Source organism: Cygnus olor, chromosome 13, assembly GCF_009769625.2.
Source record: "Cygnus olor isolate bCygOlo1 chromosome 13, bCygOlo1.pri.v2, whole genome shotgun sequence".
In the NCBI taxonomy this organism is placed as follows: Eukaryota; Metazoa; Chordata; class Aves; order Anseriformes; family Anatidae; genus Cygnus; species Cygnus olor.
Genome location: NC_049181.1, coordinates 10,186,351 through 10,453,441, shown reverse-complemented (window position 1 = coordinate 10,453,441; position 267,091 = coordinate 10,186,351). Strand labels below are relative to the sequence as shown.

General features: G+C 56.3%; 23 protein-coding genes and 5 non-coding genes across 71 annotated transcripts in view; 17 read left to right on the top strand and 11 right to left on the bottom strand.

Annotated features, from left to right (window-relative positions):
• The window catches only part of FRMPD3 (FERM and PDZ domain containing 3), a 45,903-nt gene extending 13,243 nt beyond the window's left edge, over positions 1–32,660 (top strand). For 2 of the 10 annotated variants that reach the window (XM_040572560.1, XM_040572561.1), the window contains exons 2-17: positions 3,955–4,057; positions 4,682–4,831; positions 9,179–9,333; positions 9,570–9,672; positions 9,794–9,839; positions 10,369–10,473; positions 11,147–11,254; positions 11,561–11,692; positions 11,794–11,913; positions 12,011–12,147; positions 12,728–12,851; positions 12,950–13,039; positions 14,659–14,838; positions 22,327–22,471; positions 26,142–26,957; positions 27,733–32,660. In XM_040572560.1, the coding sequence (XP_040428494.1) occupies positions 9,186–9,333; positions 9,570–9,672; positions 9,794–9,839; positions 10,369–10,473; positions 11,147–11,254; positions 11,561–11,692; positions 11,794–11,913; positions 12,011–12,147; positions 12,728–12,851; positions 12,950–13,039; positions 14,659–14,838; positions 22,327–22,471; positions 26,142–26,957; positions 27,733–30,587 (5,109 nt within the window). In that variant the 5' untranslated portion in view covers positions 3,955–4,057; positions 4,682–4,831; positions 9,179–9,185 and the 3' untranslated portion in view covers positions 30,588–32,660. Of the gene's footprint in view, positions 1–3,035; positions 4,058–4,681; positions 4,832–9,178; positions 9,334–9,542; positions 9,673–9,793; positions 9,840–10,368; positions 10,474–11,146; positions 11,255–11,560; positions 11,693–11,793; positions 11,914–12,010; positions 12,148–12,727; positions 12,852–12,949; positions 13,040–13,131; positions 13,523–13,645; positions 13,761–14,658; positions 14,839–22,326; positions 22,472–26,141; positions 26,958–27,732 lie in introns of those variants that run through there. The other 8 variants (XM_040572567.1, XM_040572566.1, XM_040572565.1 and 5 more) reach the window with 7 other exon arrangements.
• A 6,907-nt stretch (positions 32,661–39,567) lies between these two features.
• Positions 39,568–51,903, top strand: PRPS1 (phosphoribosyl pyrophosphate synthetase 1). Its single transcript, XM_040571801.1, has 7 exons — positions 39,568–39,897; positions 42,144–42,327; positions 42,671–42,769; positions 44,547–44,671; positions 46,416–46,589; positions 47,313–47,472; positions 49,831–51,903. Exons 1-7 carry the CDS (start codon positions 39,776–39,778, stop codon positions 49,921–49,923), a joined length of 957 nt encoding a protein of 318 aa, XP_040427735.1. The 5' UTR covers positions 39,568–39,775; the 3' UTR covers positions 49,924–51,903.
• Positions 51,904–56,470: 4,567 nt separating this feature from the next.
• Positions 56,471–58,156, top strand: TMSB15B (thymosin beta 15B). Of its 2 annotated transcripts, none has more exons than XM_040571820.1 (3): positions 56,471–56,627; positions 57,027–57,131; positions 57,664–58,156. In XM_040571820.1, the coding sequence occupies exons 2-3, from the start codon at positions 57,032–57,034 to the stop codon at positions 57,699–57,701; spliced, it is 138 nt and encodes a 45-aa protein (XP_040427754.1). In that variant the 5' UTR covers positions 56,471–56,627; positions 57,027–57,031; the 3' UTR covers positions 57,702–58,156. The 2 variants fall into 2 exon arrangements, with proteins under 2 accessions (XP_040427754.1, XP_040427753.1); XM_040571819.1 differs by having other exon boundaries at positions 56,491–56,596.
• Positions 57,908–60,692, bottom strand: LOC121077051 (cell wall adhesin EAP1-like). The gene is made up of 5 exons (XM_040571804.1): positions 60,498–60,692; positions 59,796–59,980; positions 59,516–59,593; positions 58,939–59,016; positions 57,908–58,325 (listed from the first exon to the last, which is right to left on the bottom strand). The coding sequence occupies exons 1-5, from the start codon at positions 60,649–60,651 to the stop codon at positions 58,194–58,196; spliced, it is 627 nt and encodes a 208-aa protein (XP_040427738.1). The 5' UTR covers positions 60,652–60,692; the 3' UTR covers positions 57,908–58,193.
• A 499-nt stretch (positions 60,693–61,191) lies between these two features.
• On the top strand, positions 61,192–66,995 carry RAB9B (RAB9B, member RAS oncogene family). Of its 13 annotated transcripts, none has more exons than XM_040571815.1 (5): positions 61,204–61,265; positions 62,320–62,389; positions 62,569–62,692; positions 63,023–63,111; positions 63,383–66,995. In XM_040571815.1, exon 5 carries the CDS (start codon positions 63,639–63,641, stop codon positions 64,242–64,244), a length of 606 nt encoding a protein of 201 aa, XP_040427749.1. In that variant the 5' UTR covers positions 61,204–61,265; positions 62,320–62,389; positions 62,569–62,692; positions 63,023–63,111; positions 63,383–63,638; the 3' UTR covers positions 64,245–66,995. The 13 variants fall into 13 exon arrangements, with proteins under 13 accessions (XP_040427744.1, XP_040427746.1, XP_040427740.1 ...); XM_040571814.1 differs by lacking the exon at positions 61,204–61,265 and adding an exon at positions 61,737–62,012; XM_040571810.1 differs by having other exon boundaries at positions 61,192–61,265; positions 62,320–62,692.
• A 2,908-nt stretch (positions 66,996–69,903) lies between these two features.
• On the bottom strand, positions 69,904–76,874 carry PLP1 (proteolipid protein 1). Of its 2 annotated transcripts, none has more exons than XM_040571802.1 (7): positions 76,705–76,874; positions 74,584–74,770; positions 73,812–74,073; positions 72,827–72,995; positions 72,588–72,661; positions 72,379–72,444; positions 69,904–71,917 (listed from the first exon to the last, which is right to left on the bottom strand). In XM_040571802.1, the coding sequence occupies exons 1-7, from the start codon at positions 76,706–76,708 to the stop codon at positions 71,846–71,848; spliced, it is 834 nt and encodes a 277-aa protein (XP_040427736.1). In that variant the 5' UTR covers positions 76,709–76,874; the 3' UTR covers positions 69,904–71,845. The 2 variants fall into 2 exon arrangements, with proteins under 2 accessions (XP_040427736.1, XP_040427737.1); XM_040571803.1 differs by having other exon boundaries at positions 73,917–74,073.
• A 7,984-nt stretch (positions 76,875–84,858) lies between these two features.
• On the top strand, positions 84,859–93,801 carry LOC121077500 (glycine receptor subunit alpha-4). 2 transcript variants are annotated; one of them, XM_040572773.1, is made up of 10 exons: positions 84,859–85,034; positions 86,945–87,078; positions 87,283–87,350; positions 87,529–87,752; positions 87,872–87,954; positions 88,153–88,293; positions 88,375–88,589; positions 89,147–89,296; positions 89,844–89,948; positions 91,465–93,801. In XM_040572773.1, exons 1-10 carry the CDS (start codon positions 84,952–84,954, stop codon positions 91,750–91,752), a joined length of 1,491 nt encoding a protein of 496 aa, XP_040428707.1. In that variant the 5' UTR covers positions 84,859–84,951; the 3' UTR covers positions 91,753–93,801. The 2 variants fall into 2 exon arrangements, with proteins under 2 accessions (XP_040428707.1, XP_040428708.1); XM_040572774.1 differs by lacking the exon at positions 89,844–89,948 and having other exon boundaries at positions 84,862–85,034; positions 91,465–93,800.
• A 1,603-nt stretch (positions 93,802–95,404) lies between these two features.
• GLA (galactosidase alpha) lies at positions 95,405–101,610 on the top strand. Its single transcript, XM_040571792.1, has 7 exons — positions 95,405–96,194; positions 96,675–96,849; positions 96,951–97,128; positions 98,550–98,641; positions 99,581–99,742; positions 100,052–100,249; positions 100,470–101,610. Exons 1-7 carry the CDS (start codon positions 96,040–96,042, stop codon positions 100,731–100,733), a joined length of 1,224 nt encoding a protein of 407 aa, XP_040427726.1. The 5' UTR covers positions 95,405–96,039; the 3' UTR covers positions 100,734–101,610.
• Positions 101,611–102,660: 1,050 nt separating this feature from the next.
• Positions 102,661–105,907, bottom strand: RPL36A (ribosomal protein L36a). Its single transcript, XM_040572779.1, has 5 exons — positions 105,902–105,907; positions 104,996–105,101; positions 104,770–104,837; positions 102,952–103,074; positions 102,661–102,727 (listed from the first exon to the last, which is right to left on the bottom strand). The coding sequence occupies exons 1-5, from the start codon at positions 105,905–105,907 to the stop codon at positions 102,707–102,709; spliced, it is 324 nt and encodes a 107-aa protein (XP_040428713.1). The 3' UTR covers positions 102,661–102,706.
• Positions 105,908–105,937: 30 nt separating this feature from the next.
• BTK (Bruton tyrosine kinase) lies at positions 105,938–117,757 on the top strand. 7 transcript variants are annotated; one of them, XM_040571785.1, is made up of 20 exons: positions 105,938–106,362; positions 107,779–107,846; positions 108,981–109,163; positions 109,290–109,388; positions 109,503–109,568; positions 110,102–110,183; positions 111,727–111,855; positions 111,968–112,035; positions 112,548–112,729; positions 113,106–113,168; positions 113,307–113,361; positions 113,775–113,857; positions 113,957–114,084; positions 114,777–114,851; positions 115,260–115,431; positions 115,709–115,925; positions 116,503–116,567; positions 117,041–117,159; positions 117,288–117,445; positions 117,540–117,757. In XM_040571785.1, the coding sequence occupies exons 1-20, from the start codon at positions 106,068–106,070 to the stop codon at positions 117,609–117,611; spliced, it is 2,379 nt and encodes a 792-aa protein (XP_040427719.1). In that variant the 5' UTR covers positions 105,938–106,067; the 3' UTR covers positions 117,612–117,757. The 7 variants fall into 7 exon arrangements, with proteins under 7 accessions (XP_040427719.1, XP_040427718.1, XP_040427721.1 ...); XM_040571784.1 differs by having other exon boundaries at positions 105,939–106,362; positions 109,500–109,568; XM_040571787.1 differs by lacking the exon at positions 105,938–106,362 and adding an exon at positions 106,391–106,572 and having other exon boundaries at positions 109,500–109,568.
• A 71-nt stretch (positions 117,758–117,828) lies between these two features.
• On the top strand, positions 117,829–119,064 carry TIMM8A (translocase of inner mitochondrial membrane 8A). Its single transcript, XM_040571797.1, has 2 exons — positions 117,829–118,023; positions 118,231–119,064. The coding sequence occupies exons 1-2, from the start codon at positions 117,901–117,903 to the stop codon at positions 118,390–118,392; spliced, it is 285 nt and encodes a 94-aa protein (XP_040427731.1). The 5' UTR covers positions 117,829–117,900; the 3' UTR covers positions 118,393–119,064.
• Positions 119,065–119,954: 890 nt separating this feature from the next.
• Positions 119,955–123,581, bottom strand: LOC121077043 (magnesium transporter NIPA2-like). Of its 3 annotated transcripts, none has more exons than XM_040571793.1 (5): positions 123,443–123,581; positions 122,912–122,968; positions 122,117–122,207; positions 121,826–121,986; positions 119,955–121,302 (listed from the first exon to the last, which is right to left on the bottom strand). In XM_040571793.1, the coding sequence occupies exons 1-5, from the start codon at positions 123,579–123,581 to the stop codon at positions 120,671–120,673; spliced, it is 1,080 nt and encodes a 359-aa protein (XP_040427727.1). In that variant the 3' UTR covers positions 119,955–120,670. The 3 variants fall into 3 exon arrangements, with proteins under 3 accessions (XP_040427727.1, XP_040427729.1, XP_040427728.1); XM_040571795.1 differs by having other exon boundaries at positions 123,447–123,572; XM_040571794.1 differs by lacking the exons at positions 122,912–122,968; positions 123,443–123,581 and adding exons at positions 122,303–122,437; positions 122,576–122,743.
• Positions 123,582–123,674: 93 nt separating this feature from the next.
• On the top strand, positions 123,675–128,956 carry TAF7L (TATA-box binding protein associated factor 7 like). The gene is made up of 11 exons (XM_040571796.1): positions 123,675–123,811; positions 124,179–124,257; positions 124,440–124,573; positions 124,975–125,101; positions 125,326–125,384; positions 126,406–126,478; positions 126,891–127,007; positions 127,346–127,534; positions 127,620–127,732; positions 128,003–128,062; positions 128,605–128,956. Exons 1-11 carry the CDS (start codon positions 123,746–123,748, stop codon positions 128,647–128,649), a joined length of 1,062 nt encoding a protein of 353 aa, XP_040427730.1. The 5' UTR covers positions 123,675–123,745; the 3' UTR covers positions 128,650–128,956.
• Positions 128,957–129,307: 351 nt separating this feature from the next.
• On the top strand, positions 129,308–134,177 carry LOC121077506 (aryl-hydrocarbon-interacting protein-like 1). Its single transcript, XM_040572778.1, has 8 exons — positions 129,308–129,670; positions 130,429–130,608; positions 130,835–131,023; positions 131,103–131,279; positions 131,404–131,545; positions 132,012–132,222; positions 132,490–132,706; positions 134,088–134,177. The coding sequence occupies exons 1-8, from the start codon at positions 129,575–129,577 to the stop codon at positions 134,175–134,177; spliced, it is 1,302 nt and encodes a 433-aa protein (XP_040428712.1). The 5' UTR covers positions 129,308–129,574.
• A 246-nt stretch (positions 134,178–134,423) lies between these two features.
• DRP2 (dystrophin related protein 2) lies at positions 134,424–156,813 on the bottom strand. Of its 6 annotated transcripts, none has more exons than XM_040572692.1 (24): positions 156,477–156,813; positions 148,899–149,052; positions 145,555–145,688; positions 144,724–144,880; positions 143,958–144,078; positions 143,476–143,744; positions 143,153–143,299; positions 142,562–142,640; positions 142,007–142,067; positions 141,828–141,889; positions 141,511–141,585; positions 140,851–141,052; positions 140,632–140,717; positions 139,874–140,031; positions 139,587–139,753; positions 139,320–139,431; positions 138,834–138,970; positions 138,498–138,563; positions 138,237–138,302; positions 137,817–137,960; positions 137,014–137,251; positions 136,784–136,904; positions 136,579–136,665; positions 134,424–136,468 (listed from the first exon to the last, which is right to left on the bottom strand). In XM_040572692.1, the coding sequence occupies exons 2-24, from the start codon at positions 149,004–149,006 to the stop codon at positions 136,353–136,355; spliced, it is 2,913 nt and encodes a 970-aa protein (XP_040428626.1). In that variant the 5' UTR covers positions 149,007–149,052; positions 156,477–156,813; the 3' UTR covers positions 134,424–136,352. The 6 variants fall into 6 exon arrangements, with proteins under 6 accessions (XP_040428626.1, XP_040428629.1, XP_040428627.1 ...); XM_040572695.1 differs by having other exon boundaries at positions 134,424–135,970; positions 156,477–156,812; XM_040572693.1 differs by lacking the exon at positions 156,477–156,813 and adding an exon at positions 156,231–156,292.
• Positions 156,814–166,122: 9,309 nt separating this feature from the next.
• Positions 166,123–183,184, bottom strand: CENPI (centromere protein I). Of its 5 annotated transcripts, none has more exons than XM_040572353.1 (21): positions 183,071–183,184; positions 181,269–181,587; positions 180,853–180,990; positions 179,785–179,903; positions 179,061–179,168; positions 177,786–177,834; positions 177,429–177,475; positions 176,594–176,683; positions 176,098–176,226; positions 175,434–175,598; positions 175,047–175,167; positions 174,749–174,840; positions 174,308–174,425; positions 174,145–174,209; positions 173,568–173,665; positions 173,025–173,160; positions 171,095–171,219; positions 169,936–169,984; positions 169,559–169,792; positions 168,059–168,100; positions 166,123–167,258 (listed from the first exon to the last, which is right to left on the bottom strand). In XM_040572353.1, the coding sequence occupies exons 2-21, from the start codon at positions 181,456–181,458 to the stop codon at positions 167,127–167,129; spliced, it is 2,247 nt and encodes a 748-aa protein (XP_040428287.1). In that variant the 5' UTR covers positions 181,459–181,587; positions 183,071–183,184; the 3' UTR covers positions 166,123–167,126. The 5 variants fall into 5 exon arrangements, with proteins under 5 accessions (XP_040428287.1, XP_040428289.1, XP_040428288.1 ...); XM_040572355.1 differs by lacking the exon at positions 183,071–183,184 and adding an exon at positions 182,945–182,968; XM_040572354.1 differs by lacking the exon at positions 183,071–183,184 and adding an exon at positions 182,644–182,918.
• A 2,529-nt stretch (positions 183,185–185,713) lies between these two features.
• Positions 185,714–188,720, bottom strand: TMEM35A (transmembrane protein 35A). The gene is made up of 2 exons (XM_040572360.1): positions 188,404–188,720; positions 185,714–186,246 (listed from the first exon to the last, which is right to left on the bottom strand). Exons 1-2 carry the CDS (start codon positions 188,521–188,523, stop codon positions 185,860–185,862), a joined length of 507 nt encoding a protein of 168 aa, XP_040428294.1. The 5' UTR covers positions 188,524–188,720; the 3' UTR covers positions 185,714–185,859.
• A 412-nt stretch (positions 188,721–189,132) lies between these two features.
• Positions 189,133–198,208, bottom strand: TRMT2B (tRNA methyltransferase 2 homolog B). 2 transcript variants are annotated; one of them, XM_040572351.1, is made up of 13 exons: positions 198,070–198,208; positions 197,232–197,649; positions 196,389–196,443; positions 195,743–195,862; positions 195,228–195,327; positions 194,121–194,191; positions 193,517–193,663; positions 192,976–193,070; positions 192,226–192,440; positions 191,995–192,096; positions 191,702–191,821; positions 190,928–191,027; positions 189,133–190,094 (listed from the first exon to the last, which is right to left on the bottom strand). In XM_040572351.1, exons 2-13 carry the CDS (start codon positions 197,417–197,419, stop codon positions 189,968–189,970), a joined length of 1,440 nt encoding a protein of 479 aa, XP_040428285.1. In that variant the 5' UTR covers positions 197,420–197,649; positions 198,070–198,208; the 3' UTR covers positions 189,133–189,967. The 2 variants fall into 2 exon arrangements, with proteins under 2 accessions (XP_040428285.1, XP_040428286.1); XM_040572352.1 differs by lacking the exon at positions 193,517–193,663.
• Positions 198,209–199,122: 914 nt separating this feature from the next.
• On the bottom strand, positions 199,123–205,278 carry LOC121077265 (probable G-protein coupled receptor 34). The gene is made up of 2 exons (XM_040572359.1): positions 202,703–205,278; positions 199,123–201,616 (listed from the first exon to the last, which is right to left on the bottom strand). The coding sequence occupies exon 2, from the start codon at positions 201,599–201,601 to the stop codon at positions 200,588–200,590; it is 1,014 nt and encodes a 337-aa protein (XP_040428293.1). The 5' UTR covers positions 201,602–201,616; positions 202,703–205,278; the 3' UTR covers positions 199,123–200,587.
• Positions 205,279–205,601: 323 nt separating this feature from the next.
• F8A1 (coagulation factor VIII associated 1) lies at positions 205,602–206,781 on the top strand. Its single transcript, XM_040572172.1, has one exon. It carries the CDS (start codon positions 205,608–205,610, stop codon positions 206,664–206,666), a length of 1,059 nt encoding a protein of 352 aa, XP_040428106.1. The 5' UTR covers positions 205,602–205,607; the 3' UTR covers positions 206,667–206,781.
• Positions 206,782–206,980: 199 nt separating this feature from the next.
• On the top strand, positions 206,981–217,672 carry DKC1 (dyskerin pseudouridine synthase 1). The gene is made up of 15 exons (XM_040572169.1): positions 206,981–207,098; positions 207,268–207,329; positions 207,560–207,646; positions 208,195–208,286; positions 208,853–209,037; positions 209,546–209,610; positions 210,194–210,320; positions 210,689–210,819; positions 211,791–211,934; positions 212,389–212,509; positions 213,934–214,052; positions 214,606–214,709; positions 215,142–215,208; positions 215,604–215,762; positions 216,302–217,672. The coding sequence occupies exons 1-15, from the start codon at positions 207,083–207,085 to the stop codon at positions 216,368–216,370; spliced, it is 1,548 nt and encodes a 515-aa protein (XP_040428103.1). The 5' UTR covers positions 206,981–207,082; the 3' UTR covers positions 216,371–217,672.
• On the top strand, positions 209,713–209,961 carry LOC121077604. The gene has a single exon (XR_005824197.1). It is a non-coding gene; the product is annotated as a small nucleolar RNA SNORD17 (small nucleolar RNA).
• Positions 210,526–210,601, top strand: LOC121077608. The gene has a single exon (XR_005824201.1). It is a non-coding gene; the product is annotated as a small nucleolar RNA SNORD83 (small nucleolar RNA).
• On the top strand, positions 210,992–211,126 carry LOC121077602. Its single transcript, XR_005824194.1, has one exon. It is a non-coding gene; the product is annotated as a small nucleolar RNA SNORA36 family (small nucleolar RNA).
• LOC121077603 lies at positions 212,876–213,124 on the top strand. Its single transcript, XR_005824196.1, has one exon. It is a non-coding gene; the product is annotated as a small nucleolar RNA SNORD17 (small nucleolar RNA).
• Positions 214,146–214,221, top strand: LOC121077607. Its single transcript, XR_005824200.1, has one exon. It is a non-coding gene; the product is annotated as a small nucleolar RNA SNORD83 (small nucleolar RNA).
• A 400-nt stretch (positions 217,673–218,072) lies between the features above and the next one.
• Positions 218,073–234,532, bottom strand: MPP1 (membrane palmitoylated protein 1). The gene is made up of 12 exons (XM_040572170.1): positions 234,272–234,532; positions 229,428–229,571; positions 229,108–229,186; positions 227,989–228,074; positions 227,267–227,335; positions 223,835–224,031; positions 223,446–223,552; positions 222,757–222,837; positions 222,143–222,223; positions 221,684–221,886; positions 221,281–221,355; positions 218,073–219,428 (listed from the first exon to the last, which is right to left on the bottom strand). The coding sequence occupies exons 1-12, from the start codon at positions 234,383–234,385 to the stop codon at positions 219,252–219,254; spliced, it is 1,413 nt and encodes a 470-aa protein (XP_040428104.1). The 5' UTR covers positions 234,386–234,532; the 3' UTR covers positions 218,073–219,251.
• A 196-nt stretch (positions 234,533–234,728) lies between these two features.
• On the bottom strand, positions 234,729–261,133 carry F8 (coagulation factor VIII). Of its 2 annotated transcripts, XM_040571883.1 has the most exons (29): positions 260,354–261,126; positions 257,402–257,526; positions 256,985–257,107; positions 256,539–256,751; positions 255,448–255,519; positions 254,955–255,062; positions 253,679–253,900; positions 253,163–253,409; positions 252,042–252,216; positions 250,970–251,063; positions 250,104–250,315; positions 249,614–249,764; positions 249,267–249,476; positions 245,370–248,034; positions 244,808–244,973; positions 244,423–244,629; positions 243,667–243,895; positions 243,372–243,554; positions 243,056–243,172; positions 241,776–241,847; positions 241,418–241,503; positions 241,147–241,302; positions 240,213–240,357; positions 239,574–239,722; positions 239,102–239,278; positions 237,835–238,861; positions 235,609–235,892; positions 235,348–235,477; positions 234,729–235,166 (listed from the first exon to the last, which is right to left on the bottom strand). In XM_040571883.1, exons 1-26 carry the CDS (start codon positions 260,500–260,502, stop codon positions 238,706–238,708), a joined length of 6,609 nt encoding a protein of 2,202 aa, XP_040427817.1. In that variant the 5' UTR covers positions 260,503–261,126; the 3' UTR covers positions 234,729–235,166; positions 235,348–235,477; positions 235,609–235,892; positions 237,835–238,705. The 2 variants fall into 2 exon arrangements, with proteins under 2 accessions (XP_040427817.1, XP_040427816.1); XM_040571882.1 differs by having other exon boundaries at positions 237,835–239,278; positions 260,354–261,133.
• Positions 261,134–267,091: the final 5,958 nt, after the last annotated feature.

Genomic DNA, 267,091 nt, shown 5'->3' with positions numbered 1-267,091 from the left:
GGCTGCTCTCCGATCTCCCTGTGCCGGATAGGATGCAGGGGGGGACGGGGGCACCTCGCCGCTCCCCCCGCTCGCTGAGCTGCATGTCCTCGGCTGCTCTGTGCCTAGGTGATTTTAGCTTTGATTCAGCTTAGAAATTGCCTTGGCTGAAACTCTGTCTCTATTGTTTGCAGTCTGCAGGAGCATCATTGAACGCGTCAAAAAGATAAATTGGAGAGAAGGAGAGGGAAAAAAACTGAGGCGAGCGGTGCGGTTGGAGGGGAGAGCGGCGCGGGCTGGGCTCTCCCAGGGCGGCTGGTGCTTCGGGCACCCTCTCCCTCCACCCAGGCTCTCCAGGGTGCTCCGGGTGCCTCTGTCCTGCCCGTTCAAGGAGGATTCAGGCACCCCTGATGCTGTCCCTGGAAGGATTGGGCCCAAGGGCTGAGGTTTGGGGGTTATCCATCCACGTTGGGCTATCGGTCCGTGACTGTCCCAGGGCATGAGCATCCCTCGGGGCACCGTAGGAAACTGCTCCTGGTGCCAGCGCTGGGGACGCAGCTTTGAATGGCTGGGGTGGTTGGGTGTTGTAACGTGGTCGCTGCTGGTAATGCCATCGGCCTCCTCCAGAACGCCTCCACCAGGAACATCCCTGCCCCAGGGAGCTCGTTAGCTGCAGGACGTGGATTTGGGTTCAGTCCCACCGAGGCCCTGGGGGAAAGTGCTTGCACCGCGCCGCCGGAGGTCGGAGAGGCAGTTGTTGCCGCTGCTGGGGATGCTGGGGCAAATTAATCGCCTATTAAACAAAATGTCAGCCAGAAATGGGTGAAAACTGGCATTGCTTTTACGGCTTGCACTTTACAAAATGAATACGCTTGTGCACGGTTGATTTGCATATTCAAAACAGACTGCCTGGGAGGGCTCTCCTTTTGAACTGGGTGATACCAAAGGCTAAACTGTGTAAATTCAGTTATCCAAACACTCCTCTAAATGACTGGAATGATCTAATTACATAATCCATTGCCACAGGAGATGGTTTTTCAGAGCTTGAGCCTCTTTGTTTCTGGAGACGACGTCACCTCGCGCGGGAGGAACGCCGATGAGGAATTGCCCTCGCCCGCCGGCGCAGCCGAGGTGGTTGGGGTGCGTGCAGGGAGCCCGTGCCCCCGTCCCCGTCGCCTTTCACACCTGAAATCGGGGAGACTGATCGGTGTGAAAACTTCACGAGGCAGATATCACCCGTGTCAGATTAAATAAGGCTGGTTTCAGATAGGAACTGATTTGCATGGGCTGATCAGGCTAATTACTACAGTGTCTGCAGGACCTCGGAAAGTCGTCGGGTTCCCGTGCAGGAGGAAGGCAGCGACCTGCCGCTGCGGAGCTGGGTGCGCGAGCAGCCGCGGGCATTGCGGTGCCTTCAGCAGGAGCCACGTCTCCACCTGCTCCCGAGCTCCGGGCAGAGAAGGAGCCATGCAATGGCACGGGCAGAGCTGAGACACCCCCGGAGGCCGCGTTTTGGCTCTTTCTGGTCACCCGGTCGGGGACGCGTGCTCCTGGGCGGTCAGGAGGCTGCCCAGTTGTGGAAGCGGGGCCGCGTTTCCCATCCCCTGCGCTTGCCTCCGGGTCTCCCCGGCTGGCGTCGGAGCAGCCGTGCTGTCTGGTGGGGAGCAGACTTCGCTGGGAAAGGGTGTTACGCAGCCGTGGGCGTGCGTGTCCCACGGGGGACGGCGCCTGCATCCCACGGGCACCGCAGGCACGTGTCCCACGTGCAGGCTGTGCGCGTGCGCGTCCCTCGGGGACCCCGGCTGCCTGCATCCCGCCGGGGGACCGCATGTGCGTGCATCCCTCGGGGACCCCGGGCACGTGTGCCACCGCGGGAGCAGCGCCGTGTCCCCGTGCCTGCGCCGTTCCCCCCCAGGCGAGCGCCTTCAGGTGACTGGTGGGCGAGGAGGCGTGCAGCTGGGGAGCCGTGCGTGTCTCCTGTCGACAAACAGAGAGACGCCGTCTCCCGAGGCTGTCGGTTCGGCGCAACGTTTGTACACACGTGTGGAAAACAGAGTGCGCGTGGGCGGGCGGGCCTCTAAATATAGACCTGGCTACCTGGGATGCTCGCACGCCTGCTCTGAGGACGGCTTCAGTGCAGGTTGTAAAGAGATTATAACCGAGTATACATTAAGCCTCTCTGCTAGAAACGCCAGCAGCCCCAGGCGGAAAACATCACACTCAAAGCTCCTTCTCGTCCCTTTTTTTATTTTTCTCTTTTCAGTGATGTTGCCTTTATCTGGTATCAGCTCAAGAGCTTTACTGAGCCTCAGAGCACCAAAAGGGCTCCCGGAGGGGCAAGATGGGACAGGGGACCTTACGATGCTGTTTGTCACCTCCCAAAGCTAGCGTTGGTCAAGGCTGGTGACAGCCACCTTCGTGGCTGTGGCAGGAGCTCGGAGCTGCACCAGGAAAAGCCAGCCCGGCAGCCCTGCTCCAGGACGGGACATGCGGGTGGTGGTCCCCGCTTGTTCCTACACAGGGGAACAGGGGTTGGCTCCACCGAGAGCGGATTCTCCTTTCGAGGGACGGTGGTGACACAGGCGGCGAGGTGGCCATAGCTCAGGGGCTTCTGCGTTCAGCCCTGGGTGGCTGGCCCGTGCTGGGTGAGCTCTGGGGTCCGACCCGTGCTGACACCAAGACACGATGTGCTGCCTCCTTCTCCCCCTGGGACCATCACGCTGAGATCTCGGCTGGGGACGCTGCTCGCTCTGCGGTCCTGCAGCCCTTCCTCCCCGCTCTGCGCCACGCCGCATGGAAATAGCGGCCCCCAAAACCCCTGGCAAGCCATCAACCGAGCAAATTGCTCTCTGTAAATCCCGAGTGAAAGTCCTGGGATTCGGGAGGGCCCAAAGGAAAGCGTTTGATTGGATTTTTCAAGCTGCTTTCTGCTGTGCCAGGAGAGACAGGCTGACAGCCTCCCTGAATCTTCCCGGCTGCCATTTGGGAGCGGGTTCAGACAGATTGCGCCCTCTCGATAATGGGATATAAGCGATCTATAACTCTCCTCCCTTTATTTAACTCCCCTCCGGACTTCATACGCAGTAATAAATTCCTCCTCTTGCAAATCCTTCTCCAGGCCAGCTCCTCCGCAGGTCTCTCTCCACGTCCGGCAGGCGTGGGGGGAGCGAAGGACCTGGAAATGAGCACAATGGGGGGGAAACAGGCGCGGAGTTGAAACGTCCTCGTGGTGCCACGTGCGGGGCAGGCTGCCTCGGGGCAGGCCGCCTCGCTCCGGGCTGCAGGCAGGGTGTTTGTTTCCAGCAATGCCAGAAAGCACAGCTAATACAACATGAAGGTCGCCCAGGTTAAAATCGGTGGCGTTGGGAGACGGAGGAGCCGAGAGGCTCAATCAGCAGCGTTAACTGAGTGGCACCGAGCGGCCAGGCGCCGGGTGGAATATATTGCACCCAAAGCACACGTCACACAGCCCGAGCGTCAAGGGAGTAAGGGAGAAAAGTGCTGCGAATTTTGCTTCATTGCTCCTTATCTCTGATTAATCCTCTGATGTGTTCGTCTCGTTTTGGCCTGGTGTTGCCTGTTTACTGTGTTCCTACAGCCCTCGCAGAGATAAAGATGCCTCCCAGCCTGGAGCGCCTTTACCAGCCCTGGCTGGGCGAGGGGTGGTCCTGCCGCTGACGGTGGTGGAGGAGAGGAACGAGCACTGTGCTCGTGGTCACCGTGGTGGGCAACAGCAGGGAAGGGGCTGGAAACCAGCTTCTCCCTTCTGTCTGTGGAAGGGAAAGAAACTTACCCTGCCAAGCTTGCCCCACGTTGCTCCTTCGAGTGTTTCAGGCACCCGCAGAGTTGCGCGCAGCTGTGGCTTGCAGCAGGCAGGGTCCGTGGGTCCGATGGAGAGCTGCCGGCCTCCATCACTTGGAGATGGGCCGCTGGCGGCGCTGCTTGTGACACTGGGGCCGTTTCCCTTCTCTGCAGACGCTGCTGCCTGAGCCGCTAAGAGAGGGGCCGCCTCGGAGCCTCCCACCGCCCGCTGCAGCCCCCGGAGCAGGCGCCGAGTGCTGTGCACCGCCACCAGCTTGTAAGTGGATGAGACATCTGGACAGGGACGTGGGGGGAAAGGGAGAAGGAAAAGCAGCGAGGTGACGCGTGGGGCAGTCCCTTGGGCACCCAGCCTGCAGGTGGGAGTCTGGAAACTGGGACAGCAATGGGGACAGCGAGGGCAGAGCCTCTGCCCACGCCTGGCAGGGAGAAGAGGAGCGCTGCCTTCATCCCTGGGGCCATCGCGGCATCTCTCCCCCAGCTGGGGTCATCCCTGCCCCGGGTCTGCTCAGCAGGGTTTTGTTGGCAGCCTCGTGGCAGCAGCTCGCCTGCCTTCTGATGGTGTTTCTGAAGGATTTTGCTTTGATCCTCTTCTCGGCAAGGCGCTTCTGTACGTCTGCAGCTGGGGAGAACAAAATTCCTTAAATGGCCAAAAATCGCAGGGAAAATTGGGAGAGAAAAAGCTGGGAGCCCCCAGGTAAAACCAATTTGCATTTATACGAAAATGATGTCTGCAGCAGCGTGGAAACCCACACGGATGAGGCAGCCCGCTGCCTACGGGAGGCATTCAGACAGGTTGCACGGGATGCCGGCTTGTCCCCGTGCACGGGGCTGTCACGGGGGGATCTTCGTCACCTGAAATGCGTCTCCTTCGCCCCTGCAGGGATCGGACGCCCCGCGGTGCCGCTGGCCAGTGCCTGCCCTGGAGCCCAGCCACCCGGTGAGGGCGCTGGGACACGTGCCCGTGGGGTCGTACCCCTGCCACGCTCACACGCGCCCCGGGGAGCCCCCCGCAGTGGCCGGACACGCGCAGGTGGGTGCACGCCTCGCGGGCAAGCTCGGGAGGGGGCTCATCCGTGTCGGGCTCATCCCGGTGGAAATTCCCCCAGGTTTTGGCAAGAGACAGCGCCTCAACTCCAGAGGCAGATGTTGAGCCTCTGGCTTTAGTAGCTGGAAATTGCTTTCACACCCACTTGAATTTACAGCCTCCCCAGCATCCCGTGGCAGCGCGCTCCAGGCATTAATTGGCTGCCGGGTGGCTCCTTCCTTCTGCATGTTTTATACCCTATTGTGCCGATGCCTTCCCATTCTCATATGGTCCTGGCTCCCTTCCCCTGGGTCAGCCTTGTTTTGCAGAATGCCTCCTCTTCCTTCTCCCTGATCTCCTTTCCCAGCCCTCGTCTTACGTGAGGAAAATGCCGCCTGGGAGCGTTTGCCTTTGCAGGGTGCCGTGGGGGCTGCACTCCGGATTTTCAGTGATGCTTCCGTACGCGTCTCAAAGGACTTCACGGGGCTTGTTTTGGTACAGCCTCTTCCTGCACAGAAGCTGTTTTTTCTGTTGACCTGTGCCTCTCTGGAGGTTGGGTGCAGCCATCTCCGTCAGTCGTGCTCACGCTGTGTTTTCTGTTAATTACCAGCATTCCTCTGGGAACGGCTTCTCTCCCTTCCCAGGCAGCAGCAGGCAAAACCTCGCTCCGAGGGGGGCCGAACCCCTCTCCGTCCCTCTCCGCCACCCCTGGTGCTGGGATTCCCACCTGGCAAGCCTGCCCCCGGCCCTGATGCCACGGAAAGAGCCGCAGGCCGAGCAGCAGAGAGCTGTGCCTGCTGCCTCCGTATTTACAGCTGCGTTTGGCCGCCTCGCCGGCTCCTCCCGCAGCTCCGGGGGACGCTGCTCGCCGTCTGCCCCTTCCCGTCTGAAAGCCCCGGGCGTTTCGGCCCTCGGGCAGCCACCATCTGGCACCTGGGAATAATGAAGTCCTGGGCCGTGTGGCAGGGCCACACGCGGTTCCCCAGGCTGTGTCCGTGCAGGACGTCAGACGTGACGGCCTGGGTCGTCCTGCCTTCTCTAGCTGTCCCTTCAGCCTCGGCCAAGCTGGCATCCCACGCTCCGGCCCTGCCCGCCGGAGCCGGCCACTAACTGCTGCTGCCACAGCCAGGACAGCTGCCGCCGGGCCTGCGAAGGCGCAGCGTGTGTCTGAGCAGCTCTGGAAGCACAGCATCTGTTTGCCCTTGCAAACGCGCTCTGCGTCATTGGGACCACACAAGCAGCATCTTCCATCATGACCAGGCGCGGCCATGCCAGGCCGGCGGAGCTGTCACGCACCCCGGTGCTCCTGCCCGCTCTGCTCCTGTCCCCGCTGCTGGTCCCGGGCCCCAGGAGCCCCGCAGGCTTCCTCTGGGCTGGAGACCAGCACACAGGGCCGGAGCTGCCATACGCTGCCCATAAAACAGCTCCTGGCCTGCTCCCCGGCGTTCCCTGCCTCTGCCACACGTGCGCGGGATCCCACATGCCTCGCGAGCCGCTCGCCAACTGCAGCCCGGCAGATGGAGGAGCCGGGCAGAGCTCTGCAGCGGGAGGGACAGGGATCCAAAGGCTCTGTTTGTTCTCGGCTGTTTGCGGCAGCAGAGGAAGCGGGAGGAGAGCTGGCACCCAGTCCTGGAGCTCCGTCTGCACGCGGTGCACCCACCCAGCCCGCCGGCAAGAGGCTCGGGCACGGGAGGGAACTGCTCCTCCTGCTCTGGGCCTGGGCCTGGAGCCTGCCCAACACCTCGGTGTTTGTTCTATGTAACCTCCCCTGAGAATACTTGAACCGAGGCAGTGTGAACATCTAGCTGTATGCCCCCAGCCTGTTTTAAGGGTTTTGTCGTTGTTTTTCTTTTCCTCGGCGGTGTTGAGTAGGACCTGTTTCAAACGAAGCCCTTCTTGAGCCACGGAAAGTGTTTCTGTATGGTGCCATCCTGTGTGAAGGCAGCCGGGTGTAGATGCAGCCCCTTGCTCCCAGTTTGGGCCTGGCACTGGTTTGTTCTGGTGGCTTTTCCTGCCGGTAAAGGTGGTCAGTCAGCACTAAAAGCAGAGGCAGAAATCCGGTCCTTAGAGGGAGCCGAGATTTATTGCAGTAGGAAATTAAAAATGCACACGTTGCCTTTTGGAGTAAGCCTTGCTCTGCCCGTACCCGTGTGGGGGAAACGATGGCTCTGCACCCTGCTGGTGTGCTGTGCCCTGGCATCCTGGGGCGGCAGCAGGGACACGGGCAAGAACAGCCAAGCCGGAGTTACGGAGCATTAGGGGGAGAGCTGCCGCTGCTGCTCGAGGGCTTGCTCGCCAGCACGTGGCTGGGGGCTGAGTGAGTGCCGTGCCCCAGGGCTGGTGCAGGAGAGCTGCCGTGGGAAGGATGCTCACAGCCTCAGCCCCAGAGGGGCATGTCGTACCTGCTGGCGAGCACATTACTGCTTCGCCAGGAGTGGATAAGTCATGCCTACGAGGACGCTGGTCCTCTTTTATTTAATTTCCTGGTAATGCTTCTGCAGCATCAAAGTCTTATCAGGAGAGGAGCAGCTTAAGAGCCTGGTAAAGGAGTTTTATTGTCAGTATGCAGCGCTTTATTCCCCTCTTCCCTTTAACATTGGACAGCAGACCTGGTTATGGCTGAAACGAGGTGCGCCTTTCTGCTTTTCTCCTTTTAAGATGCAAAGGTTTCCCTGCTAACCTCTTGCAGATGGTAATTCAGCTGCGTGAGCGGCTGCTGGTCCTCCAGGAGCCACGGGCTCGGTGGGGCTGATGCTGGCACTGCAGCTGTGGGGCTATTTGCAGCTCCTACGGGCGCTGCAGAGTTCCCATTTCGCAGACAGGGCGCGTGCTGCGGGACAGATCTGAGGCCCTAACAGCTTCAATGGGACGGTTGTGGCTCCAGGGCTTGTCAGTGACTTTGCAACCCCCTGCCTCAGTTTCCCCAGAGCAATGGTGTTGAGCATCCGAGTGTTTCCAGCCTGCAGTTGTTGTACCATCGTCCTCACTCTTGCACGCTGCTGGGGCTCGTCAGGTGTGAGCGGCTGGGGGCTGCGGCTGCTGGGGGCAGCCTGGGGGTGGCACGGGGGGGAGGTTTGCTCGGTGGCTGTGCTGTCAGTTGCAGCCAGCTCCCTCTCTGCAAACAGCAGGCGTTCTCCCTGGCCGTGCCAGGCGTGCCAGAGATGCGACGTTACGTTCAGTCGCCTTTTCAGCAGCAGACAATGTCCTTGGATAATGTCCATTTAAGAAAATTGTTTGAATTGTGCAGGTTTTTTTTTTTTTTGCTGTTTTTTTAAATGCTCGTGGGAGCAGCAGAGCAGATAATGAGGCAGCGCAGAGCCAGCGGCAGGGGAGCTGGCACCGAGGGCACTCCCTGCGGCTGCGTCCTGCGGGAGATGGAGCCCCCCGTGCCCGCGGGTGCTGCACCCCGCTGGGACCTCCTGTGGGTGTGCTGTGCCCCCCCGGGAAATGCCCGCTCCCTTCCACCCCTCAGAGGTTCCTTCCCTGGGATGAAGCCAGACCCGGCTCCCTTAAAGCCTCTTGGGACCGGTGGCCCCTGGAGCATGGGCTGGTGCTGAGCTGCCAGGGGCTTCAGCCCCTCTCGTCCCACAGTTGTTCCTCGCCGCCCTGCGCCAGGTGCCCGCAGTGGGAGGGGGGCAACGGGAATGCAGACAGATTGGACTAGATGGGTGATGCGTCAAACCCTAAACTGATAAGAGACAGAACAATTGATGTGTTGCCAAAAAGGCTGGGAGGGATCTTTTTTAAGCAGGCTAAATAGTCTGGACAGGAACAAGCAATGAGCAGCACAGAAACAACGGCATGTTCATCGCTTTGTTTGTCTGGCGGTGGCCGTGCGCGCTGCCATCTGCCCCGGCTGCGCTCCGCAGCTGTCCCCACCTCGCTGGCCTTGCTCCCTGCTAACCGGCTGGCAGCCCGGCCCTGCTGGCCCCAGCACCGCAGCTGGCATCGCTGCGGGATGCCCCGGGCAGGTTCAGCATCACCTCGCGCCGGGCTGGCTCTCCCCACCTGCAGGAGGCCCCTGGGCGGCTGCTGGGGACTCGTCACGTTGAGCAGCGGCAGCTCGGTCTGTGCTAATCCTGATTTTTTTAGGCTAGATTTGATTCCACCTGTGCCAAGGATGCCAAGGGTCTGCATGGGAAGAGTCAAGAGTAGGGACAGAGCGAGTCGCGGGGACAGGGATGGGGCGGCGAGATGCTGGGACAGGAAGATTTACCCTTGAGGTGCCGCCCGCCAGGCTGCCATCAGCGGGCTGTCCTCTGGGTCCTGGGGGATTTGGGGCAGGGGGGGGGACAGCTGCCTTTGCAGCGGGGGTGATGCGTTACATCCCACCCCCCTCGCTGTGCGGCGCAGCCATGTGATGCCGGAGGAGCGCGGCGATGATATGGAATGTGGGCAGCTGCCTGCGGACACGCTCCGACAGGTGACGGTCCTGCGCCACCCCCGCTACGGATTCGGCTTCGTGGCCGGCAGCGAGAGGCCCGTGGTGGTGCGCTCGGTGGCAGCAGGTAAGGTGCACGGGGGGGGTCCCGGGGCATTACCTCGTGGCTCCAGGAACGCCTTCCCCCATGGCAGCCCCTCCCTGGCCTCCTGTCCCCGTCTGTCCCCTCCGGTGGGCCCATGGGGTCCCCTCTGTGGCCACGTATGTGGGTAAATGCTTTGGGGGTGGTTGGGACCTTAATTCCTGGCTGGGAATGTCACCACCACCCCCGGCCAGCCCAGCGCTGACCCTCTGTCCTGGCAGGTGGCCCCTCTGAGGACAAACTCCTGCCAGGAGACCAGATTTTGGCCATCAATGATGAGGATGTGAGTGAAGCCCCCAGAGAGAGGTTCATCGAGCTCGTCAGGTGAGGGCAGCAACCTGTCCATCGTCCGCCCCAGGAGGGGTGCGGGACTGTGCCGGCTGAGCGCTCACGAGGCCGTGTGTTGAGCAAACCTGTCCTCCTTCCCCTCTCCTTTCTGTCGTAGGAAGGCCAAAGACTTCATCATCCTCACGGTCCTGCACACCCACCAGGTGAGAGCAGGCAACGGGCGCCACGGGCAGCCCCCGGGGAGCCGATCAGGGGAGATGGGATGGGGATTAGCAGCCCTTTGGGAGACCAAGGTGGGGTTTTGGGGGCCCCAGGAGACCGCTGGCTCAGCTGAGGTGTCAGACCGGCTTCCCACCACCCCACTGCTCTTCTGAGCTCTTGGCTCTCAGAGCCGCCACGAGTGCATGCATCTCCCTGTCCTCACTGCTCATGAAACCACCTACTCGTGGGGCAGAGGGAGGGAGAATATCCCTTCTATAATAATCCTGATAATTCTTGATAATAATCAAGAATGCTTGTGGGGGCCATCAGGCATGCCTGCTGAAGTGACCCAGCATGCCGGCTGGGAGTCCCTGGCGAGATGGGGCTGCCAGGCTCCAGGTTTATGGCACGACTGGCACCAGCACCGTGTTGTGATGGTGTTTGCTCCCCAGGCGTTCTCCTTTCTCCGTGCCGGGCTTTCCCCGCGCTGCATTACCAGTGTAGGTGATTTACCCAGCGCTCTCTTTCCAGTCCCCCAAATCCGCTTTCATCAGCGCAGCCAAGAAGGCGAAGCTGAGGTCCAACCCGGCGAAGGTCCGCTTTTCAGAGCAGGTGACGGTCGGCGAGACAGACCCAGTGAGTCCTGCCTGCTGCCCTCCCATGGCACCCGATGTGTCCCCGTGGCAAAAGGCTTCAAAGGAGCGCCCGTGAGAGGGGTGGGCTGGCCGGGGCATGTCTGCGGGAAGCTGCTGTGCTGCAGTGATGTTCCAGCTCAGTGGCATCATTTGTTAATTGCAGGAGGGTTTTATTAAGCAGCACTAGTACAAAAAAAAAAAAAAAGACACTCAAAGCGCTTCTAGCAAATTCTATTTTTAAGCAAAATCAATTAGGTAATTATCTGATCGAAGCGCTGCTCACTAAATAAAATCAGCTGTCACCCCACTGCCTGCCCAGGGCTCGTGCAAGGCTGAAGGGGGCTAAACTTGGGCTGGGGACCAGGAAAGAGGCGGTCAGCTCTGAGCCCCCCCAGCAGCTCCCCTCTGCCGGGCAGGCTCCAGACACCCCGCTGGGATGCGCCTGACCAAGTGGGATGCTCGCTGCTGGCGGCTGGGCAGGTGACTCCATCAGGCAGCCCTGAATCATTCAGGCTCCGTGCTTCTAAATGCTCCACGGAGAGGCTGGGTTTTCGAGGGAAATGTGCCTCTGAGCGCACGAATGCAGGGAAGCGAGGGATGCTGTCACCACTCCATCAGACAGCCGTTCTCTCTGCCTCCTCCCCTCCATCCCCACCCTCCCGCTTCCCCTGCAGGACATGCTGAAGAAGGAAGCTCTCCTCCTCATCCCCAACGTGCTGAAGGTTTTCCTGGAGAACGGGCAGATCAAGTCCTTCACGTTTGATGGCCGAACCACTGTGAAGGTGGGCCCCCCCGCTCCTCCCCTCCCCGGCACCGCAGCGGTGCTCCCTTCTCCGTTTTTTCTCTGTCTCTTGCTTCCTTGTACAAGCACCTGCAAACTGCCATGACATAACGGTGAGCCCCTTGGCATCCCTGGGTGATGTGTGCTGCAGCCAGCACCTCCTGGGTGCCAACTATGGGGCCGCATCCTGCACCGGCCTGGCCCTGGGTGCTGGGACGAGGCAGCTCTCGGTCGCGTGCCGGCCCCCCATGCCCCAGAAAGGAGGCAGCCGCTGCCCCGCACCCAAGCCCATCTGTGGCGTTTGCAGGACGTGATGGTGACGTTGCAGGACCGCCTGTCCCTGCGGCACATCGAGCACTTCGCCCTGGTCCTGGAGTACTCGAGCCCGGAGCAGAGCCACCGCTTCCTGCTGCTCCAGGACAAGCAGCCGCTGGCCCACGTAAGCCCCCGTGTGCCGGCGCGCGGGCAGGCTCCCGCCCCGAAAGCAGGAGTGCGGGGCTCGTCCCGTGGGCTCACCAACCCCATCTGCTCCGGCCCCAGGTCGTGCAGCGGACGCACTACCACGGCATGAGGTGCCTCTTCCGCGTCAGCTTCTTCCCCAAAGACCCCGTGGAGCTGCTGCGCCGGGACCCCGCGGCCTTCGAGTACCTCTACATCCAGGTAGGGACGGGACGTCCTCCCAGCGCCCGCTCCATCCCCATGAGGAGGGTGCCGGCTGCCCACGGGTCCCTGAGGACACCTCTCTTCTACCCCGCAGAGCCGCAACGACGTGATCAGAGAGCGCTTCGGCGTGGACCCCAGGCCGGAGATGCTGCTGGGGCTGGCTGCCCTCCACATCTACATCACCGTGGCGGCCACGCGGCCCAGCCAGAAGGTGTCCCTCAAGAACGTGGAGTGAGTCCCGATCCCTGGCCCCGCCAGGCCCACTCACAGCAGCCTCCCTGGGGTTGGGGAGGTGTGTGCTGGGAGCCCAGGAGCATCCCCAGGGGAAGCCGGGCTGATTTCCCACCTGGCGTCCCAGGCAAGGAGAAGCACTGTGGCTGTGTGACACCAGCGCACCACGGAGCCCTGTGGCCCTGGCTCAGCCCTGCTGCGACTCCTCCGGAGCCTTAAATCCATACGAAGCGCAGGGTGGCCTTGTCGAGAGGGAGGGAAGGAGACAGCACATGGTGTCGGGGGGGAAACCTCAAAAAAGAGTTTGGGGGATTTGCCCACATGGCGGCGAGGCCTTCTCACCGCCGTGCACCCCATCCCCATGGGGACCCACGCCAGGGCTGTCACTGCTGCGGCGGTGACACCGAGCTGCAGCTCTGGCTCCCTCTCACGGCAAGAGGATGCTCTCCAGCAGCAGCCCTGCCTGCTGGCCCTCTCTGCCCTCCTGTCCCCATGCTCGTCCCCCAGGCCCCAGGCAGGGCTCCCCAGCAGCGGTGCCCAGCACTCGGGGTGCCCCAGTTGAGGCCGCTCCCTCCCGCAGGAAGGAGTGGGGCCTGGAGCCCTTCCTGCCCCCCTCGCTGCTGCAGCTCGTCAAGGAGAAGAGCCTCCGCAAATCCCTCTCGCAGCAGCTCAAAGCCCACCAGAACCAGCCCGGCGGCACCAAGGTGAGCCCACCAGCCCGCCCTGCCCCACCTCGGTGCCGGTGGGGTGACATCGCGGATGTCACGCCGGTGGTGATGGCCCGTGCCATGTCTTTGGTCAGGTCTCCGCTGCCCAGGCCAAGCTGCAGTACCTGAGGATCCTGAACGAGCTGCCCACCTTCGCCGGGGTCCTCTTCAGCACCGTGGGCCTGGTACGGTAGCTCGGGTGGGGAGGTGTTTGGCTCCGGTCCTGAGCGTGTGGCCGGGGGGAGAGCTGGGGGAGATGCGTCCGTGGCTCCTGCAGGGGTGTCCGCTCTGTGTGCACTCCCCCGATCTGTTCTGTCCTCCCGGGCCCTGTCTGGAATGCGAGCCCCTCCAGAAAAGCCTTCAGACCTGCTGACAGCAGGTTGGATCTGCAGGGCCAGGGCTCTGCTCCTTTCTTGGCGGCCTTTTGGGCGACGAAGTGATCTGCTCGGTGAAGCTGCGGTAGTGCCAGGCATGTGCTCACATCCCCCAGGCTCCCCATCCACACCATCCAGCTGGGACACTCTTCACAGCGCTCTGCTCTCCTCCTCCCGCTCCGGGGAGGCTGGCCGCATCCTGCCGTCCCTCTCAGAGGAGGGTGACCCTCGGCAAAGGCCACCCATCCCCTGCTTGTCCATGCAGGGAGTAGCTCAGCTGGCCTTGCCATCTCCGTGAGTGGTGGCCCAGCCCCACCGCCGCTTGGTGGCTCTCGAAGCTGCCACCTCACTCCTCCCTCATCTCCATCAGAGGCATCTCCACCCCTCACCCAAGCCACCTCACTTTCTCCATGGCAGGAGGAAAGCCACCAAGCCAAACAGGAGAACGGAGGACCTGCTAAGGCTCCCCGCTGCCTGCCTCACCTCTCCATCTCCATCCCTCTCGCTCCACCTCCCATCCAGGGGACTCCATGTAAGTGTCACCTCCGCCATCATCACCTTTCACCCCCACCCAAGGGCTCAGCAGCTTCCTGGCTTCTCCGGCTTCACCCCCTGGGTTTGATTTCTTGCAGCCCGTGATGGATTTTGTTCTCACCATGTCTGGGAGCTCCTAAGAAATAAGTGGGTGCAGAACCGCGCTATATCTCATAGGTGCTGGGCGGTTGGAGCTGTGCCTCCAACCCTGCTTGGCTCTGTAGCATTGGGAAAATCATCCCTGGTGGGGGTGCCTGGCTTTTTGTTTCATCTCTGAGACCACAGCTGTGCCTCTGAGCCAGCTGAGCAAGCCGGGCTAGGAGCTGAACCACGTATTCAACCATACGAGCCACAGACTCGAGCAGTAAAAAAAATATTTCCTTATTCTCTTCTGCACCGGCCTGCCCAGCTCCTCTTCACCCCCAGGTTTGGCTTGGAGCATCCGTGCTGGGCAGACCAGGACAAGGAAGATACCAATTTCAGTCAAGGCTTCAGTCTTTCTTCTCATTTAAAATGCATTCACTCCCTCGCTCCCTCCTCTGCTTCCCTCCCTCAGCGGCGATGTCAGATCAGGCAGATTTGTAACACGCTCCCACTTTGCTGTAGTGACACCAGCAGGCCTGAATATTTCATGTGGACGGTCAGTTCGGGGCTGGAGACTTAAATAGCCTTGGCACCCCGTGCACGCTGCTGCCGGCTCTGCAGAGAGGCTCGGGGAGGGGGCCTGGCACCAGCTTCACCCGCTGCTCCCCGCCAGCCACCTCTGCCCCCAGCCCCAGCTCCCGGCCGTAGCAGGAGCCGGCCGAGCTCCTGACATCGCTCCCTCGCCCGTGGATGCGTTTATTGACGTCTGTCCGTCTGTCTGTCTCCCTTTCTCCGTGCGACCGTGCGCTCAGGACGAGAAGCAGCCGGCCACCACGCTGCTGGTGGGCCCCCGGCACGGCATCAGCCACGTCATCGACCTCAAGACCAACCTGACCACCGTGCTGTCCGAGTTCAGCAAGGTCAGCAAGATCCAGCTGTTCAGGGAGAACCAGGGGGTGGCCCGGGTGGAGACGAGCATCCTGGATGCCAAGGTAGGCACCGGGCGCCCCAGGGGACGGCATCGGGGCCGGGGGCTGCTGGGGCGAGAGGAGCGGTCCGTGGCTGTGGCTGGGGTGGGTGCAGGCACTGCAGGGCACCGGGGAGGTTTTGTGCAGTAGCACAAGGTGGAGCTCGCCAAGCCACGCGGGGTTGTTGGGACTGGAAACGCTGGGACCAGGCTGTCAGGCTCGGTGTGAGAAGAGATCCACGGCCGCCCCCGGGTATGGGTGTCCCTGGCTCCAGTAAGCCCCTCGGTGGTGTAAATGCCCTCCTGCGGTCTGTGCGTAACCACCCTGCCCTCCTGCGCCCTCCGTGCGTGGTGCAGCGGTGGCCCCTCTGGTCACATCCCTGCCACCCCTCCCCACCCCTCCCAGCCTCTTTTCTCTCTCCCCGTTCCCAAACTCTTCAGAAGGATTGCCAGCAGTACGCTGAGAGCTTTACTGACTTCTTTGGTGCCTGGTCCACTAAACCCTTCAGTGAAGCTGAGCTCCTTCTCTGGCTGCCTCTGCGTTTCCACATCTCCTGTGGGGTCTCTCAGCCTCTCTGCAGCCCTTGCCTTGTGGTCCCTATTTCAGCTGCAGCCTCGCAGATGTAGTGACGGGGGATTTGTTAAGGATTCTCCTGCTGCCTCCTCTCCTGGCAGACTTTAGCACTGGGCCGGGAGGTCCTCGCCTGCTGGAGGAGCAGCCTTTTTCCATATCCCCTCCATCCACCTCCCGGTCGCTTGAGAAAAGGCAGTACTCCCGTGCACCTTCCCGTGGGCACGCACGCACAGTGGCTTTATCTCCCTGAGAAACTGCAGACGGCTGCCTCCAGCCACTGAAATCCCCCTGTGCCTCTGGAGAGGGGAGAACGTCCCGTGGGTGAGGCTCAGCAGCACCCCGCCGGGGCACAGGCTGCTGCAGTCTGTCTTCATTTAACTGCTATCCGAAGGGCTGGGCTTTAAAGGCAGGATGTCTGCTCCAAAATGAGGCAGACGCTAATCCTACACAGGACAGCGATGGATGAGGCTGGCTAAGAAAAGCTGGCAACGAGATCATTACCTTGAAGCGCTAATCTGCTTCCTGCAATTACTGCATTGTACGGAACGTGTCGCTGGCTAAAACACGGGGTTGCAAATAAATCCGTTCCCTCCGGGATTCGCAGCCCGATAGAGGGCTGTGCTGTGAGCCGTGTCCTACCCCTCTGGGGACCTCTGGTCAAATCCACACGACGTCCCCAAGCCTGTCGGGGCAGGGAGAGGCTGTGAGGGTCCCCGGGCTGGGGCTGTGCCGGGGGTGCCAGCCTGGGAGCACCTCCGAAGGCTGGGACAGAGGCGAGCCAGCCCAAACCTGTGCCGTGTCTGCTGCAGCTGCTTGCTGGGTTACTGTGGAAACGGCAGATGTTGAGCGATGGGCATGGGGTCGGTGCGGAACGGCTGGGCTGGGTTTCTGTGCGCCAGGTTTATTGCTGATCCTAAGGGTTAAAAAAGGGATCGGGACGAGGAGCAGCCCTCGGCCACCCAAACACCCTCGCCTGCCTCTGCAGCCCAGACCCGCCTGCCAGGAGTGAGCTGGGGAAGATTTCCAGGTAACAAGCGAGCCTGAGCAGATCACAAACCATTCGTGTTTAGTTCAGGAGGAAAAGAAGTGGTGGTTGTCTTATAAATTATTCACCGGGCAGTAATAGCTTTGTTTTGGAGCGTTTCCATCCCGGGCTTCATTCGGTGTTTCAGACAGCCTGTTCCGGGTACAAAACCCAGGCAGAGCCTCTGCTTTGTTCTCTTGCTGCCACTGCGACAGTGGCAGAGGGGCTGGGGGAGGACCAGGTGCTGGCAGGAGGCTGGCACGGGGACCAAAAGCCTCGAGGTCTCTGCTGCTGGGTCCAGGAAGGGTTTTTGTTCCGACTCGCTGGGCTTGAGCCTTGGTTCTGGAGCTCGTAGGCTCCCCACGCTCCTCCCAGCTCCTGTGTTGGGACATGGTGGCAGCTGGGGACATCAGAGCCGTCCCCCGTATCCAGCCGAGCGCTTCCTACCAGCTGCGTCCCTGCCCACGTGGCTCTGGCGGTTCCCGCAGGTGCAAAGGTTATGTTCTCGCTAAAAACCCTTTTCAAGTGAAGCATCTTTCCTTCCTGCTCTACGCAGCTACACGCTGCTAAGCTTTTCATTACGACAGAATTAATATTGGCAAGAAGCTTCTGAAACCCCTGAAAAGGGGCTGGAAGAGGAGCTCGGGGGCAGCCGAACCTCCCAGCCGAGCCCAGAGGAGCGCCCGCAGCGGGAAGCGTCCCCGTGCCTGCAGGGAGCAGCTGTCCTGGGCTGCGCAGCGGCTGGCTGCCGGCCCACGCCATTTAATCACGGGCACGAGGGTAATTGGCTCCGTGTGTCCCAGCAGGACCTGCCGCCAGCCGGCAGTTTAGCCGAGATCAAGGCTCGGCACAGGAAAACAAAGGGAAAATTAATTCAGAAAGGTCCCCGGCTGCTGCCGCGCCTGGAATCTGGCTATCGATTTCAGCATCCCGGGGGCCCCGGGCATGCCTCCAGGCAGTGACAGAGATAAAAGCACCGCGCATGTCCAGCTGCAGCCTGCTCACCTTGCCGGGGAGCCAGGCAGCTCCTGCCCGGCCCCCTCTCTCCCCAGAAATAGGAGGTGCAGGGGAACATGCGGTGTGTGCCAGGGCAGGTGGGGAACGGGCATTCGCTGGTGTGCGTGGATGAGAGGAAAGCCACGGGGAGTCCCGCCACGCTGGGCAGCCGAGGGCAGCACCGCTCCTGCTCGTGCAAGCAGTGACTGGAGCCGTCAGATCTCTTCCACGCAAAGAGCGCGGCTCTAGACTGATGCCAGAAGCTGCTTCCTGAAGCCGAATTAATCTTACTAGTTTTCTTTGCGCTAAGCCATTCTGAAACACCGTGAGAGCGAGATTTTCTTTGTCTCGGTGTCGGGGCGGGGAGGTGCCGTTCCCGCACGCGGAGCCTTTGGGCCGTGACTGAATGCAGGGCACGCAGCGGCGCCAGCCCCAGGCACCCGGTGAGGGGCTGGGAGCCGGCCAGCAGCACGAGATGCAGGCAGCATGCGGAGGGGATGACTTACCCAGCCTGCACAGCCAAATTTGATTCATTTATTAAGAAAAAAAGAACAACCGAACAGAGCTCAGGCATCTGGTGCCGTGGGGATGAGCACAGCACAACGGTGCTGCGAGCTCCTGCACCCCGAGGGCTGGTGTCAGCAAACGGGAGGTGCAGAGGGTGCCAAAAGCAGCCCCCCGCTTTGCCAGAGCATGCAGGGAGCGGGGACAGCGTCCCGCAGAAGGGGCAGCTGCTGAAATCCCGACGAACAAGAGCACCGCTGCGAAACCTGCAGATGTGCTGCAAACCAAGCCAGGAGCTGTATTGATCAACAAATGAGAAATAATGGTCCTAATCACAACAAGCCCGGTATCGATAGAGCCGAGTTAATAACGCTTAGAGGGAGGGAAGGAAAGGTCGGGTGCACGTGAAAAATTGACTGCTGTCTTGTTAGGCCCCGGTGCCTATATTATTAAATATAAACTTGGCAGAACACCTCAGGTAAGCCAGGGAACATAAATTATGTAAATTCATGTCCCAGCTTTCTCCTGCGCTGCATTAAGGGAAGCAGTGTAAGACCCAAAGTGCATGATAAAGAGAGGACATTAAAAGGAAATACACATAAGCTTAAGGGTTAGAGCTTGCATAGATCAGGTCATAAATTAATTTAAATATCAGGACTGCTAGCATCCTCTAACATAACCCCGGCCATAAAATTTCATCCAGATGTTCTTCTACGAAACCTTCACCTTTGTCTGAACAGGAGAATACCCTTCGGAAGGACATCGAGGGTTGATTTAAAGGCAGTACATAATAGAAAAAGCATTCTATCCTTAATGAGCTAATGCAAAACTCATCTCTCCTATCCAGTATAAATGTATTTTATTTTACTTTCCGGCGAGATTGGTTGCTAAGCAGGAAGCTTCAAGTGAAAAAACGCCCTTTGCTCATTAGGACTAGAAAATCCAGAAAACCAGTATGAGTGAAAGATCAAAACATGAATAATTTCAGGCTGGTGTTGCGGATTTAGAGGCAGAAAGAGCTTTCTCTTTAATATTTGCTTCTTTTCACGTTGGCCTGTCGTAGGTCTGAGAAGAGCCCTTACCTGTGCATCCCGCTGTGCATCTGGTGTTTGGCGTTTTTTAAAAGTTATCCCAGTGAGTGTGTTTCTGTGTAAAGCTAGCTTTCCTCCTCAAGGCGCCACTGCCCTGACGAAAATCTCCGGCCCCCGTGGGAGCAGACCCCAGGGGCTGCCGCAGCACAGACCTGCCTGCGGGAAGGAGCAGGAGGAGGGCCACAGGTGTGTAGACGAAGTGTTCCAAAACTTTGTTGTCGTGCACGAATACCTGTGGTTGGTTTTTTTCTCTTTTTAACACATAATTCGTGGCAAGGCACATTGCTTTGTCAACAGTGGGGCTGCTGAAGCCTGGTTCCCATGGCTTCATTCAGCGTCCCGACAGTGCTCACCTTTCCTCTCATTTTCTCCTGGATTTCAGCGCTACCTGCACAAGGCGCTGGTTCCTGCCTGTCCTCAGCTCCCTCCCCTCTTCCCCACAGCGGTCCCAGCTCCTGAGCAGCAGCTGGGACAGAGGCACTGCATTTTGTATTTAGAAAAGCTGTGAAAAGCCACGTGTGTTCAGCTTGCTGCCGTGCTGTCGGACCTCCTGGAGCTCAGGCGGGGAGTTAAAACATCGCCGTGGGAGCAGGGATGTTGTGTGAGCCCCAGCCCCGGGGAGCTGCCCACCAGTGTCCCCTCTCTCTCGCAGGAGGTTTTCAAGGAAAAGGTTAATCCCCTTTGCCACGGGACACTGGTATCCCAATGGTACCAGCCCAAAGCACAGAGTAGAGCCCCGCATCATTATTTCTTAGAGCAGCTCCCTGCAAAGCTGCCCCGAATTTACGATGTAAAAGCCTTACCAACGTTAGCTGGAAATTTTTCAGGCAACCGTTCGGAGTGTAAATGTTTGCTTAGCTCGCTTGTGCCTGGCTGTCTCTGTAAGATCTCATTTTCCTTGCCTGCTTGGAACAGGGTGACCACGATTGCTGGAGCCTTAAAATAACGTCTCTGTTAGCTGCCGCTCATCACACCTCCTCGCTGTAGCCTGATTTCCAAAGGAAACAAGGCTTCTGCCATCGCCTTGCCTCTTCGCCTCTCTACCCCACGAGGCGTTCCCAGACCTGCTGGCCACTTTCAGTGCGCTTTGTCGCCGGGGCAGAAGTCCCAAAGGCAGCGGAGAGGCGAGGGCAGAAGGCTTCGCGCTGGCGCTGCCCAGCCGATGAGCGGCTTCCCTAATAACAGCGTTTTAATGCCTGACAATTCCCGCGGAACTCTCACACCACTCGCTTGGCAGGGAGCGAGAGTAATCTTATCAGGGACCCCTCGCTAAGCTGTAATGTTAATCAGCACTGAGATTTATCCCTTTCAGAGCAGCATGCTACAATTAACTCTGGCATGCAAGGCGCTGATTGCTGGGGCCAGCCTGGAGGCTGGGCTTGCTCGGAGACCTGGCAGGGACCTCGCAGCGTTTTGGCGTGCTTTGTTTTATTCGTGGGCAAGAAGTGCCGGTCGGGGCTGTTCTGCCTGGGTCCTGTCTCCCTGCGGGCAGACGGGCTGATCGCTGGGCTGCTGGTGGCCAGCAGGACCCGACAGCCCGTTCCTGGGTGAGCTGGAGCATCCTGAAACTCAAGGATCGTTTAATTACGCGGCAGTGGATAATCACCAGGCATTGCCGCTCTCACCTTGGTGTTTGCTTCATTTCTTGTTGCTCGCACTCAAACCCTCGCTGCTGCATAACAGAGGGGGAAAAATGTGCAAATGTCTCTTTATTCAACAGATGGCTTGAAAAAAAAAAAAAAAAAAAAACCAAGAAGGCTTAGCCCTTGTTTTAAGGATGCTGCATATGGCAGAACTGGAACACATGGTTACCTTTCATCACTTATGTCAAGCTTGAGGCTGGGCTAGGAGCTGGCACCCCCCTCCCCACCGCTGGATGCCTGCCTCCTGCGAGCTGCGTGGAGAGCCTCCTCCGTCCCTCCTCTCCTTCTTGATGCTTTCCCTCTGCTCCGTGTCACCTCGAGTCTGTTTTCCGGGATGCAGAAAGCCTCTCAGCAGAGCTCGTTTGTGTGTCAGGTTATTTCTTGTCCTTGTGCCACGCCGCAGCCGGGGAGGGAACTTCTTTACGCCTGCCCAAGGAGGAAGCAGCCCCCGGCAGGGGCTGGGGTAGCTCGGGGCTGGTGGCCTCGCCCCCAGGTTTATTATGTTGTGTCGGACAGAGCGTGACATGCTGCAAGGGTCTGCCTGTGCCAGGATGGGGCAGAGTTTGCTCAGTGACTTAGGAAAACAAGCGCTGAGCAGAGCACAGAGCCAACCAGCGGGTGCCGGGAACCTCCCGTGGTTAGAAAACAAGCAAATGAAAATGGCTTTAATGCTTCTCACGCTGCGTGGGCTGAAGCGGTTTTAAAATGGGCTTGGTTGGCCCTGGATGTGGTAAATGAGTTGTGAGCCCTAAAGGGGCCATTGCGGGAGCAGCAGAGCCCTGCCCGTGCCACCAGCAGGCACAGCGGCACTGGGAAGGGGATGAGTGCGCTGCCTGGAGGTGGCTGCCTCTTCCCCCGGGGCCGGGCGCTCCTGGAGAACATCCACAGGGATGCGGGAGCCAGAGTTTGTGCTGCTGGGCTCGTCCTTCCCGCGAGGAGCCCGAGGTGGGAAGCCGACAGCTTCTTTGGGAGAAGCCGGGCATGGGGCAGTCCCGGTGCCTGTCGCTGGACCGTGCGGTGAGGTTGTATGCGGTGCTCACATCGTGTCTGGTTTTTTTCCTCTCTTTAAAGCGAAAACCTTTTTTAGCGTGCGAATAAATGCTCTCCTAAAACAGAAGACGCCATCTGCTCCTAGGCACAAATTGAATTTTCCAAAGGGTTAGGTTTAAATAAGATCCATGGGCTCAGAGCAGTGGCTGAGGGAGCCCGTAATGGGTTTTTGCCCCTCCTGCAGCTCACTGTAAGCAGATGCCTCGGTGTATGGGAGGGCGACGTGGTGCCTGCAATGACACAGGGGCTCTGGCAGCTGGAGACTACACAGACTCCCCGAGCTCCCCAGGGCCTGGTGTTTTAATCCTGGTGCTTGTAGGTAGGCTTTGAACACCGGGATGCACACAAATTACCTGGACCCTGCGGGGAGCGCACGGCGGCTTTCCCCTCTTTCATCTTCCTTAGAGGAGTCGGCAAGCGGGGAGTCGCAGCTGCAGCGAGGCGCTCTGTCAGGCCCTAAGATTTGTTGGGTAATCTGCAGCAAGGACGTGCACGTGGCTGTTTCTTCCCGTGTGGGAGCTAAAGCTGCCAGCCAGCTCACCAGTTACCCCAGCGCGAGCCCTTTGGAGCACCGGTCCCGCACCAGGCGAGCTGCGTTGCCCTCACGCGCTGTGCCTCTCGTGCCTTCCAGCCGCTGGTGTTGCTGATGGAGTGGCCCGAAGCCACCAACTTCGCCTGCCTGATCGCAGGCTACTGCCGTCTCCTGGTGGACTCCAAGAAGATGATATTCTCCAGGCCCCCCAGCCAGCCCCCGCCGCCTCAGATTATCAAGGCAGGTACGGTTCAGCCTCTGCTTTCCGTGCGAGCCCCTTCCCAGCCACCTCCCTCCGCCGGGGGCCCTGCTGTGGTAGGAAGGAGGTGGTTCCTCTGGGATCTCCCTCTGTCCTGGTCCCCCCGCAGCACCAGCAGCCCCCTCTGAACGGCAGAACGAGGCCTCGCTTTGCAGAAGCTCTCACTTAAACAAGAATGAGCTTGCAGTCGCAGTCCCTGGCTGTACAATGGCCGTTTCTGCCAGCTCTGAAAGTGTGGCTACTGTGCTGATTTCCTACATCGGGGGGAAATTTGGGTGTGTGGGCTTTCCAGGCGCCCAGCCTGCTGCAGGGAGCAGAGCGCTGCTCCGGGCACAGCAGCTACAGACAGGTTGTGTCCCACCAGGCACTGATGCTCGGTTCTTCGAGGACAGATTTCAGCTGTCAGTCACCTTCAAAATGATCAGTTATCATCGAGAGGGATTTCAGAGAGGAGCCAAACCTGAGCTACGTGCCATTACTCCATGCAGGGTGTGCATATTGAGTACGTCTGGTACAGGGAAATAAAAAGTACAGGCTCAGTGGCTGGAGTTGCTTCCCACTGCAGTGTGTGGAGAGGCTGGAGATGCTCACCCTGCATAGCCAGGAGCTGTGAGGGGCCTTCAGTTTAGTTGGTGGGGTGCTAAAACTGTCCCCTGGAGATGGGCGTAGTCAGAAGAGGTGCCAAGAGCTAGCAGGGCCCCTGGGGAAAGGACCTGGTGTCTCTGAGGTGTGAGGAGGGCACCCGGACACGGAGCTGGCACCAGCGGGAGGACGCGCTCGGGAGGAATCGGGAAGGCACCTCCAGCACCCTCAGCGCACCCAGGGAGAGACCTGGCAGGTGATGTTGGTGTGAGTATATGAGCATGGTTTCCTTTGCGTCTTCACCCGTGCATCTTACTAACAGCTGCCACTGTGCTCTCTGCTCTGGGTGTCCTGCATAAACCCAGCCCCGTTTGGTATGAGTGAAGGGTGCTTCCAAACTAAGTGGTGTCATCAGAGCGCTCCCTCCCTTCACGCTACAAGGCATGGCCTGAACCACAACGTGTCGTAGGTCTTGCCTTTTTCTTGACAGTCACAAGAAACCAGTGTCGCTCTGCGTGGGGGCTGGAATGAGCGCGAAGGGGAGTGACGGTGTGGTAGCACAGCGGTGGAGCAATGGATCCGTGCTCTTCATACTGAAGAGCTGGCCCCTCTCTGGGTGGCCTGGGCTGTCCTCGGGGGCACAGTAAAAACCTCTCTGGCCAGCAGAGTGAAGCGGACCCAGTACACTCAGCCCAGCTGCTCAGGCATTGTTCAGGAGGGGTGAATTTAATTTGTGTTGAGAAAACAAATTCTGCCAATAGTTGTGGCCTTGCCACGGCTGCAGGCTGAGCTGTCAGGAGCTGAGCAGATCACCAGGAGCTGGGGCTGCCGGTCGTTAGCACATCTCTGCAGGAACGATAAGAAAGCCCCACTGGGATGAATCAAGTTCCCCCAGCCTTTGACTTCCCAGGCTGCAGGCAGGCCGTGCCAGAATCTTAAACATGACATCAAGCCCTGGCCTGCTTTTTGTCTAGAAGCAGAGCGCATCCATCTGCTCGGAGGCCCATTAAACCCTCCTGCTGAACTGCAGTCCTGTTTAGAAATGCACGCTCCATCCAGATGCTGTCAGTTAAATCCCCCAAATCCCTCTCTCGGCATTTCCCTGCGGAGCCGCACGCCAGACCCCTGCCATAGCTGCACGGACGATTTGCCTTCCTTGCCCCTTCCTCCCCCCGCACCCTCAGAGCATCATTAGCAGAGCAGCGCCCAGGCCGCTATCTCAGCTCTTTGCCAGGACTTTCTCTTCCCGAGAAAGCAGCTGGATTACAGATTTTATGGTTTTGGCCTCATTCAGAAGCGGGCCCTGATTCGGCGTGGGCAGCCAACAAAAGCCCCGGCTCAGCCTTGGCAGAGGCTGGTGTACATGAGCTCTGGCCAGCTGCAGGTCTGCACGGATGATCCTTTCTCCTTTGCCTTGGTCCTTGCAGCCCGTTGCTGAAGGTGTCTTCCCAGCATTCAGTCACCCTGCTGGTGTTCCTGAGCACCAGTACGTCCATAAATGAGAGAGAGATTGTTTAGATTAGGTTTTTAGCATTGCAGGTGATGAACAGTATAATAGAAACGTGTGTTTTGGGAGACAAATTGTCCAATTTGTTGAGCTAATGAATTTAATTGGGATTTATTTGATTTAATTTACACTTTGTAAGATGGAGCCTGCATCCCCCTGGCACCCGTTCTCGGCACAGCTGCACAATTCAGCCTGTAATGCAGACAGACACCCCTCTGGAGGGCTGGACCACTGGCCAGAAGCTCAAGCAATATTTCAGCTGCTCGCCTTGCTCAGGGAGGGCCAAGAGGAGGCTATCACGGGGAAATGCTTAATAAGGAGCAGAGCATTACTGCACCGTGTTTAGCAGCCTTCTTTGGGCTCGCTGAAGAAATGGCTAAGTAAAATGGCTTGGTATGGCCAACATTATGCACAAATGGTGACAGTAATTCCTTCTTGCCATATAACTGCCATTAAATGGCAGGCTGAGGCTGAAAGTCCTCATATATGCATGCAGACGTGCTGTTCCCATTACCCTCTGAGTCTCACCAGTAGCTTGCGAAGCAGCATCTGCATGCCCAGGTTTTGGGACTGGCTGTGCTGGGCAGCCCTTCTCCTGCCTCCCAGCAAGGGATCTTGCTCCCTCTCTCTGTTGCTGCTGTGCAGCACAGAAACAAGATGTTTGCTTAGGTAGCCAACCTGGATGGAGTCCAGCTGGGAGCAGAAAGCAAGCTGATGCAGTTAGGAAACAGACCTGTCAGGAAAGGTTAAAGGAATTTGCTGCGTCTAGTCTAAAACCGAGGCGGGTAGGGAGATGGAGGGGGAGGAACAGCATGATCTTGCTGGTGTCTAAAGGCTGTTTATAAAAGGGCAGCGATCGGTTGTGCTGCAGGTCCAGGATGTTAATGATCTAATTCCTAGCCGAAAAAAGAAGACGGGGAAAAAAACAAAAAGTCAGAGTCAATACTTATAAATGTCACAATATTTAACTTTATAAAATTTATATGATTGAACTCTGTAACACGTAATCATTTTGGAGACAAGGGAGGCAGTGTGCTCAGTCAGTGCGCTGCGGGGCTTTTGCTGGCTGCAGCTCAGCTGCTCCTACATCCCAGTGAGCCACCCCGCAGGCTCTTCTGGCCTCAGCCATCGCTGTGCCCCAGCCACGCGTAAAGGCCTCACTAAACCGCTTCCAATAGCTCTTTGTTAACGGGAATCCATTTTTTATTGATTTAGGAGAAAAGGCACGTTAGCACCTTTGACCTGCGCGGGCTCTCCTCGAGCTGCAGAGCAAGGAGCTCGCGGCACGAGCTGAGCCGGGTGCGAGCTGTGTTCAGCGCCCAGGCTAGGGGCAGCCCCAGGAGACTTCTGCGTGGTGTCCCTCAGGGCATGACCCTTTCCTCCATGCGCTCAGCGGGGAGGCCAAGGCAGGTGCCGGGTGTGCAAAGCCTCCATCAGCCCCGTGTTTGTGCAGGACTGAGGGCAGAGAGCACGTGGACGTTCCTCCAGGGCGGGCAGTGGCTTTCCCATCCTCTTTTCCCCTCTCCCCAGTGCTGCTCATGACGCTGTGTTGTGGTTTCGGTTTAGATTACATCAACGCACACAACCTCCACCGGCCCGCGGGGCACACGGGAAAGAAGGAGAGCGGGTTCGTGGGCGGCCCTGCCGCCAGCCCCGGCGAGGCCCGGGCTCGAACGGCCAGGGCCTCGGACTCGGAGCTCGTCAGCTTTTGCTACCTGCACATGCGAGAGCAGAGAAAGGAGAGAGAGAGCAGGACGGATATCAACGAAAACCTGATCTTTTTCGAGGAAACTCGTCCCAGGACCAAATCCGACCCCACCTCCAAGAGCTCCGGCCAAGGCTACGACGGGGCTGCCAACGAGCACGACCCAGACGGCCTCGACCGAGAGCGGCACACCAGCCGGGCCCGGGCCCACACCATCGACACCCACCCGCGGGGCGACGCCGCCCACTTCTACTGCGAGTCCTGCAAGGCCAAAATCAAGAGCCGGCTGGCCCTGCGCAAGGCGGGCAAGCCCGGCGGCGCCCGCGACAACATGGTGGACCTGATGTCTCTTCCCCCTCCCGGCAGCGATGAGGAAGAGGACGAGACGACGGCCCTGCTCCCCGCCATCGCCGCCCCCCCGCCCGGCTTCCGCGACAACAGCTCGGACGAGGACGACCCCAAGCGCCGGGCGGCCGCCCAGGGCCAGGAGCAGGGCCGGCACCTCTGCGGCATCCTCTACGACGAGATCCCCGTCACGCTGATAGACAGCGTGCAAACGCGGACGGTCCGGGACCATGCTCAAGAGCTGGACGATGCCCTGGTGTCCACCCTGCAGGCGCTGGAAGCCCTGGCTGCTTCAGAGGATTGTCCGCATCCCCCGCCACAACAGACAGCAGGTATTGGAGCGGCCGTGCCTTTCTTTTTCCCCACAGCCTTTCTTTCCTATGGTGCCTCCTTCCCTTTATTCTCCTCCTGCCATCCTATAAGTGATTGCGGAGCTGCTTGCAGTGAAAGCCAAGTTGTGGCAGCAGGCTCTAGGAGGGCCTGCTCAGAAGACTTCTCAGAGCCTGAGGTGGGACCGCTCCTCTCCGTGACGGTAGGTGAAGAAGTCCCTTGGTTGTCCCACACCTCCACGTGCCACGTTGAGGTGCTGACAAACCAATGCCACGAGCATCAGTCCCTGCCTGCTGCAGCCCTCCCCTGTCGGCACATTCAGCCTTTGCAGGTCCCCCCAGGCCCTGCGGTGTGAGCCCCTCACGGGGCAGGCCTGCAGCCGGGTGGGTGTCTCTGGCTCCAGCCTGCTGGAGGACAGCCCTGAGGCCCCGCTCCCCTCCCTCGGTCGCCCTGCTCACCGTGGCAGAGCAGCTCTTGCCAGATTTCCCTTCTTGCTCCAGAGAATTCCCTGCAGCCCTGCTCTCGCTGACACTGGAACCCTTCCCAGGACCTCTTCCTGGGCCAAGAGCTGAATTGAGCTAGCAAGCCAGCTCAGTGCTGACAACTGATCTCTTAAATGTGTTAACTCTTAGCTGGGAGAAGAGTCACTAAATTCTCTCCAATGGGATGCTGTGTCCTGCCTTCTTAGGACCCTTCTGCTGCACTGGGTTCGTCTCTCCTCCCCACAGTGGTGTGGCACGGGCATTATTGTGGGGTTTTCTTTGTGTTCCTCCTTAGGTCTTATTGTCCTGGCCGCCATCACGCCTGAGTCATCCTTGGATTCTGGCCACGAGACCAACTCCTCAGAGCTAACTGATGTCTCGGAGATGGTCTCTGCTATGAAGCAGCATCAGAACGCAGCCTACTTCCTCGCTCAGCACATCAACAAAGAAAACCTCCTGGCCAGGAAGGACTTGCCTTTCCGAATCCAGAGCTGCGCTGCCCAGGCTGTTCTCACCACGCCATACGCCCTCAACCGCCAGGAGCCAAACTCTTCATTGAAGCCAGCTTTCTCTCACCAAAGCCCCAACCTTACCAACTGCAAGAGCAAACAGGAGCAGCAGAATGCTGAGCGGAGCTACAGCTCGGCTGTCCAGCCGGTGCTGACCCCCCAGCTGAGTGAGCAGAACAGGGGGGCTCCAGCACCAGGCTCTGAATGCAAAGGTGCAGGCCACACAAAAGCTGCCTTTGAGGTATCTCTGCATGCCTCAGCAGCCCCGGGCAGGGAGCAGGCACAGGATCTACAAGAGAAGATGACCAAAGAGGTCAAGCCGAGCCCCAAGCTCCTCCCAGATCAAAAGAGTGGCGTGACTACAGCCATCATTTCAGCTGCTCTGCAGCAAGTGGCAAGTGCACAAGGCTCAGCTCCCCAGGCAGCAGCAGCCTCAAAAGAAGACAAGAACACGAATGGGACCAGCAGCTGTGCATCAGCCAGCAACAAGCCCTTGAAACTTAAAGGAAGTCAACAAACTTCAGAGCCATTATGCAACTGCCAGCAGCAGCAGCAACTCTCTCAGCAGCAGCATAGTGAAGTTTCTTCAAGTCCTAAAGAAGCTCACAGCAGTAAGGCTGAAGCTTTCCACCTCACCTCAGCAGGTGAGGAACTGATGCCCGGTAAGACTTTTGCCTCTAAAAGCTACCAGCAAAAAGTGAGTCGAGATGCCCCAGGAAAAGCAGCGTGTGGAGAAACAGGTCAGAAGGCGGGTGGGGAAACCATGAACCTCGTTTTTCAGAAACACACAGCTCTTTCAAACCAAGCGGAGAAAACGCAACAGGAAAGTTCAGCCAAAAGCTTAAAAGTTGGGAGTAGCAATCTGCACTCTCCGTCACCTGGTAGCACTTTCAGGAGCGCCAGTGAGGATTCCAAGGGGCCGATCCAGCTAGTGCCCAGGTCCGAGAGCCTGCAGATCAGCACCGTGCCTTCCAAGAAAGTAGAAAAGGTCCTGGAGGTGACCCAACCAGATATGGATGTCCCAGCTAAACCCAAAGCTCCAAAAGCTCCCTTCAGGTTTAGGAACCTGTTCTCTGCAACATTTCCTACCCGGCTGAAGAAGGAGACGGACGAGCGGCAAGCCCAGCTGCAGAAAGTGAAGCAGTACGAGCTAGAATTCCTGGAAGAGCTGCTCAAGCCAAAGAGCAAAAGTGACCTCCCACCACAGGAGTATCTACACCCTCCTGCTCCTGGACGCTGCAGCTGCCAGCTAAGGAGCAGTCCTGTCCAAAAAGTCCCAGGGATGTCCAGGGAGCAGAGGCGCAGCTGTGACTGCAAGCGGATCTGTAGGGGGGTGAGGCCACCGATGGTGATGCCAGAACTGGAGAGGCAAGGGAGGGATAAAGTTGCCGATGACCAGAAGCAGGCAGAAGCAATTAGGTTGACAAGCATGAGCAGCCCTTCCAAAGGCAAGCGGATACGATCTACGAGTTTAGAGTCCAGGGACTACCGGTCAGATCCAGAAAACAGCATGTCATGTTTGACAACGTGTGCTTCCCGAGGGGAATGCATAGGTGCTCCGCACTATAAGAAGCTCTTGCGCCGCTACAGTGTTAGTGAATTGGATAAGACTGATAGGACATCCCTGTCCTCTGACATCTACCAAAACATCTATCCAACCAAGCAGAAAGGCCCTCAGAAAGAGCCTGAGCCCAGCATCCTTTGTCCCGTTTTGAAGAGCAAAATCCAGGAAGCCTCAGGAGCGGCTGATCCATCCTATGTCCAAATAGCACAGGAGAAAAAGAACCAGAAAGGTTCAGCGGTGTTCTCTGTCCAGGAGGAGTTGTATCCAAGTCCTGCAGAGCTGCGGGATGAAGACATGGAGGACGAGAAGTGCTGCTCCATCCGGTACTGCTTCTACTACAGGAAATGTGATGTCGCAGATGATGGGAGCGAGAAAGACGAGCTGTCCTACTCCATCCCCATGCAGATACTGCCGGGAATGAAGCTGGACAATCAGATGGTCCCGGTCATGAGCAGGACCCTTCAGGTCCTCGATGCAACAGCCTGCAGCAGTCCCAATGACGCTCAAACCCAGGAAATAGATTTAAGGACCTCCACTTTTGAGGGGAGCCTGGCAAAGATCAACACCCTTCGAGGCCACGCCTACAGCTTGCCCAACGGCTTTCTGCAAGTGCAGCTGGATACCAACGAGCTCCTGACTATCCTGCGGCAGTGCGTGGTGAGCCCTGATGTCCGGGACTGCAAGCCGTACATCTCCCAGCTGGCTGAGTACAAGCAAGAGCTCGCCCTCAAGTTCAAGGAGTTCCGGGCCTCCTGCCGCCGGGTGGCAGCCGTTGACAAGAGCCCTACCCACATGCTCTCCGCCATCACAAGCAGCTTCCAGGTGCTAAGCAGCCTCATTGAGACGTTTGTGAGGCTGGTGTACGTCGTGCGCTCCGAGTCCCAGCGGCAAGAGCTGCTGACCAAGGTGGAGGAAGTGGTGAGAAACTACACTTTCCTCCTGAGGGCTGCCGAGGAGTCCACGGCCAGAACGCTGAGCCACCAGCAGACAGTGGAGCAGCTCGCCCGCCAGTCAGCCACGGTGGCCACCGTTATGAGCACGCTCACGCGCTCCCTAAAGACGCTGATCAATAAGTAAACCAGCTCCGAAAGCCAACAAGCCAGCGTGTGCCGGGCTGTGTCGGTGGTTCTCGTGTCGCCTAAGTCCGGTGAGGATGTGTGTCTGCAGGGAAAGCCCCCGTCCGGTGGGGTTTGCAGCGGAAAAGACATCGTTTTATTTCTCCGCAGAAGGGATGGTTGTGCTGGTGGTGTTCTGAAAGGTGAAGTCGTGCCCTGATGCAAGCTGCACAGCCAGCTTGTCAGGGGGCTCAAGCAGCTGCTCTGCTTGCTCTCCCATGCTGGCTTGGCAGTGACTGGCTTGGCAGTGACGGAGGCATCGTCACCCCGTCTCCACGCTAGTCTGGTTCCGTGTGGCTCCGGGCCTCCCTTCTGCAAAGACCTGACACTGTCTCCCTTTGCCACGGTGCGTGCTGGCACTGGCCAGCGAGTTAGCAGGAACTGAGGGGAGATCTCCCGGCTTCGCTTGGGCAGGGGTCCAGCTGGAGCCAAACCAGTGTCTTGCCACGTAAACAGATCTTCTGCCTCCAGGGTCTTCCTGGCCCACAAATGCAATGTCAGCAGCAGCAGAAGGCATCTCTGGGATGCAAGCCCCTGCTGCTGTGCTAGGGCTTGGGAAGCCCTAGCACGGGGAGGATGCAATGATCCTGGGACAGGGCTCGGTCCCCCTCACGGGCTCTACTCTCACAGCTTATGCACCAATGCCCCTGTCCTGAGCACAGGCACTGCCTGCGCAGAAGGCAATAGCTTCATGTGTGGGAGCAGGGAGCCATTCGCCATCCCCTGCTGGGTGGCCACGTCCACGTTAGAAAGCCTGCAGAGACCCGGATTGACCTGTGACCATCGCAAGCCAGAAGCCGGGCTGGCAGCTAAGAGGAGGCCTCTTCCACGCCATTCTCCAGAGGTCAGGTCCATGCCTCAGAGGCTCAGCCCAAACCCTCTCCTGCTTCCGTTCACAATGCCCGTAAGAGAGGAGCCCCAGATCAGGTTGGTCTGAACCGAGGCTTCCTCCTGAGCCAGGCAGTGCTACTGCCGTCTGCCAAAGGAGCTGCCCTCCTTGCCAGGGGGCCGGGATCCTTTTTCTGTCTCCACTGGACTGACTGACTGCCTTGAGGAGCATTATTTAGTACGTGATGGTTATTTATTTGGAGTTGGGTTAGTTTTTGGTTTGTTCGTTTTTGTTGTTGTTGGGTTTTTTTTGGTTGGTTTGGTTTGGTTGGTTGGTTTTGGTTTGTTTTTTTACTTCCAGGTGAATGGTAAAGTGATTGCTAATTGTTTTCCTCCACACCCCAGGGTTCCCGCCCTCCTCCCAGTCTAGCTCCTAGACATAATCAGACCGCCTTAACTGGTGCTTCAGCGCACTCGCCCTCCCTCCAAAACGCAGCGAGGAGGAGAAAATGCAAGGTTCCGCGTTGCATTGCCCTTACAGTGCCACCCACTGCACTTCACGCACACGGGGGGGGGGGAACAGGGCTGCGGGGCTCCCCGCGCCTCCCCCCCGCACCATCTCCAGCTGGAAGGGGAGATCACGGCGCTCGCCCCGCGGCGCAGCCGTCGGGGGGGGAGAAGGGTTGGCAGACTCCGCAAGCTTGCCCCATCGCCGCCTGAGCGCGTGGGGCTGATCAGGGATCTCCGTATGATCAATCACTTCCCATCTCTATTATTTATTTTTTTATAAACACGCACATTTGAAATCTCTTGTTCTTCCATAAGAGTTATGGAAATGCACAATGTGCTTTTAACACGCGCATCCTCTACTGAGTGCAATAACGTCCCCTGGCCCGCGGCTGTCCCGGACTTTGGCTGTTGCTGTCAGCAAGGCAGAGAGGATCCTGCTGTGTGGACAGAGCACCCTCCTGCCTCCTGCTTTCAAGAACCATGTAGCAAATATTCGGTGGAAGAGCCAATTCGGATTTCAGCCCACGGTGGGCAAAGCCTGTTATAATGCTGAAGGCCAACTGGGAGCTGTGTTTTTCTTTTCGTCGTGAATTATCTATTATGAAACTCCGAGTTTCCTCAAGCTCCCTGTTATGCCTATATCATTTCTCCATAAATCTCTCAGTCTAATACAGAGGAAAATTTTTTTATTGTCTGTATATAGTATATATAAAAATATATAAATTATATATATATACACAAATTTATGTCTTGTTTTACAAACAAGAAGGATTAAATATATTAATCTTAATATCCAAACTAGCACTTTGTGTCTTTTTTTTTAAGAACTTGGTGGAAATGTGGCTGTTCCTAGCCGTACCGAGCACTGTTCACAAGCAAAAACCCCTATTTTTGTTGCTATAGAAATGCACGTATCTCCATACGGGAAGGGCACAGCTTAAGGACTCCGCGACGCCACTGCACAGGAGTGCACAGGCCACAGTCAGGGCACAGCAGTGAAGTACCAGACTCTGAAGGAAGCCACGAAGCAGCAGGTTGGAAACGAGCTGTTTAACTTGTTACGGTTTCGTGTTGTTAATGGGTGTTTTGGATTAATTCACCTTCAGGAGGGGCATGCATCCAGCAACACCGACCCCTCATCACCGACTCTGGGCACTGCGGTCGTGCTGGAGGAAGCAGGGTCCTTCTGGTGCCCCCAGGACACCCTCCTGCCCCTAAAGGACATGTTTTCAGCCCAGTTTCAGCCTCTGTCTGGCATCTACTGTTCTGCCTAGGAAGAGGTGGCAGCGTGCTGCCCAGCACGGGTGGCCTCTCGCTTCTGCTGAGGGACTGCTCCCGTGTGTCTTTGCAGGGCAGAGCCCAGTGAAAGCCTAACGCCAGACCCAGGGGGAAGTCAGAGCTGTGCAAACAGTTTCCTAGCTACAGGTGATGTTTCCAATAGCCCGTTTCCTCTTGGGATGTGGTTCGCCTGGCACAATGAAATGCTCTCTATTTATCAGGGAGGAAGGCATTGATGTGTGTCCTCTATATACCCCAAAGCCTCCAGGAACTATAAAAGCCAAGTCTGATAAAGATCCAGCATACAAAACATTAGGAACTGGGCCATTTTCTGTACGGGGGTTGAATGTGTTGTCTAAAGCAAAGATAGCAGCAGTCTCGGCTCACGCACTTTCTCTGTGCCTCCAGGCTGGTTATTTTAATCTGCATCACACCATTTCCCATGCTGAAATAACTAATGATGCTTGACACTGACTGGGACAAAACACCTATTTATAAAGCTGGGTATGGATCAAAAAACTGGGAAAGCCAAGAGGGTTTTTAACAACACACAGAGCCCGAAAACATTATTGACAGCAGGCACTTTAATCAACATTTTGGAGCTGCTGCTGAGTTCTCTTAGTACCATCTAGTGGGCAATCGGCATCCCGGTGGAAAGGAATTAGTTCTTCACAACACACTGTTATTATTTGTACAGCAGCGATGATAGGTGCTCCGGGGACAGTCAAATGTCCCCGTTTGAAGGGAGGAGCTGTACTCCTACAGACCCCAGCAAGATGAATCCCTGCCTCTATTATTGTACTGATCTCTTCAGTGTTGTCCCTATGGCCTCGCTGTGTTAGGCGCTTGTAAACACTCTTGAAGGCAATGATGCAGGTAAAATTTTCTAGTTAATGGTTTTGAATCACAGATTTTTGAAAAATCTGTCTCAGTTACACAGCACAGAGAATTTTTTTTCCCCAAATCTAGTTCCCTTTTCACTCTCCAGCCAGTTTATCTGCCTGTTCTTACAGAGCATCAGCAATTCTCCAGGTTGAAACCACTGCCCCCCAGCAAAGTATATGGCGCTCAGCAAAGGACAATATTGTTTGGCAGGGGTGCGTGCCCAAAGATAAATATGTTTTTCTCCACTCCCTCCCACCAGAGCAGCCTGCCTGAGCTCTGCTGTGAGCGCGGCAGGCTGTGCAGGCCTCAGGGGGAGGCCTGAGGGGGAGTGCCAGGGGGAGCCGCCTTCTCGCACTGCCTTCACTGGGACTTTTTCACCCTACAGTTACAGCGGGAGCAGTTTCCCAAACAGCCTTTATGGATGGCTCCCCAGCTGCCATTAATGCTGATCAGCCACACTGTGCGCGTGTGACCATCAGTGTAATCGTACCCGCGTAACCTTCCTCCCTCTCTTAATCGTCTCAAATTTATTTCCACTCCTGTTGAGTCCTGACCAGGAGAATGCATAAAAAAGGAACAAAAATTGGGCTACTGCTGTTCCCTCTCATGCTCACAAGAAAAACAAGAGACCTGGCTCTCAGGGGTCCTGTCTCAAGGCAAGAGATGAAACTGCAGACCTTCAGCAGCATGTCCAAGATACATTTGGATGTAATGGGTTGTGTCTCTGTGGACTTTGCTGGTCATTCTCAGCTGGAGATGACAATCAGGTACATTGGCTCAGAGCACCCCACAGCCAAACCCCGCATCCATCGGGATTTCTCTCCCTCTCCAAGGTCATGGCACCACAACAGGGACTGCAGCAGGCCCAGGTACAACAGTGGGGTGAGCGGAATAGCTGAGCCCCACAGCTGCTGTCATCACCCCTAGACAAAGATAAATGATTAACGTCTAAGTTTTATCCTCATACTGCCTGCATTCCTGTGTAAGATATCCTAATAAATTCCCAGTTTAGGCAGTGGTGGAGATGGCTGGGACACCCATGGCTTTAACTGGACAATGGAAGAATCTGCTGGGAAGGACAGTAATTACTTATTTCTCTCCTCCTTATTCACTATACATTAAAATGGTCTGTACACATCATAGGAAGCTGTTTTCCAAAGGTGTTTTTTGTCAGACTATGTAATTCCATACTGGGACATTAGCAGACAAGGAGCAGACAGGATGTGATGTCCCAGCCCAGCGGAGATGCTGCCCCTTGCTGCCACCTGCTCCCCACGATAAGAAGCAAACAGAGAGGGTGTTTTTCTGCAGCCGAACTATAAAGTCATTAAAAGGCAAACATGCTGTGTTAAAAGCAGCAGAAAAGCCAGTGCTGCCTCTCTGGATGCATGCCCTGAGGTTAGCCAGGGGTCGGAGATTAAAGGGCTGTGGACGTGCATGGGACCAACGCACACAGCCCAGAACACTTCACAAGGCTCCACTGAATTCCACTTTGAAAAGCACCTTGGAAATATTCCTAAGTCTAAAGCATTCAAGAAAAAGATTTTGGTGAAGAACATTCACCTCTTGCTGAAGCAGTTGGACTCCATCCTCATATTTTCAACCAGGCAGGTAGTAATAGCATGCTAAAAATTAGAAATATATGCAAAGGGAGCTGTCAGCTCTTTAAAGAACTTGTAATTCATAAGTCCATATTGTTTCGTATGGAGGCTTGAAAATACCATTTATTTTCCACAGTTCAGTCTTTATGCTGACAAATGGTGGATGTGCTCTGGTTGGGGTGTGTCCTGTGTAGCTGTGCTAGCACTGCTACTGCTGCCATTGAGCAGGGTATGGGTGAGCTTTATTCCTAAACACAACCCACCTGAAACCAATGGGATCCCGATGATTAAGTGATTTTACTCTTCAAGGGAAAGAATACGGTGTTTCAAAGAGAGTCAGTAAAGACCTGGAAGCAAGACGTTTCTTATTCGATCCTAGGGGGTTCGATAGTAGCAGAGAGGGGATTTACCTGAAAATAATCCCTGTGAAAAAATGATAGAGGCAGAGAAGCAGCAGAAAAAGAGCAGCCAGTAGAAACGCTTCCTGAGCTGGAGGTTAGTTTTTCTACTGCCCACACAGAAAAGCCTCAGTTTTCTGAACTGTTAAGTGAGAATACAGGAAAGGGGAGTGAAATCCAGAACGTCATAAGACTGGAGATGGGCCCTAAGCCACAGAGGCAAACGCATTCAACATTGTGAATTCATGCATCCAAAGGGCAAAGAGTTGTGCTATTTATATCGAGTGCCATTCATTAACAGAATGGTCTACAAGCCATTGCAGTCACAAGGCAAACAGAAGGGGAAAAAAAAAGGAAAAAACTCTCAGCAATACACTTTCTGCATGAAAATGGATCCTTGATTAAGTGACTGGTGGTAATTGAGCGGCAATTGTATGCAGGAATGTGCCAAGAGAAGGAAAAGGGCTACTTGTCTTGATTGACATCACCATGAAATGCGATACTATTAACGTGCTGCCTAAAACTTCCTGGAAAATGTATTCTCAGGCCATGAAACACAAAGGCATTTCTGAATAAATGAACTTCCACAGACTCAGGTAGATAAAAAGGGAGGTTTGCCATTCATGTGCTTTCAGGTTCTCTGTAGGTGGATACTAATTCACTTCATAATTTCCAAAACACGAGAGAACACAGCACCTCAGGCTCTAGGCTAGTTCCTTCCGGAACCAAAATCAACTCACGCTTGTCCACAGTGTAAGCCAGAGGAACATTAAATACAATTCCTTAGACTGGAAGTAGATCATTCAGCTTATTACATTTGGCTTTCACAATGAAGCAAGCCAAATTGAATTATGCACTTTAATTCTGAATAAGGGTGTCCACACACAAGTTAAGATACTCCAGTCCACTTTCACATCCAGCCTTACTGAGTCTGTTGTAATTTTCCTAAGCACCCTTTGACAAACAACCAGGCTCTCAGGGCAATGGTTCTTAACCACAGTCTCATCCAGCCGAAGCCAGCCCAGATAAACATCTCCCTCTTCAAAGCTGGTTCTCCTTGTCCCTGCTACTTGGATTAATGGGAATGCACGCTGCCAACAGGCTATCGCTGAGGAACCTCATGAGCTGGCTTTTGGGGTTTGTTTAGCTAAGACTTAGTTGCATGCTGGTAAAAGCTTCTCCTCAGTAAAATCTCCAAGATTACCCTGTTATAAGAGCTTCACTAGAGATAGTAATAAATTGTTAAGATAGATGGACTTTTGTCCTCTTAACCACAGTGCTGTCTGATCCTCCAAAGACACTCTGGTAGCTGAAATACTGAAGGGTGGCAGGACTTTTCCTAGATTGTGCTCCTGGCCTTTTAACAATCCTGCAAGCACTGCAAGGCAGCAAGGTGATGCAGCACTGGAGCACCCGTTAGGGCTGCAGATTCCCAGTGCCCAGACCATGAATAAGCTAGGAAGGGACACTGATGTTGGGACACAGAAAACAATACTTCTACATTCAAGAGCAAGGGAAAAAAATGGAATTTAAACCAAGACTCAAGCGAATGGCTCAGAAACAAATACTTCAGGGACTGGAAAGAAGTTATCCATCTTCCAAATTCTTCAAACTGCAAAACCAGCAGCAAGCCTTCTGTAGCCTGTGTTTTGTAGGGAGGAGAAGCCTTGAAGTTATTTTTAGAATATATAGCTTTATCACTGAAAAATTTGTACGGAACAACCATTACAAGCTTGCAATATCCCAAACTATCATTTGAAAAATAATGTTGCGAACTGTGAGAGGCCCATATGGTAAGAACAACAACAGCTGGGTTTTTTTAGGTGTCTAACAGACAAAAGTAGAGTCGTCGTATGTAATAGTTACAGTGATGTATTTTTGGCACAAGAACACGGCTGTTAGAAATTTGGGAGATATCCACAAATCCCCTCACGTTAACCATCAAGTAGCCATCTTACAGTGGTATTTTTTGCTTCATTATTAAAATGAGCAATCTTTGGTAACAAATTAGAAGCAGAGGGCTGTATTTTTCCTTTCCCGTTTGTTGGGTTTGCTCTATGTCCCCGCGTTCCACAAGCCGCTAAATTACGCTAAGAAATTAGAAATTACCACCAATCTGATATTCTCAATCCCATTAATGCTAAATATGGAAATTAATATATATTTTAATCCAGATGAATTCCAAGCACAATGAACTTTCACAGAGGGTTAGAGAAAACCTCCCCGAAGTCATTTTGAAAATGTGGCCAGCCTGTGTGAACTGCAGACCATTTCTTCCAGTTGAGTTCTCAAGAACTCAAAGCGGTAACTTACCAATGCCAAATTACTTGCTGGAGTTTGTTATCTATGAAACAGGCAGGTTAAATGGGAAGGAATTTCATGACAGAATGCCTATTTTAAAGAAGCTGTTTGTGGCTTCTGTTTTATTTTGTGTATCTGAAAACTTTTAAACACAACATCGTTTTTTTTCTTTTTTACAAAACCTGAAGTAATTTACATAATCACATACAGACTGAAAGTTCACAGGAGACTAATTGCAGGATTAGGTTAAGAAACCATGATTATAAATATAAAAAACCCTCAGAAATTAAACAGTTTATTAAAATAGTAAACACCAGTCCTAACACTGATCCAGAAGGCAGAAAAAAAACATCTCTTTATTTGAAATTGTGGGTATCCACCATCACTATGACTTTTTAAATCTCAAAATGGAGCCAGAGGCTATTTACAACAGAAAACAGTGTAAGGTATTGCTGAAAGTCCTGAGGATGAATGCTGGAAACGTTGATTTGGGCTATCACGGTATTTTTTTCTGTGAGTTTTGCAGTGAGGCCAGCAAAAAGGCTCGTAAAACCAATTTGTAGCGCTGATGCAGTCTACAAGTTGCACGACAAAAAGGCCAAGCCACATCTGGCAGCGAAGAAGCGCTATTTATCCCTCAGCAATTGGGACCCTCCTGTCAGCGCACCTCCGCCCGCCCTGTCAGGCGGCAGCGGGGGCCAGGCCCGCCGCCGGGGGCCATTTTCTCGGCGCCCCCCGAGGCCGCGCTCCCATCATGGCGGCCGGGGTCCGCCCGCCAATCAGGCGGCCGAGGCGCCCCTTCCCCCCTCCACCCCGCCCGGCCACGTGGGGCAGAGCCGTCGGCCCGCTCCGGATGCTGCCGCGGCCGCTCTGACCAATCGGCGAACGGGCGGGCGGGCGGCGACCAATCGCACGCGCTCCTCCCGCCGTTCGCCCCGCCCCCTGGAGGAGCACACGCGCGCGCCGCCCTCCTCCCCCCTCCGCCGCTGTTTATGCGTGCGGCGGGGGGCGCCAAGCCACGCCCACCGCGCCCTTCACGGCATTGGTGCGCCGGCAGGGGGGCCCTCCCTCTGCTCCCGCGCAACCAATGGGAATCGCGTTAGGGCGGGGCCGGGTGGGCGGGGAGTCTATAAAAGGCCCGCGCGGCTGGCGGGAAGGGGTAAGATGGCGGAATAGCCACGGCCGGCGTGGCTTGCGCTCCGTGTGCCGCGTCCCCGGGCAGCAGGCGGGTGGATCCCCGCGCCGCAGCGGGCCGCGGTGCGAGGCGGAGCGGGGCGCAGGAGGAGGAGGGGAGGGAGGTGGAGGAGAAGGAGAAGGGCAGCGTCCCCGCAGCCGCCGCCGCCGCCGCCATGCCCAACATCAAAATCTTCAGCGGGAGCTCGCACCAGGACCTGTCGCAGAAGATCGCCGACCGCCTGGGCCTGGAGCTGGGCAAGGTGGTCACCAAGAAGTTCAGCAACCAGGAGACATGGTGAGGCGGGGGCGGGGGCGGACTACACGTCCCGGCGGCCCGCGCGGGCGACGCCGCGTTGGGGCCTCGCACAGCCGCCGCGCGGGGGCTGCTGGGACTTGTAGTACGGGGCGAGCGGTGGGCGGCGGGGCCCCGCGGGCAGGGCAGGCCCGGCCCGGGGGGGCCGAGCACGGGCGGCCCCCGCCGCCTCCTGCCCCAAGCCGCCGGGCAGGGGCCTCCAGAGCACCGCGGCCCCCGGGGCTGGGCTTCGAGGGGGGCTCCGGTGGGCGCCCTTCAGCTGCGGCTCCCCCCCCGGTGGTGGGTCCCCCGGTCTGGGGGTGTCCCTTCCGTGCATGGTTTGGGGTCGGTGTCCTGAGGCACGGCCCTGCCGGGCTCCGGGGCGTTTGGTGTCGCCCGGCTCCCCAGAGGGCATCAGGGCCTGCAGGGAACCGGTGCGGGATGCGGGAGAGATCTGCAGCCAGCATCAGCACATGACAGGCCGTGCGCGTGGCCCTGCCCGAGCTGGGGAACCGAGCGTCTCGCTTCATCTCTGCCTTTCGCTACCAAAATCCTACCTGAAATTAGAAGGGAGAGGCAAAAAAGAACACCAAGCTATTAAATCTTCGTGTGGAAAAGTACGATTAGCATGTGAACGCTACACGCAGTATAACACAAACAGCCCTCAATGCTTGCTCTAACGCTCTCCTTCCCTTTGCAGCCAATATATTTTTTTTCCAGGACAATCTGTAGAGACACGAGGCAGAATGTTGTGTTTCCGTTGCATGGGTATTGAATGTAACCACAAACTTAAAAGGCAGTGCAAAGAGTTGTAAAAAGAGTCTGTTTATGATGTACAGCAGGTGCAGTTGCACCTCTCATTGCTTTTTATTAACTGCCCATAGCTAAGCTATTCCAGGTGACCAGCCAGCAGGTTTTTGTGTAATCAGCTAATGTGGCTTCTAAAGGTCTGATAGATATCGTACTTACCTTAAAAAACTCCTGGCAACATATTGCCTGAGAAAAGAGTATTTTATCAGAACGGTTCAGTGATAATTTTGAACACTAAATGTCTTTAACCAGCTCTGATATTAGGTGCTCTAAGTACAGTGGGAGCTGACTTGTGTGCTAGCTGCTAATTCAGGCACTCACCTGGGGGAAGTTCTCCTGCTGGCTGAAATGCTTCATGAGAGACTGGTGCATGCTGCAAGTCAGTGCAATAAAAATGGCAAAATTACTTTGAATTAGCAGTGTGCTGGTGGAAATGGAGCAGCAAGACCCTAAATGGCCTGTGGTCAACAAAACCATGTTGAAGAAGGGGAGATGAGAGAATAAAATAAAACTAAAGTTCTACCCTAAGGTGCTGTAAAATTGAAGCCATGAGGAGTGTGTTGGGCAATCATCTGCCCGCTTGCTCGTAGTCTGATGTGGCAGCGAGCTGCAGGATGGGTCAGCATCTCCAGCACGAGAAGGAACTGTGCAAGGACTTTGTCTTCCCTAGTGTGCCTCCTGGTTCCTTCCAGATCCGTGCTAGGCTTCTCTGAACTCCAGTGTCGCAGCGCTTGGTAGTTAATCTGTTCCTACAAAAGGCCTTATACAGCATTTCTCTGTAGGAAGCCTCAGACCTGAGACTGCCGCTTGCTTTCCAACTCTGCCTTTGGCGCAGGTGTCTCGATACAGGCGCTGGAGCTGGCAGTTTGCTGCTGGCAAACAGGACCTTTGGCTTGTATTCAGTCCCTTCATCAGCTGGGATTAGTGTGCATTACATCCAGGAGGAAATTAACCCCAAAAGCCTTTCCAAAGTGAAAAGCTTGAGGGCTTCTCTGTTCAAGCCAGTGAATAGCTGTTATGACTCTAAATCTAATAATCTGCTGCAGCATAGCTGCTGTTAGAAGCTTGGCTCGGCTTTCTCTGCTGACTGGCCGTCATCCCTGCTTCCTTTATGCGCTGCTGCTTTGAACAGAGCTGGTTGTACTTCGGTGATTCGGAGGGACAAGGACTGTTTGAGGGTGTTTACACGCTCAGCTTGTGCTGAGCTTGAAAGTACAGGCTGAGCGCTTTTAGCCTTATTGAACCATTAAATTTGAGCAGTGAGTGATGTGGAATGGCCACTGAGCAAATAAGCAGCAGCGTTCGTGCTGGACACCCTTGATGATAGTGCATTGTCACCCACAGGCCCTTGGGAATGCAGCCCCTCGGTCGCTCTGCAGACTCGTGTGATGGCTGGTTTTAATTTGTATTTGGATTCTTCTTTCCCCATCTGTCTCCAGTGTGGAAATAGGCGAGAGTGTACGCGGGGAGGACGTCTACATTGTGCAGAGTGGCTGTGGTGAAATCAATGACAATCTGATGGAGCTTCTTATCATGATAAATGCCTGTAAGATTGCCTCAGCCAGCAGAGTCACAGCTGTCATACCCTGCTTCCCTTATGCTCGGCAGGACAAAAAGGACAAGGTAAGGGATTAGATAAAGGTTTCTGCTGGGGAGATGTATGTATGCGTTGAAAATCCTGACTGCCTGGCAAGGTTTAAACAAAGTTGAATATGTAGAAGAACAGATAAAAGTTACTTTAGCTTACTTAAACCTAAGGGCTTCGGACTGCAAATTCATCTTTTCATAAAGATGTAGTTCTGCTTGAAAAGATACCGACCTGTAATCACCAGCTGATGAGAAGGTGCAATGTTAATGAGTACTTCTTTGAGTAACTGCTTGTGAATCATTGCCTAGAGGTGGAAGACTGACATCTTGATGAAGGAGTTGAACTTGTCTTAAATACAGTTTTTTTTCCCCATGCTAGAGCCGAGCTCCGATCTCTGCCAAGCTGGTTGCAAACATGCTGTCTGTGGCAGGTGCAGATCACATAATCACCATGGACCTGCACGCATCTCAGATTCAGGTAGGAGCTGAAACCAGGGAAGTACTTACCTGTGCCCATCTGAGCCTGCTTGCTGCCTCGCAGGCTTTCTAGTGATCCGCGTTTTTTAGCTGCAACAGCAATCAGGACCTGGGAACGCAGGACTGGAAGGGACTTGTAGGGTCGGTTAGGGTACAGGGAGGTGAGCAACAGGTTCGTCTGTAAATAAAATTATAGCTGTTCCTAATCAGACTAGGCATAATGAGCCCTGTGTAAATGAATGTTGGGTAGGTAAATGATCCGTGCAGCTTTGTCGCCATACAGTGACACCGTGTACTCTTTCTTAACTGGTCCTTTGAAGGATTTGAGATGGAGAAGGGTTTATCCAGAGTGTTCTTGAACAGCGGTTCATGAGCATTGCTTTCTTATGCTTAGTTGTCAGGGAGACATGAGCGTTACTGTCAGTGAGTGGCAGTACTGCTGCCCTGAGCTCAGTGACCCTCCGGGTGAGCTGACCCAGCTGCTTGTGACCAGGACAGTGATCCGATGGTTTGCTGCTGGTTAGCTGGGCGACTCTGCTTGTACCCATTCACTTCCACATTTCCTCTTATGTTGGCTTTAGTCCTCTTCCAGGCTGCCAGTGAACTGAAAGTTATTCGTGGGTTTTGCTGGATTAGTGAACCAAGTAGTGCCACTGGGCAGCTGAAACCTTGACCAGGTCTTGCTCTGACACAGCAAGAGATACACCAAGCTGAGGAAGGACAGCAAGCTGCTAAATTGGTAGTCTTGTCTCTCTACTGTGAGTGAGCTCTCTGAGACAAGGAAACCAAAATCATTGCAGCTGGGATGGATGTGGCAAAGGGGAGGATACCTGATACCTATTGTGTTGCCACAAATGTTTTGAATCCGGAGAGGTCAGATGTCAGCTGCCTGGTGAAGTAGGTGGGCTTGCTGTCATTTTAAGAGTTGAAAATGCAGCCCTTCATACTTCAGTATAAATCATTCTGGTATAATTTGCCCAGAAATGCTTTGTCTGAGACGGAAATATCTATGAGAGTACAGCTGAGAGTTTTTGAAACTTCATGAAGTAGAAGAGCAGAGCGCAGGGTGGTATTTCTCTTCCCTAAGAGGCTTGGAGCTGTGACGTGTGCCACAGGGTTCGCCGTCAGTTATTTACCCGAACCTCACCATTGCTGATTTTGTGTAGATCAGTGTCCAGCTGGGTTGCTGCACCCCGAAGGAATGATGGTAGGAAGGATCTGCTAGCCCTGCACCTTGCACGTAAGGCCTGTTTTGCTAGGCACTCCTCCCCACTCCTGCCCATTGCTCCCTGTCCAGGATTAACTTACTGGTTTGTAGTGACCTTTGAGGTTTACCTGGAGGAGTCTGCTGGGCCAGTGTGGAGTTGTGTAACCAGCTGCAGTAGTTTAAAAACAGATGTTACTCAAGGTTTTTTCATAGGTTTACTGTAGATACAAATGGTGTAGGTAACAAGCTTTAGAGATTGACTTTGTAAACAGGCAGCTAGCTGCTCTGGAAACAAGTGTTTGTTGGTTTTCTATACCACTTAGGATAGAACTAGTTCCATGTTGTAAAATTGTCAGATGTAAAGGGCTAGGTATGCTGCTAAACTGGCTCCAGGGTTACATTACTCTACCGTGTATCCCAAAGGCTCCTGCTATTCCATAAAGGAGGTAGAAAGGGAAGCTGGAAGTGCTGTGGGAAGGCGGTGGCTGCGTCTGATTATATAGAAGTCGTCTTCCAACTGTTTTTGAGATGCGACCTTCAGCTGCATCTGTTCCTGTCGTCTTTCTTGCAGGGTTTTTTTGATATCCCTGTTGATAACTTGTACGCTGAGCCTGCTGTGCTGAAATGGATCAAAGAGAACATCGCAGAGTGGAAGAACTGCACCATCGTTTCGCCGGATGCTGGTGGAGCCAAGAGGTAAGCTGTCGGAGCAAGCTGAGATGGTTCTGTATCTACTGCAATTCCTGAGGGCGCTTGGAACTAGCTGGGGCCTTGTTCTCAAGGCACGTGTCTCCCTTCTGCCAGTCTGCCACAGCTAGGGAAGAGAGGTCAAATACTCTTCCTGGGGAATGTTTAGAAGGTTTCTTGGGCTATGTGGCGAATTGAATAGCTTCTGGACTCACATGTGCATAGGTAGGAATTGGGCAGTGACAACATCCCTTGGACTGAAACTATTCTTAGTAGAAGGGGAATTGTGCAAGTTAAAGGGAGGGAATCATGTAGCTCATATGCCTATGCGAAGATGAGGTTACCCCTGCTGGTTAATGATGCCTTTTGATCTAGGCTGTTCTCTGCAGTGTTAAGCTTAGTCTACTGAGGCATTTTCGTGCTTTATTGCTCTTAATTTGAATTGCTTGCTGTGACTTCAGCCTGCTGCTGCTCTTCCTCTTCCTGAGAGCAAAGATAATAGATGGTTACTTTCTGAAGAGCAGCAGCGTATGTTACAGCACACTTCTGCTTTGATAGTCTGGTAATCTACCATCTTCACGCAGATGAACACGCCATTTTGTGGGCAATTTGGAATGCTGTCAGGTGCTTATTAGGAGAAATTGGCCTGATTCTTGATGCTTCTGTGTAATGGCGTCATGTGAGCAGACAGCAAAGGGAAGCAGATGTGTCCTTTAATCCAGGGTACTGTTACACCAAAATGGTGGTGCGCTGACCTGATTCACATACCGTGGAGTGATTTAAGTTACCTGTCACAGCCAAGCAATACTACCGCTGTAGAGCAGTGCATGCCTTCCGGTAGCTTTGTTGTGGTCCGTGTATTAGACACGACCTCTTGTCTGTGCAACTACTTGTTGCGTAATGCAGTATGTGGAATGCCAAGTCAGCCAGCTACAATCTGCCTCCTAGACTTCTTCAAAAGCCCCTTAAGCTGAAATGCGTTGATCTTAGGTGGTGTGGTATTTTATGGAGGTGCTGCAGAACTGAATACCTTAGTAAAGAGTTCAGTTTAACCGTCTTGCACAGGACTACCAGGACAATGAGTCTATCTGCTGAGGATGGGAACCTGCTCATTATAAGTATAGAATCTCTCAGGGGCAGGTGCATTTTGCTCCTTACTGTTAATGCTTTTAAACTCTTTGCTATTCATCAGTATCAATATATAAAGTTTGGGTCCCTCCTGGAAGGTTTTTTCGTGGTCTCTTCAACAAAAGTAAATGTGTGGTGGTGGACTTGCATTTCTTGGATGTGCACTCCTGCCACTGCCCTTGCGCTACTGCCTGTATGCATTTGGCCCCACGACAACTGAGTGCTTATGAGTGCAAGCAGATCGCTGTCATAACACAGCTTAAGCCGTTCCAGTGCAGTTTTATAAAGACGACAAGTTCCCAAGCATTCTGGTTGCTTGAGGTTTGCCAAACTTGCTAGTTAAGGTTTGCTTTGAGCTTTAGATGCAAATTAATTTGCAGTGGTCAGGATGAAGACTGTTTTACTAGGCGCTGTTATCAGGAAAGATTAGATCAAAGATTTCAGTGGAAGTGCTTGAAGAGAAGCTAAGGTGGCAGAGTTGTCTTCTATGAACTGCTCGAGACCAGTTAGCAGACGTGTTGACAGCTTCTTTTATGGCAGTCTTAGCGCTTAATGGTTTTAGAAGAGATTTGACTAAAGCTATCGTGTGGAGTTAAGTGTGGTTTGGGAACTGTTCTCTCTTCAGAGTGACCTCCATTGCAGATCGGTTGAATGTAGACTTCGCCCTCATTCACAAGGAGCGCAAGAAGGCCAATGAGGTGGATCGCATGGTGCTGGTGGGTGATGTGAAGGACAGAGTGGCCATTCTGGTAGATGACATGGCAGACACGTGTGGCACCATCTGTCATGCTGCAGACAAGTGAGTAAGGCTGGCTGATTCTTTCCTAAATCAAAAACCTATTGTTAGTGATCACTGATGAATTGATCAGGTTATTTGCATGTGGAGTTTCACAAGGTAGCGTCGTTTCTTGATTACTGATCTAATTTCATACATGATAAATAAAAAGTCTAGCTTAACTTCTTACTGTATAAATAGCTAGAAGGTCTCCATAAATAGTCTCCATTTTTTAATTTGAAAACAGTTTATATTGAAGGTATGGCTAGTGGATATTGCTCTTGATGGGTAAGCTTAGTGATGTTTAATAGTAGGTCATGTACCATCTCTGACTATATTTGGTGGGATTAAATGCTGTCTCAATCATCAACTTAAGATCATATGTCTGAATTTCTACTAGCAGTAAGCTTTTCAAGCTTTGGCATCAGCTGTCTACACTAGAAAAGCCAGCATATTCGACGCTTTGTAGTATTTGCTGCCTTGTGTTGGCAGAACTCACAGAAGGTGGATTAGTATGATCTAGCCCAAATGTCCCAGAACTGATAACAATGTTTTTTGAATGTATAGTTTGCCTGTGCTGGATTTTATGGTACTTGTTAAACTGTTTTCTTTCCTCAAATCAATAATGGACTGGAGGGTCTGTCCCCTAAGCATATGGTATTCTCTCCTTTCCTCCTTGCCCTGCACCAATGTCATTTTGATACTGATTAAAAATCTCATCTTTCTCTTCCCTCCCCCCCCCCATAGGCTTGTGTCAGCTGGAGCCACCAAAGTTTATGCCATCTTAACTCATGGTATCTTTTCTGGGCCGGCAATATCTCGGATCAACAACGCCTGTTTTGAGGCGGTTGTAGTCACAAACACAATACCCCAGGAGGACAAGATGAAGCAGTGCCCTAAAATCCAGGTGAGCGTCTCATTTCTCTTCTGTCGCTCTTCGGGGATGCTAGCACTTGTCTGTCCCCCTGTTGGTGGGGAAGACCTTGTAATACTGTCTAGTGTTCACAGCAGTATTACCAAACTATGGCTTCAGTGGCAGTGCTGACCAGTCCTCGTGTTCTAATTGCTGCACAACAGCAGACCTGGTACACTGATAAAATACACCTCCTTATCCAGGTAGTCTTAAAAGTTTGTCATTTTTTCCAGTGTTTGTCTTACCTAGTTCAGATCACTGATTGAAGGGGGGACCATCATGTAAGCAAGCAGTTGTCACTCCAAAGTGTACGGATACATGCTAATGACACACAGCACTCAAGCAGCAGTAGGTAGGAATTTCAGGAGCTGGTGATGATGCCGACTTCAGTTGTGAAATGATAACCTAGGTGAGACCCTTCACAGTAGGAGGGTGTAAGCCTTATTCCTCACAAAAACTTCAAAAAACTATCCAGAAGGATTTCTGCTCTGTGAGAAGTGTGGTTCTTGCCTTTCCTGATGCCCTTGGAAGATCAGAGAAGCTACTGAATTTATAACAGCAAGTGCAGGGAGGCATAATTTCAAAGGATGTGACTACTTGAAACATTGTCTTGTACTTCTGAGCCTGTGCGCAATCCTTTAAGCAGATCTCTTTATCTGTATGTCCCTTTTGTGACAAGACCTTTTGTGGAGTAGGCCTGATCTGGGGAAACTGTCTGATGTCTGGTGGTAATAACTAAGTGGCCTGAAGAGGGAGCACAGTCAGTCTGTGTCTGTGTCCTGCTGGTTTGACTAAGAGCAGGTGACAGCTCCACAGGACATTGTTCAGATATGTGCCAAAGATAAACAAAAGCACTTTGCCATCCATATCAAAGCAAGCAGCTGATTTCTTGATGCTCGTTTTGTATCTTGGGTTTTCTATTTAGGAAAAGTACTGTGGCATTTTGTTTCTGAAGCTGGGGTAACTTTCCTGGAAGAAAAAAATAAAAATGGCTGTGGATCTTGGGCTAGGTACAACTTGAGGATTTTCTGTGTTACCAGGCAGCTGGGAGGTGCAGCTTTACCTGAGCATTCAGACATTAAGAGGTTTGTCAGAAGCTTAAGGTACTGCTGTAGCATACGCACAGTCAAGGACATCCTAAGTGTTGACTTCACAGTGCAGATATATAGGACAAAGGCATTTGGAGAATTTCTGGGAGGTCCTGCTCATCACCAAGTCTGAAAAGCAAATGGAACTGCTAATGCTCAGCCAGTCCTGCGCTGTAAGCGTAGCAGGCTGCCCAGTACCTGGAGTTCTGGTGAAAAGAAAGCTCAACTGGCTGAATCTGCAGTGAATTTTAAACTGGTTTTGGAAGCAAATTACAAGCTGATTGCAGACTTACTGGGTTACACTCAGTCAGCACAAACTTCTGGGTGATGCTCCTGCAACTGAACACATCTAAAAGATACCTGATGCTTCGACTTCCCTGCATGCTAACAGTTAACATAGGCAAAATACACCACTGCTGATCGGTATGTAAATAGCTGCAGCCAAAGATTGCAGTGGAGTCGTTTTACAGGCTCTTACTTACACCTCACTCTTATGCTAACATCTCGTGTTCAGCGTTGGGAAATACAGAAGCATAGGAGTTGTAAGTCCCCTGCTCTGTCTGCTTTTGCAGTTCTTAAGTTTTTTTCCTTACTACTTAGGAGACAAACTATCCGGGAGAAAGAAACTTAAATATCAGTTTCACTCAATTCATGCGCTGTGACTATGGTGCTTCTTGCTGAGAGACTGCGTTATAGCGAAATGTGTTGGTGCTGGGGTTCAGAGCTAGAGTTCACTGAGTTTACTGAGACTTGATTTTTTTTCCCTCCTGTTAACTGGTTTACCCCACCAGGTGGAGCCAGACAGCATGGTGACCCGGTATTGAACTGGAGCACAGTAGCTTCACCTCTGATTTAAAAGAAAAATAACTTCTAGCAGTGATGATAAAGCCTCATGACTCAAGAGAAGCAGTCTGATCTTGCTGTAGACTCCCTGAGCTCCTCTGCAACCTACACAAAATGAATAAGATAGTCCCAGGGTAAACGGACTAGGGTAAAAGGTTTCTAGGGAGTCTCCACAAAGAAAGGTGACAATAGACTGTCATCTTGATGGAGATCAACAGTGAGGTATTTCCTGCAGTAGAATATTGTTGGGGTGATACAGAATAAGTCCCTATCCTGTGTAGAACTAATTTGTCTTCATTGGGCACGTTACAGATTCAGGGTAATGAGTTCGCTTTTGAAGTTCTTCCTGACATACTGGCTACTCTCCCAGGCTTCATGTGTCTTCTCAGTGACCCTGCTACGTCTTTCTTTTCCCCTCCAGGTGATTGACATCTCGATGATCCTCGCGGAGGCCATCAGGAGGACTCATAATGGGGAATCTGTCTCCTACCTATTCAGCCATGTCCCTTTATAACAACAGATGCCAGCTGCTGCTTGTATGGCTTTTTTTTAAACCAAAAGTTGTTCAGCTTGTTGTAAAGTTCAGTAGAAGACTCTGCTTGTTCCAGTGCAGTTCTCCACAGCTCCTCCTGCTTAAGTCAGGCTTACTGGCTCTGGCCCCAACACTGGGAGGCTGGGGGGGAAAGCTCATCTCGGTAACACTCCAACTCCACCAGCAACCCTGTGCATTGGGGCTCATCAGTAGCATTGACTCAATACTGCAGATCTGTGGAGAGCAGGACTGACACATGGCTAACTGCCACAATTATTTTTGGAGGGGGGGGGTGGGAGAGGGAGAGGGTTTGTCTGTGAGCAGGGTTAGGTGATCCAGGCACACCCTGAATTGTTTGGGAAATAGATCTCCCTAGGACATGTTGGTTTGGATCTACAGCAAGAGCCCAAGAGACTGCTTTGACTCTTACCACTCTACACGTGACAGAAGCCCTTGAAGAGGGACGAGGAAGGCTTGTGTCTTGGCCAAGCTTGACCCTAGGTGAAGCCCTGGGGGCACCTGGAAGGTGGTTCTGCTACAGCTTCCTCCTTTGAAAGGAAAGGAGGTCAGTGTAGCTTGCAAACTTGAATTCGTCTTAATTGCTGAAGAAATGAGATGTTCTTTAACATGCTACACAGCAAAATGGTGAGAGCTTGGTGTGTGCAGTGCTGTCTTGCTGTGTTACCTTAGTGGTGAAGGTACATCCTGGGCAGGTGTTCTCCTCCCTCTTACGTTGAGGATGCCTGGTGGTTGTGGGCTTTAGTTTTTAGGGTAGACTAAAACCAGTTCCTCAATTTCACATGTTCCCGTTAGCCTTGCTTGTGACTAAAGGACTGCTGTCATGTATTTTGTAGCTGCACTTTGATGTGCTGTGCAAATGTACCTTGATCCTTTTTTACCAGTACACCAGTGAACTCAGCCTCTTCACCCCACAGAAGCCTGGCGTTGCGTCTAGCAAGTGCCTGCTTAGATGCTAGGGTGACCGAAGAGGCAACAGCTTTGTGTTCAGCTGTCTTAAGCTCTGATTGCCTGCAGCCCTGCTGTCCCGCAAGTTACTGATGTGCTGGCTGCTTGCCCTGGTCGCTAACTACTTGCCTTGAATGCATTGCTCATTGTAAAAGATCCTAAACCTGGGAGAATGGGAGGCTGCAGGACTACAGGGCCTGAAGAAGCCCTCAGGGTGGCTCTGATGCTGTGGAGTGCTTACGGGAGTGGGTTGAAGAGGCTTGTGATACACAGTACTGGGAAAACTGCTGATCTGAAACCAATCTGACAGGCAGCAAAATGCCTGAAAGAGAAATACCAAAACTAGAGCTGGCTGAGGCTCTTGGATGTAAAATAAGTATCATCCAAAACTTGAATGCGTAGTAGCTGTACCAGACAATCTTAAAGTAAACTGTTAAATCTCTCCTGGACTCTTACGGTGTTACAGACCAAGCTGTTTTATGCTGTGGTTTTTATAAAGCACTCCTGATTTTTTTTTTGTGAGACGGGGAAGGGAAAAAGGGAACAGAAGGAACTTGAAATAGCTTGCTAGGGTAACTAGCATGGCATTGAGAGGCTGGGGGCTGGGGTGTCAGTGGGATTAACTGAAAAATGTTAAGATCTAGGGAAGTACTTCTTTAGTTGTGCCTTTTCATGAAGACTTCTCCCCTCTCCCTTCCTAGATATCCTGTCCTGTGGCAATGTTAACACTTGTATTACAGTGTAGGGTTTTTCTTTTGTATAAGAATTGGTGTTTGTCTGGAAAGTGTGTGTCTCTTGCTTCTTTGCTTTGCATCCTGCACTGAGCTCTACTGAGAGTCTGATTCCTGCCTCCTCCTTTGGAGCCCCTGCTGCCACACTGCCAATGCCCCGAGAGCCAAGAGCCAGGACATCAGAGCAGCGGTGTGAGGATTTACAGCAGCATTTGTGTTTAAACTTAAGACCTGATGAAGGAATTAAACTTTTATTTAAAAACCACGGCCTCTGCCTATAAATGCTTCTAAGAACCCTACCGAGATGTGCATCTTCTGAGTTGGGTCACTTGTAACCTTGATCGTGGAGCAGTGTGATTTGGAATGAACCTTGGCAGGTCATCTGGTTTAACAGCAGGGCCGACTGTGAGGTTCAGCTCTCCTGTGCTCGCATTGCATGGAATAAAATGCTTAGGACCAAGCTACTTCTGGTGGCTTTTATCTCTGTCTAATCTTACAGACGTAATTGTTTGAGGTGGTAGTGCAGTTTCTCTTGTACTGTTCAATTATATATCTGAGCAGATCTGTTCACACAGTGTTCAGGTGGGGGAAAACCTAAATAGTTTAGCAAGCATGAATGAAGAATTGCTTAATGTCTTGCACAAAGCTAATGAGCTGAAGCAGCAGGATTGTTATGAGAAGCACTTGTTTACCTAACCCGTGATCCTTATTGTGTATTGTAGACCCAGAAAGTATAAATGAAGTTAAGAGGATGAGATGTCAGTTCTAGAGAAAGGTCTTTGACCTTACAGCAGTCTTCGTGCCCTACATTGAACCATTGCTTCAGGAACCGTGGCCTCAGGTAGACTGTTGCTGAAGAGCACTATTGTCATTCCTCTGTTAAAATATTTCAGTACTGGTCATTGAATACCCAAACTGGATTTCTGCCCCCTCTCAGTTGGCAGCGTGGCAGCGGTGCTGTTGCTGTGGGTCTCATCAGGGTGTGATGTAGCAGATCTGATCTTCCTTAAAGAAAATGAGAACATGAGCTTTACAGCTGAAGGTTTAAAACATCCTCAAACTGCGGAACCTATCTGAAGACAGACTGGCTGACTGGCAGTGACCGTTGTGCTCTTAAAGCACAGGGTGCTATTGTTTTTCACACGTGCCTGTAGGAGGATTAGAGCATTCTCCCCCCTCCAGGGCAGTCACAAAAGTAGCATCAGGCAGCTGTGGTAAGGGAATCCCTTCGCTGCGGGGTTGGCTGGGAGGAAAGCAGCCCCAGCCTTGTGAGCAGCAGGCACTCGGCTCCTGCACTGCCCTACAGGATGGGGGTGCTCAGCTGTCAGCCCAAGCAAGGTCAGTCCAGCAGCATTGCCTCCCCCCCCCGTGATGTGCTGGTGCTAACTTGAGCTGTGTGCTGTGGTTAAGGCAATTCCCCAGCCTGTCCTGGGGAGCCTCTGGAGTAAATAAGGAACACGCAGTGCTCTAGAGGTGAAATGTGCAGCGTTTTCACAGGCTTTCTTTACAGCTGCTAATGAAATACCATAGGAAGCAAGTCATTCGCTTCCTCAGAAGAAAATCCCAAGTGGGTCGTTCCCTGTGCTCTGTACCTGAGGGGGAGCTAGAGGAAGAGGATGGAGCTTCAGCAGCTCACGGCCACAGGCACGGTGCTGCTGGCTGCAGAGGGCAGATGCAGGGACTGATGCTGCTCCTGTCTGTCAGGCTGCTACCTGATGTAAAAGCAGCAACAGCAGCAGAAATGGATGTATCAGTCACAGAGAAGTCCTGTGTCCTTGCCCAGCTCACCTGCCAGGGCAGCTGAAGGTAACGCTGGGGATGCCTTCAGCTACGGGGAAAGCTGGGCTAACCATTTGTGCCTTGCAGGCAGCAGGACCTGTCTGCTGTTTGGAGCAAGATGAGGCATATCCCAGACTGTTCTCAGCAGCACTTCAGTTCCCTACCACTTCTCGCTGTTCCCTAGTAGTGTAAAGATGATTTCTCATCTCTTACACTCGGTGTTTCTGTGATCTGGAGAAACGAGCAGTTTGCCTTGCTGCTGTTGAGCAATGGGGAAGTAGGAAGAAATAACAAAGCTCTTCTTGAAACTGCTGCCTTGGCAAGCACAAGGAGAAGCAAAATCCATGGGAGAAATGAGCCAATGTCTTGGTGTAACACAGCAGCACCAGCGTACTCATTGCCTCCCTGAGGCACCCAGCTTTTTCCCTGGTGGAAAAGAGGATGGTGGCAGGAGGCAGGGGTTAAAAATGAACTGAAAAAGTAAACTGGCCCCGCTGAGTTGGGGGGCTGGCTCACAGCCAGGCAGCTGCAACTGAAGGGGATTTGGGTTGTGGCGTGGTGCTGTGCCTGTCCCTCTAGGCAAGAGGCTGGAAAAACCCTCTGATCAGATGCAGAAAAAGTCCTGCCTCCTTATTCCTGGAGGAGGAAATAAAGCATTCCTGGAAACGGCCATCAGCAAGCCTCTATCAGAGCCCTGAAAGCCCTGTTCTGTGGGAGATTTAAAACTCATCTAAAATGGCGGTTGTTCCCTTCTATCTCGGGTCAGGGCTGCTTTTGCTTTCCTCCTCTCTGGTGATGTCTCAGTTCTCTCATTATAAATTACTGAGAGCAGAAATGCCAAAACGCGGGAGAAAGAAGCAGGTCGTGCGGTTATGGGAGGCTTGGCAAATTTGTCATGGGATAAAGCTCTTGCTGGGGTATACGCTCGCTCTTTGTGCAGGATGGGATTTAACAGCGCCCCAGCAGCCCCACATCTCGCCTGCTGGAAACGCCACGGGTCGGCTTTAACGCTGCGGGAGCAACGGGTGGGTGCCGGTGGGGAAGGGGGGGCACCGAGCTCCCTGCCTGTGCCTGTAAGGCCCCCGCCACGCTTTGTGCCCAGACAAAGGCCGCGGGGTCTGCAAAGCGCTGCAGCTCGTCGGGGGCATGCGGTGCGTCCCACGGGGCCGGTGCTGCTCCTCGGCTGGGGCAGGCGAGAGGCTGTGCGTGGGGAGGACGGGGTACCGGATGCCCTCATGCTCCGTGGTTGCTGGGGACAAAAGATAAAACAGAGGCCGTTCAGTATCTGCAAAGCGTGAGGAAAACAGGCAGGGAAAGAGGAGGAAGCTGGAGGGGAGGCAGGCACAGCTGGAGAGTAAACACAAGGTAAAGCACTTGCCTTCCTATTTGCATAAAGGCAAAAAGGATTTCCTTGCTTTCATTTTGAAACTGGGTGGGGTTTTTTTCCTTTCAGCCGCGCAGGAGAAATGTGCCATTTCTCAGCTCACGGTGGGCTTTGCGGCGCAGGCTCTGGAGGGAGGGCTGGAAGGATGCTCACAGAGGCAGCCCTGCCCGGGCTTGCTGCTCCTGGCCGTGGGGCACGTAAAGTCAACATGTTTTGCCATGCCACCCCAAAACCTGGCCCCGGCGAGGGGCTGGGGCTGCAGCACTAAAGCACAGCTGCTCCGGGAGCAGCCTGGCCTGGGGCTTTGCCTGCAGCCCCTTCCCTCCCCCCAGAGAGAGCTGTATGGAGGCTGCTCCCAACCAAACGTCTCAGAACAGCAGCCGCGTCTCAGGATGTGGCCGTAGGTCTCGGCCTTTGCCTTGTGTGCATGCCAAACGCTGGGATTTGTTTAAGTCAGAGCCCAAGGCATGCAGAACGCTCCATCCCCCTCCCACGACAGCAGCCTTTCAGCTAAAAAATGCGAAGCAAATGCTTCCTCGGGCTTGCTGGGGATTTTCTCCGCAAAACCACCAGTAAGCCTGGCGGGAGGCTCGTGGGCCAGAGGCGGTGTGAGAGCCGCTTCAGCGCAGCTGCTGCCCCGCTGCCGTCCCGAGGGATCTCTGCAGCAGGGCTGGGCGAGCCCCCATGGGGCCGGGCCCCACATTTTGACCCATGTTCCCCGAGAAGCCATCGGTGGCCCCTTTGCTCATGGGGGTGCTGCTGGGCGACAGCCCCACAGCGGGGCACGTGTCTGGCCGGGGGCGTGCTGCCTCGGGGGCAGGGGCACACTAACCCCGCGCTGTCCCCCTGGGCACGCCTGAGCCCCAAGGCTTCCTGCGTGTGGGGGCACACGGGGGTGTGAGGGGAGTGGGGCTGTGAGGGGCACGGGGGTGTGCAAGTGCATGGGGCCGGGACTGTGTGGTGCGTACACGGGGGGGGGTCTGTGTGTGGTGCGTACATGTGGGGGGGGGTCTGTGTGTGGTGTGTACACGTGGGGGTGTCTGTGTGTGGTGCGTACACGTGGGGGGGTCTGTGTGTGGTGCGTACATGTGGGGGGGGTCTGTGTGTGGTGCGTACACGGGGGGGGGTCTGTGTGGTGCGTACACGTGGGGGGGGTCTGTGTGTGGTGTGTACACGTGGGGGGGGTCTGTGTGTGGTGCGTACACGGGGGGGGGGTCTGTGTGGTGCGTACATGTGGGGGGGGTCTGTGTGTGGTGCGTACACGGGGGGGGTCTGTGTGTGGTGCGTACATGTGGGGGGGTCTGTGTGTGGTGCGTACACGGGGGGGGTCTGTGTGGTGCGTACACGGGGGGGGTCTGTGTGGTGCGTACATGTGGGGGGGTCTGTGTGTGGTGCGTACACGGGGGGGGGGGTCTGTGTGTGGTGCGTACACGGGGGGGGTCTGTGTGGTGCGTACATGTGGGGGGGTCTGTGTGTGGTGCGTACATGTGGGGGGGGTCTGTGTGCGCTGTCTCTGTGTGTGGCGTCTGTGTGTGTCTGCTTGCACACGGGCGTGTGTGCGCGTACGCCCTCACACACGCGCCCCCCCGGCCACGCCGCGAGGCACGCTGGGAAACGTAGTTCTCCGAACGGCCTCGCATCGCCGGCGGCAGCCAGCGGACGGACTTCACTTCCCATGAGGCTCAGCGTCGCGGCGGGCAGCCAATGGGCGCGCGGGCTGGGCGGCGGCCGGGGTATATAAGGCGCCGCCCCACGCGGCGCGCTCCAGTCTCACCTGAGGAGCAGCTGGAGCGAGGGAGCGGAGCGGCGGTGGGCAGCGGCACCGGGTACGGCCGGCACCGGGCTGCGGGCGCCGGGCAGCGGGGCGCGGCCTCTGCCCCACCGTGCCGGGGCGCGGCGGGCTCGGGCCGCCCCGGAGGCGGGGGGGTGCGCGCTCGGATGGTGCTCGGGGAGGCTCCGCGGGGCGCCCGCGGGTGCGGGCTGCGGCGCCCAGAGGTGGGGGGACGGGGGGTCCCGGCGGGCGCGGAGGGGAGCGGGGCGGCGGCGAGCGGCGCGGGGCTCGGGGCGGCGGCCGGCCCCGCCCTGCGCTATTGTCCGCCGCCGGGAGCGGCGGGGGGCGGGCGGGCGGCGCCCCGGGGTGGGCTGCCTTTGTCTGCGCCGCCGGGGGGGGTCCCCCGCCTTCCCTGCCCTGGTACCCCCGCTGAGCGAGCTGGGGCGTCTCGCAGGCAAGATGTGCGACAAGCCGGACCTCTCGGAGGTGGAGAAATTCGACAAGAAGAAGCTGAAGAAAACCAACACGGAGGAGAAGAACACGCTGCCCTCCAAGGAGAGTGAGTGCGGGGACCGGCGGGGGGCTCCTGGGGCTGGTGGTGGTGGTGGTGGGCAGGGGGTGGCTGGAGGTGGGGGGCCCCGGGGCGCAGCTGAGCCCTGGTGCTGGGCTGCAGGGGAGGCAGATGTTGGCCGTGGAGTGGGTGTCCTCGTGTGCTGATCTCACTGCCGAGGAATTCGGTGGGGAGAGGCGCTTCTGGGCAGCTGGGCTCAGACCCAGAAGAACGACACTGAGCGAGGGGTGAGGGTTCGGGGTGAGGACGTCAGGGGGCTGCAGCACTCCCTGTGCCTGCCGTGGGGACCTGGAGACAAGGGTCAGGCTCTGCTGTGACCGTGGTGGCGGTGGGCACCATCCTGTGCATAGGGCAGATGGCCAGTGTGCCCCACCACCCTATGAGCTGAGGCATTTGGTTCTGCCACTTGGGTTCAAACAATAAAACTGGCTGCCAGGGCCTGAGTGATTGCTCTACAGCCAGCTCCAGTGGGTGTTCCTACAAAACAGCACCAGATTAATGGCCCTCTCTTCTCTTTCAGCTATCGAGCAGGAAAAGGAATGTGTGAAGTCTTCCTAGAAAGATGGCCTGGTGGGAAGAGCACTTGATTTTTTTTGCTTTGAATTAAATCATTTTTTTTTTTAATTTACATCATCTACATGTATAGAAAACAGCTGCATTACCTAACCCACTGTCCCACCTTGCTGGCAGCTTTGGCAGGTGGGGGGGACAAAGCGTGGCCCCCTCAGTCCATCGAAAGCCTGACCTAACCCCATCTCTGCTGCACAGCCGCTGCCTGTTGACAGCTCTGATCTCGCTCTCATGCGGTGGGGAGATGAGCAAGGGCTACGGAGGCTCCTGGGGACGGATCCCTTCTGCGTGGGGGAGTGGGATCTCTTCTGGCCCAGCCCATGGCCTGGGTCTGTCTCGCATACTCTTCACTGACGGTGTTCTGTAGCCTCACTCACAAGTTTTGTCTTCCTTGGGGGAAAAATGAGAAGTTTATTATAAAATAAAAAAAAAAATATAATGACTTACCTCTGGCTTGTGGCTTTCTTCCCTGGTGAAGGTTCAGGTGCAGGCCTGCATGCCCTGGGGGGCGGGAAGGGCTCTGCTGGAGGTTGGTGCTGCTCCAAGGGCCGTGGGGTGGTTCCTTCCAGCTGAGTCTGGCTTGGTATGTGTGTAGGGCTCGCTCCTGGTGGCCTGGGGGGGGGGGGGGGCAGAGCTTGGGGTGTGCCGGTGCCCCTCTGAGGCTTCTGTGGGGCTCAACTCGTGCCACCAGTTGTCCCCTTGCCATAGTGGTTCCTTGGTGCGTTATCGGAGGTTAATCGTGGCCTTCCTGCTGTGTGCCTGGGCCACCCGGCTCCCGTGGGCGCTGGGTCTGTCCTCGGGGCAGGGCTCTCCCCTCGCTGCCTGGCATAGCCCTTCACCTCCAGCCCCCCTTGGCTCAAGGAGCTCTTTCCAGCCTTGCAAGGGTGGCTTGGGCTCGGTCCTTTGGGTACCCTCTAAGCTGTTCCTGGTCCTGCAGGCTGAGGGGGAGCTGGGCTCTGCTGGTGCCCCCAGGCCTCTGCTGAGGTGTCACAGGACTTTGTCACCTCCACCTGGCCTCTGGGGCCACCACACAGGCTGCTGTGCCTGCTTACAGAGGAGGTGGAGGCAGATCTGCCAGCTAAGTTTTGGCTGGTGTCCCTAGCTGGGGACAAACATGGGACTGTTGTACCCGTCCCCGTGTGGCACCAATCCGGCCGTGCCTGCACCCACGCCCCACACCAAGGGCTGCAAATAACGCCGTTTGCGGGGCTGCCACCGCTTTCACCCTGCAAACAGCAGAACGGCCAGGGCTGGAGGCGCGAGGTTGGTGTTGCTGTGCTGCGTCAGGGCGCTGTGGGGTTTTCTGTGGAGTGAGGGCAGTGGCAGGCAGCTCAGCGCACGCTGGGGCGGCTGTGCCCCCTGCAGCACCCCGATGTCCCTGTCCGGGGTGTACCAACCCCACACCCGCACTGCTGGGGCTGCCTTACGGCCATCCCCACGTGCCGGGGTGTCAGCAGCTGTTCGTCACTCCATCAGGGCTAGTGGTTTCCTTCAGGGCGGCCAGGGGGCTGCTGCTCCCCCAGTACCGGCCAGTTGTCATCATCGCCCCTGCTGGGGAGAGGCCCCCAGGCCCCTCGTGCAAGCTGCTCCTGCCCGTCACAGAGCTTCTCAGCCCCTTCCACAAAGCAGGTGGTGGATGGGTCACAGACGGGTCAGGAACCGGCCCCGGGAGCGCCAGGCAGCGGGTTCAGCGCCTTCGTGTTGCTTCGGCACCCCCTGCTCTGCTGAACCGAGCAAGCTCACCCACATCCCCACCGAAATCACCACGGGGAGGTACCGGCTGCCTTGCCCAAACCCCGTACCTTCACCTGTAAGGACAAGGAAAAGTCCGTGCTGCAACCCAGCACCCAAAATGTCCCCGCTGGCAGGAGAGGGTTAGCCTGTAACGGGAGAACCATTACAGAGCGGGCCTTCACAGCAACCCTGTCCCTTCCTCCCTCCCTCCCTGGGCCTTCCCTGTTCGCCCCGGCACGTATCGGCACAGGGCTGCCAGCGGCGTGGGAGGCTGGGATGCCTGCCAGGCTGAGGTCCCCCCAAAACACCGTGGCTTTGGCGGCACGGGCACAGACGATGCCATTGCACCTTCCTCGAAGGGCCAGGTGCCGGGGGGGCCATGTACGTCCTGGAAATATCCGTGTTGCTCCCGCTGGGCCGTCCCGTTGCTCCTGGGGCGGTTTCCTCCCATGGCTTTATCGGGCAGCGAGCTGTGGCCGGCGCTGCAGAGGAGGGAGGAGGCGGCTGAGTCACCGGCAGGAGGAATCCGGGCCCTGCAAGACAAATACCTGGTGATCAGCAGCACGGGGAGAATTCGGATCAGGGCTTGTGGCCGGGATGCGCACCGGATCCCCTCCACTGTCCCATCCCCTCTGACTCAGCCGGGAGAGGATTTGGCCCCATGGGTTTGCACGGAGGGGATAGTCGCGGGTGTTGCCACCACACTGAGCTAAGGCAGCCCCCCCCCCCCCGGCTTCCCACCCGTGCAGCTTCTGCAGCTCCCCTGCGCGCACGAGCTGCGAGGGAACACCTGCACCGAGAGGTGGTTGGGAGGCCACGCGGGCGTGCCCAGGGCGTGCACGGTGCAGGTGTGTGCAGGCGTGCAGGAGGAGAGCCGCGGGGACGCGGCGGTAACGGGGCGGCGAGAGCAGCAGGCGAGGCAGCGGCCGCGGTGGCTAGCGGCGCAGGGTGCCGCGCTCAGCACGCACCGACAGCTTCCCCAGGAGCCCAGAAGTCACCGCCGCTCTCGAAATGACGCCCGGGAGGCCAGCTTTACGGACAGGAGCTTACTCAGCCCGGCGAGCACGGGCTTAGCCCGGGATAACGACGAGCCGGGCGCGCCCCGAGCTTCCCGCCCTGCCGGACAGGGCCCGGCACGGCCCGGCCCGGCCTCGAGGAGGCTCGGCAGGCCCGGCCGAAGCAGGGGGCCGCGTGCCGGGGCCATCCGCGCCCCGCGTCCCCCCGGGGTCGTCCCTGCTGCGGGCCGCAGGCTCCCCGCAGGCGGACGCGAGCCGTGGGCTGCCAGCCGCCAGCCCCGGGGGGCGGCCAGGACGAGCCCCGAGCTTCGGCCCCCGCCACGTTGGGCGGGCTCCCGGGGAAGGCGGCCCCGGGCCGAGCAGGGGCAGCCGGCGGGGAGCTTGCTTCTCCCCCCCCCCCCCCCGGTGCTTTATTACAAAGGATTACGGCGATGAGAAGCGGGCCTGTCCCCGCCCGGCCCCGCACCCTGAGTTCCTGCTGCCCGCAGGCGGCAGCTGCAGCGGGGCGCCCCGAGGACGGGGGCCGCGACCTGGGGCAGGGTGGAGGTGCCCCGGAGCGGGGCGCGGGGCAGCTCCCCTCCAGGGACCCCCTCAGGGACCGCTCCGGGTGCCCGGTGCGGGGCGAGGGGGCGGCGCCGGGCCTCTCACACCCCCCCCCCCCCCCTTCCGCGGGGCTCCCCCTCAGCCCCCTGAGGGAACGGCCCCGCCCGCCGGCAGGGCGCCTGCGCCGCGCATGCGCGGGGTGGGGCCGGCACCTGCCCCCCGGCGGCGGCGGCGGCGGCACCGGGACGGGGCCAGGCCGGTAAGGGCGGGGGGGCCGGCATGGGGGGGGGCGGCAGCGGGACCGGGCCCGGCCCCCCTCTGCCCGCCGCTCCGAGCCGGGAGGGGAAGGGCAGGGCAGGGCAGGGCAGGAGGCCGCGGGGCCCCATCCGCTGCCCGGTCCGGTCAGCCGGGGCCCGGCGGTGGTTCTCGGGCATCGCGGGCCTGGGGGAGGCAGGGCGAGGGGTCGGGGAGCCCGGCGGGGCCCGCCTGCCCCGGTGCCGGTCGCGTCCCGCTGGGGCTTCTCGGCCGGCTCAGGCCCGCCCGGTTCGCCCGGCTGCGAGCTGGGGAAGTGAGAGCGGAGAGCCCGCGGTGAGGCCGCCCGCCTGGTGCGGGGACTGAGCTGAAGTTTGTGATTTGGGCTCTGCGGCTGAGAGAGCTGCGAAAAGAGGAACCCAGCTGAGCAGGGCCCCTGCCACTAACGCGGTTCTGCCTTGAAGGGGCAGGAGAGCCGAGCTGAGCAGCACCAGGTGCTCCTGCGCCGGCCCGAGGCGGGGCTGGGTCGCTGGGCAGCGCTGCACGGCCGTGCCCCTCCAGGAGCGCCGCGGCAGGGGGCAGCAGGCGCGCTCCCTTCTCCTTCCCGACCGGGCACGCTCCGTTCTTCCATACCAGGCTCCCGGCAGCTGGCTCGCTCCCCGGGCTCGCGGATTCAGGTACACGTTCCGTCTTCAGATCAGGTTCCAGAGTGCGCGGGTAGGCAGGCCAGGCTGTCGGCTTCTTCCAAATCAAGGTGAGACACAGGTTGTGCGCGCGTGCCAGAGCTGCTTCCTTTTATTCTGTCTTACTTGGGGTTTAGCATCCACGATGTACTCACTGATCCTGCCCCAGTCAGAAACGACCAGCGTTCCATTTTACCGATGGCAAGGGGAACTGTGTCCTCAGCGCCTGGCTGTTTTACTCCAGTTATCAGCGCCGTGCTTTCAGCGTCCTAGAACTCATCTGTTGTTTGTCCAGCCTGGGTCAGCGTTACGGATTCAAAGGCGGTGCGCTGAGCCCGGCTGTGGCAACCTCACTGACGGGTGTTTGTTTCTTTTTAGCGGCTGTTATGCTGGAGGAAGGCATTCCCTGGAGAGTCCCGGAGACAGAAGTGCTGTATTTCTAGAGCAGGTACAGTACAGACAGCAGCAAAACAAACCTCTTCTTCTCTGTCGGGCGTTTACCTTCGCTCGTAGAATGCCCCTGGGAGGGGGAGGACTGGTCGGCGCTTGGCCTCTTTCCTGCGGCTGCTGACTAAGGAGGCCGTGGTGCTGGGCTCGTTGCAATGTGAACTTGCACCTGTGCCCTAGCAAAGCGGACTGCGAACAGCATTGCCAAGAAGGAGCAGCAGAGAAGCCGGGTCTCTGTGCCCAGGAAACCTCTTCCGAGCTGTAGAGCTCATGCACAGAAAACAAGCGCAGCTCTACTTCTAAGGTGAGTCAGCGTTCTCGGGGTGATTAAGAACTGGTTTGCTGGATGACTTATATTGATGTTAGGCCTGGACATCGCTTACATCCTTCCAGTCAGATGGGAGAAATGATTTAGCTAGGGATTGTACAGTACGAAAGGAAGGCCTGGTGGTGATCCCTGGTGGTATTTTGCTGTTTCTGCGCTAGCCTGAGGACACAGACAAGAAGAGATGTTTAACGGGTGATGGTGTGTTTGGCAAAACTAGATAAGCTTTCAGGTACACAAAGTTTTCTTCAAATGTAGTGGAATTAATACGTAACTAACGCTCAACAGCTGTTCTCACCTTGCTCTTAGTGTGGAGACCTGCTGCTTCCATTTCAGACCTGATGGAAGAATTGTGTGCCGGAAAACTTGCCTAATTGCCAGCTCTACCGGGTGTTCTAGTAAGAGATTCTTCTCCTATTTACAAGATTTGTTCAGAAATGGGGATGGCAGTTCCATATTCTGTTCTTTCCTGTGCACCTGCATCAAAATCCAAAAGTTGGAGTTTCACTCTGTACTTTCCCTGAAATAATGTAGAGATCGGACAATAGCAGAAGGCTGCTGTTGTAGTACTCTTCTTGAAATCTAGGGTGGACTTGCAGTTATTTCCTAAACCTCTTGGAAATCCCAGCATAATGGTGAGGAGCACCAATGTTGCGTTCTTTATTCCAGTGTGCACCGGTCTCAACGCTGCTGCTTAATTTCCGACGGGGACCAGAACAACTGGGAGAGATTCCTGGGGTGCGGATTTACTTCTTTCAGCTCTGCTAAGTGCATGTGGAGTCCAAGTCAGTCTTTCACTGCAAGAGACAGGACCTCTAGGTCCTCAGCTGGGTGACTTCCTGCAGAATTTGTGATTCAAATAGCTGTCTTGCACTGTTTCTGAACTCTAGATTGCCTTGGTCGGGTGGCACTCCGTCCTGCTGCAATGAGTGGGAAGTCCTTGCTCTTAAAGGTCATTCTGCTTGGGGATGGTGGGGTTGGGAAAAGCTCCCTCATGAACCGGTACGTCACCAACAAGTTTGACTCGCAGGCTTTCCACACGATTGGTGTGGAGTTCTTAAACCGGGACCTGGAGGTGGATGGGCGTTTTGTGACCCTCCAGATTTGGGACACTGCGGGACAGGAGAGATTCAAGAGCCTGCGAACCCCCTTTTACAGGGGAGCCGACTGCTGCCTGCTGACCTTCAGCGTGGACGACCGGCAGAGCTTTGAGAACCTCAGTAACTGGCAGAAGGAGTTCGTCTATTACGCTGACGTGAAGGACCCCGAACACTTCCCCTTCGTGGTTCTGGGCAACAAGATCGACAAACTTGAAAGACAGGTGAGCACGGAGGAGGCGCAGGCCTGGTGCATGGAGAACGGTAACTACCCCTACCTGGAGACTAGTGCCAAGGATGACACCAACGTGGCGGTGGCCTTCGAGGAGGCCGTGCGGCAGGTGCTGGCGGTGGAGGAGCAGCTAGAGCACTGCATGCTGGGCCACACCATTGACCTGCACTCCAGCTCCAAGTCGGGGTCCTCCTGCTGTTAAGAGAGGCTGCCGCTTCGGGAGCGTCGCTTGGGCCGGCGGCTGGATCGGAATAAGTGCGGGCAGCTCTGGGGCACTCTGAGGCGGGCGGCCACAAGGACGATAGGTGGTTTGCTCACTGGGCAGTTTGCAGCCTTACCGCCTGAATTCTGGCTGGAGTTCCCGGGCGCAAAGGATGTGTCTACAGGAGGGAGCTGCCAGAGAGCATGCGAATGTAGTCCTGCTTCCATCTCTGCCTGTTTTAGCAGGTTTAAAGGACTGGGTTAAACTAAAGACAGTGAATTTTGATCTGTACCGAGAACTGCCTGCAGAACAAAGCTGAGGGCGCTCCAGACACTCTTTGAAGTGTTTTAGCCCCGAACTCGAAAAATACTAGACCCACTAAACTCATGACCTTACTGCCAAAGGAAAGTCTGCTCAGCATACTGAGTGAAACCTCTTGGGGAGGCTGTGGCCCACACAACTGTGAGAATGCCAGGTACTAGAGTGGTGAGATGTGTGTATCTGTTCCTTGGGATCAAGGCATTCTGTCCTGAGACTGAATTGTACTAAGAATTGTGAGAACTCTGTTACGAAACAACATAGAAAGGACAGAAGAAACCGAATGCTGCAGCATCACTTCTTCGTAGCTGCCTGTTTCTGGTCTGTTTTTCCCCACCTTTAACTTTGTCTTGTGTGGGTGTTGTTTTGTGGAGAGACTGGCTGCTGCTTGTTTAATGTATGTTTCCTTGTCTCTTCTGGAGGCTCAACACCAGATCTTGCTTCTCATATCTTGAATAGCCCTGGATGAAAAATACCGATGTGGATACTCTCCAGGTCATGTCAAAGGGTTTAGAGTTACTCGGGAGTTCAGGAGACCTGGAGCATGAGTCGTCAGCTGGTTTCTGCCAGAAGTAACCGCTGCGTCCAGACGATGTGCTCTGGCAGACTGGCTGGAAGGTGTGGGGGATGTCTCCTCAGAGTGCAGCTGGCCGGCTCATGCGTGGTCAGCTGTTAAATCCGCTCGTTCTGTGCGTGGGGCCGGTGACCACCGTGCTTTGTTAGCTGGTGGGTCAGCATCTTCGGTTGCTTTAACATAGACGTTCCTATTTAGATGCTGCAACGGTATTACCTGTTCTGTCAGGGACAGTGCTGCTCAGCGCAGTGAACTCACGCCATTGCCCTGGCCCTTGCTCCCTACAGGAGAATCAAATACATTTTGTCTGTAACTCAACTGACGTACTACTGGTAGCGAATGTCTGCTCAGTTAATTGGCCCTTGTTAATGGCAGCTGTGTTCAGTCCACTGTGGAGAGGTCTGGACTGATTCCACTTCTGGTCAAGGTGGCTGAAAAACATGGGGGGGCAGGAAGCCTTCTAGGAAAGGATGCCAGGCTTTGCTAATCCCAGCTCCTGCCCCCTGCTAGTGTTAGTCCCAAGCTATTTGTGTGTAGCAGAGAGGTCAGCGCTTGCTGGCTGCTGTCTTTGCCATTGTAACCTCATCTCCTGCAACTTCCCGTGTGAGTGTTTGTTCAGAACTATGACTTTGCCTGTAAGCACGTAGGAGCCTGTCACGGGAAGAGCTTTCCTGAGTGTGTATCCGCTAGCTGCTGAATGCAGTTCCCACTGTGATGAGCTACTGGATAGCAAATCGCGTAGCTCACGTAGAGCAGCCTCATATACTCTGCTTTAGAGCAGGAGAGTCTCCGCTCTCACACTGGCTGGTGGCAGCTAATCCCCGTCCCCTAGCAGTCTCTGAACTTGCAGGGTGTCTCCTCTGGGAACTCAGGGTGATCCTGCCCTTCTCACAGGGCAGCCACACGTGGAAGGGGCTGAAGCTTTAACACAAAGTGCTTTGGGGTCATCTGATTTCTAAACAGGGCTGAACGCTCACATTCACAGGAATGGATAGGGAGTGCTTGCAGCCTCTGAAAAATCAGGTCCCTTGAAGTGTAAGAGAAGGCTCTGCCTCTGTAGGTGCAACATATTTTTACAGGATTTTAAAATTAATATTACTATTTATTTAACAATGTCTGACCTCCACCTACCTTTAGATTTTTCTTCAGTTCAACACAGCTTAACATTTCCTTCAAGATCCCAAACTGTGACCTGTGGTTCTGCTCCGAACAGACGCGTTCCACTGGAGCTCATTCCCACAGAGGCCCTCTGGGCTCAGGCTCCTGTTTGCTGTCCAGCCTGGCATGGGGGCTGCAGAGGAAGCTCCCTGCAGGTGAAACTGCCTCTGTCCCAGCACGGATCTTGTGATCTCTGTGAGGACTGTACCTCTGGTGGGCGAGGGCAGGGACTGAGCAGCCTGTGGTGCAGGAGGAATACACGCACAGCACAGGCACAGCACAGCATGCTGTTTGCCGTGCCTCGGGGGCGTGTTGATGCTCCTGGCTGAAGCTCGAGAGCCTCATGGTTCACAGGCTGTGCAAACAGTGTGCGTTCCTTGGAGGGTGCTGCACGGCATCTTTTATTTCTAACAGATGTTGGATTGCCTTTTTAAAACAAAAAATATTTTATTAGGCTTATGTGTTTTTAAAAATCCATTTAAAAGTATAGTATATTTAAATTGTTTAATTTATTCTAAATGATACGCACAATTTCCGAAGGAGCCAGGATCTTGAACTCTTTGTTGCAAAGTTCAGTGCCAACAGCTGTCCCCTCCCTGTGTCCACTCATGCTGCTGCAGTTGTTGCTATCGCTACGGAACTGGAATTGTAAAACTGAGATTCTACCTTTATTTAAGCAAATAAAACGTGGATGTACTCGAGTGAATTCAGAAAGTGTTGACTTTTTGGTTTATCGAAGTTCAAGCCAGTGACTGTTCTCCTGAATGGGACGTGAAGCTGGGTCAGTTGTGGCAACTGGCTGAGAGATGTCACTAAATGTGAAACAAAGGTGTTGGTTATTCCTGAACAGTAGTTGAGTAAATATAACTTATTTACAAACTGAATCCACTGACCAGTTTTGTCTTTTCAAGAGCACATCAGAAGACACTTTCATAACAGAAATATTCCACACTGCTTCCTTCTGTCACTATATTTTAATTTTCGGCCTGGGCTCTCAGCAGCGAGCTGTGCTTTCCTTTGATTTCTTCCTGTAATCTTGGAATCGGTCCCTCATGCTCCAGGGGGCTGTAACCAGACATAGTTTCCATAGGATGCTGGGACAGAAATCAGCATATGGGGACCGTTCTCTTCCACCGTCCTGCCAGGACGGTCACTTATTTTGGGAGGCTTTCTTTGTGTTTGCAGAGTCCTTGCCTGCTGTTTCTGTTGGCAGAACCTTTAGCTTGTTTTTTTCTCTCATGTCTGCTTGCTTATCTGTGCTTCCAGAGGCATTGATACGGTTTCAAGTCCTTGGAAATTCTGCTTTTAAATGTATGCTGGAGTATCTGAGGGCCTCCAGCCTCCTCCGCCGTTTCAAAATACAGCTGAGAAAAAGCCAACGTGACCTGGTGGCAGAGGGTCCCAGCCTCGGAGGAGTCACGGGGTTTGGTGAGGCAGCATCTAACGCCAGCGAGGATCTACCTAAAGCCGTCAGAATTACCAACTCACTTGATGTGCAGTATTTTTACAAAAATGTGAGGCAGAGGCAGGGGTGATAGCGAGGCTTGTCCCCTCACAGGGATCTGGGCATTGCAAGCAATAGCAGAGAGCTCCTCAGGGGGGTTCTTACAGCTGTACGGTTTATAGGAACGTGCTCTCTGGGTCCATGCTTTCTTGCCTGTGTCTGAGGATGGGTGAAAAGCTGTGGCAGCACTGATACACTCTGCTTTGGGGTGAGGAGAGCCCCCCGCTCGGCTGAGAAGGGCTGCGGGGGGAGGCGACGGCACCGCTGACAGCGGCTGCCTGCAAGCCTCAGGGAGCGTGGCGGCTGGGACAGAGAGATCAGGGAAATGGTGGCTTCACTTCCAGGGCCGGGTCCTGTCCCCGAGCCCCGCTCTCGTCTTCACAGCCCAGCGCTGAGGCAGGCCCCGACCGGCTCCGGCCGCGCAGGGCCCCGGCGGCGGCCGCGGGGGGGAGCCGGAGGGCCGGGCACCGGGAGCGGCCCAGGGGATGGGGCTGGGGCCCTGCCCGGCGCTGCCCGGCCATCCCTGCCTCCTTCTTTCCCCTGCGCAGCGCAGTGCCGGTGCCTTTAGTCTGGCTCGTCCCCTGCCCCGTGCCAGAGGGCTTCCCTGCTCAGCCTCCTTGGCTGGCAGCACCACAGGGGTGGAAGCCGCCGTGGTGCTGCGGGGGAGGTGCCCGTAAGGGAGCCTTGGGAGCGGCACCTTTCTGTGGTGCGGCTGTGTGGGAGCAACCTGCTGCCGTGCTTCAGCCGCTAGGCCTGGGGACGGTGCAGGCGGCTCCCTGTCAGAGCTCCCGCTGGGCCAGTTCATCACAAGACAGGATTTGGTCCCTGCCCTCCGCAGCCAGGGCCACAGGAGCCCTGAGGAGGCTACACACATCCTTCAGCCCTCGGGCCGCTCTCCTGGCCTCGCTGGCCACTTGCACACGCCGCCTCGCGCTGCCGTCCCCAAGCCTCACACCCCGCGCAAGGGGGGCACTGGTCCCTGTCCTCGCAAAGAGACGTGGTTTTGTTCCCCGGCCTGATCGCACACACACAGGGCCCTTTCAGCGTGGGGAGAGGAGGGTGCTGGCATCTGGGAACGCGGGGAACAAAGGGCCCCATTGATGCTGGCCGCAGCCCCGCGGGTTTCTGCGAGCCGGGGCAAGGCCAGGGTGCAAGCACGGCCTTGCGCGGAGCTGGGGGAGCAGCTAAACCTCCCCCGGCCTGCCGTGTGGGAAACCTCGGCGCTGCACGGAGCGGCCTGGAACTGGGGAAATGGGGGGAGAGTGAGGTTTGGGCTGGAGTTCCTCCCACCACAGGAGCCGTGCTGGGGTTTGACCCTAGGCTGGGAGCATCACTCCAGGGCCTCGCTCCCCGGAGGGCTCCAGAGCACTGCTCCTGGAGGGAATGACCTGAAACAGGCTGTTTTGCGGGGGATTTCCAAGAAGAGCAGCGTTTGAATCAGTTATTTTTGAAACCTGCTTCAAAGGGTGGCATTTGTCCAAATGCAAGCAGAACTACTCCATCCCACCTCTCCACACCACGCCAGCCCCACACAAACTGCTCACGGCCTGGCAGCAAATGTCCTGCCAGCTGTCCACAGAGCACAGGACCTGGATTTACAGGACCCTGAAGTTGTCAGGTCTGCCCTTGTGCCCAGATGAGACCACCTTCTTTCAACCAGGGCTCGCTGCAAGTGAGAACTGCTCATCTTGAGGGAGTGCTCTGGACGTGCTTGTACCACGTGCATCATGTGCTGCAAGCTTCGTGTGCCTGAGCCGTGCTGATTTGTTTTGTGGTGACCATGCTACGGGTGCCGCATTAGGGGACATGGCAGAGGCTGGCACCACGTAAGCAGGGCACTAAAGGGCAGCGGCACCTCACCAAATGTGAGCTTCCTGAAAACCCCAGCTTCCCTCTGGGTGTCTGGAGGAGAGAGAGTGGTGATAAGGGCTCCCCAGCTGGGAACAAAGGTACTGGAGTCAGGGTTGGGGTTATGGCCCCCCTGGACGAGGTGGGAAGGAGAAAGGGGCTGCGGGCCCACGTGTGGAGTGGACAACTGCTCCCCTTCCCTCCCTGGGGGATGGGGAAGACAGAGACCAGAGCAACAAACAGACGCAGACAGATATCTTGTTCAGAATGTTCTTAATTTTAATTTATTTTCTTTAATTTTTATAAAATACATCTTGTAAGATAAGTCTCTAAAAACTTGCTCCTTTTTATTGCTTGTTAACAAGTTGAAATTCTAGATCAGAAATGAAGGAAACACTTTCAGTTGATTAACGCTCTTTTTGTGTGTTTGTGTGTGTGCACGTGTGCATGTGTGTGTGTTTGGGGTCTGGGGACAAGGGTGGGAAGGAGGGTCTGGTTATTTGTTGTTAAATCAATACGAAAGAAAAAATAAACAAACCAGCAAACCCCCAGGAGAGATGGCGTTGAAGTGAATTCCCAGATCTTGACTGGTTTCTCCCCACCCCGCGGTCCCAGCTGGCATCTCCCCCTCCCCAGCCCGTGTGCGTTGGTAGCCTGGCCAACCTATTTCAGCATCCAGCAGCAAGGATCCTTCGAACGCTCTGCTCAGCAGATCGGCCCCTTTATCCTTGCCCCTGCTGAAATCGGCACTTAGAAAAATATTAATAATACAGACACCAAAAAAAAAAATATCCATGCAAGGTGGAGCTACGGTCTGCTACTGAAAGTAGTTTCTCCAATAAATAAACACGAAGCGTAGCGTTAACACGAGGTGGGGGAAGGACAAAACAAAATATCAGTTGTCGGGGAGGACTGGGAGCTGTTTTTTGGCAGGTAGGGATGGACCCACACCGCCTGGCCAGAGGGCTTCCCTCGGGCTGCTGCGGGAAAGGTCTTCTCCACCAGCTCCTCGCCCCGCTGCGCCCTGCCCTGGGGAAGCCAGCGGGGTCTGGTGTGCGGGGAACGGCCGTGTTTCAGCCCCCTGCCCACCGAGCTGCCGCCCTCCTGCCCTTCTTCGTGGGTTTCGACTGGAAACGAGATGCCGCCAGTCCTTCCCGACGTGGCTAGACACAAGACGGCTGTCCTGACTTGCAGGAAAAAAAAGGATAAAGTGAGGGAAGAGGGAGGCAGGAGGAGGGGACGTTACGTTTGGCACAGATGAGAAACAAATCGAGATCTTTGCCGTAGCAAACGTTACAGAAGCAGACGTCACCCCGAGAGAAGAGCACCATTGTGAAGGAACGACCGAGTTTGGCGTGCGCAGCTGTTAGGCGACAAGGCACACGGAGACGAGCAGTCCGGAGGGGTGTCCTGTCCTACAAAAGGGACTGCTCTGGCCTTACGCTCTCAGGGCAGCCCCCCCTCACATACCTGCCGCCTCCTGCTGCCCTGCCCCATGCTGGGGGCCCCGGCGGTGCTGGAGTGTAAAGCTCAGAGTCCCCTTTGTCCACAGGCACCAAACTCCTTCAGGCTTAATAGGGGCAGCTGGGTTAGGGGCACGGGCTTTATCAGCATCGGGGTCAGCGCTCTCTTCTCCGCAACGGGAAGATCCTTGCCCTAAACGCCCTTTGCCTTGGCTGCAGCAGGCACTTTGGGGTAAATTCATCTTTCTTTACTAGGGGAAAAAAAAATTGTTCTCATCCTCCATCCATGAGAGGTGCCGGCAGTCAGCTCCAGGAGAGTCTCTAGCAATGGTACCGAGACTTGGCCAACTTCCTTTTCTCTCTAGCCTCTTTCTTGCTACTCTTAGAGCAATCTACAGGGATTTCTGCCTCCCAGGAGCACGAAGGCTTTTGCTCATCCCAGGGACACTGGAGTGAGTCCCTCCTCTTCTCTTGCTGGTTTTGAAGGGCTTGGCCCTAGAGCGAACCGGTTACCGATGATGAGCACAGAGAGAAAAGTGCACGAAGGGGTGTCCATTGGTGGGAAGCTCTCCTTCTTGGTCACGCTCAGCACGATGGATGCGAGGGAGGAAGAGGAGGGGAGTCAGCGGCAAAGGCAGAGTTAACGCAGGAGACCTGGTGTCGGGCGGCTGCAGTGTTAAAGCCTCGGGGTTAGAGAAAAGAAGGGCGTTTGGCTGGCTGGGCTCCACCTCGCAGCCTAGAACTTGGTGCCTCGGCCCATCAGCTTGAGGACGGCGAAGTTGTAGGTGGCGGCGATCATGAAGGTGAGCTGCGGGCAGGAGGAGAGTGAGCGAGGGGAAGGAGGAGAAGGTCGCTCCAGCCTGGGAGCCGGGGTGAGCCCGCTGCGCACCCCTGCGCCCAGCACCAGCACCCCTTCGTCCCAGTGCCCGGTCAGCCTGCTGGGGCAAGCCCCGTGGCCCTGCCGCACCGCTGGGACGCCGCAGTGCCATTTGTGGTGCACAGAGTGGGGACAGTCGGGGAAGGCACAGGACTTGGTGCACGGCAGCAGGACCTCTCCCCGGTAGCCTCCTAAAGCCCCTCCAGGCCCCCTCCAGCAGCTGCCTCTCCTGCTACCTTCTTATCACCTGAGCTCGCCGTCTGCACTTATGTGCCGGAAAACGACACAAGCACGGGCTCTGTCACGTCCTTGCCCACCACCTCTGTCGTCCTCTGCCCCCAAATCCTCGCTGGGCGGAGGAGAATGGCCGGGCAGGGGGGGCACCGACTCACCAGTGAGACCAGCGTGGCAGCAGCCCCCACAAAGGCCGCGATGAAGAGGTGGAAAGTCATTTGGAACTGCAAGGGAAGACGGGGTGAGCTCCCAGGGTGTCACTTGCCAGCCGGGGAGGCGAGCCCAGAGGCTGCCACCATCCCCGTGCCACCTGCGGGTCCCCGCTCAGCCCCGCTGGGGCTTTGGAGGGCGGTGGGGAGGTGCTCACCTCGCTGGTCTTGCAGATGGAGAGCAGGTTGGAGCCGCACACCTTCCCAGGGAAAGCGTTCCAGGGCAGGACGCCTGGGGAGCCGCGGGGAGCGGGGTGAGCCGGGGCACAGACCCCCCAGACCCTCTCCGTCCCCTCTCCACTCTGGGTCCCTCTTGGCAGCCCCATTCCCTCGCAGTGCCAGCGGGAACGGTGCGGGGGGAGCACCGCAGCCCCCGAGCAGCAAGCCCAGCACTCACCGTACATCCTGGCGTCCGCACACAGGGTGCCAATGCTGGCGGAGGTCTTGCTGGGGTTGGCGATGGACTGGCAGGTGGTCCAGGTGTTAAAGTAGATGTAGACCGGCACCGCGGAGCAGGCGAAGACCAGGAGCCAGACGATGGTCAGGACGTAGGTAATGCCCACAAACTGCAAGGGGCAGGACAAGCCAAGGGCACGGCCGTGGTTACCCCGCGGCCTGGGATGGGGACAGGGGAGCGCGAGGGTCCCCAGGCAGGAGGGGGCGCGGGGCAGGCGAGGGACCGGGATGCTGCCAGTGCCCGGCTCTGCACCGCCCGCCGAGCCCGGCGCATCCCCGTGCACCCAGCAGAGCACAAGCCCGAGCCGGGCGCCCGGCCGGCTCTCGGGGACGGTCACACGCACGTGGGGGTGACCGGTGGCAGCGGCACAGCTGCCGCTTCCCGTGCCAAGGGGATCCCACAGCCACGTGCCAGCGGGGCTCGGCCTCTGCGGGAGCGCAGCTGCACACCCCTGGGCTCGGCAGCGCGGCTCTCCTGCCCTCCCTCCGCGGTGCCACCCCGACCGTCCCCGAAGGGAACCGCAGCCGTCCCCCTCCGCTCCCCGAGGCCACAGGCTCCCCTTGCCATTTGCCAGCACTTTGTCACAGGTCCCTGGGCGCTGCGGACAGGACGGCCCTGGGGACGCCGGGCACGGGGGCTGGAGAGCCTCGGGCTGCCAGCACGCACCACCCTTGCAGGGGTGCTCACGGCTCTCTCAGCCGATGCTGAAACACCAAGAAGTTTGTTTGCCGGCAAAAGCCACAGCCGTTTCAGCTGCTTTGGTCCCTGGGGGACGCTCCCAGCCTGAGGGAGGGCAGTCGGGCTGTGCTTCCCTTGGGGATGCCCCGAAACCCAGGCAGCCGCCGTCTCCTGCCCTTCGGCCATGCCGAGCGCGGCGAACCCGCTGTGGGCGCGCGAAGGGGTGCCGAACCCCGGTTAAGATCACCTTGTCAGGATGTCCTAGCCACTTTCCCAAACACTGACACACCCGCTGCAAAGAGTGAGCTCGCTGGGGGCCTCGCGCTCCCCTCCCTTTCGGGCCCCCGGTTACCGTTGCGCTGAGGCCCTTGCCGCAGATGGTGGTCTTGTAGTCCCCGAAGATTTGCCGCACGGCACCGGTGGTGTAGAAGCCTTCGGCCAGCAGCAGGGCTCCGTAGAGGAAGAAGAAGGAGGCCGTGCCGTAGATGACGTACTGAAAAGCGTGGATGCTGCCGGGGAGAGGAGCGGGCAGGGATGTTCAGGCAGTGCTGGGGTGCCCGACCCCAGGCGGGGCAGCCTGCCCACCGCGACTTACCCTACCCATGCACCCCGTGCAGCCCCCGGGGGCGAAGCCACTGTCCCCAAGGGGGAGGCAGTGAAAGGGGTGAGCTGGGGCAGGGCCGTGCCGAGGGGGGCTGCAGAGCACCGCCAGCCCCCCCCGTGCCCTCCATACCTACCCGGTGCGGCCGTCCTGCACGTGCCGTGGCACCTAGCGAGGTCAGATAAGAAGAGGAGTGAAAAGGAAACAAGCGGCCGCCGGGCCCTGCCATGCAGCCACGGCACTGGTGTGAGGCTGCCCCGGGGCAAACACAGCCCGGGGTCTCCAGCAGTGGCACCGACCGCAACCCCGGAGGGTGACAGCAGCGACCGGGTGGCAGCGGAGCCCCGGCCGCCTCCTCCCGGCACGGAGCACGACGGAGACGCGAGGAGCCCCGCGATGCGGCAGGCAGGGTACTTACACGTCGATGAGATACTCATAGTCCTGGTAGTTTTTGGAGAAGTAGGTCTCGATGAGCTGCTCGGTGCCCGTCAGGGCTTCGTGCCCGCAGCCACAAAACAGCGCTACCCCGAAGAAGCACAGGCCGGTGGCCACCAGCGAGGCGAAGGGTGCCCCGATGAGGCATCTTGCGCAGCACTCCAACAGACCTGCCGGGAGGAGAGGGGCGGTCGGGACGGGCAGAGCTCAGCGCCCGCGGGGCCCCAGCTCGGGAGCAGGCGGGAGGAGGACGGCAGGTTTGGGGATGATAAAGGGAAAAAGCAGAAATGCCGTGTTGTGGTGCTGGAGAGGCAAACCCAGCAGCTGTCCGGGGAGCTCTCCAGGCACCTGGGGACAAGGTGTGACAGCGGCACGGGGCACCGAGGACACGGGGCAGCCCTGCCTGCAGCAGGCAGCGGGGTGCACGGGGAGGCGAGACGGCCCGGCGGTGCGAGGCGATGCAGCGTGATGCCAGCGGGAGCGGTGAACAAGCTGCTAATGGGCTCCCTGCTGCCCGCAGAGCCCGGCCGTGGGCAGCGGCGGCCCGAAATACCGGGGCTTTGCTTTTGCCAGCACAGACAGGGGGGAATGGCACACCGAGCTCGGGCTGCAGCCCAGCTGCACGGGCAGGCGTGCTTACGGAGAGGAGCCGTGCTGGTTCCCGAACGTCAGCGCTTGTGTAATGGCTGTAAGCCCTCCGGGACGGCTCTTTGGCAGGAGGGCACGGGCACCTGCGTGTGGGCAGGGGGAGCGGGGGCAAGGGCTGGCGTGCGGCTCGTACAGCCCCAGCGCTTGGGTTTCAGCAGTGGGGCCGTGGGCACTGGCACGGTGGGGCCGTGGCGCGCAGGATTGATAGCCGGGGCTGGGTTTGGAGGTGCAGAGAGCGGGCAGGCTCAGGGCAGGTTTGTACCCCCCACGCACCCTGGGCAGGCACAGCAGGCTGTGCCTTGAATGCCAAAAAGGCGCTCGGGTCCCTGCCCCCCCGCCCGGCACCGCTGGAAGCGTTCCCAAACCCATGCTCCCCCCACAGACCCCGCAGCACCTCTCCCTTCCCTCGAGGACAAGGGAGCCTTGGGGGCCCGGCCAGCGATGCCCTCCCCTCCCCGCAGAGCAAGGTCGCGCGGTGGCACCGAGGACAATGGGGAATTGTCCCGGCGCGGCCCCCCCTGCGGCCCCCCCGGGCCGAGAGCAAACAGGGAACAAAGGCAGCGCTGTGGGGGCGCTGGGACCCCCCCCGCCTGTTTGCCTTGGATGGGGCAGGCGTGGGCACGGCGGGACCAAGGTTGGGGGGGGGGGGGTCCCACTGTGTCACCCCCGGCTCTTCCCACAGTGATGCTCCCTGAATTTCGTCGGATCCGTGGGGACGGCTGTGCGCACCGCAGCGGGGTGCTGCCACAAACCAACTCTTTTCTTTTTTTTTTTTTTTTCCTTCTTTTTCCTTTTTTTTTTTTTTTTTCCAGCCTAAATGCCAGCCAGGGAACATCGAGGCAGGTGCCCGGGGCTGGGGCTGGGCCTGGCGAGCGGCCCCGTGGACGCGGCAGGGCCTGGCAGGGCTCTCCCCGCCACAGCCCCGGCCCCGCGGGCTTCGGGAAGCTGCTGCCGCGATGGGAAAGCGCAGGGAGGGGAAGGGAGGAGAGAAAGAGCCCTTGTGCGGCGCAATCCCGGGCCTTGTGCCTTGGCTCAGCCGCTGCGGGGCCGGACAGGACCCACGGGGATACGCCGTAATTACTGGCTCTTGTGTCGATGGGGGAACCAACGCGCCGGGGTGCCCCCGCCACCCCAAGGCTGCGGGCACACAAGCGGCACGAGCTGTGGCAGGGCTCAGCCCGGGCGGGAGCTCTCCAGCCCTCCTGGGGCTGCAGGGGTGGTGGGACGTGTCCCGGGAGGCAGAACGGGGCCAGAAATCGGCGTGGGGAAGCAAAATGCCGTCCCCGCCACCCGGAGGCTTCCTCCCCGCAGGCTGCCGGCCGCGGGGACCCGAGTGCCCGGGGCCTGCTGGTGCCGGGGGAAGGTTTTACGGTCCCTTTCTGCTCCAGGACAGTGCCACCGGCGCCGTGTCAGGCAGCTGTCCCCGTGTGCAGCCCCCCCCGTCCCCCATACTCACCCATGGCGCCGGACTCGGTCCGCTCCCCGTGCGCTCAGCTGCCTCGGCTCTGTCTGCGGCTGGGACGAGCCCTCGCCTCTCCTGGCAGTCCCTCGCCCTGTATTGTCCCCTCTGGGTGCCTGTCCCGCTCTCCAGCAAAGAAAAGGGCTCTCTGCGTGACAGCCACCCCCCTTAAAGGGACAAGCCCCCGTCCCTCCCCGCCCCGGCCCCCCCAGCAGCACCCCTTGGCTGCCAGCCCCTCGGTGCTGCGTGGGCAGAGCAGCGACACGCAGGGCTGGGGGGGGGGGGGGAAGGCTTTGCAATAGGAAAAGAGCGGCTTGGGGGTGCGGGGGGGTCATGGGTGGCCCCTCTGCGGTGGCTCTGGGGACCCCCAGGCCCACCTGGGCTGTGTTTGCTTCTGGCTGTGCCCCGCAGCAATGAGGGAGGCTGGGATCGGATCGGTGGGGTGACGTCCCTCTGCCTCCGCCCGGCCCCCCCAGCCCAAGGCACCTGCTTCCAGCCTTGGGTGCTCCGGGTGTTTTCTCTATTTTGATGGGAATCGTGCTGGCAGGGGCAACGTCCCCTGTGTGGGTCGGGGGACAGGGCTCCAGCAGGCATGGTCCCCAGGCAGGGGCCTGCAGAGGGGTCCCCAAGTGATGCGGGTGGACCCAGGGATCCAGATGGGGCCAGCTCCCCCGGGGGTCCCCAGCTCCCCCGGGGGTCCCCAGCTCCCCCAGGTGCCCCCAGCTCCCCCGGGTGCCCCCATCTCCCTCGGGACCCCAGCTTCCCTGGGTGCTGCGGCTTTGGAGCCGGCACAGGGCTGGGGAAGCCTGCAGAGGGCAACAGGTCCCTGCCCGGCGGGCGCGGGGCGGACAAAGCCCCGCTGTGTCCCTCAATGCCCCGCGTTGTGCCAGGCGGCGAGGTGGCAGGGCCCGGCCGTCCCCAGGGATGGGGACACTGGTGGGGGGGGGGGGGGGGGTCCCCGCACTGCGGGAGGCTCCTCTGCCGCCGCTGTGGGCAGCATCCTCGGGCAAGTCCCCAGGGTAATGCAAAGGGACCCGGCCTCTGCACCCCTGGTGTCATCGGGACTGTGCCGAGGGATGGGGGACGTGGTGGCGCCATGCCAGGGGCCACGGGGACGGCTGTGGTTCTCTCAGGTTATCTGCAGGAAGAAAACGCTTCTAAAAATCATCTCCTTACGCTGAAGCTCACCTCCCTGCAAAGGATTGCGTTGCCTGCAGGCAGGCACCAAAGGGAAAAACAATGTTGGGGGGGGGGGAAAATAAAAACCCGTCTTTTTTCCTTCTGTAGGAATTCAAGCTCTCGTGCTTTGTGAGCACCCCGGGGGGAAGCAGCAGCTTCATGCCGTCGGGGGGGATGCGAGCAATGAAGGGGGCTGTGATTTCCGCACAAAGCGCCTCAGAACCCTGGGTAATTGGTAGCTGCTTGTTAGCGAGCTCTTCCCCGTGTGCCCCCACCCCGGGGCCGCGCAGCCTGCCCGTGCTGCGCCTGATGCTCCAGCGCTCCTCGCCCAGCAGACCCCCCCGGCTGGCTTTATTTCACCCATCCCTGTGCGCTCCACCTAAAGCCTGTCAGACCTTCTCCTTGTGCAGGCTCGGCGCATCCCTGCGGCCCAGCACCTCCCTGGATGGGGCCCCGAGGACGGCGTGCTGCTGCTCGGAGCCTGCCGGTGCTGATCCAGGTCTCCTCCCTGGCTCCCTCCCTGCCTGAGAAAACGCCGCTGCTGGGCAGGCAGGGAAGGGGGGACGCTGCCCTGTTGGCCAGCCGGGAGACGGCCACGCCAGGCTGGTAAAAATAAACACGCTTATAAATCAACCTGGATTGCGCTGCGATTTGTTCTGGCCCTGGTTTGGTAGCCAGCTGTCTTAAACCGTCTCCCAAGGGGCGAGCAGCGGGTTAGCTGCCTGGGTCCGTGAACACAGCCCCGGCACGAGCCCCCGGGAGGAGGATCCCCCGCCAAGCAGCCTGCTCGGGGGACGCCGGTCCAACATCTCCAGCGTTAACGGCCTCGATACACCCGAAAGGAGCCAGCGACAGCGCGTGCAGCGCCTTATCCATTATACATAGGGCAGCGGGAGAAACACCGGTGTGTGTTGTCACATCGGAGAGCCTTGCTGCTATTTTTAGGCGGCTGCTTCCCCGGCCAGGCTGAATTTCTCGCTCTCTGCTGCTGGTTTCAACCACCCGTCCTCACCCGCCTCGCCGCCTCGCTTCACCCATCGCAGGGTGGGAACCCCCTGGGCTGGGCAGCCCAAAACGGGACCTGGAGCTGCCCGCGGCAGCCAGGGATGCCCAGGGATTTTCCTGCCGTGCCAAATCCCCCTGTCCAAGCAGAGAGGAGCAGCATCCATCCGTCCAGCTGCCTCCTCCCGGCGGTGCCAAGGACGGCGCCTGGAGCTGGCCCCGCTCTCCCGGACTGGCTGCGCTCGCCGTGCTATTTGTATTCCTGGGTTGCCGCGAGGCTGCAAAGTGTGCTAATAAAAATTAAATTGAAAAAAAAAAAAAAAAAAAAAGAAGCTGGCTGAACCCATCAGGGGACGGGGAGGCAAGCTGAAGGACGGACGGACAGGACGGTGTCATGGGATGACGGAGGAAGGGCAGGGCTGGGCCGGAGAGGAGCTGGGCAGAATCCTCGCCAGGAGTGAGCGATGGGCACAAGGCTCGGGCCTGGGGCAAGGTCCCAGCCCCGGGCTGCAGGGATCAGCAGCAGCAGGACCCTGCGCCCTACCCTGCCCTCTCTGCTCCTTCCTTTCCCACTCAGGTTTCTAACTCCCCACTCGGGGCCAGGTGTGGGTGTTCCTGCCTGCTGCGGCGTTCCCAGGTCCGTGATGGCTTTGGTGAGGAGCTGGTGCTTGTTCCCCTGGCTGGCTTTCCAGCAGATTTGCCTTTCACGTCTCCTGACTTTCTCCTTGACTCTGCTTCACGAAGGAGGGCAAACAGCCGCCCGGCGCTGACGCTCCCCAGGCTGCTCATTACTCTCTCGCTCTGCCCTCCGCAGGGTCGTCTTCCTGAGCGGTGCTCATTTACCTGTCAGCAAACCCGGGGAGCCAAAGACGGACACGGTTCTGCCTCCGCGGAGCTGACGGTGCCTGGGCAGAGCAGAGGCAGCCCCGGCTGGCCCTGCCGGCAGCTCTGGGCGCCACGTCCCCGTGCAGGGACACCAAAGGCAGCACCGGGGCCAGGCGCAGCCCTGGGCACCCCTCCGTGCCAGCAGCTGCACCGGGACCATCGCCATCGCTCCCTGGGGACAGCAAGGTGACAAGACGTGGGCACAGAGAAGAGCTGCCTTTGCCGGGACGCCAGCAGAGCAAGAAGAAGCAGAGGGCAGGCCAGGGACACAAATCGGGGGTCCCCACGCTCCCCGTGCCCCATCCCTGCAGCCCCAGGGCAGCAGCCCAGCGGTGGCACCCAGCACGCCGTCCCCCCCCAGCCCACGCCGTGACGCCGCTCGGCTCCGCAGGACACCGGTGCCGCCGTGGCAGCCCCGATCCCCCGGGACGCAGCCGCTGCCCGAGCTGCTGCTGTTTGCCTCTGTGCAGCAGCAGGAGGCTTTGCCGTCTAATTAAACAAATCCTTCATCTCCTCGGCGGCAGCCGTGCCAGGCAGGGGAGCAGCAGGGGGGGCGCGGGGCGGCGGGGCTGAGTTCTCCTTCCTTCGCTCCCCGCCTGATGCCGCAGATGTGTAACGCTTCGCCTTCCAAACCCATCCCTCCGGGGGGGCTCTAGCAAATAAAAATAACTCCTCACAGTTCGGCCGAGCCGGGCAGCCTGTGGTTAACGCCATGCAGCGCCGCAGCACGCTCTGCTCCCGCTGCTCTCCTGCTGCTCTCGTGCTCGGGGACCGCTGGGGCCGAGGGCAGGAGCGATGCGGAGGCGAGGAAAGAACCGGAGCTCGTGGGATGCTCATCGCCATGGCAACTGCGGCTGGGATGCACGGGGCCGGGCACCCCAAAACGGGGAGGTGACCGGGGACCACGGTGCCTCCACCCCATCCCTGTACAACAGCACAGCACCCGGCGCCAGCCAAGGCATCGATTTTCCGCAGCTGCTCCTTCACAGGCTCAGAAGCCGCGGGGGACTGGGGACGGGGGAGGCACGGGGCAGAGGCTGGGGAGTCTTGCGGTGTGAAAATCCAGCAGATTTTCTCCTACGTGGTTGGAAATGCTGCAGGTGGCGGGAGCGGCGGGGCCCTCGCCAGCCAGGGCCATTGCTGGGAATATCCTGGCCGGGAGGCAGCCCTGCCCACGGGCATGCCCCAGCCAAAGCAGCCTCCCCTTAACTTCCCCAGCAATTCGGGGACAAGGCAGGCAGCAACAGGGTGACCCACGGGCGAGGAGAAGAGACACAAAAATGAGCAAGGGCCAGGTCACCCTGGGGTGGTGAGGAGCCTGCTGAGGGTTTTGGCACTTGTGCCAGGCTTTGCTCCTGGACCCGGGAGCCTCGTTTGACACTTATCTAAATTAAATCTCCCGTTTCAGCGTGCCCGGCTCGCCAAGGTGACGGGATCATCTGGTGAGGTCGATCCGGCCTTCCCTCTGTTTGCATCTCCCTCCTCAGCTGCTCCATCCGCAGACACGATCCCCAGCCTGGTGGAGGTGGAAGATGGAAGTCGGATGGAGACCCAGCCATTCTTCCCGTTGCCCCAAGCAGGCTCCTGGCGGCGCCCATCCAAAATGCCCCATCCCCATGCTCTCCCCCAGAGGGGCGTTTTGGGAGCACAGCCCGGCGAGAGGTGCCAGGTCCCCGTGGAGCAGGAGCTGCTCGGTGAGCGGGAGCCCAGCCCCATGCCCTTGGCGGGTCTGGCGGCGCGGAGCATCCCTCTGCAGCCGCCGCCTGCAGCGCCCGCCCCGCGCCGTACCAGCAGCAGGGGTATTTTTAGCTTGGACAAGCGCCACAGAGCTGGAGAGCGACGTTAGCTGGAGTTCGGACCGACGTCCCGGTTCACCTTGCAATCTCCTCTGTGGCCGCCCTGCCCGGCTGGGCGAGGCGCAGCGTCCCGGTGGCACCGCCGGGCTGCCCGTCAGCCCCTGCCCCCTGCCTCCTGAGCAGATCCCCGTGCCCCCACGCCCGGGTGAGCGTGAATCGTGTCAGACTTTCCCCAAAAACCAAAAGGGTTTGGCTCCAGGCATGCGTCCCGCTGGAAGTGTCTCTTCTGGCTGTTTCAAAGTCAGGCTGTTGGGCTTAAATTCCTGAAAGCAGGACTCGTTTTGAACTACCACATGGCATTTTCCCCTAGAAAAACAGGGACATGGCAGAAATGGCCAAATTTTGACTTTTTTCGAGCCACATAACCAGCCCCAGGGCCCCGTGTTTAGCAGCACCGGGGGAGAAGCCCTGTGCCTCAGCCAGGAAAGCGCTCCCGGCCCGTGGTACAGCCTCTGTGGGACACGTGGGGACCGGTGCGGCTCCGGGAAGCTGGATGAAGACAGAAGCCCCCAGCTGGGCACACGCTGGCCGCCGGGGCAAGCAGCGGGCTGGCAGCCACGCACGGGCACGCTCGGGAAGGTATTTTCTGCAGCAGCGATCTCACACCCGATTAGACGCCTCCAAACGTCTGCGCAGTGGGCAGCTGCCCGTGTCCAGCCCGGGGACATCTTCGCTTCTGCAGTAAATTTCCAGTCCTACGGCAGCAGGGAGGGAGAAGTCCGGAGCTGGCTCTGGGCACTCGGGTGCTCATCTCTCACACCTGGGGACTCCCCAAGGTGCCCACGTGCTCCTGCAGCAGCCGAGAAGGGACTTTGGGGAGAATCCTCCCTCTTGGAGCCCCTCAAGCAGCAGGGGAGCTGCAGCAGGTTGTGTCAAGCCCACCACAGAGCTGTGTCCCCTGAAGCTCCTGCCCCTCACGCTTCAGGCACCCCAGGGATTATTTGGGGCAGTGTTCCCAGAGCAAATCACCTCCTTTGCCCGCTGCCTCCCTCCCTCTTCCCCATGGCACTCGTGGCACAAAATTGATCTTGGAGGCAATTGTTCATCCCAAGATCGAGCTTAAGAGCCTGTCAACCTTTTCTGTGAAAAAATAATTTAAAAAAAAAAAGATGTTTTCAAGGAGTTTAATCACTCAGCCACTTGAAATTGTGTTGGCTGGGATGACAGTACAACATTTATCAGACAGGATTAAATACAGAGATGTGGCAATCCGGGGGTCGAGCAGCAGCGAGGGGTCGGGGTCCAGGCGGTGTGCGTTGGCAGAGCCCTCCTGGAGGCTCTGGACCCAGGCACATTTGCTGCGGGCAGGAGTCCGGCCCCAGGGGAACAGTTTGGCGTTGGCTCAGAGACAGGGGAGGAGAAGGAATCAAAAATAAATAAAAAAAAACCATGTTTTCCTCCCTGCCTTAGCAACCCCAACCTCTGCTGCCTGCGTCTCTGCCATCAGCAGAGCCTGACACCGTCCCCAGCAGCGTGACGGGGACGGGGCAGGGACGGGGCATCCCCGGGGAGCGCCGTGCTGGCAGCCCCGGCTCTGCACCAGGCTGGCGGCGAGGTCCCTGCACCCTGCCTCCGGGGCTGGCTGTGCCCGGCGTCTTCGCTGCTGGCAGGAAAACCACCTCGTGCTCCTCTTTGGGGAATGAGGGACACGGATATGCAGCACGGGCGCCTCAGTTTCCCCACGGGGGGAGAGGCTGGGGCTGCCCCCCTCCTGCAGCCGGTGTCAGCTCGGGTTAGCTGGGACAGCCTCTGGAAGAGGAGCTGTCGTGCAGCGTGCGCTTGCTCGGCGCCCCGGGCTCCGGATCCTGATTGCGCCTCCCAGCACCGCGGCCCCGCAAACATTAATGGCAACGGTAATCGGAGGAGACTGCTCCCAGCTCCCGGGGCTGCTGGCGAGCAGGCGGGAGGGCTGCTGCACGCCGCCTCGCAGCTACGTGCCCCCCGCCGTGGGCTGCAGCCCCCTGCCCTCGCCCCTTCGCTGCAGAATCCCCCCCCCAGACCCTGCTGCGCACGGCGAGCCTCGGTCACGTTTCCTCGCTACAGCACGCGCAGCGGGGAGCGCTCGAAATCCTGCGCCAGCTTTCTGAGAAGCCAACGCAGAGCCCAGCAACGCGCTGCCGAAATGCAGGGCCCCCCTCTCGCCCTGGGGCAATCGGGCCTGGGGGAGCCCCGCACCTCTCCTCTGGGACATCACTGGCTGTCCTGCACGGGTCCCCACAGCGAGGGCTTCGTACAGCAGCTCCTAGCCATTACCACAGTGTAATTAATACAAATAAATGAGATGAGCCAGGCACGGTAGGGTGAAGGGAAACCTGAACGGCGTGTCCGCCGGGAATCATTTATTCTGCGCTTTTCCCTTTTGAAATCCCGTTTGCTTCCCTGCAAGTGAATCACAGGCTGCCTGGGCCCAGGGGCAAGGCTCTGCGGCTCGGCCGGGTGCCCCAGGGGCTGGGACAGGGGCAGCCGAGCAGCCCCAGCGAGCCCGGGCGATGCCAGCCCGATGGGCAAGCAGCTCCTCAGCCCCTGCCTCAGTTTCCCTCAGCTGGCAGCCACCGCAGCCCCCCTGCCACGCACACCCCACTGCCCACGTCGCCTCCCAAGGCTCACCAAGGGACGGGGTTCCCATCTGCCAGGCCCCCGGCAAAAGCGAGCGCTGGGCACCCAGTGAAGGGTGCTGAGCCCCTCGGGGTCCTTGCCCCTGCGGGGCAGCCCAGAGCTGGATCGGACCCCAAAACAGGCACCCCACAGTGGGGCAGGACGAGCCCAGCTGCTCCCCACGCTCAGCCGGACCCCCCAGCCCCGTCCCGTCCCTCGGCCCCGTCCCGCTGCTGCTCCCCGGGGCACCCCGGCAAGACCCCCGGCTCCCGACCCCCGGCAGCCCCCGGGCCCGGCTCCTCAACCCCCAACCCCGGGGGTCCCCGGGGGGGGGGTCGCCCCCTCCAGGACCGCCCCGTCGGGTCCCGGTGCCGGTGCACGGCGGCGCTTCCCCGCGCTCCGGGACGGGCGGAGAGGGGGAACGGGGGTGGGGGTCCGGGGTCGGAGCCCCCCCGGGGCGGCGGGGCGGGGGTGGGGGGGCCGGGGGCGGGCCGCTCCCCGCCGCCGTGCCCGCCTCCTCCCCGCCGCACCGGGGAAGCTCCGCCCGGCTGCCGGTGGCCGCAGCCGGCCGGCGCCCACCCCGCTCGCCCCGGACTATGAGGAGCGGGGCCGGCCGGGGGGCGGCGGCGGCGGCGGCCCCGGTGCTGCGGGATCGGGAGCGGGGGAGCCGCCGCCGCCGGCCGGGTCATGCCCGTGAGGCCGGGGCGGCGGGGCTGCGGGCTGCGGGATGGGAACGCTCCGGGCCGGCGCCTTCGCCTTCCTCCTCCTCCTCCTCCTCGGCTGCCTCCTGCCCCGGCGCGGCCCGCTCAGGTGAGCCCCGCGCGGCCCCCCCCGGTGTCCCCCGGGAGCCCGGCCCTCCGCCGGGACCCCCCCTCTGGGCTTTCCCCGCCGGGACCCGCACCCACCCCTCCCGGCCCGATGTCACCTCCGGGAGCCGGATGTCCCCCGGGACACCCCTGGGGACACCCCCGCCACCGGACCCTTCCCGCGGAGCCCCCCGAATGCAGCCGAGCCCCCGTCCCCCCGGAGCCGGGCGCAGCCCTGGTGCGTCAGTTTGGGGTTTTTTATTTGGGGGGAGGCTCAGGGTGGTCCCGGCCTCAGCCCCCAGGTGGCCCAGGCCAGTGGGTGCCCATGGGTGCGGGAGCAGCCCCCTGGGTGCGGGACCCAAAGTCCCCAAATCCCTTTGTCCCCTCCCTGCCAACCTGGGTGCCACCAGGACGAGGTGGGACGCAGGGGCCAGCGGGACGGGCAGGGGGCTGGCAGGGGACCCGTGTCCCTGGGGAGCAGGGAGCGGGCTGGGGGGGCTGCGGTGCCCCCAGGGCTGAGCCCCCTCCCCGTCCCAGCACACGGTCCCCATCCCAGTACAGCCGGAGCGGCACAGGGGGGACTGCAGTGTTTGTGGTGCGGAGGGGGGGGGATTGCATCCACGTGTCACCGCTGCACAGGCAGAAAATGCTGGGATCAGGACATTCCTGGGCGGCCGTGAGCCTTCTCCAGCCCCGCCGGCACGGAGGTGCTGAGCTGCGGGGCCTGGCAGTGCCCTGCCAGGTCAGCAGCAGCGTCCCCGGGGGAGGCAGTGCCCCCAAAGCCCAGCGCGGTGCCCAGGGGACGCGCACGGCCGCCGGCTTGCGGCAGAGCCCCAGGGGGGCTTCGCGTTTGTGCAGCCCCCAGGTGCGAGCATGGCCCGGGCTGCAGGTCTGCTGCTGCTCGGAGGGGCTGAGCCTCCAGGGAGGGAGCTGGGAGCCTTCCTCCCGCACGCTCCAGGGAGAGCCCTCATCTTCCTCCCCAGCAGAGGACACGGTTCACGGCCATGTGGCAAGGTCTGGCTTAACTCCTTGCTACCTGCCTTCCTGCAGCCCTCCTCCTCCTCCTCCTCCTCCTCCTCCTCCTGCTTCTCTCCCCGCTCCGAGAGGCGCACCTCTTAGCAGCTGGTGGAGGCACAATTTCTCCCAGCCTTTTGTTCTGGCTCAAGCCCAGACTCAGGCACTCTCCACCGCCCGTCCCCAGTTAAGTAAGGGAAAACCTGCACGGCTGGCTCATTTTTGGGTGGCTGTCGTGGCCGTTTCTGGCCAGCAAGGCTGCACACAAGCCCCTCGGGATGCCCCCTGATCCCCCGAGCAGAGGTAGGAACACGGTGTGGGTTTGACCTGCCCACAATCCCAGAGGTTCCCAGCTCCCCGCATCGTGCCGTGCTTGTGATACCGGGGTCCGTAGCCCCGAGCAGGAGCAGGACACACCAGCAGCGCTCTCAAAGCTCCCTTTGTGTCCAGAGGTCTCCAGCTAATTCCTCTCCACCACAGCCGCATGCCCGGCCATGTGGTGAGCGACTTGTCTCTCGCATTGTTCCTTGAAATGATCATTATAGACTGATGGAAGGAGGGAAACTGGCAGGCTAAGAGGCGTTCGCAAAAATATCCTCTCCAAGGTCAGTTTAAATAAGCCTCCATCATCCTTGGCAGCGCGGCGTGGGAGAGCTCCTGTCAGCTCCTCGTGGTGCCCGGCTGGGAGGTGCTGGGCTGGTGCTTGATCCTAAGGGACACCCTCCTGGCTCTTCCCAGTGCCTGCCAGCGCCCAGAGCCCACGGCACGGGGCCATCGCCACTGTGCCCCGTCCCCACCATGGGCACCCGGCCCCAAACGCCCTTCCTGGGGGCTCCCGCCTCGCTGGGGCACCCTCGGACATGGGCGAGAAACGTCTGACCGGCCTCCTCCGCCCCGCAGGCTGGTCTCAGGGAGGGAGGAGATCAAATCTGCCTCCCGCAGCTCGCCCCAGCCCATGTCGCCCTCTGATTTCCTGGACAAGCTTATGGGACGGACGTCGGGGTACGATGCCCGGATTCGGCCCAACTTCAAAGGTAAGGGGAGGGCGTGAGGCTTCCTGACCTGACAGCCACCCACACACAGCTGCCCAGCCCCAGGGGACGGGCATGGACCTCGGGGGCTTTCCCTGGCGGGCTGTGGGGGTCCCCACAGGGTGCGGGGTCTCTGCCCGTGTCCCCGAGGCGCGGGTCTCTCCCGGCCAGCAGCGAGAGGTTGTGTGCTGCCTGCTTGTTTTCCAGGTCCGCCCGTCAACGTGACGTGCAACATCTTCATCAACAGCTTCGGCTCCGTCACCGAGACGACCATGGTGAGGGGTTCGCCAGGGGCTCCTCTCCTGGGGGTGCTCTCCCGGGGAATGCGCGAGGCCCGGCGCTCACAGGGCCGTGGGGATTGCTGCAGGCAGCACCTCGCTGCTCCTCCTCCTCCCCACCTTCCTCCTCCTCCTCCTCCTCCTCGTGCCCTGCTGACGGCGGCCTCTGCCCCAGGACTACCGGGTGAACGTCTTCCTGCGGCAGCAGTGGAACGACCCCCGGCTGGCCTACCGCGAGTACCCCGACGACTCCCTCGACCTCGACCCCTCCATGCTCGACTCCATCTGGAAGCCGGACTTGTTCTTCGCCAACGAGAAAGGGGCCAATTTCCACGAGGTCACCACCGACAACAAGCTGCTGCGCATCTTCAAGAACGGCAACGTGCTCTACAGCATCAGGTGCCGTGGGCTCAGCCCCTCTCCTCTGGCACAGGGCTCGAGGGAGGGAGGAGAAGCTTTCCTCTCGCCCCCCGTTCGGCAGCTCTCAGCGAGCCCCTCCTTTTGTCTGCCTCCTCCAGGCTGACGCTGATCCTGTCCTGCCCCATGGACCTCAAGAACTTCCCCATGGACATCCAGACGTGCACGATGCAGCTGGAGAGCTGTGAGCACCTGGAGGGATTCAAGGCCTGTTTCACCCCATCCCATCCCATCCCATCCCATCCCATCCCATCCCATCCCATCCCATCCCCTGGCATCTCCCTGCTTCTGGGGGAGGTGAGGGTGAAGGAGGGGTAATTTGGGGTGGGGGTGAGTGGGTGCACGTCCCCCTGCCCCACGGCTCCCTCCGTCGCCTCCCCAGTCGGCTACACCATGAACGACCTGATCTTCGAGTGGCTGGAGGAGCAGGAGGCCGTGCAGGTGGCGGAGGGCTTGACGCTGCCGCAGTTCATCCTCAGGGATGAGAAGGACCTGGGCTACTGCACCAAGTACTACAACACAGGTCAGCACCCCGGGGACCCTCTGCCGCCCCCCGGCACGGCACGGGGCCCCCCTCGCCCATCGGGGCCGTCTTTCCCCGCAGGCAAGTTCACCTGCATCGAGGTGAAGTTCCACCTGGAGAGGCAGATGGGCTACTACCTGATCCAGATGTACATCCCCAGCCTGCTCATCGTCATCCTCTCCTGGGTCTCCTTCTGGATCAACATGGACGCGGCGCCGGCGCGGGTGGGCCTGGGCATCACCACCGTGCTCACCATGACCACGCAGAGCGCCGGCTCCCGCGCCTCGCTGCCCAAGGTGAGCGCTGGGGACACGCTGGTGGCCCCACAGCCCCAGGGTGGGGACAGCCCTGTCCTGGGGAGGGGTCCCCAGAGCCTCGCCGGCTGCGTGCCGGTGGGGGGGACGCGGTGCCGCTTGGATGGATGAGCTCTGGCGCGCATGGTCCTGCAAGTAGCGCTGCCAGCAGAAACATTTGGGTTTTTAAGACCCCTGCAGGCAGCATCTGCACCCCAGGGCTGATTGAAACACCGGGAAAAAACCTGATTGCAAGCAACAAAACTTGGCTCCCCTCATCCCCAGCATCCCAGGGCGGCAGGAGTAAGGACAAGTCAGCGGAGGCTGGCAGCACGTCCCTCCTGGCTTGAGGGCAATTAGCAGTTTCAGAAGAGAAAAGGCTCAGCCGAAACCCCCAGCCACGCTCCCCTGAGTTTCTGGGCGTGCAGCTGCAGGGGATGGCCTCCCGAAGCTGGGAGTGGCGTTACTCTGCGAGGAGGGCGGGGAGGGACACGGTGGAGGCAGGAGCGGCGGCCGGGCCGTGGGACACCCCCGTCTCTGACCCCCCCGTCCCCTCGCAGGTCTCCTACGTGAAGGCCATCGACATCTGGATGGCCGTCTGCCTGCTCTTCGTCTTCGCCGCCTTGCTGGAGTACGCCGCCGTCAACTTCGTGTCCCGGCAGCACAAGGAGTTCATGCGCCTGCGGCGGCGCCAGCGGCGGCAGAGGATGGTGAGTGCCTCCCCGCCGCTGGCACCACGTCCCCGTCCTCAGAGCTGCCGTCCCCGTGCCTGCAGGGCTGTCCCCTCCGGCACCTCGGGGACCCGTGGGCATGGAGCCCCTCTGCCTGCCCGGAGACCCCCGAGCATTTCCCTGCCCCGTGGGGATGCGTGGGGCTGAGGCACGCCGAGCTCCCCCGGGGCAGGCGCCGCCGTGGTGGCAGCAGAGGCTCGCCGCTGCGTCAGGGCAGGGAAATAGCAACAGGACCTGGTGGCACCGGGCTGTGCTGCCCAGGGACAGGGCGCCCGGGGCCGGGCTGTATGGGCACGCAGAGCCTCCCTCCGTCCACCCATCAGTTCAGGCACCCGCCCCGTGCGATGCTCAGGGAAGGCAGCCGGCACCCTCCTGGCACGCCCTTGGTGACACCGTTCGGCACAAGACCTCCTGCTCCAGGGGCTTTCTCTGCCCCTCGGCTGCTCCCTGCCCGCGCGCGTCCCCGCGGCCGGGGCAGAGCCATGGGTCACCCGCTGTCCTGTTTCTGTTTGGTGCGCACCAAAAGGGCCTGAGCAGCGGGATGGCCAGCCTCGAGTCCCTGCAGCAGCTGAGCAGCCAGCACAGCGGCGAGCACACCTACGCGACGCTCTCGCAGCTCTCCAGCTCCAGGGTAAAGCACAACCCTCGGGCAGCCCCCGGGCAGCGCAGCGCACCCCCACGCCCCCCCACTGCCCCAAAGGAACGTCCCCCCGGAGAGCTCTGCCGGCCGGCGGGGGTGCGAGGAAGGAGCAGGGCTGTGATCCGTGCAGGGCACACGGCCGTAGGATGGAGCTACCCGTCCCTGGGCTGAAAGCAGATCTGAGAGGGAGGGGATGTGGCAGATTTTGCCGGCTCCTTGGGGACACCCAGCTCCGTGCCTCGGTTTCCTCTTCTGTAAAACGAGGCCGACGCAGCCCCCTTGGCAGTGGTGCGAACCAGGCTGGGGTGACGGAGAGAGCTGGTCCCGGGCTGCTCCTCGGCTCCCTGCCAGCACCCAGAGCAGGATGAGGGCTCTCCCTGCCCACTTTACCCAGCGCAGGCAGATTCGGGGCATTTTCTCCCTGCAGTGACACCACTGTGTGCGTGTGCTCGGGCCACATGGGCACTTGGCAGCCGGAGACGTGGGGAGGAGACAAGGCAGGGGCAGTGGCGCAGGGCAGGCTCCCAGGCGTGCGGCAGGATGCTGGGGGACGAGGACATCCAGCCCGGGCAGCTGCGGGGCCGCCCCAGCCCCCCCACGGCCAGCCCTGCATCCCCGCAGATGCAGCACGGGTGAAGCCCCCGGGCTGGTCCCACTGGGGTCGGGGAATGGCTGCGGCTCCCCAGGGGCACGGGGCAGACGGCTCCATCCCGCTGCGGCAGGGGAGCACACCTCAGCTGCACACGAGGACTCGTCTCAGCGATTTAAGCCTCTGCTGCTCTTCCCACCGGGAAATCTTGCTTAGCCGGCAGATTGCTGAGTTAAATAAAGATCGGCGGCCGCCGGCTCTCCGCATGGGAGCCCCCTGGCCGGCCGGGTGCCCACGCAGGCCGGGTGCTGCCCTTCGCCCAGGCCCTTCGGAGGGCAGCGCCGGTCGGAGGCGGCCTTGGGACCCGGCACCCACGTTGTGTGGGCACAGAGCGAGGATGGGGCTCCGTGGAGAGCCACGGAGACACGCAAAGCCCCACAAAGGGTGAATGAGCAGGCTGGAGTGAATTGCTAATGAAGCAGCTCGCGAACGAACGAAGCGCTGGCTGTCGGGGAGGAGTGCGGGTGCTGCTGGCCGGGACTCCACCTCCCCCAGTCCACCCCAGCACGTTTGTGCCGAGAGCCGGGCTGCCCAGGCACCCGGGTGGGCACTGGGGGTCCCCGTGCTGGGCTGCCAGGGCCGGGGCTGCCCGTGGGTGCACCCGGGGCCCTTCAGAGCACGTGGCACGAGGCCACCGCGCACCCTCGCACCCCCGTGTGCCTGATCCCAGCCCCGTGATCCCCCACACCCCTGGCTACCCCTGCCAGCCCCGCGCTTCCGCCTGCACGCTTGAGGCACCCACACGGGCGTGCAGCAGGGCTGGCACACACACGGGGCTGGCACACACACGGGGCATCCGTCCCCAGCGCACACCCGCTCCCTGCGGGGTGCCTGGCTGACGGCGCTTTCCCCCGCCAGGAGGAAGAGCTCGTCCGCGAGAGCCGCTTCTACTTGCGAGGCTACGGCCTGGGCCACTGCCTGCAGGCGAAGGAGGGTCCCGGGGAGGGTCCCGGCATCTACAGCCCCCCCCCGGCCAGCGCGCTGCTGCGGGAAGGGGAGACCCTCCGCAGGCGCTACGTCGACCGGGCCAAGCGAATCGACACCATCTCCCGAGCCGTCTTCCCCTTCACCTTCCTGGTCTTCAATATCTTCTACTGGGTTGTCTACAAAGTGCTGCGCTCGGAGGACGTCCACCCGGTGCCCTGAGGCCCGAAAACGAGGGACCACCTCTTGGCCAGACCCCCCCCCCGGGTGCCCGGAGGCCACGAGCCCAGCCAGAGCCACGTTTGTGTCTGTCACACCTCGGAGCGGCGGCACACCCAGGCTGGGTCTCGGGGCGAGGACACGTGGCAGCCCCCGTGTCCCTCCGGGTGCTGAGGGAGGGGACCAGGTCCCCGTGGCCGGCTGGGGAAGGGGACCCTCCTGCCCCATGTGTGGCTTCAACCCTGGGTACTCCAGGACGCTGAGCTGCTGGGAGGGCTCCAGTACCCGGGGATGCTGCGCTGCTGGGACCCTGGGGACCCCACCGCTCCCCCCAACGCCCTCCATCGCTCTGCACCCCCATGTCAGGCTGCTGCCCCCCCCCCGGAGCTGCTGTGGACCACCATCAGCCAGGCAAGAGGCCGCAGTTCTCTCGCCCAGAGAGCTCGGAGCTCGCTCGTGGGAGACGGCAGGCAGCCCCCTGCCTGTGCCCGGCCACAGCCCCCAGCCCCCAGCCCAGCCAGGCCAGGGACAGGGCCCCTCCGGCCCCCTCCCAGCCCCACAGCACAGTGAAGGGTCGGGGCCAGGCAGCTTTCTCGCTGCAGAGCCCAGCGCTGCCCCTGCTCCAGGGCACTTGTCCCAGGAGCGATGTCTGTGACGTCCTTCCCCATCCCCGACTGCCACCCGCCCTGCCAGGGCCCTGGTCCCACGGATGGAGAAGGAACACGGATGGCACACAGCCCACGGGCAGGAGCTGCTCAGCACCCCGGGCAGGATGGGGCGCACAGCCCCTCTGCTGAGGGAGGTTGTTTGGGGCTGGAAGTGGTGGGGCAGCTCGGCTGGCCCCCTTGGAGGAGCGGGGCGGTGGTGGCGTCTCCGCACCGCTACGTCCGCACCGGCAGCCGCCGCAGGATGCGGCTGTGCTCCTCGGGAGGAGGTGGCGGCACGTCACCGCGGTGCCAGCAGCAGAGAGCAGGAGGTGGAATCGCCCCAGCCTTGCTGACCCCGGCCCCCAGTTTCCTTCCCCCAGCCCCACTCCAGCCCCCAGGTGTGGTGTCCCCGGGCGGGTTCACCCCAGCTGCTCCTCCACCGGAGAGCATCTGAACCCTCGACTTCAAAATTCAGCAAGGCTTCCAGCCCTCCAAACCTGGACGTCCTCCGTGCTTAGCTGGAAATAAAAGCAGTAGGCAACGTTTCTGTAGGTCCTGCAGTGAGAAATGTGTCGATGCTCTCCTTTCTCCCTGCTCACAGCAAGCCCAGGCGGGGCTCGCATCCTCGGTGGGGTGGTTTGCTGCAGACCCCCGGCATCCATCCCCCCACAGTCCCAGGAGCGGGCACAGGCAGGGCAGGACGGGGATGGGATTTGTCCCTTTCCTGAGAGGCCCTGGTGCCACCACGGCACAGCGAGGGCACCCAGTGACCTGCCGCTCCAGGCAGGCCCGCCTGGACACAGGCAGAGGGGTGAAGCAGCCCCATGAAGCCAGCCCGGGCAGAAATGCCACCCGCAGCCCCCAGCTTCCCTCCTGCCCCCACGCAGGCATTGCCCCCTCCCTCTCCCTAATAATGTGGAGCAAAGCCCTACGCCCCCACACCCCGCCGCCGAGCTGCCCAGCACCTGCTTTGCGAGCCCCCCCGCCCCGTTCTGAGCCACGCGCACCCATTTCACAGATGGGCAAGTGGAGGAGAAGCGGCCCCCGGGGAAGGCAGGGCCCACCAGGACAGGCTGAGATGGCTCCAGCCCATCAGCACTGCTGGGTGCCCCCCCCCCGCTGCTGCCCCACCTCAGGCAGCCTTCAGAGTCTTGCTTTTCGGGGGGAGCCCATCGGGAGGTGATGCCGGCACGTGGGCAGCACCTACAGGTGCCTGGTGGCCAACCAAACCTCCAGCACCTGCGGGTTTTTAAACAGCCTCGATCTTCCTACACAAATAAAACCTTACTGGGATTTTCAGCGGTGTGCTGGGGGTTTCTCTCTGCCCAGGACCCTGTGGCCTGATCCGGCTCCAGCTCCCAGCTGCGGGAGGGATGTAGGGACAAGGATGCACCAGCCCTGCAATTATGCCCAGACCTCGTTACCCCCATAGGTGATTTGTCTGATGGGGGCCTGCCTGCGGGACAGGACCCAAGGTGTGTGTGTGGGGACAGATGTGGGGTCAGGGGGGTCTCCAGCTCCGTGGTGGAGCTCGGACACCCCGATACATCGAGTGTCCCAGCCTCCCCGTGTGTCCTGGGCCGGCGCCAGCCTCAGAGCACTGCCAGCTGTCCCGGGGGCTTACGCCAGCCCCGCGGTGCCACCCCGGGCCAGCGCTTCTGTCCCCAGCTGGCGTGGGGGCAGGCAGAGCTCGCAGCTGACGGCCGAGCTCGCAAGCAAGCATCAATCTCCCTCTGTGCTCCCGGCCAAGTCTCACAGATCGGCTCTGTTGGGCACCCCGTACCTCGCAGCCCCATCGCCCCGCCGGCCCCCAGCGAGGGTTTCTGCAGTGGGGAGGGGGAGAAGGCAAGACGCAGGCATGCGGGCTTGGAGCCTGGTTTGTTCTTTTGCTGGGAGAAACTAAACCCTGCGACGCTCCTGCGTTCCTCCCTGCCTGCCCTCGCTGCTCTCCTTTATGAGCAGCAGGTCTGGGGCACATGGGGTCTGTTCAGGTAGAAAAGCTGGGGTCAGCCTTAAATCACCCTGACTCCAAGAACTGGTGCTTCCCAGAAAAATGGAAATAGTAAAAAAATGACACCATAAGATAAACCGCATCAACTCTGGTTGCAGCCAAGCAGAGGGGCCCTCACTTCTGGCACTGTGGTGGTGAACGTGTAGGGGAGCACTGCCACCCTACGGCCCCACGGGCACCCCAGGAGCCTTTTGGGGGCCAGCAGCAGCCCTCAGCCCCTGCCCAGTGCTCCCAGCAGCCCAGCTTGAGCCAGAAGCCACCGGGACACCCGCACTGCTGCTCTCCAGCTGATGGCTCCGGTGTGTCCCCATGCCTGGGGACAGCAGCAGTGCCCAGGCTGGGGGTGCAGCTCGGGTGGCATCCAGCCCAGGCGGCTCCGTCCCCCACAAAGCCCACAGATCTCAGCTGGAGCCGGTTTTTCCTTTCCTGCATGGTGCTGCACGTTCGGGACACGTCCTGGCTGCCGCAGGAGGCAGCCGTGGGCACAGGACCAGCAGCCGTGGCTGAGTTAATTGCCGGTGTAAATTGAAGCTAATGGAGTTACACCAGGTTAACGTGACTCCCAGATAGTAAAATCAGCATAATGGGCGCCGGCAGCTTCCTGCCTGCCTGCCAGTGGGACGCTTACAGCCCGGCAGCCACGGACACGTGCAACCTGCCTCCTCCTGCTCCTGTGCGCCCATGGGTGCTGGTGCCTCCTGCCCTGCTCCCTGCCAGCCCCCGGTGCCAGCACCTTGCCCTCCTGCAGGAGGCCTGGCAGCACCGTCCGGTGCCTGGCTCTGCCCTTTTGTTGATCCTCACCCCAAAAGAGGGGGCTGGGGACCCCTGCTAGACCCACAGCACCCACCCAGTCGCCCATCTTGCTGCAGAGACGGTCCCAGGACAGCAAGGAGAGGTCACACACGGGACCAAGCGTGCCTGCTGAAAAAGCAGCCCTGGACCAACATGGGAGCTGCTGTCCTCGTGTGGCCTGCAGGAGGGGGACGGGTGTCAGACACAGGGACTGACGGGGACACACAGACAGCTTTCAGGACGGACTGACCGCACCTGCAGGACATGGTCAAGGTACCGGGTCTGGAGCTGGGCAATTGCGTGCGACACAGAGGGATTTGGCCAAGCTCTTCTCAGTGGTCTGTGGGGACGGAACAAGGGGCGATGGCCACAAAATGGAGCCCAGGAAGTTCTGCACCAACACGCGACAGAACTCCTTCACGGTGATGGTGATGGAGCGCTGGGACAGGGAGGTTGTAGAGTCTCTTTCTCTGGAGATATTCAAGGCCCGTCTGGACGGCTACGTGGGCAAGCTGCTGTGGGGAACTGCTGTGGCAGGGGGTTGGACATGGTGGTCTCTGGGGGTCCCTTCCAACCCCTTCGGTTCTGTGACTGATTGTGTGATTGTGTGAGGGTTTCTAAGACACGGCGAGGAGGACCCGAGCGCTCAGCTCGCCCCACGCCCCGTGCCTGGCACAGCCTGGCCCCGCCACCCCGCTGCCATTTCCCGCTACGCGCCCCCGAGGCACAGCCCCAACCCCACCGCGGGGCGGCGGAGCCCCCTAGCGAGGCGGGCCGGGCACCGCCGGCCTTCGTCCCACGTGACCCCCCCCAGCGCCACGTGACCCGCCGGTGGCCGTCATGGCGGCGGCCGTGCCGCTGCTCTGCGCCGTGCTGGTGGCGGCGGCGGCGGCGCTGGAGAACGGCGTGGCGCGGACACCGCCCATGGGCTGGCTGCACTGGGAGCGCTTCCTCTGCGGCACCGACTGCACCGCGCAGCCCCGCCGCTGCGTCAGGTACGGCCACGGGGGCAGGGGGGCTGGCGGTGGGGTGTACCGGGTGTCCCGGTGTCCCGGGGTGCCGCTGTCCCCGGGGTGCCGGTACCGGGGGTGCCGGTGTCCCGGTACCGGGGGTCCCAGTGTCCCGGGGTGCCGGTGTCCCGGTGTCCTGGTACCGGGGGTCCCAGTGTCCCGGGGTGCCGGTGTCCCGGTACCGGGGATGCCAGTGTCCCGGTACCAGGGGTGCCGGTGTCCCGGTGTCCCGATACCAGGGGTGCCAGTATCCTGGTGTCCCGGTGTCCCGGTACCGGGAGTGCCAGTGTCCCAGGGTGCTGGTGTCCCAGTGTGCCGGTACCGGGGGTGCCAGTGTCCCGGTCCTGGAGGTGCTGTCCCGCTGTGCCGGTGTCCTGGTGCCCCGGTGCCGGTGTCCCAGTCCCGGGGGTGCTGTCCCGGTGTCCCGGTACCGGTTGCCGAGCCCCGCTGTGCTCCCCACCGCAGCGAGCAGCTGTTCACTGAGATGGCCGACGTGATGGCCACGGAGGGCTGGCGGGAGGCAGGCTACCAGTACCTGTGCATCGACGACTGCTGGGCGGCCCCCACGCGGGACGAGCGCGGCAGGCTGCGGGCGGACCCCCGGCGCTTCCCCGGTGGCATCCGGCGGCTGGCGGACTACGTGAGTGAGCGCCGGGAGCGCGGCGGGACGGGGAGGCCGGGGCGGAGGCGGCCTCGGGGCCGGTGCGTGAACCCCTGGCCTCTGTCTGCTCCCGAACCCAGGTGCACGCGCGGGGGCTGAAGCTGGGGATCTACAGCGACGTCGGGAACGAGACGTGCGCCGGCTTCCCCGGCAGCTACGGGCACTACGAGCTGGACGCCCAGACCTTCGCCTCGTGGGGCGTGGACCTGCTCAAGTTCGACGGCTGCAACTCCGGCTCGCTGGAGCTGCTGGCAGAAGGTGGGCGCGCAGGCAAGGCGCTCAGCAGCGGTCCCGAGCCTCTGGGGATCCGCTTTTCCCTGAGCACGCTCGTTTGAGGGATTTGCTTACAGAAGCAGGTAGGAGGCTGTGTTCCCGAGCTCAAGGTTGCTCTCTCGAAGGCCGCGAGTATTGCTGGCCCAAGTGGTTTTTGGCTGCTCAGCCTTCCCCCTCCTGGAGCTTCGCTCGCAGGCAGGGCTCGAGGCAGCAGCTTTCTCACACCAGAGGCTGCGTGGTGCTGAGCAAACACCGACTGCGTACTCCGGGGGCTCTCTGTGCAGAGTGCTGCATCAGCTCTTAGCACCACAGAGGCTTTGCCCTTCTAGAGTGCCTTTACTGGAGAGCTAGAAACACTTCACACACTTAACCCTTAATCCCTTTGGCGAGGCCGTGCTGTAATGGATCAGCTGTAAGCCAGAACAGCTTGCGTCAGCCGCGGAAAGGGCAGTTATCAGGGCTTTTAACAGCAAAAATTGAAGAGGAAAAACCTCCTGGGGTTTTCATTTTAAAGCCTGCCTGGGTAAATGCCAGTTCAGGAGCTGTTTGCACACAGGGCTGGCGAGCCAGCAGCAGAAAGCTCGGTGACGTGCTGCGTTCAGGGGGCTCGGCCACAGACCCTCTGCAAGCACACCCCAGGAGCAGATTTGCCAGAAGGACAGAGAGGCTCGGAAGATGGTTTTCTGTTGACTGGGCTCTCCCTGCTGGCACAGTCAGCACCACAGCGCTTGGCAGCGGGAATCCTACAGTCCTGGCTGGGTCTGGCAGAGGGAACCTGACTGAGTGACGATCCCATCAAAGCCAGCTGGTCCGGCGTGTGCTGGCTGCTGGGGCCAGGAGCTCAGCTCAGCACCGCAGGCAGCAGCTAAGCTGGAAGCTCTTGTTGGATCCTGTCTGTAACCCGGGTGCGATCCTGAAGCGGTTCCAGGAGAGAGAGCGGGCTCTTCGTTCCCTCTCTGCTGATTAAAAGGGATGTAACAGGGCTGTCTGGGGACAAGGACAGGACGGGACAGAACTAGTGGCTTTGCATTCTCGCCCAGTCCATATGGCACAAGTCCTTCCTAAGGACATATTCCCGCAACATTAACCACTGAAGCCATACCCAGCAGCTATCAACTTGTATTTCCCAGGCGTTTGCAGGAAAAAAACACCACACAGCAAAACTGCAGCTTCTTCCTGGGGCTCTATCCCAGCCAAAACCAGGAGACAAAGTGATCGGTCACAGAACAGCAGGACCTGGTAGCAAAGCCATGAAGAAGCTCGCCTCTCCTTGCGAGGCAGGAGGCTGGCTGCCTTGTTCAGCCTTGATTTTGCAAGAGTTGAACTGAAACCTGAACCTGTGATGCTGGATTAGTTCTTCTCCTTGACCCAGGAGATTGTGTAACCTGTCTGCTCTCTTCCCTTAGGTTACAGGAGGATGTCTCTGGCCCTGAACAAGACTGGAAGGCCCATCGTGTACTCCTGCGAATGGCCTTTCTACCTGAGGCCCATGCAGCAGGTAAGGAGCGTTTCTCAGGGCTGGCATCGCACAGTGGGAGCAACAGGAAAGTGCTAAGAGTGCAGAGCAGCCTCCCAGGGAACTCGCTGCTCCCTGCTCTGACAGAGAACAAGACTGCAAGGTGGAGGAAAAAACACTTTTCCTCTGCAGCCCCGAGGTACACCTGAGGCGAGTCACTGCTCTGCTGAGAAGAATTTAGCAGGATCCTGCAGCGTGCAGGCGCGGGCTGCTGGAGGCACAGCCCGGCTGGAGGCAGCTGCGGAACAGCAGCGTCCATCTGCTTTGTCTCCGAGGAGCTGAGCAGCAAGATGCCGGCAATGCGGGCACAGCCAGCAAACGGCTCGGTGTTACTCCTCCTGGCTGCTCCGCTGTGCAGAGTGCTGCAGACTCAGCCTTACGGTCACCTCAGGGGACCAGGAAAGAGTTTTAGAGCAGCCTATTTAATAGGAATCCTCCGTGGTGTTTATCAGCGCATTTTTGCCAGCCAGGGTCCCTGACTGACGTTGCGCTCTCCACCCACAGCTGGCTCCCCTACGCTGCCAGGACAGGATGTGGCCATCCCTCCCGCAGAGATAAATGCATTAGTCACCGAAGGGTGTAAACCCGAGAAACTGCAGTAATTGTTAGGGTGTCACACCTTAGTTCCGCTGCTCCCACCCCACCTTGGGTAAAGTAGTGTTTGAGGGGATTTTCTAACTGAGCTCGGTGGCCACGGCTGTTCTCCCAAGGGGAGCAATGGGGATGGCGCTGTGTGGAGCATGGCAGGCTGGAATTATTGGTTAAGGCATCCCACGGAACCAACATATGCTAAGTTAGCTGGCGATGGAAGGTATTCTAATAGTCCTCCCCCAAAATATTCCCGATGCAGCCTAGCTTTGTGTACAGTCTTGATCTCGCACAGACAAGTTCTCTGGCTAATGACGCTCGTTGTTTTGGCAGCCCAATTACACGGAGATCAAACAGTACTGCAATCACTGGAGGAACTTCTTTGATGTCTACGATTCTTGGAACAGCATCAGGAGCATCTTGGAGTGGACGGCGCTTCACCAGGACAGCATTGTGAAGATAGCTGGGCCGGGAGGCTGGAACGACCCTGACATGGCAAGTAGAGCAGCACCGTGCAGCGCCAGCAAAAACTCCTTTCTTCTGCCGTAGGCAGAGGGAGGGGTCTGAGGGAGAAACACCGGGGGCAAAGGCTCTGAGGGGGCCCTAGGATCAAGCACGCGATGAGAGAATTGCCACCCGTGTCTTCCCCAACGGGCTGGTCTTGCTCCTGGAGCTCAGCCTATCTAACCGGTCCCCAGAAGGGGTCCCACCCTCGGCATCCTGTCATTTACCGGCGCTCAGCGTGGTGGCCCAGTTTCTCCTGGGCAGGCAGCGTTACCGGGCACTTTTCTTTTCCCGTCACAGCTGGTGATCGGGAACTTCGGGCTGAGCTGGGACCAGGCGGTGACCCAGATGGCCATGTGGGCCATTATGGCTGCTCCCCTCTTCATGTCCAACGACCTGCGGCGCATTAGCCCCGAGGCCAAGTGGCTGCTCCAGAACAAAGAGGTGATCGCCATCAACCAGGATCCGCTGGGCAAGCAGGGATATCGCATCACCAAGGTACGGCTGTCCCGGCTGGGGGTGCACGCTGGGGCACAGGGTGCCGGCCTCCCCAGAGAGCAGACGCCGGGGATGTGTGGCACAGAGAAGTGCTCAGGGCTTGGCAACAGGAGCCCGGTGTGCCCGTTTGTTCCCGAAGCCTGCTTAGGCGCCCAGGCGTGAAGACCGTAAGTTCTCCCTCCCCTAACACAAGCCCCGTGGTTTGCTTTCTCCTTGGCAGGACAAAAACTTCGAGCTATGGGAGCGGCCCCTGTCGGGCAGAGCCTACGCCGTGGCGGTGCTGTACCAGCAGGAAATCGGGGGCCCCCAGAACTTCTCCTTCTCCCTCGCCCTCCTCGGCAACGGGCTGGCCTGCAACCCCGTGTGCTCCGTCCGGCAGATCCTGCCCAGCAGCAGGGACTGGGGGGTGCACAACTGGGTCTCCTCCCTGAGCGTGGAGGTAAACCCAACAGGCACCGTGCTGCTCAGGGTGGTGGCGCTATAGGAGGCACAAAGACAGTCTTCTCAAAAGCCTCGCGTTCTGCGCTGTCACCAGAGGACCGCCCGCTTCCTCCAAGCGGGATGCCTTAGCTGTGTCCTAAAGCATTCACTGCTCAAGTGCTTCTCCGTGCACCTTGGATCTTTTGCCTAATGCCACAACTGCCCGACTCTCCGTTGCCACGAAATAACCGAGAAAGGGTCACTCCTCTCCTGTTTACCCTCCCTCCGGTATCTCACCTAACTGCCCTTTTCCAGGGGGCTACAAGGGGCCCAGCGGGGCACCAGCTGCTGCTAACACCCACTGCCCCACTAGCTGAAGCCACGCACAGGACAGATGCGGCACCCTACGGCTCTTCTCCAGGCTCAGTAGGGAAATGCAGCTCGGCTGCCTCGCTTCTGCTTTGCGAGCTGGGCTGTACGGCTACGCTCAGCCCAAAAAAAACAAACAGAAAAGCTGCCAAAGCAAGCCCACCCCCCTCCTCAGAGTGTGGCGTCGTCGCCTTCTACGCGCTGAACTCAGGGACTGGCCTGAATCACCGCAGCTCTTGGCTGCCTGCTGACTCTGTGCGATGTGTATGGTGCCTTACAACAGAGCTTTGAGGGCTGCCCCTTACCCCAGGAGGCCTCCTACCTGTGGCTGGCACTTCCCTCTAGACAACGGTTCCCCTTCCCGCTCTTCACAGGGGCCCTGGGGACTCCTTCCCAGAAAGAACTGCCTTTCTGTGGCTGCTGGCAGCAGGCTTTAGGCTGAAGTTACACGGGTTCTTATGCAACTGTCATGTACGTGGCTGTTCTCTGCTGGCTGCCACACGATGCAGATGCCTTGATTTGTTCTAATGTTGGTGGTTACAAACTCCAATTAAAGCGTTCCCTAAAAAGGGCGAAGGTTTCTCTTAGTTCTCCTGTAAGTGGCTTGCTGCCAGAGTCCAGCACAGCCTGCCCTAAAGCGCACCACGCTTTGCTGCTCAGCAGTCACCCCTCGCTTGATGCTTAAGTGCTGTGCTTGGGATTTTTAAGGAAAATAACCCAGACCGGGTGCCAACGAGCCAGGAGGCAGGCAGCAGAAGCCTGCTATGCCAGCATCACCTTCCAGCAGAGCGCCCGGCTGGGGGAGCTAACTGCCTCGAGCCATCGCTGCTCTCTGCGCCGCCACAAAGCTCGCAGCCTCCGCAGGCAGCTGGGAGCTGAGCTGCGGCAAGCAACCGCTGGCTGACGGCGCAGAGGATGCTTCCTCAAACGCAGCCTCTGGTCCGAGCCGCTAGCTGCTGCAGGGCCTCTGCTCGCGCGTCGCGTTAGGACAGCACGGCCCCTCTGTTTGTGAGAAGTGTGAGGGCTGTGCAGGGGAGTTCAAGTTACCCCAGTTCTTCCCGGGTCAAAACCGTCGCGGCTGCAAGGAATCTCGCCTGCCTCTCCCTCTCCTCCAGGCCAAGCACCCGGAGGTGAAGAGGGCCCGCTTGGGCAGCTACACAACTGCAACAGGCCTTTTCAAGCCTTTTTCCAATTATTGCTTCATCTACCAACTATTCGGATTCACCGCAGAGGTTTAAAGTACTTCTAAGCTACAACTGCTGTAATAGAGGCACGAACTATTTTAAAGAAAACAGAAGCTGCAGAAGTTTAGAAGCGGCCCTTCTGAAGGCAGCGTTCTGCCGCAGGGGTTCTCAAGTCAGCCTGAAGAGCACCACCGCAGAGCTCCCGCAGGGACGCTGCTGGTGCACAAGTCTGCAGAGCCTCAGGCTCGGACTTATTTTATGTACCTTTTGGAACGCCGTGAGGAGCTGCTAACCATGGGCAAGATTTCTTCAAAACCCTTCCTAAGCGATCAAATCATAAACTGTTCAGCTTTGTAAGGAACACCTTCCAGTTGGGTTCACGTACTTGCAAGTCCCACCCCACCAAAAGCAGGAGATACAGACGAAACGAGCAACAGATCTCTTCCAATTACTTTAATATAGTCCAAAATCTGTGGGATGGAGCTTAGAACTGGATCACCTGGCCCTGCAAAAAGGAAGAGACAGCGAGTTTACTCACCACTGAATCTCTGACAATTATTGTCTGACAATACTCTTCCACAGCCCTGCCTCCAAAGGCAGGCAGGCCACCGGAGGTGTTGCTGCTAACCCCTCAGCCTGACACACCGCCTCTGTGCTTCCCCCCAGGCCCCCGCCGTGTTCAGGACCGCACCATCCACCACACCAGCCGTCCCTGGCGCACAGACGTACCTTTCTCTTCTTGTCTCCTCCCAGTTCAAAGTGCTTGCACCTCTTAATCGCCAGCATCCTCTTGGACCTGCAGTTGGGCTCCACGCACTCCAGCCTCAGCACGATCTTCTTTGTGGTCTTGGCCTGGGAGGAGAAGAGCAGAGGGTATCAGTGAACAAAGCGTCCAAAAGCAGGTAAGTGCCACTCTCGGGAAAAGCCTGTTACCTGCACTGCTTAAGATTCACCAGCTTATTTCTGAAACAAAGAGGAAACTCCCAACGCAGTTGGGCTCCCTCCCTCCGTTAAACACACCAAGGTACCTCGAAAGACCAGTGAAAGAACTCAGTGGATCTGTGCCTTCACCTGCAACCGCGCTTCGTGTTTAAACAGGACACTGGCAAAAGCGTTTACTGGGACGGGGTTGGTCTCAGAGCAACTGGGCTGCTGCAGAGGGGAGTCCCACTGGAGGAAAGTCTGCTCCGGCAAACGCACCGAGGAGCAGCCCCTTGTTCAGGGCGTGGGATGACAGGCCCTGGCAGCGTTCAGGGAGTTCGGCAGAGAGCCCACAAGGAACGCCTGAAAGCTGGCAACCCCTTCCCCTGGAGGAGCAGTGATGCGACGTGCTGAACGCAGAGCTGCAGCTACTGACAAGAGAGATGCTAATCTGAAGGCTGCGGAGGGAAGAAGCCAAAGCTGTGAGGTCGCTGGAGCAGCGGGAGAGCCGCAGCCACTGGTTACAAACCCCAGCTGCTCACCCACACGGTGCTGGCTGGAGGGAAACAGCAACGGGCAGGGCAGCGTGCAGGTGGAGTGCCAAACTGGGAGAGCAGTACTGCTGCTTTGCGTACCCTGCTCGCAGGAGCATCTCCTGCGAACCCTCCCAGCTTCCTGGCACAAAGTCAGCTTAAACAACCCCTCACCAGTCTTCTTCCTGCTGGAAGGCTTCCTGGAAGTCTCCAGCAGAACGCCGGGGCTTTCCAGCAGGTAGCCAAGTAGCTCTGTAAGCACAGCTACACAGTTTGCACGAGAACTCTGACAAATCTGTCAGGTTTTGCTTCCCTGCTGTGAATTTCAAGGTTTTTGTCCCCCATCTCTTAGCAGAAGGGGCACACAGAGCTACACACGCCGTAGGTCTACAATTCCAGGCACCCCATAAACTGAAGAGGAAGGATGGCAGCAGCACATCGCTCTAGTGCACCGTTAACAGAACGCACCGCTCTTCCCACTTCTGCTTTGAGACTCTCAGAACAGCAGCTCTGATTTGCTGGCTCAGCGATATGGATTTCTTGGGAGTGCAGAGTGCAAGGAAAGCGTTCTGCGCTCTGCAGTACTCCCAGGAGCTGGGAACTCTTCACCCCCATTGCACCCTTGCCAGTGAAGGCAGCCTGGCTATGCAGGGCCTCACGGACCTGGAAAACAAGTTCCAAAGACGAACTACCAACACTTCGACAACATCTGGAAAGCTAATAGCAGGCTTTCTTTCCCTTTGTCATATCCTTCCCCTTTAGCAAGGGGGAAAATATGCCTTTCATTAAAAGCATTACTCCCATTAAGGCCATGCTCTCCTCAAGCATCACGATCCCTGCAGAAGCTGCTTCGCAAACACAGGCTGCGTCACTCCAGCATGAAAAAGGAGCATCTACATGAGAGCGAGCAGCACGGGCAAACATCTGGGGTGGGAACTGTGTTCTTACACTGCCTCGACACCACTACCAGCACAGAGCTGCTGTGGCAGCGCTCGAGCACACGACCAGCCCACGGCTGAGGAGGGAGATGTGTCCCGCTTCAGCAGGGTGCGTGGACTGTGAGGACGTCAAGGCTCGGAGGAGACGCACTGACCTTCTTGCGGAAGATGGGCTTCGTCTGGCCGCCATAGCCGCTTTGCTTCCTATCGTAGCGCCTCTTGCCTACAGGGGGAAACGAGCACACTTAGGCAATACCCCAGACACACTACAGGCACAACCAGAGCTTCCACCCGGCACTAGCACACCTCGGCCTCCAGCTGCCCAGCAGCAGCCCCGCCCCCACCCCAGCCGCACCGCGCCCCCCGCCGCCCCCGGCTCACCCTGGGCGTACAGCGAGTCCTTGCCCTTCTTGTACTGCGTGACTTTGTGGGGCTGGTGCTTGCCGCACTTCTTGCAGTAGGTCCGGCGGGTTTTCGGCACGTTCACCTGCGGCAGCGGGGAGAAGCCCGTCAGTCAGCACGGCCGCCCCCCCACCCCCCACCCGCCCGCCCGCCGGGACGGGCCCCGCGCCGCCGCCCCGGGCCCGCCGCCTCCCCTCGAGGCCCCGAGCGGCCCCCAGCAAGGGCAACGGCCAGCGCGGCCGGGCCGAGGCGCCGCGGGGGCGGATGGCGGCGGATGGAGCCAGGGCCGCGGCCCCGGGACGCCCGCACCCACCATCTTGGCGGCGGCACCCGAAGAGAAGGAGCGGGCCGGAAGCGGAAGGAGATGGGAGCGGGGAGCGTAGAGAGGAGGGGCGCGGGGGAGAGAGCGCCCCCCTGTGGAGGGAGGGGGCGGGGACAGGGGGACATGGGGACACAGGGACACGGGGACAAGGGGACAAGGGGATATGGGATGCTGGGACATGGGGAAGTAGGGACATGGGGTGCAGGGACATGGGGACATAGGGACATGGGGTGCAGGGACATGGGGACACAGGGACATGGGGTGCAGGGGTATGGGGACATACGGACATGGGATGCAGGGACATGGGGACATAGGGACATGGGGACATAGGGACATGGGGACATAGGGAGATGGGGTGCAGGGACATAGGGACATGGGGTGCAGGGATATGGGGACACAGGGACATGGGGTGCAGTGACATGGGGACATAGGGACATGGGGTGCAGGGACATGGGGACACAGGGACATGGGGTGCAGTGACATGGGGACATAGGGACATGGGGTGCAGGGACATGGGGACACAGGGACATGGGGTGCAGGGGTATGGGGACATGGGGACATACGGACATGGGTTGCAGGGACATGGGGACATAGGGACATAGGGACATGGGATGCAGGGACATGGGGACATAGGGAGATGGGGTGCAGGGACACAGGGACATGGGGTGCAGTGACATGGGGACATAGGGACATGGGGTGCAGGGATACGGGACAAGAGAACATGGGGACATGGGGTGCAGGGTCATGGGTGGCCAGGGACGTGGGGTGCAGGGACAAGGTGGACAGGAGGCCCCCACCTGCTCTTCATGCATGCCACCCCCTGCCCACCCCAAATCCCAGCCCCGCTGCCCAGCCCCATGCCCCATGCCGCCACCCCCGGCCCCTTCTCCCGGACCCCTCGTCCAGGCCCGTGACCCAGCGCCACGTCCAGCCCCGACACCCCCGCGTGCGGCAGGGCCGGTGGTGCTGGCACTGTGGAGGTGGCCCCGGCCGTCTCCAGGAGGAAACACAGCTGCTGCTTTAAGTAAGAAACACAGAAAGAAAAGGGGAACCGAAAGGGTGGGGTTGGCCGGCCGCGTCCTTCCTCCCAGCGTGGCCGACCCCACCATCACTGCGTCGCATCCCCGCCGCCACAGCCGCCCCGACCCGACCCGCGGTGCTGGGCCGCTCGGGGCGGGCGCGGGGCAGCCGGCGCAGCGGGACCCCTGCCACCGGGGCTGGCGGGCAGGGCTCGGTGAGTGCGGGGGGCCGGGGCAGCACGGCCCTGCTGTCGCGTGGCACGGGGAGAGGCGACGAGGGCGGCACGAGGGCTCGCGGCCTCACGCCTCTGCCGGCGTCCCCGGCTGTGCACCGGTTGGGGATGGGGGAGGCATCCTGGGCACGGGCTACGTGCTGGTGAGCCACGGTGGGCAGCCCTGGACGGCTGCACCCGGTGCTGGCAGCAGCCCACCGGCGGCAGGGACGGCTGCCGTGGGGCCACGGAGCAAGGAGCCTGCGTTGGAGCCGGGGTCGGGCAGCGGGGGGGTGCTGGGGGCCATGGGGTTGCACTGAGCGGGGGGCTGAGGGGGTTTGTGGGCGCTCACGGCGCTGGGGCTGTGCTGGAGCACGGCGTCGGGCCGCTGGATGGGTGCTCGTGGCGCTGGGGCAGGGTGTCGGGGAGGTCTGTGGGTGCTGGGGGCCTCGGGGTGCACTGGAGCAGGGGTCGGAGTGCTGGCGCTGCCTTCGCCGGCCCCTCGCTCGCTGGGCTGGGAGGGATGAGCATGGGAGACCCAGGGCGGGAGGCGTGGAGGGACCCGGCCACAGCTCTGCGTTCATCCCCAGCCCCTCTCGCAGGCCGGGTTCCCTCCTCCGTCCTCACAGCCTTCGTTTTTGTCACCCTCCGGGCTGTGCCCGAAATGGGGGGGGGGTTGGTGTTGTCATCCCTGGGGAGAGCTGGTTCTGGGGGAAGGAGACCCCAGGCCCCTTCCCCTCTGCCCTGCAGCGACAGAGACGTTCCCAGCCCCCCGTGTCACCCTTCCAGCCTGCCCCGAGCTCGCCAGCCCCGTGGCCACCCACGGTCAGGCTGTCAGGCTCCTCGGCAGGACGCGGGCACAGCACGGAGCCCCGCAGGGCCCTGGTGCAGCACAGCCAGGCCCGGCAGCACCGAGTGCGGTGGCCGTGTCAGAGCACGCCTGGCCGAGGTGTGACAATGGCAGGAAGTCACATCGGGCTGGGGCAGGGGGGGACGCTCCCAGCCACCCACTCGCCACCTCTGCTGCCACGGCGAGGCAGCGATGGCCGAGTGGGGAGGTAGGTGGGTCCTGCCGGGCGGCCAGGCGTCGAGCCGGGCAGGGATGAGCTGGGACACAGGCGGGGAGGCTGCGCCAGGTGGGAGGTGGGGACGGGGAGGCATCCCTGTGTGACACTCACTGTCCTTTCCTGCCCGCTGTCGCCGTCGCAGAGGACGTGGTAAGGAGCTGCCCCATCTGCCCACCACTGCTGGCGGTGACGCAGCTGCTGCGGCCCAAGGTAAGGCTCCCCGCGCCCCCATGGCTCAGGACCCCTGGGGCAGGGGCCAACACAACCACCTGTCCTGGCCCCAGTTCCCTCTACCCCCATGGCCAGATCAGCCAGAGGCTGCTGGTTCTTCTGGAAGACTCCGACAACTCAGTATTTCTATGGTGTTTTGTATTGTTCCTTAAACTACCCAAATAGCCCAGGAAGGTTACGGCGAACAGGGCCGCTTACAGCACCTTTGGTCCCTGCCGTGAGCAGACGTGCTGCCCAGGCGGGCAGCAGGGGGCTTGACCCCGCTGCTCCAGGAAAAAGGGAACAAAGCAGAGGTGAAGGGGAGCAGGAGGTTGGGGAAGGAGGGCCGGTGGAGGTCTGGGTGGGATATGGACCAGCAGCAGCGCCACGCAGCTCCGTGCCCCCTGCGAGGTGCCGGCAGGACCGGGGCTGGTTACAGCCTCGAGGGGAAGCAGCCCGTGCCTCCAGCTGCGGGGTGTTGGAAACGCCCGGACCCATCCCTGGAGAGGCTCGGGAGGATTTAAGCACCTCTGGGTGCTGGCTGGAGGCAGCGCTTTGAGCCTGGCCCTCACCGAGCGCCGCTCACGCAGGGAAGGGAGCTTAGCATTGCCTGCGTGCTCCTGCAGGACGACTTCAGGGCCACCCTGTGCTGTCAGCAGCACAGCGCTGCGGGCATTCGGGGCCAGGACTTTTAGGGCTTTCAGGACTTCGGGGCCTGGGCTTTTAGGATCCTGCCACCGCAGCTGTCCCTCGCGCGCTGCCAAGCCGGCACGGCCACAGCAGGCAGAGCGCAGGCGAGCAGCGGGAGGAAACGGCCCCCACAAGCACCGCCGGTGCTGAGGGGAGGAGGGAGGGTGCTGGGTGTCGCTGCTCGGCCTCCACGCTCCTCCCCGAGGCGATGTTTCTCACAGCCTCCCCAGCTCCCTCCCTCTCCAGCCGTCCAGGCGCGGGGACCCCTCCGGCGCCCTGCTGGAGCTGAAGCCTGCCGGGTGGTGGCTCGGTCCGTAGCATGGCACCTCGAGGGGGAAGTGTCAGCAAGAGGTCACCCTGCAAACACCCCGAACGTGCGTGAGGTCTGGCCGTGGGCAGGTTTTCAGCTGAGCAAGCGCCGTGTCGGTGTCACCCTGCACACAGCACCCCGGGGAGCACGGCGTCGAGGCAGCCGGGGTGGCCGACATGGCCAGCGTCATCCTGGAGAGCATCTTCCTGAAGCGCTCGCAGCAGAAGAAGAAAACATCTCCCCTCAACTTCAAGAAGCGCCTGTTCCTGCTGACGGAGAGCAAGCTGTCCTACTACGAGTACGACTTCGAGCGCGGGGTGAGTCCGCGGGGCCGCTGGCCGTCCCTCACCAGGACGCGGGGTGGGTGGGTGGGTGGGACGAGGGCCTGGGGCTCCCCAGGTCCCCTGCGTGGAGATTGCTCAAACCCACCCCATCTCTCGCAGCGCCGAGGCAGCAAGAAGGGCTCGGTGGACATTGAGAAGATCACCTGCGTGGAGACGGTGGTGCCCGAAAACAACCCTCCCCCCGAGCGGCAGGTCCCGGTGAGGGTCCCCGCTTGTGTCCCCTGTCCTGTCGCTGGGGAGGTGGGCAGCGGCCCTGCCTCAGGGTGACGGGAGCCGGGGACAGTGTCCGTCTCTGCCTCTCTCTTCCAGAAGAAGGGGGAGGATTACAACAACATGGAGCAGATCTCGATCATCGAGCGGTTCCCCTACCCCTTTCAGGTGAGTCCTTGTCGTGCCCCCTTCACCAGCCTGCTCTGCGTGGCTGCGGGGTGCCAGGGACTGGCATTGCACCAGGGGTGAGGACAGCAAGGGCCACCTGGGGACAAGCACAGCATCGTTTTGGGGATGCCCATATCCTGTGTCGGGCGGGCTGGTGAGCCTCTGTGGGCACCAAGGAATTGGGCAGCTCTCTTTAAGGGGAGATGGAAACCAGCTCTGAGCTTTATCCTGCAGCTTTCGGTTCCCTGGCCGATGCTGGAGGGATGCTCCCTGCCCGCTGCTCGCTCAGCCCCCAGCCCAGCTGCCCGCCCTCGCTGGCACCCCAGCACACCGAAAGTCAGAGAAGGAAGTGGAAAGTCTCGGGGGAGGGGGCTTATTTATAACCTCCCTGTCATGGTCCCGCGAGCACCATGGGGCCAGCACACACCGGCCCGGCTCGTGCTCTGCACCGGCTGCTCTGGGTGCCCGCAAGCCTCTGCTCCCCCGTTTCCCCCCGCGAGCCCCCAGCCCCGTGCCACGTGTGTTGCCCACAGGTGGTGTACGACGAGGGGCCCCTCTACGTCTTCTCCCCGACAGAGGAGCTGCGCAAACGCTGGATCCATCAGCTGAAGAGTGGTGAGTTCGTGGTCCACCGGCTCCCTGTGTCAGTGATCAGGAGCAGCCGGCTGCGCGTGCAGCGTGACTCAGACTCTGGGTTTCCGGGGGCTCGCTGCCTCGTGGTTACATTATCCCATATCTGCGGAAGAGTGAGCTCTATCAGAAACTGCTCCCATGCAGTCATAAGGCCGTGCAGTCATAAGGCCGTGCCCTACGTGCATGTTTGTTTGTAACGTCCCCGCGCTGGCACGAGCCATCTCCTGAGGAGGTGGGCGCTCGCCTCCGCCGTCCGCTGACCCCTGCAGCATCACAGCCACACTGACCGAGGTGTCTTGCCTCCCCACAAACCTGCTCCAAATTAGCTCAAGCAGCCTCAGAGGGCAAGAGGAAATGGCAGACGTGGCCACACAGCTGCGCCGGCACATGAGGGGAAGGTAGAGCCCCCGTTGCTTTAGGAAGGAAACAAGGATGAAAAGCCTGAGTGGAGCCTGGGAGCATTTCCCAGCCCATCCCAAGGCTTGCACAGTGCTTCTGAGCTGCTGCTGAGCTGCAAGGCTGCTCTCTCCTCGAGCTGGGAGCACGCTGAGGCAACGCTGCGCAGAGGGGCTGGGGTGCTTGCGGTCGGACAAAATCTGATGGAGCTGCCCGTGTGTGCCTCTTGATGCATGCGTATCTTCTGTGGCTTCGTGCTGGGAGGGTTAGATTAGCTGCTCGAATTGACACAGGGAAGTTTGCCCGAGCGAGGCGGAAGCAGAGCAGGCTGATAACGGGGAAGTCAGTTATTTCACGACAGCCCTGCTCTGCCCCAGCAGCCGGCCCCGGCCCCACTTCCCTGCTTGAGGAGGGGGTTGCTGCGGCAGCTGAAGCCGATGTAGAATCCACAGGGAAACGGGGAGAGAAAACGCTGGCTGCGTGCTGCCGGGACGCCCACATCCTGCTCTGTGGAGAGACGGGGCTATCTGCAGCTGGTGGAGGGCCGGCGCCACGTGAGGTGGCGTTTAGGCACATCTGACTGCCCCCAGGCTCGGCAAGGAGCAGGAGGAAGCTGGTCGGTGTGAGCCTGGCGGGGGAGCAGCCACCCAACAAGGGAGGTCCCTGAGCAGGCAGGGGACGGTGGCGGCATCCTGCTCTGCCCACACACAAGCCAGGTCCATCACTTTCGAAAAATGGGCCTCAAAAGAGCTGCAGACCACAGGCCTCAACAGCCCAGGGCACATTTCAGCTGGCAGGAGGACCGGTCGCAGCAGGAGCTGGCCCTCCAAGCGTGTTTGTGTCCCTTTGTAGAGCTGCCAAAGTGCTTTGATCAAATCTGAGAGGAAAGGGCTGGCCCTCCCTCGCTAGGAGGCTGGTGTCACAGGGCTTGCATCGCTGTGGCACTGAGACAAAAGCAGTGCACTGAGGGAAACCCGACAGCAGAGCCACATGGCTGCATATCAGGAGCAGAGCAGTGGGTGAAACAATTTACTGGGGCTGATCGTCTGCACTGGGGGAGCACAAAACTCTCAGCAGCGGGCTGGGGACGGAGCACTGGGTCACACATATCTCCCCTCCTCTGCCACAGTGATCCGGTACAACAGCGACCTGGTGCAGAAGTACCACCCCTGCTTCTGGATCGACGGCCAGTACCTGTGCTGCTCCCAGACCGCCAAAAATGCCATGGGCTGCAAGATCCTGGAGAGCAGGAACGGCAGTAAGACACTGGGCGCCCTTCCCTTGCCTGTCCCCAGCCCCAGGGACCACCTCCCACCTGCCCACTGCAGCTGGGGATCTGTTCTCACCTTCATCGTTCTTGTGTTGTGAAGGTTTAAAAGTTGGGCGGTCACATCGCAAAACAAAGAAGCCTCTTCCCCCTACTCCCGAGGAGGATGAGGTAAGGGCCAGCCAATGTGGGTTCGCTCCTAGGTGTTTAAGGAGAGGTCTGCCTGGGAAAAGCCAACACATTCACTGACACAACTGAGTGTGGCTCAGGGGTTTGCAGACCGGGACTTGGCTCCGGAGAGGGATGTCAAGGTGGTGCCCCAAGGGGAAGGAGCTTGAACCAGGGGATGGAGCCCAAAGACCCAGAGGAAAGTCAAACGATCACACCCCTGAGGGTCCCATGGGGGAGCTAGGAAGAGAGAGAAACCCTGATATAGGGTGGGGGAGTCATGGGTTAAACCCAAAGGTATAGAGAAGAAGCTTACCTTTGGTGAAGACATGCCTCCAAGGAGGAAGTGTTGCAATAAAAAGCACTGGGGTGGATCGATCTCTTGGTGGAGTTATGTGTGGCAGCTGAGACATGCTGTGCTGACCCGGCCAGTCCTGGGGAGAGTCTCACCCAGGAAACAGTGTGTGTGCCTGCCTGCCTCACCGTGTCCCGTGCTCTCCCTTTCTCTGGGGAAGATGGTGATGAAGCCCCTGCCTCCCGAGCCAGCCCCCGTCGCGGCGGGCGAGATAAAGAAGGTGGTGGCCCTGTACGACTACCTGCCGATGAATGCGCAGGACCTGCAGCTGCAGAAGGGCGAGGAGTACTTCATCCTGGAGGAGAGCCACCTGCCCTGGTGGAAAGCCCGTGACAAGAACGGGTAAGGGCTCCACCACCTCCGGCACTCGCCCCGCAGCTGTGTCCTGCCCCAGCATCGCCCCTGGGGTGGCCCCAGGGACCCCCACCCTGCACTGGGGAGCCCGGACGGGTCTCAGGCTCTCAGCCTGGCCGGCTCTTCGCTCCATGGGCTGAGACAGGCTGCCTGCCTGCACGCTGGGCTCCTGCACCAGCTGGCACGTGGGGAGGGTGAGGGAGACACAGCAGGCTGTGGTGGTACCAGCCGTCCCTGGGCATGAGCACCACAGGGTATGTGCTGAGGTTTTTGAGCCTGTTTCTACTCAGATTTCTGGGACAGGAACCCGCTTTCCTCTTGGCCTCCTCCATCGGTGCATGACCATCCCCTTTTTCTCCTGCAGGAGGGAAGGATACATCCCCAGCAACTACGTCACCGAAACCAGCAATTCCCTGGAGATCTTTGAGTGAGTAGGAGAAAGCACAGGGACGTGGCAAGTTGTGCTTGTTCAGAGCCTTTTTACGTCCAGTTCTGGGCCAGGGTCAGCCGGGCTGGGGACAGTGGTGGCTGGGGGATCTCCCTGACGGCTGTGTCCCTGCCCCAGGTGGTACTCCAAGAATATCACCCGGAGCCAAGCAGAGCAACTGCTGAAGCAGGAGGTAAGCGTTGACTCGCGGGGCTGGGTCTTCCACGCACATGACCTCCGTGGGCTGCTGTCACCCCTTCCACTGCAGCTGACAAGGATAGAGCTGCCTAGATCTGGACCAGAAATGACTTAGCTGAGAGCCCCATGGTCCCAGCAGCGTGGTTACCCTAGGCTGCCTGGGGGACAGACAGACAGAACGGACCCTGCAGCCTGTGTCACCCCAACAGCCCAGGAACCATCTCTGCGCACTGTGACCTCCTCCTGGGAGGCACGTCAGTAGGTGGCCCCCGGGCAGAAGCTGGAAGTAGGACTCCTTTAACTCATTGCACCGTCTCCAGACACGCTGTGATTGTCCCTCTTTTTAAGTCCCACCTGCTACAACCACCCCCTCACAAATACCTGACCCCTCTCTCCTTTCTGTTTTAGGGTAAGGAAGGGGGCTTCATTGTCCGCGACTCTACCAGCAAGACAGGGAAATACACTGTCTCCGTCTACGCCAAGTCCTCTGTGTAAGTGGATGTAAGAATAGCTTGTTCCTGTCTCAGAGGGCCTGGCCAGGCACCTCTCGCCCTCTGCCTGCCCTCCAACCCCACACGCTGTCTCCCCAGAGACCTCCAAGGCATGATCCGCCATTACGTCGTGTGCTGCACCCCCCAGAATCAGTACTACCTGGCAGAAAAGCACCTCTTCAACAGCATCCCGGAGCTCATCACGTACCATCAGCACAACTCCGCCGGTGAGCGCTCGTGGGCACGGGCAGAGCTGGCAGCTGTACCCGCGCCCAGTGCCCTTCATCAGCTGCTAGCACCTGGGCTCCAGCAGGGGCTGGCTCTGTCCCCCACGGGGTGCATACTCACCCTCTACCTGGTCTGGGACAGCCCAGCTGCAGCTTCAAACAACTTGTTCACACATCTCTGCTTAGGCATGTCTGCAGCCGCAGGGACCTCACATCCCCACAACATCCCTTCCCCTGACTTCCTGCAGGGCAGCACCCATCCAACACCCCTCTGCACCCACCCCACCAACGGTGCTGTGCTCTCCCGTCTGCAGCCCTCGCCAGCGCCTGCAGCAATGGACTGTAAACCAGGCTGGAGGAGGCTGGGAGCAACATTGTTCCTTTTTATTGATCTGGACAAAAGCAAAACATGAACCTATCCCTCGTAACCCACCCACCAGCACGGGTTCCTAGATGATAGCACCTCTCAGGCAGGGCAGAAGGAGAGGGGGATGCAGCCCAGGGAAAGCCGGAGCAAGAATCTTCCAAGCTGTGACAGTCTCAAAGAGAGGACAGGGACAGAGTGAGGCCACCAGCGTTTTTACAGACATCACGAGATCCTCACCTTGTTGCTCTGCGGGCAGGAGGCGTGTGTTCCCCACTGGAAGGACGTGGGTAAGCACGGCGTGGCAATGCACCTTTCTGTGTTTCAGGGCTCATATCCAGACTGAAGCATCCCGTGTCTCAGCACCGGAAAAGTGCCCCTTCCACAGCTGGCCTGGGCTATGGTAAGCTGCCCTGGGCTACCTCACGCTTCCCTGCCCATGGGGCCTGAGGGGCACGCAGCACGGGCTCTCTGCCTTCAGTAACTTGCCAGGGCAGGGATCCTGGCTGTCCCCTCACAGCAGGGCCCGCAGCATTCCCAGGGATCACTTCCTCACAGCCACTGGCCCTCTGGGGTCAGTACCAACCAAGAGACGTGCAAGCTACTTTGCTCCCCACCCCCTGGAGGAACAGGTCTTGCATTTTATGGATTTTCTGTGATGGTTTTTCAGGCATGCTCATGGTCTTTCAGCATGATTTCTTTGGGGGCAGCACATGTCTGCGAGCTCCTCTTGGACCAGCTAGATCAGATGACTGGGAACATGCTGCAGGGAGGGCACCTGCACCCCCCTCACACTCACTCTCTGTCCTAGGGTCGTGGGAGATTGACCCCAAGGACCTGACCTTCCTGAAGGAACTGGGGACGGGGCAGTTTGGCGTGGTGAAGTACGGGAAATGGAGAGGCCAGTACGACGTTGCCATCAAGATGATCAGGGAGGGCTCCATGTCAGAGGATGAGTTTATCGACGAAGCCAAAGTCATGATGTAAGTGTGAGCAGCCTCCGGGTGAGTGCAGGATGTGTCCTGTCAGAATGCCTGCACTCTGACGGTTTGGAGGGACAGCACCAGGCAGCCTCACACACTGTGAAATGCATCTGCACTGCAAGAGATTTCTCCTTTGGTGCTCATTTGCCACTGAGCTTTCCACCCGCAGCTGGGTCAGGAGCACTTTGCCAAATTCTCCCTCTCCTTACCCAGCAATGCTTCTTTTGCAGCTCAGCCCTGCAGATGCTCACAAGTGCCCTTCTTGCCCCCAACATAGGAACCTGTCTCATGAGAAGCTGGTGCAGCTCTACGGGGTGTGCACGAAGCAGCGCCCCATCTTCATCATCACCGAGTACATGGCTAACGGCTGCCTCCTGAACTTCCTGAGGGAAACTCGGCGGCGCTTCCAGCCTGCTGAGCTGCTGGAGATGTGCAAAGACGTCTGTGAAGCTATGGAGTACCTGGAATCCAAGCAGTTCCTGCACCGAGACCTGGTAGGGATGTGGCTGAAGGACACGTCTCCAGCTCAGTGGGAGCCACAGCATGTCCTAAACATGTTCCAGCTAGTTCAGCGTGAGGAGAGGCAACTGTTCAGAATCTCTCCCTGAGCTTCCCTGCCCACCTGAGCATGGACAGGGTGCCCACCATGGCATGTCTGGAGTCACTGCTCCAGTGAGCTAGCAGACTGCAGAAAGGGCAGGACTAGGCAGCTTTCCAGGGGACAGAAAATACATTTTTGGCTAGGACAGGGCTTTGAATCAGGCAACACAGGCAGCATCCCTGGCTCGGACGTGGAGAGGGGGCACTTCATCCTCGTGAAACGATGAGCCTGGTTTGCCAGGCCTCTGGCTGGCACTGCCAGCTTGCGGTGCTGCTCTCTGGGGTGTTGGAGGGAGTCTTGGTGCTGTGCCAGCACTGCTCAGCAGTAGACACAACACTGGTGTGATACCAGTGCTGTTCTAGCGCCAAGTGCAGAGCACAGCACTGTTTGGGCCAATGCAGGGAAAGTTAACTCCATCCCAGCCAGACCCAGCACAGTAGGAGTGACTGCCTCCATCTCTCCACCCACAGGCTGCTCGCAACTGTTTGGTGAATGACCAAGGGATTGTGAAAGTCTCAGATTTTGGCCTTTCCAGGTCTGGTAGCCATGTCTGTGTCACTCTCCTGTCTCAATTCTACATCTCCTTCAGTCTCCTCTGCACTTTAGTCTTTCTTCCCCACCATTCTCCAGCTCCGCTTTTCTTCTGCTTTCTCCTGTCTTTCATCTACCTGGCTCAACCTTCTACCTCTACACTTTCCACCCTCCCCTTTCTTACTTCCCTCATCCCTGTTCCCCTTCTTGCCACTTCTTTTCCTCCAACTCTAATCTCCTGGCCGCAGCTTTCTTCCCACATCCCAGTTTTGCCTCTTGTGATGCTGTGTCACTGTAGCCCTTCCCCAGCCTTGACTAACACATGCTTGTTTGCAAAGGGACTTTTTGCCTGCTGAAACCCATGCAAAGTGCAAACTCTGAAAGCTGTTGATTCCTTTTGGGCTTGACTGGTTGCATGGAGACAAGTGAAACAGGACAGGATCAGGACAGCTGCCCTGATCTGTTTATCTGCTGCAGATACGTTCTAGACGATGAGTACACAAGCTCCATGGGGTCAAAGTTCCCAGTTCGGTGGTCCCCTCCTGAAGTGCTTTTGTACAGCAAGTTCAGCAGCAAGTCTGACGTCTGGGCTTTTGGTAAGAGCACAGCATTAACGACTCAGGGGTAAGAACGAGGGCAGCCCAACAACAGCGAGCTCCTCCACAAACCAACTTCAGGCACAGATGCCCCCGTGCCCAGAGGTGTCCCCCGTTTCCCACAACAGGCGTGCTGATGTGGGAGGTTTACTCTCTGGGAAAGATGCCTTACGAGAGGTTTAACAACAGCGAGACAACAGAGCACGTCATCCAAGGCCTGCGCCTCTACCGCCCGCAGCAGGCCTCGGAGCGGGTCTACGCCATCATGTACAGCTGCTGGCACGAGGTACGTGTCTGCCCCCTCACCCTGCAGCTCTCCGGGGCCAGGAGAGGCCCCGGGCGGCGGGGCAGGACCCCACGGCTCCCGTGTCGCCCCGCAGAAGGCCGAGGAGCGCCCCACGTTCACCGCGCTGCTGGCCGGCATCCTGGACATCACGGACGAGGAGCCGTGAGCGCCGGGCGGGCTGCCCGGCACCGGTGGCTGGTACTGCCGGGCCGGCCCCGCCTCCCCACCACCACCACGACCACGACCACCACGAAGCCCTCTATCAGCCCAAGACCCCCTCAGTGCACAATAAACGGCGGCAGCGCCGCGACATTCCCCCCCGCTCCTCCTCCCCGCCTCCCTCCCTGCCGGCCCGCCATAAGATGGCGGCGGGGCCTGCGCGGTGCGCGCGGAAGGGGCCGGGGCCGGGGAGGAAGGGGCGGGCGGCGGCGGCACGCGAAGGTCGCGGCGGCGGTATGGAGGCGCCGGGAGGCGGCGGGCTGGGGGGGGCCGACCCGCAGCTCCAGCGCTTCATCGAGGTGGAGACGCAGAAGCAGCGCTTCCAGCAGCTGGTGCACCAGATGACCGAGCTGTGCTGGGTACGGCACGGGGCTGCGGGCTGCGGGAGGGAGCCCCGGGGGAAGAGGAGGAGGAGGAGGAGGAGGATGAAGGGGAAGGGGAGAGGGAAAGGGAAAGGGGGTCTCCGCCGAGCCCGGGGGGTGTGTGGGGGATGCCTCGGGGGTCCCGGTGCGCGGGGCCGTGCCCCAAGGTGCCCCCCGCGGACCAAGGGCGGCCCCGCTCCGCAGGAGAAGTGCATGGACAAGCCCGGGCCGAAGCTGGACAGCCGGGCCGAGACGTGCTTCGTCAACTGCGTGGAGCGCTTCATCGACACCAGCCAGTTCATCCTCAACCGGCTGGAGCAGACGCAGAAGTCCAAGTCGGCCTTCTCGGAGAGCCTGTCCGACTGAGCGCCGCCCGCCGCGCCCGAGAGGCCGGGGCGAGCCGGCCACCCGAACGAGCCGAGATCACCTCTGGGGGGTTAGGAGATAATTTTGTGAAAGGTGCAGCCAGATGAGAGCCCGTTACAGGTACACCCGCTCCTCCGCACGGTGTCGTGCTGTTCCCGTCCCCGACCGCCAGGAAGGATCCTCGCGCCGGGACGCGGGGGCCACGGATGCCGCGCACGAGGTCTGGGCGGTGGGGACGTGTCCCTGCAGCTGGAAGGAGGGGTGGTGATGCTCACCTCAAGGGTGCTTCCAGCGCTAAGGTGAACCTTAACGCAGGGCGAGGCGAGCCTGCAACCACTGCCTTAAACGGTACTGCACACGCGTTCGTTGCGCAGGACTAACCTTCCTCGGTAGGTGCTAACGAGCCTCGCACTTCCCATGGCTGTGCGCTGCGACTGGAAGGAGAGCAGCAGGACTGCACCAGCACAGACACCCCTAGCCCGAAGAGCTTCCTGGGTATAGCGAATATCCCAGGCAGCGTCACTACTGGAAAACATTTCAAGGCTTCTGTAGGGTAAACTCATTCATGCGGCCAAGTGGCAAAGTTTCAAATTGCAGCACAGCTCTCTCAAAACTGACTTGCTCCATTCACTGCTTTCCCCTAGACAATGTAATAAATGTTAACTGGGTCAATTTTTAATATGAGATTCTCCTTTGTTCAGATCACTGAGAAATGAAAATCTGGCCGCTTTGTTCATTCCCAGTGATTCTATTTATTGCAAAATCAGAAGGGAAGGGGGAGTAATTGTCTTCTGACTAGACAGCCTGTTGTGAATTCTGATTTGTTGCTCAGTGAATTTGGTGCCATGAATCAAACCTCATGTTTGAGGCCTTTCTTCCTCTTCCCCAAACGGGAACAGCACCTGCTTTCCTGAAAAGGATGAGTTTCTTCAGAGAGACTAAAATTGCAGAATAAATGTAGCCAGCTACTTTATAACCAGCTGCACCCTTATCTGTGATCACTGGAGGGAGGCCTGTGGCCATGTCTTCTGGACTTTTGCCCCTAGAAAGTGGTGTGGAGCTTTTAACTGGAAAAACAACAAACTGCTACTAATCCACCCTCTGAAACACAGTGTAGCATTTCAGCAATAGGGCATGGCTCTGGGAAGCACGGAGTGACCCACGTTATTAACCTGTGGTGGCTTGGAGCCCTATAGAGAAACCTGGTAAATTGGTTCTGCGCACAACAATGTGCTGTGGGTGGTTGGACAGGGCGTGTGGGGTGCCTAACACGGGTGTCTTGGAGCCAGCAGCCTTCCTGGGAATAAGTTCAGGACGTGAAATAGAGCTACGCGTATACAAACCTGCGTAAGCGAGGATGCAGCTATCTAGCTATCTTTCAGAAGTTTACCTCAATAGCTAAAGACTGTTAGGTCGCTCCTGTTCTCACCACGAGCCATTCCCCCTCCTGACCCTGCCTTGCATTTCTCTTGAGCACCCGCGCTGTTCCTGTATTGCTGTAATCCTTCGTACCTCTCAGCGCTGGCCCAGCTCTCAGTACAAACATACCAATAGCAGCTTGGTAACAAATAACCTGTTTTTAATGCTGTAAGCAGGTGCTTCATCAACCTGCACAACAGACATTGCACAAAGAGGTTGGTCCCTCTATAAGCGCCACAGCAGCACGTGGCAGCACCCTTGAAGTTTTCCAGTTTTGGCTGTATTCTGTTCTTGGATGTGAATCTGTAAATAAATTCTAGCAGAGTGAGCAGAACGAGTACTTTTACGGAAGAATTTTTGAATTAGTACTCTGGCTATGTCACCTTTGGAGAGAAGACAGCTGTCTGGCCCTAGGTAATCTTAGCACCATGTTAGATTACTTTGTAACTGTTAATCTTCTAAGTATTCTTAAAAAAAATGCTCCGAGGCCTCCCCTAGTGTGTGGCCTTTGCATTCAGTAGGGGTCAGCACTGTGTTAGTGCCGCAGACCTCTGCACAATCAAAGCCTGTGTCCTGACAAGGGCAGATTGATGCTTCATATAAAAGAACAGGTAAGAGGCACTAGATCCTGGCAGCGGGGCTGTTCCCAGAGCTTGTGTCTGCAGCTGCAGGAGGCTGCTGTCCCTGTCAGACCCCCAGCAGTGAGAAGTCACTGATCATGTGCCCCGGGCAGGTAGAAGGTAACTGCTGACTCCCACAAGCACAATAATAACTAGCAGCATCTGATACGGCAAGTTCACCCTTGCCCAGTGGAGCTGCTCACTGGTGGGAGCAGAAAGCTAGCACTTCAGAGGCCTCCTCACACGCTTTCACCTTCCTCCTCTTCCTCTTCTGCACTCTGAGAGCCTTTGTCCTCTGAGGGCAGAAGAGGCTGGTGCTGACACGACTGATGTCTGTCTGCGCTCCTCCACGACGTGCGCAAGTCTGCCCTGCCTTGCTGCAGGAAGAGGGGCAGGAGGTCGGGGGTGAAGGGCACGTCCCTGAAGGCGTGCAGGAGGAAGATGCCGGACACGATGGTGAGGAAGCCGCTGATGGTGCCGATGATGTTGTCTAGCACCATGTGCTGCCACTCCTTGAAGAGGATGGCAGAACAAGTCATGACTGCTGTGGTGAACAGCACGTAGTAAATGGGTGTGACCACGGACGTGTTGAAGATGTCCAGGGCTTTGTTCAGGTAGTTGATCTGGACACTGATGCAGATCACCAGGCACACCAGGAGCACCCAGCCCAGCGGTTCTTTCAGGACTGGCTTCCCGGCAAACAGTTCTTTCAGGGCAATCCCCAAGCCTTTGACACAGGACACAGAAAGCGAGCCGATGGCGGAGCAGACCAAAACATAAACCAGGACGTTGCTCCGTCCGTAACGGGGTCCAGCCACAAAGATAAGCAGAAGGGAGCTCACCAGGACACACACGGCAAATACAATAAATCCTTGGAGAAAGAAGAGTTAAGGGCTCTGTCAGAATGGAGAACAGCAGCACCAGTGACAGACGTAACTAAACAGCCAGTAGGGATGGAGGACAGGCAGGCAACTGCCCTATCGGTCCCTCTTTTTAGCCTCTTGTCTGTAGGGACCTGGGCTGGGAAGCAGAGGAGGTCTCCAGCCTGAGAAAAGCTGCCGACACGAGCAGTTCTCTACAGTGCTGATCAGCACCGCCCCACAAGTCTGCCTGTCAGAGGGATACAGATGTCTGTGGCACAACCAGGGCCTATGGTATTAGAGGTGGGGGCCTGTTGCCCATGAAGAGGAGGGGACAGAGCTCTGCAGGAGGCCCAGGAGGGCAGCAGAAGGTTTGGGAAGCACTAGCTGAACTCAGCAGGTTGTGGTGGGATAAGGAAGAAAGAGCTGCTTCACAGGAGTTCAGCCCTTCAGTTCAGTCCTATCCAAGCTGTATCCTACCTTCTACTGTCATTTCCAAGCCTGAAATTGACAGAACCCCTTTTGTTTAAGTACCTGGATCTTTCAGCTTCTCTGCCATTGACTCCAGGCTGGAAACCTCTTCTTCCTGGGGAGCGTGGATTACCATCACCGTGGAGCCCAGAATACTTAGGAGGCAGCCAATCTTGCCGTGAACATTCAGCTGCTCATTCAGGAAGGTGGAAGAGAGAACTGCACTGGAAAATAATAATAATAATAAAAATATATCATTTAGGCCAAGGGATGGAGTATCTGAGGGATGGGACAGAGGAAAGCAAAGCAACTGCTTCCACCATTCAGGGTGGAAGGTAAGGTGAGACCGCTTACCTAACAAGGACACTCAGAGCACCCAGCGGAGTTACCAGCGTTGCAGGGGCAAAGGCATAGGCAGCAAAATTTGCTGCTTCTCCAACTCCCACTGCAAGAGAAACTCTGACAGGTAAGCATCAAAGTGAGGAGCAATTCAGCATAATACTAGCTTGAGTGCAGTGAGAAGAGAGCCTTGATCACCACCTAATTGTCCCATGTTTCTCTGAGGTATGTTGTGCAACCAGGAGAGGACAGTGCCAGCAAGAAGCAGAAGCCTTCCCTTCTTGGAAAGAGAAAGCTCGTGGTTACACGTGGTTATCCTTAGTCCCACGTGGCTATCTAGTTAAGTAATAACAACAGAAAAATATTTATGTGTTCTCAAAGCCGAGAGGAGTTTAGGCATATTTCTGAGTTAATCTTTTCTTCTAGAACAGGCTTTACAGCTTTTTACAGGGAAAATTGAGTACAATCACTTACTAATGTCACGTTTGAAAAGCGTACAGTAGAATTTCTGAAAGTGCTGTAAGCCCTCCCTGCCGGACACGGACACGGCGTTATCTGACTGCAGTGTCTGGGCAGGCCATTTCAGAAGCACTTAACCCGACCCAGTTCGACCAGTTCCTCGATTCCTACTTAGCAGAGAAACCTGGCGATGCATGAGACTTTAGAATATCGTAGAGTTGTGATTAGATCAGCAACATCCCCAGAGACAAAAATCAAGCAGTTAAACAACAATCATCACCATAATGAAGCATGAAAGCAACTGGAAACAACGACAAACACATTTTGAAGGGTTTTGGAGCAGCTACTTACTGCACAGCAGCCCTGCCCACCACAGCCATTCTCGCAGGTACGCATGCCCTCCTTGCCCTGAGGGAGAAAGCAACGTGAAAATTCGGGTGAAGCCACATAAAAAGGCTCGGTTATGCTGCCAGAATTGCCTCCGAGAAGCGGGTGGGAGCCCGCAGCCTGGTAGGCTTTAAGTGTGAGGCTCCCTGGGTCCTGCCGGCCTGTCACAAGTTGGCCTGCCCCAGATGCGGCTGTGACAGCAGGTACAGGTTCGTCTGCCGGGTGAGCAAACGTTTTACTTCTCGGCAGCTTCAGGAAGCCGCGAGCAAGCACAGAAACACCGCGGTCGTCGGTTTTTGTCTAGCCCTGCGAACAATTCCACTTTTAGCCAACACACACACCAGGAAAACACGCGACCTGCTCGCACCAGCCCTCGGCCCAGAAGCGAACAAAACCGCCCCGGGTTTCCCCCGGACGGCCCCGAGCCGAGCTGGGCAGGGCCCGGGGGCTCCCCCCGCTCCCCCCGCGGCTCCCCCCGGACCGTGCCGGCGGTACCTGCCCTGGCGCGGCCGCGGCGGCCCAGCCGGAGCAGCCCCTTCTTCTTCAGGATGAAGCTGCCGCCGATGAAGGCGCTGGAGGCCAGGGCCAGCCCCAGCCCCACGTAGAAGCCGGGCCGCCCGCCCGCCGCCCCCATGGCGGCCCGGCAGCGAGCGGCCTTCCCCGGGCCGGAACGCAAGGGCGAGGGCAGCGCGGAGCGGGGAGCCGGGAGCCGCTGCACCGGGGCGGCCTTCCGCACGCACCGGCGCCCTCCCGGCGGCCGTGGGTTTCCGTCCCGTCTCCCAGGCCTAGGCAGCGAGGATGAGCAAGAGCAAGGACGACGCCCCGCACGAGCTGGAGAGCCAGTTCGTGCTGCGGCTGCCTCCGGTAAGAGGCCTGGCGAGCGCGGGGCTTGGGAGAGCGGTTGTGAGGTCGGGGGGGGGGGCGGTCCGCCTGCCCGGTGCGGGCTCTGGAAGCAGGCGGGATGCTTTTGGCCCCTCGTAGCCCCTTCCCCTCCAGCAGTGCTTCATCTGAACGGGTTTTCCGCTGCGTGACGTTGAGAGGGGCTCCTGCGTCGGGGCAGGGTGCTCAGAAGGCGACTTAGGGGACTGCAGGTTGTAGAGGGGCTTTTGCAGTGGGTTTTCTGCCTCGGGGTGACAGTGGTGTTTAAAGCTGGGTAGACCGGACAGAAGCCTTCAGTGGCTCGCAGAGAGAGCACGCCAAGTCCTGGTGTAACTGTGTCCAACCTTTCCAGGAATATGCCTCCACTGTGCGGAGAGCGGTACAGTCTGGGAGCGTCAACCTGAAGGACAGGCTCACCATCGAGCTGCACGGTGAGTGCGCAGGATCAAGGCACCTTAAAACTCCTCTGATCGGCCACAAGGGAAGCAGCAGAACTTGCACGTGTTTTCCCGTGAAATTTCTGCTGCCCAGGAGTGTATGGCCTGGTCTGGCTGTTTGGCAGCAGCCTAACAGGCTCTTCTGCAGCACTGACCTGTCCCGTCTCTTCCCGCAGCGGATGGGCGCCATGGGATTGTCCGCGTAGACCGGGTGCCACTGGCAGCCAAGCTGGTGGATCTGCCCTGCATCATCGAAAGCTTAAAAACCATTGATAAGAAAACCTTCTATAAGACAGCAGATATCTGCCAGGTATGGGCCGTTCTTCTTGCCTGCCCCAACAGTTTCTTTGCTCACTCCCCTCTCCAGGAAAACCCTTGTATGCCTGACACAGCCTGACACCTGGTATAACGTGGCCAATTTCTGTATTGTTGTTATATTGACAGTTGAAAATTCCTACCTCTGCTTGGTGGTTGGAAATCCCTTTTTTGAAGCATAGAATTTGATTGTTCTTGTAACAGCGTAACTGCAAGTATGTTTAGACACGAACTGAGCTGGGTGTCAAACATCGTATTTCTGATACCCTGTGCCTGCGAATCCCTCTGGCTAACTGCATGCAGTAGGCAGTCGCTGTCCATTTACCAGAAAAGCTTTCACAGCCTTTTGTTCTTGCATTGCAATAAGCAACCTTTGTGTTTATGTGGGGATTTCAGATGCTCGTTTGCACTGTGGATGGTGACCTCTACCCCCCTTTGGAAGAGCAAACTGTGAGCACTGACCCCAAGGCAAACAAGAAAAAAGACAAGGACAGAGAGAAGAAATTCATCTGGAACCATGGCAGTGAGTAGAGGCTCTGCCAGTCCCCTCCATCCCACCACCCCAGTGTCCCCACAGCTGTGCAGGGCACTCACCGCTGCCGTGTCCCAGCTGTGCCATTGCTCTGCTTTTAGTGCTCTATGTGTTCCTGAAGGGAACTTCTCCCCCTTGGCAGGTTGGATTTGCCAGACCCAGCTCTCCCATTAGGCCATCTGCCTGACACATGCAATCTGTTTCCTCTGTCACAGTTACTCTTCCCCTGAAAAACGTACGAAAGAGACGATTCCGGAAGACGGCTAAGAAGAAGGTGAGTTGCTTCTCCCTCTCAGTGTGGAGATGCAGTAACAAATGGATCAGAAGGCAGGGACGTTAGAGCTTTAACTGTCAGTCCTGAAAACAGAGTGTCTTAACAATGCTTTACGCGTTTCCTTGCCAGAGGTGGGGGAGAAGGGAGGTTAGTAGCTTTAAACACTTCTGTGAGTGCTTCTTCCATGTTTTTCAAAATGCTCCTGAGGTGGAAAAATGATCTATACTGAGAACTACTGGACTCTGTTCTTGTGGTTGCTTTGTTGTAGCGCATCTCTTCCTGCTCACAGGGAAGAAAGGGTCGTGTGGAAATGAGACCACTCATTCCTGCTTTCCCAGCTGAAATTTCTCTATGCATGGCCCGCTCACATCCCCAACAAGCAACACTACAAATAGAATAACTGTTATTTCAGCTGGGGGAGTGACAACAGATGGAGCTCAGAGGCTCTGTCTCTGTGGAAATGCTTAAGCCAGGAAAGGTGTTGGGGAGATGCAGCACCCTGAGGCGGGGAAGGTCTGTTCTTCCCTGCTTTGCAGTTTCTGAGAACACGGTGGAGTGATATTTTGCATGACATTTGGGAAACAAATTATTTCAGACGGTCTTATAGCCCACAGGAGAGATTAGATGTCACTGCCTTAAGATCCATGGCTAATTTAAAAGTGAAAAATGAAACCTCCGTTTGAGTGAGATGGGAAGGATTTCAATAGACCATCCATCAGTGAATGACACCTTGAGCGCTTTCAGTATACAGAAAGTCCTATTTCGTGAGTACTATTGATGGGTGCCAGAGTGGTAGAAAAGTGAGGGCATACAAACCACCAGGGAGCTCTGTACGGAAAAAGACGGATCGCTTTCTGGAGGTGCATAAATTACTTTTTGGGTGGAGCATGCGCAAAGACCAAGCAGAAAGAATAAGAGAAGAGGTGCTTGAAATAGGGCTCTATGCAGAGGTTGAGGATGGGAGCTCATCTGCGCAACTCATCTAACAGGTTGTCTGTTCTTTTTCCCCTCTCTGTCCCAGTATATTGAGTCTCCCGATGTGGAGAAAGAGGTGAAACGTCTCCTGAGCACAGATGCTGAAGCTGTCAGTGTCCGTATCCTTTTAAGAGAAAAAAAAGCTCAAGTGGGGGACGAGGCAGTACGTATGATCTGGGGGTTGCGGAGAGGAGAGGTGAGTTCAGCTGCGTGTGGGGGTGTGAGAGGTTGGGAGATAAGCATGTGAGAAACACTGAAGTTTTAGAGCTTTATCTTTGCCTTCTTCAAAGCTTATTGTTTCTTCATGGTGACCTTCCTTGTAGACTGTGCTATTGCACTGAGCGGGAACTTAAGTAACAATAAAGGGCTGGTCTTCAAAAAAGGGGTCTGGGGTGGTTCGTTGTTCATCCATACCTGCAAGGCCGTGCCTATTTGAGGGGGCAGTGACCTCCTGCGGTTTTAGCTTTCTGTCATTGTACTGCACCTTTCATGCTCCTCTTTTTCCCTTGACTCATCTGTTCCTACTGTCAGGCTGGGAAGTCATCGCTGAAGATGAAACAAAAGAAGTAGACAACCATGGTTCACTCACGAGCCTGGACATCTCCTCCCCAGGGATGTCGGGACATAAGCAAGGCCACGGATCCTCAGGTACGGTGGGGAAGGCTGTTTTCTTCTTTCTAGCTCCTAAGTAATCAGGTGGGCCCGTTCTCTGTGGGGTAAGCCCTAACCAGAGATTTCACAAATGGAAGCTGAACAGCATTGGCTTGTGTGCAAGTAGAGGCCAGTGTGTCACAGGGCTGAAACGGGTTCCCGTTTGCCATAGCAATAGATCCCAGCTGCAAGGAAGACACTGCACATACTGCAGTCAGTTGGGGTGGCAGTGCCCGAAGGAGAGAGGACAGTGTTGAGAGGTCCCTCCCTGGCGGGCACAGGGTGCTGGGGGGTTCATCACGTGTGTTTTTCCTCTTCCCTTTTGCACCCTTTAGAACATGACGAACTGCGGGAGATATTTAATGACATCAGCAGCAGCAGTGAAGACGAAGATGAGCGGGATCATCATGATGATGAAGATCTGAACATTATGGACACCGAGGAGGACTTGGAGAGGCAGCTGCAGGACAAGCTGAATGAGTCTGATGGGCAGCAGCAGGAGAACGAGGGGTCCAACCAGATAGGTGAATTGTGTGGCAGAATGCTGCAAAATCGCAGGGGTAAAAACCTCCGCTGCTGCTGTAGGTCTCAGCTCACTCTCTCTTCCAGTCATGGGGATCCAGAAACAGATTGACAACCTGAAGAGTAAACTCCAGGAGACCCAGGACAGGAGGAAGCGCCAGGAAGATCTTATCATGAAAGTAGAGAATCTAGCCCTCAAGGTGAGAGCTCTTCTAGTCTTGTGCTTAGAACTGGCTTGCCATTAGATCCAGCAGATTCAGCTGCTGCCCTGGAAAATCCATGTCTTTGCATGCTAGGCTAAAAATAAATTTGGTGTGACCATACTCTCCAGCATTTCCCTGTGGAAGTGAAACTGCAGGAGATAAGAGTCAGTGCAGTTTGGAGTTTGCTGCACGATTTGACATACTGTACCAGCAGCTATTAACTGAGAATGTGCTGGTAATTGTTGTCTGGTGCGTTTGTCTCTGCAGACCCGTCTCCAAGCTGTGCTGGATGAATTCAAGCAGCAGGAAGAGCGAGAGAAGCAGCAGGTGAGTAAGCTCCCACAGTGGAGGACAAAGGACTGGGGCACGAGGCTTAGTTGTTAAAGACAGTTCTAGGGCTGGCCTCTGACAAAATTCTGAATATCGTACCATGCCACCTGCTTCAAAGCCCAGCGTTACAGGTCAGGTGTGAGGTGTACCTCATCCCTGTCAGGGATAAAACATGACATGAAAAAACACTGGCACCCAAATACAAGAAGGGTAGCAGCTATGGGTTCTTGGCAGACTTTCCTGGGCAGCTCTGTGGAGTTTCAGCCCAGTACCAGGGCAGGAAGTTCCCACTCCCAGGTTCCTTCTGTTGCCTCACAGTGAGGGCAGTGCTCAGTTCCACCCCAGAGGTGGCTGCAAGGCAGCTGTCTGCCAATCTAGTTCTTGAAAGCAGGCCCACATTGCCCTGGCACAGCTCCCTGCGGTGTGTAGGCAAAGCAGCCACTAGTGTGGGTGGAAGATCCGCAGAAACTCAAAAGTGCTTGGGCTTGAAATGCAGTCCCAGCTGTGCCTTACTGTGACACCTTACTCCCTCTTCCCAGATGACATCTCTGCAGGAGCAGCTGGAGTCCCTCATGGAGAAGTGAGAAGCGGGCCCGGCCTGAGCAGCAGGTCTTTGTACATGCGAGCAGAGCTGGAAGTGTTCATCCCCCATGCTGACGTTTGAGAAAAGAATTAGGCTACGCCTGTGAGAGCAATGAAAACACTGGGATTTACTGTAAATATTCAGTCCCACTCTCCTTGAGGGAATTGGTTCTCCCCGGGCCAGCTCTCTGCATCTCATTGTGTCTTGGACTTGATGGGCTGTGACCTGGTGGGAACTTGTCCCTGTGTTTGGGAAGTGCTTGTGTCTGCAAACAAGGCTCAATAAAGTACCCTCTTCTGTTTCCTCCATGTTCTGTTTCCAACCCTGTTCTGTTCCTCCACGTTCTCCAGGGGACAGGGTAGCGCTGCCTCTTGTCAGCTTGTGCCTGACCACACGGCCCCTGGCTGGTGCGCATGCCAGTGTAGCTGGGCTCCTTCCGTTGAAATGCTCCTGGCATGGCTGGGTCAAAGGGATATTGCGTGAGAAGGGGACCCCGCACGCTCTGAGGCTGCGGAAGGAACGAGGCTCTCCTGATTAGGGAGCTTCTTTAATTCCTCACAGGCTAGGCAGGCAAATCCCAGATTAACCTGGCAGGGTGGGAAGAGGATTAGAAAGGCAGTTCCAGTCAGCAGCTGGCAGAACACAACAGAAACGCATCACGGGCTTCAGCAAGGGTGTGCCATGGGGGAAGCCTGTCTCAGAACCTGAGGAGCAGAAGAAGAGGAAAGGGCTTCCAAGTGCTGCCACGGCTTGGGGACACCTGGCACAGAAGGTGAAAGGCGAGCAGCAGCCCTGGGAGATGATATGTGTGTCCATATAGTCCAGACAGGTGGATGTCCTGAGGACAACACTGAGCTCAGGAAAGGCTGGAGTACGTGCTTGTGTATGTGTGCGTGACCTGCTCCTGAGGGCCAGCAGGAGCAGCCATGGAGGAAACGTACCTGCTGAATGTGGAAGGGGTCAAAAAGAAGATCCTGCATGGAGGCCAAGGGGAGCTGCCGAAATTCCAGGATGGGAGCAAGGTAAATTGTATTGGTAGTTACCCCAGAACCCTGAGAGAGAGGGGAACGGGTCTGACACCTCCCTCCCTGCCCATTACCCGAGGATTAGATTCTTTGCTCGTGAGCCGTGCTTCAGGCCTACAGGGAGACCCCATCCCCAGCAGATCCCTCACAAGGTGAGTGCAGGTGGGGCTGCTTTGGACACAGGCAGCCACATTGCCCTCACAGTGATGGCTGACGTTGCCTGTTGCATTCACCCAACATCAGTGCTGTTACCTGCCTCTTCCCTCCACTCTTCAAGGCACGGTGGAGTTCAGCAGCTGTGATGGGTTGCTGGAAATCCTCCTTCCTTTTCTGACGTGTCAAATATGAGTGGAGGTGCCAATGGGGTGCGCGTTGGGGTTTTTGAGGTCACCAGACCCACAGCTATGGACAGATCAGTGTGGGTACTACGAGGTCCTCACATGGGAGTGCTCTCTGTCCTGGGCTATTAAGGGGTATTCAAAGAGAGCAGCCAGATATAGCAACGATGGGCGTTAAGACGCTACGCCATCTGCTTTCTGTCTAAGACGAGCTGGCAGGAGGCACAGTCTCCCTGCTGCAGATGGAGAGCTGCCAATCCAGCCCGCACCTTGCTGGGAGCGGGCTCGTTCCCACGTCCTGGCCCTGTGGCAGAGGGGCTTGGGGTTGGTGAGGGGACTGAGGGCTCCTACCACATGTGCCTGCCCTGGGCCAGGCACGGGGCCACCCCCCTGGACACTGCGCTTTCTCCGGGGCAGATCACCTTCCACTTCCAGACGCTGAAGGACAACTTTGAGCGGACAGTGATCGACGACAGCCGGGAGGCCGGCATCCCCATGGAGATCATCGTGGGCAAGATGTTCAAGATGGAGATCTGGGAGACACTGCTCAGCTCCATGAGGGCCGGGGAGGTGGCGGAGTTCTGGTGCGATGCCATCGTGAGTGAGGGGCTTTGCAGGCCCCATCCGCATCCGGCAGGCAGAAGAGTTGTAGCACGGGTCCATGCCCCCCCAAAACATTGTCTGGTGCAAGCGCAGGGGTGCGGGACGACCTGCTGGCTGTCCCCATCGTGGTGTCATGTAGCTGTGGCACCCCGGGGGCTGCCCCAGAGGAGGGGGTGCAGGCCGGCCCCGCGCGGCTGAGCGGGGCGCTCCCCCCTTGCAGCACACCGGCATGTACGCCCTCGTGTCCAAGGGCATGCGGAGGATCGCGGAGGGCCGGGACCCCTTGGAAGGGCAGAAGCACCGCTGCGGCATGGGCAACATGTTCGACTACCACAGCACGGGCTACGATGACCTGGACGAGCTGCAGCGGACGCCGCAGCCCCTCATTTTCATCATGGAGCTGTTCCGGGTATAAGGGGGGGCCACGGGGATGGCTGCTGGCCTGGGGAGGGCCAGGGCAGCCAGCTCAGGGCCCGCTGCCCGCGCAGGTGGAGGAGCCCTCGGCGTACAAGCGCGACACCTGGGCCATGAGCAAGGAGGAGAAGCTGGCGGCGGTGCCCGTGCTGCACAGCGAGGGCAACCGCCTCGTGCTCCGCAAGGAGTTTCGGCAGGCGGCGGCGAAGTACCAGGAGGCCGTCATCTGCCTGAGGAACCTGCAGGCCAAGGTGAGCGGGGCCCGGCCACCTCCTGCCAGCCCTGCTGGGGTTACTTGGCAAAGCGGTCCTCCCATGGGCGCTGGGTGCCCTGAAGGGACGGCCGCAGCCATGATCCACCCGCTCTGGGGGGCAGGAGAAGCCGTGGGAGGATGGCTGGCTGAAGCTGGAGAGCCTGGTCACGCCGCTGGTGCTCAACTACTGCCAGTGCCAGCTGGAGCTGGGCGAGTACTACGAGGTGCTGGAGCACACGACGGAGCTCCTCCAGAAGCACAAAGGTACCCGCGCCCTGCCTCCCCCCACCCACAGTGCGACCACTGCCCCTAGGGACTCTGTGGGACCCTGCCCTCCACATCCCCCTGCCCACAATGGAGCTCGTCCCAAGTCCCTGTGTCACTGTGACCCGGATCCCCCTGCCCACCCGTGTCCCAGGTGCCCCTGCCCATGGCAGTGCCCACATCTCTGGTTTCCCCCTGCCCATGATGGCACCTGCACCCTGTGTCCTCTGGGTCCCCCTGCCCATGATGATGTCTCGTGATCCAGATCCCCCTGCCCATGATGATACCTGCACCCCGTGTCCCCTGGTCCCCCAGCCCTCAACGGCGCCCACCCCATGTCCCTGAGTCCCTTGCCCACAGAGGTACCCCATACCCAGACCCCCCCGTGCCTGATGGTACCTGATGGGCTCCAGCTCCTGTGTCCCCGAGCTGCAGGACCCCGGTGGGGGCTGTCCTCTCCCGGCAGACAACGCCAAGGCGTATTTCAAGCGGGCGAAGGCCCACGCTGCAGTGTGGAACGAGCGGGAGGCGCGGGAGGACTTCCTGCGCGTGGCCCACCTCGACCCCGCCATGGCGGCCGCCGTGAAGAAGGAGCTGAAGCAGCTGGGGGAGAGGATGAGGAAGAAGCACGTGGAGGATCGGAAGCGCTACCAGGGGCTCTTCCAGCAGCCCCAGGGGCCGAGGGCTGGCAAAGGGGCTGCAGCAGGCAGCGGAGGGCAGGAGGGAGAAGGGGAGAGGCAGCAGGGGGAGGTCGGGGTCCTGGAGACCCAAGGAGGGGAGCAGGATACAGGAGTGGGGCCATCAGGGGCTGACGAAGGAGAGCAAGGGAACCCCGGGGATGGGCATGAAGAAGAAGCACCAGGAGGAGACGCAGCCCCAGGGGAGCCTGCAGAGGTGAGGGATGGAATGGGGCAGGGAGAGGAAGCAAACCTGGGCACCTGCAGGGCAGAGCCAGAGAGCTGTGGGGCAGGGAGGGGGACAGGAGAGGAAGACAAGGAGACAGCAGAGGAGGAAGAGGAGGAGGAAGACAAGGAGATAGTGGAAGAAGATGAGGAAGTGGTGGTGGAGGAGGAAGAAGGGGAGAAGGAGGCAGTGGAAGAGAAGGTGGTGGTGGTGGAGGAGGAAGAAGGGGAGAAAGGGACAGTAGAAGAGGTGGTGGTGGTGAAGGAGGAGGAGGAGGAGGAGGAAAAGGAGGTGGTGGTGGAGGAGGAAGAAGAAAGGGAGAAAGAGACAGTGGAAAAGAAGGTGGTGGTGGAGGAGGAGGAGGAAGAGAAAGAGGTGGTTGTGGAAGAGGAAGAAGGGGAGAAAGGGAGAGTGGAAAGGAAGGAGGAAGGGGAGAAGGAGACAGTGGAGGAGGAGGAAGAAGAGGAGGAGAAAGTGGAAGAGGAAGAGAACCCAGCAGCAGAGCTGGAAAAGCTCTCTGTGGGGTATAAGGGGGCAGCAGAGGAAGCAGGGCTCATACGAGGGCCGGAGCAGGGAGCTGGTGGGGCAGAGCGAACTGGAGCAGGGAGCATGGCTGGGGAGGAGCCAGGCAGAGCACCAGAGCTGGCGCACACATTTCTGGACCAAGGAACATCCCAGGAGGAGCAGGGACAGGAGAGCTGTGGGGGGCACCGAGCAGGCAGAGACGGCTCCCCCCCAGCCATCACTGCTGGGGAAGTGCTTCACGCTGGGCCCTCAGGGGCAGACCAGGAGCTGGTTGGGGGGGCAGAAGTGCCTCCCTGCCCCACACCAGCTGGGGAAGGGGATGGTGCACCCCTGGGGCAGTGCAGAGAGAGCAGGGAGCTCAGGGCCACCACACTGGGGTACAGGCATCCTTGAGCAGGGCTGGATGGAGGAAAGGGTGCAGGGCTGCCCACGTGGGGGCACAGCCTGGGCAGAGGGGCTGCAGTGCCCCCAGGACAAGCCCCAGTGTCCCAGCTCCCACCAGCTGTGGACTGGGCAGTGACACAGGAAAGATGCTGTCCTTGCCGTGCCGCCACCAGGACTGGCAGCCCCGCTGTGCAGTGCTCCTGCTGCCTCCCCTGCCCCACCTCATCGGCTCCAGTGGCTTCCAGCCGGGCCACGCTGAGCTCTGCTGGCCGAGAAATAAAAGCTCTTCCCTGGCACCATGTGCTGGATCTGTTCCTGGATGTGCCTGGCATCCTTGATCGCAGCCTGCAGCTCCTGCCATGCCCTGGAGCCCGCAGCACGGGGATGGTGACAGGGTCTTCGCTCTGCCCTTGGGAGGGGGAGGCACAGGGGCTGGATTTCCCCTTTTAAGTGTCACATCTCTGGGCCGAGAGCTGCCCCAGCACTCCCTGCCACAGCCCAGCCCCACCAGCCCTGCAACACATCGGTCTTTCACTGCCAGCCGGGGCTGGGCTGCACCCTGGGGGGGGGCTCAGAGCCCAGGGCTGGGCCCTTGCTGCAACACAGACGCGGAGAGCACGGGCAATAAGTGTGATGGAGCACCACTGAGAGATGCTGAAACCCAAAAAAGGGGAGGGAGAGGCCTGCCTGCGGGGCATCCTGCTGCCATGGTCTCCTCTCTGGGCTGCAGGAGTTCCCTGACGAGGAGGAAGGACTGTCCTTGCACAGCCAGCACCCTAGCTGCCGCATGGACCTGAGCAACCGTGCTGGAAGAGGATGAATGCAGATGGTGGTCAGGGCATGCAGCTGCACCCAGGGAGCCCAGGGCTCTGCGCCCAGCTTCTGCTCTGCCCCAGTGGAGCAGGCAGCCACGGCAGCACCGAGCAGGGGAATGTCCTTGTCCCTGCAGCAAGAGGTGGCAGCACCCTGCCACAGGACGGCACAGCACCCGGCACTGCCCTGCCTCAGCAGGGCCAACAGAAGAGAGCATGGAAAGAAGAGACCAGCGCACCCACGGGGGTCCCAGTATAAATACAAATTTATTCTCTTTCCAGAGCAGAGGTGGAGAGAAGCAGCCAGGGCAGCAGCACCGCAGTACATGGTTACCAGAGCATCAGCCAGCCCACTCCCCCCCTGGCCACCTCCCAGCCCCAGCCTGCCCGGGCTCCCTGGGCACACAGATCAGCCACTGCCACTCCCACAGCGAGGATCTGCACCAATTTGGCCTAATCCTGCCTTCTTCTTCCTGGGGGACCCCTGATCTCATGCAGCCGCTGTGCTCCTGCAGTGCTTTACCCACTCAGGACGGCGTCCCCTCCCTAATGCCACCACCACCGCCTCCAGCTCACCCCGCTGCCACCAGGATGGCAAGGACGGCAACCCACACACCAGCACAGGATGCTGGCACCCAGCACCCTTGGCACTCCATGATATGGGCACCGCTGCCATGGTGGCAAACATATCCCTGGTCCCAGCGCGCTGCCTCAGTCCCAGCCTCCCCGAAGAGCTCACCAGCGCATCCCGCACAGCCAACAGCCCTGTCCCTGCAGCTTGGCTGCGGGGCAGCGACACACCGACACGCAGCCTTCCCTGCACCCTGCCATGCCCAGCGGCACGGGCATCTCCTCCCTCCGCCGCCCCGGAGCAGCAGCGGGGCCATGCCAGCCCTTCTCGCGCCCCGGGGCACCCACAGCACCTGACTCCGCAGCTTTCTCGACGTAACGCAGCCTGAGACAGCCAGCCCGAGGGAGCCTGAGGGACCGGGAGCCACCGCCACCAGCAGCAGCCCTGCTCCAGGGCAGCGCGGGGAGGGGGGAAGGATCCTGCAGGAGAGGGAGCTGAGCTGCACTGGGCGGGAAGTGCAACTACACTTCGTGTTAGGGTTTAATGGCGTGAGTCCGTGAGAGTATTTAAGTACAGAATATATATATAATATATAGAAATATATGCAAATTAAACGATAAGGCTCTGTTATAAAGGTCCTCTCAAGATAAGGCTACTAGCTGGGCTGAAGCTCTGGTGTGGACTCGCCCCTACCCCACGAACCTGGCAGCCTCTCCCCCCGGCAGCGCGTGCCCCGCTGGCCGCAGCGCTGGGCAGCAGCGTCCGATGCATAAGGCGGGCAGCTGGGTGCTGTTAGAAGGAGTTCCTTTAAACCCCAGGGGGCTGTTTGGTGTCTGCAGGAGCATTTCAGTGCCCACCGACCTGGAGGACCCTGGGCAGAACTGTAGAGGAGCAGGATGCTGAGCTCTGCGCCCCGCGAGCGCCAGGGGACACACGCAGCTTCCACCTCGTCAGCTCTTTCTTCTGAGCCTTTCCATGCAGTCCAACGAGTCCAAGCCTGGATGCTGCGGCCGAGCAACCCAGCCGGCCCCCGGGGAGCCCACAGCCCCACTCCCACATGGCCAATGTTCCCCTGAGATCTCCTGGAGCTGGCAAGCGTCCTGCCTGAGCGAGGGAGCCTGCCACAGCACGGGGAGCACGGCGGGGAGAGGAGGAGGAGGGGAAGCAGCCAGGCAGCTGGTTAGGAGAAGCCTCTGGCTTACGGGAGGTGTTAGATAAGGGAGGTCATACCTGGAAGAGAGATGGAGAGGTCAGCAGAACAGCGCCTGGGGCCAGCTGGTTAGAAGGGGATTGCTCGGGGGTGGCAGAAAGCGGGCGAGGGACTGGGTGGGCAGGGGCAGCTCTGCCCTGCCTCGGGTTAGTGCTAGCACCAGGTGACATCTCCCTGGGTGCACACATGGGCAAGGGATGGCGCTGAGCACACGGTCACAGAGCATCCCTGGTCACCGTCCCTGCGGGAAGAGCCATCCACAAGCAGCCAGGAGAGCTCACACCACTGCTGCTCCTCTGCCGGGTAAGCGGGGCCTCCGCCGTGGGTGGAGGTGGCTCAAGGTGGTGGCTGCAGCCTTGCTGCCATCGGGTCTGTCTGCGCAGCAGGGAGCTCTTCCAGGACTCAGCTGCTCTGTCCTCTGCGCAGCTCTGGCCGCCTGTCCTTGCAGGTAGGAGAGCTCCTCCTCATCCTCGCCAGTGCCTGCAGCACTGCAACCGCCGCGCTCTTGGCCGTGGGCGCTGGGGGGGATCAGCCGTCGTGGGGAGGGTGGGATCGGGGCAGGGCTCCGCCGGGAAACCTCATCTGAGGGAGCAGTAGGAGGCCAGAGAGGGGGATTTCGCTCGAGTACCTCGAGAGCTGGGGAAGGCGCTCCGCAGCTTCTCCATGATGTCCTCCAGGCACACGCTGACCTCTTGCGTCTTGGCCTCCACCTCATCTGCAGCGGGCAGGGGGCTGGGGTGAGCGGCGCGTGCACCCCGCCAGCCGGGGGCCCTATGGGACAGGCGGCCTCCCAGAGCTGCCATCCTGGAGCTCAGCGCCAATCCAACCCTCACCTGCGGTTTCGGTGTCGGGGGTGTCGTGCTCCTTCTCCTTTGCCTGGCTGCCTTCGGACTGGTGCGGGGATGAAGCCAGGGAAGATGCCGCTGAACCGTTGCCATCTGACTCTGCCGGAGGCTGGAGAGAGAAGGGGGCTTGTCACGGTTCTCTGTCCTTGTCCTGCACCTTCTGGCCACCCCTTTCTGCCACCGCCCCACGGATGGCCCCCCCGTTATTTGCTTCGTACCTGCAGCAGCAGCTCTCTGAGCCGGTGCAGCTGGGACTCCAGCTGCTTGTTGTGGTCCTCCAGGATCTGCATGCGCGTCTCCAGGCGGCTCTTGTGCTGCCGGAGGATTCGTGCTTCCGCCAGGAGCTCGTCGTTGCGGGGGTCTTGCACCAGCTCGGGGGAGCCCGTGGCCAAGGTCGGGGACTCCACGGCCTCGTCGTGCTGCCATTTCAAACGCCTCAGCTCTCCCTGGAGGATCCTGCAGGACAGCCCAGGTCAGCACCACTGTCTCCTTTCTGGAGACTGGCCCGATGGCTGACTCAGAGACAAAGCTCTGCCGGAGGCTTTGCCACAGGAGAAGCTCGAGGAGCAGCTTCTGACTGTCCCTGCACTGCGGGGAGGCCTGCCTGCAGCTCCTCCTCATTTGGGTGGCAGACAAAAGGCACACAACTGCTTCCTAACAGGCTGAGAATAGGGGCAGGCAGAGAAAAACCCTGTGCTGTGCTGAGCTGTGCTCCGGGCTGCACCTTCACCATTCAACAGGAGCTCAGGGAGGAGACAGTCAGCCGTGCCCTGGGCTCACCAGAGCCAGTTCAAGAGGGGTTCTTGGGCAACATGTTTTGGGGACAGGGAAATCAACATTCTGGGGAACAGAGCCTTCTCCCTTCCTTGGGGAGCACTGAGCCCAGTGCTCCCCTGTGGGCTTTAGGGCTCAGCCTCCAAAGCAGGCTCCACCCTGAGCTCTGCCCCTGGTCTAAGCCAGGTTTCTCCAGCCCCTTCCCTCAGACTCAAGCCCCCACTTGGAGAGCTGCCCATGCCCCAACCTGTTTTCATCCTCCAGGTGGGCCAGGATGCGCTCCAGCTCCCCCTTGTCATCCATGGGCAGGCTTCCTGGGACCTGCTGGCTGCCCGCGGGCTCTCGGTCCGTGATGGGGCTGGAGTGGCGCAGCAGGTACTGGTCCTCATCCCTGTTGCAGCAGGTGGAGGAAACACAGCAGTGAGGAACGTCAGGATGGGGATTGCTGGGCCCTTGGGGCTGGAGGGAGGTAGTTTTGTACGGGAGTTCACCATGGCTGTTCCAGGTGGTGGAGCTCAGAAGTGGCTCCAGCAGCCCAGGTAGCTGGGGGTGCCCAGGAGCCTCAGGCTCCAAGGGCTGGGAGGGGAAGCAGGGGTGCTCTGGGTAGGTGGGAATGGAGCCACAGGAACCTGGCTGCACAGAAGCAGGGGAAGGAGGCAGAACTCACAGGCTGTCATCGGGGGACAGGCTGTCGCTGAAGAAGGAACAGTTCTGGTTTTCCATCTCTGCAAGCCTGGAGGAAATAGAACTGGCTTGAGACACATTCAGAGACACCTTGAACGTCTGCTCAGCGCACCCTAAATGCAGCAGCACTGCCAGACCTCTGCAAGACCCCATGGCAGGCTCTGGCTGCCGTGCAGCGTGCTGGGAAGCACCTGTCCCCAAACCCCTCTGCCCCGTGACCACCAGCGGTGCCCGGTGCCGCTACCTGCTGGCAAAGTGCTCGATCCGGGAGTGGGTGTCAGCGTGCGGCAGCATCGGGGAGGAGGCTGGGCTGCAAGAGACGCACACTGGTCAGCAAGGTTTGCAGTCCTCACCCGAAACTAGGGCTTGGAGGGGCTGCCCTGCCCACCCCGGGCTGGCAGGGAGGCTGAAATCTGCTCCTCCAAAGACTCGGTGTCGCGTCAGCCCCGAGCAAGCTGCCCTCCATCCCGGGCAACACCCTCCATCCCGCTGCCTCCAAGCAGCATCCCTGGAGATGCTGCTTCCAGCCGAGGAGCCCACACCTTGGACAGGGTCGGTGGGCACAGCCCGGGGCACTCACGTCTCGGAGAAGTCAGCCTCCAGCACGGACTGGACGGGCAGGTATCCTCTCTGCGGGTGCTTGCTGAAGTACTGCTTGGAGCGAAACTTGTTCTTCAGCGTGGTGGCAAAGTCCCGCATGTTCTCGCTGGAGGTGGTCTGCAGAGAGAGAACCATTGCCCAGGTGCTGGTTGGCAGAGTGGGGGATCACAGGCTGGCATCCCGTGATCTGTGAAGATCCCTTCAGGCTGGGCACAAGCCCACCGTCAGCAGAGACAAGTGGGGAAGCGAGGGGGGCGCACGGCTGCTCCACCAGCATGAGCCAGGCTGGGCACATGGTGGATGCCATATGTCCTGCTGACCACGAGCCCCAGAGCAGCGGGAACACCGACAGCCCCCAGCACACAGAGGGGAACAAATACATGCAAGGCAGCCACCTTGGGGCTGCAGCAGCCCCAGCATCGCGAGGCCACTGCCCTTGCTAGCCAAGCGCCGCCTGGCCCCGTACCGGGGTGTAGTACTCCATGATGGGGTAGTGCAGCTTGTTGCCCTTGCTGGCTCGCCCGGTGAGGAAGCAGGTCTGGCAGATATCCACGTTGAACTGCTTCAGGCTCCGATACCTGCAGAGAGCGGGAGGCCAGAGGGAGAAGCCAGAGTCAACAGAGCTGCTGCATCTTGGTGTGCAAGGAGCTCAGCAGGGGGCGGAGAGGTTTGTGTGGCTCTCGCACCCCACTGACCCCACAGTGCTGGTGGCTGAAGTCCCCACGTCCCCTACCTGAAGCCCTTGATGGGGCACTGCCGGCAGACGGAGCACTTGGTCTGGTGCTTCACCTGCTCGGCCATGGTGACGCGGTGCAGCACGGCCAGCCACACCATGGACTGCGGCTCCAGGTTGGCCCACTCCAGGAACTGGGACGCCTCGATGGCAGACTTGCCGTGGCTCTGGGACAGGGAGGGACAGGAGGAGAGGCTCAGAGCAGGACCCAGCTGCCTCGGGACACTTGTTCCTCACCACCAGCATGTCCCCATGGAGGGGCCAGCCCGGGCCACCGCGGTACTCACGAATCGGAAGCAGCTGCGGATGCTGGGCTCCACGTTGCTGCCCCCGAAGGCCGCCACCTCCCCCAGCTGGCGCGGGACCTGGATGGCCTCGTGGAGCAGGACACCCAGGTGCCGCTGGTCGCACAGGCCCCCGGCGTTCGCCACTTGGCTGAAGAGGTCTGCGGCGGGACGGACAGGGAGACGGCCCCGTCAGACACACGGCTGGTGCCTGGGCACAGCCGGCAGCACGGGGGGCAGCTTAAACCAGGGGGAAAACACTGAGCTGTGGTTAAATAACCATCACCAGCGTCCTTCCAGCTCCCAAAATCAGCAGTTTAGAGCCTTCCCGAGCCAGAGGTTATGGTTACAGCACTCTTATTTTATCCCTGGGTGATCAGCATCCCCGCCCCCAGCATCCTGTGGCTTAAAACACAGCAAAAGGGGCTTCCTTTAATTTGTCTGACCCCGACTGCCCAGCCACACACCCCCAGGGCTTTCCTTGAGAAGCACTGAGCAGTTGCTGCCCCTTTGCCTTCGCCGCACCGCTCCTCGCAGCGCCATGCAAACAGGACCCCCGCAGCACCAGTCACTGTGCAAAAATGCCTTCTAATTTAGGCGGCGTAGGCTTGGGGAGGGAGGCAGGGGTGGCAATGCAAGCAGATTAGTCACCACACGAAAGCTGCTTCTCTGATCCTGCCGGGCAAAGGAGGGCTAAGCTGGGAAACAGAAGCACTCCCGCCTTCCCCAGGTCGCTCCGTGCAGGGCCCCGGGGGACTCACACTGGAACTTCTCCTTGACCTCCGTCCCGCACAGACATGCAATGCCCGTCTTGAAGGAGAGAGCCCTCATCTTCCCGCTGCGGCCGCTGCAAGGCGAGATACGGCACAGGGGTTTTTTTTTGGTGGGGGTTCAGCAAGGCAAGCCCGTGCCAGCCACCCCATCCCGAGTGGCCGGGGCACTGAGGTTTCCTCCCGAGCACGGCATCCCGGGGCCGGTACCTGTCAAAGACGTTGAGCAGCCAGTTGAGGCTCATGTCGACGCAGAGCGGCACGTTCACCAGGATGCCCCGCTCCTCCTCCAGCCTCTCGTAGAGGGCGGTCAGGCAGTGGATCACCTCCACCACGTCCATAGCCCGGTCGCTGGGCTGCAGGTCGTGCTCGTTGAAGATTTCCAGGGCTGTGGCCAGGGTCACCATGTCCACTGAGAGGAAAGCACATGCCTGCATACAGCTCCACAGCATCCCTCCCTAGCACTCGCTGCCCTGAATTTGGGTTTACAGGTCCCCTTCCTCCTCTGTAAGCAGTGGATCCCCTCCTGCCCCTGCCAGCCTGCTTGGTTTCTGCTCTGGGTCACTCTCACAGCTCCTCCAGCCTCCCCCGTTGCTGCTGGGTGATCTCCCGTCTGCTCCCGAGGTTTGTAACTCTGCGCCTGGTCCCTTTGGTCTCAGATCGCTTTGACTCACACCTGCCCTCGAGCAGTTCCACCCTGACCCAAAGGCAGACTTCTCTCCAGTGAATTTGCTGCTTTTCAGCCACAGGCTCATCCTCCTAGCGCTTCCCTGGTGGGCTTCTGCCTCTGATGTGCTGATGAAAGGCTGTGTTCACTTAATGCCTCTACCCAGGGAGACCCAGCGGGAGGGACATGCTTCCCACACTCACATCGCAGGGCTTTTTGCACCCGCCGCAGCTTCATAGCCGTCCGATACGCCGAGAACTTGATGTTGTTCAAATCCGCTGCAATAACACAGAAAGAGAAGAAGAAAACCGCAGCTGAACATCCTTATCTGCAGGGCAGGAAGCAGCAGCTGCTGCCCCCAGACACCAGCACAAGCATGGCTGCACGCAGGACCCAGCTGGGGTTTGGATCCCATTGCCTTTGGGGGGAAAGTACAGAGGCCTCATGCCCCTTTTGGGGCTGGGGGCATCTCACGCTGCACCCCAAGCAGCAAAAAGAGGTTCTATGGCAGCCTCCTCACCCAGCGTCTGGTACAGCTCCGTCATCTTGGGGTGGTCCCAGCACGTTGTCTGGGCCTGGTGGCTGGGAGGAGAAGGGAAGGAAACCTCGAGTCAGGCTGGGAATCCCTTCCAGCTTGTGTGCCCACCATCAGGCACCTCGGCAGGCCCAAGCCCCGTCTGCGCAGGGCAGCACACTCACTTGATGTAGTACGGCACTTTGTTGGGGGAGATGGCTCGCTCCCAGGGCACCTGGACCGAGGCTGCAAGGAGAGGAGCAGAGGTCAGGCCGACACCAGGCGCTCCTCCCATACCTGTAGCACCCCGTGTTCGTTATCCAGAGGACAGAAGCCCTTGGTGTCCCTCAGCAGTTTTCCCTCGCCACGGGCAGCTTATCAGCTCCAGCAGCTGGAAATGCTGCCGCTCCTCTCAGATGGCAGGACCAGGTCTGCAGAGACACCAGGGCCAACAAACCCCGCATCTGGGGGACTGCCTTTCCCTGCCATCTCTTGTCTTACCCACCCAGTCCCCGAGGCTGGCACTGTCCCGGGGTCACCCGGGTGCTGCTGCAAACATCACGGCTCTGCACCCTCAGGGGAGGCACAGAAGTCCCATACAGGGAGGCAGCACAAGGCTAGCTTTGGCAGATGCCTCCTGCCCCGGTCCCTATGCCTCATGCACCATCACGGGCACTTCCCTAGCTTTTGGGAGGGAAGGCGCCCCGCAGGCAGCGCGGCCGGGAGGACCTGTCACGTACAGGAGAGGAAGTGCTGGGAGCCCGGCCCGAAGTCCCGGTGGGCATCTTGGAGCTGCTTCAGGCGTTCGTTTATGGAGGCCTGCAGAACGGGACAGCAGAACGCAATGGCAGCCCGTCGAACATTTTGGATCACAGCCCCCTTCAGGAAGGCTTGTGGATGGACTCGGAGGTGCCCCAGCCACCCAGGTCTGCCTCCTTCCTTGCCTGCCTCGGATTTGCATTGCCCAGACAGCTCAGTCCTCACCTCCTCCCCCCACGGGCTTTGGCAGCACAGGCCACATCTCCAGCTCACCTGTATCTGTATTTTCAGACATCAGCCCAACCACAGCTGGTACTGACCACCCCCCCCCCCCCCCCCCCAGTAGACCCCAGTTCTCCTCAGACAGCTTCCTTTGTTCCTCCCATCACCTTTTCCTGCTCTACAGATTTACCAGCCACCTTCCCCACACGTAGCTGATGCTCTCCTCCTTCGGGAACAGCAGCTGTGCTGTCCCTGCCTGGCCAAGCCTTAATAAATCGTCCCTGAGGTTCAGCATTTCCCCAGCATCCCCCTCCCTGCGGGGTGTTTGCAGGGCCCTGACCCTTCCCCACCTGCAGCTGCTTCCAGCGCGTGTTGATGTGCTCCAGAGTGCGGGAGTTCTCCATGGACAGGTGGACATCCGAGATGGCGAGCTGGTGTGCCAGGTCATTGACCACTTTCACCCCGTCCTTCATGGGAGAGAGCTCGTCCTTGAAGAGCTGCAGTCCCATGCCCAGGGGAGCAGGCACAGGGCAGGGGAAGAAGGAGAAGAAGCAAGAAGGATGTCGGTGCCCAGGTGTGGTCCCTCTGCTACAGGCTCCCGTGGGCCGTGCCCTGCTGCCCGTCCCTCCTGCACACCGAGCTGCCCCGGCTGGAACCTCGGAGCCACAAGTACCTTGGTCGACTGGATGTGCTCTGGCAAGGAGTCGATGAAGAGGTCCCCGATGGGCTCCCAGGTCTCACGCACGCTTTCAGCCTGGTCCAGCATCGTGCTGAGCTCCTCCATGGCCCCTTTGATCTCCAGCAGCTGCTCCAGCGTCCGCTCGATGTGCCGGTGCTGGTCCACGCAGCGGGCCGTGAGCTTCTCCCACAGCTCGCTGGCCACGTTCGCCTGCTTCCAGACAAAGCGGCTGATGTTCTGGATGCGGTGCCGGGGAGAGACATCTGCGAAGGCAAAGCAAAGAGCAAAAATGAGAGCCTGGGACAGAAGCACAGCTCTGCGCTGGTCCCATCTTCTTCCCAAGGACAGGGCACAACCCGGCGCATTATGGCAAGAGGCCCAGCACTGATGTGCCACACCAACCACCTCTGCTCCATCCTCCCCAGTCCAGCCCAGGAGGAGCCATGGGAGGACAAGGAAAGGGGAACTCAACAGACCTTTGATTTCTGAATTTGGCTCTTCCAGTTCCTCAAACGGATGCTGGGAAAGGAAAGCCTGTGCTGACTCCAGGACAGAGTAAATATATGGCCCCCGGGACTTCACTTCTTCCATGAAAGCCTGGAGAGGAGAGCAGAGCACAGAGAGGAGACGACAGGCTGGGCTGGAGAATTACATCCTGCTGCCCTTTCGCCGAGGGCTGCCGTGATTTACTCATCCAGTGCCCAAACGAACCACCCACGGTGACATCAAGGAAACATTGCCAGAGAAAAAGTACCCAGCCCTCACTGGAAACACAGAGAGAAGTTAACAGAGAAACATTTCTGCAGTGCAGGGACAGAATGGCCACCAGCATGGAGAGAGCAGGGCTGCAGCTCTGCTGGGTGGGGATGGCCGGACAGTGAGACGGGGACAGGGCGTGCTGGGCCACGGCTGCACAAGAGGAACCGCCTTGTCCACGATGCTCCCCCTGGCATGGCATGGAGATGCAGAGAGCACGGCCACACCACCGCTGTGCCAGCAGCTGCTCAGCAGTGGGTCTGGCTGCTGGGGGAGCGAGGAGGGGAGCAGCAGGGTGCCCCGAAGCAGTGTGGCCACCAGGGACAGCTGGTTGGGGTTGGGTTTGGGGTTGGGGTGCCCTCTCCTGCCCTTCAGCTGCAGCCTCTGTGGTGCTGCCTGCCGGGTCAGCGATTTCTGCTCCGGGAAGCGGCTGGTGCCGGTGAGGACGAGGGACAGCAACCGTAAGCAAGGCGCAGGGGAGCGTACCGCGTGCGTCTCCTTCTCCTGCTGCACCAGCAGGACGTCCCCGCGCAGAGGCAGCTGCGCCGACAGCTCCTCATCCTTCTGCCCCAGCCAGTCGATGATCTCCTGCAGGGGCACCTGCAGCTTCCCGCTGTGGTCGGAGAAGGCCTCCAGCCGAGCCCTGGCACGAGAGCGGGGACAGCACGGGGGTGCTCAGGGGGGCAGGACCAGGGGAACCCGCAGCCAGCCGAGATGCTGTGGCACCAGGCGGGGAGGTGCTGGGCAGACGGAGCTCCACAAACACCCCAAACCTCGCAGCCATCAGCAGGGATGGAGCCGCTCTGCGTGCACCCAGGTTGGTCTGGGCTGTGCTCTGGGTAGCACGGGGGGCTTGGCTCCATGTCTGCATGGCTGGGTGGCTTCCACCCAGGAGCCAGCGTTGAGGCAAGAGACAATTAACATGCCCCAGTTAAGCTCTCCGTCATGTTGCCACCGCTGCAGCTGCAGCCTCAGAAGGTCTGGAGAGCCCATTCCTCTGCTCAGCTGGAGAGGGCTCCCAGCAAAGGGGCAAGCACAGAGGTGGGGGGAAAAGAGGCAAGACATGGAGGTGGCAGCAGGGAGGCTGGAGAAAGCAGCAGAGTGAGCAGGGATGAGGATGGGAGGGAGAGAAGGAAGGGAGGGGTGGACCTAGAGAGGATGCAGTGTAGGGAGAAGACTCAGAAGTCCTTGCACAAGAGAAGAAACAAAGCCAGGGTCGCTGTGGGTAACGCAGGGACGAGCTCAGCAACCTCCAACGAGCATGCGCGGCCCACGAGGCTGGCAGGCCAGGAGCTTGCTCCAGGCAGGGACTCTTACCGAAGGCTGTGGGATTTCTTTTTGATCTCGTTCCAACAAAGATTCATCTCCAGAGGGTTCTGGGGCCCAGCAACACTGCTGGGAGCCCGGGGGCTTACACACGAAGGTCCTGCGCCATCCTGAGAGCCTTTAACCTGGGCAGAAACAGACAGAGCTGAAATGCTGCGCACAGCTGCCGGCGCTCAGGCACCCGCCTGGGTGCAACGTCCCCTCTACCATCACCGTACCAGGGGGAACCCATCCCCTCTGCCATCACCATCCCTGACTTTTCAGCTCTCGAGGGGCTGCACCGCTCTGCAGGGGGATGCTGGCTGCTCCAGGGAGGTGGGCGCAGCAGGCTCCACTGTTCCTAGTGACCAAGGGGACCTGCCAGCCTCCTCTACGCCACCCGCAGCTCCGTGACTGCCACCTGCTCCCCTGCAGAAGCACCAGGCTATTCTCTGCCTGCACCGCAGATCTGAGCCGATCCCCGCAGATGCTGCTTCTCCTCCGCACCTCCCCAGAACCAGCAGTGGCACGAAGGATGCTCTGAAGGGCTGGGGAGCAGACGGCAGCCAAACCTGAGCCGGTCCCTGTGCGGTGTGAGCACCTCCAGCTCAGCCCTGCACAGCCAACGGCTGAGCCCGACACCCCCAGGGGACCCTGCCTGGAAAAACGGGTGCTAATCACTGAGTAATAAACCCTTGGTGGGCGGGGAATCCTGTCCTACGCCTCTTGCATTGTATCACACTTGTTCGCTCTTGCAGTGGCAGCAAAGGCATTGTGCTAGCTGGCCACACCAACACACACTAGCATCTCACATAGGACCTGGTGGGCAAGAGGGGATTTCCTCTCCAGAAGAGTGGCCTGGTGCACAACCCACAAACACATTGTAATGCCAAGTGAGATGCGCTTGGCTGAGGAAGAGGCAGTGTTTTACTCTAATGCTACCTCAATATTAGAGCTCATTTGGGGTAATTATCCCCAGGTGATTAATCAACCATAATTAACTGCATTAGCACTTTCTAAACAGTACATGCAACAGGCACCCTTTGCTGGGGAAGGGAAGGAGCAGACACGGCTCGCTGCCTGCCCACGGGCTGCCCGAGCACCCCAGGACAGGCGCAGGGCAGCAGGGCCCAGGTGCAGCGCAGAGGAGCAGCAGGCAGGAGCAACCCAGACCCAGAATTTGGCCGTGCAAGTGAAACAATGCTCACCCCGTGCTGGTTCTCAGGGAGGAGTCAAAAGCTCACCGAGTGCTGCTAAGTCTTCTTCATCTAAAAACACCTAACGCCAGGCTGTTCTCTGCCCCCCACACACCCTGCCGCTCCAGGAGCATCAGGAAAACACAGAAAACTATCGCCTACAGAGTTCACAGGAATCTCGGGGCCATGAATAATGAATCACTCAAGCTAAAACTGCTGCTCGCACTTAGGAGAAAATAAATAAAACCCCACAGTCTACGTGCGCACCTCCTCATGCCACCGAAGTAGGTTAGTCCCACTGCACTGCCCAGGAGCACCCGGCCCTCCGCTCCGTGCCCGGGGGTGCCAAGGAGAGGATCGAGCTGCAGCACGGCTCAGCACAAAACAGTCTTCCCAGCCCAGTTTAAGACGACGCTAAAAGCCCACAACCCGCAGACTATCACCTGCAGACGAGCCAGGGATGGTGGCCAAGCACGGGCCAGGCGTTGAACACCTGCCCCCCTGCAAGCGAGCAGGGAGCAAGAGCAGCGCCTTCCCCCTGAGCATCCCCTGCCCATCCCTTCCCCAGGGCTGCAGCGGTGGCAGCCTGGATCCAACCCCCTCTGCCCTCAACAGGTTTATTTTCAGGCCCAGGACACTCACGCGGGCTCCGGTCTGCCTGTTCTTGGTGCAGCAGGGCTGCTCGGAGCGGCCGGGGGAGCGGGCATCGCCTCCTGCCCGCTGTGCAGCACCGGCCGGCAGGCAGCAAGCGCTGCTGTGAGCAGGGCTCGGGGCTGCCCCCGGCACTGACCCCCCAGGAATCTGGAGGGGGGCGGCCATGCCTCCTCCCGGCCTCAATCCCAGCTTTGTCCGGCAGCATTCCTGCGGCCTCCAACCTGCTTTAACCCCAGGGGTGCCGCTGCTGCGGAGCCCCTCGCCCTCTGGTGCCCTGCAGGGTGGGCTGTCAGGGATGGGCTTTACCCAGGGACAGGTCCCAGCAAGCTTTGGCTACCCTGAAGGTAAACCTGCCCTTGAGACGTGACCCCAAGGAGCCAAAGGTGCCCTCCTCGTCCCAGCCCGGCAGTTGGTGCCAGCACGGCTTCTCCTGCCCATCCGGACTGGGTGCAAAGAGTTTGTTTTTGCCAGCAGGCTCCGGGCTGGCTCCCCGTGTCCCCCACAGTGCTGCCGGCCAGCATTGTTCCCATGCTCTCCTCCACCTACGGGAGGGAATGAAAAGCTCCCTGTCTCCCTGCCTCTCCCTCCCTGCACATCTGACCGCTGGTGTCCCTGGGGCTGGCAGTGCCAGCCTCCCCTCCCACCACCCCGTCCCCTCCGTGTCCCAGTCCCCCAGCCCCAAGGGGTGCAGAGGGGCTCAGCCAAGGGGGGGCCGGCAGCAGGACAAGCGAGGACATGAGAAGAAGGTTGTTTCCTCCATGGCAGCACCTACACCTGCACGAAGGAGGCGCAGAGACCCCTGCAGCCTGGCTGTTAATGTGTCCTGAACACACCGGTGCCCATGGGGCAGAAAGCCAGGCTCAGGCAGGGACGGGGGAATCCTCGAGTGGATACGACCCCAGACAAGTGTGTTCCCACCCTCCAGGTGGGACCGTCTCTCCTCTGCCCTGTCCTGCCACATAGCCAGGACTTCCAGAGCCTTCCCCTCTCTGCCCAGTGTAGGTGAGCAGCCTGTGCAGAAACGCCCAGGGAAGAGGGGGGAGACCAGTAGTGTGAGCACCCTCCGTTCCTCGAGAAAACCAGCCCAGAAGGAGGACAGGCTCCTCTGCCTTACAGCATCTCAGCCTTGGCTTTCACCAAGGCCTTCGTTCTGAGCTCTTCTCCGCAACCACAAAGATTAGAACCATACCTTTCAGCAAAAGCTGACATTCCTCCACATTTCCAGGAAAAAGCAAACCCAGCCAGATAAGTAAGAGCTGTTGACGGCAGCCTCGTGTTCTTTATTCTGAAGGCAGCTTGAAACCCAGCTCTGCGGGTTGTCTCCCGTGCTCTACTTCGGGAAACACTTTGCAGCCAAAACGCTCGAGGAGAGCTAACGTCCTCATTAAGCGCGAGGCGACGGGGGGCTGGAGCTAAGAGCTTTCCCCCCCAGCAGGAGCCGAGGTCCCGGCGTGCTCCCCAGCCCCGCGCAGCCGCCGCGCAGGAGGGCTGCCAGACCCTGCTTACCTGAGGCAGCGGGTGGGCAGCGCCGCTGTGCCGCGCCGGGGCCGCGCCGTGCCACTCAGGACATGGTGGGAGGACGTAAGGCCATTCCTGCATCACCAGGGGCTGCATCAGAGCCGATGCTCATGGGGATGGAGACGGCCTCGGGCGCAAGCACCTGAAAGGCAGCGTGAGAGGTTTGGGGTCAGCACCTCCCCATCCTCAGCGCGCACCCCCGGCGGAACCCGGAGGCTAAATGCACTTGTCGTTGCACTGATGCTGCAGTCTCTTTTCGTACAAGTGTCCAACTCTCTTTTGCATCTAGTTATACAATTTGCTGTAGCAATGTCCTGTGTGCGTGAGTCCCACAGCTGCGTCTTAGAAAAGGGCTGGGTTTGCTGCAGAACAGGGGATGCACCGAGTTTAAAAGCAGAGGGCAGAGAGGCTCTCACTGCACTCTGGACACTGTCACAACCACTTCTGTTTGGACATAAAAAACATATTTTACAAACATATTTTTTCCTCTTATGTTCAGAAACAAAATTTTCCAGCACCTCAGTCCCTCACACATGCATCTCATATAGCCAGCTACCTTTTTATGTGTTCTTACTCGTTATGAATTATGAAAGTCACATTTTTGTTCAGAAAACCATAAGACCCAGAAAACCTGTGAGCAGTGTCCCCTTCATCTGTTCTACAGGTCTTAGTAAAACCTCTGGTCATCTTGCTGGTTTCTTTATTTACTGTTTGGAGTCTGAGCCAAAACAGTGTTTTTCCCATTGCCAGCACCAATTCCAATTTACACAAAGCCATGAGAAAATAAAGCCCAGAGGGAAAGGTGCATGGCAATGATTTACCAGAAACAAGCAATTTCCCACCACAGAAGCACGATCCCAGAGCTCTACGTGTGGCCGGAGCCAGCAGAGGAGCCGAGCACAAACACGCACAGCGGGATGGAGACACAACGCACAAAAGCTGTGACTGCTGCACAGGGCTTTGCCCACGCAGGCTCAGCACTCGGGGGACAGACCAGCAAAGGGCGATGCTGGAGTATTGCTGGGGCCGGGCTCTGCCCCTCCTGCCCAGCCTGGTGGTTATTCTCCTGCTTTCAGAAGGAAACAGCCGCCTGGCCAAGCAGAGATGGGTGCAGGGGGAGAGCCCCTGTCCCTGGCACCTGCTTCCCACCACCCTGCTTCCGCAACCCTCGCTCCCTCTCCTGAGCTTCCACTGCCTTCCCTCCTCCATGACACACGCGAAGAGAACAGCTTACCCTGTTATGATTTTTTTAATCCCTGAGCAATTTCTACTGCCGTAATGCTCTCCGTCTCCGGCAGAACGGCCTGTGTTGAGCTCTCCAATATGCTGATAATCCAGGGGCCTGCCCTCTCCCCTTCCTGCCACCTGCACAGATGAGCATCGCAGACCGTGCACCGCAGCACCCTCATCCTGCTCCTTTCCCCGGAGCTGGCAGGGTTATCACGGCACGGCAGCAGTTACAAATTCCAGCGTCCACAGAGACCCCCTTATGCAACACCAAGGGTGCAGTGGATGATTTCTGCCTTTGACAGGAGATAATATACCCTATTATCTCAGTGCTTGTGCTCTTAGTGCTTCTTTCTGCATTCTGCTCAAGGAGAAGTCTCCGCACACAGGTTTGGTGCAGTTCTGGAGAAGGGGAAGGGAAGCCTTGTCCTACAGGTGCCCATGGGTAGGACTGGTGGCTCTCACATGCTCTGCCGGCGTTATGGAAAGAAGAAAAGCCCTTTTGGCACCTCCTGGGTGCCGGGCCTGACCTCCTTCAGCAAAGACAAGGTCCTTCAGGACACAGAGCCATGGTGCAAGGGAAAAGAAGCCTGTCCAAGGCAGCAAAGCCCAGATGCGGAGAGCCCGAGATGATCTGGAAATAGCTCAGCTGTACAGCAGCCAGCACAAAGGCAGACATTCAAGGGGAGAGACAACCAGACGGTGAGGCTCGGCTGCGAGCAAACCAACATATGATCACTTCACCAAATCCCCAGCTATTACAGGAGAGAGAGAAATGCTCCTGCTCTGCTCCTTTGCTGTGGCACACAATAACTCCAGGTCTTGCAGTTGTAGCGTAGTGGTGCCGCCAGGCACCATCGGGGCACTGCAGCACGTGCAGCAGATGTTTTACGGATGCTTCTGGGCTAAACGTCCATTGCTTGCTGCTGGTGCTTCCCAAGCTCCGGGGCTGTGACCCCCCCCACCTCTCCCCCACCAGCATTCACCTCGGGCGTGCTACAGCCAAGCGACACAATCAGTCCCAGAAATGCTGGCAGCTGAGCCAGCCTGGCTAAAAACGCGTGTTAAACAGATGCAGGCATTCAAAGGGGAGGCAGAGGGCACAGCACAGGGAGGGGTGTCATTAAAAGCACTGCTTCCACAAGGTGAGAGGCAGAAGCCTCTCCCAGGAGCTGGAGCAGGACTGGGATGCAAGAACTGAGCTGCAGTCCGTGCAGGATGGCTGATGCCACTGTCTGCGTGGGAGCACAAGGGGACGGTAAGGGGCCTGGAGCTGCCCTGTCCCACATCAGCCCTGGGGCACTGCGAAAGCATCGCCTCAGCGCTGCGCTCCCAGGGGCTGTGGCCAGCTCCGGGCCCTCCTACCAGCGTGAGGGAGGCTCCAGGACGTGATGCTCACCCTACAACAGCCATTTATCAGTGTCCGTACCTGTCTGCTGCAAGAACCGGCCCCACAGATCCAGAGCTGCAGTTCCCACAGCCCATTGCAAGCACGTCTTTGAAAAGGTGTTGAAACATGAAAAATGCTCCTCCTGGCCCTCTGAAAGACTCAGGAGCTAGGTGGTCAGGCAGTCCAACCAGAACTAATGCCAGGATGACCCCTGGGAAAATTTCTGTGCAAGAAGGGAAATACCAAGGCCCCTGCAAGCAGGAGCAGGTGAAAACTGCACATGAAGACCTCATGAGAAGCTGCCTGATGGGACACCAGGGCACTGCAGCCTCCTGCTGGGGGAGCAAGGAGTGAAACTGTGCCCGGGTGTCCCACACAGAGGGATCTGGTCTTGGCTGGAGGTACCCCCTCCAGGCACAAAGGCGATGGACCCTGAGGGGGGTCAGGTGCAGCCTCCTTACAAGAGGCTTTTTTGCACCCTCCCACGTGAGAACACCCAGCACTTGCCTCTGCTTTTGGTATGCCTTTCACTCTGCTGTGTTACAGCCACCAAACACTTCAGTAACCAAGCCACAGCCTAGCTTGAGACGGCGATGTTCCTCTAGATGAAAAATAAAAAAAGCCAAAAGTCTCGACGCTACACTTCAGCAGCTGAATGCAGCTGCGTTAGGGTCTATTCAAAACGGAACGGCTGCCTTTTTCCTCTCCCTGGATGAGCTGTACCTGCTACAAAACCAGCCCTGGCGCACTGCTCTCCTGGGGAGGCAGCTGTGGCAGCCTTTGCCCGGCCTCAGCCCCAAGCAGCAGCGGAGCTGTCTGGCTGCAGAGGCTCCGCAGCTCGTGCCTTGGGTTCTGCAGCAGCTCCTCGCCATCCCAGGCATCAGTAAACCCTCACACCTGTGGGTACCAACATCCAGGAGCATAACTTTGCTCTGCCATTGTTTAGAAACCCAGACCCAAACTCCCCCAAACATCAGGGTCATGCTGCAGCTGTCCCTTATCCCCGCAGGACAGGAGGACAGGAGACTGCCCTGGAAGCTGGAATTCCATGCAGATGTTGCATTTGCAGCTCCCTCCTGCACAAAAGGACAGCAAATGCGGCAAACAGGGCAGGAGGTCTCTCCATCACAAGGCTCACGCTTTGAATTGCTAATTTCCTCCAAGACATTCTTTCGGGGCTGAAACTTTCCACTTCATATCCTGGCCTATCAGGAAAAAATATGGCAACATTTTGAGGCAAGGCAGCTCAGCCTTTATCCCACGAGGTGAATGGAAATACAAACACACTCCCTGCTGCTGGAAATGTTAATGACTTTGTTGTTGTTTAACTTACTGTACAAGAGAAGTAATAACATTTTAGCTCAGCATGCTCAGTGTCCTTTAGGGGGAAAGGTGGGAGGCTTGCGGATATTTCAAAGTTCAGCTCCCGTCTACACGCTGACAAAGGGAGCATTCCCAAGCTGGCAGACAGCAGGGCTCCCTCGGTGGTGCAACAGCACATCCTGTTCCAGCAAAAATTGTTTTCTGCATCTGTGAGTAGATAGCATAAGCCTGAGATCTAGGGCCAGCAGACTGACTTCCCAAGACCCCACTAGGTCAAGCTTTGGTGAGAGAGAAGGAAGAGAAGTCCTCATCCCACTGGGACTGAGATTAAGGATAGCACGTCTCCCTTCTGGAGCAGGGGTCCTTCATCTCCATCTCTGTACACACCGGGAGCAGATACCTGAACATGCTCCTTGAAAACCACCCCGCAGCCCCCTGATTCCCAGTTGTCCTGGCACACAAGGGAAGGGCCAGCAGCAGTCTCCCATACAGGCAGACACTGAAAGCGTTCTCAGTCCCAGGGCTCAAAACCCAGACACCAAAGCTGCAGCTCGGCCTGACACTGCTGGTAGGACACCGCACGGACCCTCTGCCTCTGCAGCAGGACCTCACAGGGCACTCCCACCTCACCACCAGGTCCCCTCATTAATTACAGCCAAGGGTCCCTCAATTAAGCAGCTCTTCTTAAGAAGTAGAACGAAATCTCTGGTCTATCTGGTGGTGAGCACGTGGCACAGAAGAGACCTGATTCAGCAGGTGTAGGTGAAGTGGGCGCCCTCCCATCTCACAGGCTGCATACTGAAATGACCACTAAGATTTTGCACTCACAACCAAAACTGTCTTAAAATTCAAGTGATAAGCAGGTGTCACAGGTCCTAATAAAGAAGCAGGGTCTCTTCTGCTGGCTCGCTCACTCTCCATTCTCCCAAGCAGAATACACATGCACACACAAAAGCTCAAGCTGAAAAATGTCCCCAGTTACATTCTTTGACCTGGGAATCAGGACCCCCATGTCCCCAGCCAACAAGGTGAGCGTGGGTGCATGCTCACAGCACAGCCACGCAGAACTGGCTGTTCCTCTGTGTAAAAACAACTTGTGGCAATTTCGGAAGACTGAAATCTGAATTTCTTTCACATGCCCTTCCTGACTCACAGCTGGGTTTTGAGCTGCTCTCTCCAAAACTCGCTTTGCTGAGGAATTCTTCCCATCTCTTCTCCTCCTCCTCCAATTAGGCAGCACTACATGTAATTACCCTTGCACCTTGAAAGCCAGCTGTAGGCACGCAGCCCCACTGTGCTGGACACAGAAGTCGCTGGCTGACAGACCTGACAGACAAAAGGAGCGGGGGAAGAAGCCGGCATCGTCCCCACCCACAAAAGGGCCAGCAGGGGGTAAAACTTGCTTAATGGCCAAAAGAAGATTGCAACAACCTTAAAAGCCTAACCTAATTCCTCAGAGACTTGGTCATGCTCTGTAGCCTCGAAGCCTGGCTATTTAAACCCACTGAAAACCCCGAGCCTTCTCTTTGTCTGTCTCCGACAACCCGAGCTTTTCCTTCCCTACTGTTAGCGGAGGAACGAGCCTTGCTGCAGTGTGAAAAACGCATCCCCCGTTTCCATACTGTATACGCGAGGAACAAGAGTGGGGAGAGCACACCACCAAAAACCCAGGCAAGGCTGTGCTAACTCTCAGCTTCCTTTACGCTTTGTTTCTCATTCCCAGTGTTAGAGAAACATCTGAATACTCTGCCTCCGCCCCACCGGCTGGTCCTTGTGAACTCCCACGGCACCGGGTTCTCCGGCCGTCTGAGACAACGCGTGGACCGGGTGCCACACAGAATCCTGTTTCCCTCCGTCCCTTCCCCGGGATGGATCGGAGCTACCTCATTTTTATGCTAGGGGGAACAGCGAGATGGAGCTATTTTGGCTCAACTCTGAAGAGCTCCGCTCGATCTTTATACACCTGTGAAAATGAGGTTTTGGGAAGAGTGAATTCGTCCTGCTCAGGATGTCTTATTTCATGAGATTGGTAATTCCACTTTCATACATTTATCACGGGCATCCAGCCTAAAGCAGAGGCCTTGAATGTACTGCTCAAGACAGTATTATAATCACAAATTCACCATATGTCTCAAGAAGCCAGGCCTTTTGTTTGAACCCGTCCATTTAATCCCTTCACTATCCCACTTTGTTTAGTTTTGAAAAGAGTCACTCCAACCTGAGCAACCCCATTTACAGGTACAGCCCTGGACAATCACAGTGAGTGTGATATGTCTGTCTCAGGTGTTAATTATAAAGGTTCTAGCCTCATCTTAATTTTCACCAAGAATCATTTTTTTCTCGCTTTTTGGAGTGCCATTACCTACTTGTCACCTTTCAGGGTGGGGAACTGGCAGGTGGCAATGTGAGATGGACTCAAAATCAAATATGTACGTGCACATCTGGCAAAAAAAAGGGGAACCCCCCCTGCTGCAACCAAACCTTGCAGCTGGGAGTTTGTGTGGTGTGTTGCTGCAGGGAACTCAGGTCAGGCAATAAAGACCACCAAAAAGAATAATCACACAACAACTCTCATGGCTGCAGAGAGATGAGCAAGTAGCAGACAGCTAAGGGAGTACAAAGGCCCTCGTATTGGGGCACAGATAAAACACAGATGCATGAAGATCTGGCTAGATCTTTTTTGAGTGATAAAAACCAAAATCCATCCAAGCCATCCCTATGTCCCATGGCCAGCATGGGGCAGTGGCTTCACCCCCATGTGGCAGCACTCGGGCAATCCCAGCACAGAGCCCCTGCGAGGGCAGTGCCGGTGATTTCACCACACACCGGTGGTGCCGTGCAGAAGGGGAGGCTCGAGAGACCGTGCTGGGGACCAGCAACAGCCTGTCGAGCTGAGCTCTGGCTTGCCGTCACCCTGCCCAGTGGGGACAGGGATGCACAGTGCCCGGCCCCAGGGAGCCAGCAGTGTCCTGCCAGCCCCGGGTGGCTCTGCCCACATCACCGGGGAGGTCAGGAGTGGCAACACAGGGCCTGGAGGGAGGAGGAGGAGGTGGAAGGGATTGGGGGGAAGCTGGGAGAGGGAGGGTTGAGACATAAAAGGAACAAGGCTGCACCGGGCAAGGCAGTGAACAAAAAGGACAGAGCTGGGACGAGAGCCTGATCGCAGCCTGCTGCTCAGAGATATTCCCCACTCTGCCTTGCCCTGCAGCCAAAGCCTTGCGGGAGAACGCTGGAAGGCCAGCACGCACCCTGCTCCGAGCGGTCCTTCAGCCCAGCCGAAAACACTGCCAGGGTGAAGGAGCCTTCAACGTGAAAAGAATCAGAGCTTGTGGAAGGGATGCTTGCCGCTATTGTTTGCCTTGGGCATCCGCATCACTTACCGTTCCCTGGTCTCTCCCCTGTGCAATCACCCTTGGCTGCCCTTCTCTCCGCCCATGTCCCCCCGACACCCTTCTTTTCTTCTCGGCAAGTTTCCTCGCCCGCACACATGCGGACAGCACCGCTGTGAAGGGACACACACATGCACACACGCACTGGGGTGTATTTCCGAGGTTAGCCATCTGGATATTTCCCCCTTTCCAGCACGGCCAGGGTCCGAGCGGGAAGCAAATTGTGCCTTGGCCTACCTTCCGAGTCCGCCAGGTCTGAAACGCGGGCAGCAGCCGTGCGTCGGGAGCAGGGGCTGTGAATCAGCAGAGAGGTGCCAGTGACAGGGATGCATGCTGAGGCTGAGCGCTGCGCCCGCCGCCTCTCCTCCTCCAGCGCCCCGCTGCTGTGTTGCTATGCGATCACGTCCCCGGGAGGAGCAGCATCTCTGCCCGCACGAAGAGGTACCCTTGGCTCGGCACGCGCCGGAGGAACAAGGACAACCCCGCGCCGCCCGGACCCTTGGAGGTCCCTTGGCGATCGGCCCCAAGGAGGGGAGGGAGAGGAGTGGAGATGCAAAGGCAGACAGGAGCGAAGGAGGAGGAGACAAAACACACATGGAGAAAGAAGGTGGGGGGAAATAAAGGAGGGGGGGAATACAAGCACACAAAAGGAGCCGTGGTCTGACCTCCGGGGACCTGCCACAGGCTGCTGGACTCGGACACGCTTCCCGACGCTTGCCGATGTCTCCCCACCGCCGTTTGGGACTGACAGCTCTCATTTGAGGTTGTACACGGCCATGTGTGTGTGTGTTGGAAAATGCCAGACACATTCACCTTGTTTCTTAACCGCAATTTGGATGTCTGGCGTAAGATTTAATAAGCTTAATTTTAAAATGGGCTATTTTTAAGTCAAGAAGCAAAAATAAGACAATCACGTAAATTCAGATATGCTTCCTATTCTCCTTAGAAAAGAAAAATAAGTAAAGGAAGAGCCAGTTCTCCAAGCTGCAGAGAAATCCTCATCCAAGATTTTTTAAATGTCAGGGTATTTTGTTTGAGACAGAAGGATTTGGGCTGCTAAATTGGCTGAGGACATGAGCAAACCTGGAATTTGGATTTTAGTCCATACGTAACAAACAGTTTGTGATTCTTTGGATCTTTCCATCCAAGGATCCTGAACTCTGCTCAAGATGTCAGTGATGCTATGCCCATATTACACAAGCAGAAACAAGAGTTCAGTGACTTGGTCATTCAGACCGAACCCTAGTCCCACACTGTAGCTGCCAGACTGTCTCAGCCTCTCCCCGGGAATATTTAAGCTCGGACAGCACTAAGGTCTGGTCCTTGTCAGAACAATCTCCAAGCAGCCTCAGCCTCTCTCCTCGCAGGGCTTTTGGTGGGCTGTGTACAGCCAAAGGTTGGTGAAGGAATGGCCCCCCGGCCTCAGCTGCCCACTTGTCGGGACATCAAGGTTACATGGCAGTCTGTCCGGGGCCCTGACTTTCTAATCCCACGACACTGTTGGAAGGTGGATATGAATGGATATAAAGCTTTTCCAGGTTACCAATTTAAATCTGGAGAAGTCAAAATACAGCTGATCTCTGGCAAAATGCATTTGAGAGAGTCCTCAAGAAACCAGCACAATCCTCACAGCGGTTCCAGCAGAAGCCTCCGGCATGGGGGTGGCCAACTCTGCGGAGCCTCTGCTCCCGTCCAGGTGAGCCCCGAGTCAGGGGCAGAGCCCGTTGGCACACAGCGAGGCAAGGTGCACAGACACCTCATGTAGCTGCACTGAGCAGAGGAGAAGTATTTTTAAGTAGCATCTTTCTGGTAGTTGGTTCTGAAAGGAGCAACACTGCATACTTCAAGTATCAGCCTGAGAATGGGTACGTACTCCACACCTCCTGCTTTCAAAAGCTTTTTCAATAGCTTCTACTTCCACAACAGCCATAGTGATGCAACACAACTTGTTCTGAAAAGCCGTATTTAGACCCAAAAAAATAGATACGCATAGGAAAGCGGAATAGAACTGTCTCTCTACTGGGCTATTTTTGTGCACACTTACACACACTCAAATAACTCCTGGGTTAACTAAGGAGAGTGAGGGAAAGGAGAGAGCAGAGTGCCAGAAGGGCTACCCAGGCAGCCGGAGCACACCACCCTGCAGAGACATGACCGACCCAAACCGCAGCGTGCATCTGTCACTGACGCGGTGAGGAACATGACAACACGGTTAAACACAGTGGGCACGCATCAGGCCGAGTTACACATGCACACGAGACAGACATCAGCACGGAGACGCGAACAGACAGCTTGAGCCACACAAATAAGGTACTTTGCAGTACACGCATCCTAAATTATTGATAGTTTAGGGACAGCAAAATGCAGCGGGAGAAAATCTCATGTGTCAGTTTAACTTAAATTTTGAGACAAACCAGAATCTCTGGTGAAAGACTGGCTTCTATGGCTGGGAGCATCATCCTAGGTCCCCCAAGTACCTTGTGCTTTAAGGACATAACGAGGACAAACAGCCCAGCAATTCGGAACTCAGAGGAAATCAAGGAGACAAACTCTGATTTGCCATAAACACAGGCTTTCGTATCAGCACTACAACTGTATAAAGTGTATGGGAAAATTTATGAGACGAAATGCTAAATTTATGAGAAGAAATGCTCAATTTGATGTGCTTTAAGTTCTGCATATCACCCCCCAAAAAAAATCTCTCAAGGAACTCCAAGAACCCAGCTTCCAGAAGACACATTGGTACCTACCACACGCCTTTCCCAACAGGACATTTCAGACATTCATGTCCTACTAAATGGCAAAGATGTACCTTGTTAGCAAAATTAGGAACCTCCACCTCTCCAAAGGGACACGTGCGCAATGCTAAATAAAACGTACAAACATACAATAGGTAAAATTGAGGTGGATTTTATAAGACAAGTGCACAAAAGTTAAATCAGATTCTGATTTATACCAGTAACACTCCATTTAAAACGCTGAAGTATAAATCAATTTAAATCATTGAAGCAGATTCTGATTTACACTTGTGAAATCGGAATCAGCCACACGGACTAAATACACAAAGCCACAAAATACCGAACGCCCTGAATACAAATACATTTGCTGAAAATGACTGGTGAAAATTGAGCTCTATGGAGATCTATTAATGCTGTTTTTAGTTTGAATTTTTTTTAAAGCTAGAAATAAGAGCTGTGTCTGGTGTGACCCCAAAGCCTTTACTACTAGCTCTTTATTCAAAATCAATATTAATTTGGCTGAATCACTCGCAAGATGGAACTTCCCTAACACTAAGTACTTGTGTTACCAGCCAATCAAAACACTAACCGTAGTTCTAGCATCCACATTTTCAGCAGGGTACTTCAGATGTTGATATAGTTCAAGGTTATTATCTTCACTATTTTGCTTCCCATAACCCCCCAGCTGTTAAATCCCTCTTCTAAAATATCCCTCATCTCTGAATTGCTTCTAGAAATGTGTGCTCACTCACTCTCCTCAAACTCTGTCTCTTCCTTCCTCTGAAATCTCACATCTCCTGAAAGAAAAGGAACATTTTCCCTCTTGTGTGGAAGAGGAAATGCTGTTACCATCCTCCGTAAGCTTTTTTATTATTATTTCCCCAAGTAAAACTCAGAATTTCTTTCCACTCATAATTTTTATTAGACAAAGTTCATTCAAAATAATCCTTCTTCCCACTAAAAGCAATATCCTCAAAACAGATGTCTGTTCCTACTCCCATGTTTCCGTAGTAGTTTTAAGTATTTTCCCTTTGTTTTATTACTACTGAAATCTAAGACCCTCTTCAAAATTCACATATTCTTCTTTGGCTCCCACCTACTTTAATGAAATATCAGGCTGGAGATCAGAAGCCATCTGAGTTTGTAGCTGTGCCGTTGGGCTGCTGAGTCAGGGAGGACAGATCACAAAACCTTCTCCCTGCCTCCTGATCTGTGAGCTGGGACTAACAATTGTAAGCAGCATTTCCTGTGTGCTTCGGGATCTACTGATGAAAGCACTGTGCAAGAGCTAGGTACTGCTCTTTCAAGAATTTATTTTTTATCCAACTAACCCGAAACTGTTCCTCAGATATGCTAACTCACCCAGATAACCCATTTATTTAAGCCAAGCATATACTATGCAGCCTAGGAAGCACCTGTTACACCAAGTGGTCTGGAGAGGTCTAGAAGCCATCCAGGTAAGTGACGCTGATTCAGATTGCCTACAGAGAAATGGACTGATTTAGAATATTAGAGTGACAGAGAAGTTTGGGATTGTGATTTATCCTGATTAAAGTATTTTAGAGAGTGATGCTTTATCTAGGAACCTATAGAGTGGATTGCGTAAGGAAGATTACAATTCACTAGTGAGGAATAAATTCTCTGAAATTCCTCATAAAGAGCAGTACTTAAACACAGAGAATACAAAGTGAAGCAAGGCTGCGGGAAGCACAATGCCGCAGCAGCAAGGAAGACAGTAGATTAGACCATGTTTGTATGCCTGTGTTCAACCCATCTTTGCCTTTCACAAAGCACAGGGAATTTTTTCAAGTTACCTCTGACAAGGCACCCGTGTGATATTTTGTGTGGAGAAGCAGCTGGTGGAGCCCGATGGGGCTTAATTCCCAACCTAGGGCTGGAGAAGCTGTTGGAGGCCATGAAGTTCCTACATGCAAGAACAAATCATAAACACCCTGACAGCCTCCCAACCACAGACACCTGTCACAAAGACAGACAGCTAAACACTGACTGAGGGTGTAAATGAACACGCACACTTGCTTAAAGGAGAATACAGGAACAGACAAGGAGCATTTTCCGAAGAGCCAATGTACTTGTGGATCCTGCTGCTGAAGAAGGGTTTGGTGAAAGGCTTGCGAGCAGGGAAAACATCCCTTACGGCTCCAAGAAATCCTGTCTCTTCCCGAGAGTCTACAGCCCTGCTTTCCTGAGATGCAGGGCTCCCTCATCTGGGTCTCCGCCTAATTGAAATAACAGATGAGGCTGAATTTTGCCACAGCCATGCGTATCAAAACAACAGTAACATGCTTTTGATGCAGGATTATTGATCAGAGTGGTTGTGCTGTGCCTACCTGCAGAGCAAAAGCCAAGAGGAACAGATCCCGCACAAAGGGACAGAGCTGCCTGTCAATTCCGGCACATTAGACCGCCAAGCATGCTTGGGAGTAGAGCACAAAGAGCCTTTTTTCAATAAAACTAGAACCAGGGGCTCTAAATAGAGCCTGAGACGAACCTAAGAACGGTTACCCAGACATCATACCACATTGTTCCTTCGTCTGTTTAAATAACTGATGTCAAGTAAATAACTACCTCCTTTGCTAGCATCAACGAGCACAGAAACCTTCCAAGCACAGACTCTACGCTGCCTAAAGTGTTTAGAAAAACAGCAGGATAGTTTCTAAAAGCATGACACCTGGGGTGAGGAAGAAGAATAGGGAGGGAACTGATACAGGCAGGCAGCTGACATGCACTCAGAGACGGAACGAATCGCCCTTCTTGTTTGTTCCTGCAATGGGGACTGAGACAGTCCTGCCCGAATGAGAAGGGAGAAAGGCCGCAGGGAGAGAGGAGAGCTTTCCAGAGCATGAGCACCGGAGGAATAAGCGGTGGGTGTCAAAAAGAGAAAAAAAGAACTTGAGGGAAGGATGAAGAGAGGAAGAAAGAGACAAAGGAGAAAATGATAGAAAAGAATGCAAAAAACATGAAGGGGAAAGAGAGGGAAGGCAGACAAGCAGTTTTCAGGGGCTTTTTTGTTCTTCAAAGGCTGTCAACACATTTATGCTATGCTTTCCATCCCCCTCCCTATTTGCTGGGCTCTGCACACAAAGGAGCAGGAAGGAGATCATGCAAGAGCTGCTGAAGATTCACTTAGACACAGAACAGAGGTGCCCTGAGAGAAAGGAAACCGCTTAGCGATCCGTGTACAATGAGCCACAGTGGGAACGTTGCAGGCCTGGAAAGTCTAAAGAGAGAGAAAAAACCTGCAAAGAGAAACCTCTTCCTGGGGAGATCACCCTCAGGACTTAGAGGCAGTACAGGTATTGGAGGAAAGAGAGTCAAACGGTACGAGGATGCAGCTTACAGACTAAAAATATATTTATACACACACACAAAGCTTACCACTGTTCCTTAAGGGAAGAGCCCAAACGATTTAGACAGACGATAAAATTTTCAGAAGTATCTGTTCCAGTCTGCATCCAAACCCAGTGCCTGAGGCTCAGGAACTTGGCCGTGTTCTCGTGCCTTTCATATCCCACCTCCTAGCCGGCACTAGAACAGCCCATTTTGTGTCACGTTTCTGACAGGTACCAAAGCTTGGTTGATGAATGTTAATTCATTAGGCTGCAGAATGGGATCACTTTTAAGCCTATAGATTTCCAAATGCTGCCAAGGTTAAAATAGTATTTTGAGCCTGTGTAAGGTACCTGCAGCTTTTTTTGAGGACTGACTATTTGAACCTATGTTTGTGCAGGACTGTAGTGAGCTGGAAAATGGAACTTAGACTCCATACTAAGGCATTTTTAAAAATATCTTGCCCTCTGCTGTGGAGACTTCTTACTCGTAAAGACAGGAAATTGAGAAGGAGAGAAATAAAGCAGTATCACAAGGCATGCTCTTTACTAAAGCCACCAATATTATTACTTCAGTGCCTGTCTTGACAGCTCCAGTAGGAATCCTGTGTATAAAACCACATGACCATATGATCTTATGACCTTCTAAGTCAAAAGCAAAATTTGGCAAAATCAAACCAACATCAGACCAGAATCACTACTTTTACTCTGAAAAGCAGAGCTATAACAAGGGACCACTAGTAAAACAGAAATCAGCTTTCCCGGAATTAAATGTTTGGAGACTTCCAGAGCAAGCTTGTTACCAATACCTGTTGTTGTTGTTCTCCCAGACTGGACGCATCCTCTGACTAAAAAGCATATAAAGAGCTCCCTCACACACTCCCTCAGGAACCACAGGGCTACAAATAAAAGCAGGCCAGTGTGCATTATTAATGACAAGTTATCAGAGGATCTGGGATCACAGCCAGAGAGAGGAGTTTCACTGTGCTCAGATGCTGTAGAGAAGATGAACTCTTAGCCAGGTCAGAGTCCTCAGTTTCCCTATTCTTTTGTCCTCTGGGTAAAGATTTGTGATAAACCCTTTTGTCACCGTGGCCAGGAGGAGATTGCCCTGCACTTATAACTGAGCTTTAACTTGGAGACAAAGGAAGCTAAGTAAGGAGAGGCTGGGTAGAAGTACAAACACTTACACGTTATTGGAAAAGGGTGCAGAAGCAAATTTTATTTTTGGTACCAGTTAAATGCTATTAGCAGGATTCAGAAACACACATATTGGCAGTTGTAAGAGCTGCAATACAAGCCTCAGAGGTTGAATTTTCTGAGTGGCTACAGCTGTACCACCTTCTAAATCCTTGGGTCCTGATTTATTCATGGCATTAGGAATGCAAAATGCAAGCAGAGGGAAGTAGGCCAACAAGAGAATAGAAAGCAGGGACACAGAGGAACCAGTTTCCTCATTCCAGCTGAAAACAGGTTGAAATTGTTAACTCTTTCAGAGCAAGTTGACTCTTTCTGAAAGGACAACACTTCCTGATGCATAAAGATGTACAAATGCTTCTCTTCCTACAAAACAAAATCTTGATTAATAGAAACACAAAGCAAACATAGGCTGAATTCCTTTTCTGAAGCTAACTTGAGCCCGAGGCATTTGCATTTTCAGATACATAATACTCAGACCAATGCATCTGACAGGGGAGGAGTTAATGGCATTGGTTCTGTGAATGGTGGACCAGATGTTCAGCTGGTGCAACTCACCATAGCGCCATTAGGAAGCGGTGGAGCTAAGCCTGCTTACCTCAGACAAGGCTCTGGCCCTCTGTACTCTGAAACCCTTATCTGGTACCCACTCAGAGATTTTTCTAAAGGGAAAGATCTCCCTTTTTAGAAGCATCTAAGAAGGCTACTAGAAAGTTGAACACGAAGCTTAAACTTTTCGTCCTGCATTCTTCCTATCAAACAGTACCACAAGATGGTTGTTGCTAGTATTCTTTCACGGTGCATACATACAACATGCACCTTACAACAGGCAGAAAAAGGCACTAGAGACAAGTCTCTGATTTCTTTTGTCACTTACCAGGAAATTGATAGGGCTTGACTCTCTCCATTGTAGTCCTCACAGCAGATGCTATGGTCAGCCAAGACTTTGAGTATATGCTTGTAACAGAAAATTGTCTGCAAAATTTACCTTGGTAGATAGACAGTAAAGAAAGAGTGGGGAAAAAAAGAGATAAAGCAGCACTTTTCTCCCTAAAAGGCCCATTCTTCTATGCAAGTGGAATGTTAGCAGACAAAAAATCAGATGTCTAGAAAAGAAAAGTCCAGATGTGAAAGAAAAGAATGACCAAGGCATTGAGACGCTAAGTCATCTCAAATGCCAGTAGCACTAGGCCTATCACTGCTACATGGAAAGGATTTTAAACAGCTGCCTTTACTGTGGCTTTACTGACAAAGCTGCCATTAAAGGAAAGTTATTTGCCCTGTTACTTTTCTTCTGCACCTCTAAATGTCCATCCTGTGTACTCGAATAACAAAATCGTACACTGTTTAGACTCAAATAAAAAAAATGGTCATGCAACAATAGTCTTTCCTAACATGATTTTGTCATTTCTGAAGCAAAAACCAAGCCCAAGGAAAAACTGATCTCAGGGACCAATAACTATACAACATTCAGCATATCACGTAGCATTCTGCTATAAGCATCTTTAAATACATTTACATGCATCACACATTCTTAAGAACCTAGGCACCTTTCACAAAGGAAATGAAGCCTCTGGCACCTTCCAGTCTCACCGGAACACTACAGAGCTCTGCTCCTTCCACAAACTCCTGAGAGCACCCAGGTAACAAGTAGTCTTTCTTCTTGGCTAGATCTAAGTGCTACTTGGAGATGTTCTATTTATTCCCTTCCTCACTGAATCAGCCTGCCATACACTGACTTAGAACTGAGTCTCCCAATTTTTCCCAGGGCTCTCAAGCCCTCCAGTCCTATTCCTAAGCGGTATCCCAGTTAACAATGCAAAAATACAATTATCTTCAGACGTTGACCAGGCTTCCATGAAGGACAAAGGGATGGAGCTGTCTCTAAGAAGTGTAGTACACAGGCCTCCCAGCATAAGTGCTGACGCTTCTAATACCTTTCTGAAAAGAAGACTCTTTAACATAGAAAATTATAAAAAAAACAGCCAAGGACTGCTAACTCTCCTCTTTTACTCAGCTAAGGACTGTAGCTCTCCTCCTTTAATCCTTAGCTGAAACAGGAACATAAAACCCTCCAGGAGTATAACTAACAAGTGACACTACGATAGGGACTGCCAGACGGTGGTGTTAGGAGGTGAGTGTTGGGAGAAGCACAAACCACCAAGCTGAGCTGGTCCAAAACTACAGTCACAGCTTCCAATGGAGATAACTAGTTACGTTAGCACCGCCTCTTGAAACATACTGACTTGGAAGAGTTTGCAAACCGTTGAGTTTCCACTATCATGAGAAAGTAATCAGGATTTCTGAAAATACGTTTCTCTTGACAGAAAACTAAGCAAGCGGCACTTACACGAGCTGGAATAGTGCAGCCAGATGAGAAAGGGCAATACTTGATTCTGAGGAGATTTCTTTGCAAGTCTCTTTCTTTCACAGTCCTCAGTAAAAGATTTTCTTATTCTCTGGAGAAAAAAAGATATGCACACACACACGTATATAAATCAGATCACCTAGTTGAACTTAAAAAAATCAATAGGCTACAAAACCTAGAAGCAGTCTGATTTTGAGACAATGAAGAAACCAACACACATCCTTAGTGGCTCTGGAGTCACTCAGGACTGATGTAATTCCTTTACTGGATCAAAGTACAAATTCACAATGCAAAATTCAGTATATTGTCCCACCTGTTGAGCATTTACAACTTCATTTCACAGCAGAGAGACAACGTTCACTCAACTGTTGAAGACCCGTGTTCAGCTTCTCCCCACTTTTACTCAGTGTTAAAACAAAGTGACAGAAGATACATTTTTTAGCAGTTCCTTCAAAATGACACGTTGGAAAATTTTTTACAGAATATAAATTATACATATGTACACATGTAATATACAACATGTACAGAGCTAAAAACAAAAAGGCAAGCCACATATGAACTTACTAATAGAAAATAGGGAACAGGTGGCAACACTGTTCAGATGCTCAAATTATCAATAAACCATGAACTGAGCACAAAGTTTTCCAGCTAAATTAAAAGAGAATTATAAGCAAAGTTATCAAGAATGTCTCTTCTGGAACCTTCATAATGAAAATGAAGTTCAGGAAGATCAGTTTGGCCACCCTGTTAAGAGCCAGTACGTATATGGTACAACAGGGAATGGCGAAGCTTGTAGTCCTTCAGCCCAGTATATATACGGTATCCCTGAAAGGCGGATTAAACTGTTTCTCTTGCTGTCAAGGAAGGCAAAGGAGGTCACGGATCAACGCTAGGTATTTGAAGGAGCAGTGCTTCATGCAGTTTAAAATGCAGAACGTTTGTTCCTCAATCAAAGCAGATATTCCAACAAAGAAAACCAGGGATGTTACATAGCATATGAGCTCAGCAGCCTCAGACCAAAGAAGCTCAGCAGGGAGACATAGCGATCAATGTTAGTGAACCAAGCCAGCCTAAGCATTCCTTCTGTATCTTCACTTTCCTAACACAGATGCCAGTAAGAAAATGCAGGCAAGGGTAATTGCTCTGTTTCTTTCCACTGAGGAAGGATTAGTGACACAGTCCATTATATTCTGCTTTCCTGTTCCAGAAGATAAAAAGGCTCCAATGAGTCCCAGAGTTACATTTCCACATTCCCTGCTTTATTTTGAGAGGCCTGGGAAACACGATTGATGCTGCTTTCAACAAAGAGCTTCAGGCCTTTTAAACCTTGTGTATAGAGATACTCCAGATACCAGTTCCACTTCTTTCCCTGCAAAAAGAAGGAACAATCAGATGTGCAAGGCATAGCTTTGTCTTTCTTGAACCAATCTGAAAAGGTCTCCAAATATCACTTGCCACATTTTGACAACAACCATCCTAGTCCACACATACCCACAGGTATACAGGGGTCCCACCGTTCTGTACCCAGACACCCAAACTTTTCACTTATGTATTACATGTTCTTAGCTTGACAAATCATGATAAATATGACAAATCGTGATCTTTTTTAGTACTGAAGAGATTTATAAATCCTAATTCTAAGAGAACAAAGTCTGTTGGATCAACAACAAAGACATCAAAGATCAAATGAACATGGATATTGAAGTCTTCCTTCCGACACTGAGTGATTCTTCCAGATCAGGCTTCATGTACACTTTGATACAGGAAAGGGAATAAAATGCCACAGCAATTGCTCAGGGGAGGACCCCTGTTCAAAGCTGTAAAAAAAGCTACACATTCACCTCAGAAATTTAATATTAAATTCATTGATAATAGGAATTCTGCTTTGAGTACACCAAAACATTTTTTTTCTGTAGTCTGCACAGAAAACAGACTTGTCCTGATACTGCACTGACTCCTGGAGGAAATATATAAAAAATCTCAGATCACTAACCACAGTTGGCTACATACATACTTTCTCAAATGTTGATGTGCTCATGTTTGGCCCTGTTGAAAGACAGAACCTAAGAAGAGCTGGAATTTTCAAAATTTTTATGGGTGAATACTACCACCTCATTCTGCTCTTGTCTACCAAAAATTGCCTGTTTTCACTGAAACAAGAAATCTTACCTTAATTAAACTGAAGTTGAAGGTGGTATCATCTGGACAGGCCTTAATGAGAGGAAATAAAAACAACGTCAAGTCAGATAAAAAAAAAGTACATCCAGTACTGAGCCTCTGTTTAGTTCCCTCCTAAACCAGGAATTGTAGGTGCGCAAAGAAATTCAAAGATATTTAATCATATTTCAGAACGAGCTTCCAGCATTATACTTGGCCAAAAAACAAACGGCAAGACAAGGGGGAGACAGCCTTGCCCTGTGCTGCAACATTACTGGATAGCAACAGAGAATATGTATAGATACCCTTAGCAACTGTATCTCCACAGAGTAAAAGCCATCCCTTCAAAACATTAGACAGATAATTCCCAACAATGAGACAGAGCACGACCAGAGAACATACTGACATTTAGTTTACTGCTCATGTTCTCATAGTGTGCTGCAGAGCAGTGCCCCCTGGCGCTCAGCAATGAAGTGTTCAAGAGAAGATGGAACTGCAGGTAAATATTTTCTCTGGTCTTAATATACATCAGTGGTAGCTATTAAGCAAAATCTCTTTCTTGGTGCTGCAGTGGGAAGAATGCAAGAAATCTCCAGGCTTTTTTTTAAACTTACAAAAGCTACAAGGCAGTATCAGGAAGCTATCAGGAAGCATCAGAACAAAAAGGACCTAGACAAAAGATATGAAAAACTAATTCTGCTGTAACAGCAGAAGGACCAAAGAAACGTTGTATTTAACAAAAATAAAATAGTTTCTTCTGGCAAAGGCAAAACTTGAGTTTAAGTAAGCAGTTACAAAGTACCTAGATTCGAGACGCTAAGCACATAAGCCAAGGCAGATTTGTAAGCGTTCCTAACCAGCATTCTTTCACCTTTCACATCAGATTTCCTAGGTTTCATTCCAAGAGCATCCTTGCTGTCTGCCAGCAATCCTTGTAACAAAATGGCAGCTTTGTGCACCTCTTGGATAGCCTACAAAAGCTAATTTTCTCAGAGCAGTATGCACATCTTGAACAGTAACAATTCTGGTAAGCTGCTCCCTCCACCGTTCAGTAGCTGCACCAAACACGAGAGCACTTGGAATTCAACTACTAGCAGAACTCATTGGACAATACAATACGCCCTGTTATCCTACTTCTGTACTTGAAATAGCTACTTGTATTTCTTTTTAATAAGTAATTCTCAATGTATTCTGCTAAAAGTTCTGCTATGGGCACCTGAATACAACTTAACTATGCATTTCTTCCTGTGCAGAAGTTTAAAAGTTTAGGTCATACGCTGTATTCTGTAAGGCAGAACGTACTATTGGAAAGCTTTTACTGAATTAGCTAAATAATGAGAAAATCGACTATTTTAGTTCTATCCTCAAAATAATAAGCACAAATTCACATCTAGAACTGTTTTACTCAGACACTGAGTAGACTTTACTCACTGAGAGACACTTCTCTAGAGAAACTGTCAATACAGAACATCTGGTGCTGCCAAAGGCCCGGGTATTAGCCTAAGCCATTACCTGCTGCAGGAAGAGGATAGCATAGCCCATCATAGCTGGGTGGTAGACAATGTTAAAGCTGTTTTTGAATTCCTGCACTCCAGTTTTCTTCAGCAATTCATCATCCAGACGAACACCCTGAGGATGATCATCCTTCTGGAACGCACTGGATGTCCACAGACAACCCACCATAGCTATTATGTACTGGTTGTATTCTTGGTATGTCTGGCTACTGAATTTGAATTGCTGCGTTTTCTGAGGGACAAGAAAATAAAAATCAATAAATAGCATCTTCGAAGCTGTTGTGTTCTTTCCAGTCCTTAAGAGTGCTATCAAAACACCTTCCCTCCATTCAACCCAGTTCCTTACTAAGGCCCATTCTAGCACATAGCAGATACCTTTTTATTCAGCTCATTTTCTTTTGCAGCTACCAAGTTGGCTCGATACCTCAAAAAACAAACAAAAGAGAAAGTTAGATGTCTGAAAATTTTACGACCTACCAGCGCTGACAAACACTGGAAGAATGTTTACACAGGATATTAAGAAAACTTTTCTTCTCAACAAGAGAGACCGTCAAACTTTCCTCTACTTTTAAAAAGAAAGGCAGGAAAATGAATTCAAGGGGACTTAATCACTTGACATGTTTTTGCTGGGGAAGGGTGGATGAATCTGATAAGATTCGTGTCTTGGATGAGCACATGACCAGCTTACCTGGTACAGTAACCTTCATAAAGGGTATATGCAAGAATTAGCATACAGGGTTGAAATCAGTAGAAAAGTGCCGTATATCTTTAAGAAGGGAGACTTTCATTCACTAAGCAGAGAAACGGAAGTCACTGGAAGTAACGCAACTTGACAGTCGTTCCATATAGTAAGCACTAGCTCCTCTCATTTCCCAGGGACCATCTTGTCATGTTAATTACCCTGCAGACTCCTTAGAGGAATAACCACATGGAGAGCCCTACGCCAGCTGTCAGCAATTGGCTACTCTTCTTCTCAGATGCAGCCACTGGAACTAACAAGGCCAAGAACAGCAGACATGTTGGTGGATCCTGCTGAGAGCTAACCAGTGCTGTCTTTGGACCTGCAGGCAGCACAAGGCAGTCCCAAATTCCCACAGGGTTGGGGGGTGGCAGAAGTGCTTCCTACTCAGCACATTACAGAATTTGCAAGGAAAAGCTTAAGTCTGGTGGTCAGAGCACAAGACTGAGAAGTTTAATGGTTAACTACGAAAGATTCCAGCTCTTTGTTGCTAGGTGACTTAAATTCTCTCAAAATATGCAAACTCCTTCATTCACCTACCAAAGATATGGAAATAATAAAAGGAAAGAGGTCAGAATCTTGCCATTTGGAATAACAGAGTGGAAAAAAGAATATGAACTACAGCTATAAAATTCTGTATCAAGAACACTTGGCACAGCTGGAACATTTCAGCTTTGCCTTATACAGTAAGAGAAAGCATAGATCTCAAATTCAGGTTTTACAAAGTAATTTCATTTCCAAAAGATCAAAACAGAAGACGAGAGGATTCCCTACAACCCACACCATTTGTAATACCTGTACATAATGTAGCAGAGCTGATTCAAGCTGACAGAATCCATGCTAAGCAATGCTGGGTAGAAAACTCCAGCAGGAGGCATTATCAACAGAGGCAGATTGTACTTCAGATACATGTCACACACCTGCAAAAACGAAGCAAATCTAGGAATATTATTACTGCTATTCACAAACCCCCAAACACTTAAGAGCAAAAGAGTGTGATACTACATTCCAGCCAGTTCTATCAACTTCATCTAGGAGCTAAGACCAGGGTGAAGCAATTCTATTTGTTTCCTTCTCAGTACAAGACATTCATCAGCTCACATCCCAGTATATTTCAACAGTTATGGGTATACCATTATGTTGCTACTTGCTTACTTTTTGGGTCAAATTTATCCAGATCCTGCCTTTTTTTTTTTTTTTTTTTGAACTCTGATTTTTTTTTTTTTTTTGGATTATTCCTAAGTATGTAGCTCAGCTTACACTTATCAGACCTTGTTCCTATCCTAAGTTTGCTGATAATAGCAAGCCAATTGGGAAATTCATTCTTTCTTTTTGACCTTGCTGGAATTTCATGACCACATGATAAAGCTTTGCTCTAAGAAAAGATGATATGGACATAAAACACAACTTTATTATCAGGCTAATTTAGAATTTAAGGTTGAGCTTCAAGTAAAAAAGGCATTTTAAAATTTCTGCAGATTTAATAAGATCTTCAGCTAAAATGACAGTCTTAAAGTATGGATAAATAATAGAAAGCAAGATTGCTGTAACTTTGCACATTACTGTCCTCTATTGCTTAGCCACATTAATATTCCCAAGCATAGGCTGTTACACTTCTCTTCAGGAAGATATGCATTGTTCTCAGAAGATTAGTGTGCTAAGATGCCTATCTTGTAACTACAACTCAGATCATAGGCAATTAAGCTGTGACAGCCCAACAGCCAGAAAACAGATACTACTTAAATTTTATTCAATTAGGCACAATTGTTTTAAGGTTCCTCTGCTCCAATATCATAACAAATGTTTCACCAAAAATTATTTGTGAGGCCTTCACATTTCCTCTTGTCCTTGGTACAGCAAATACCACATAAGGTATAGGTAGATATCTGTATGTAATTGAGTTACTGGTATTTTCAGACATTTAGACTCTTTACTTCATATCTCAGCTGCATGGTTTTAGAAATCTCTATACAATAGAAGAGTTCTGAATACATAAGCAAAGTGTAAATAAAAACATCTTAGTTGCGTGCTAGAACACCAATAACCTAAGGGTAGATGATTCTTGGTATATTCCCATAAAATGATCATTTACTTATTTTAAACACACTATCTTATGCAAATGTTGTTGCCTGTTAGTTTTGTGCATTTTAATGGACATTTTAGTTACAAGTAGTTCCCAGCACTATCACTGCTTTGTTAACGCTTCATAATTTCATCCAAATTGTAGGAGCAGCATGGCTAGAGTTCACAGTGCAGTAAACACATCTACAGAGTTGATTTAGGGAAACTACAGAGTAGGCTTATGCCTATTTGACAGTGTTTTATCTATAGGATAAACTGGGGAAAAAAATACTGATTTTTTTAAAGGGACATAGGGAACAAGTCAGGATACATTGTCTGAAATTGAACTAAACATTCTTTTCTATAATTAGTATTAAAAAAGCATCATCTGTTATGTTATGCCATATTTTTACTTCTCCATGCACAATGCAACTCTGACTTAATTAAGAGCAAGCACTCACTGGTAACATATTTATTTCTGCCTAGGGATGCAACAGCAGTGGCTATCACTTGTAGATCTAGCAGATATTTGGAACGTTCTGGCATTTAATCACAAAGTTCTGTAAACTATAACAAGGAAGGTGATTCCATACTATAGCTGAAAAAAATGCAATCGGCCTCAGGGAAATGGGATTTTGAAAGCCAAAACAAATGGAATACGTACGATTTCATAGAAGTCCAGGATGAAGTACAACAAGAAGGTGCAATTGCTTTCTAAACGCAATGCAACAGTAGAGATCCATCCAACAAAGTGGATTAGTTCAGCCATCCCATCCACTAGTCCAGAAAGGGTGGTATTCCTGCAGTAACAGACAGACACAACATTAGTGCACACACCTCTTCAAAAATGCTAAAGAGGAAACATGGTAAAAAAGAAACTAGAAGTTATCCTTCTGCCCCACCACCCTCAAGCATTCAGCAACATGCATTTGGTCTTGAATATATCCAGTAATACATTGTTACCAACATTATTACAAACAGGACCCAGCTGTCAGTGTTACAAGAATCTTGACTTTGGACTTTTCAGTGTCAATAGAAATATTTTTAGATCAAGAGTGAAGAGCAGGATTGACAAGGTAGCTTGCAATATAGCAGAAACATTACGGCATTACTGACTGGTCTTCATGGTAGGTAAACAGGCGTATCTAAATACACTTGTGAACAGTGTACAAAACACCATATTACATTCAATTTTGGACAAACTTACAGAGAATGGAGTTGATTGTCAGACCCTGAATCCAGCCAAACCACATGCCAGTTTAGCCAGTTCTGCAACAGCTCTTTCAAACACTCAAGAACACTGCACTGTAAGAGTCAAAAAGAAAACAGGTTGTTGACAATTTACGTAAGTGAATGATACTAAACAAAAAATGCCATGAGAATTGAAGCATACAAGGAAACATATGAAGAGGACCACAAAGAACAGTTAGATAATTGCATTATCCCCTTAAACCAAATGTATACATTACATATTTTTTGATAGAGAATGCAAGCTTCAAATAGTGACTTAAAATTGCAATAAAAAACAACTATTGTCTTGTGTACTATTACATAGTTCTTTTTAAATCCAGTGCCTCTGCTTAATTTCAGTCAAAAAAGAAAATATCTTGAAGGCACTCACATTCCCCAAGAAGTTACATCATAAATTCATATTTTACCCTCACTTCAGCACAGACTCCCCCAAAAGAAGTCCCCTGTACAACCCCTCTGATTGTTGTATCTTATACAAGTGCAAATAACAGTACCAACTAGAAGTAAACAGCTGCTGTACTCACTTAAATTACCTTAAAATAAAGTGAGGATGTGAAAAAGAGCTGTGCCAGGGGATCACAGATATGTGATTTCATTTCTGAAATAAACAAGAAAGCAGCATGATATCTGAGCACAAATTATTTCCCCCAAGACCAGACACTGCCCAACTTTACCCAAAGAATCTGCAACCCATACCAGAGAAGCTGCTGAGGGGGATCCAACTCACGATTCTGAGGATTTGTGATCGGCAGCAGAAGCCATCCCAGAGAGGAAGGCTCCTGCACAGGAACTCCTCACAAGAAGAAAATCCTTCCTATAGAGCAGAAGGTGAACATTCAAAAATTCATCTCACGTGCCTGAACTTTGCCATGCTCAATTCACCCTGGAAAAGGAAGAGGCTTACACCTGCTTCCTGACATGCAATTCTCCAGGACACTCAAATTTTCATTCCTGCAGAAACCAGGGCCATGTCCAGAATATTGACTCACTACTGAAAAATGTATTTTTATTATTCTTTTATTATTCCATTTGAGACACCGCAATTTTTAAGAGATACTACACGAAACATGTAAGTCCCAAATGCACTTTAAGGGAAGAATTCATGAAATCTTTGGTTTCCACAAAATAGGCACTCACCTGCAAGAAACACTCTGCCTTGTAGATAATTTCCAGGAAGTCCTTGAATTCTTGTTCATATTGGTTATTCTCAACCACACACCAGGAACACTCTAAACAGGAGAGAAGACTGAACATTTGAACACAAGTACAGCAAGAATAAGCACAATTAGAAGCAAAATTCAACTCTTCTCCAGTATTTCTTTTAATGCTATATGATTACCACTATAAATCTAAATAATAAAGTGCCATTACTGAATGGTGAAAAGTTCAGTCTTTACCTCCATACCATACTATGGTGGTTATGTTAAGTTCCTACCTTCCTGAAGAGTCTGTCCCATCCAATAGTAGAGCCTCAGGTAAATAGATTCATCTTTGATGCAATTCATGTAGTGAAGCAATAACGGGTTTGCTAACACTGAACCCATCTGGGAAGGAAACTGCAAGAAAAAAAAAAAGAAAAACAGTTATTCTGTGTTTAAGTCTAAAAAGTGCTAGAGAACCTCATGCTATCAGAATTGTCCAACCCTTTTACTGGTAATGAGAACATCTCCAGGACTCACACTCATCGCCCTCAGGTAGGACTAGATGCTTTGTCAGAATTAGGTAACCCACGTGCTATTCACATATAAACAGGGTGTAGACAAAAATCATTTGATCTCTCCAAATCCTTCAGCGAGCTTGCTGAGACCTTCCTGCCACTCACCTCTAAACAATGGATATTTTCTAGGAGCTGGGTAAAGGTCTGCAGCTGCTCCACTGGAAAAGATGCATTTGTACTGTACAGATCAACACAGTTCTTTTCCCTGTTCCCTACTAAATTTTGTGCGTTGGCACTGCTTACAGGTACAATCAACTGGGTATTCCATTTCTGTAGAAAAGAAACACAAATGAACAGCAGTGACTCAGTTTCCAGTGCAAACAAGTACACTTGTGACCAACATTCCCATAAAGACTCCACTTCGAACAAAAAAGGCATCTAGGCTTTCATTATAATGGGAACGCTGTTTCCATATAGCTATCCCATCCTTCCCAGTGCTGAAATAAAGCCCAGCTCTCATTACTTGCCGTTAATCAACATGCAAATAGCTGTTTGGCACCTTCTGGCACCAGGGGAGGTTTAGGTTGGATATTGGAAAAACATTTATTCACTGAAAGGGTTATGAAGAATCGGAACAGGCTGCCCAGGGAAGCGGCTGACTCACCATCCCTGAAGGTACTTAAAAGACATGCAAATACGGCGGTGCTGAGGGACATGGTTTAGTGGTAGAACTTGGCAGCACTAGTTAATGGTTAGACTTGATCATCTTAGAGGTCTTTTCCAACCTACATGATTTTATGATTCTAGAGCCTTGAGGCCCATAACCTACTCTTTTTCGTGATTGAGGTTGAGTTGTGCCTAAACACAGTGCTTGGGACACTGGAGAATTTGCCTGGTTTCTTCGCCTTACAGTGTTGATTGCCGCTTTCCATGGAGCCTCTGAATTCTTGAAGTAAGTCTGTAAACATAAATCAGGCATGTACGCAAGAAGCCAAACGAGGATAAAGTGACAGAAAGACCAGTTTCTATTCCAGTAAACATCAGTGATGTGTGTGAAAACAGTTAAAACCAGCAAGCACATCAACAGGAGGATATAGGTAATCCTCATAAGGATAAAGGAAGATCGTTCCATTCCAAATCATCTCAGAGTGATGAAGAGAAAAAAATGCAAGGCAAGGAATCCTCATCTAAACCTGATTTTACTCAGTGAAAAGAGGCAATAGAATTCATCTTCACCACTTAATCATGCTATTGTTTAAACAGAAAGCTCATCACAAATACTGTCATAAATAACAGTTCCAAGTAGACTAAATCTAACTCCTTACCTTCATCTTCCCAGGAAGGGTTATGGACACGAGCTCAGGACAGAAGAGCTTGTAAAGTGATAGCAGAGCCTGCAAATGAGGCTGCATTCCCTGTCAAATAACAGAACAAGTAACAACATGTATGGTATGTTTTTAATATAAATATTGAAGACTATATTCATAAAGGAAAAAAAAGGGATTACTAAAAGCTTTCAGAAGTACATGTCAGTAAGTAACCAGAGATGCACAACGAGCAAAAGAGAAATTGTCAAGAACAGCATAGGGAGGGGATTGAAGAAAGAACTTTCTGCAATCATAACTCTAATAAAAAGAAATTTAACAATCAAAACCATTAAAAATACAGTTCTCCGCTGACTAAATGTTCCAAAAAATGCGTTACTCTAACTACATAGCTCCATCTATATTTCTCTAGCAACTTAGAACTTACTACTAGTGATTATATTTTTTTCCTTACAGAAAAGGCAGCAGGATCCTATACAATTTTTTTTTATTTCCCAGTCATTTTTAATACTGCTTGAAAAAGGAAGAGTAAAATTAAAGAAAGTAATAGAAAAATTAAAAGAAGCTGCTCTTTACTTCAGAGATTTCACCATATCTATCTATAAAACATAAAGGTGTTTTTTTTTCATGTCATTGCATGTGCTCACAAATTGACACATGAGAATTCAAGATGCACATGCAAGATATACCAGTTCAGATGTTACAAAGACTACAACCTACATTTCCAAGTCTAACCCCATCCTGAGCTGCTAGCCTCTCCTCCATCTTGTAAGAACACTTGCAAGCTGCAACATTAACCACTGTTCAAACTCTACAAAATTAGAAATGAACTTGCCGTTTTTGCTTGGAGGTCAAGCAGTCTCCTGACTCGAAAAGGCTTGACTGGAAAAACAGTTAAGAACATCATGAGTTTAAAAAACACGTTACTTAACATTCAAGAGAAAATGAAATATCACTTATCGTAGGAAGTCATGACAAAACAAGCAGAAACAATTAGTCTTATTTCTGTGCTAATACGGGTTTCTGATTCAGAATGTATTACACAAATCCGACTGAACTGCCACTTAGGCTTCCTCGCCTTAAAAGCACCGTATTGCCTAGTCATTGTATCAGCTTCCTTGGAAGAAATGGCAGCACCACGCAACAGAAGAATCAAAAGGCTATTTTAACTCATACAATTGGATAGACTTACCGTTTTCTTTCCTGGTCAGCAGGTAGAGCAGGTGGCAGACATAGGGGCACTACAAAGAAAAAGCAGCAGTGAGCTACCCTGCCGATGCAGACTGCTAACTACGATACACCAAAAGCGACACCCTCCCAGAAAGGCTTCACAAGCTGATGTTGCTTCATTCAGTTGGCTGCCTCAAGTCATCATGGCATCCCCACTGGGGCAGAGCATACCGTACTTCTCGTAGCAAGCAGCCTGTTTTCACATGTCACTTACATCAATTTTAATTAGATATATTATCTACATTACAAGCTGTCCTTATAGTAATAAAGCTATTCGATGAGCTTTGGTCTTGTTTTGGGGAACGTGATCTAGATATTTCAGAGATCGGCAGTGAAAGGGCAATAACATTTTCCAAAGCAAAGATACCCTTGAATCAAAATACTTTATTAGACCTTCTAAGTACAGATGAGGCTGCAAGGGTCTTAAATTGGGTTCAGCTGCATTTTCCAATTGGCCCATCATGCCTGAATACACTATAGAACTTAAATCCAGTTTTATGGAAAAAGATTATAACTAATGTTAAACCATCCAAAACTTTGCAGGAAACATAGCTCAGACCTTTGGGAGTTTATGTCTTAACTACAAAATATTCTGAACTGAAAGAATATCAACAATTTCATACCTATCGAACATGACTGCCAAGTGAATCTTAATCTGAATTGAATCTAACCATTTCAACATTCCAGCGCCCAGATTTTACAGACATCATATAGCACAAAACTCCCGAATGTTTGCTCTCTTTTAAGCTACATTTCAAAGGAATTAAGTAGAACAGGATTTTGAGTTTTTAATCATTCAATAAACATTGCTCCTAAAGGTGTTTTCTTTTTGCCCAAGGTATGCAAGTCAGTTTCTTCTCAGGGGCAGAGGACTACACCTGCTGACATGTCACATCAAAGGTAATTCCAGGCACTGCAGTGTCACAGCACCTCTTAGGAATTTACATGAAAAATACTGTCTATCTGTTCAGATGTTACAGTGTGTCAATGCTTGGAAACATGTTTAAACAAACAGATCACAGTACTCAAACTAAAATAATCCAACAGTACTTCCTCATTTCTGAATCTGAATTATCCAGCAATCTTAGAACACAAAAAGAAAAAAGGAAAATAATTCCATCATAAAATCGTCTCTAATATACAGCTATCTCAGACTAATTTTAGCATTAATACACACACTACTAATGAACATTTAGGTTTATTTTGTGAATTCTGTATATTCTTCACCTCTCCTTACCAACTTGTCATCATGAAGGAAGGAAAAGAAGAAGCCATAAAGGGCATGAAGTTGTTCCTTGCGATCAATGAAGTCAAACATTGTGATCAGCCATCTTAGAAAAAGCAGCTGCAGACAGAAAAAAAGTCATCTTACATCAAGTAACAGACAAAACCAAGACAGAGCAGTCACTAGCCAGCTTAAGAGACATCATCGTTAACGGACACTCAAAAGCAACCACATAGCTACAAGATAAGCTTGAGAAGAGCTCCAACTTCCATGCTGTAAGAGAAAAAGCAGCTCTGTTCCAAACGCACGCTAACCCCAAAATATGATGTAAACTTTTCAGTCATCTACATGAAGACCAAAAAGACCATTTCACAAATCTTAAATCATGATGCCATGGCCAAGGCACACAGAACTTAGGTGATAACCTAGCTGAGGTGGGTGAATAATGCCTCACACAGCTCAAGTAATTCACAGAAATGAATTCCTTAGGAGAGGTTTCTCCACCAGAGAACCTGCCTGTTCTGTAACTGTGCAAACTCCCACTCACAATCCTGAGGTGTTCCTCGGCTTCCACTGCCTTGTCATGTACAGGTGTCTCTGCCAGTCTTTCTAAAAAGCAGCAGCTTAAGCAAGAACCTCATACGTCAAAACTCCAGGTTTTCTGCTTCCTCCACATAACCTGTCCTCATCATTCCCGTGCCGAAGCAGTAACTACTGCCAACATTTATGAAGTTACCTGGACGTTGCCTGTGCATTTGCTGACGCAGAGCCAAGATACAGATGAAACAACAGAAGTTTCTGGTATTACTGAGGCTGGAACTAGGCTCTTCAGTAAACGAGTATTCACTGTATCAGCTGGAAAACAAACATTTTAAAATTGGGTGCTGCTCACAAACCAGGTTCTTTGACACGGTTTTGCAGTTCAGGTTAAAATTCCCTCTGGACAAGATTATTCAGAGCTTTATTGCTTACAGGAACAGCGCACAAGAAACCAGTAGGGACTTATCTATGCCTCTAAAAAATATGAGAAATATTTCTTTCCAGGTTGAAGAAAATGGCATATGTATTATTCCAGTCCTGAAATAGCCTTTAGATTCTTGGCAAGACAACCAAAAGTAACACAAATTTGTGGTAATATTAACAACCAATTACTTCACCAAAAGAGCATGTGATTGTCAGCCAAATATTGGCAGATTAGTGTCTTGGAGATAAGCCAACAAATTTAAACCAAGAAAAGAACTATATTGCTTGCATAGTGGGGAAAGAATCCTGTAAGATCCTCTAATCTAAGAGGAAGTGAAAGGTTTAATTTTTTTTAATTGAATATTTCGTTAGTTTCAAAATTTAAGTGGTGGCCACCATTTCAAAGAAAGCAGCATGAACTGATTGCTAGTATGACACTAATTTTATCAAGTTTCACAATACAACTATGACGGTTTGTTCAATTATTTTGATCCTGGGAAGAAGAAACCTATGCAAATAGTTACAAGAAGGAAAAGATATAATGGTTGCTAAGGACACACTTCAAGCCTTTAAAGATCTGCAATTAAGAACAAAGGAAATAAGCTTTTCAAAAAAGCTTTGTAACAAGCCACAATATTCTTCCCAAGTATCACTCACCTGTAACAAGAACTGAAGTTATTTTTAGCATGAACTCAGTTTACACTGAGCATCCCAGAAAGATTAATTTTATGCTAAATTGCCTAACAATACAGTTGCCATAAACACATTATCTCAAGCAGGTTTGATTAGAGGGCAAGGAGAAGTTCACAGAAGACATGCTAGCAGTATGTAAGCATTTTACCAAGTTTGCCACTGAGTGCCACGGTTAGTAACGTATCAAATACTTCAGGGGGTAACCCTCTTTGCAGGCCAATGCTTTCCACAGTAGACAAATGTTTCTGCAAAACTTCACTCTTTTTCAATGAAACCCGGTCTTGAACTAGGGGAAAAAAATAGATGACAGTGATGAAACAACTTGTGAACTGATATTGAACTCTTTTAAACTTCTCTGAACTTTTCCTATATATAGTCCATCATGTTGGGTTCTTTACATAGCAATAGAAAGAAGACAAGCTTTCAAGACACTAAGGAGTTACCACAGAGCTCAGATATTAGAAGAGAGAAAACACCAGGTGAAATTTGATTTTTTATTGTTATTTTAAAGAAATTGATGATCCTTTCAAACCTAGGTAGTTAACCTTAAAACTGTCCTCTTACCTTTCTCAAAGAATCTCAAAGCTTGCTCAAGGGAGTTGTGCTCGCTGTCGTCACTTGGAGACTGCTGATTTTGTACAGTTTTTTCAGTATCAATACTCCTTTCTTTTCGCCATGCAGAGAGATCAGTTTGATTACTATCATGAACACGGAGAGGCTGCTTTGAGTGCTTAGAACTCTGTCTTCGCTGCATTTTTTTCAGACTGCCAGCTGAGACTGGAGAATTTCATTCATTTGTCACGTGAGTTCCAGCCCCCCATTACAACGATGGAAGAAAATAGATCATCCTTCAACTGATGAAGAACATCAGAGAGACAGTCCCCTGCAAAAGAAAAAAATTATTTTTCTGACAAACAGAGTTTAGAGGGATCCTGCATAAGGCAACAGAGCAACTTCACAGCAAGTCATTTAGAGCTGTCTGCCCCTAAAAGATCAGACAATATGTTCAGAAGTTGTACGTACAGTTGTGTTATGAATTGAGAAATTCAATTCTCTCTTACATTAACAAAGGGAAGAAAAAAACATCAAAAGTAAGAACTAAAACCAACTCCTTTCAAAATAAAATTTGTCTGATAAAATTTTACATAGTATTTTGGTCCAAATTAACATAACCAGAAAGCCAACAGTATGCAATCAACAGTTTTCTTTGCTATTTTATTCTTTATCAGTTCTACTACTTGTGCTGTATATGTCAGTGTAATCAGTCAACAGGTCACAATTTTCTGTGGGGTAATGCAGAGATTTTACAGGACCATAAAAACACTTTTCTTCCTATTTTACAGGGTTAGATTCCTATGTAATCTATTTCTACCTAGCAGCTAAGATTTAAAAAAATATATATTTTGGTGAATTTCCAAGTGAAGCACAAGAGTTACCAGTACCGTCAAACTGCCTAGCCCTAGCTGAAATACTATCATGAATAGTGACATTTTCTCTATGTGTTACAGAAATCAACCTTTTACCCTCAAAATGTGAAATGTTGCCACAAGTTCCTGGGTTTTGCAGAGTGCACATGCATGCTCCTGAGCTGCTGGAGCAATTGCTTTTGCTTCCCAGCTTTCCCGTCACAAGAAAACAGAAGGATTTTCAACTCACGCTCCTCTTCAGCTCTCACTTACTCAAGGCGTTAGAACCTTCCCTGTTTTCCTTTAGCTTTGCTTGTCACAAACTTCTGTGACTAGTATAGCAAAACCAAATTTCTGGCTAGCTATGTCAAGATCTCTTCTACAGTACGGTGATACCTTCCGAGATATACACAAGGCGTTCATGTTTACAAACGAAATCTACCAGCTCCAGGAGAGCTGTGTAGCCTCGGTTCAAATGACACCACCAAGGCAATCACAGCTCCCAGAGATGCAGGGAGGTGACGGACACTAACTGAGATGCTTTGAAGCAGTGAAAGCTGCTGGCGGTGGCTTCACCCCAAGTGCCCCGGCACCCTGCTCGCATCCCGAGCCACTGGTCAGGAGGAGGCCTGAGCTACGAGGCGCCAGCTGCCATATGCAGATCCCTCAGACCCCTCAGCACCCTCACAACGCCTTTCCCCTCGCGCAACAGTTCCGGCAGAGGGGCTGGGCAGGAAGCAGGAAGCCGCCAGAGCCCACAACAACCTGACAGGGCCTTCCCGCAGGGCCTTCCCGCAGCACCCCCCGCCCAGCACCCCCGGGCCCCCGCCGCACCCCGGGAGGCCGGGCCGGGCCCGGGCCCGGGCCCGCTGGGGGAGAAGCGGGCGCAGGCCGCAGGGCCCCGTTGCCATGGCTACAGCCCCCCCCGTTGCCATGGCTACAGCCCCCCGCCGCCATTACCTGCCGCCAGCGCCCGCTCCAACCGCCCGCGGTTCAAACCTCCGCGCCGCATACCGCGCATGCGCGCCGCCGGCTGCGCCCTCCCCTCCGCCTTGTGCGCCCTCCCCTTCCCGGCGGCTCTGAGCATGCGCAGTGGCCCCGCCCGGGCTGCGTACGCCGCGGGCGGTTGGTGGTGGGCGGGGAGGGAAGGGGCTGAGGGGGCGGGTGGCGGGGCTGTGATGGCGGCCGGGTGGCCACGCTCTTCAGGGCAGCCCCGCTCTTCAGGGCAGCCCGCTGCTGCCTTCCCTCAGCGAGCTGCGGCTGGGGGGGCTGGCACCGGAGGGTCCCCGGTGGCAGCAGTGGGATGAGACCGGCTGGAGGGAAACTGGGGGCTTGGAGATGAAAAAAAGGGAGAAGAGTGCAGGGGGGGAAAAAAATATAAAGTTTATATTAGCCTAATGTGGTGTTATGAAAGGACTAAATTAGTTCCTGCCACCTCATCGCCTCCAGCAAGCAAAGATGAGTGGGGGTTCCAGAAATAGTTTGGTAATGCTGGGGGTCAGCGATGGAGGTCAACCCATTACAGATGTATATCTACATATAATAATACATAAATATAACGTAATACAGAATTCTTGTATTGGATGCACAATGTAGCTGCCGCTGTGGGCAGTAATCCGTACTGCTGCAATTAAGGAAGGTGGATACGGGGAAGTTCTTCAGAATTCACATACAGTCTGCAGCTGAAGTGCTTACAGGGATAATCTTTGCTGCACCGAATATTCTACATTTATTATATGGCGTCTATACGACTTCTGGTAAAGAACAGTACAAAAGACAAATGCTTGTTTCCAAAAGTTTATGGAGTTGGAGATGAGATGCACGTGGGAATGGTAGCTGGCCAAAAAGTTGCTACGATACAGTTGTGAGGACTTCGTGCAGGAGAGCATGCAGCCTGGCATGGTTTAGAATTGGTGGTATTTTTATCTGTTTTTGAACTAAAAAGTGATGAACAACTTCAGCGTAGGCATGGCAGAAGAAGTGCCTTTGAGGAAGTAAAGCAAATTGAATATACATTTGGGATGACCTTGAGGTAGTCTCTAAAGACTAGGGATTGTCTAACAAAGATGGCCTGTTGGTAGTTTTCTCTGTCCAGGACAATTAGCCACTTCTTGGGGCTCCAGGAGGATTTTGCAGAATGTATATATTTGGGGCTACATCTTAGCTACATTTTAGCAGAATACTTAAGAAAACTACAGTATCAGAACTGGATATACTGCATTTGAGTATCATCATTTTTTGTACTGATACAGTACTGACATCTTACTGAGGTTTTAGTATCTTATCTTGTCACCACATTGTACTGAAGCAAAAATTCATCTGAGACTGTTTCGTGAAAATTTTCAAATGCTTGTAGTTATCACTGTGTGGCCTAGTATTGTTCAGATCGCTTCCATCCTACATCACCTTGTCTTTCTCTTCTTTCTCTGAAATTCCTCTAACATGATTCTGCCTGCTTTAGATGCAGTATTTGAGCACAGAAAAAAAATATTTTCAGATGTGTCTCAAAAAAAAGAAATTTGTTTCTATCACAACATTTTTCTCCAAATTTCAAAAAGTTTATTTTCATGAATAATTAAGAAAATAAGGAAAAACTCAAAACAGACAAACATCAAGAAAAACAAACAAAACTCAGAGGTAAAACACGCTTCTCATGACACTTCATATGATTTCAGATATAACACAGGGATTCAGGCTTTTGTGAGAGGACTTCCCCCAGCTCACTGAAGCTGTATGTGAGATGCACCATGAGGTACCTGGACAGGTTCAAACCTTCATCATTAGCAATAACCAATGATTCCATGAATTTGCAGTAGTTGTGAAAAAGGATTTTTTTTTTCTTGAAAGAAAAGAGGTAGTGTGATGCTTTTTGCCAGCAGCAGACAACTATTTTGAAATCTGGGGGTTCGTTACCAGACTAAAAACAATTCTTCAGGCAGTTCTGCTTCCCATCCCCTCAGCAGGGATCGTTACTCTCTGCTGAGGAGTAAAGAGATACCATTGCCTCAAGCAAAATGGAAAAAGTTAGCATTAGCAGGCCTTTGTCACAGTTTTAGAGCCTCTGCACAACTTGTAATCCAGGAAGATGCAAGTAGTGTATCACACGTTTTCCCTGCATAACCAGTCCACAAAACAGACTGGTCACAGAGGCAGCAACAGCTAAGGGACCCCTCTCTCAAATACAAGTAGTAGTATGCTCAGTAGGGTCCGTTCTTCGCCTGACTACACAAAAGAAAACGTAGATTTGTGGCTGGGGTAGCTCTAGGAGGTGGGCTGCACAAGGTCACTCTGGTGATGTTCTACCCAGCAGCTGTTGCAGAGGCTGAAACGCAGCAGAAGTGCATCCAGGCTGGGGTTATGCTGCCTTACGGATGTGGGTCTCGTGCTCAGGGACTAATCCCCCCGCTGCAAGAGTGCCGAGCTAATGTGACAAACTGCCCAAGTCTTTGCCCACACTCTGTTTTTGCAGCTCCTGCTGAGGAGACCAGTGCTACTCCAGCCAGGTGCTATCTGCCAAACCATCCTGTTTAAAGCTAGCTCACGTTTTCCTACGTTACAGGGAAGCAGCAAAAGCAAGACTACAGTGTAGACATACCACGTGTCTCTCAGACCCCACATGAAACTTTATTTAGACAGCCAAAAAATATAAATAGTTAAATAAAAACAAAACAACAAAATAAAACACCAAATTCTCTGGGTGCTTTTGGAGAGAGCTGCCTCGAGGGTCCGTATTCCTCAAACGCACTCAACTAGGATACCTTCACTTTGCCTTTCTCAGGAGCCGCCTCCTGGATGAGTGGCTGCTCATCCCCATTTACCGACAGGATCCTCTTTTCCGGGGGCTGCTCCTCAGGCTGGCGGGCGATCAGCAGACGACAGGTAAGCAGGATCCCAAAGACTAGGGCGTGGGCGTAACGCTTGAGTGGGTCCCCCACTAGCTGGTGGAAGAAGAGCACGGCCAGCACAAGGAGGAGGAGCAGAAAGTTGGCCACGTCTTTGGGGCGACCAGGCACCAGTGTCATGACAATGCCACATGCCACTTCTAGGGCACCAATGCTCTTGCGGAGAAGGATGGAGCTGACTCCCATCTTCTTCAGCATGGGAAGGGCCCGCACGTAGCTTTTGTAGGCTCGTTTCTGAAATCAAGCAGTAATAGCATAGAATACCACGATGCAAGAAGGCAAAGGTTACTTTCACTGAAACCAATAAATGTGCAATATGTCACGAAGATCACTTCAAACATCATAGACCCCTCAGGCATGATACCCAATCTGTACTCCTAAAGCTGCTGTTGGAGGGATATTAACACAACATCAACCTGCAATTCCCCCTTTACAAGCTATCGTCTCCTAGCTGGAAGACAGTTCTGCAACCTAGCACCCATCTTTTGAGCTAGGATCAAGTATACCTTTTCCTCTCTAAAATTAACAATGCAGAACCACATTGTTAAAATAATAATAATAAAAAAAAGTTCCTCTCTAAGAGTAGCATGCCCTTTATAATTAAATAACACACCTAGTCCTTGCAAAGCCAAGGCATAGAAGGTAGAAAGTCTCTTTCCATCTCAAAACAATTTAGAATACCCCAGGGTCGATGTGCAGTACAATCATAGCATGGGACAATATATCAAAACTGAGATTTACCAACCCTACTCCTGTTCTTACATACCTTTATGATCCTTTCTTTCCTCAGAAAAACCAAGTAGACATTTGACATCCTTGCTCTCTGGTTTATACTGGATTTAGAAGCAGTGTAAGTTGCAAGACAGCCTCCTTACACAGCTGCCTCCTTGTTTCAGGGAAGAAAACCTGTCCTTACACACATTCAAGTTCTTGCATTTGAACATTAGGTATAGGTGGGTTTGGGTTTTTTGGTGGTGGTGTTTTTCCTTTTTCAGTCACGTATTTCCTTTTTCTTTTATATTTTAATAAAGCTCCTAGTTACTGGAACGTCTGAAATTATTTCCATCTACACTTGAGCATATTATCTCTGCAGATATTCTTGCCCTTGTGTTCCCTAAGCAAGGAGAGGGAAATGGAAACCGAATCTCACATGTAGAGTCGTTCTGCTCTCACAGGCACTAATCAGGTTGCAGACTGACTTCCCATGTAATTCTGGAAACCTGTAATTATGGGCACATGGAACTTTCCCATTTCTCTGTAAATTTTGCTGCTTCCTTCTAAGAAAAGCTGATGACCACAGGTGGTCAAAGAATATAGAGCATTGTCGTTTTTGCTACTAAAGACCCCATGACACGTTTACACCAAATATATGCGTTGCAAGGATGCACTTTAGACCTTCAGTGAATAAAAGCTCTCCTCAAAGCAGCAGTTTTAGCCAAATGTGTAAGATACAGCTTTATAAAGAAACATACTAGTAGTGTGTCCTAGAGCACTTTGGTGTTCCAAGTGTTTTAATAGACAAAGTAGCGTGCATGCTTTCCGCTGAATGAAAAAAATCACTGCAAGTTTGGCGTTGGGGGAAGATAACAGAGGTGCTCTGCTTGCTTGGGGCAAGATAACACTTATCGATTGGCAAGATCAAGCTTTCACTCACTGTCTCCATTATGCTACAGCCTACCCTGGTATGCAGCACAGCAAAAGCATAAAAATTTAACGAGCCACGGATGCGGTCCAACATCAGGTATTAAGAATGATGTTGCTGTGCCTCTGCTTTTTTCCATAAAAGATGGAAATTGTTCCTACCTATAGGCCTGAGTCTTGGCAAAGCAGACAGGGAGCATGGAGATGCAAAGTGCAACACAGAGCAAGGATTCTGCAATGCTTCTCAAGTCTCAGTGCTTTTTTCTTTAGCTTACGTAGCAGAAGCTTAAGAGCTTTGTTCTCTGGACATTTTGTCCTCCTCACCTCTCGCACCCGGATTATTTTGCGGCGGTTCTCCCCCGCCAGACCCCCGTGGGCACCGCAACCCAGATGCCATTTGAGAGCAAGGCAAAGCAGCTGGGCAGGTGCAGCGGCGGGAGAGGACAGAATGTGCTGGAAACTTCCATCCCCGTTCCTTACGGGCCCGAGAACCACAGCAGTAAATAACACGAAGGGAGGGGGGCAGGAGAATCACCAGAGGGGGGCAAGACGCGGCATCCCTCGCTGCCTGCCGCCGGTGGGAGCGAGGAGGACCCCGTTATTCCCTCGGGGGAGGCTGGCTTCCAAGGGGGATAACGGGCGCCTTCACGACAGCTTCTTCCTCCGGCCGAGCCCCCCCAAGCACCTCACAGCCCCGACCCCCGCGGCTGGAGGCTTCTCCCCGCTGCCTCCCCGCCCCGCTGCCCTCACCATCTCGTTGTAGGCGTCCCTGCTGAGGCGCGGGGTCAGCTTGATGGTCCCCATGAAGACGAAGAAGAGCCCCAGGGCCACCGAGAGGGCGACGATGGTGACGGTCCGCGGGGACGCCATCGAGCCGCCGGCAACGCGGCCCCTCAGCGAGGCCTCCTGGCTCCGGCTGCCGGCCCGGGCGGGAGGCAGCGGGTGACCATGGAGGGAGAGGAGGAGGAGGAGGAGGAGGAGGAGGAGGAGGAGGAGGAGGAGGATGAAGGCTGGGGCTGCGGAGGCAGCGCCGGTGACAGCCGGGAGGACGCGGCCCCCTCCGCCCAGCACCGCCGGGTCCTAGCGCCTGCCCGGCCTCAGCCCCCGCCGCAAAGCCTTCCGTCTCTTCCCTCTCCTGTGCGTCCTCTGCTTTGGGCAAAAGCAGGGCCGGGCTTAGCACAGATCCGTCCAGGTGTGATCCTACAAAACCATGCTGGAAAACTGCATCCCCCCGTAACTCCGAGCAGGACGCTCAGAGTAGTAGTAGAAGGGTGAGGCTTCCTGTGCCCCTCAGGAATCTCCCCCTCGCCTCCCTCCCTGGTGCAGCACCCATCTGCTGCCATGAGCCCCCCACGTCCCAGCCCCACGTACTTTAAGCCCCCAGGCCCTGAGAACCGACTGGTGGTGGCTGGCGTTGTTCCAAGCTCAGGGCTTCTTAGCACCCGAGTTAAGCCTCTGTGAAAAATGCATGAGGCTAGAGTACTTAAGGACAGGCAGCTCTCCCTGTTTCCTCAGGAGTTTGGCCCTTTTATTCACCTTTATTCAGTGGAACTTCAACAGAACATAAAGGTTAAAAAAAAAAAAAAAAGCCCCTAACGCAACGTGGAGTTCCGGAGTTCACAAAATAAGGAACTCTGCTGACCAAGACCTACCTCCAGTTTGCAGCAGCTTCATCTTTTGCAGACCTGGAGAGAATTTCATGCAGCATTGAGGTTTACAGCTTGCCAGCCAATGAGAATAGCGTAAAATGAGAATAGCATAAAAAATATACCTTATTTATTTATTTAGCTATCGCAGAGCAACCTGATGAGAAAACTTCTTGTTACTGAATTTTTGGCCATTCACATTTAGGTATCAGCAAGCGTTAGCAGGGACGGGGAAGATGGCTATGGAAGAAGAGACACTGAATTCTCTGTTCTTTTTTTGCCATTTCATTTTATAGAAATATCTCCAACTCATCCACGTGACTGACAGCGATTCAGTATTACTACTGGAAGTTCACACAGGAAATATCCCTCCATCCCCAGCACAGTCAACATTCTCCCAGCAAAGCATGAAGATTTAATCAGCATCCCAGAAAGGTTTGAAGGGGAGGGAAGGCTGATGAAATGCTACAGACAACCTTTTCACCCCAGAAATCTGAGTGCTTCCATACAGAACAGCATAGTTAGGCAACTCAAGAGCAAAAAGAAAAAAAATTATTTCTTGAAAGTTGTATAAAAATAAATTAAAATCATAACTACATCCACTCCAGCCTTAAGGACATTAGGAGGTTGCTTCCCAAGCTCTCAGAGCTTGCATACCTGCCTCCTTGTCAGCGGGAGAACAGCAGCACCAGCTCACAATGAACAGTATGAGGAAACAGGTCAAAAGGTATGGCCAACACAGGGGCAAATGGCTCTCCTACCAGCTTCTTCCCTGGGTCAGGGGGACAGCACAGCCTGTAGAAAGCAAAGTGTTTGAAGGGCATCCTTTAGACCAGTAACAGAAGCCTTCCCACTGTCATCATCAGCACAATAGCGCAGAGAGTGCATTAAGGAGGTATCTTTTGTTTGGCTAACATCCATCTGCAGATGACACTGACTGAGATCTAGAACCGTCTATACGGAATCACAAACCAGCCCTGGAAACACTGTGGGCAAGCTGAAGGGTCGGTGGGCAGGCTTAAGGCTTTGATTCGCACAAGCCAACCAGGCTAAAAAGACACTTAATACCATTAGGAAACAATCCTCAATTTTGCACCTGCCTTCATCGGTTACCTGTTATCATCTCCAAGTGGGCCTGCCCAGATAAGCTCTTAACTAGGTGGTTAACACCTAGTTAAGCAGGTGACTGCTAATCCCAATACCAGACTTTGCTTGCTGGCTAGGGGCCCACCTTCCAGCAGTGAACCCAGGGGACTCGGTGTCCCACACCCTGACACACTGTTTTGTCGGGGAGGGGTTGTGCACAATGCAGATGTGTTGTAACAGCATTATTTTCTACCCCTTAACGATGCACAAAAGCATCCTGCTGGCTCATAAAGCCCAAGGAATATCCGCTGTCTCAAACCAGTGAGTGCAGCTTGCAGGTATACCCAAGGTAGAACAGAAGCATGAACCACCTCTGATCATGCACTGACTAGACCTGGACCCCTCCTGCAGAAGTAACCCAGTGAAATTCAGTCACAACAAAAACTTTCTTGAGCTAAGGTCAGTTATTTGTCCTTGTCCTCAGGGAACACAATAGTATCTGCCACCAACGCCAGCGGAAAGGAAGAGAGAAGGGTGCTCACTCAAGAAAGTTCCTCGTGGCTTCGCCCTCTGGCTTGCAGCAGATGTAGAGCAGCCTTCGGATGGCCTTGCAGTTTCGGATGGCTCGCACAACCCTGTAATCTGCAACAACAGACATCATGCTTTCCCAACAATCTACACCTCAGCGAATTCTCTTGTCGAGCAAGCATCACAGAATTGCACTGAACTGCAGGGAAAAAGAGAATCTATGCATTTTGCCATGTCCTGTCTCAGACACAAAGTCTTAGTAGGCTGAGGATGCGATCCACACTGCTAATGCCTCAGCTGATTCTGGCAGGGTAGAGCAGTGGGAGTTCTCTCTCATCCTTAATTCTGCCAGGAAGCAGAGGAACAATTGTCACTCAGTCAGGCAGAGGCACGAAAAACCCTCCACACACACTTGTGAGACAGTGTCTGGTCACTAGGTCGAGACTGGGACTTCCCAGTACACACTGGTGCAAGCCCTGCCGAGGCCACTAATGTGGGTAGAGGGCTGGAGCACAGCACATACAAGGAGCAGGCCAGCTGGCCTTTCTGCCTTATGCAAGGCCAGACTCTCCCCAAGTGCACAGGGAGCCTGGTGCGGTGCAGCACTGTGACCAAGTTTGCTGACTGCAGGATTTCTTACCCCTTCTGAGACTGCTGGTTCTGCCTGCTGTCAGCAACAACGTGAGCGACTAGAGACAAACTAAGCAGAAGGCTTGGAGCCAGCATAACAGTTCCCACACAACTTGTTCAAAACTCTCTCAAGATTAAAATAAATGGCATATTCTTACGGATCCCAGCTCGGGATGGGTTCACCACAGCAACAAGGGGTCGGGTATCTTCCCATGAGCACAGCAGTTGTGGTAACACAGCCTCTGCCTTTCCACTGTGAAACTCACAGTTGGAAATTCCTGTGAAGCAAAAAGCAAACACGTGAACTAAGAACAGCCTCAGACGTTAGTTCTAACAAGATGTACCACTCTTTGCTGAGTGGATGGAGTTGTTAGGAACCCTTCCCTCACTTTTGCTTCAGGTTTTTCAGCAGTTAGTTTGAAACTTTCCTCAACAGTGAGTTTGAACTCACCATTAAATGCTGCATTCCACCTAGCATCCTCTATTGCCTTCTCCACTATCTCGATACCAATAACCTTGGACACACGGCGAGCCAGAGAGAGACCAATTGTGCCTAGAAATCAGAGATACAAAAACAATCTGTATTTCCATGCATAAAAACAAGCATTTATATAGTAGGGATAGTTTTCAGCATGCAAAATGCCAGCCCTGTCAGAGCCTGGCTTGCACGGCCGCTGCTCACCAGTCCCACAGCAGACATCAAGGAGGACGGTGTCTCTGTCAGCCTGACTCAGCTCCCCGACCGCCTGGTACAGAGTTTCTGCTCCACTCGTGTTCACTTGGAAAAAGGCATCGGGAGAGATGCGAAATTTCAGGCCGAGCAAATCTTCAAAGATGTGTGGTTCTCCATAAAGGAGCTGGAAGGGTGACTGCTCATGGGAACAGCGCGTCATGGTGCTGGAAGAACATATAAAAACAAAGACCTTGTTAGGAGGCAGTGTTTGCGAAGAGGTAGCTGACTGCCATTGACATCCCTGGTGTGCTTGTTTGCTTTTATTTCAAATGAGCATTTTAACCTGATGGAAAGAATATTGATTCTTTGTAAGGAATCTGTAACTTGCACAACCTAGAATAGGATTAAAATGACTTAGTATAAGGCAGTAGCCCTAGAATATATTCCCACTTTTGCTACTAACATGACTTACTGTCTTGGGAAAGTCACTTTAGTTTTTTCCTGTAGTTTCCCAGGTTCTAAATTCCAATTAGGTAGAACCATAGCGTATTAAAATATTTCAGATGCTTCACGATAAACACAAGGTGTGACTATCTTAAAATCATGTCTGCAAGAGACATCCAAACATCTGTCATTCTCTCGAAGCAACCTGAATTTCATCAGAGAGGGTTAGAAAAAGGAAAAAGCTTTGTTTTCAGTCTTCCCCATGGCCTTTCCTCCACACCACAGTGCAATTTTTACGAGTGTCAGGACATATACCTCTCTTGGAAGTAAAGTGAAGTCAAGGCACATCCTGCTCCAGGTCCAGAAGTGAAGAACTCCTTAAGCAATGCCTTCTGAGTAGCCAGAGCCTCCTGTCAAGAGAAAGAAAGGAAACGCTGAGTGTTTGGGTAATCTGGTCAGGCACTTTTCCCTAGCAATACACCCAGCAAGCTCCCATGAAAAGTGTACCAATAGCCTGGCACCATCATAACCCCGTGCAAGGCTGAACTGGGGTTTTAGGGATCTTAGACAGGTACTACAATCATTTCTTTTGTGCCATATGTCCTGTCAGCTGGAGGACCCTGACACCGACTTCTCTCACTCAGTATCAGATTTGTCCAGGGGTCTGTGAATACAAAACTGCCTTGCATTAGCTTTTTATGCACGTGAAGTGAGCCAGCATTAGCTGGCTTCAAAGCCACAGGGCTTTGAAGTCTTCTGTGTGAAAGGCTGCACTTCACTGACATCTCTGGTCAGGCAGTAGCAGGACCAGACACCCAACGTGCTTGTTCTAGGGGCCTGTCCTCCGCACACTCACCTGGCCCAGCTTCTGGGGTTGGAAGGTGACAATAGCCATGGTGTGGCCATGGCTGGTGGTGCGTACCACGAGCTCTCGCCAGTGTCCACCTTCGTGGAAGAGAATGCAGGAGTCCAGGGGGGAGCGACGGATGAACTCCTCATAGCACTGAGAGGAGGGGAGAAGGAGCCCATAGTACAATAAGGAATACTGCCCTCATCTTAGCATGATGCTGTGCACCCCAAACAGACAACTGTTCCCCCAGTATCATCTGTTTTTTCCTATTTCATTTAAATATCAAGTAAAAGCTCTTTCCAAGTTCTGGAAAAATAAGATATTTTGATCGTTTAACATTGTGATTTTTGTGTGTTTTAATAGATTTGCAGGAATTAGTTAGCACTTAACTATTAACTTCAACCTTGGGGACAGTTTTGAGGTTCCAACATTAAATTTTAAAAAATATCAGTCCATCAGCCAGAGTCAGGCCTGAAAAACTTTCAGAACATCAAAACAGGCTTGAAAACCCAGCATAACTACAAATACGATGTTCTCCCAAATACGAGTTATGGCACTCTTTCTATTCCCCAGTCAAGAGACAGACAGGACTTTTTTTTTTTTTTAATACCTGGGCTACCTGCTTGTGTTTTGGGGGTACATTCTTCACATGGTCAGCTCTCACGCAGACAATATTTCTTGCTGGAAAGAGAGACAGGTATTTGTTTTGTTTCAGGGTACAGTAAACCAGTGTAGCATCTGACATGATAAGCTGTAGAAAAGTCATTCCTCTGACTTGTCCCATTGTGCAAAAAAAAAATGAAAAGAAAAAAGAAAAAAGGTATTTAAGTGCCCCACTGGCCCCTGTTATATTCCACGTAACTGCATTCTGTGGGACCTGTCAGAATTCCCTTGCCAATGATTACTGTCACTAACTTTAACAAAGAGGTAGGAGCTCAGCCAGTTGTTTTTTTTGTTTGTTTGTTTTTAATATGTCCTCTAGCAACTCTCAAAGAGAGCCACTGCACTGCTCTTAAACTAAGGGAGCAGGAACAGAGCAAGCTGGGTTTCTAACTGGAGAATTACGGTTTGAGCTTAAAGCAATGAAGCAATTGCTGGTTGCCAGGAAGACTGTATTTGCCCCTTCAGTTTAAATCTTGAACTTCTGCTTGCAGAGGTAAAATGCATCCTTGGAATTATTTTTTCTATGAGGAAAGCACACTGAGCACCCCGGTACCTCTTGCTATGGATGCCGAGCAGAAAAACCTATTCTCAACGAGAACCAGCTCAGCACTGAACAGCTTGCAAGGAGCACGCAGCTAACGCGTGCACTGCACAAACCCAAACTGCCTCACGCGTTCCCAAGTGCTCGTGCATTGCTCTGCTGCCAATAGAAGTGCACGAACACCCACTCTCTCCCTGGTCAGCACAGGCTTCTGGAGCACGCTGAAAATGCAGGAACGGCATAATTAAAAAGAAGATAAATCTCCAAGGGGCTGCTACCACAGCTGTTTTGTTTACTGCTGTATTTAGTAAATTACAAACTGGCATTTATTAAAAAGCTAACGAACTGAGGCTTTAAAATTGCTGGTCCAGACTTAATGGTGTTTCTGCTGGCATCCCACGGGATTCGGGCACTTTGCTGCAAAGCTCAGGTGGGAGCTGTTCCAGCAGAGCACTGCCCACAGACCCAGCACGCTGCAATGGTTCTCCAGCCAGTTCCTTGTCGTGCACTGACCTCTGCCAGTTCCCACATACAATCCCACAGTTTTGGGGTTTCCATCTGGTCCTTGGTTCACAGAGAAAGTAGATTTGTTTCGGTAGCCATTAGTGATGGGCTAAGGGAGAAAAGAAAAAATAAAGCCTAGTATTACAGGAAAAAAAGTAATGGAGGAAAGCCAAAACCCAGTCTGGATGCTCTGTTGGTAACACAGGAAGATAAACACAAATGAGGAAGGCGCATTAACCCAGTACGTGCATGAGACCCCAAAACTTTACCTTGGGGAAGAAGAAAATCTTCTCTAACAATGAAAGGTTTATCAGGGAGGGCTAGGACATGAAAAAGGGTTCCTAACCACTGGGTTTGTTTCACTCTCTGGCAGTCACAGACTGCAAAGCAGAAGCTAGCAAGGGCCACAGAGCCTGCCCTAGGGACATTCTCTAGAACCAACTAATCCCCATCAAGAGCCTTTGGGAGCCAAATGAGGGACTGCTGGGGGTTCAGAGCTGACGGGATTCCCACAAGATACTCACTGAGGGGACTACAGGACGGAGAGGACAGCAGAGTTCACCAGGCTTCTGCACATCTACACCCAGCTCCTGCAGACGCGACGTCAGCGTCTGTAAAACCTTCCTCTGGTTTTCGTACTTGACCTGCAGAGGAGTCCTAAGCCAGAAACACTCTCACAGGACCACACAGCAGCGGGCAGCTGTTCATCACCCAACCAACGCGAGGCAGGAATGAATACTGTAACTGAGACACAGCCCTAGAGGAACTCTGCCTTTCTCTTCATGCTTTCTTTTCATGCTGTACACTGCAGTTGCTCGGAGCAATGAAGAAAAAGAGGAAGAGCCGTGTCCGTGGTCACCAAGCACAGGTCTAAAGTTCTTGGTCCAAAGGAACCATCAGAGGCCCTGAAGCCCCAGTTACCCCGCTGTCCTACACTGGACAGCATCACTGTGTGAGCACACATCCCCTGTGCTGCTTGTTATCACATACACCACCCACGGAGAACCACGGAGTACCTTTTGTCCTTCAGAATAACTCAAGAAGGAAAGCAGCAGTAAGTAGGGTTGGAACAGGCTGTAGCACTATGGGATAGATCTTAGGGGCTCAAGGGGGATGGAAGGGACAGCTGGGGCAACACAACAGAGAAAAGTCCACGTGAGCACATCTTACCTGCAGCTGCTCCTGGTAGGGAAGTCTCCACAGTGGAGTTGCTGCGTCTGCTAACCTGGAAAGCACAACACAGCGCTAGTGCCCAGAGCTACTCACCTCCTGATACAACCAGGCTCATGTCTGTGTGCTACGAGACGTTTCTTATGGCATAGTGTGCCTGCTGGACATGGGCACAAGCGTTCTGGTACGGGCTCTGCACTAGAGCTGACTGTGACCAACCAAACTCCCTGAGCAGAACACTCATTGCTGGAAGGAACCAGGAACCACAACCATAAGACACGCTGAGCCTGGGGCAGAAGGCTGGCCAGCAATGCCTGCATGTCCTGAGTCCCCTTCAGAGGACGGGGCCAGGAACAGCTCTGTCTCCCCGGAGGTTTCCCCTAGAAGGGCAAGACACTTTTCTCATCATTTGATGCATCCATCCCGCATCATCTGCCTGCTCACGTTTCCAGCCACTGTTATATCTAGTGCTGTGCTAGATTAAATACACCATGGTGAAATGCAGTTTACACGCAGTACAAAGGGAATTACAGCCCCTCCAGTAGCAGTTCAGAGATAAGCCTTGGAACTCATCACTACTCGTATCTAAAGCAAGTCAAGCAATACCAAAACACATCAAAGCTGCCTTTTCAAGAAAATCAGAGAATATGGGGTGAAATAGATATAACCCAAACTATTGTAAGTATCCAACAACTTCTCACTCAGTGAGCTCATGAAAACTCACCCCACAGCTGGGTAAGCTGTTGTTATTCCTTACTGGGATTTTTTGGAGCTGCTTTTGGACCGTGATTTCCCCAGCACCAGCTACTTTTCAGAACTGTGCACCAAACGGACTGCCCATACCTCTCTTCCCAGGAGGAGCCCGGCAGGCTGCAGCCCTCTCCAGCATTTCTCTTTTTCCACTTTTCTACTCTCTTCTCCGCCAGCAGGCTGCAGTCCCGCCCGGGCAGGCTGCTCAGGAGCGCGCACTGCGTGCTCAGCAGCTGGCGAAGGCGCCGACACATCAGGCTCAGCGTGCAGCACAGGGCCATGGTGGGAAGCAGGGGCGCTTCCCAGGCCCTGCAGCCACCACAGGACCGTTGGGGTGAAAAGCTCGGCGGGGCTGGGCGGCAGCGGAGGGGCTGCCCTTTGGGAAGAAGCCGGTGGCGGCACCGGGGTCTCAGCAGCTGGGCGAGGGCTCCCTGGGGAAGCAGAGCAGGGCTCCTGCTCGCACACCGCGCGGTGTCAGCAGCTGTCACGGCAGCTAACCCCAGCTGGGCACCTGAAACAGAGCAGCAATAGGTGAAATGAGGCTCCGGTCCTACCCAGCCTCACATATAAGCACCCAGCAGAATTCCGCCCTGCTGGCACCGAGGGCAGCGGCTTGGGCCAGAGCTGCTCGGCGGTGACCGGGAGCTCTCTGTGCTCAACGTTTAAGCGTCCCCGCGCTGACTGTGGCCAACCCGAGCGCCTGTCAGGCTCCGGCCCCGGCGGGGAAGCCGCGCACAGCCCGCAGCGGGGTGCAGGCAGCCGCCGAGCACCACCGGCTGCCTTAACCCACCGCAACCCTTAGGACGGTGCTGCAGGCGCACCGAAAGCAGTAACTATTCGCTGCCTGCCTCTCTGTGCGACCTGCCCGCAGCTAATTAACCACAGCACAACGACGAGCTCCTCAGTAAGCGTTTATTCCCTAAACCCTTACCGAGGCTCCACCCCCCCCCCCGGGGTCGGTCACCGCCGCCGCTCGCCCCCTGCGCGCACCCAACGCGACATGGCGGCCATCCCCTGCCCCCCCCCTCCCCGCTCCCGGCCTGCCCCGCGGCAGCGCCCCCACCCTCTGGGGATCGGGCGGAGGGGGCGTGGCTAAGGTGGGTGTGGTCACCGCGTGGGCGTGGCCGGCCCGGAGGATCGCGGGTTCGATCCCCGCTACCCGTGCCGGAGGGTCGCGGGTTCGATCCCCGCTCCCCTCTGTTCGTGCCGCAGGAGGGCCGCGCCTTGCCGCAGGCGCTGTGCACCCACATAACGGCCCCGAGCTCTGTTTCAGGCCCCGTATTCAAAGAGCAGCCCCGTGAGGGCCGTGCACGCCGCGTCAGGGCTGCACTGGTGCCCTCCGGCCGCATCCCCGCGGCTGCCCATCCTTGTCCTGGGGGAGAGCACCAGGCCCGGCCTGCTGCCCCCCGAAAGGGCAGGGGGTGAGCAGCAGCCGCCCACCTCAGGCCCACCCGCCTGCCTCCAGCGAGGGGGGAACAGGATACGGCGGCAGGCCCCTGCTTCTCAGAAGCGAGCGCAGCCACCGCCAGCCCTGCGGCTTTCTCTAGTGCAGACCGGAGGCTTCCGCCTGCTCCGCTGTCAGCCCGCACGCTTCCTCCTGCCTCCTGGACCCCAGGGCCCCCATCTCCCTCCTGCACCCTCACCCGGCTCTTTCCTCCCCGAGGGAAACCTGTGCTGAGCCCGCCCAGCCCTCTGCCCCCAGCACGGGACGCCATGCTGGCGTTGTGCTCAGCGAGGGTTTCCGTTCTCTGTGCTGCTGCTCCTGAAGGGAGGCGTCGAGGGATGGGGCTTCATCGGGGGAAACTGCCTGCAGGAAACTGGGGGGGGCCTTCCTGCAGGCCGTGTGGCACACACATATGCTGGCGTTGCGATGCTGAGGCTTCCGAACCACGCAGCATTTCTGCTTTGACTCTTGTTAGCACTGATCGGAAAAGGAAAACAGTTTTGTGACATTTATGTGCAGCTTTCCACAGGAAGAGCTTGGCTTTCTGTATTTCCCCCCACCCCTGCTAAAGAAAAAAATATCCCTTCCTCCTGCTCGCAGTGTGCTCAGTAGCAGAGACAAAAGAGGACAGCGAGTGTCGTCCTCTGGTTCTTAAGGTTCTCCTTCAACAAAGCAACAAAGCTAAAGTGAGGTTTGGGGTTGCTCACACCTTGACCAGAAAGACCAGAGTATTCAGTCTTTAAGAAAACATTTTATTCTCCCAAGTATTATTCAAGTATTTGAATTCCACAGTTACTAAAGCAGTTCACAGTCTGAATGAAAATCCTCCCGGTTCTTTATGGCCCAGGCTTTGCTACCTGGAGTGTGAGTGAAGCAGGCTGCTGCTCCAAGTCTGCAGTCTCCTAAGAATAAGTGAACAAATGAGGTGAGAGCACATAAAGGGGAAAAAATACAGAGAAGTATCTCTTCTACAGGAAGAGAACGGATGCTGAAGACTAATCAAAGCAGGAAACCTTGCGTATCCCTTGCAGGTTCCTTTTTCAGAGCCACTGCAAATTAGCAGTGCTGGAGCTGAGGACCTCAGAGCCAGCAGCTCACTTTTGGGGCTCATGGGTCTCAGACGAGCCGCAGGCACTTCTGTGCTGCATCCCCTTTGCCCGTTGGACCCTTTCCTATAGCGATGACCCTGGCATGGTCCAAGTGCCAAGCAAGTGCTGTGCAATGGCCAGGTGAGGCTGCCAGCCCTGTGTGAACGTGCTGGTGAAATGGGCAAAGGAACAGAGCTAGGGAAGCCTGGAGCTACCTGTCTGAATCTCCAGAGAGGTGAGGCAGAGCTGGAGTTTCAAAGACTGTGGTAACAAGAGAGTAACGGTTATCGTTGCCGTGGTTTGGGGTTACAGGGTCTGCACATTTCCTGGCATGCCTGTCATACAAGCCCAGCGCTGCATATCTCTGGGCTCCGTCGCGGAGCAAAACATTCACCCGCTGCACAAGTAATGCTCTGATGAGTGTCTCCCTCACCTTTTCCTAATGCTTTTGCACTGCATCATCTCCCCTCCCCTTCCCTTTTCTGCTTTCTCTGGTATGGAGATGATGTGTATTGATAGAGACTCACAGCAGGTTCCTATTCCCCTCCTTCCTCTCCCTCCCACTGAAGGAGCCTGTCTCTGCCCAGGGCTCTGCCCCTGCCCTTCCCTGGGCTGGCTGGAGATCCTAGGCCAACGCTGCTTCTCCTTTGGCATCTCCAGCTTCGTTCTTCCTAGGAAACGTCCTTCAGCTATGCCAGCAGAGCTGGGGTAGGAAAAAGTAAGGTCCCAGTTATCCTTTCCTCTTTGCTTCCCCCCCATGGAAGCTCTAACCCTGCTGGCGTGAGGGGAAGAAACATGAGGCGGTTCCAGTTTCTTTCTCCATCTTCCCAGCAAACCTTGTCCCATAAACACCAGCAGCCAGAGCAAATCTGTGATGAGAAAATCCCATGCCCAGGACCTCGGCCCTGCTGTAAAGCCTATATTTCTGTCACGGACCTGCTGTGGTTCAGCCTGCCCTGGTTCCTCATGAGAGCTCTCTTCAGCCTGCCCTGGAAGGTGCAGAGCACAGCCCTCCGGAAACTGCTGGACAAGAAGAAGAAGACAACTGGGTCAAGGCAGCTGTTGAGGGCTGAGATGCAGAGCACAAGCTCGTTAGCGAGGTGGAGGGCCTGCTTCCAGGGCAGGCTAGAAATGGCCTCGACTTGCGCGAGGATGTAAGGGACGCGGACGATGTGGTAGGGGGTGAAGCATACAATGAAGATGATCAGGACTACAAAGGTCTTGGTGATGGCTCTCATGCTGGTCTTCTTGTTCAGCTGCTGAGCCTTCACCGAGGAGACTCTGTGGAGCTTGGCAAATATCTTGCCATAAAAGTAGAGGAAGAGCAGCAGCAGGATAAAGAAAATCGCTACTGCGGTCATGTTAAAGGCTGCTGCCGTGGTGCTTTTGTTCCTGAAGTGGAAGCATTTATAGTCACAGGGCCCTTCTTCTCTTGTCTCAAAAAAGAAAGGCATCATGAAGGCTAAGTGCACCAACCAAACCAACCCAGAGGCCACGGTGCTGCAGGACACGGTGTGGATCTTGAATTTCTGGAGGGGCCGGATGATCTTCAGGTAGCGGTCCAGGCTGATCAGGCTGAGGAACGTGATGCTGACGTACATGTTGAGGTAGAAGAAGGCCCCGACCACGTTGCAGAAGATCCGGGGCTCGCTCTTGTTCTGAAAGGCGATGCGGAAGGGCAGGCAGAGGGAGAGCAAGAGGTCGGAGAGCGCCAGGTTCCTCATGTACACGGTGATGGAGGTCCTGCGCTGCGCGCTGCACGAGAACACCCAGAGCGCGAGGGTGTTGCTGAGCAGCCCGACGATGAAGATCAGCGAGTACATCACGGGGAGCGTCACGGAGAGGAACTCATCTCGGATCTGGGAGCAGGAGTTGCCCAGCCTGTGCTCGGTGACCTCGCTGGTGGGCAGGACAGTGCTCAGAGAGTCCATCACGAGCGCACGGGCCTGGAATGAAACACGCATGGGAGTGGGAACGGGCGTTGGCATGAGCTGGAAGCCTGCAGGCATCGGGACGTATGGGTATTACAGCCCCCTGCGGTACCTGGGTGCCCCAGGTCACTGCAAACACGACCTCATGGTCTCCCAGGCTGTTATGCAAAGGAAAATGGGCTGGGGAGCTAGAAGCAGGCTCCTGCACAGGTCCATCACTGGCTCTGGGCCAGGAATGGGCACTGCTTTCTCCCCAGCCTGTAGGGAAACATCCACAGGGGATCTTAAACCCTGGTGGAAAAGCAGAGCCAGCTCCTGCCCCAGCTGCAGTAAGTGGCTCCCGTCCCAGCTTCTCCCAGGCTGCTGGCCGGGCTTGCCTGCGGCGTGCTGGGCCCAACAGCAATGCCCAGCAGTCCTCTGTGGTGTAAAGCACTCTCTGATTGCCCACGAGCAACAAAATGGATACAGCAAACATGAATTCAGGCCACATGTCAGCAAGATGCTTACAGGTATCTTGGCATTGTTAAGGGGGTCGATCAGAGCTCCCTACCACCCCTCCTAGGCTGGGAAATCAGCCCCAAACTGCTGCTCTCACGCCAGCCACAGGACAGCAGAGCCCTGCTGAGCTTGTGCTGCCCAGGGACCCAGTGCCGGATGCTTGGACATCCTTTGCCAGCACCTGCCTTGCTGGGACTGACTGCAGAAGCACCTCCCGTGCCTGCGAGCTCGTGCATGTCCCAGTGTCATCCTCGCCTTCCCACTTGCCGTGATGCTGAGTGACAGACACTACTTTTCTAACGCACTTCTCTGCTCCCTCCACACGACCCCAGCAAGCAGGGGCAGCAGCTGACAGGTTTGGATGGAGGCAGCAGAGCTCACTGGGTTTGCTGCCTGCGACTCGCAGCGCTTTAAAACCACCGCAGCTCGAGCGTCTCGCGTTTGTCGTTCCTGGCTCACCGCACGGCAGCCGCCCCGCTCAGCCCCAGCTCTCCCACCCCGACGGCTGGCTACCTCAGTGCCCCGCTGCCCCCTGTGCTCGCAGGTGCAGCAAAGCTTTCCCGTGCCTCACGGAGAGAAGAGAAGCCACACGGAGCCACTCACCTCGCCTGGCGCTCCTCTGCTCCTACGGCTGCTGTGACGGAGGTTCCTGCTCTCGCCGGGGCTCCTATAAGCCCTTGGCTGGTGACACACCTCCCACCCGTGACAAGCGTCACCCCGCTCTCCCTGCCCCTCCCACGCGGGGTTTTCCCCCCCTGGACGAGGTGAGGGGAGTGTTTTGGGGGGCTCCTGCTGGTGCGGGCTCTGCAACACGCCCAGGTGCACCGGAGACAGACAGAAATGGGCTTCTGGTGCAGGAGGGGTGAAAACATCCCGCAAAAGGGCCCCACGCACCTGCACCCACTGCCCTCGGGACCAGTGGGGACGCCGGGTGCCAGGGGAGGTGGGCACGGCGCCGCACCACCACCCACACAGGCAGGAGCAGGGGAGACGCCCCAAGCTCCCCTCCTGCCCCTGCGGGGTGGGGAGCTGGGGGCAGATGCTGAAATAAATGCCTCCAGATGCCGGCTTTCAGCCCCGGCACTGTCTGCACGAAGTCTCCCAGCTGGGGTGCTGGGGAGAGCCCATGGGGGCTGAGAGGCGAGGGTCCGGGCGGCTCGTCCCCCAGCCCTCATCCTGACACCTCTACAACACCAGCCACGTGCCCGGGGCAGGTCGTTCCGCAAAAGTTTCCACCTCACTGGATTTAGCTCAGCGAGCAGCGCGAGGTTCGCCCACGCAGATGCAAATAGCCATGGTGGGCAGGGGAGGAGGGGGCCGGGGATGGCAGTGGAGAGGAGAAATCCTCCCGTGAGCTTTCAGCAGCTGCTGCAGCGGGGTCTGGCCGGGGCCGAGAGAGCAAACGCGGCGGTGCAGAGCTCCCAGCCCCACGGCAGGCCCCAGCAGCACGTCTTCCTGCAAATACTTCTGTCCCCCGCCGCCCCACCGCTCCGCGTGCCCCCTCAGCCCTGTGCCTGCCCGGCGGGACCTGCTCTCGAGATCTCTTCGTCTACAACTCGTGTTTTGGTGCGAGCCTCAAAGGGCAATGCACGTAGCGGGTCCCGAGGGATGACTCAGTCCTGAGGCTGCAGGCAGCCAAATGTCAGCCGTGAGGGGCTCCCACAGACCCACCGCGAGGGAACCTCTGACATTCAGACCCCTCAGCAGCAGCCGAAGCCACCATGCAGGAGACACTCATGAACGTCTTGGGAAGGGACGCGTGCGGGAAGCTTGTGTGCAGTCGCTGCCAGGCCGACGCCAGGGCGAGCCACCCTCCTGCAGCGATGCCATTTCCCAGCCCAGCATCAATTTGCTTCTCGGCACCCCAAGTTGGTAGCTCTGGGAAACAGGATTAAATCCAGAGCAGCAGTGTGATTTACCAGCATGTGCATGGGGCTTGGCTCCAAACCCCGCGGCCGTGCTCCTCGGACACCTGGCTGCAACATCGTCCCTTCCCGATGGGGTGAAACGAATGTGGTTACCCCGGGCAGGAGTAGGAAATGTGTCAGGAGGGCAGCTCGTTCCAGCCGTGGGAATCTCAGAGCCCGAAGAGTGGAAATCAGAGGCTGTTGAACCCCAGGTTTCTCCACCTTGGTGCCTTGTGCTGCATCAGCCTCACCTCCAGCCCTTGCTGAGTAATTACAGAAGACAAAGCCAACCCAACCTGCCAGCCAGCGAGTGGAGAAATGACTGTAAACTGAGAGAGCCCGGGGATTTGAAAGGGCATTTCTACAATATCAGCTCGCTGGTGTCAGTCACTCTGCAACGTGTACCTGCAGGTCACAGCGCTCACGTAGGCACGAAACACATCCTCCATTCCCGCCCAGCCCTTTGGAGTGACCGGGCATTTGGAACGACCCCGGTCGTCTCGTGGGGCTGGGAAAAGGAGTTCGAGCTGCAGCTAGAGAGGGAAAGGAGGCTGGCAGGGCGGAGGGGGCTGCCGGGAAGGGGAACAGAAATGGGGTCTGCAGTGCTGCGGGAGGGGTTGCGACGGCCCCTGCGTGGTTATGGGTGCAGGAAGCACAGAGTTCACCTTCAGAGCACAGCCTGGCCCCCAGCACAGCGAGGTGCTGACAGCCTTGTGGTTTGGTGGCTGCCAGGACCGGGTGCCTGCAGGGGAGGCTGATCATTGGTATGCCGCAGCATCATCACCTCGGGGAATTTATTACTCGTTCTGAAGTGTCGCAGAGGGATGAGTTACATTATCCATCGCATTTCGGTTTCACTTGCTAGCTTTGCGGTACGTTCGGTGACCTAAGAGAATAGGTCAGGGCGGGGTTTTCTTAGAATCCTGGGGGTGTTTATCACACACGCTGAACTCCGACCCTCGGTACGAAACGCCGAGCTCTAACTTCACTTTCAGGCAGTGACACCTGTGCTGCCCTCGGGACGGAACTGTTACCGGCGCGCCCACGGGACTCGTGCAAGGGAGCGCCCACGTCACGGCACCCGTGCAGCTGCTCCCAGCTTGTTCAGGACGAGCAGAAAGCCGAGTGCCTGCTGCCATCACGCCTCTGCAACGCCACGTCCAGGGGCAGGGAGGCAGCAGGAAGGTGCGGAGGGCCCCGCGGGGCTCTACCCCGAGGGCAGAAGGGGCGGCGGGGCTGCCCTGGGGGCCGGGGCTGCCTTGGGAGAGCCGCAGCGAGGCGCCCCCGGGTCCCCCTGCCCTCGGGTCCCGCCGGGTGCCCCCGGGCACCGCGACCGCGCTGCGCGTCCCGTCGGGGCTGGGCGCCGACAGGGGGCGGGGCCTCCCTAGGACACGCCCACACGGGGCGGAGACAACGCGGGGGTGTGAATGGCCACGCCCACCCCCGCGCGGTATTCTACAGAGACCACGCCCCCTCCCGCGTGAGACCACGCCCCCTCCGGGCGAGACCACGCCCCCTGATCCCGAGGCGGGCGCCGATTGGCCGGCGGCGCGGCGGCGGCGGGGGCGCGGCGCGGGGGCGTCACTTCCGGGCGGCGCGCGATGCTGGCGGCGGCGGCGGGCGGCTCCGGGCCCGGCGGGGCGGGCGGCTCCGGGCCCGGGCCGGGCCCCGGCGGCGGCGGCAGCGGGGAAGGGGACTTCCTGTCGCGGTACCGGCTGGTGTCGGCCAAGCTGCGGCGGCGGTTCCTGCGGAAGCCGAACGTGGCGGAGGCGGCGGAGCAGTTCGCGGCGCTGGCGCGGGAGCTGCGCGCCCAGGAGAGCCTGCCCTACGCGGCCTGGTGCCAGCTGGCGGTGGCGCGCTGCGCGCAGAGCCTCTTCCACGGCCCCGCCGAGGCGGCGGCGCTGGGCGAGGCGGCGCGGCTCTTCCTGCGCCAGGAGCGGGACCTGCGGCAGCGCCTGGCGCTGCGCGGCGGCTTCGGCGAGCACCTGGCGGCGGCGCAGAGCTGCGGGGCCTTCGCCGCCCGCCTGCACCTGGAGCGCGGGCAGCCGGCGCTGGCGGCCGGGCCGTGCCTGGAGCTGGCGGCGGCGCTGCGCGACACCGGGCGGCCCGCCCGCGCCGCCGCGCACTTCCAGCGGGCGGCCGAGCTGCTGGCGGCGGCGCGGCTGCCGCTCGAGGCGCTGCGCTGCCTGGCCGAGCGCGCCTCCTGCCTGCTGCTGGGCCGCGACTACGCCGGGGCCCTGGCGGCGCTGACGCGGGCGCAGGCGCTGGCCGGGGCCGGGGTCGGGCCCGGGGGGGCCGCGCCCGGCGGCGCCTTCCTGGACGCGCTGGTGCGCTGCGAGGTGTCGCGGGTGCTGCTGCTGCTGCTCCTGCAGCCGCCGCCCGGCAAGCTGCCGCCCGAGCACGCCCGCACGCTGGAGCAGTACTGCTGGGAGGCGCCGGAGGGCGGCGCGGCGGGCGGCGGGCCGCCGGCGGCGGCGAGCTACCTGCCGGCGGAGCTCTTCCTGCTGCTGCAGTCCGCCGTGCTGGCCTGCCAGGAGAAGGACGCGGCGGCGCTGCAGGCGCTGCAGGCCGAGCTGTGGCCGCTGCTGAGCGCCGAGCAGAACCACCTGCTGCACCTGGTGCTGCACGACATGCTCAGCCCCGCGGGGCAGGGGCTGTGAGCGCCGCCGGGACGCCGCATCCTGCTGCTGCTGCTCCTGCTGCCGCCCTCCTCCTGCCTCGGGACGCGGCGCGGGGCCCCGCGGGGCTGCATTAAAGCTGGCGGTGGCCGCACCACCCGCGTGTGCGCTGCCCGGTTCTTGGGGCTGCGGGAGGGGGGGCGTGGTTTTGTGGGAGGGGGCGTGGCTACGCGGGAGGGGGGCGTGGTTGTGGAGGGGGCGGGGGCCGCGGGGGGGGGCGGGGGCCGCGGGGGGGGCGTGGTTGTGGAGGGGGCGGGGCGTGGTCGCGGGGGCGGGGCCGCGGGGCGGGGCGTGGTCACGGGAGGGGGCGGGGCCTCCGTGGCGCGCAGCCGCGGGGGCTGTCGGGCAGGCGCGGCCTTTCGGCTCCCCGCGCGGCGGCGGCAGCACGCGGCGCGGCCATGGCGGACGGGGACGGTGCGGGCCGGGGGGGAGCTGCGGGGGGGGTGGGGGGGGGGCACGGAGGGTTAGCGGGGCCCGGGGGGAGGCCGCGGGGCCGCGGGGGGGGGTGGATTCGGGGTCGGGCCCGGGCCGCGCGGCGCCCTCCGGGGCCTGCTGGCGGCGCCTGAGCGCGTCCGTCCCGCAGGTGGCAGCGCGAAGAAGCGGCGCAAGAAGGAGAAGCGGGCGCTGCTCGACGAGGACGTGGCGGTGAGTGCGGGGCCGCCCCGGGGGGATGGGGCTGGGCTGGGGGCGGCGGCGCCGGGAGCGGCTCGGTTCCCCCCCCCCACCCCCCTCCCCGGGATCTCCCCTCCCCCCCTACCTCCCCCGGCACCGGCCGGGCTCGGGGACGGGACCGCGGCCGCCCCCCGGAGCCGCCCGGGGCGGCCACGTGTGTGCGGGGCCTCCCCGCTGAGCGGCGGGACGCGCTGTGCCCGCAGGACATCCAGCACACCGAGGAGTTCCTCATCAAGCCCGAGTCCCGCGTGGCCCAGCTGGACACGTCGCAGTGGCCGCTGCTGCTGAAGGTAGGGGCTTACGGAAGGACCCGAGGCGGCTCCGGGCTCGTGTCCCCCGTGCTCTTGACGCGCGCGGCTCTCTCCTCGCGGTCGCCGTGCCGCGGAGGAGCACGTGCGGTGCTCACAGCAGAGGCGAGCCACGTGCGTGCAGAAATCACGCTGCAGAGTTCGGCTGGTGGCGTTACCTGGGGGCCCGCTCTGTCAGTTTATCGCCTCCTGCAAGCGCTCGCAAAACCTCGTTAGCTGCGTTTCGGTCTGATGGGCCCGTGCTCCGGGTATACCCCCAAGCTACGTGTATAGAACCTGTGGGGCACGCTGCAAAGGTTGGCGTTCTGCTCCTTTCCCATCTCTTCTACGTAGAACTTCCGATTCTCTCTCTCAGGAAAGCATTTCTGCAGTTTCAGCTGCAGGTCGTTTTCGGTTTGGAGGAGGTTTTTTAATTTAAATGTGAACCGGATACGGAGTAATTGGGGAGATGCGTTAGAGCGAACAAATACTTTTCTCAAGCTCACTTGAATTTCATTTTACTTACAATAAATTTTCGTTTGGTTTTGTAGAACTTTGACAAGTTAAATGTGATGACAGCGCACTACACACCCCTTCCTTCTGGTGCTAACCCCCTTAAGAGGGAGATCTCTGAGTATGTAAGGTGAGTGCAATAAGCTCTAGAGTGATTTAATTTTCTTTTGCAGTTAATGTCTTGAAAGCGTGGTCCGTTCTACGTTTGTCTTTTACCTTTCTGCTTGATGCTGTATGTTGCTGCTAACCAATGAATGTCTACCTAGGGCCTGCTGGTCATCTTCTGCGAAATTTTCTTTGTTCTGGGATTGTGGCTGCTCTGCAGGTGGATGTGCAAACACCTGAGGAGTTTTGAGTGGTCCTATGGAAAAAAACCCTTCTGCCTGCCAGGCTTTGAGACTGCTTGGAGCTTGTTTGCAGTGGTCGGTTTGTATTAAGGGCCGAGTACTGATAACGCTATGGAAAGAAGAGAATTACTTGCTTGTGCAGAGTATGACCTGCCTTTCAGAGGACCACTGTGCAGAGCAGCTTGATGCGTGCTCGGTGGGAGCAGCTGTGAGCTCAGCTCTTACTTGGCTGTTTATTTAGAAATGCTTTTCTTTTCTCCTACAATGGCAAGTCTCATCAAGGTTTTCACGCTACCGCTACATTTGTCCCAATACTTAGCTCTGTCAACTCTGTCAACTTGTGCCGTAGGTCAGGCTTTATTAACCTTGACAAGCCTTCCAACCCATCTTCGCACGAGGTGGTCGCGTGGATCCGGCGCATCCTTCGAGTAGAGAAGACCGGGCACAGCGGCACACTGGACCCTAAGGTGACTGGGTGCCTGATTGTGTGCATTGAGAGGGCAACGCGGCTGGTCAAATCTCAGCAGAGTGCAGGTATGTTTATTGACATGGGACCATTTTCACTTGAAGTGACTTGGAAGGTGCGGAGCTCTTCTGGAGACAAGATGGAGACTTCCTGCCCTGCCTTTGACAGGGCTGCCCTAGGCTTTCAGTGCCTTGAACTCAAGGATTGCTTATCCATCTTGCTCCAAGCCAGTGAGGGTGCACCCGTGTTGTCTCAGGTGGTTTTTTGATTGTTTCTCTGTCTGGGACTTGTGCTGTCTATGAAAACCCTTCTGAAAGACCGGTTTCATGTATTAACTGAATTTAAGGCACAAACCTACAACTCCGGTGAACTAATGCTTGGTGAAACAACAGACATGTAGCTCAGATTATTTTCACTGCAAGGACAACCAGCTGGATAATGGGTTGCGTGCACTTTTTAGGAGACGTTTGCGAAAATACCTGGACTCTCCAGATGTGTGGCTGTGTAGCAGTGTGCGCCTTGAGATCAACATTAAATGCAAGTGGCCGCTCCTGACTGCTCTTGTCGTTCTTTCAGGCAAAGAGTATGTGGGAATTGTTCGGCTGCACAATGCAATTGAAAGTGAGGCTCAGCTTGCCAGGGTAAGTCTCAGCACACTGTTAGCCATGCTGGCACTTGACACTCAAAGGGTTCAGCTTCTGTGGGATTTGAGAGGGTAGGAATGGACGTCAGGTGTGCTGTGTGTGAGGTGATGATGAAGTTTATCCATTCTCTGAGTGCAGTGGCGCTGCCCTCCTGCAACACCCCGACTCCTGTTCTAGGGTTTGGGTGCTGTGCAGCCTCCAGAGACCCTCCAGTCTCCCAGTGTCCTACTGGGGGCTGCTGCGGTGTGTGGCTGGCTGCCTGCAGGAGTGAAGCAGTGCTGGCAGGGTCAGAGCCCCTCTTTGGGGGGGGCTCTGTCCCCACTAAGACGAGGGATGACGTCTGATTGCACACTGCCACCTGATGGAAAAAGCCAACTGTACCTCACTGGCAGTTGGGGTAGCATTTTGACCACATCAGTGGTTCATATCGGCTTTCTTAAATACAACATAACCAAATGGTGACGAATCTTCTGCATTCTTGCTCATGGAAGTGGCCTTAGTTGCTGGAGACACCGCGGTGCTCATACGTTAGCTCTGCTCATGGCCCCGGCTAAGCTGTTGCTCCTGCTTCTGCTTCCAGGCAATAGAAACTCTGACGGGCGCGCTGTTCCAGCGACCTCCCCTCATCGCTGCTGTCAAGCGACAACTGAGAGTCAGAACCATCTATGAGAGCAAGCTGGTGGAGTATGATCCTGAGAGAAGATTAGGTAAAATGGGGGTTTTCTGCCTTCTTTTGATTCAACTCACAGCTGATAAAACTTCTGTTGAAATGGGCTGCTTCCTGTTTGTTCTAGATGAACTTAAGTTATAAATCCTTCCCACCATCAAGCAGTAACTGCTTCCCACATTGCTTGTGTGTGCAGAGAAGCAAATCCCACCTGTTTGTTGTAGTTTTGCATCCTTCACTGATGAGCCAAATGATGTCAACTGCATGGCATTAGCACTCGGTGCAAAGATGACCTTCATCTATCACCCCATGCTGATGGCTCTGTGAGGGGTTGAACACGGAGCTTCTGGATGCGACTCGTTTCTAGATACCTATTTAAATAACGTTCTGTCCTGGCTTGTGTTTCAGGTATCTTCTGGGTGAGCTGTGAAGCAGGCACGTACATCCGAACGCTTTGCGTCCACCTTGGTTTGCTGCTCGGTGTTGGGGGCCAGATGCAAGAGCTCCGGAGAGTGCGATCTGGGATCATGGGAGAGAAGGTAATTGTGACTCTAATTATAACCAGCAAATTAGGAATTGTCAGAACGGCAAGAGTTCTGTGGAACGGTCTTACTTCTATAATACTGGAAGAAGGTGCAGATGCGTGTTGACTGGGAGAAGTTTTGTGAATAGCCCTGAAAACATGGAAGCTCTTGGCCGTAGGCAGTCTGTAACCAAAGTGTTGAGTTCAGTTCAGGGCCTCGTCCCTGTTCTGGTAATTAAGCTTTGGAACAGCGAGTGACTGGGAAATGCACCACGGTGACTGGAAGTTTGTTTTATGCCACCTGTGTTTCTCGGCCTACAAATCGCACACGTGCCAGGGGTTCAGGCCCGAGGTACCTGCTTAGCAGCTTACAACCGCTTGGTGTCAGGGCAGGACGCAGGGAGCGTGCCTGATGGAAGGGAGCTTGGGAAGTGCAGTCTTGTATGGTCTTGAACAATTCCCCGGTGTTTTCTGCCTGGTCATTGCTGGTTCCCATTGCCGGCTCAAACTCCAGGACTAACTTCTCTCCTTGCAAAGCAGGATTATGAGAGTGATCGCTAGCATTCATTTCTGAATTCCAGGTGATGGATGCTTACAGGTGCTTCGATAACGTACTGCATGTCACAGAGTGGTGAGCTGCTTAGTTTAGGCTTCTACTCACTGATGTTCTTTGTCTCAAAGTTTGAGGTATTTAAGTTTGAAGCACTTCTGAAGTGTGGCCAGGTAGGCAGAGCGTATCCATTAGATCCAAGTGCAGCGTGACATTAGGAAGGTTGAGGCTTGCAGTAGCAGAGATTAGGCTGATCTCAAGCTGTCAATGGAAAGCATTTGTTCTTGCCTCTTCCAGGTAACGTTTGTTGATGTTTGTGAATCGGGCGTCTGGTTTTGCTCCCTTTCAGCACACTGTTTGCTATTAGACTTCATTTTCTTTTATGTGTTCTGAGTTGGTGGCTGGTAGGAGACTTCAGAGGGGTTGTGTCTTTTCAGGACAACATGGTGACTATGCATGATGTCCTGGATGCGCAGTGGCAGTATGACAACAACAAGGATGACAGCTACCTGCGAAGGGTTATCCTGCCCCTGGAGAAACTGCTGACTTCCCACAAGCGGCTAGTCATGAAAGACAGTGCGGTGAGTTCCTGGGTTAGAGCCAGTTGACGTAGCGACTGTGAAGTGTCGTCCCATCTTGTATAGCTAATATAATAAATGGGGAGCAGGATCCTCATGGAGTACAGCAGTGTCCTGCTTGAGAGCTGTGTAGGACCTTGTATGGGCTGCTGCAAGGTCACAGCAGTAAGATGCAAGAGCCCAGAACCGAGTGTCAGACATGCTGCCCTCCTCACTTTAGGAGGATGCTGATGGTTTTAAGAGATCTGCCTCATGTGTTGTTGGCTGTGACGGGTGCTTTCTTTTGATTGCTTTTTCAAAAGCACCCGGGTTTTATATAGTAGACAATGAGAAACAGATATGTGGGGATGCTGTTGCTAACAGTAATGGCAACAGGAGGCCAAAGCATTAGAGGCACTTCTTGTATTGTTTTTATTCTCCGGTAGCTTATAAGCCCTCTTGTTCCCCACCTTCTTAGGTTAATGCTATTTGTTATGGAGCCAAGATCATGCTACCTGGTGTCCTGAGGTATGAAGATGGTATTGAACTTAATCAGGAGATTGTTGTCATCACCACAAAAGGAGAAGCAATCTGCCTAGGTATGAAGCTCCTTGTTCTTCTTGTGCCCATCTATTTCAGTGAACGTGTAACAGATGAATCCCCAAGCACAGAAGGTTTAAATAGCACTTCCTGATGGAAATTGTGGGTTAATACATCCTAATAAGCTAGGCTGCAAGGTGGCTGCCATTGAGCAGGATGTTAGGAAGCACCAGCTGCATCAGAGCCAAGTTGTATGCAGGGTAGTCTGTTGCTTGTGTTGCTATCAGAAGTCTTCTGTTATTCCTGTTAGCTCTTGCTGCCTCGGATATGAGCTGCATACGTTCCTCAGAGCCAGTCCTTGGTGAGGTGTCAAGAGTTCCTCAGTTAGCCATGTTTCAGCCGTGTGATGCTCAGGTGTGCTGTGTGTGAGGTGATGATGAAGTTTATCCATTCTCTGAGTGCAGTGGCGCTGCCCTCCTGCAACACCCCGACTCCTGTTCTAGGGTTTGGGTGCTGTGCAGCCTCCAGAGACCTTCCAGTCTCCCAGTGTCCTACTGGGGGCTGCTGCGGTGTGTGGCTGGCTGCCTGCAGGAGTGAAGCAGTGCTGGCAGGGTCAGAGCCCCTCTTTGGGGGGGGCTCTGTCCCCACTAAGACGAGGGATGACATCTGATTGCACATTGCCACCTGGCACATCACAGTTACCGAGGATCAGTATGGAAGGTCTTGAGCAACTGTCAGCTTCTGTGAAGTGACTTGAAACAGTGCCTTGTTCTAACTGGTGTCTTTATCAAAGCTCTGTAGATGACAGGTGGTGACGCACTGTAGGGACGGTCTGTCTGGTGCTGTGTGGCCTCACACTCTGTCCAGTCCCATGGGACTGAGGGACTTTGGAGGTGTAACACAGCCAAGCCATTCCACCTCGTTTGTACTGTCTGCACCACGGTCGTTTCAGTGGACTGGCAATAGTGACTTAATATCTTTTGGTAGGATTAGTCTCCCCTAGTGTGCCTCTGCAAGATTTTGAGAACTGAGTAAGGCTCAGTCAGTGCTCCTTCCCATAATGGTGCAGTTCAGTTGCACCTTAAACACACCACAGTTCCTTGAGTTGCGTGGAAGTGCCCAAGCAGCTGTTTACAGAGAGTTCTTCACCATCCAGTGGTGCCGCTGGTGCTGCAGGAAATGGTTGCCTTACGCTGTTCACTGATTCATAACTGATCTTCTGGAGTAAACTGGAGGGTCTCGTGCTCCTGGTGTAGTAAATCCATGACACAGATGCTCTTTCATCTTGCAGGGCAACTTTCTGAAGCTTTAGTCCAGAACTTGTGTCCAGTAAAGTTTCGGGGTGACATGGCATTGTTGGGGTATTTGCCTCTTCTTTGTGCTGCCAGAGGAAGAGCAGGCTGAACCCAACAGGTTCCTGCATCTGTGCTGTCACGGGTTTGTTGTTTTGAAGTGTTTACGAGCTCCCTGCTTGCTTCTGCAGCTATCGCCTTGATGACCACTGCAGTCATTTCTACCTGCGACCATGGCGTGGTGGCAAAGATCAAGAGAGTGATCATGGAGAGAGACACATATCCCCGCAAATGGGGCCTTGGTCCCAAGGTGAGCAGCGGGGGGTGTTGGTGGAAGCCCAGCTGTTGGGTTGTGGGGCTGCAGGCACCTCAGGTCTATGCTTGAACCCTCCTCTGTTAAAGAGCCACATGATGTGAAGTGGATGGCATTAGCACTCTGTGCAAAGATGACCTTCATCTATCACCCCATGCTGATGGCTCTGGAGGGGCTGGGCAAGGAGCTCTGCAGTTGGAGTGGTTCACCTGAAATGTTGCGGGTCATTAAGCTGTGGGGAGAAAAGGATGTCAAGGATATAAGCCCAGTTACACGCAGTCATCTGCTTTTGCTGTTAGTTCCCCCACAAATTAGCCCTTATTTCCTGATGAAATGGCTTCTGACTACTCCCTGTCTGTGACTTGTAGGCTGCTGTGCAGCGGATGTTTTCTCTGAGTTGTCAGAAAATCCTTAGAGAAGCATTAAGTCAGTGACGATGCAGTGCTTGGCTTGTTCATGGATTATCTCCTCTTAGGATGGGTGGCTGAAGCCCAAGGGAAGGTTTCTCCTCTGTGGAGCTGCAGTCTGACTTTTTGCGCTTTGCTCTCAGGCCAGTCAAAAGAAGATGATGATCCAGAAGGGTCTGCTGGACAAGCACGGAAAGCCCAACGAGAGCACACCAGATTCCTGGAAGAAGGAGTATGTGGATTACAGGTGGGTACGATTTCAATTTCAGAATGACGGACACAGACCAGGCTGTGTGCAGCGAGCACTGGGTGCTGTTTGTGCTGTCAGGTGTGTCAGACCTGGCCAAGGTGTATTTGCTGTCTGGGCCCTTGGTGTGCAGCAGTGTTCCTCAGTTACAGGGAACGTGCTGGTGGTGGGCAGGGCTGGAGTGGAAGGCCCTGAGCAGACGGTTATCCCTCTGTAGCCTGTGCCTGTGGCTTTAGAGGGAGTCAGTCTGCTAAATGAAAGAGGGGAGGCTTTGCCATTGTCCTGTCCAGCTGGCACTGGTGCAGGCTGCAGGTCTTCCCCACACTGAGCTCCTCCACCTGATGCCTTGCAAGGGGGAAGGGGCTTTGTAGTTGTGCAGAGCAGTGCCACACAGTGACTGTCCTCCTCAGCCTGGTGTCTCTTCTCTCTCAGGGAGGCGTCCAAGAAAGAGGCAGCTGCGGTCCCCCAAGCTGTATCAGAGGTGGAGAGGGCTCCAAAAGTGAGTATCGCTGGTGCTGTCTGGTTGTAAGGTTGGTTGGGCTCTGTTGAAGACTTCTGATGTGTGCCTGTTCCTTTAGGCAGTTGGTATTGAGTGCTGAATTGTGTGCTGCTTTGTTTGCTTGTAATACAGGGGCAAGCGCTTCATATTCTGGGAGCTTAATGCCCGCTTTATTGTGGTTTTGTGGTCTGTGGATTAGTAGTAGAGTGACCTGTTTATGGCCTCAGCCCATATACGTTTATCTCTGGCAGTCTGTAGCTCACCCTCCTTTTCAAAGCATTGCTAACTGAGAAATTTGAATCAGGCAAAACAGTCGTGATGGGCTTGCAAACAGCTTTTCCGTCACTTGAGCCCTTTTGGGAGATGGCCCGTCTGACATTGTGCTCTCCTAACAGAGGAAGCGGGAGTCAGAGAGTGAAAGTGAGGAGGCCGTGACCCCACCATCCCCAGCCACTCCACCACCAGAGGAGCTGAGCGAAAAGAAAAAGAAAAAGAAGAAGAAAGAAAAGAAAGCCAAAGAAGCAGCTGAAAGCGGGGGAGAACAAGTAGAAGTGGTATGTAACTGGGTACTGCCTTGGTACGGTCCAAGCATGGGGAGGGAAGGGCTGCTGTCTGTCCCTCATACCTCCAGGGTAAATGTGTTGGCATCCTGCTGTGCACGTCCTCAAAGTACCAGGCTCCTCACAGGGGGAGAAAGGTGCCTCAGTACAGGCACATTCATAAACTGGACTGGTTGTGAGCGAGGTGGGAGGTGGGAATGGACGGAGCAGAGCATGGGATGAGCAGACATCTGTGCTCAGGGCAGCTGGTGGGTGCACGTTCCTTCCTCAGTCTGTGGGGACTGCCCTGTGGGAGGGTGGTGTGTGGCGTTCGGTAAGAGTGCTCCTGTGCTTGTGTGGTGGTGAGGGAGCCTGCGCTGTGCCTGCAGCTGGGACGGAGTGTTTGGACGCTTGGGGCTCTGTGTGTGGCAAGGGGAGGTGAAGATGTTTCTGTAAGTGGCTTGTTAGCCTTCACGCAGTGCTAGGTGCTCCTCCTGAAATGAGCAGCGGGTGATGCCTCTGATTTCTTCCTGATCTCTCTAACCTCTTCACAGACCAGTGAAACCAGCACCAAGAAGAAGAAAAAGAAGAAACAGAAGGAGGTAGAAGAGAGCTCAGAGTAAGCGACTGGATCTGTCCAAAGCAGGCGACCCCATCGTTAGAGAGGGAGGATTCTGAGGCCTTGAAAAAACAGGACTGGCTGCATGGCAGAGGGGCCAGCAAGTTCCAAGTTGCTTTTCTGCTGTGTATATGAGTGAGGAGGTGTGTTTGCCCAGGATATGCCCTGCTCATGTACCCCTCCTCATCCTGTTTTAAGGGTAGCCAGAGGAGGGGGTACCTGACTGCCCCTGCACTGGATTGCTTTGTGAATCTGGACACCTTGATGCCAACAGAAGTGGCATCTTCAGGGAAACTGCAGCTCCTTGCTCTTAGGTGTATTTGTTTTCACCATGAGAGGGATGAATAACATTTTCCCCCCGCTCTTGTCCTGCCTCTTCCTTCCTTCTCTTCCAAGGTTGGAGCTGTTACCTGACAGTCGCAGAATGTATTGGTGGCTGGAGGGCTGGCCTAGCCATGGTCCATCTAAAGGGTTTGGCATGGGGACAATTGAATCAGTTATTTGAAGGGCTCTGGTTTCTTTTTAACCTGGCCTTATGTTTGGCTTGGCCCTCAGATAATTGAGAACAAATGTTCCAAAGGTATTCAATACATTTTTTTTAAACTTTATCATAAAAGGATTAGAACATGGATTTCCTGCTTTATGCTTCTTAGTATGGGGAACCTGCCTGTTAGTTGTCAGCTGATCCCAGACCCAGTGTCCCAGTAATTTTGCCAGTGTCTACCTCTTGCTGGCTCCAACTTGGTGGTTGGAATGGGACTGCAGCACTCTCAGCTGCCTTCCCTTGTTTTGGTACCTAATATGCTCTGGAAGCTTCCAGTGGGGATGCTGCTGTGGGGCAGAAACAGTAACAAGAAAGTGGCTGCCCAGGATTTCTAAAGGGCTGTCCGGACTGGAGAGCTTGCGAGCTGAGGCTTGGCCAAAGGCAGCTCTGCGGGGGCACTGGCTGTGGAGCTTGAATGGTTTCATAATGAACTGGCCTAATATCCTTGTCTGGGGTGGCTCACTGCCAGCAGGAGGTCTCTTCTATCACAGGGATAGTGCTGAGCCAGGATTTTAGCCTCTTTTAATGGGGAAGGATCCAGGCTGCTTTGTTCTGAGCTTCTGTCCCTGCAGAGATCCTGTAACATTTGTCTTAGCCTCATGCATTGCTTTTCTCTTAATTGTCTGACACTTTTCTCCCCTCTAATGCTAGAGGCGCAGGCAATGGTGCCAGCAGCTGGTGACTGTCAGAACCTGAGCAGATGAAATGTCACATTTTTATTCTTTTTTACATAAAAAAAAAAATAAAAGCCCTATTTTTAAATGGGTGACTTTCTTGCTTATCTGGCTCCTGTTAGGAGGTCGGTGTTCTCAGATCCCTAGGCCTGTCTGTGGGGAGGGGAGATGGTTAACGGGTGCATGCTGCAGGTACAGAGAAGTGCTTGAGTCTACATGGACACCAACTAGAGGGGCCTTTGATCATCAGGACTGAATAGGTGTGTAGGGGCCACCCTCTGCTTATAAATCCCAGTGGGATGTGCCTGGAAGCTAGCTGCTTTCTTTTCTCCTTTGCCTGTGCTGTAGTGAGCTACTGGAGAGGTCTGGCAGTGGACAGAGACCTGTTCGGTCCTGGCCTGCTTTACCTCAACTGCCTCTGGGTCAGGGGGGTGGAAGACTTCCAGCTGGGAGCCAATACCCAGCCTGAGATAAAACACCAGCCATGGTGATGTTTCAGCACACGTTTATTGCTGCTCATTGTTTCCCTGCAGTGGATCAGAACAAAGGTCCCTATTGCACATCAACAGATCTTATTTTTGGCATCCTTAAAACAAAAAAAAGATTGCACAAGACTTGTTAGCCCCCTTCCCCTAGCTGACTGCTGAACACACAATATTCTTGCATGGAGGTGATGGCTGTGGTTTGCCCAGGAGCCACAACCGTGCTTCCTGGGCATGGTGGGGCTGGCGTGTCAGTACACTCCAGCTTCAGAAGGAACAAACCCCTTTGTGAAGGTGGCTTTTAGGTTAGCATACAGTGTGCAAGACACCCGGGACTGGAAAACATGCCTGGATGATCTCTTCAGAGACGCTGCGTTTCTACTGCATGCAACGGATACTTGTGGCTGGATCTAATTTACCCATTGAACTGTCCCTCTGGGCTTTGGTCCGTAGGACTTGCTCAACTGTTGCTGAGTTTTTCTGGCCAGCCAGTAACAATCCAAGCTGCACAGTGAGGAATTAATGCAGGGAATTTTTACAACTACAGTTGCACAGGGTGAAACAGAAAACCCAAACCTCAGAATGCAGGCATGAGACCTGCCTCAGGATGGCACGTTCTGTGCCTCCTTTGCCAAATCCACACTTGCTTTTTTCTGGCTTTACTGGTTTGTGAGGGGAAACCCTTGGACTTAAGCACCCTCTTGTGGTCTGAGAAGCCTCCCAAGCTGTGGGCTTAAGGACACCATCCAGGCTTTCAAGGTCTTTGGTGCAGTGTGTGCTCCTGCAGTTGTAGGGGACACCTGCCTGGAAGGCCCCTGCTATACCACTTCCCTCGGGGCTGACGCAGAGAACAAGACAGGCTGGGTGCTGCAGGATTGTGCTTTCCCTCACCGGGTGAGGCAGGGGGCTGTGCACTGAGCTGTCGGGATGCCGTGGGCTCTGCTGCAGCCCCTGACTTGGCACCCATTTCAGTGCAGCGGGAGGTGGCTGTCCTTCGGGCAGCCTCTGACCTGCATTCCCTGGCAGTGGCACTCTGGAGACCCTGTGTGTGTCGACCAATTGAGACTGGGTCCGTGGAGCAGCAGAGGAAGGGACTTGTGCTGGGTGTGGATCAGGGGAAGCTGAGGAGGAGGTTTCTCTGCTGCGGGATGGGTTGATGGGAAGCGGTGGGGGCTGGAAGCCCTCTCAGTAAACCCAGGAGACGGGCACCCACTGTGGAGAGCTGCAGGCCTGCTCAAAGGCTTCCTCCAGCAGCTTGAGGCTTTCCTCCACTCCATTGTTGACTATTGAGAGGTCAAAATAGTGTGCGTATCGGCTCCGGATGCTCTCTGAATCCTTACGGAGTTGCTGCAACGCCTCTGACTGCAAGAAACAGGAGAGCACACTCAGAAGGCTGAGGAGGAGGGGGATTTCACAGCCCATCCCAACAGGCAAGCTCTGTCCCATCCCCAAAACAACTCAAGCTGTTGCCAACTTGAGCACAGAGCAGTTATCAGGCCAGGAGAGCTGTTGTGCAGTCTCATGGGAGCATCAGTGGATTTTTGTTAGACATTTATGCAGTGCTGGCAGCATCAGGTTACCTGCCAGAGTGAGGTCAGCTCTGCTTAGCCCTGTATTCATCTTTAAAGTGCCTTGTGGCAGCTTCCCAGGATGAGAAGGTTTGCCTAGCAGCGGGCTGCTCATTGCTGCAGCTACCCAGCTTGAGGCCTGGGGCTGATTTAAAAGCAGGCTCTCTGCAAGACGATCCCTACCCGCTGGCCTGTAACCAGAACAGCATGGGCTGACAACCCTACCAGCCTCCCCGTCACACTGCTGTCTCTTCCTCCAGACTCTAACTGGGCAACGAGCACCTTTCTCCAGCGCAGCCTGTGCTGTGAAAAAGGACCCGCGTGCAGGTAAGCGTGAGTCCCAGGGGGCTGCTTGCAGCGTTGGGGCTGGACCATCCCACTGGTGCTCACAGACCCCTGCCTGCAGGCAGCCCCAAAAGCAGAGGGTGCTCAGCCTGGCCCAGCACTGTTGGCAGCCCCTCGTCTCCTCCACACCCGCAGCCATTAGGGTCACCCCAGGAGCGCTGAAATTGAGCTGGAGCTGGGAAATTGAGCTGGAGCCTGAAATGCTTGCATCCCTCTGCTTCTGCACAGAGGGGTGCTGCTCAGCAGTTATCAAAGCGGGGCGAGGGAAGAACACTGAGCAGTTTGCCTGGGTCACACGAGCTCTGCTAGGTGACATTTTGGTTCCTACTCCTGGAGTAAGCAGTTACCTGAGCTGCGGCAGCTGGCTATATATAGTGCCTGCATCAGCAGGGCTGGCCCTGCCCACTGCGGCAGGGATTAGTGCCGCTGTGCCTGGAGGCAGCGCAGCTGATGGGGCATAGGATGGGGGAGCGGGCTGCCACGCTGCCTTCCTGCCCTGCCACCCCCAGCGTGCAGGTCTGGCTGTGTAATACTCCGCACGTTAACGCCTGTGCCTCCCAGTGCCTGTGCGATGCTACAGAAATATCCCCCTGCAGCCTGCTGTAAGCTTTACAACCCCCAGCTAACGGTCTGGGCTGGTCCAGCCTCGGAGAGGTGCTCCGGGCTGGCTGCGAGTCAGGAGGAGCACAGCTCTGCGGGTTTTCCTTTTCTCCCACCGCTCCCCATCTCCCTGTGGTTAGGTTAGCCCTGGGGGAGCTGCAGGCAGTGGCACGGCAGGGAGGCAGAGCTGCTCTCTGTCTCTGGGAACCAGGCACGCAGCCGCCAGCCTTGGGGTGCTCAGCACCGGGTGAGTTAACTGCAGCATCAGTGCTGCTTGGTCCTAATTTTGGAGGGATGAGCACAACGAGCTGAAGAATGAAACGCTGCTGTTTGCGTGCCCAATTTGCATAGCTGATGGCAGGAGAAGTGTTCCAGCTCTGCAGCACTGCTGCAGCTGGAGCCGGTGCTGGGCTGTGCACCCAGCTACGTGTTAGTGGCTCGTTGTGCTGCAGGGCCAATGCTGGCTGGGGTCTGTATGTGGGAGTCAGCCTAAGGCTGCAGGAATCCCTCATTCCTGTTCCTTGGGTCTGGGCTGATGAAGTCTCCCTGCTTCCCTGGACCACAAGGAAGATGATGATCCTCGTTACGGAGCAGGGAGGAGAGCCCCCGGCTGCCACAAGGTTTCTGCCCCCAGGGGCCATGGGCTCCTCACCACCCCCTGCCCAAGGAGGGGAAACTGCAACTGCCACCGAGCCACCCACCTCCTCTGCCTTGTCTGTCGGGGCGATGAAGACTATGAACGGGGAGAGCTCTGCCGTGCGGACAATCTTCAGGGTCTGTGGAGAGAGCAGCGTGTGGTTACCAGGACGCAGTGGTGCCTGTGATGCAGCGGTGGACAGCCATCCCCGTCCCTGCAGAGCACCCTGCTCTGGGCTGGCTGTTGGACGTCGCTCCGTGAAGCAGCACCCACACGCCTGGTGTCTGACAGGGGAGAGGGTCCCTGTCCCAGCCAGGCACGTGCTGTACCCACATCTCAGGAATGGAAATGCCACCCCCGATGCTCCCCGGCTTTTTGCCGTTGCTTGGGGAAGGCTGTGATGGTCGCACCCAGCACAAGGGTAGTCCAATGCATGGCAATCCCCGTCCTGCCCCCCTGCTCCCTACCTGGGGCTCAATGTCCAAAATAGCGACTTTGTCCTGCTGGTGGATCTTGTGCACTGTTTCAAACTTGGTGCCAAACATATTTCCCTGGTAGCTTCCAAACTCCAGGAACTCGTTGGCTGAGATGTCCCGGGTCATCTCCTCAGTGGAGACGAAGTAGTAGTCCTTCCCGTCCACCTCGTTCTTCTTCTGGGGCCGCGTAGTGTCTGCGGGGAGAGGGAAATGCCCGACGCTTCAGATGGGTGCTGACCCCAGAAGGTCTGGGAAACTGACCTGGGGGGTTTGCGGTCCCTTTCTGAGCATGGGGCTAGGGCAAGGAAGAGCACAGAAGACCTGTGTACCTCCCATCTCATCTGCTGCCAGAAGGTCCTGACCCCACTGCCTTGAGGAGGAGGTGAGGAAACGTTCCACAACAGGTGCCAAGGCAGGGCTGCATGCCCCTCACCCTGGTGGGTTACTTACGTGGAGCTGGGTACATGAACTTCTCGGGGTTGTTGCTGAGCAGAGCGTTCTTGATGTGGCTACGACCCACTCCGCTGGCTCCTGCGGGGAAGGAGAGATGGACGCTGGAGCTGGGCTCAGGAGGAGCCAGGGCCCCTCTGCAGCTCCACGTCTAAGGGATGGTGCCAACACTCCCAGGACCCGCTTTCTGAGCAGGTCTGTGGTGTTCTCCAGCCTGGAGGAGGCTCTCCCTGCATTAGGTGCTCTTGCCTCCAGCCCCATCTGGGGACAGGATGGGTGCCTGCAGGCTGGGCTGTGAGCTGCCAAGTCTGTGAGCATTACCAGCTGCACCCCCGGCATGGGGGTGCTCACTTTGGTGCAGCTGCACAGACCAGAACGATATTTAAGAGCAAGAAACTCTCCTGAATCCACTCCACCCCAGCGCTGCAGTGCAGGTGGCAGCGCACATGCAGATGTCAGCCTGCTTGGGGACTGCTGCAGGCAGAGGAAACGGTCCCCAGAGCTTACAAACTTTGAAGGGCAGCGCTGCCCCAGCCCACGTTCAGCCCCAGCTCCCCATGGCCCCCAGCATGTGCAGCCCCCGCGCTGAGTAGGACGGCTGGGGCAGGGCCTACCGATGAGCACCAGTGTCTTCCTCTTGAAAGCGGGCAGCCTCACCACCTCCTCGTAGGAAACCACGTCCAGCTGGTCAAAAACTGGAGCGGAAGAGAAACAAGACAGTAATTAGAGCTGGCTTGGCTACAACAGCAGGGCTGTGTGTGTCGGAGTAAAGCCAGATCCTCTGGCAAAGTGAGGGGAGTGATCACGATGGGGCTGTGAGCTTCCCCCGGCGTGGCTGGTCTGGGAAAAGAGCACCGGCCTCACTGCAACGGGTACGTGGGGTGTGGAGCAGTAGTCTCTGCAGAAGCTAAAGTATTTCTGCCCAGAACAGTAGGACCCAGGAGCCGGGTGAGGAGGCAGCGGGAAGCTGCAGAGAGCTTGTTGCTCGGGGAGCTTTATTTATCTTGCTGATTTATGGCCCTGTTTGTTGTTGCTCGGAGCTACAGGTCGGGCTAGGAGCCAGCACGTCCTCAGCCCACTGCCGCTGCTGGCCCAGGGCAGGCCGAGCACAGGTTAGCTCAGGGTTTACACAAGCAGCTGACAGGCACGCTCCGTGTCCCAACAGGACACTGACCTGGGGGTTTTGTGGTCCCTTTTTGCTGTGACTGCTTCCCGAGGGCTGAGCAGCAGCAAGGCCAGCATTTGCCCTGCGTTCGACAGCCTGCAGAGCTTGGGGGCCCAGGAGCCCAGTGCTCACACTTACTTGAGCTGTGCTTGGCCAGGTATTTATCTTTGCACTTCTTTTTCTTCCCAAAGGGGCTGCAGCTCGGGGCTTCACTCTGACTGGACTGGGTGGTGCTTGCCACACGCCTGCCGAGAGAGGAGGACACCACTGAGGCCCAGCTGCCACCCCGAGGACCACTGGGATCGTCCCTCAGACACGTGAGGGCAGTGGGGTGACTGCTGAGGCAGGTAAAGACCCACCCTGGGGTCTCACCCTTCTTCTCCTGCCAGCACATACCCAACACTCGCCATGCACAGCAGCTCTGTGCCCCAGGCACAGCCGTGAGATGAGGATGTGGCTCCCAGCCCCATGACCATGTCCATCCCCAGCCACGTGCCCAGACTGGGGTTCCCTGACCAGGGACCTACCACTCCTGGAGCTCTGGGGAAGGGATGAGCCCCGCTGACTCAGTGCCGGAGCCCTCCACACGGCCCTGCCACCAGTTGCTGTCATCCTTGTTGATGATCTGAATCACGTCGCCGGTCTGGAACTTCAGCCCCGCTTCCTTGCAGGGGATCAGGCTGTCTTTTTTGGGATCATAGTCAAACTGCGCCCTCATGAACATCTGAAAGAGAGAAAGGGCCGCAGTTGGCATGGCTGTGCCGGGCAGCTGAGCTTGGCCATATGCAGCTCCCAGCCCCACGCTGCATCTCCTGGCAGCAACTGTGCAGCTGCTGAAGGACTGCTGCCCCTGCGCAGCACTGCGTGCCCTGTGGGGGCTGCCCAGCCCCTGGGCAGTGCTGGTGAGAAGCCAGCCAGGAGCAAGCAGGGCAGGCACGGGGCCTTCAGCTGGCCATGAGCACAGTGTCCTGTCTGACCCTGCCCGGACTATCCCGGCCTCTTCAGCATCAGCTACTCCTGCAGCATTGCTTTCATCACAGCTGTGACTGGAAATGCATTTCTGCTTCTTCCCAGGCCTCTGTGCCACCCTGCCTTGGGGCTGGGGAAGCTCTAGGAGACAGGAGGGCATGAGAACATGGCCTTTATCTGTCCTTTATCCGTCCCTCCTGCTCCCAGCCCAGCCCCACTGACTGCCCCCTCACAGCCCCCTGAAGCCAGTGGGCAGCCAGGCACCCCCGGGCTCTCACTGCCCCCAGGCTCCTTTGCAAGGCCAGCAGCGGAACAGCACGAGGGTCTCACACGGGCCTTGTTTTGCAGGAAGGCCGTTCAGGAAGAACAGACCGTCAGAGAGCAACAGGACGGATGGCAGCCACCTCTCCCTGGGAGGAAGGCACAGCACACACATGCACCGAGAACCGACACTTGTTCTTGATGCCTGGATGAACGCTTTCTTGTCTGAAATGCTGCTGCTGTTTGCCTCTGGCCAGTGAGACCAGGAGTAGGGTGGGGGAAAGGCCGAGGCAGGGTACGGAGAGGGAAGGGCAGTGCTTAGGGAATAAAGTAAGGCTCTGGCTAAGCACAAATGTTACCTCAGGATGTGCTGGGTGCCATGCACCAACCCCAGGAGAGCAGAGGGCCCTTACCCATGGTGTGCCCCTAGCAGGAGGTCCTTCTGCAGGGACAACAGCACTACTGGGCCCAGCCTCATGTCTGTGCTAATGCAGGCTTTCCCTGAGCATGATGGCATTTGCGTGTCCCAGAAATGCAGCACATAGCAACTGGGCAAAGGGATCCACACTGGGTGATGCCTCTGCCCCATCCTCAGATGTGATAGGTCTGGAACATCATCCTCCCTGGGTAGGGCAGACCGTGCTGTCCTTATTCCTCATCAAAACAATTTCCCCACAGCATGTCCTCCAGCAGCGCTGCTGTGACCTGCCAGAAGCACGGGGCCAGCAGGACACAAACACGGTTCCCTTGCTGCCAGGAAAGCAGAGCACCCGGATCAAGCTGCACCACGAGACCTCTCACGAAGGAACACAACAAACACGGAATATCCTTCCAGGGTCCAGCCACCTGCTCAGGACCAACACTTGCTTTGAAACCGCCCTGCAGTGCCAGGAAGGTGGGCATCGACACAAACACAGAAGGGACACACAGCAGGCACTGCCCAGGCACCTGCCTGGAGCCCTCTTCTCCCACAGTCCTGGTGCCCTGAGCCGGGCATAGCCAGGTCCCTCCACTTTTGGAAAGACCCCACCAACTGTCACCCCCAGACAGCTCCAGACATTACCCGAGGACTGCAAAGGGCCAGCTCTCGGCGCAGATTATTTGCCAGCCCCCTTTCTGGGACTGGAAGCTCAGGCACCGAGCAGGCTCCAGCAGAAAGAGCCTCGGTATTTAAGGTCAAAAGTCTGCAGTGTGTTGGGGTTGGAGGTGACCCTGAGAGACCCGAGCACTCGGTGTTTCTCACTAGGATCCTCCCAAGCAGAACTGCCACGAGAGGCCCTCGGCTGGCCTCGTGGTGGCCAGCTGCCAGGCTGCGGGGCCAGCCCGGGCTGGGCGCTGCTTTTGCCCAGGGCATCGTGGTGCTGGGATCTGCACCACCCCGCCTGTCACGCCGTGAACTGAAGGGGATCGTGGGGACAGAGGAGGTGAAACAAAACCAGGAGTTACTCTGCTCTCAGCAGGGGACTGCGACAAGCAGAGACCTGGGCACCTCAGGAGCTGTTGGTCCCGGGAGCCTGGTCGCATCGAGAGGAGGACAACTGCTGCTGCTGGGAAGGAGTTTGTCCTTGTGCCCTTCCCTGAGCCCAGAGCCAGCCTCCAGTGGTTTGTCCTTTTTCTCAAAGGTAACTTCTCCCCTGGCGCTGAGCTGGCCTGGCCGATTGGAGCTGGCTCGGTCAGGCCGGGGGGGGTGGACAGCAGGAAAGGGGAGACAGGGCCAGCACTTAATAAACAAACACGTGCAAGGTTTGTTGAGCTGGAATGAGGGCCGCACGGGCTGAGAGAGAGATGGGTTGATTTTCACTCACCACCATATTCAGAAACTTCACCTCCTCTGCATAAGGGACTACTGGTGAAAGGAAGGAGGGGGGCACAGGTTCCCCGAGTCCGTCCCAGAGCCATCCGTGAGCTGGGGGTCCTGCCCCCACCTCTCCCAAGCCCCTCTCCCACTCCCGCCTGCCCACAACGAAGGGGCTGTGCTGGGGTCAGCTCCAGCACCGAGAGCAGGTCAGTGTACCAGCCACCGTGCACAGACATCCTCCCAGAGGAGCCAGCCCTCCCCGTTACCCTGAGCATTTCGGCCAAAGCAGGACCCCAAAGGCAAAGCCAGCCAAGTGCCCATGCTGAGCGCAGGCATGCACCCACCGGAGCATGTCACCCCCTGCCACAGCGTGTCACCCCCTGCCTGGCAGTGGCAGCAGGAGCTGCCTTCCTCTCCCCCACTGCTTCCTTCCTCCCACTCGCTCACGGGCAGAGCTGCTCAGCAGTGCTGGCGGCACCTGGAGCTGCGTCGCCCTCCGTGCAGCTGATGCACCAGCCACCAGTAACGGCACGGCACGGCTGAGAGCCCCGTGCTGCACCTGGAGGCGCTGCCGTGAGCTGTAACGGGGACGTGGCTGCAAGGCTCTGTAACGGCAAGGCCTGAAGGCGGGCAGGAAACTCTTGGGCTTTCTGGTGCACACACACTGCTGCTTTCGCATCGCCAAAGACTGCGCACAAGTAGGTCTGTGGCTGGGGAAACCCAGGCCCATGTTCCTGCATACGCATCAGGTTAACTCATCTGCAGTGATGTAAGCACAGGGCAGCTCCCTTCACCCTCCAGCAGCTCAGTTACGGTAAGGGGGCAGCCAGACCCCTATCCTTCCCCAGGTCTCTCCCCAGCGTTGGTCCCTGGTGGTTTGCTCTGGTCCCACCCAGCCCCAGAGCCATGTCACAACACAGCCCGCACTTACCTGGAGAGCAGGGAGGCGGCTTTGCTGGTTGGGAATGACTTTTATTGAGACCATGCCCTGGGTTTCTTTCTAGTGAAGAAAGGAAGGGGAGAAAAAAAAGTTGGAGTAGGTGGACCTGGAGGCAGCCAGACAGCAGCAACCTGTGCAGGGAGCGAGGGCCCACAGAGGAAAGGCTCCTGTGTGCTCCCAGCTGTGCTGTGATGTGGGGAGGCCAGAGCCCAGGCAGAAATGGCTCTGCTGGGGATGGGCTAAGAGCTGTAGCAGCATAGCTTTGCCATGCTTATTCCACACCCAAGGGGGGCCACCGACACCCCCACAAGGAGCTGGCTGTGGGCACTGCCCAGCATCACCAGAATGAGCACGGAGATATGCACCATCTCCAGCCCAGCTGTCCCCGGGAGGAGCTCGGGAGGAGCGCCCCGTTTGGCCAGCATATTGGAAATGCTTCCCTCTGTCTGTTCCCTCCATGCTCACCCCTTCTCAACAGACAAAGACAAGCTCCCCCGGCAGCAGAGACCACCGAGGCTATGGACAGAGGCTGGATATTCGGCTGTATGAAGGCACTCTGGCACAGCAGCCCTGGCTCCTGCCACGTCACTGCCACGGGCAGCAGTGTGGTTGGCTCTGGTGTCTAGGAGGGGTTTAACTCTCAGCCAGCACGCACATCCGTAGGCCAAAGGGGTCACTCCTGGGGAACAGCCCCGCCGCACACAGATACCTACCAGCATCTTCTGCAGCTGGTCAACCGAGTGGTTGCTCACGCTCTGCCCATTGATTTCTATGATCTCATCACCCACGTGAAGGGAGCCTGCCAGCAACGGGAGAAACATGAAAATGCAGGAGCAGACAAAAGGCACCCATCAGACCCAAGCTAGGCAGCTCCAGCAGCCTCCTGAGCCCTGGTGCAAGCTGTGCCCCGGGCACCGTGGTGTTTGCCTAGGCAGTGCTTGTGGAGCCACAGGTCACCTAACCCCGAGGCACAAGGGGAATGAATTCCACCCCCTCTGCCCAACGCATACACTTCGTCCACGCTGAAGGTTATCAGGTTACTTTCCACTTTGTGTCTTTCACTGCTTTAGACTGGTCCAAGCACCCGTTCCAGAGTTATTTAAACCCAACCCCAAGTACCTTACTTGAAGCCAAGCGACAGCCTCTTTACAAAGCCCTTGAACACCAGCTTTCTCGACTTTGTGTGTTTTAACTTTATATATCCAGCCAGATTACAGCCTCAGATATACTGCTATAAATCAGGCTCCGGCAGCATTATTGGAATGGCTTCTGTATTATCTTGGCAGAGGCAAGCTCAGACTTCCCACTTCAACCCCAGACTGGAAAAGGGGCCTCTTCTAAGCATGGAACATCTCATTTCCACACCCCCTTGGCAAGACCCAAAACCACAAAATGGCACCTATTAATTTCTTTTGGCACTTAATTTTGGTTTGCAGAGCCAATCCACAGCAAGCCTGCCCTGCCCGTGCACTTTAGGAACGGGAAGAGCTTCCCCCACAGCCTCTGGGGTACGATCCATCTCTAGTTACAGTCACCCCATCACGAGAGGGAGACAGACGGCTCTCAGGTTCCATTTTGGGAGAGCCCTTCCCCCAGCCCTTCATTTCTCCCTAAAGCCTCCAGTGCATTAACAACATCCCTGCATAGAGATGGGCGAGTCCTGAGTTCCTGACATACTCCTGGTGGAGGAAAGGACACGGATATCCATGCCACGGGGTAAAGCCAGCAGTGCTGGGGCAGGGCAGCCTTATCTCTGCATGGAAAGAAGCCAGCTGCAGTTGTGCATGTGGTGCATGGCCTCTAGGAGGGCCTCGGCTGTCCCTTGCTGTTACCTTGTCTGTGAATCATGCCCCCGTGGAAGATCCTGGCCACCATGCAGCTCTGCTTGTCGTTCAGCTTCAGCGTGATTCCCTGGAAGACAGGAAAATCCGTATCTGCTCTCCGGAGGGGAGAGCTCCCGCGCTCCCAGCAACATCAGCTCCTCTTGGCAAAGGCATCGCCCGCAGGTCCCGGGCAGGAGGCAGCATCCAGCACCCTCTTCTTGTGGCCGAGCAATCTCCTGCTTCCCCCACGGCCAGGCCAACGGCACGGCTCTGCCTGCCCCACCACCCCGCTCGGTGCCACCGGGCTTTGGGATCTTGGCAGCGCTCACCATGGGCTCCTCTGTCACCTTCTCGAACTGCACCAGGCGTATCTTCCGCACCTCGCGGCCGTTGCTGTGGGAGGGACTGCCCAGAGTCGCCGAGCCGTTGGTGTAAATGTCCTCAGTCATGGCGTTCGGGGCCTGGGTGACGGCCTGTCGGGGCAAAACAGAGACCGGGGTTTAGGGGCTCCCCCTGCGTGGGGCTGAGCTACTCCCGTGGTAATGTTCCTGGGTGCAGCAGGGAGGCGAGACCCGTGAGCCGGAGGAGAGGTCAGTAAGAGCAAGGAAAGAAAGAGCGAAACAGCTTCACCCTTGAAGATCAAGATCAGCAGTTTTCCAGCTTGGGTGACACAGGAGGTAAGAAAACTTTGGAAAAGCTGCGGGTACAGAAGCCAAGAGTCCACAGCTGATTGTCTTCTGCAGCAGCAGGTCCCGCACACTACTGATGTGTCGCACCAGCGCTTGGCCCAAAGCTGGCTTGTAGCAGAGCATAAAGCCCAGGGCAGCTTCACGGAGCGGTTTGGGACTCACCCCTGAGGAACAGCAGCAGAACTGGGGCCAGACTCTGCTCTCACTCAGCTCGCAAGCTCAGCGTTTCCTCATCTAGGTCAACGGGCAACCAACACGCTGCAGAGCCACATCCCCATCCAGGCACCGAAGGCAAAGCGCTCCCAAGCCAGCCAGAAGCTCCCTGTTCCCCTCCAGCACCCAGCTACAGGCCAGCTGGGGCCGTTGGCACTGGGAAGAGGATTTCAGCCCTGGGGAAATCTGTTCTTTGTCTGCAGCGGGCGCTGGGGCAGGGGTCCCAGACAGGGACCCCCAGACCCGCCCTGCCACGCGGCGGGGACACTGCAAAGTGAGCTGCCGCCTCCCAGGACTGGCCCCGCAGTGCTGGTGGTGCCCTTGGCTCCCCACCGGCCGTCCCGGCTCTGCTGAGCGAGCGGGTGGGAGGAAGAGGAGGAAGAAGAGAGTGAGCTTCTCCAGCCCTGCCTGAGGCCAAAGTGCCTGTGAGGTGATCTGAGTCAGCACAGATCACGTTTATCTCATTCATGCCTCGGGAAAGCATTACACCACGCAATCCCCGGCTTCAAACCCCCAGGCTCAGCAAAGCCCGGTGACCCAGGACACGGCACAGTCTGCTCCAGGGCTGGGAGTTCCCGTCCCCACCATCCCAGCCAGCTGAGCCTCCTGGCCCTGACCTTTGCTTTTTGCTGAGAGCTGGAGAAAACACCCAGGCCTCGACGCTGACACAGCACCAGTGTCACCCTGGTGACTCCTGGAGAGCAAGCCCGGTCACCACAGACTCACTGCAGTGCCTCAGGAGGGCTCCAGTCACTCGATGGCAGCTCTGAACCCAGCAGGGTCCTCTGGGGACCCCGGCAGCCCCAAGGCGACTGCACCAAGCGGTCAGTGCTTGGGGATGGGGAAATGCCAAGCTCGTGATGGGGAGCTGGGGACAGCACGTGCCAGCTCCGGTGCTGAGCAGCGGGGAACTGGATGCAGGAGACGCACAGCTCCCGCTCGGTGCATGCGAGCCGTCTGGCCGCGTCGCCTTCCCTGAACCCTCCCAGCAGCCGTCACGCTCCTGGCCAGCTTGGCCCGTGACCTCTGGAGGCTCTGGAGCGGTGCTGGCAGGGGGCCAGCTCCCGCTACGTACGCACGGCTCCGCAGGAAACATCTGTGCCTGCATGCTGCCAGCAGCCGGCCCCGCGGCCACCAACAGCTCCGCACAGCCCCGGGGCTCGGCTGCTTCTGCAGCCAGGGCGAGGAGGTTCAGGGCTGAACCGCACAGCGGTGGAGGACCCCGGGGCCTGGCACCCTGCCCCACGGTCAGCAACGCCCACCGGGGTGGCTCCTGCTGCTGCGCTGGGCTGCACGCCACCGGGGAAATCAAACATTAACCGGGCAGCTCGTTTACAGGCGGCTGAAGCAGCACTTGGGGAAGCGGCACCCTGGTGCAAAGGGCACGCTTGGTGGTCTGGTTCCTGGGCTCTCCTTGCCGTCCTCACCAAGGGACTTCGATATCGGGTGGCCTTGGAAGCGCACGTGGAGAGCACATGGAGACAGGTCGGGTGCTGCTGGCTTTGCCAAGCGGGCCCCCAGAGCACAGCAGCTCAGACAGATGCAGGAGGGCAGAGGAAGCCCAGCGCCAGGATCCCCTGGGATTGCCCTCCCGGCACAGCGGGGAGACACACTCCACCAGCCATGGCGAGCAGCAAAACCCCAGCTCCCTCCAGTAACCATCACCCCTCATCTGGTCGTAATCCCTGTGGGCGTGCATGGGGAGGCTGGCAGAGGTGTGTCCTTGCCCTGGGGTGGCTCAACCCCATCCTGTGAGCACAGAGCAGAGGGAGCCCTGAAACACGCTCTCGCCATGGGGTGGGGAAGAGCATCCCAACTGGAGGCACGGCCGGCTCCTTCCCTGCCAGCATCTGTCAGTGCCAGGGAATGAGCAAGGACGGGGCCGTGCCAGCTGGCACACCCAGCATGGCTTCAGAGCCATCCAAACGTCCTGCCCCATTGTCCCCACAGCAAGCCTGGGCATCGCCCTGCCCGCAGCCCTCCCCAGCCCATCTCCTGCATGTCCAGGTGCTGCCTGGACCTTTCTGCAGGGACATCTGCTCCCCTGCTCGGTGCAGAGATGTCCTGGCCCAGCAGCCTCTCTTCCTGCCCTTGAGCATCACCGCCATGCAGCAGTTGTGTGCACTGGGGTCTCAGTACAGCTTAAAAAAAAAAAAACAAACAAAAACATCAATATGTAAAAACAAAAGCAAACTAGCAGAAAAAAAAAAAAAAGCATGGCTGTTGCTTTCAGGCCACACAGGCTGGGTAGCAGTGGTCATGTGGCCATTTAGAAGTAATTCATCCTGCCTCCTGCCCGAGGCTACTCCCTGCTCAGGTCTACAATCACATGAGCAACCTCACTCAAGACCTCTTCCAGCAATATGATCCAAGTTTAAAAAAAAAAAAAAAAAAAAAGAAAAAAGGATTTAAACCAAACAGGATTACACCGCTGAAACCAGAAATAGGCACAGCTATGCCACCAGGTCACAGGAGGAAGGGGAACAGAGAAGTAGGAGAGACAAAGGACACAAGTGGCTGGGGGACCAGTGCATGCCGCCAGCTCTGTGTGCCCTCACGCTGACTCCAGCTCACTGGGAACTGAGATTGAATAGGCTTAGATTTCCTAGGGAGCCCAGTCGGTTTTGCTGAGGCATCATTTTCCCTCAAGGAAAGGCTGATGCAGCCTTCCAGATGTGTTTGCGAAGCCTGTCACCTCCAAGGACAGCCAGTAACACCATGACACCGATGGAGCAGATCCTGTGAGGTGGCCCAGCCGCTCCATTCCCCACCTTCAAAATGGCTTTTTCCCTGCGGCCGCTATGGACTGGAACAGCACAAAATAGGTTTAAGATTAAAGAGCTGAAAACAACCCTATCCACGTCATTTTGGTCAAACCCAGTTGTTTTGCTCTGCTCTCAACTATCAGTTTCGCCCGTGGCCATTTCAGAAGTGGGGACCGCAGCCTTGGCCTGCGCTGGAGCTGGCACTGGTTTGGTGCCACGAGACGCTCCCTGGGGACGACACGCCACCCCCTCCACACCCCAGCTCGAAAAAGTGCCCTTCTCCTCACCACCAGCCTCCCAGGGCTCAGATTTGCCCATTTTACAGCCGGGGAACTGAGTCACGGCCAATAAGGTGGCACGTCCAAGGTCACCCTGCAAGCCAGGAGCACTGCTGGCAGTAATGCCCACACCTCCTTGGCAAATCTGTATTTGCCAGTGAGGAGATAAGGGAAAGCCAGGAAGGCACGTGGTGGGGCCAAAGGGGAGAGGGCAGCGGTCTGCCTCACTTCTGCTTGTTTTCTAGCAATGACTCTGCTTCCACTTGTGAGGCTTTGCGCGCCCTGCCACCATGGGAGGAGTGCGGCGCGGCGCTTCCCAGAGCGAGGTTCTGCCGGGGGCAGCAGGGAAGAGGAACCTCAGCTGCTCTGTCTGATTTGGGCTGGGAAGCAGGAGCCAGAACCTCTCCGGAGAGCTGCTGCGATGTCCCTGCCACTCCGCAGAGAGCCACCGTGGGCATGGCCAGTGCTGTCCATGCCTGCTCATGCTGCAGGGACGAGCACACAACCGACGGGCAAGCTCAGGACACATAAACCAGTTGGGTGCTAGCCCTACAGAGCACCTCTCAAAAGGCCCCATGCAAACCCCAGTTTGTCATCTCTCTCTTTATCCCTGCCGACATCAAGCCACCGTGACACCAGGGAGCCGCAGGCCAGCTCCTACATTTTCCACGCCGCGCTGCCTTTGGTGATTTATCCCCGCTCCGCATGCGGCCAGGCAAGCGGAGGGATGGGAGAGCTCCTCGCAGCAGCTGCCCGATCCAAAGGCTTTTTTTGTTTTTGAAGCACTCTGCCAGGGTCGAGCCATAAAAAAACGTACAAACCACCGGCGGGGGCCAGACCCGACAAGCCTCTAGTGGATGATGCTCCAGCGTCCGCCAGGCTGGGCCAAGGGCAGCACCCGGGGGGAAATTTCCTCCCTGCAAGGAAGCCCCAGCCCCAGACACACGCGTGCCAGGACTCGGGGGGGGGTGGGGGGGGCGAGAAGCTCTGCCGGGAGAAAAGCAGCAGCTGCTGGGCACGGACCGCTGACCTTCTCCCCGCCCGCACCCGGGCTACCCCAAACGGCACGGCCGGGCAGGGAGCCCTCGCAGCACAGCGGGCGGTGCGGCGGGGCCGCGTGTGCCCCAGACCCCGCCGGGCAGCCGAGGGGCCGCCACCCGGTACCGCTGCGGGACCGTGCCAGGGCAGGGGCCGTGCCGAGCCGTGCCGGGGTTTAGCAGGGGCTCACCTCGGGCTTGGCCCGGTTCTGCAGCAGGTGCTCCAGGTAGAGGTCGGAGAGCGCCGTCCTCATGCTCCCGCCGCCGCCGCCGCCGCCTCCGCCGCGGCCCGACTTGAGCGTCATGCCGCCGCCCCGCCGCGCCGCCAGCAGCCGCAGCCGGTTCCGCTGGCTCCAGCAGAGCGGCCCGGCCCCGGCCCCGGCCCCGGCCCCGGCCCCGGCCCCGCCGCACCAGCCGGCCTCCAGCACCGCCGCGGGCTGCCCGCACGCTCCGCTCGTGCCGGGGCGGGGCGGGGAGGGGAGGGGAGGGGAGGCCGGGCTGGCGGGGCCGCGCCGGGCGGAGCCCCGGGGGCAGGCCGGGAGAGGGGGGAGCCACGAGCAGCGCCCGGCCCTCCCCGGTTCTGCCTCAAGCCCGGGTCCAGGAGGACCCCGTGGGGCTGGGGCTCCCCGGGGGCCACCCGCAGAGGAGCCCTGGGGAGGGGTGGTTTAGGTTTCGCGCGTGGGAGGCAGGGTGCCACGCGTGGGGCTGGGGGCGCTGGATTCACAGACCGCAGCAGGGCTGGTGGCGGCTGCTGGGTGCCCGGAGCTGTCAGGGTGCTGCTCTCCTCTTGCAGGCCCCGTCCCTGGTGGTCCCATGGGATGGGGCCGTTGTCAGACTTGTGTTCTGGTTACGGGTGGAGCCTCGGGTGAAGTCTGAACTTTATTTCGGGATGGGAACATCATTCTGGGAGAATCTTTCCTTCTTTATAATAAGCTGAAACAAGAAGGTGGTTCTGCTCCTGGCCTTTCCACACCACCTCTGGGCTCCTGCGGTTTGGGGGTTTCTTTGAGCTGCACTCCATGAAGGCTCCACACCTTTCTGCACTGCTTCTCTGAGTTCCCCGGCTCACCTCAGTCCAAAGCTACCCTAAGAAACACAGGGAGAAGGTGGCTGGCCAGCTTATACAGGTGGCCAGAGGTGCACCTGCCCACTGCCACCTCGTGCTGGTGACAGCGGGCATTTCAGAGCTGCGACCCAGCAAGCACAGGCCCTTGAGAACCTGCCCCAGACAAGGGGACACCAGAGGGTGGGCGACGTGCACACGTACGTGAGGCAGCAGAGGAGGAGCAGGATCAGCAGGGTGACGGGGAAGACGTACAGGACTGCCCGTGGGATGTTCTGGTAGAGGTGAGACCACACGTCTCCCAGGTAGTCTGCCAGCCAGGACCGGCGGGCACCTGCAGAAGAGGCATATCCTGGTGAACGTGAGGAGGAGAGCAGAGAAACACTAGAAATACCATCGCCTTTTCTTCCTGGGTTGGAGTGGTTTTGGATTTGAGCGTGTTTTGAATACCCGCCACGTACTTACGTTGGATCAACTGGTTGGATCCTTCCCTCTCCCGTGTGTGATGAGAGGCTTTCCCCTCATGATCCAAGTATCTCCCCTGGTCTGCCACCAGCCTCCTCCTCAGCCTCACCCTGCCCAGCTGGGAGGAGGTGGCCTTGGCCTTGGAGAGATGTTGGGAGATCAGGGCAGTCAGCACAAGGAGCAGGAGGAGGATAGCGCGCAGGGCCATGGCCTCTTGCAGCTGCACGATGATTTTCAGGTGGGCCCTGGGGCCCAGTCTTCGTCTGCAGGGCTCCCTGGGAAGCCTGTAAAATCAGAGCACAGTGAGAAAATAATGAACTAGGTTGGGGGCCTAGCAAAGTCCCCAGGTGCCTGATGGCATGCAGCACTGACAGATGTGCCCAGGAGGCCAGAGGACGCTGCTGGGACCATCCTCCCCCTATCCAGGAGGGATCTGCAGGGCACTTAGGAGGAGATCTCAGCCAGAGCAACCCTCGTCTGGGCTGGGGGGAGAATGAATGTCATGGGATGGTGGGGCAGGGCCGCAGCATGCGTTGGTGTGAGCAGAGTGAGGCCACTGCCCTCCAGGCAGCACACTGGCTCCAGGCTCTTGCACCCGCAGCCTGTGAAGCTGGTTGGTAACAACACAGGGTGGGAGGCAAGAAATACGGAGAGCGAACCGAAGCCTTGCAGCCAGTCTTGGAAAACGTAGTGGGAGGGAGAAGTGTGACAGGAGGCAGCTGACAGACAGAAAAGGCAGGTACTGTTCACTCCCTCCTGCTTACACACAGGGAAACTGAGGCAGTGGAGAAATAATTTCTGCTTGGGCCACACTAGAAAGGGATTTCTAGCCCTTCAGCCCTTCCCCTGCACAGAAACGTCTGTGTCTCGGGGGAGGCCGCGGTGCATCTCAGAGCTGTGTCATGCCAGGAGGAAACGGCGTCTGGTCTCCATTCCCCACAAGATAAATGTCAAGAGACGCTTCCAGTAATGGATGCCAGAGCTTGGCAGGCCCTGACACAGGGCTCCTGCTCAGCACGGCCCCTTCGCTGCTTGCTGGGTGCCTGGAGAGCAGCCTGGAACTGCTCAGGGATGCTGGCAAAGGCTGTTTGGTTGCCCACTGTGATTTCAGCAGTTGCCTCTTTGAAAATGGTCCAGAGAGGGCCCTGGTGCAGGCAGCTTTCCCTCTGATCTAATCCCGTGTCACCGGACAACGGTGCCACGACAGAGCAGCTTGCTCTCGGAGTCTGAGCATGCACTGGTACAGGCAGGAACCGTGACCCTGCCACGTTTGGGCTGAGCTGGGGTCTCTCAGGAGAGATGTAGTTTTCCTGGGAAGAAGGCTGCCCTGAGAAGTGCCCGAGGTGGCAGGTTCTGGGCTCCCATGCTGAAGGTGAGACCTTGCACCAGGTCTGTGAGCTTGCAGCCACTGCGCTCGCAGGGTGGCTGTGGCACAGCCCTGCCCCAGGCTGGGGTGCTCCCTGTTGAGAAACTTATGGTCCCAGCTCCTGTCTCAAGGCCAGCTCACGCCAGGCAGCGTCTGCTCACATCTGTGCCTGATTATTGTCAGAATGCAATTAAGCCAAAGGGTAATTGCATCTCCTGCCTGGGGCTGTAATGTAATCACTGCCAGGGCCACAGCAAAGGTTCCTTGTACAGCAATGCGGAGCCAGGCGGTCGCATGAGGTTTTCAGCCCTGCTTCAATCAAGACATCAGCTTCTGATCTCTGCTGGGTGTGGGTTCCTGGATGGGTCACGCCGCTGGGCTGAGCTGCAGCACGTGTCCCTACTTCCTCCTGGCACAGGCCGTGGAGGGGAGTGTCTGTGTGCACCACTGTCCCCTGCCTGGTGTGACCGAGGGTGGGCAGGAGGGTGCCCACGGCTGGGACACCCTGCACTTGGCTTTCCTGCTCCCACCGAGCCTGGCTGAGCGGTCGGGAAACCATTGCCTCTCCTGCACCCTGCTCGCAGCTGCCAGGAGCTGGGCAGCCTGGAGGAAGGGTTGCCTGTGGGGAAGGCCGACCACAAGCTCCGTTTTGTTTTGCCACGAGGACGTCCTGGTTCTCCAAAAGCATCAGGAGCCTTGTTGTGGTTTCAGACCGAATCAGCGGCACCTAAACAGGCTCAGGTACCAAAACACTTCCCCACTGACAACCTTTCTGGCCTGCAGGAGAGACCGTGCCCCACACCAGCAGCCAGGGAAGTGTTGTGGGACAGTCAAGACCCCCTCCCTACCCAGGGACTCACAGCACAGGGTGCAGGCGGGCGCAGGCTCTGCCGTGCCGGTGGTGACGATGCCGCTGCCCCCACGGAGGAGAGGCGCGCCCCCCGGCAGCCATGGCCCCCACCTGCCCGCAGCACCCCAGGCCTTTCTGAGGTGGCCATCGTTCCGGAAGGTCCCCACCGCTGGGCGTGAGGCAGAAGCAGTCCAAGGCCCCACAGAGTCACTGCACCAACAGAGCTGCTGCAGGGAGCAACAAGGAGGGTGTTGCTGGAGGCAGCCCTGAGAAGCCCCATGGTGGCATCGGGCCATGACAGCAAGCACATTATGGGAAGGAGATTAAGGGAACTGGAGGACCAAAGCCCAGTGCTGAGTCAGGTTGTGCAAGCGCTGCCTCCAGGCAAGATCCGAAATCCCCACTGGTTGTGAAACGTGCCCTGGGGAGGGGAGCAGGGCCTCCGCCCCCAGCCCTTATCTCAGCCACTGCCTCCCACAGGGCTGTGCTTGTGGAAAACAAAGCTGAGGAAGGATCTCTGGGGCTAATTAATTGCTAGCTGCTGGTAATGCTGACTGAGCCCCTGGGGACTCTCAGGTTGGAGAAGAGGAGAAAGTGCAGAGATACTGGAAAATTACTGTTTAATTCTTCAGCATTATGCCTGACTACATGGCATGTGGTAGATGAGGGGCAGGTAGACTGATGACAAACCATCCGCCCCATCAGCAGGAGCCACCAGCATGGCCAGGGCTCCTGGAGCAGAAGAACCTCTGTTGATGCCACCAGCACCTCCTGGACACACGGAGCGAGCACAGCCCTGCGGGGCCAGCTCCATGGGAGTTCAGTGTCCAGCTGGACGTGGGTCCATGGGCTGGCACTGCCCGTGCCTGGCCCTGCAGCCATCAGTACTCCTGCTGAGTGTCACAGCCAAGGAACTCTATCCGCAGGGCGATGTGGTTGTGCCACTGGCGGGGGTGTATCCTCACGTAGCGGGCAAAGAGGGGTGGCTCCAGCGCATTCATCACTGTGCCGGTGTGGTCTTGGTTTGCCTTGAAAATCTGGAAAGGAGAGAGAAATCTGGGGTGCTGCTGTCTGCTCTGCTGGGCTCTGGTGCAGTAAGCCCGTGACTTGGGGACAGGATCAACATGGACAAGCAGCTCTTGGGAACTCCTTAGGATGAAGACAAGCACAGCTCGGCTCACTGCTGTTGCAAAAATGCTGTGAGTATGTTTGCTGCAAAGGGCTGAGCTTGCTGTCCCAGGGCTGCTGCAGGATGGCTGCGGGGCAGCTCTGCCTACCTTCTCCTTGCCATCCTGCAGGACCGGGCTCCAGTGCACGCCGTTCTGGCTGCTGGAGACAGCAAACTCCTTCACGAACATGTGGGTGAACACAGCCTTGGCACCTTGGGTTATGATTGCAGTCACCTTCTTGGTTGCTTCAAAGTCCACCTGCAACCACTCGTTGGGGCTGTTGCTCTGGGGGAAGACAGACAGATTCCCGTTACCCCTCAGCAGCACCACCGGCAGCGATGAGAAGACATGCTCGTTGTAGCTGAAGTCAAGCTGCACATCATCCCAGGCTTCACCCGCCCCATCAGGTGTCTGGTTGGAGCTGCTGGGGGCAAATCCCCTGCCTGCATGCTGGCAGCCTGCAGGGCGCATGCGGTTGAACCACTATTCATCACGCCTTGGCCAGCAGACGCAGCGAGCAGCCAGCCTGCCTGCTGGCATCCCCCCGGCTGCCTGCCTGGGGTCTCCCTGCGTGGGCTACCTTTGGTCTCCACGCGTTGGTCCTCCCCTGGAGGTTGAGGCGGGCCTGGGAGGGTGACCAGCTGGAGAAGACGTTGGTGCTGTAGGAGGACGCGGAGATGCGCTGGTCGGGGATCCCTCTGCTCTCCATTCCTAGGGGCATGGAGCAGCCTGGAAGAGAGAAGCAATGCTTGTCAGAGAGGGGAGTGGGCCCATCGTGGAGATGCCTCCTGGCTGCTCCCTCCTCCAGCTGCCCTCTGTGCACTTCCCTGGGCACGGCATCTCCCGTGCCTCGCTGCAGCATCATGGGCCCTGCACTGCTCGGTGCCCCTGTCTGCAGCGTGGCTCTGGCTGGGGAGAGCCGAACTACACCTGCACTCCTCCACCTTCTTTTCTCACTGCTGCCTGAGGTTTCCAGTGGTTCAGGACAGAGCACCGGTGAGAGCCCTGCGTTCTCCTTCTGGTGCTGCTGCCTCTTAAACCGTAATGAGGTTTTCCACCTTCGTTCCCCCAACACCTTAATGCCATCTCCTTCCCCCTCCACAACTGTTAGGGCAGCCCTGAAACACGAGGAATCATGAAACACGCGGAGCTGGAGCACTCAGCACCCCACTGGATCCGGCCCCAGCCTCAGCACCCGGTGCCCCGAGGCGGGACGTACTGTTCAGGTCGCAGCCGAGGAGCTCCATGCGCAGCGTGGTCCGGATGCTGTAGTGCGTGGGGTTGATGCGGATGTACCGGGCTATGATCGGGGGGTTGAAGTGATTTTCTTTCACTGCGGTTCCATCCACGTTTGCAAAGAACAGCTGCAGGGAAAGGGTAAACAAAGGGGCTGTCGTACTGGTTGAAAGAGAGCTAGGCAGGACAAGGATTAGCATGGACAAGATCATTTCAGTCTGGCACTTCTGTATCTTATCACCATCCTTACAAGAGGACAACAGCTCAGGGAAGTATTTTGAGATGTGACTCAGACCAAGGGAATGTGAACGGGGCAAGCCAGGGCAAACCACTGAGAAAGAGGACTGGGAGAAACTTGGGGTCCATACAAATAAACTTTTTATATTTTTACCAAACAAAAATAATAATAATAAAAAAATCAGTCCTGGGACTTTTGAACTTGGGAAGAGTTTTGGCCACAGCTGGTATACTTGATGGAGGCTTTTCTGGGTACTTTTCTTCACTCACTGGAATGACCAGCCTATGTGTATTTAGGTTGTGGGTTTTCTGATAAACAGAGATCCACCAAACCGTCTGCATCTGCACACTGTTTTTAGAAAGCCAAATTTGCCTTTGGGGTCAAAAGAGATATTCAGGGAAAATCTTTTGCCTACCTTTATATAAAATGCAACATAATCTTAGTGTTGATCTCACAGCCACACAGGACTATGGAAATAAATAACAATTTAAAGTGAAAGAGATGAACACAGTGCTTGCAGATCTATGAGCTGCAGTTCAATCATCCTGGTGGTGAAGGATCACTCTTCCTGTCCTAACTAAATATCTGGGGGCCCAGGAGATATCTATCTTGGGTACCGAGCTCCCCAGCCCTCATCACCCCAAGAGGCCCCATCCTGGGAAGCCACTCCCCTCCTCACCATCTGGGTGCTGGTGGCGTTCCCCTTGTATTGCCTCCACCTTTGCCCATCGAGGCTGTAGAAGACAACAAACTGGGAGACGTAGAGACTGGAGAGCTTTTGTCGAGCCCCTTGGGTTTTTATGCCGTGAATGATCATGAGATGCAAAAGGTCCACCTGGAAACAAAACAATGGGGTTAATCTCCGACGGTCGTGCCTGTGTGTCCTTCTGCCTGGTGCACCAGCCTCTGGCGTGCCCTTGCAGTGTCCCCAGCCTCGGGGCCCCTCTCACCTGGATCCAGGCATTGCCGTGGGCAGTGCTCCAAGCGTTGATGGAGCCGGTGTTGTCCAGCCTGGCCAGGTAAGGGGCCCACTGCCCTGTGAGGAGAGTGCACAGGTATGAGGAGCACAAGGCAGTGCCATGTCCACCCCCAGGGTAGGCCCTGAGCAACACCGATCTCCCAGGGGGTCGGTGGCCACATGCAGGGTGGCAGAGCCCTGACACGATGGGAGGGCACCCCCAGGTCCCAGGTGGGACCCCAGCGTAGGCATGGATGGAGGGGACCTGCTCTAGCCAAGTCTTGTCCAGGGCACACGATTGGGCTGTGCTGGCTGAACCTGCCCCAGCGCCAGCAGCGCCCCCTACTCACCGTACTGCCCCGACGCCGTGATCTGGGAGTCCGCAATGTGGCCTGAGGCCAGCCCCAGGGCATTTTGGCAATCTGCAGCCCAACAGGAAGAGAGGGGAAGGAGAAAAACAGAGAAAAACAGGCAGAGTTGGTTAGACAGAGAGGTTTTTGAGTCTCTCCCAACCTGGGGAGCTGCCTCCAGGCTCAGGAAAGTGTTCTCAAGCCTCCAGGAGCCCCCAGACTCATTTATCTCACACCAAGTGGGAAATCTCATGCGTCTCTGCATCCACCCCTGAATTTTCAGGGTCCAGTAAGTTCTTGCTCCTGATCTCAATGTCCAAAGCAAAGTTCCCATCACCAACCTCCAGCCAAGCTGGTGCTGTGCTCCCCAGTCCCCAGGCCCCTGACCTCCCATCCCCACGTCCCTATCTCCCAGCAATGCTGACAAGTGGCTCTTCCTTACACCCGTGTCTTGCTCCCGGGCCTTTTTGTTGCCAGGCAGCACCATTTAAAAACAAATATCACGTCGCTAAAGGGAAACCTGCCTGGCACCCCTGTCTGTCCACGTCTCTCTTCTGGTCTGCTGAGCACAGGGCTGTTTGCCTTGTACAATAACTCTTATTATTAGCTACTTGTCACTTCTTGGCATCACTGCTGCATGGCAAATGCTTCTGGGGGAAAATGCAAATATGAAATCTTAAGCAGATTTTTTAACTTATGGAAACACTTTCTGGCTGACATTTACTGCTCCTTTAGGAAGAGGAGAGGGGCTGTCACGGTGTGATAAAACACCCAGCCTCACAAACCACTTCCCCCAGCGCTATTTACGGTGAGGGAGAAATGTGTTGTTCTGGGGGAAACAGAGACAGATTTCCTGTGCGTATTTGGCAGTTGCTCTCAGGGATGCTTTCATCAGCACGACCTGCCATCAGGCAGCGTTGCGCTCTGTGCCTCAGTTTACCTCTTGACATGGGGTCGGGCACTGGGCACATCACCCTCCTGACAGCATGGGCTTCAGTCACTGGGGTCAGTGCGTTTTACAGGGGGTCTAGGGACCCTCAGTTTTGGAAAACATGCCCTGGGGGCCAAGATTTGCAGCCCAATGAAGCTGGTCCCCAACCTTCACTGCATCCCGGGCTCTGCTAGAGATGAGTAAGGCAGCAAGGGCTGAAGTCAGGACTTCAGTGAGACCCAGAGGACCTCACTTAGACAACCCATGGAGAAAGCTGAGAGCCCTGGGGGACAGGGAGATCAAAGCACGCTGTACAGCAGCACCCAGCCCTGCCGCTCTGGTCACTCACCCAGGTTGTACACGAGGAAGAGGGCACTCATCCCGGCTTGCTGGTGCTCCCCCACTTTGCACTCCACCTGCCAGATCCCAGCATGCGAGGGCCACATCTCCACTGTCCCAAAGACACCTGGCCAGGAATGGAGATCAGAGGGGAGTTACCAGCCATAACAGGCTGCTGTGGTGCCAGGCACTGTGCAGACACACAGCCTGACTCTACCAGACCTGTTCCCCATTCTTGGTATCCCCCACAGGCTTGGCACACCCTAACAGGCACGGGCATGAAGCCACGCAGCTGGGCTGTGCACAGTGCTCGTGCTGTATCTCACCAGGGTAAAGGTTGTAGACTCCCATGTGGTATTCCTGGCTAGTCCTGACGCTGAACATCTGCCCGTGAAAGTGGACGGAGTGGATGTCCTCGGTGCTGCCCATGTTCAGGAGGTGCCATCGGACCCGCTGCTGCTGAGCCATCACCAGCCCGGGCAGCGTGTCCCTCACATAGCCATTGATGGCTGGGGAAGGCAGTGGTCAGAAGCGGCTGGATCACGGGGTGCCTTAAGGCCCCCGAGTTTTCCCATCCCAGTATAGATTGTGGGATGGAAAAGGCAAGGGCAAAGATCTCACCATGGAAGGAATGGTTTCTCCTAAAGTCAGGGTTGTCCGGCTGGATGTGGCAAGGCGGGCGGCAGTTTCTCTTCATGTTCTCCAGGAAGTACCAGCTCTTGGTCTCGTCAAAGATGGTGAAGAGCAGGGAGAACTCCTGCACAGCCAGCTGCCGTCTGGAAACGGGGTTCACCACGTTTTGGCGGCAGATGATGAGTGGCCCGATGAGGCCCGAGTGCAGGTCCTTCTCCTGCCGGGGAGCCAGGAAAGAAGTTGGAGTAGGACATAGCGTTGATGCTCGCGAACATCACAGCAGCAAGGAAAGTGGTGGCCCTGCCTGCATCCCTGGCCTGGCTGCCACCCATACACAGGGCATGGCACGAGTGGGGTGGGAGGGACACACTGGGAATCCCGCTGTCCCCAGCTAAGGAAGGCTGCACAGCAAGTGCTTGTACATGCTTTCAAGGGAAGTGGTGTCCCTCTGTCCAGCTGTGCTCCACTAGCATCGCAACCTAGGGGCCAAATTCAACCAGATTTGGCAGAGGCTTACAGGGCTCCAGAATGCAAATTCCCTACAAGTCTCACAAAAATGTAGAACTGGGAAAAGGGGGGAAGCCAAGAGAAGACAAATCAGCAGCACGCATTCATCGCTGTATTAGACACCTGAGAACTACACCGCCATCGGCTGCTCTAAGCACAGCACCACAGGAAAAGCCTTGACCACACAGCCAGGGCCATGCCACCCACGGTTCACCACTTTCCCAGGCTGCCACCCACCAGGTCCACATTGGAAAAGTAAGCCCAGGCCTTGCAGTCGAACTCCTGTGTGGTGGGTGCCATCTGGGGCAGGATTTTCCAGGAGTAGTCCCGCAGCTCGCCGGGCTGCACCGCCTCCTCGCCTGACACCGTGCCCCGCAGCTCCTCGTAGCCTTGCATCGCGGAGTGGAAGGAGAAGGGCCGCGAGGCCATGTTCTTGAACTTGACCTGTGTTGGAGTGGAGGAGAAGCAAAGGGAGGGTAGGAAGGGGGTGGAAGCAGTGCTGAGTGTCCCCACAGGCACTCCAGAGCCTGCAGGCACAGCTCAGTGTTCCCTCGGGCTGAGCAGAGCCAGCAAGGAGGGGCAGGATGTCAGGAGTTATAGGAAACAGGGACTTTCAACTCACCATGATCACATCTTCAACTTCTGCCCTGATGTACGGCCCGAGGATGCCCAAGTGTTCGTCCAGTTCTCCCCGTATCAGTGGCTGAGTGAAGGAACTGTCCAAGTACTCTCGGAAAACCACCTTGCGGTACTGTCGGAAAGGCTTCCTCCTGCCACTCCGGGGGTCCCTGCGGGGATGAGGGCGGTGAAGCAGCACGGGTGAGACTGCCCCTTACAGACAGCAGCAGGAGTAGGGCTGCTGTGGGGCCCAAGGGCACAGCCACGGGCACCTACACTGAGCTATCTGGGGAGCGAGGGGGCAGATCTGCACCACCAGCTGGGTGATGCAGAGCCTAGAGCATCCCTTATGCACTTGCAAGGATGCTCAAAGACCCTGGAGGTACCGAGCTCCCTGGGTGGAGGTGCAGTGCTGGGATCATCCTTCCCCCGGGCTGCTTGGCACAGAGTGCCTGGCTAGGCCACACAGTCACAGACCTGTGATCCTGCCTGTCCCAAAGTGCCAGCTGCGCATGGAGCCATGCCATGCCATGCCAGGGCAACACGTGAGGGGCAGCAACACTTACATGGCTTTTAGGAAGTGCTGGGGTCTCTGGTTCCCATATTCCCACATCACCTCCACTGCTGCAATGAAGTACTGTCGTATCCGCCCCTGGAAGGAGCGTGGATCGTGCTCCGCTTCTTCATAAATGTCAAAATCCTCCATGGCCTGCTCTGTTTCACCATAGTCATCATAGTCCAGTTTGTCAGCCTCTGGCCTCAAGTTGTTCAGAGCCTGGTTCTCACCATGTCCTGGGGCATGGGTCCTCTCCCCTGCCATGCTGCTGCTTTCCCCGTCCTCCTCAGGCTCTCCCCGTTTCCCGGTTTCTCCAAGGACATCTTCCCCCCCGAGCACCTGCCGTTCATCCGGACTCACTTGCACATGTTGGGCTGGCTTCTCAGTAGTGCTGTGCCTGAGCTCAGGGCCGCTCAGAGGCAGGGAATAGTTCTCCTCGGAGGCCAGTTTCACAGGGATTTCCTCTGGGCTTTGCCCAGAGGTGATGTCAGGCACAGAGCCCTTTGTGGCATTGGCCTCCAGCTGCTGAGGTCGGGGACTGAACCAGGCCCTCTCCAGACCCGGCTGCTCCACGGCATTTGTCTCCTCCTCCATCCGGCTTCTCCCCTGAGCCTGCTCACCCCACGGAGCCCCCCAAGCAGCCCCTCTGCCCGGCTGCAGCTCGGCCAGAGCTGGGCTCTGCAAGCCCCCAGTGTGCCCCGCTGCCACTGCTGAGACCGGGTCCCAGTTTGAGGCCAGGTCTGCGGCCACGGCACCATCCTGCGGTCCTGAGCTGCCAGCTGCTGGCACTGCCTGTGTGGGGAGGAAGCTGCCACTGCGCTGAGCCCCCCCGCTGCTGCTCGGGGCTGGCCCCCCCTCAGCATGCCTCTCCTCAGCTCCGTCTGCAGGCACAGCCTGTGGATCACCCCTGCCTGGGCGCTGCCTCCCTTCAGTCAAGTTCCCCGTTTCTTCCAGGCTTGGCTGGGTCACCATCACCTCAGCCCCAGAACCGTGTGATTCCAGGGACCTCTTCTTGAAGCGAGTGCTGCAAAAAGGGGAATGAGGCCCGCACCCTCTCTTTCCCACTGCTGGCTCAGGGGTCTGGCTGGCCAGATCCTGCTCTGCTCTGTTATCTGCAGAGGGGGACACCCTGCTGCCAGGAGAAGTGGTGCCTGGAAGGCCCAGACCCCACACCAAGCCTCTGCCCTGCAGTGACCTGGCTTGTCGGGGCCTCCAGTCGGGGCTGCCCGTGCTCAGGGATGGAGCTCCAGGTCCCTGAAACTGCTCAGGGCTGTTTAAGAAATCATTTGGGTGCTGCCTTGTGTCATTGGCCACAAGGTTAGGTTCAGAAATGACAAGTCTGTCTGTCTCTGGCAGTTCCTTAGTGGCCATAGCACCCTGAAACACTGCCTCCAGGATTAACTCATCCCTCTCTTCTGTCGTCAGGTAGCTGGAAGGCTCAAGGTCATTGCTGTGTGCAGAGGTGGCTTTGAGAAGGCTTGTGCCTTTGGCAAGTTCACTGGCTTCTTCTGTGCCACTTTTTGCAGGCAAGGAGTTACTGACATCTGTAAGGATTTGCTCTTCTACAGGCCTTCGGGGTCCCAGGTCTGGGAAAGAAACATTTTCCCCTTCAAAAGATTCATTAAAGCCTTGTGAAAGCACTTTGTGAGGTCTTTTTTCCAGCCTAGCATCTAACTCCTTTGAGGAATGACTGCCTTCTCCAGTGTGGCTCTGAGACCCAGTGCGGGAAGTCCTGCTGTCCCCTGGCTTGTCTGAGGGTGCTGAAGAACTGGCCAGTGCGAGGGAGGAGTTTGGGTCAGTGCTTAAAGCCAGTTCCGTATTGATTGTCTCCCTTGACTCATGGAGATTTAAGGGCATTTCATCAGCACTCTGTGAAGATGTGTCTTGAAGTCCCAGACTGTGCTCCAGGTCGTTCTGGTGAAATGAGCTCCAGGTCCCTTGACGAGAACCTTCACCAGCAGCAAAGGCAGCTGAGTCCCGCAGGCCTGCTGTGTGAGCTGTTGTCTTCTGAGGCTCTGCTTCCAGGATCTCTAACGTACTGCCAGACTGGACCATTATCTCTTTTACTGGCTCCTGTACTTCTAAGATATTTGTCACCTTATTTCCCACCATATCATCTGGAGCCGATGTAGCTTGGTGCAGCTGTTTCTGACCTGCTTCGGAGCTAGCAGCACCATGGACCTCTCCACTGCTGCTTGCCAAGCGTTCCCCAGGGGGGAGAGCCCCTTTGTCCTGGCTGATGTTTTTTGACAATTCTTCTTCATCTTCTAAGAAGGATTCATGGGACACTAGATCATAGTTTGTCTCCGGCAGAGGTGGGGAAATATCAGCTGGATGTGGGTTACCCGAAAATGTTGATGTGCCATTGGAAGAGGGACCAGAAATACTGCCATTGCTCGGGAGGGCCCCGTGGCTGGGTTCTGTCAAGCACAATCTTGGCTTCCCTGTCTCATTTTTGGAAGAGGTGACATTGTTCAGCTGCTCACTCACACATGGTCTGCGCCATCTCCTCCTCTTAGAGAAGCCCCTCGGTTGGGGGTCAAAGGTGTCTTCTTCATAAGCTGCATAATCTTCCTCATCAGGGTATTCCTCATGCTGGCACTGAGAGACTGTGAACTTGGCATGCATCCCTCGGTCTCTGAAATCAGGATTCAGGCACCCCAGTGTCCAAGTGCCTGTCTCGGGAGAAGACAAGAGGACACCATCAGCACACCGCAGTGGGAAATGAGAACTGCCATCCCCACGCCACTCCCTTGCTAGTGTAATCTGTATTTTCAGACAGCCTCTAGATCATGCTAGTAATTTCAACATTTCCAGAATCCCTAGAGCATCTTACAGCCAGGCTCACAAGACATCGGGGTTGCTGGTAACATCAGAGGTGATCCTGACAAGCACCACCAGCAGGGCTGGTGCTTCCTGCCAGAGCTCAGCGAGCTGCATGCACCCGTGAGGCCCCACCAGCCGCTTGGTGAGAGGAGTTAATGTACTGAGAAACCACAACACCTCCAGGATTATCGCCAGCAGCAGAGCAATCACCATTATCCACCCCCAAAGACGTGCTGGTGCTGGCAGATACACCTCTCCCCCAGCCCAGACGTAGCCGTCACGTCTCTCCCACTCAAGGAGAAAGAAATGAAAAGGCTGCCTCTTGCTCACATCCCCAGCCAACGCACTTGCTCTCTGCCAAATAAGTGTGTAATAACCCAGCTCTGACGCTGGAGAGAGCTGTCATCTGCTGCCGGCCGACTGCTTGCCTTCCTCAGATCAGCAGGCGGAAAGCAGAGCTCAGAGGGATGCAATGTTTGGCTGGAATTTAGAAAGCTTCCTGGGTATCTGGATACCCAGAAATACTCATGGATACCCATGACCAGCGTATCAGTGTCGGCTAAATTCTGTGTTTCCTCCGTTAGTGAGGAAATGGGTAATGGCTCTGCTTTTGCAAATACTAAGGGAAAAAAAAAAAAAAAAAAAAAAAAAGCTGAGTAGGAGGAAATAAAAACCAAACCCTTCCTAAGACTTCTGTGCATCCGGTGCGCCTGTCCTTGCAGAGGTGTGTGGGTAAATGTGATGCCATGAGCAGCGCTGGAACCACAGCAGGGACAGCATTGCCACTGCCACCACATCACTGCAGCCAGCTTACTGGCTTGGCAGGATGCGTTTGACATTAATGCACCCTAATCGTGAAGTAAGATACAGTAATTTAAACCATTTCTTTGAGTTAAGCTTTGGGGAGATGTAATCACCACCTTTCATTTTGCTGCTCCAAGAGGCTGAGCATCCCTTTGCTTTTGGGGTTGCCAAAATGTGATCTGGTATCAGACCGCAGCATTGCCCCTGCCTGGAGATGCTCGCTTCGCCCTGCTGTGATGCCCAGCCCGTGGTCTATGGAATAGCCCATGCTACTAACCTGGCTTTTCCACGCTCATGAAGACAGTTTCTCCAGAAAATGGGAAAAGGGTAAGCACGTCCTCAAAGACCATGTTGCGCTTGAATGTGTTTCCAGAGAAGAAGACGGAGAGGAAATCTGTCTGGGCCCCAACGCTCAGGACATACCAGTACACAACTTCATGCAGGCAGAGGTTCAGATGCAGGTTGTCAAAGACAAAGCCGTTAACAGCTGGAAGAGAGCAGGGTATGAGACATTTCATCAGGACCTGGCTCCCCAGGGGCTGCCGAGCTGCTGCCCATTCCCTGGGGCAGGGACCAGCCAGTGTCTGTGTGGGCTTTGTGGGGAGCCCCCCGCTGGGCACTTACTGTGCATCACATTGGAGGCATAAAACTGGGGGTCCTGGGTATCCACGTGGGCTGCATCGGTGCAGAACCGCCTGATGTTCTCCTCCAGGTACCAGCTGCGGTTCTCATCGAAGACCGAAAACAGCACCAGCCTTGTCTCATCCGACATTATCTGGGAGGCAGAGAGGGAAGGGCATGTTGCTGGCCTGGCCAGAGCAGCACCCAGGGTGCAGGGTGGCTGCCAGCCCTTAGCCTGGGTGCATGGGGAGCAGTTTACTGCTTTGCAAATAAGGTAGGGTCCAGTCTTGGAGGGAAGGGAGCATGCAAGGAAGAAGACAGGGGGGTGGGACTGATGGTAGGGTTGAAGACAACTAGACAACCAAATTTGGTTTTACCCAAATATTTCGCCCACCACAGTTATTCCAGCCTTTCAGCCTGGCAGTTAAGGTGGCAAAGTATCTTCCTTGCCAAAGGAACGTGACGCTTTCTCTGCCACACCTGAAGGACCCACCTGATTTCCTCTCTGGTCCATGGACTTCTTGAAGCAGATCAGGAGGGGCCCAATCAGGCCTGAGGCTGTGTCCCGTGCCGGGTTGACGGAGCTGTAGTAGAAGCGGGTGAGGCAGCGAGGATCCGCTTGCGTTGGCCCATCCTCTGTCGTGACCCTCCAGCTGTAGGTGAAGGACTGGCCAGGGGCAATAGGTATGTCCTTCACGTCCTTAACTGCCAACACACAGCCCAAGGGCACATCTGTTAGGTCAGGACTGCTCCTGCAAGGGGTCATCCCGCTTTATAAAAGAGTTCCGAAAGGAGGTTTTCTGATAGCAGGAGCCACATAGAAAACTACCCAAACTGGTAGTTTTGGTACCAAAAAGGGCTGGTGGGCCACTTTGCTCTTTTGACTCTCCTGAAAGAAAACCTGAATTGCGATAATAATGTGTCACAGACCCGGACCAGCTCTGAGCTCCTTCGCAGCTGCCATCCCACTTCTGCCACTTTGCTCCAGACCCTGCAATTGGACCTGAGCTCGGCACGAGGTGCTCCTGGCAGCGTTCACCAGGGATGGGTGCGATAGGTACGGCTCACTGCAGCCATGTCAGAAAGTGGAGACCTCCAGGGTGAACCAAACCCATCCCAGCTCCTCGGGTGACAAAGTCCCTTCTTCCAGGCATTACCCAAGCATTCTTTAGACACAGTTACATGGCACCAATGGGGACATGAACCAAGAATCGTCTCCAGGAGCCATGGGTCTCAGGTGCTCGGATGGACGAGTTGGGCAGCTAGTCTAACCACAGGCTGGGGGAAGCTCTCCTGGCCCAGGAAAATGGCACTGGCCACCTGACATCCTAAACACCCATGGCCTGCCCACGGCCTTACCTTGAGTGGACTTCATGGCGTGGTACGGCCTTACGCTGGTGAGGCCATGAGGGTAGATGTTGTACGGTCGGCTTGCCAGATTCCTGAACACAATCTGAAACAAGGACAGCCAACAGGACATTTAGCACTGCCAGACTGTTGTGAGCCCTCATGGCTGCCCTCAGGGTGTCCATGCAGGGGGAAAGTGCTGGGCTGTGGTATTGGCACTGTCCACGTCTGAAAGGGAGGAACCCGGACACATCCAGGACCACAAAGAAAGAGGCAGCACAGAAGAAATGACTGCTTGTTTCTCCACCAGACTATGTTGACCATCTTTCTGGGAGGTGCCCACTTTGGGTACATTTGGGGAGGGCACAAAAATGTCAGATTTATGAAAGAGCAGGTTGCTATCTTTAGTCTACCTTTCCATACGAGACAGAAGAGCTCTGTCAATCCAGGAGGCCCCAGAGGGCCAAGACACTGAGTGTGCACAGCAGTCAACAGCTTCAAAGTGCTCCCCACTTAACTGTGTGAAGCCTTTCATTTACATCCCCAAATAGCTCTGTCGGAGCTTCGCCACAGGCGTTACCCTCAGCTCCATGTGCACAGACACACAGGGAACGCCAGGCAGGGAGCGGAAATATGAAGCTCCTGGAAAGATCCCATTCCTCCCAGCAGCAAACAAGTCGAGCGGGCAACAGGGCATGTGAGGAGACCCAAGCAGCAGCCCCCAGTACTGTGTGGTAAGAACAGTCAGATGGAGAGGAGTGGGGAACGAGAAGGCACTTCTGCCTCAGAAGAAGGTGCTAGATGCCATGGGTCATGGATTAACTCAAACAAGTCCTAAGATGACTACAGCGAAGGGGGCTGAGCAAAATTATGTGCATTCCTGCTGAACTCAGCAAGAGTTTTAGCTTTGCCTTTCAATAGCATCTCCCTTTCTGTTGAACTTTGGACATTATCAGACATGATAGATCTCCCCAAGGACCTATGTCAGACCACAGCCAAGAACCAAGAGCTATTAGGAGGAATAGCATCAAGCTTTTAAGCTTTCCCCTTCCAGTCTCTGTGTGGAAACCAATCACTCTCTTACCTTAAACTGATCTCCAACCTCCCCCTTCAGGACAGGTCCCAGAATTCCCTTATCTGCTTGGAACGACACCTTGCGCTTCTTGAAGGCTGCATCCTCATATTCCACAAACATCACTTTCTTATACTTTGAACCAATCCGCTGAGGGCCAGCCTCCAGGAACAGGCTCGTGGTGTTTCTGCAGGCAAGAAAGAGCAAATGGCCACATGCAGGATGGCATCCACACGCATCCCTGGCAGCCCAGGGATGGCCCAGCCAACTGCTGTACAGAGGCAAAATAAAAAGATATTCTTATCCCCGCAGGACACCTCAGCACCCTGGAGCAGCAACCAGTGCTTCTTTGATGGGGAAACTCCTCAGCTAGGCTGCACGTGGGCAGCCTTGGGCTCACACTGCCCTGTCCTGGAGGGAAGTGGTGATTGGGGGAGCTGAGAGCTTGGCGGGCTGTCCCGTGTCAGGGCCATGAGTGTTGTGTGGAAATAACGCAGCAGAGCAGCTGTCTGTTCTCAGTATCCCAGCTCCTTAGCAGGAGCCAGGCCCGAGCTGGAGAGGACACCCCCTCTGGCTGCTCCCTGCCAGCCCTCCCTTACCCCACGAGGGGCTGCAGGTGGCTCTGGGGGCCGGGATGTCCACCTAGGGCAGAACCCAGTGACCCCGCTGCTGAGACAGCCCCAGCCCACACACCCCGCATCAGCAGAGTGGCACTGGGGCAGGTGACAGGCGTCACTGCTGTGTGGTGCTGACTAAGGCACAGAGACTAACGGAGTGTGCCCTCTAAAGCAGGTCCTTCTGCAGGGACGGCCACCCACACCTCCGGCTGCGGGCACGTCTCCCAGCCCTGGGGCAGGAAGGCGCACCAGGGGTTGCTGCCTGCAGGGGCTGACCCTGCAGACCTGCACGACGGAGCTGCCTCAGACAGCCACCGATGGTGGCATTTGGTAAAAATTGATAAACATCAGTTCCTGCCTTCCCACAGCCCCCCAGACCCATCCTTGTCCTGCGTCCTTAGCTGGGACAAAGCTGTCCAGGCTGGGCAGAAGGAAAATAAATTCCTGGGGAGCAGGGGAAGACCTGGCAGAGCTGCCTCAGGGAGCAATGCCGTGGCCTCGGGAGCTCGCTCTCACCTATCCAGAGATGCCGGCTTCACAGGGGCGTAGTCCCAGTCCATTTCCTCAGCCGCGATGTAATGGGTCCAGGTCACAGGGTCCTTCTTGGCAAAAGAGCGCACTTGGATCACATGGTAAGCTTCCTCTTCTTCTCCTTCTTCTTCCTCATGGTCCTCCACCTCCTCTGGCTCATCTGACAGCTGCCCCATCTTCAGCAGGCGCTCCTCCGGGCACTGCTCCACCTTCACAAGGGCCTCCATGCCGGCTGGGTTCGGACAAGGGGCAGGAAGGGCCATGCTGACTTACCTGCACAGGTGCTTGCCCCCCCAGGCTCTGCTGGAAGATGACCTCTCCACTGCTATCCCCACCAAATGTGCCACCACGCAGGCCAACACATGCCATCCCGGTCACGGGCCGATTTGCACATGGATATAGCACGATTAAGCAGGAATGGCCTTGGAGATGCAGCACCACACAGAGCCCAGGGCATCCCCTGAACTTCTTTTTCCCCGGGCTCCTGTAGGGTCAGGTTACCTTGCTGGTGGGACGGTATCTGGCAGAACAACCGAAACTGACCGGCTGTTCCTGGCATGGTCTGAGCTGTGAGATACGTGGCAGGGGAGATTTCTAGGCTGCTGAGACGGTGGCCCCTCACCAGAAACGTGTGTCCCTCAAAGAAGACGGAGTGCACTTCTGGCCCAGTGCCCAAGCCTATCACGTGCCAGTGGACCTGCTTCTTGAGGCACAGCGTGAGACCTGCCGGGAGGGAAGGAAAGCACCCGGGAGTCAGGACACCTCCGTGTCCATCCCGTGTCCCTGCTCCTGGTGTCACGGACACAGAGCCCAATGTGTGCAGAGCACAGTCCCCTGCCCCACAGGCTTCAGCAGGAGAAGTCACACGTAAATGTGGGCTGTCTGAGCACAACAGAGGGGCAGGTCGCATCACCCGGCTGAAATAAAGCCAGGCTTACAGAACGGCGGACCAGCCTCTGCAAGGGCTTTGGAAAAGGCTGAGAGAAGCGTCCTGACGGGAGCTCATGGCGTGATGCAGTGGCAAGACGAGCAGATGCACTCCCTGGCTCTATAAAACAGGAACAGGGAGCTGGGAAGGGGAAGCGTTTGTCTGATCACGGTGCTGGCAAGCCTCACGCTCAAACACTGCATCTGGGGCAGGGCTGCAGCACGTCTTCAGCAGGAGCTGAAATACCCCAGGAAGGGCAGAAAGAGGTCGCCAGGATTATTTAAAGGCTGGAGAAAATTCCTTCGTTGGAGAGTTTCAAAGAGTTCAGTGTGCTTAGGAAATGGGAGAAAACTTGACTGCGTTGTAAAAATATTTTCCTGGGGAGAAATCACTGTGTGACAAAGGGCTCTGCAATCTAGTGGGGAAGGGAATAACAAGTTCCTGGAAACTGAAGCCAAACAAAGTCAAGTACAGAGCCAAGCACTTGTTTTTAGCACTGAGTGCCAAAAGTGACCGGAATAGATCCTTAAGGCCAGGGAGGAGACAGGGGGCAGGCTCCATGCCGAGGGTCTCAGCTCTCCGTTGTCACCTCTCCACCAGAACCTGTCCATCAGACACGTCTCGGGCCAGGTCCCACAGCCACATGGGGGGTGCTGGTGTAGGTGAGGACCTTCACGAGGGGAAACCTGCTGTGCATGGAGCAGGTCTGCTCAGCTCCGTGGATCCACCAGGCCAGGGAATTCAGGGGACTTTTGCTTTTGCCTTTTATTGGAGAAAGGTTTGCAGACACAGCTAGACCCCTCTTGCCTCCCACCACCTCCATGCCCGCCCCGACAGACCGGTGCTCACCGGGCAGCGAGCCGTTGACGTAGCCGTTGATGGTGTGCAGCTCCTCCCTGGTGTGGGGCAGGGGCTGAGGAGCTGCCGGGGGGTCGGGCTCAGAGTACCAGCTTCTCCCTGTGGAGAGAGGAGGGTGCAGTGTGAAAGCCAAAACCCAGGGAGGTCAGTTGCTCAGTGCTTTTTGGAAATCCTCGGAGACCTGTCCACTCCACGTGAACGTGGTGGTGACTGTTGCACGTGACAAGGCATTTCTCCCCCCGGCTTCAGCCCGTGTGAAGGGAAGAGGGGTGGGAGCTGGGGGTTGCAAGCTCCCTGCATCTGGGGCATGGAGGCAGGAGCTGCAGTGCAGTACCAGGAGCACGTGGGCCAGGGGCTGTGCAGGGCTCGAACCCCTCAGAGGGAGCTGAGCAGCTGTGCCCACACCGTGGCCAAAGCATGCGCCCCAGACCGGGCTGAATTCAGGGTCTGACACCAAGGTGGTCGGCTCAGGTGGGGCAGTTACCTTCATCAAACACTGCGAACAGCATCACAACGTCTTGCTGCGTGTCCTGGGTCCCATCGCTCACCAGGGTCCCTGCAAGAGGCCACGGAACGGGGCATTTTAAGATCAGCAAGTGCCATGCCCATCTTCCCAGGGAAGTCCCTTTCTGCCCTCCACAAATCAAGGCCAGGCTGTGGATTGGTTTTGCCACGTCTCACGAGGTCAATGACTGTCACAGCCCTGTTCCCAGCCTTTCATCCCTAAAACCCTGTGGCTGAGAGCAGCTGCCCCAGCATGCACCGAAGGGGCAGCCTGCCCTGCCTCTCCCTCGCAGGCTCTCGGGATTCACTTAGTCACCTGGAAGAGCCCATTTCATCCAGCCCCCTCATCAGCACCATTGTCTGCACTCCTCGTCTAGACTTTGCTTGTCAGCGGAGAAATAGTTCGCGGCGAGTCATCGGGGCCTGCAGACAGAGCCCCGGGTGAGTCGCATCCACAGGTGCCCATTCCTCTCCGGTGACTACACCGGGGTCTGGACAACCACCTCCAGGAGATGGCTCAGCCAGGGGAGACCAGTTCTGCCCCAGGTTCACTTCTTGACGCCGTGCACCCCAGAGATGGTTAACAGTCAAGATTTCCTCATCTCCACGTCCACCAAAGGAAGAGAGAAGGCACAGGTACTGTGGGTGAGGCACTGCCCATGTGTCCTGTCTCTGCCCTTGCTCATAAAAAACTTTCCTTTATGTCTTCCAACAAAATCCTGTTTGGCAAAGTGCCCTGGCAAACACTGAATGATTGTAGCTTAGTGAAGCTTTGAAGGAAAGACACGTATGCTTCCACAGAAATTCACCTTATCAGTAGATAAGGTTCAGCTACAAGGCAAAAGATTTCGTCTGTAGTCTGAAATTTTGCAAAGGCAAAAATTAACCAAGTTCTCTCCCTTGCAGGGAAATCCAGGGGTGTTTGCCTCCCACACTGGGGAGGAACTCCTTGGGGAAAGGGCCAGCTCACTGACTCCACTGCCATGCTCAGCCTCTGGAAGGTGTCTCTGATTCCTCTGCCTCTCAGCTCATGATTGCACCTGACCTGTCCCCATCCTGGGTTGCTCTTACCAGGCCGGCACACGAGCAGGGCTCCAATCAAACCGGAGTTGGTGTCCTTCACGCTGTCGATGTTGGAGGAGTAGGAGTGGGTCAGGCATGGTGAGTCACCGTCTGTGGGGCCCTGGTTTTGCTGGATTTCCCAGATGTAGGTGTGCGTCTTCCCCGGATCCACCCTGTCGCCCTCCTTCTCTAGCTGGCTGGTTTCATCCTCGTACCCTGCACCTGCAGCCAGAGGAACAGCCTGATTTCACTGAAGCTTTATCCCCAGCACACGGTGGATACAGAAATGCCTCCTCCCCACCCCAAGCCCCCTGGCGAGCCCGACTTCTGCAGGAGATGGCTGGGCTCAGGGCAGCAAGCAGAGCCGACACCAAGGTCGGGGAGGGACGTGCCTCCTCCTGGGAGCAGGAGGTGCAGCACGAGGACTCGCAGCGTGTGGCCATGGCCCGACTCACCCTCTGACGCCTTCCAGTAGGACACCCCGATGGCGTGGAGGTTGTACGGGCGGGAGGCCAGGTTCTTGAAGGTGATGACCACTGTGTCATACACTTCTGCTCGGATGGTGGGGCCCAGGAGACCTGGAGGGGGAAGGCAGCGAGGTCAGGCAGCTGGGCAGTCAGCAGTGGGGCTGGCACAGCCGCTCACACCCACCCACGGGCCCTGAGGGGCTGGCTTTCCACCTGCACAGTCGGTCCCTCATGTAGCACGGCAGTATCAAGTGCTCCAGCACCAGCAAGGCTCCCTGCACCCCCGGCAGCTCTGCCCAGGTTTTACATATTTCCCACTCCTGGTTGAGAAGCAGCTGGCCTTCACCAGCATCCGCCCAGGATGGGTTTGGCCACTGGGCTCACTGCTCTCTACATGGTTCTTACCCATCCACGCCGGCTTGGACTTGGGCTGTGTGAAGGAGGCATCGGGGAACTCCACAAACACGGCCTTCCTGTAATGTGGAAGGGCACCGGGTGCGGGGGGCTGAGGTCCCGGCAGCCCTGACACGCTGTAAGAGGAAGGAAAAGCCAAGGCTGATTGCACAGACGGGCTGCAGCCATCCTCTTCCTCCCCTCCCCACCAGCACGCCGTGCCAGCCCGGGATCGCTCACCCTCGCATCCTCTGTTTGCTGACAGACACCAGGTGTGTTTGGAAAGGTTTTTCTCGGCTCACGGATGCTGACGTGGCCGTGATTAATGCCATGGCATGAGTCACGATGGAAGAAGACACAGCAGCAGGCAGCACGGTGCCACACGCGGCTGCTCTGCGCTGCCCGCCCCGTCCCCAGCACCCGCAAGTGTGGCAGACATCACTCATAACCTCTTCTTCCTCCCCTGCTCCCTCTGGAAAACCTGTGCCAGGCGGCACGGCAGTGTGTTCCCATCTGCACTGCAGCCCAAACAATGTCTCCACATTCGTTTCTTTTCTGGCTGAACTGGGATTTACAGCCAGTCCCTAAAAAAAACACTCCTTGAAGCGGGAGGATTTATCGTATCGTATCAAGCGGGAGGCCTGAACGTATTTCACACTCCACTTATCTCCGCTGGCCATTTTTGATCTGTAAGCAGCTTAGTTAATTCATTTTCCATAAGGGATCCAGCACGTTTATCAGGATAACAAAGCCATTAATTTCTCCAGGGATTTTAGAGGCCCGCTTATCAGCCCCAGCCCCAGGACTGAGACCATTTCCAGTAACCAGACAGACCGCCTCCAGCCTTGCTTTGTTTGGAGCAGGAGCCAGGTGGTATTTTTTTCGCCCTGAAGAAACAGCAAGGGCTGCTCTCCTGCTCTGACTAAATAAATCCAGGCAGCAGTTCTCTGCCTGAGTCTTCCTCGAGGGGAAGAGGAAGGAGCCAGTGTGACTAAGAAGTTGAGGAAAGCACGATACACTCGCCCCCAGGCTGCTGGCTGCCGTCAGGAGACCTTGGTTTGCTCACCCCAGGGCCGGAGAACTGTGGGCAGAGCAGGGCTGGAGTCCTTAATCTCTAACTCGCAGCAAGCCCAGCTTGGAGACATATCTGAGACACCAGGGTCCAGTCCTGCTAACTTTGCAGCAAACAAGGGAGAAGCCCTCTGGAGCCGGGGGATTCTGCTGGCACAAAACCCAGCCCCTCTCGACACGTGGGGCTGGCTGGCAGGAGGTGTGGGGACATGGGGGCTTAGCGTGGGGCCCAGGCAGAGTGACGGAGCCATCGCAGGGCTGAGGGACGTCTGGTCCAAGAGCTGCTGGCAGCTCCCCTGCACGCAGGGTCCCTACCGACTTCCTACCCCGAGGAGCAAAGTTCCTGGCGCGGCCGATCAGCATTGTTAGCCGCAATATCTGTTCATCTCCCAGAGCCAGGAGACGGCCAAGGCCAACACCCCACGCCACCGGAGCACTCAGACAGCTCGGGGCTACGTGGCCGCCAGCGCCGAGCCTGAGCCGAGACCCCCGGGGCTGTTGCGGGACACACTGCAGGTCGTGTCTGGGGAGCGGGGGAGAAACTGAAATCATGGGGAACGTGCCAGAGCAGCCCCGGGGCTCATGCAGGGCTTTCAGAGGTGCACCCCTGGGGCTGCCCAGCGGTGTCTGTGGGGCTGCCACGGGGTGCTGGTGCCATGAGGGAGAACCGGCGGAGCAGGAGGTGCCCCAGGCATGGCTCGGAGGCACTTGGCTCACCTCTGCGTGCCCTTTCTCCGCAGCTTGGCTATTTTCCTGCGTCCTCCCCAAGCGGGAGGAGCAGGGCTGAGGCTGCGGGAACAAGGCCCCTCTGTCACCCTGCTGGGAACCACGCTGCCCAGCCAGCCCCGCTCCCGGCCACGGCTCCCCCGGGAGCTGCGCCCATGGGCAGGCCGGTGACCTCCGAGAGGGCCGAGGTTGTCTTCTGCCCTGGTAGGAAGGGGCAAACAGCCTCAGGCCACCTGCCCGGTGCCCACAGGGTGGTCCCACAAGGGGCTGCCCATGGTAACATGGCTGAGCAGAGGGAGACTTGCAGTGGGACAGCATGCTGGGTGGCTGGGGTTGGGGGGGAAGGCAGAGAGAAAATGTCTCGTCTTTTAGGCATGCTGGTGGGGTGAGACTTGTGTCCTAGAAGTGGTTTCTGGCTACACAGGGATGCTGGTGAAACAGCCTGGGACAGATGAGAGGGTACAGGTAGCAGACTCCCCCTCCACCCGCAGAGGAGGCAGCAGCAGGGTGACACAGAGGGGTACAGCTAGATCCACAGGGACACAGCCATCCAGCTCTGCTCCCCATGCTGGGCTCAGAGCAGCCCATCCACAAACAGCTTCACGTCTCATCCCCGTGCCCAAGCAATGCAACAGCCACTTTTCCTTCCCTCTCCAAAGCATTCAGGCGAAGCCAGCATGCTTTCCTCCCTCCTCTTGCTGCCTACCAACACCATTTTTTGCTCAGACACTAAAAGTTACATTCATTCCCTAAAGGGAAAAGTCCGGCCCCAGCAACATAACGCAGGCAAAGATATAAATATAATGCAAGCAAAGGTATAAACAGCTGAAAGTTAAGTTTTCCTAGGGGTGCAGCAGGAGCACAGCTCCCCAGGCAGGGAGACATGGGGCTCCCCCTCTGCCTCGAGCTCCCCATGGAGAAAGCACTGGCTGGAGAACCAGCCCCAGGCTCCCCGCACAGACTTTAAAGGATCACCAACAAATGGTGTTAAAATAAAGCAGCACAGGTCTGCTGCTCTCCCTCTAGATTTACCCCACCTGTGCATTATCAGGGTTGCAGTTAGCGTGCTCTGTTTGCTGCCCTACGTGCCCCCCAGACCCAGCATCATGTACGCGGGGTGGGAGAGCAGCCCTAAGTGTGCTGGAATTGCAACAGAAAAAGCTTTACCCCGCAGGTGTTTGCAGCACAGAGAGCAGGTCGCTGTGTGTGTAGTCCCAGGCGGTCTCCACGGCCCCGATGTAGTACCTCCGGACTTTGCTGATGCTCTTCTCAACCAGGCAGAGGAGCACGAGGCAGCGCAGGGCTCCTGCCAGCATCGCGCCTGCGGCTGGGAACCGCTGCGGCTTTAGGAGGAAAAGTGAAAAGGAAGGGGAGAGGAGAGAAAAGCTTTTATCTTCTCAGCCAGCTGTCGTAATCCACAGGAGAAGGTGATTTAAAGCCAGCACCCGCGGCCTCCGTCAGAGCGCTGGAGAGTTTCCCAAAGGCATCAGGGGAGGAATCACTCAAGCGGGTTAATGCAGAGAGGAGCGTGTGAGCGACGGCCTCTCCCTCTCTTCCTCCCGGGGTGGCAGTGACAGGAGGAGAGGAAAAAACAAAGGGAAAGGGAGGGCAAACGCAGCATTAAGCTCGGCTGCAGGACCCAGCTGGCTCTGTGTCCTGGCCTGTGTCCGGCAGTGAGGTGAGGAAAGGGAGGGTTGCAGAGGAAGGGAAAGTTAGGTGCGGTCCCTGCCTGGTCCCACCTTCCCTCTCACCACAGAGGGCAGAGAGGAAAGCAGGTTCCGGGCCAGCACCCAGTGTTGGGAGCCTCCGTATCCCCCACAGGTCAGCCTGGGCTCATTGTGGGGCTGGAGCTGCTGCTCCTGCCCCGGGCAGCCCCCAGGGACCAGCAGCTGCCTCCTTTACCTGCAGGCTCCTGCAGTGTGAGAAAATGGCAATTTAGGGCAAAATCTTAAATGACAGTTCAGGAAGGCTGAATTGGATAAAGTGGCTTATTGCTAAGGAGCAGGAGAGGTGCTGTGCCCCCCGGCACTGGGAGCTGGCAGAGTGGCTGGCGGCTGCCCAGGTGAGGGATGCACGTGCAGACGGGGGTGTCTCCCTGTTCCCCAGGCATCTGCACCCCAGCAGCGAGGATTCAGCCACACAACCTTGCTTCGAGCCATGTGGGAGGGAAGTGGTCAGGAGACACCTTGGGATGCCCCTTCCCAGCAGCTCCTCACCCCCTCGTCTTCTCCTGTGGTCCCTCCCAGGGTGCCGCAGAACAGCTCGGAGAAGATGCACTGCAACGTTTTTGCAACGTTCCCCCTGTTTTTAAACTCGCTTGTTTTGTTTTCATTTTCTCTTTACAAGCCCAGGAAATTCCTCCCAAACACGCACACGCGTGCTCATGCACACACACGCCTGCACGCGGTTCTGCTCACGACGGCAGGAAGATGAGGAGGAACGCCCTGCGCCGTCCCGGCGTCCGCGGGACGAGCGAGGTGGGAAGGACCCCATAAATCATGCGGGAGGGCAACAGGAGTGCAAGGGCAGCGGTGACCCCTTCGGGGACTGCCCCAGCACATGCAGACGTGTCCGTGTGATGGGTCTTGGCACAGGCTGGTGCCTCGGGCACAGAAGTAGGGGTGATGGAGGGAAGGGTGTTTTGGGATCCTGGATGTGAATTCTTGGCACGGGGTGGGGGAGACTGATGGGGAGTGCTCAGGGATGGGAAGGGAGCTGGGAGCTGTGCCCTGGGTGGGGTGAATTCAAGTGGGTGAGGTCAGGAGAATGCATCCCTGCTGCCCCGCATCACCTGGGAAAGACCTCCAGCACCCCAGCCCCACCGTGCCAGCGCACCCCGTGGCCGTGGGTGCAGGGACACCTCCCCATCCTCACCCTCGGAGCAGGTCCATCCCTCACCGCCTCGCTGGGGACACCCTCTTTCTTCCCACCCACTCTCTACACCAGCCCCAGCCCAAGGGGAAAACCACCCCCGGGGCTCTGGCGGCAGGTGGGGAGCACCCAAGGGGGGGGGACTCTCCCTGGGACCGCTGTAAAACCCCTGCCAGTGAGGGGCTGCCCGCTGCTTCCTGCGCTCACCAGGGGCTGGCTGATGTGGCTGGGGTGGGAAGCGCTCCCCGAGAGCTGAAACGCCAGCGAGGAACACGATTCCTCAAGCTCACAAGCCAGTGGCTGGCTCCCTGCCCAGCCTGGGACTCCTTTTCTCCGCAAGGAAGATGAGCAACAGCCCGGCCAATGTTGTGGGACAAAACAAGCGGTGTGTCACAGGCGGGGATGCCCTGGGTGCTTTGCACCTGGCCCCCGGCCGTGTTTTAGAGCGGGGAGAGGCCACCGCTGTCGCTTCCCGTGACAAAGCCTTCCGATCCATCTGTCCGAGCCATGGTCACCGCCTGCACGCAGCCATCCCGCGGCTGCTGACGGGGACACAACAGCGCGGGGGGCCCTGCTGGCACGGGGCAGCTGCCACGCTGCTCCGTGCGGTGACATGTCGAGGGCGTTGTTCAGAGCTGGAGGGGAAAGGGTCACCCTCGGGTCCGGAGCAGACGGCAGATCCGGCTGTGCTTCTGGCAGCGCTTCCCCCGCCGCACGGACGTGACTTTATTCCAGTCAGCCCGCTTGGGAATCTCCCGGTGTCGCCGGACTGCGCTCACCCGGAAAGGCTGGGGAAGGTGTTTCTTCCAGAAACAGGCAGACGGGGAAAATGTCCCCATGCAGACAAAGCTACCACGAAGACGGCAGGGTGCGGTTTGGGGTCAGGGACAGGAAGGGACACTCCGGGCACTGGGGACAGCAACATCCCGGGATCACAGAGGGGAGTAGAGCAAAGCTTCCCTTGGGGGCTGCGGTGCCAAGAGCCCAGACGCAGCCAGAAATTAAAGTTTTTGACACAGGCAGGTGCTGGTGAATTGCTGGGTTTAACCATTTCCAGCTACCAGGAGGTAGCTTCCAGGTTCCTGTCCCAGGGACTTAGGGGTAAATGGGAGAGACGGGGTCTAACCCAAGGGTGCAGATAAAAATAAATGATAATATCAAGATATTGACAGCTGTGGGGAGGGGTGTCCAGGTGGGAGACCGGAGGGCGCATGGTGAGGTTGCCCAGGTCCTGGTGCTCGCTGCACAGAGTGGGCAGCTTTGTGCAGGCAGCGAGAGCAGCACAAGGCTGGGGACAGCCGGGTGCCTGCAGGGAGCGCAGCACCCCCAGCACAGCTCGCTAAGCCAGAGCCGCTGTGCCCCAGCAGGAGCACACGTGGCCCCGGCCAACGGGGCAGCATCAGCAGCTCCACCGCTGACGGGCGTCTTACGTGGTCTGCAGGCAAAGCCCCAGAAGGGTTTGTCTGAGAGCAAACGGGCCGTTTATTCGCTGCGAGTAACTGAGGGGCACGAGTCAAGGAGCTGCTAGGAACCAGCTGGCCGACGCAAGGAGCGGCCCTGCCGCCGGCAGCCTTGGCATTTCCGAGAGCTCCGCGGAGCCACACAAATGCCATTGCCACGCGTCAGCACCACGCGCGAGGCTGGGCTGGGCCAGGTGCTGGCTGCACTTTCAAAGGAGGCATCGGCATCCCCATCCCACCCGAGGCACAGCTTGGGCACATCCAGCCATGCCCAAACCTCCCCAGCAGACAGATCTGTCAGTGCAGATGGGATGGGGAAGCCGGGACAGGCTGCTGCCCCCGAAAGCCCTGGAGAAACCTGCCCGGTGCGAGCCAAGGACCCACATGCAAGCAGAAAACACGGGTTGTTTCCCTGCAGCGTGCGCTTCTCAGCTCGACACCGGGCTGGGGCGGGTAAGAATGACTCAGAACAAAGTGAACAGTGTCTAATCTCTCCTGGGACTTTTTATGTGCATGTGTGTGTGCGCGAGAGAGAGAGCAAGAGTGACTCACGGTGGCTTCTCGGGAATACAGCGTGGCTCAGAAGCAGCGGCCGCCCCCGGGTGCGCACCCTTCCCAGCACTCACGTGGGCAGAGGGCACTGGGACATGGCCGTGCCACCGGCGGTGGCGAGCTGGCAGAGGGACGGGGCACGGCCCCTTGTACCACTGCATTCAGGCCGCGGCATCTCCCGCTGCTGCCCACGTCCTGCCAGGACCTGCCTGCCCGAGGGCTGGCGAGACGCGTCCCCGCTCTTCCACGGACATGCCCGGGGCTGGTCAACGCCGCATGGGCTCGCAGGGTCCCCCCCAAACGAGGGGCCAGAGCCCCGTGCAGCGCCCAGAGCACCCGACCTGCGGCTGTGGGAGCCCACGCAGCAGCAGCCCAGCGGTGCCGGGGGCAGAAACGGCAGCAAATCCAGCTCTGAGCACCCTCAGCATGGCCCCTGCCACCGTGGAGCAGGTCTGAAAAAGCAGCCAGCTGTCCTCCCCTCTCCCTTCCCTGCATAAGTGGGTCAGCGCAGCGTTTCTCCTTTCTCTCTCGTTTCTCACGCTGGAGGTGTCTCTGAATGACTCAGGCTGCGGGAGCGCAACGGCCGCACTCCCGGCTACAGGCACCCCTGGGGATGCGCCTGGGGGAGCCGGGGGGCTGCAAACTGGGGGGGTCATGGCTGGAGGGTGCTCCTGATGCCGCTGCCTTCGCAGGGATGCTGCTGAAGGAGCTCAGCTCCTCGTTTCAGAGCAGCCCAGGGAAAACCAGAGCAGTCTCCAGGCACACAAGTCCTTCATAAGTCACCTAATTACCCTTGGCTGATTAAATTAAGCTCAGAGCAATTGCTGTGCAGCTTGTTGCTGCTGGGTCAGCCTGGAGAAGGGTTCACGTTCCCTCTGGGTTGTCCGGTTTTTGATGCCTGGCTCAGACCAGCTGCCACAACCCTGCTGCCAAAACAGGAGGCTCCTGGAATAAGCCCCAAACCCCCAGGGCTGCTGAGATTCAGGCACGCGTCCCCTCCGTCCCGGGACGTGGCTCTGCCCCACAACTGCTGTGCTCAGGGCACGGGGAAGGGCCCGGCGCTGCCCTTCCTCCCCGTCCCCCAGTGCTCAGCGTTGCTCAACTTGGGCATCCCCACACCAGCACAGCTCCTGGCGAGCCACAAAAAGGGCTAAATTTAACAACAGGAATTTAGTGTCGCTCCACGGGGATGGCTGGGTAAGGGAAGCACTGTCCCAGAAAAATCCTCTCTAGATTCTCACAGAGAAGAAGCCGATGCACGGAGCTGTGGCGAGCTCCTGCAGATCCTGAACCCCCTGCCCTGCTGGACCCCATCGCTGGGATGCTGCCCTGAGCCAGGGGATGCCACCGCACCCAGCACCCACGGGTGTCCCCAGCAGCAGCCCCATCTCTTGGGGCTGGCAGGGTGTCTGCTGGCCGGGCAGCAACAGCAGAGGGAGCAGCCCCGCGAGATGGAGGGGTTGTCAGGCGAGATGGACCAGGGCAAGGTGCTGGCCAAAGAGGTAGAAAACACACAAGAGCTGAATGAGCAGATTGTTGTGCATCCCACGATTGTTATTTGCCTTTTACAGATGGAGAAACTGATGCAGGGAGCAACAGGACTTGGTCACCTGGACTACAGTGGCGAGTGGGAAGAAGAATGTCTGCATCGCCCAGGCGGCCACTTCGGTGCCATTTGCTGCGCTCCGGGCTGGCAGCACCCATCTACTGGCCAAAGCCAGCACTTCTCCGCAGGAGGAATGGACTGAGAGGCGGCCGGGGCTCGCTGCGGCTCGGCACAATGCTCTGCTGTGCCCAGGCTGCTCAGCTCCCGTCTGCAACCAGAGATCCCAGCTGCTGGCTGGAGGGATAACAAAGCCCCTTCGTCTGCGGTGTGGAAGTCAGGGAGGCTGGGGCAGAGCTGAAAAGTTCCCCTAGCATCTGGGGGGAGCAAAGGAGAAGGGCTGTAGCCCCCACCCAAAGCAATCGAGTGGCACGAAAAGCTAGAGCCCATGATTGGTTTCATTTCCAGAAAATGAGAAGAGAGAGAGAGGCATGGGCAGAGAGAGAAACCCCGCTGAAAATCCCCGCGCTCTTGCTTTGACAGGGCTGAGCTGCAAATTTCCTATCTGCGAGCTGCAGTGTGCCCCAGCCGGCCGCGGTGCCGGGGCTGTCCCTGTGCGTCTGCGTGACACCAGCGCGGATGTCCCAGCCAGGGGAAGGGGAATTCAGGCGTTGCTTCTCGCCGTACTAAAAGCAGAGGCTCCATCACAGCCTCGGCAGAGCGTGTGAACTGGGACCACGAGGCTGAAGGCACCCGGATGTCACCCCGAGCCACCGGGGTAGCAGCCTGGGAGCTCCCCATGTCCCTGTGTGCTGGGGACATGTGCTTTCGGCGGGGAACCCTGGCATCTGGTGGAGACGGCCAGGTACAGTGCCTCTCTCAGTGGGTCTGAGCATTTTGGGGGGAATTGCTGGGAGCAGATGGGTTTGCTGGGTGCGTTATTGCCCGGTGCTGCTGCACGTGGCTGCCGCAGAGCCCACGTGGGCTGGCGAGCAGGGGGTCACCGGCCACGCTGGCTGGGAGGTGGTCACTGGGAGGGATGGGAAGCAATTGAGATGGGGAAAGGCTTTTTGGTCTTGCACCCCCTGAGCCAAACGGGGCTGGTAACTTGCGGGGAGCCCCGATGGCCGCGGGGTGCTCAGGTGCCAGTGCTGGGCTCTGCAGCTGCCCCCCAGCCCCTTAACACCCTCCGTACCGAGCAGGAACACGGCAGCCCCCAGCCCCCGGCAGCACAGCCCCTGCCCTGCCGCGGGAGGAAGCCGAGCGCCCGCAGGATGGTGCACGTGTGCCGGGAAGGACGGGGCCATGCCGCTGGAGCTGCGGGTGCCCTGGGACCCCGAGTGTGGGGCTGACCCAGCTGGCACCAGGCAAGGGGAAGGCACAAGGACAACCCCGCCCGGTGCCAGGGCTGGGAGCCCACCACGTCCCAGCCGTGCCGGGACCCGGCCACCACATCTTGTTTTCCCAGGGGAAGCCGCT

Bases quoted from the DNA above. Each gene is read 5' to 3' on its own strand.
- DRP2 (XM_040572692.1), bottom strand. From the start codon at position 149,006: ATGCAGCCCCTGGTGATGCAGGAATGGCCTTACGTCCTCCCACCATGT. The intron at 142,068-142,561 runs GTACGTGACAGG...CTCTCCTTGCAG, and splicing joins CTCCCAGCACTTCCTCTCCT to CCTCGGTCCAGGTGCCCTGG. The intron at 139,432-139,586 runs GTAGGGGACGTG...CGCTCTCTGCAG, and splicing joins TGCCCCATCAAGGGCTTCAG to GTATCGGAGCCTGAAGCAGT.
- LOC121077265 (XM_040572359.1), bottom strand. From the start codon at position 201,601: ATGGACTCTCTGAGCACTGTCCTGCCCACCAGCGAGGTCACCGAGCAC.
- BTK (XM_040571784.1), top strand. From the start codon at position 106,068: ATGGGGTGCAGGGTCATGGGTGGCCAGGGACGTGGGGTGCAGGGACAA. The intron at 112,730-113,105 runs GTAAGGGCTCCA...TTTCTCCTGCAG, and splicing joins AAAGCCCGTGACAAGAACGG to GAGGGAAGGATACATCCCCA. The intron at 117,446-117,539 runs GTACGTGTCTGC...GTCGCCCCGCAG, and splicing joins TGTACAGCTGCTGGCACGAG to AAGGCCGAGGAGCGCCCCAC.
- F8 (XM_040571882.1), bottom strand. From the start codon at position 260,502: ATGCTGGCAGGAGCCCTGCGCTGCCTCGTGCTCCTCTGCCTGGTTGAG. The intron at 249,477-249,613 runs GTAAGTGCCCAG...GCTCTCTTCCAG, and splicing joins TGCCTCCAATGTGATGCACA to CTGTTAACGGCTTTGTCTTT. The intron at 243,555-243,666 runs GTGAGATCTTTG...TGCCTTCCCCAG, and splicing joins GAGAAACCATTCCTTCCATG to CCATCAATGGCTATGTGAGG.
- F8A1 (XM_040572172.1), top strand. From the start codon at position 205,608: ATGCTGGCGGCGGCGGCGGGCGGCTCCGGGCCCGGCGGGGCGGGCGGC.
- TIMM8A (XM_040571797.1), top strand. From the start codon at position 117,901: ATGGAGGCGCCGGGAGGCGGCGGGCTGGGGGGGGCCGACCCGCAGCTC. The intron at 118,024-118,230 runs GTACGGCACGGG...CCCGCTCCGCAG, and splicing joins AGATGACCGAGCTGTGCTGG to GAGAAGTGCATGGACAAGCC.
- CENPI (XM_040572353.1), bottom strand. From the start codon at position 181,458: ATGCAGCGAAGACAGAGTTCTAAGCACTCAAAGCAGCCTCTCCGTGTT. The intron at 176,227-176,593 runs GTAAGGAGTTAG...TTATGTTTACAG, and splicing joins CCCTTCCTGGGAAGATGAAG to ACTTACTTCAAGAATTCAGA. The intron at 175,599-176,097 runs GTAGGTTATGGG...TCTTTTCTACAG, and splicing joins AACCTCAATCACGAAAAAGA to AAATGGAATACCCAGTTGAT.
- DKC1 (XM_040572169.1), top strand. The intron at 209,038-209,545 runs GTATGTTTATTG...TCGTTCTTTCAG, and splicing joins CAAATCTCAGCAGAGTGCAG to GCAAAGAGTATGTGGGAATT. The intron at 209,611-210,193 runs GTAAGTCTCAGC...TTCTGCTTCCAG, and splicing joins GTGAGGCTCAGCTTGCCAGG to GCAATAGAAACTCTGACGGG.
- PLP1 (XM_040571802.1), bottom strand. The intron at 74,074-74,583 runs GTAAGTACCCTG...TCTCCCCGGCAG, and splicing joins TATGAGTATCTCATCGACGT to CATCCACGCTTTTCAGTACG. The intron at 72,445-72,587 runs GTGAGCACCTCC...CTTCCCTTGCAG, and splicing joins CCATCTGCAAGACCAGCGAG to TTCCAAATGACTTTCCACCT.
- TRMT2B (XM_040572351.1), bottom strand. From the start codon at position 197,419: ATGGCCCTGTGCTGCACGCTGAGCCTGATGTGTCGGCGCCTTCGCCAG. The intron at 193,071-193,516 runs GTGAGTGTGCGG...TTCTCTTGACAG, and splicing joins AACCCCAGAAGCTGGGCCAG to GAGGCTCTGGCTACTCAGAA. The intron at 192,441-192,975 runs GTATATGTCCTG...ATGTTCTTCCAG, and splicing joins TCACTTTACTTCCAAGAGAG to CACCATGACGCGCTGTTCCC.
- LOC121077500 (XM_040572773.1), top strand. From the start codon at position 84,952: ATGGGAACGCTCCGGGCCGGCGCCTTCGCCTTCCTCCTCCTCCTCCTC. The intron at 87,351-87,528 runs GTGAGGGGTTCG...CCTCTGCCCCAG, and splicing joins CCGTCACCGAGACGACCATG to GACTACCGGGTGAACGTCTT. The intron at 89,949-91,464 runs GTAAAGCACAAC...TTCCCCCGCCAG, and splicing joins CGCAGCTCTCCAGCTCCAGG to GAGGAAGAGCTCGTCCGCGA.
- RPL36A (XM_040572779.1), bottom strand. The intron at 104,838-104,995 runs GTGAGCCGGGGG...TTCCCCCTGTAG, and splicing joins GGACTCGCTGTACGCCCAGG to GCAAGAGGCGCTACGATAGG. The intron at 102,728-102,951 runs GTACGTCTGTGC...TCCTTTTTGCAG, and splicing joins GAGGAGACAAGAAGAGAAAG to GGCCAGGTGATCCAGTTCTA.
- GLA (XM_040571792.1), top strand. From the start codon at position 96,040: ATGGCGGCGGCCGTGCCGCTGCTCTGCGCCGTGCTGGTGGCGGCGGCG. The intron at 96,195-96,674 runs GTACGGCCACGG...TCCCCACCGCAG, and splicing joins CAGCCCCGCCGCTGCGTCAG to CGAGCAGCTGTTCACTGAGA. The intron at 97,129-98,549 runs GTGGGCGCGCAG...CTCTTCCCTTAG, and splicing joins GCTGGAGCTGCTGGCAGAAG to GTTACAGGAGGATGTCTCTG.
- TAF7L (XM_040571796.1), top strand. From the start codon at position 123,746: ATGAGCAAGAGCAAGGACGACGCCCCGCACGAGCTGGAGAGCCAGTTC. The intron at 125,102-125,325 runs GTGAGTAGAGGC...CCTCTGTCACAG, and splicing joins ATTCATCTGGAACCATGGCA to TTACTCTTCCCCTGAAAAAC. The intron at 127,733-128,002 runs GTGAGAGCTCTT...TTGTCTCTGCAG, and splicing joins TAGAGAATCTAGCCCTCAAG to ACCCGTCTCCAAGCTGTGCT.
- PRPS1 (XM_040571801.1), top strand. From the start codon at position 39,776: ATGCCCAACATCAAAATCTTCAGCGGGAGCTCGCACCAGGACCTGTCG. The intron at 39,898-42,143 runs GTGAGGCGGGGG...ATCTGTCTCCAG, and splicing joins TTCAGCAACCAGGAGACATG to TGTGGAAATAGGCGAGAGTG. The intron at 47,473-49,830 runs GTGAGCGTCTCA...TTTCCCCTCCAG, and splicing joins AGCAGTGCCCTAAAATCCAG to GTGATTGACATCTCGATGAT.
- TMEM35A (XM_040572360.1), bottom strand. From the start codon at position 188,523: ATGGCGTCCCCGCGGACCGTCACCATCGTCGCCCTCTCGGTGGCCCTG. The intron at 186,247-188,403 runs GTGAGGGCAGCG...GCTTGATTTCAG, and splicing joins GGGACGCCTACAACGAGATG to AAACGAGCCTACAAAAGCTA.
- MPP1 (XM_040572170.1), bottom strand. From the start codon at position 234,385: ATGACGCTCAAGTCGGGCCGCGGCGGAGGCGGCGGCGGCGGCGGCGGG. The intron at 224,032-227,266 runs GTAAGTGCGGGC...TCTCTCTTTCAG, and splicing joins GCCGCCTCCCTGCTCTCCAG to ATGTTCATGAGGGCGCAGTT. The intron at 219,429-221,280 runs GTGGGTGGCTCG...TGTTTCTTGCAG, and splicing joins CGACAGACAAGGCAGAGGAG to TCAGAGGCGTTGCAGCAACT.
- RAB9B (XM_040571812.1), top strand. From the start codon at position 63,639: ATGAGTGGGAAGTCCTTGCTCTTAAAGGTCATTCTGCTTGGGGATGGT.
- LOC121077506 (XM_040572778.1), top strand. From the start codon at position 129,575: ATGGAGGAAACGTACCTGCTGAATGTGGAAGGGGTCAAAAAGAAGATC. The intron at 130,609-130,834 runs GTGAGTGAGGGG...CCCCCCTTGCAG, and splicing joins AGTTCTGGTGCGATGCCATC to CACACCGGCATGTACGCCCT. The intron at 132,707-134,087 runs GTGAAGGAGGAG...TCTGGGCTGCAG, and splicing joins CAGTAGAAGAGGTGGTGGTG to GAGTTCCCTGACGAGGAGGA.
- TMSB15B (XM_040571819.1), top strand. From the start codon at position 56,506: ATGGGCGCGCGGGCTGGGCGGCGGCCGGGGTATATAAGGCGCCGCCCC. The intron at 56,597-57,026 runs GGAGCGGAGCGG...GGCGTCTCGCAG, and splicing joins TGAGGAGCAGCTGGAGCGAG to GCAAGATGTGCGACAAGCCG. The intron at 57,132-57,663 runs GTGAGTGCGGGG...CTTCTCTTTCAG, and splicing joins CACGCTGCCCTCCAAGGAGA to CTATCGAGCAGGAAAAGGAA.
- LOC121077043 (XM_040571793.1), bottom strand. From the start codon at position 123,581: ATGGGGGCGGCGGGCGGGCGGCCCGGCTTCTACGTGGGGCTGGGGCTG. The intron at 122,969-123,442 runs GTACCGCCGGCA...TTTCTCCCTCAG, and splicing joins CCGCGGCCGCGCCAGGGCAG to GGCAAGGAGGGCATGCGTAC. The intron at 121,303-121,825 runs GTACTTAAACAA...TCTTTCTCCAAG, and splicing joins AGAGAAGCTGAAAGATCCAG to GATTTATTGTATTTGCCGTG.
- LOC121077051 (XM_040571804.1), bottom strand. From the start codon at position 60,651: ATGGCCCCGGCACGCGGCCCCCTGCTTCGGCCGGGCCTGCCGAGCCTC. The intron at 59,981-60,497 runs GTAAGCTCCTGT...TTTGTCTTGCAG, and splicing joins GCCCGTGCTCGCCGGGCTGA to GGCCCGGATTCCTCCTGCCG. The intron at 59,017-59,515 runs GTACGGGGTTTG...CTCACTCCACAG, and splicing joins CCTTGTCCTTACAGGTGAAG to AAAACCCCACAGCGCCCTGA.